The 287395-nt window shown below is 43.8% G+C and overlaps 7 protein-coding genes and 1 non-coding gene across 15 annotated transcripts; 4 read left to right on the plus strand and 4 right to left on the minus strand.

Moving 5' to 3' along the window:
- The first annotated feature begins 31744 nt into the window (after positions 1 to 31744).
- Positions 31745 to 58943, plus strand: MIS18BP1 (MIS18 binding protein 1). Its single transcript, XM_076345814.1, has 16 exons — positions 31745 to 32321; positions 35373 to 35498; positions 36661 to 37166; positions 38855 to 38931; positions 40931 to 41061; positions 45530 to 45620; positions 46590 to 46753; positions 47911 to 48077; positions 49062 to 49170; positions 50126 to 51002; positions 51928 to 52100; positions 54348 to 54490; positions 56671 to 56819; positions 57487 to 57571; positions 58234 to 58291; positions 58485 to 58943. The coding sequence occupies exons 1-16, from the start codon at positions 31745 to 31747 to the stop codon at positions 58577 to 58579; spliced, it is 3528 nt and encodes a 1175-aa protein (XP_076201929.1). The 3' UTR covers positions 58580 to 58943.
- A 936-nt stretch (positions 58944 to 59879) lies between these two features.
- Positions 59880 to 137995, minus strand: FANCM (FA complementation group M). The gene is made up of 23 exons (XM_076345816.1): positions 137553 to 137995; positions 136639 to 136811; positions 134807 to 134884; positions 133950 to 134108; positions 111050 to 111181; positions 110118 to 110250; positions 108141 to 108269; positions 107522 to 107623; positions 102593 to 102786; positions 101738 to 101944; positions 98286 to 98520; positions 91475 to 91632; positions 90708 to 90860; positions 73180 to 75163; positions 71165 to 71244; positions 70989 to 71057; positions 70313 to 70450; positions 67464 to 67620; positions 66330 to 66436; positions 63781 to 64347; positions 62374 to 62758; positions 60519 to 60810; positions 59880 to 60082 (listed from the first exon to the last, which is right to left on the minus strand). The coding sequence occupies exons 1-23, from the start codon at positions 137980 to 137982 to the stop codon at positions 59935 to 59937; spliced, it is 6210 nt and encodes a 2069-aa protein (XP_076201931.1). The 5' UTR covers positions 137983 to 137995; the 3' UTR covers positions 59880 to 59934.
- Positions 119279 to 129698, plus strand: LOC143163865 (heme-binding protein 2-like). The gene is made up of 5 exons (XM_076345815.1): positions 119279 to 119504; positions 124568 to 124659; positions 125963 to 126104; positions 127518 to 127701; positions 128135 to 129698. Exons 1-5 carry the CDS (start codon positions 119279 to 119281, stop codon positions 128304 to 128306), a joined length of 816 nt encoding a protein of 271 aa, XP_076201930.1. The 3' UTR covers positions 128307 to 129698.
- Positions 137996 to 138302: 307 nt separating the features above from the next.
- FKBP3 (FKBP prolyl isomerase 3) lies at positions 138303 to 143197 on the plus strand. The gene is made up of 7 exons (XM_076345823.1): positions 138303 to 138417; positions 138492 to 138593; positions 138673 to 138780; positions 139168 to 139303; positions 140317 to 140384; positions 141926 to 142023; positions 142952 to 143197. Exons 1-7 carry the CDS (start codon positions 138307 to 138309, stop codon positions 143004 to 143006), a joined length of 678 nt encoding a protein of 225 aa, XP_076201938.1. The 5' UTR covers positions 138303 to 138306; the 3' UTR covers positions 143007 to 143197.
- A 522-nt stretch (positions 143198 to 143719) lies between these two features.
- Positions 143720 to 160250, minus strand: PRPF39 (pre-mRNA processing factor 39). Of its 5 annotated transcripts, none has more exons than XM_076345818.1 (14): positions 160199 to 160250; positions 156605 to 156968; positions 156207 to 156332; positions 155448 to 155566; positions 154491 to 154658; positions 153535 to 153700; positions 152759 to 152866; positions 150392 to 150556; positions 149948 to 150074; positions 149588 to 149856; positions 148793 to 148977; positions 147287 to 147361; positions 146562 to 146682; positions 143720 to 144552 (listed from the first exon to the last, which is right to left on the minus strand). In XM_076345818.1, exons 2-14 carry the CDS (start codon positions 156932 to 156934, stop codon positions 144502 to 144504), a joined length of 2010 nt encoding a protein of 669 aa, XP_076201933.1. In that variant the 5' UTR covers positions 156935 to 156968; positions 160199 to 160250; the 3' UTR covers positions 143720 to 144501. The 5 variants fall into 5 exon arrangements, with proteins under 5 accessions (XP_076201933.1, XP_076201934.1, XP_076201935.1 ...); XM_076345819.1 differs by having other exon boundaries at positions 160185 to 160237; XM_076345820.1 differs by lacking the exons at positions 156605 to 156968; positions 160199 to 160250 and adding an exon at positions 155694 to 155856 and having other exon boundaries at positions 155960 to 156269.
- On the minus strand, positions 149413 to 149498 carry LOC143163895 (small nucleolar RNA SNORD127). Its single transcript, XR_012995985.1, has one exon. It is a non-coding gene; the product is annotated as a small nucleolar RNA SNORD127 (small nucleolar RNA).
- Positions 160251 to 160391: 141 nt separating the features above from the next.
- TOGARAM1 (TOG array regulator of axonemal microtubules 1) lies at positions 160392 to 205345 on the minus strand. Its single transcript, XM_076345824.1, has 22 exons — positions 203807 to 205345; positions 192866 to 193022; positions 190853 to 190987; positions 188479 to 188775; positions 186166 to 186431; positions 184000 to 184232; positions 181839 to 181939; positions 178438 to 178599; positions 176253 to 176351; positions 175642 to 175811; positions 174291 to 174459; positions 173826 to 173960; positions 172969 to 173122; positions 172266 to 172371; positions 171635 to 171870; positions 167951 to 168109; positions 167241 to 167367; positions 166814 to 166932; positions 165134 to 165326; positions 163951 to 164170; positions 163092 to 163178; positions 160392 to 161410 (listed from the first exon to the last, which is right to left on the minus strand). The coding sequence occupies exons 1-22, from the start codon at positions 205343 to 205345 to the stop codon at positions 161157 to 161159; spliced, it is 5118 nt and encodes a 1705-aa protein (XP_076201939.1). The 3' UTR covers positions 160392 to 161156.
- Positions 205346 to 205765: 420 nt separating this feature from the next.
- Positions 205766 to 220353, plus strand: KLHL28 (kelch like family member 28). 4 transcript variants are annotated; one of them, XM_076345827.1, is made up of 5 exons: positions 205766 to 205826; positions 208933 to 209831; positions 212361 to 212804; positions 215505 to 215713; positions 216340 to 220353. In XM_076345827.1, exons 2-5 carry the CDS (start codon positions 208933 to 208935, stop codon positions 216501 to 216503), a joined length of 1716 nt encoding a protein of 571 aa, XP_076201942.1. In that variant the 5' UTR covers positions 205766 to 205826; the 3' UTR covers positions 216504 to 220353. The 4 variants fall into 4 exon arrangements, with proteins under 4 accessions (XP_076201942.1, XP_076201943.1, XP_076201940.1 ...); XM_076345828.1 differs by lacking the exon at positions 205766 to 205826 and adding an exon at positions 206590 to 206681; XM_076345825.1 differs by lacking the exon at positions 205766 to 205826 and adding an exon at positions 208124 to 208179.
- The last annotated feature ends 67042 nt before the right edge of the window (positions 220354 to 287395 follow it).

Below are 287395 nucleotides of genomic sequence, written 5' to 3' on the forward strand. Positions count from 1 at the left end.
CCTTGTTTCCCTTTTTAAAAATGGGGGTTATGTTTCCCCTTTTCCAGTCAGTGGGAACTTCTCTGGACTGCCATGGCTTCTCAAATACGATGGACAGTGGCTTAGCAACTTCATCCGCCAGTTCCCTCAGGACCCGCGGGTAGATCTCATCAGGTCCCATGGACTTGTGCACCTTCAGGTGCCTTAGATGGTCTCGAACCTGATGTTCTCCCACAGTGGGCGGCTCTTCATTCTCCCAGTCCCCGCCTTTGCCTTCTGCGGCTTGGGCGGTGAGGCTCGAGCACTTGCCAGTGAAGATCATGGAAAAAAAGTCACTGAGTACCTACTGTGAGTCTTGCACAAGGGCCTCCTCCTCTCATTCAGCTGTTGGAGTGACATGGAAAGGGACACAATGTCATTAAACACAATTAATATTTGTTACGCGGTAGATCACTGTACAGCCCAGCCCTAAACAGAACATATGACATTCATGGTATGATGCTGTCCCAAACAGTTGGGCTCTGTGAGTAGAGGTCTATGTTGATGACATCTTCTTGACCGTGTGCATTTTCTGTCTAGCCATTCCAGTTTTAATACAGCACTGTATTACCAAATCCCTTTTTAGCATTTGGGGGATGTGGGACTTGTCGAGAGGGTGTAAAAATACTACTAAGGTATTTAGAAAAATCCAGACTGGTTCTGAACAAACTTCTCAGCAGAGCAAATTAGCCCCAAAAGGCCTGAGTGCTAACACAGGTATCTTGTAACGGCGCCCGAGTTCTCTCATGCACAGCAAGCAGGTATCAGCCTGACATTGAACTGCATTCCTATACCAATGCTTTCTCCTTCCTATCTGCGCTTTTCATCTGAGCTCCTCCTGGCTGGGAGTAGGAACAAAGAGGAGGGATACTTTTGTGGTGTTACGGCTTCTTTTGGAAATTTAATAACAGTTTTAGAAAAAGATTAAAGAGTGTTTTAATCAACTTCAGACAACAGATGTTGGCTTTAATAAAAATGAGTTACGAAAGAGAAGGGAATAACAAGAATTAATTAGAGGATGCTGAGCAAAGAAAGTAAGTCCAGAAATCTGACATTTCCTCACAATTAGTTTATAGATTAACATCCCCTCAGGACAGGTGGATACTCTTTCTTTACTTCTTTTTAATAAAGACAGTATCACATTGCTATTACCACTACCGAAAGCACAGATCATTAGCTCTGTATTTTAACAGCTTAAATACAGCCCACAAAGTCATCACTCCAGCTCCTAGGAGCATCTCTTAAGGCCAAGCACAGCACCGGCAGTGTGCACATCTTCTGAACCCAAGTGCAGTGTTTGCAGTGTCTGGGTGCAAACTTCACCACAGTGACAGTAAAGAAAACAAGTTGCTCATGCCAGGCTAGCAGGTGAAAGGGAACATTGGTTCTGGTATTTTGGGGAGCATGGTGATGGATAATCAGCAGAGAAAAGAAATATTTCCAAATGAATGATGGAACATGGGCTGACTGTCTTTTTTCTTTAGCAACAGCAATAAACCGTATCCTAGGCCTCTGAATGAGGCTCCTTTAGTACAGCAACTCCCATGCAATAACAGTGAAGAAGAATTACAGACTACGCACAAGTCATTCTCTGTGTAAACTGTAGTAGCTGCAGTCGTGCGGAGCTCTCTCCTCTAACATGGAGCAGCAGTCCATCACAAAACACCGGAATGGGAAAATGTTCAGGATAAAAGTAAAATGATATCCAGAAGCATCAGATATAACACCAGTACAGAAGGGTAAACTTACCGCTCGCTATTCTAAAACACATGGACTTGGAGTAGAAGACAGAATGACTGTAAAATATTATATGTAAAATCATGGAAGGAGAGGTGCTGAGAAGTAATTCAGAAGTATTTGACCTCCCAAATGACAGATGGCTTTTCCCACAGTCAGGCAGGACAGTGTGGGATGCCAAAGCTTGCACTGCAAAGGACCATTTTGCTTTGTTAAGCCCGTTACTTAAGCAGGGTGTCCTGGCACAGCGGCTAACAGTATCCATGAATAACAAGCTGAAGGTACACAGGGACTCACCCAGGACTCTGAAGACATAACCTAAGGAAACGACTCACTAGTGGGCACCAGTGTCCTTTTGTGTCCAACTCCAACAAAGACATCCCAGCTGAATGATTCCTCGAAAATCCAGGCTCTGATGCTGCATGGCATTATGTGGCCAGTAACATCAGTGTGGAGCACTGGAGTAATCAGAGCTAAGAGCCTGCTGAAGGTGCTTTGCTAAATGAAGGCTATGAGCTGAGATGGGGGGAGGTAGGGGAAAGTGTAGGCTTATGTAGTGCTGCAGGAATGAGAATAAAGCCTCACACAGGAGAAATCTCACCTGGGGAGGTCCCAGTTTGACCCACTAACACGGCACTCACTCTGTGCACAATGTTTACCTCTAACCGAACAGAGATGTTTTCCATCATCAGGAGCAAACACCAGCAGCTGGCTACAACAGCAGTCATTGATAATCATGGTTAAGTGGAACTTTGTTCCCTGAAATATGAGGCTTATAAAGGCTTGACCAGTTTTACCCCTCCTGCCCTAAGGAACTATGTCACTGACCAGCAGAAGCCTCCACGCACCCTGCTGAGCCTCACTGCCCACCGGTGAGCTGCTCTCTTCATCTCCATGAGAAACTGTCACATGCAATCCAGTGCATTGCCCTTGTGGATAACACCACCAGCTCCAGCTGACCTGCTAGATCCCTGCAGCCTACTATGGGTGTTACTGGGGTCATCAAGCTGTACCCGGAACTGGCTGTCTCACGGTCACAACGCTGCTACCAGTGACCACAGCTCTGAAGCAATACAACCCAACACTGGAATGAAGACATCCAAAGGGACACCAGAGCAAGAGGTACTGAGTAGCCATAGCAACCCTCAATGGCTATCTATTTTCCTTCTTACTGTATTAGTGCTTTTCTCTTACGCTACTGATTTTCTATCACACTGTACAAGCCGCAGGCCCAACTGATCTCCAGCCAGCTGAGATGCTAATGTTCTTTGAAAATAGTTTTATTAACAGGTTTTCTTCTCGTCATCTTAAAAGCGCTGCAATGAACTTGGATTTTACCTAAAAAAGAGAGAGAAAGAACGGAAAAAGATGCCACCAGTGCTTAGTCTCACCAAACAGCAAGCTGGTACAACCGTTTATGTATGTTCCTCTCATTCACTAGTCTTACATGAAAATGACTGGCAGCTTCGTTTTGCCAGGACTCCTGTGACTAGGAGAGCTGGGCAGCCAGCAGGCAACTCCCGCTTTGGCATTTGTGCTCAGGCCCCCGACCACAGGCAGCTACAGGGTCCTCCTCTGCCCTGTGACCAGCTAGTGGTCCTCTTGGAGACAGCAGAAATGATGGTGGAAAGATTGCACCTGGTTGTGGCACAGGAGGGCACAGGAGCTCCTTTCGGCAAGTCAAGGAAGGACTGCAGGACTCGGCCTCTACATCTCAGAGAAGCCACAGAGGCAGACAGCTCTTTCTAAGCTTCACCCGCTGGACTTGCCGGCTCTCTCCTCTGACTTCATTTCTGCAATATTAAGGGCTTATCATATAAAGGTCAGCCTTGATCTGTGGTCCAAACAGATTAATTTAGGGCAAAATTAGGACAAGAGGAAAACCATACAACTGAAACCAAATTTCATCCTAAATGGACTGATGAGCCTCACCTTCACAAAAGAAGAGGCAGGTCATTCTGGCAGAATTGGCTGCCTCTTGCAGAATCTTAATGACTTATTTATTTATTATTTATTTACTATTCTTGTTAGCATGTGAGGAAAAGGGAACACAGTGAATAAAAGCAAGAGAAATTTATTTGAAATTTATAACAACACATACTCCCTGTCATGCTGCATTAAAGCTCTGCCAGGCAAGCACTAAATTGTGATGTTCTACAACAAGAGTTAACTAAACGCAAGGAAACCAATGTGTCATTTTTTATACTTGAACCTAAGGAGCAGGAATGCTTACCCCGGCAAACGGTCTGCTGTCAGCATATGTATTTAACACCAGCAGTGCACTGGTATTGCACAGAGTCCATGACTGATACTGGCGTAGCAATAGCTAGTGTCCCTGAACTCCACCTCACTGCAGAGGAACTTCCTTCATGTTATCATAAACATGGAAGTAACCCAGCTTTTTCTAGATAACAAATTTTAACTAGAAAGTAAACCTTCCTGCTTCAGATTTCGGCTACTTAGGTTTTGGCAAAGAAATTATCATCTCTCTACTACAGGAAGGAAAATTTCACTGGAAGAAAACCAACAGTGTCGGTTAATGAACAGGACATGCAAGCGTGATGATCCCGTGAGACCTGTGAGAACGTGTCCGAAACAAACATCACTGCGGGAGGCCATGGCTGGTACATCTCAGAGAGACAAAGTGTTCCAAGACCTTTGTCAAGCAAAACCTCAAAGCAAGATGTACGAGGAAAAGACCATTTTATCACACACTGCCTAGAACGTACTGGGTAGTATTTTTTAGAGGAGAAAGTTAGCTAACATCTCCTGAAAGGGGTTGTGAATTCAGTTTGGGAGCTTGTAACTCCCTTCTAACTCTTTACGACTTTAGGAGAGTAGAAGCCTGAAACTTCTTTAAATTGTAACATGGGGTCACACGAGGGAAAAGGTTAATATCTACCACTACAGAATCACAATGTTGGTGTCACTGAAAGGATGCATGACTGCTATCTATGGAATTTTAATTCCCTCCCTTTATTACTGATAGTTCTTCTGTGCAGTACCAATGGCAAGCCAGCTATATGACTCTGGGACCTCAAAAAACCAAAACACAAACATATTTACACTTGTCCACATAGCTGCTTCATGCAAAGTAAATTGCCAAAGAGCATATTTATGCATTCATTTTAAAAAGGCTTGTTCGCACTGTTTCCTTGAAGGAATTTGAAAATGTTCCTTCTCCCTTCCCTTTAAATGGCACTTTGGAATTAGTATGCCATTGTGCAGATCAAGGCCATTTGCACGAATATAAAATATTCAATTAATAAGATTCTGGAATATTTAATCGTGACATTGAAATGCTAAGGACTACATTAACATTTATTATTCTCTATAAAGTAAGGATCTCCAGCACTCTGCCTGCAACTGTTCTATAATAGCTCTTTGGAGCTCAATGCGGGTTTTTGGTCTCTTTCCTAAACCAATGCTAAAAGGCAGTATTAATGCAGATTAAGCTAAATTTCATAACTGCTAGAGTAACACTCCAAGACAGAATGAAATTACTAGCTCTTGATTTAAAAAAACTGGGAGAAACAGGGTTTTTTTCCATTTTCAATTAGCAGAGCTTAGATGGCAGAGAATTATGCAGGCGAGTCTTTCCATTACTGGCTTAGGCCATGATGAAGAGCTACGAGATGCCAAGTACCACACATCTCAGTCAGAGTGGGAATGTACCAGAGAGACTGATAACTCCAGAAGGAGACAGCCATTTGGATACCACTAAATGAGTCCTTCTTCAGGGTTTCAAATATTTACATCACCTTCAGCCACTCGGCATACCAGTTTGCTGCATTTCATCATGCACTTCAGGTGAAGAACAAAAGTAGTGGCATATATGGATTCTTCATAGACACACAATTGCTTAATCATCTCAAATACCTGTTCCAAGTAGCCAAATAATTAGACGCTATCTATTAGGGAAGATACTCAACAAAGATGAATCTGCCCTACCCTCACGGTTTAAGTCACCAAACAGAAAACATCAACACAGCAAGTATTTTCATTTGTATAACACAAGTGTTGTCTGCCAAAAATCAAGTGATGCAGCCCTACCTAGTGCAGGTAATTCCCCAGCATGGACAATACAAACAGAGGTTTATCCACATCCTCCCCCATCCCTGACCCACCCTCCCATGGCATGATCCTTTTCCCACAAAAGCCCCTACTTCTGCCTTGGAGGTTACCTGGGTGACACAAGGACACGGGCTAGCCAAGGACTCACTCTCAAAGAACAGAATCATCGAAGGGATTTGTGTTACCCAAGATACGGGTTATGTGTGGAAATCTAACACTATCCCCGAACCCATCCAAAGTTTTATTCTGTTGGTTCTGGAGAGTCCAAACTTCTGCTAGGGCTGTGTAAGGTTCTTGTAAGGATGTTCACTGCCTCAGAGGAAGGTCCCACCACTTCATAGGCTTGGACCCAAGCGTTGCAGTAAAGCCCATGGCCACTGTCATTGAAAGCATATGGTCAAGACACCTTGTCTGGACTCTGCACTGATACTGTATTTGGCACATACCTGAAAATGGCAAAGAACAAAACCCACACGTGAGAAAATTAGAGGTCCTTCTGAGCGTGAAAGCAGCTTCAGAGCCCAACTCCCTTCCTTCATTTGGGAAAAAAGAATCTCCTAGATAATGGGCCTGGAAACCAGGTTTCCCTCTTTATAGGCAAATATTAATGTATTATTATTTAGGAACTATTAAATGTCTTTCCCAAAGAACTTCAACTCTGAGCGGTCCCTGTACAAGACACACTACTGAATGGAAGGTTGGAAGATCAAAGGAGCAAAATAACACACACATGCATCATGCCTGTGGGACTTTATTTAAATAAAGCTACGCTGAACCCCTGACAGCAGTTACCTGAGAAGGTGTGCAAAGGCCTTCCCTTTCTGACCACAGCAGTGCTCTGTCCTCCAAAAGACCGATGATTGAGTCCTTCATCTAACTTTATTAATCCATCTGTACAGTATTTAGGAGTTCTCTTTTTGACTGATGGCAAAACTGACTCTAGACTCATACAGCTGGACTGTGCAGAGTTTCACCCAAGTTGCAAGGGAGTGAAAATCAATTGGAAGTGAAAGATATTACAGATTACTTTAAATTACCTTTTTTAGAACAAAAACCAGATCTTGCTAATACCAGTAGGGCCCAGATAGTGCACTCAATATGTATCTTCACCAAAGGATCACCAAAATAAAAATAGGCAATAATATTTCAACCTTGGTCTTGATAAAAATAAGAGCATGTCAAAGAAAGGCTTGAGACAAGTGAAGAATCATTGGCTTCATTCTAATGAAAAGGTCTGTAAACATGGCTCTTGATTTCACAGGTTTCTTATTAAAGGAGCAAATTGGACTGAGGAGTTCGTACCCATCGGTGAGATGAAAGTCTTCAGACACTAGAACTGCTAACCCAGCAAGCTGAAAAAACAAGTAGGGCTATTTATATGAACCAGCCTCTTCAAAAGGGGTATTGGGAACACAGCATCTACAATTGCTGCTTTGAAAATTGGTGGAAAATATAGGGACTGCCTGACATCTTAGAGGGCATATAGGGAAATATACGGGAATGTCAGAACTATCTAAAACAAAGTTGGTTACGACCTTGCAAATGACAGAAAACCAGCAGCAAACACATCAGACGAAGCATGGAACTAACCCGAGATGGGAAAATTCTGACGGCCAGCCCTAGCCATACTAACATATTGATGCCAGTCTTGATCTTTTAAACCGAACGCTTTAGCAGGATTTATTAGCTTTGGGAGCAGTGCCACTCTGCATCTGTCACCAGGCCAGCAAGAGCCCTGCTGGATGAGAAATTTCTGCACCATGCTCACAGCACGACCCAAGCAGACCCTCAAAGAGCTTGGCTTATTTCAGTCAGGAAAAAAAAAACAACAACAAACAAACCACGCTGTAAGAGGGCATTTTTCCTCAGTGTATTCAGTGATACAAACATCAGGGAGGGAGAAGAGTTGTTAAAACTAAAAGGCAAAAAATGCTTGGACAATAGTAAATGGTATAAAATAGTCATAAATCCAGGATGAAAATCTGAAGATTTATAATCCTGACAGCAGTGAAATTTTGAGACAGCCTCTCAGCAGTAGTGGTAGAGGCAAAAAATCCTCTGCCTTGCTTTAAGATGCAGTTTGCTCAGCTCGCAAGGATAATTATGTGAGAGGGGCTTGTTAAAAAGGTTGGCCAGGATGTGCAAACCACAGCTATCTTACATCAGTGCTAGTATTAGGGAGGTCCCCATCTGGATGTCAGTTCAATATGTGGTTACCTGTATGTTTACAGGCAGTTCCTGTGTAGCAAAACTGCTCATACAGTTAAAGTCAAGCACCTGGTGAAGCCAGATTTATGCCACCATGCATACCTCAACTGGTAATTCAAGCTTACTGTCAGGAGTTTGAGGCCAGGAGGTTGGCTGCTTTTTGGATCACCAAACAACTCTCTGCACTTCTACTTCAGTTTTATGGTCTGAATGGAGTTATTGATTGGAAAGGTTTCTCCACTGCCTCCCACTTTCACACCAAGCAACCCCAAACATTTATCACCAATTTTATTCTGGAAAAGGAATGAAAGAACTAAAATTCAGTAGAAAAGCAGTTACATGAGGAAAAGGGAGTCAGGAGACACACCTTGTAACCCTGGCCCTGCTGTTAGCCTGCCAGCTGACTCCGGGCATGTGCTTCTGCTGCTCCTCCGTCCCTGCTCTGCCCGCTCAGACTGAGCTCCTCAGGGAAGGCACCGTACCCCAGGGACCAATACTTGGGCCAATACTGTTTACCATCTTCATTAATGACCTGGATGATGGCACAGAGCACAGCCTCAGCAAGCTTGCAGATGATACAAAATTGGGAAGGGTAGTTGATAGACCAGATGGGTCTGCTGCCATTCAGAAGGACCCGGACAGGCTAGAGAAATGGGCTGAGAATAACCTCATGGAGTTCAACAAAGGGAAAAGCAAAGTCCTGCAACTGAGGAGGAATAACCCCATGCACCAACATATGCTGGGGCTGACTGGCTGGAAAGCACTTGGCAGAGAAGTACTTGAGGGTCCTGGTGTACAACTTGAACATGACCCAGCAGTGTGGCAAAGACAGCCACCAGACTCCTGGGCTGCATCAGGCAGAGGTTGCCAGCAGGTTGAAGAAGGGGGCTTACATGGACAGAGCCCAGCAAACGCCCAAAAAGATGATGAAGGGACTGGAGCATCTTTCATATGCAGAGAGGCTGAGAGAGCTGGGACTGCTCAGCCTGGAGAAGAGAAGGCTTAGGGAGATCTCATCAATGTATATGAATACCTGAAGGGAGGGTGTAAAGGAGACGGGGCGAGGCTCTTCTCGGTGGCATCCAGGGAAAGGACAAGAGACAACAGGCACAAACTGAAATACATGAAATGTCATCTAAACATAAGAAAAAACTTTTTTAGTGCAAGGGTAATTGAACACTGGAACAGGTTGCCTGGACAGGTTTTGGAACGTCCACCTGCGGAGACAATGAAAACCCACCTGGACACAACCCAGAGCAACCTGCTCAAACTGACCCTGCTTTGAGCGGGGAGTATCTGCAGACATCCTCTAACCTCAACCACTCTGTGATTTATCCAGGGCACGGCTCGAATGCACACTAGAAACTGCACCAGGCTGGATTGCCCCGAGCGAGGCATCCCAGAAACACACTGTAGTTGCTCAGAAAAGTTCATCTTCCTTCATGGAGATGCTGCACAGCTTTTTGCAGGAAATGGAAAAAAATGGGAAATTTGGAAACCTTGAGTGTGATTTGGACCTAAACTGCATTGTATGAGCTCTCAGACCTGGAAGCTGTTTTTTCCCAGGCAGATGCCTGAGCAAGGCAGTGCATTTGGCAAACATCCAAGGGGCTTCTAAAATGATGTACTAAAAATATGGCAACACCGATTTAAATTGTTTTAAGTGCTTACCAATTAATAATCTGCAGGTAGACAACATCTATTTTGCTAATGGCTTTATAATTTGTGTTGTGTTAAGAACAAGCATTAGCATGGCTAAAGATTCCTGCGTTTTGCTAGATCAAAATGTTTCCTAAGTGACAAAAATAGAAAGCAGCACTGGAGAATTTATCCCTCAGACAAAACAGACATTGCTTTCACTTTTCTAATACACAATGCATAGGTATTTAACACTTACAGTTAACACCCATAAAAATCAATGCTATTGCAATTTGATGTTATTTAAAAGCAGCTGCATATACTTTACAGGCACGAGACTGCCCAAGCACTTTGCCTTTATTTTTAAATTTGTTTAAATTGTTTTAAATTGTTTAGCACATGCCTTTGGCAGATGTCCCTGGGTGTCAGCCTGGAACAGTATCTGAGGGAACTTCTCCATTATTCCTGTACGGCAAGATCCCCAAGACCCATGGCTCTGGGAGCTCCTGTGAGCTCCAGGCACCAGCAGAGGACAGCACAGGAGGTGAACAGGCTGAATTTACCCACTGCAGGCCATGCTAGGATCACGGATGTGAAGCTGTTACTACTTCTCAGCTAAGAGGGATTCAGTTGCTGTTTATAGGGGAAGGGGACACACACTCCAACTTGTCCAGTGCTGAGGTGAAACCTGCCTCATGGAGTGCAGGAGTCATGGAGGTCTGTTCTCCATCTTCTTTCCATGCCAATGTAAAGAAGCTGTTTCTGTGCCCAGCGCTTCCACTCCACAGCCCATGCCCACTAGCACACTGCCCCACCAGCAGCAACACCAAGCCCGTTTACTCCAGCAATCATACATGCTACAGGCTGTTAATTCCCTGGACCTCACTAGTTTACCCACAATCATGCAAACATGCTTTTGGATTTCTCTTTTTTCAGCAGTGCCTGTCAGGGCCACCTTGGCCTGTGGCTCCAGGGGGCTGCACTGCTCCACACCTCCCAAACTGGTACACTTCCTCTGCTCGCACCTTGGTCTCACCTACTTCCCCGTGTTCACTCTCAGCCCTTTTCCTAACCCTTGCTGCCTCCCGTGGACATATCACTGCCCACAGAGAGATGCAGGTACAGAGAAGACGAGGTGCCTGATGTGGCTCTGAGGCAGCAGCAGATGCAATGCCAAGTCCCACGGGGCTTTCACAGTTGTAGGAAAAGGCTGATCGGTCAGAGAGGGTTCATCAAAGAGCCAGGAGAACCATTAAAGAATTTAGAAGTTTGCCTTAGAGAAAGAGACTTCAGGAGTTGCTCTATTTAGCGTATCAAAGAAGATTAAGGAAAGACCTGATCACAGTCTATATAAATCAGCATGTGAACAAAACCTGCAGAGCAAACTCTCCCACATAACAGGGCAGGGAACGACCATCACCTGCATTGGACGGACAATCAGATTGCCTGACAGGAACTGCCCCTTTTTGCCCTCACAATCCATGTAAAAATACAGCCCATTGTTTTAATGCTCCTTAAGATTCAAAGCCTGAGGCTGAAATTGGACAACTTCAGGACATAAGTAACAGGAAAATTTTACTGGGGGGGGCAAGTAGTTGCTGGAGCAGCAGGACTATGGATGTGATGGAGTCAAGAACATGAGCGCTGTCCTGCAGGTTGGACCTTGGCCACCCTTGTCCCCAAGCTCTGCTCTGACGGCAGCAAGGGGAGATGCTCTCTGCTGGGGCAGCGAACTGGGCCGCTCTCTGTTGTCCATCCTCCCACACCCCCCAGCACCCACCACCACTGTACCAGGGATGTCAGCAGGTTGGCCCTGATGACTCCTCTTTGGACTAGTCTCTGTCAGGGGTGATTTTAAATTGATCAGACGCATTTCTAAATAGATAAAGTGGAACAGAGGAATGGACTTCATTACACAAGAGACTGGACTGTGTGATCACAGTCACCCCTCTCTACCCTCATCAGCAGTGAAAAACACAGCCTTGAGGTAAGTGTTCCTCGGTGACACTGCAAAGCGGTTCCACGCAGCTCCCGGGCAGAAGTGAACACAGCAATGTTCTTATACAGCTCACACACAAGATCCTTCTCTGAAAGCACCTCACACCTAAAACCTTTTCTGGGTAGGTATTTCTCAAGTGAAAAGAACAGATTTAAAAACACATAAAACCATGCCATAACCATAATTTTCTCTCTGAGAGTTCTGTAGTCTAACTAGTGCCCTGGCCTACACCACTAATAAAAACAGAAATGCACTTCAGGACTGGTTCTGGACAGGCAAGCTGGTTTGTGCCCTGAGAGCACACCAAGGAAGCATCACTACATGGTCCCCTTGGTGCGTATTCTTTACCTGAGCATCCACTAACAGCTATAGTCAGAGCAAGGGCACTGCCCTACACGGACCTCTGCAGTGACCCACAGTGAGGCCGTCGTGTCCCTCTTAAAATACTGGCCTAAGACCTCCAGCTCTGTCACAGTCTCAGATCAGTCACTCAAAGTGAACTGTAAGATGGGGTCCATGTGTTTCTTCTCTTCTTTCATTCAATAAAGCTGGAAACCCTTTGGACCAGGAATTCACTTACTGATCTTTGTTCAGCATTTAGGACAAATCACCTCTACTGCAAAAGAACAGAAGAATCAAAGGTTTGTGTAGCTCAGCACCCTGGTTCTGATGCTGGCCTAAGCAGGTTATCTTGGAAAAAAGACAAAACCAGGAAAAACAGAGAGGACTCTGCCCAAAACACGGTCCTAGTCTGCACCCTTTTAGGTCAGGGACTTCTTCAGACACGTAAGTTTTGATATATTTGTTTCTTCTGAGGTGATTTCTCTTTCATGAATGGAAATACTGCAATACAAATAACACTGCTAGGAAATTACTATCACAGCAAAATTCAGTTTCTGTAAGACAGCCGTAATTATGATCCACAAGAATTTTTAAACTCCTACGTTACTTTTGCATAACTTCTTGCAAAATCTTGGGACAGGTTATGACACTGTGAAGCCATCTTGCCTCTCAGGGAAATAATGTCAAACTCTATAATCACAATGTGCTGTTTCCTAATAACAGGCATCATAAATCTGTCTCTCCTAAATAAAAATCAGACATGTTTCCTTGCAAGCAGTGGAGATTACTTGAAGTGATCACTTATGAAATACACACGAAAGATAGGGAAAGTTACAGACACAAGTAAAATAAACTTTTACCAATAAGGTAAAGGACAACAAGGATGTTTTAAAATAACAATAACAGGGGAAATAATTATTGTAATAGCTTACATCCATTATTGGGAATGGATACAGTAACTATTAGCATTGGAGAAAGCATTGAACAAATATTCCTCTTTTGTCCTTGTAAAGACACTGAGTGGCATATTCACTTTTTACAGTAGTAACAAAAATATTTTCTGTTCAACGACTAACTAAGCAGGTTATTAACCAACCACAACCAAAGCTAATCACAGACAATGTTCGAGAAACTTTAAAGCCATTTTTGTGAGCAGTTTTTCAAAGCAGTTCCTTGGCTAATTACATAAACGTTTACCAAACCTTGGCACCTTCAGGAAAGGACAGAGGAGTGGAGACCTGGAGAAGCAGAGGGCTGCGATCATGGGATTGAAAGGGGCAAGATGGATGCCCCTGAGAGCTCCAGAATGGTTCATGTGGCAGACCAGACAGGCAAAATGAGGCAGGCTGATAGTAATGGAGTTTGGATGGTAGCATTAATTACCAGGATGTTGCGAAATTGATTGGATTTTATAAAAACTAGACCTGAATAAGCCAAATGCCTTATAGAAACATCTTATTCCAGAATTGCAATTATTAACCAGACTGGAAATTCTCATATCAAGCATCTGAGGACACGCAGAGAAAGATGCTCCCAGAAAGGACATGAAAATCTTACTGCTCCTGTACAAGCTAAGCGCTGATCTCATTAGAGGGACGAACTGAGTACAGCTCTGATGATCTGCTTCAAAAACACAAACTCAGACACAAACCAGTCTAGAAGCAGCAGCAAAGTGACATGGGTTAGTGCTTCCAGCTGAGACAAAGGCTGAGACAAACTGTGACTGCTCTCTACAGATATACCAGGGAGAAAACAACAGTGAAAGGAGAGAATTCAGTAAGCTAAAGGGCAGGGCCAGCACAAGAACCAAGAGTTATAAATTAGCTATGAATACATTTACACTGGAAACAAGAAGACAGCACCTAATCACTAGAGAAGAAATATTGAGGAATACACTCCAGTAGCAACAGTATGGCAATAGGAAAAATAAGCAACTAGTTAAAAAATGAGCTCAGCTTATGACAATAGTGGGATAGGACTGAAAGCAACAATTCAGGAGTCCTTTATGGTACATGTTCCTAAGGAAAGGTTATGGCTGATCCCAAGGGAAGACACTGAAGGGTTAGCTCAAGTGTCTAAGAGGTGAACCTCGGATGCACAGGCAGGAGACCTGAGACTAGGGCGAGGGACTGGCACTGCCGGTGTATATACCACTGGAGACCATCTTCTATGAAGGGGCTGGAGACCCAGGATTCAATCTCCAAGTGGCCTCTGTAAAAGCAACAGGAAGATCTGAGATCTGGAAAAACTGCCTTGCATGGGGAGATGAGAGAAGCTTTTCATATTTCATTTAACAGAGTGAGAGGATGTGACCTCTTCACCACTTGCATGGGCTGAAAGTTTCTGGCATTAGACTGCTCTTCATTCCAGCTAAGAAAGGAAGCGTCTGGAAACTAAAGCGAAACAATTTCAGGTAGGAGGTAAAGTACACAGTTTTAACACTGAAGTTACAGTCATTGGAACAACTTAGTAAGGACTGTGGTTGGTTTCTGAATCGGATCAGAAATCATTCCACAGATGGTGCTGAGCTCTCCTACAAGCCAATGGGTCCAACTGAAACTAACCGGGACAGTAATTTCTATGGCTTGCATGACAGCAAAATTCAGACTGCATAGCCAAAACACTTCTCCCTTGTGTCGGGATCTGTGAGAGCGGGTGTAACCAGCAGCAGAGCAGAGCATGGTGAGGAGGCACAGCTTTCAAAATTCAATACGAGCTTAGCTTATCTGTGCAGCACACAACACACTTTCCTGAACCCTTGCTCATGCTTGTGTTTCTTAGAAACACAGATGGGGGGCATATTTAAATGCTAAGCATTGTAAGCATCATGAATAACTATGTTTTTAGCAGAAGTACGTTTCAGGCAGAGCTGTGTGCTGGCCAGAGACCCCTGCTCCAGAGCCGAGTGAAGCACTGAAGGCAGCTCCTGCCATCTCGTGGACGCGGGCCCTCCGCCGCGCTGCTCCGGCATCACACATCCAACCGGCTTTGACAAAACGCAGTGCTTTTCCTTCTTCAGTACCTCCTCTCTGGAAATGCTTCTCAGTCGAGCCCTTCCACCTGGATGCAGAAGAAAATACTCTCCCATATGAGGACCCCCCCCTACCAGTGCACGTACCACGTATGGCATCAGGGACAAAAGCACAATCTGTTTATTGATTTTGTGAGACTTCGCGCAGCCCAGCGAGGCTTGAAAGGAAATACTTGGCATTTAGTGGCTGATGCCTACAGCTTAGCTATTTTTGCCTCTACACCTAAGACAGTGGGAACGTTTATGACAAAATCCAATTTTGAAAGGTTTTATGAAGTAGATAATCTCTAAGCAACAAAATATTTTAAAGACTTTTCTTATACCTTACTTACGCAAAATGTTACAAAGATCAAAGAAACTGTTGGGTTTTATACATTATCCAAATGTATCTTCGTAAAACAAATTGTGAAGTGGCTCCATTTAGAGTTTAAAACAAGTATACTGATAATGTTTGAATAACAGCACTAATTTGATTTTAAACTTTTTAAAAATATGCTTAGTCAAATTAGCATGTTAGCAGCTTAATACTGTAGCTGAAGACATTTAGGATCTCAACACACCAAACAAAACTGTATCAGAGTCCATACTGGATACTTTTCTATCATGACAATGAATAGGCCTTGGAAATTTTAATTAGTATGCTTAACAAAAGCAATTTTAGGCTTTAAGTGTTTTTGCTTCTTCTCTAAGAAGTTACAAATTGCCACGCTACCAAGTATCCCCCTCCTGAGTCTGCTCCTAAGCCACTAAAACCTAGAGCTCTCAGAGTTTAGCAGTTTTTGAATCACAGCACATCCATCTTCGCAGGAAAGTAAACATTCCCCCGCTCCTACTTTCTTCTCCTTCCTGTCTTCTCTGTCCGGTTCTCAGTGTCACCTGAGCTAAAATCCACTCGTCCTCCAGGGCCTCCCTGCTGTCTATAGCACTCATCTGTTTGGCACCCCACCGGTTCTGCCTTTGGTCCTCATTTACCTCTGTGCAACATCCGTCTCATTCAGAAACCCAAATTCAGCTACCATTTCTGTGCTGACGGTTTGCAGATCAGACAGTAGATGGGCATCTACCTACTACTAGGACAAATGGATCAGAGGTGGGTCTTTTCCCGCTACCACTATTCCTTTCCCTCCGAACTTGAGTTTCCTATTCTGCATCGACTGTGACTGACACGAGCCGATGAAACCAAAAGTCTCTGGTCAGGAGTATGGAGTGAGCGAGGGAAGGAACAGCAATACAGCTGTAGAGACACAGCACACCAGCACATCTTGTTTCTTTATGAAACCAGCCAAAAACCTTTATATCTAGACCGTGGGGAAGCTGAAAGCACTGCTCACCACCCTGACCAATGCTGCCTCATTGCTCTCCTCAGTTCCATCCCATCCACCTACTGTCTTCTGTCTTATATGTGGCTTACATGCCTCTAAAACACTTTCGTACAGTGCCTGGCAAAAGCAGTCCTGACCTATGACTGTATGTTATAGCTGATGTATAAAGAGAATTATAAAAATAAAACGAGCATGCTCTAGCATTTCTGAGAAGGCATTATCTCCTAACCCTGGTTTGCTGAGTGGATGTCCTGAAACAAAGAGTATTTACAGTTTTTATAGCTCTTTAGCTTATCTGTCGTAATCACAGCTATCCTGAGTACTCCTCTAGAGGTCACATTTGTTCCTCTATCAGTATTCCTGTGATGATTTCCCAGAGAAAACCAGTGAAGTGATATACACCCGAGTAACACCAAGAAGCACAACAACCTGGTAAAAGCAATTTCAAGGCTAAGACAGAAACATGTCAGTGTGACCGTGCCATCAAATCAGTCTGTGATTGCTTGGCTCTGAGATTCATGAAATGGTATTGCTGTTGGAGCACACCAAGGCCAGTAACATGGCTGTAAATGATCCAGCCAAGGCGGGCTCCCTGTTGGGCACACGTAGGGAGGAGTTCACTCATCTAACTTCAGCCGTCTGCAGCACAGACTTTTGCACCTGCATTGATCATCTCTACATGGCAGTGGAAAGAAACAGGCATTTGGACATCTACTTTCACACGGCTTCACAGGCTACTTTGATTGCCTCTCCTTCGACTATAGAGGAAACCTAGGGAAATAGGCTCGGTGGGTGTCTCACTGACAACTTCTACCTGCAGGGACAGCCACAGCCTTAGAAAACTCATGCCCTTAGGAGACAAAAATTACAGGTGAACAAAAAAAGGGGAAGAGAAAAGGAAGAGGGAGAAACGCCCTTTAATGTAAGCTGTGCAGGCTTGCACGTGTAGTGGGAAAGGGAACAAAGGTTTGTAAAAGGAAATGTTGATGGGAAAGGCGTGAAAGGGTGAAACACTGAAGCAATCCAAACAGAAATTACCATATCAAACAACAAAGGAACGATGCTATGGCCATTGTACCAAACACAGAAATATAATCCTGATACCACAGTGAAAACTGCTGTGTTAGAAGTTAGATCCCACTGGTGGGCAAAACAGGGAAGTATAGGCCATTCCATGCACCACAAGTTCCCTCTGACCTCAAAAAAATAAAATCAGGAATTAGGAAGGGAAAAGGGTAGAGAACATAGCTAAAAGGTACTGAGAAGAGGGGCAAGGTCTGTGTCATTAGGGAACAGATAGACACAGCTCTCTGACCTTTGCTATGCACCACGGAGGGACCACCCAGGGACACGGAACTCCTCTTCCATCTTCCCTTCTGCATGCCCCACTCCCACACACCCTATCACCTTCTTCCTGCTCTTTCAGCTTTCCTCTTTATCCTGAGACCAGCTGCACTATGCAGCATTAACAGAACACAGCAAGAGAGCACAATCAGCTCTGGTCAGCCTGGGATTTCTTGTCCTAGAGAAGAAGCTAACCACAGCAGCTAGGCATGTCCCACATCAGGGAAATGAGACAGTCTCAAGCACCAGCTGTCATGGCTGATCTGCAGGCCCAGAGGATTCAGCTCTGTTGCCCTGCTTCCTGACAGTATCATCAGAAAGCTGTAATTCTTTTTATCCTCTCTTTTTATTCCTTTGTAAGTGCTTGTTTCATCCAGCCCTGAAAGGTAATTATCACTGGAAACTTAGAATTAAACAGAACCAACCCCATCTTCCCATTTAAGAGTTAGCTTAATAAATGAAATGGTTTCTATAAATATCCTTGTTCAGAGGAATGAGGAATAATTTGGTATATCTGAAGGCTGACTGCATTCCTGTTCCAATCTGTTTGCAAGGTACTCCATCTGGTCCAGTCCTTTCTCTTTTCCGTATCTCAGTTGTATCCCAGCTCTTCTCCACTTCTTCAGATCTTCGCTCTAGTGACAAAGAAGGGCAACACCTCAAACTCCTGAGCCTGTGAGTCTGATGCATAACCTGCGGATGTATGAGACAACCAAAGTGCTCAGTGTGCCACCTGGCCACTCCTCAGTGCCTGTGCTTTGCCTCTTTCCTTTCTGCTCAGCGTTGTGTTTTTTGTTCCTGGTCAGCCCACTGACCATGTACCAGTCCCTCTGGCTCCTTGTCTTGGTATTTACCTTAAATTAGAGGTTCTTCAATCTCCTGGCATTCAACCCAGGGCCCTGATCATGCTTCTACCTTTGATTCAACATGCCTTTGGCTCCTCTGGCTTCTTCTTGCTCAGACCTCAGGTCCTAATTTTGCCCTTGGCTATCTTTGGCCTCTCGTTTCAAACCTCTTCCTGCCCAGCCCCTAATCTTTGATCCCAACTGCCCACAGCTCGGCTGGGATTCCCTATCAGGCCTCACACTTCCTCCCCAGGGTTGCAGGGTATCTCACTGGCTTTATGGGCCCAGTAAGCCGACCCCAGCCTGTCCTCCATGACGTCTTCCAGGAAAGCATGGCTTTGTTCTGTTTCTAGTTTTCTTTTGAGCATCCAGAAAAGTATAGCAAATACGCTGCCAAATGACAGGGAAACAGTAGCGGAACTTGAAAAAAAATGAACAGGGGCTATTAAGAGACTCTAATTAAAGAACAGATTGCTCAGTGAAATAACAATGAAGAGGATGTGAATGGTTACTAAGGGAGATGGACCTGGCACTGCAATAGGTGATATTGATATGCCAAGCAGAAGAATAAACGGGAACAAAAATAAAAGCCCTAGAGAAAAGCACAAGGCACATGGCTCCGAGCGCCATTGCTAAATCAGCGGGAGAAGAGTTCACAGAAATCCAATTAGCAAGGCCAGAAGCAGGAAGAGCAGGCCAGAATGTCAATCAGCACATGAAACAGCCAGCGTGAAGATGGGATGTAATAAACATGTCCAACCGCAATGTGAAATACAGGCAAGCAAAAGGAAAGCATGTATGGTAAGGATAGAAATGGCTGGCTACTCCTAAAGAGGAAAAAATGCTCTGAAATGCTTAAAACAAGGAATCAGCAGCAACAGCAGCAGGGGCATAGGAGTAAGTGAGCTGTACAAGGCATATATCACACCAACCCACAGTCTAACGCATTACAATTGCACAGACTTAAACAAAGGTCTTGGGATAACTTTAGCAGCAAACTAATTCTTGTGCAGTCCAAGAGCATTCCTCAGAGCTCCTGACAATTTCCCCTTGTCTGAAGGAGCTTGACCTGTTCCAGATCTTTCATCAATCCTGGCCTCTCTTCAAGCTTCCCATGGTGGATAATCCTATGCCATCCTCATTCTCCTACGGGCTTCTCTCACGTGTGCTGGAAGACCTAGATTTATTTCATGTATTACTTAGCTAACCAATTGTGTTGCTTCCACACATCTTTCCTCCAGAAGCTAATTCTAGTAGTCAAAGACAGGGATGCAAAATGACACCCGCACCTCCTGGGCCAGATCCTCTCTTACAAGAGTGGTACAGTCGTCAAAACAACAAATCTCTCCACAAGACTGAGTAACAGATCTTTGCTAATAGCACAGTGAGACAGATTCCCAATGGGCAATGATCAATATCACCTTCTCAGCTCGTGTTGACCTTCTTTCCAGCAGCTCCAGAACTGGACCAGTAGCTTTAAATCTGATTGTTGATTTTGAAAAAAGAGCGAAGCGCCACCTCAATCAGCTAGTTCAACAGCTCCATCCATCTTTCCTGAAGGGTTTAGAACAGAAGCACATTTCTGAAAGTCTTATTTTTTTTTTTTTAAATGTAAATCCAAATGGTCTGATGGTATGGTCGAAAGATCACAAACACTGACAGCATTCCATCTAGAAAGTCTTCTGAGAAGGCAATATAAAACTAGACCCACTTCTTTCTTCTCTTTTTTTCATTTCATCATGTGCACCTACTGCAGAATATTATAAAGAACAACATGTTAGCACATTGGCTAATGCAGTCCATGTCATTCAAGCTTTCAGTCCATTATTTGCCTGAATATCTCCTCAGTCATGAATCAAGCTTGAATAAAGGGCAAATCTTTCACAGCAAAACAAATTAGTTTCACTAACACATTTGCATTCCAACCAAAATTACTAAATAAGCATGAACAAGATGAATGCAAATTAATTCAGTTAATAAAATGAGAGCAAAATTTATGCACCAAACAATAAATTCCATACATCCACTGCTGAATAGTACTGCCTGCAAAGTCCTCTTATGGTGTCTGCCTAGTGATTTACAGCTGTCAAATCCCACATCAAGTTTCACTGATCATAAGGTGACACGCGGCTCTTAAATGACTGCAACTGCTCTATTAAAATGGTGTTCATACAGTAATCTTGTTTGCTATTTTATATGAAACAAAAGAAAAGCTAAAACAGACATACAGTGACATGCTGCAGCAAGACAACATACTGCTAAGAAGCAGAACAAGGTTGGCTTCCAGTGTGGTCTCGTCAAAAGATTTTGTTTGATAGAAAGCCTGACAGGGATTCCAACCGCGGAGAGGAGGCCTGAAGGACCAACGTGAAAAGCATTGGCAGAGGGTACTCACGGTCTAGTGGGAAACTGAACGGCATCAAACCCTCAGAGCGTTACCGATTCTGACGCTAAGCCATTACCTTTTATGGCACTTGTCTATCCCAGATCTGACTTCAGAGAACAACACTCAAGTCTTATTTCAAAGCAAACCTGTCAATTAGAATGACATTTTCCAAAGAAATATACGGGTCAAAGAAAGTTCTTTCAAAAGATGCTCTTCACATCGGCTCCTCTTCTCACTGTTTTAATTTTAGAGTTCGGTACAATTCAACACGGCCATACACATCGTGTTTAACTGAAATCATCAGTAATTACACTTAGGAGGAACACTCACACAGCCTTGGCTTAGTATTCATTATGGAGGCTGTCACATTATCAATGTGAGATCACAGTTCTAGATTCCTTTCAGCATAGCATGGAGCAGAACCGCTATACCTGTAAATCTCATTTACTATCCATAAAGTCCATTAGAAGAATGAACCATTGTGAAAATGTAACAATGAGAAGGAAACAGTAAGAATTAAGGGGTTACTGGAAACTCTGAATTTTAATGACAGAATATTTTTTAAGAGTGAGAAAAGAACTAGAAAAGCAGTGGAGAGCTGAAGACCAGGACTGCAAAGGAAGATACGTCAAGTTTTATAGATTCATAGAATGGTTTGGGTTGGAAGGGACCTCTCAAGGCCACGTAGTCCAACCCCCCTGCAATGAACAGGGACATCTTCAACTAAATCAGGTTGCTCAGAGCCCCGTCCAACCTGACCTGGAATGTTTCCAGGGATGGGGCATCCACCACCTCTCTGGGCAACCTGGGCCAGTGTTTCACCACCCTCAGCGTCAAAAATGTCTTCCTTATGTCTAGTCTAAATCTATCCCCCTTTAGTTTAAAGCCATTCCCCCTTGTCCTGTCGCAACAGGCCCTGCTAAAAAGTCTCCCGCCATCTTCCTTATAAGCCCCCTTTAAGTACTGACAGGCTGCAATAAGGTCTCCCCGAAGCCTTCTCTTCTGTAGGCTGAACAACCCCAACTCTCTCAGCCTTTCTTCATGGGAGAGGTGTTCCATCCCCCTCATCATTTTTGTGGCCCTCCTCTGGACACGCTCCAACAGCTCCGTGTCTTTCCTGTGCTGAGGACTCCAGAGCTGGATGCAGTGCTGCAGGTGGGGTCTCACCAGAGCAGAGCAGAGGGGCAGAATCTCCTCCCTCGACCTGCTGGCCACGCTGCTTTGGATGCAGCCCAGGAGACGATTGGCCTTCTGGGCTGCGAGCGCACATTGCCGGCTCATGTCCAGCTTTTCATCCACCAGTACCCCCAAGTCCTTCTCGGCAGGGCTGCTCTCCATCCCTTCATCCCCCAGCCTGGATTGATACCGGGGGTTGCCCCAACCCAGGGGCAGGACCTTGCACTTGGCCTTGTTAAACCTCATGAGGTTCACACGGGCCCACTTCTCCAGCTTGTCCAGGTCCCTCTGGATGGCATCCCGTCCCTCTGGCATGTCGACCGCACCGCTCAGCTTGGTGTCATCTGCAAACTTCCTGAGGGTGCACTCGATCCCACTGTCTATGTCATTGATGAAGACATTAAACAGTACCGGTCCCAATACGGACCCCTGTGGGACGCCGCTCGTCACCAATCTCCACCTGGACACTGAGCCCCTGACCACTACCCTCTGGATGCGACCATCTAACCAATTCCTCACCCACTGGACAGTCCACCCATCAAATCCGTACCTCTCCAGTTTAGAGAGAAGGGTGTTGTGGGGGACCGTGTCAAAGGCCTTACAGAGGTCCAGACAGACGACATCTGTAGCCCTTCCCGTGTCCCCTGATGTAGTCACTCCATCCTAGAAGGCCACTAGGTTAGTCAGGCAGGACTTGCCCTTGGTGAAGCCATGCTGGCTGTCTCGAATCACCTCCCTGTCCTCCATGTGCCTTAGCAGAGCTTCCAGGAGGATCTGTTCCATGATCTTCCCAGGCACAGAGGTGAGACTGACTGGCCTGTAGTTCCCCGGGTCTTCCTTGTTTCCCTTTTTAAAAATGGGGGTTATGTTTCCCCTTTTCCAGTCAGTGGGAACTTCTCTGGACTGCCACGACTTCTCAAATACGATGGACAGTGCCTTAGCAACTTCATCCACCAGTTCCTTCAGGACCCGTGGATGGATCTCATCGGGTCCCATGGACTTGTGCACCTTCAGGTGCCTTAGATGGTCTTGAACCTGATGTTCTCCCACAGTGGGCAGCTCTTCATTCTCCCAGTCCCCGCCTTTGCCTTCTGCGGCTTGGGTGGTGAGGCTCGAGCACTTGCTGGTGAAGACCGAGGCAAAAAAGTCATTGAGTACCTCAGCCTTCTCCATGTCCCGGGTAACCAGGTCTCCTGTTTCGTTGTTTTGTTTAGGATAAAACCACAGGGAGGACTTAGAGCAAATATTAAGAAATGGTATAGCTTAATTTTGGTGGTGGGAAGAGGACAAACAGAGAAGGACTGGAAAACTTCCAAATAAGAAAAAGTTTCTGCACAGAACATCAAGTTTAAGCCAAGAACTTTCCTGCGTGCACAGCTTTACAGAGGCTTGCTACACTGAGTACACAGGTGCATGCACAAGTTACTCCAGGGTAAGCACAACTGAATTTACATGCATTAGCTGCTCCACAGAACTGCCTCTGCACATCCTGACCCCACACCCTCGACACAAAAGGAACTATAATTTTTCCACTGGATATGAACTTGGTTTTGGAAGCAAATTGTTCACAGTGATTTGGTGTGCCAGTTTTTAAAAAAATGTTAGCACCTGCTCACAAATCCAGTGCTTTTCCAAAAAAACACTATCCAGATCTCACAAACGTAACAAGTATGGTACTCCTGGCTAAGGAAAATCTCAAAGGCACATTGGAAATCACAAATCAACAAACCTCACTTATGCATAAACTATTTCTGATTTGTGAAAGGCACCCATCTTATTTTGATAAGAAATATGCATTATGACCTTTGCAAACAAAATCATCCCTCGGTCACATATCAGAATGAATAAGAGACCAGAGACAAAACTGGTTCAAAAGATTTATCCTGAATCCCTAGAGGCTGCTGAAAAACTCTTTACAAAAAGCAATTAAGGAACCACAGTTATCAAAGGTAGTAATCAGTCTTGTATTAAAAGGTAGGTCCAAATTCAAAACACATGAGTCAGTTTTCATGATGTCAGATGCCAGAAGAGTGACATTTCATTTCATTTATTCATTAATTTCATTTAATTATTTTTCTGATATCCCTACACCACAGCCTCCTTTTCCACTCCCTCTTCCCTCCCCCGGAGCTGCTGGCTGAGGACATCAGTAATATTACACCATTCAGAAGAGACAAAAGAATAAAATAAAATTTAAAAAAATAAAATCTGATGGCAGCAACCCATTGTCACTTAAAGAAGAGCGTGGTGGTGTTTTATCAGTGATAAGTAGTGCTTGCACCCAGAAGTGTTTGTATAGAAAATCAGTATTTGTTTACTGCTCGAGCTGGCAGACATACAGACTCACAAAAGACACTTCAGCTTTTTTTGTTTATAAACCACCTGCTGCTGTGAATAGCTATTCAGTTATCATTTGTTTCTACACAGAACTTTTCAGAAAAATCAATACACATATTTGAAAACTGGGTAATTCCAAACTGTGCTAGATTAAACTTAAAAAAAAATTTAAAATAAACTTATTAGACATTTTGCAAGCAGTTGCACTTAGAAGACAAATCAGATTGTTCTGATATCAAAATCTGGAATGGCTTCTTAAATCTGGTTCATGTTTCCAGCAATGACAAGCAAGCCCTTGCAGAAGCCCCATTTTAGCCAAGCTGAACGTGATCCTGTCAAAGGAATGACATTGGAAACCACAGCATTACGAGCCGTACGAAGCAGCAGTGTGCTAGTGGAAGCTGTTGGTTTTCTTTCTTATTTTCCTTCAAGGGAACAGTAGTGTTATGCACATCCATACAAACAAATTCACTGTGTTGAAGAGCATTTAAGAGATCACAAACTTGTATGACAGAGTCCCCTCAACAGCGTAGAGCCTACTCACATATAAGATTTAGTTCTCTCAGTTTTGGAAAGTTCTTCAGAATTTGTCCAAAGACATCCTCTGAGTCTGACAGGTGGACAGCAATGTCATGCTGATGAAGAAATGGCAGAAGAAGTGCTCTCAGACAGCTATAACCTCACTACTTCAAGACTAGTATACGAAGTAGAAGCGCTGGGACAGTGCTTGCACTGAAGGATGGGGAGGAGAAAAAAAACCAACACAACAAGGTATTTACCAAAAGGTCCCTCCTGTCCAACAGCACAAGTTCCACCAGAGTTCTTGGGGTGATCATGTTTACATCAGTGTATTACATTTAGAGCAAGGGCAAGAAGCCCATAGGCAAGTGCACTTCAATTAATCAATGTCATTTAAGTGAAACTTCAAATCTGATCTAATTTAGTCAATTTATAGCAAGGCCTTTATCTAGGAAGTCCGACCAATATTCAAACTAACTGACTGTTAGCACATGACAGACTGAGGCTACAGGTATAGCTAGGGGTTCAGGAACCAGAAACGCTCTTAAGATTATTTGTTAAATGAGACCTTTAAAACTGAAAGAAAAGGTAAATGCTAAAAGAACATCCTCAGAGAGCTCTCTCCAGTTGCAGACTTTGGACTGGATCCAACTTGAGACACTTTACCGGTGTCCCACTCTCAACAGGAGAAGCTCACATCTTTCTGAAAACTAAAACCTGTAATGGCTCTCACATCCAAGGACAGGAACAACTGAAAATCATCTGATGCTTTTGCAAGTCTTGGACAACAATTATTCTCGTTGTCTAAAATATGTTCTGCGGCAGAGCTTCACAGGGCTCTGTTTTGATGCCACTGAAGTTTGACTGAGCAAGGCCTCAGCCTGCGAGTCACAGTCAATGTGTGAAAAGTTGCATAAAAGTTGTGTTTAGAGTACTCCACAGATTTCCACCCTTCATTCTAATGTTATGAGTGGTTAAACTTATGCTTAACTATCCTGACTAGTCCCATTAATTTATTAATTCTGGCTGGGGTTGAGAAGAGCAGCTGGTAAATGAGTTTTGTGGAAAGTCAGCTCAGAACACAAAGCTCTTTTTATTTGGGAGAGAAGGAAGAGAAATTCCCCTATCTTTGGAAAATGGAATACAAAATACTGCAGAGATTTCTCTCTGTGCAGAGAGCACACACAGATGTGAGCAAGTCTGATTGACCCATAGGCATTCAACAACCACAATAGCAAGTGGGGGGGAAATGCAGAACTCCCTCCACTATGCTTCTTTCAGACAGAATATGCATGTTTTCAAGTGTTGCTCCTGGAGGTCTTTAAGCACTTGAAATGCTTCAGGCAAACCCTCAGGCTGGAGGGAATCCTCAGTCACAATAAGCAGGCTGGGAAAAAATGTCACCGTCTGCCTCCACTGATGAAGGCAGACTCCTGCGCTTACAGAAGCGATGTCCTTTCTGAGCTTGGCACTGGCAGTGCTTAGCCACTGCAGGGCTCAGTGCTCTTTTGCCACAAAAGCGGAAGGCCAGCCATGTATTTTCGAAGACAGTGGGTGGCAAGGCACAAGCTTTTTCTACAGCAGGATGGAATCCAATTATCACTATCAAAATTTCTTCTGGTAACTGCAACAAGTGATTGGCATAGGCTATTGCTTCTCTAATGTAATTAAAAACATACATGTCTCAAAAATTTCCTTTAAGGTCATCGAAAAAGCCGTGAGAAATCTCCCCATCCCCACTTTGAGGGGAGAAGACCAAACTGCTGTGGCCAGGACCAGAGTGGTGCAGGAGCAGAAGGCAGAATGAGCAGCCAGCCTGAATGAAGACTTAGCCACGTTCCCCAGACCCCGCTGTCCCTGCAGCTCAGCCACCTCTACTGACTCCAGCAGGTCTCACAAGTATTCGGGACTTTTAATAATCAGCCTCTCAGAAAACTGAATATTCCCTGTTAGAGTCTGCCCATGAAAATGTTGCTTTAGGACATTTGCTGAGCTCTGTCAGAAGCAGACGGGAGACAGCACGAAGTTCTCACAGGGAATACTTGCCTGCCTAACCACAAGACCATTTTTGTCTTGAGGACTCTGACTGTTAATTCACCGAATACCTTCCAACTCTCTGGAAACTGAAGCAACCTTAGGTAAAGATTCCACAGCTAATAGCTTTACTGTAACTGATTCATCCAACTGCCCCAAGATCATCCTACAAAGGAAACAGGAAAGTAAAACATAGGCTAGAGATCTGAGATGCAGTAAAGTCTGTCAGCAATTTGCAGCAGGAAAAGGTTTAATTAAGTTTAATGAAGATAATTCTGTATTTCTGGCTTTTAAAGCCAGTAATAAACCCTCCTGTATATACTTATATGTATACATATATGAAATATATGAATATTTGCTTCTGCCTCCCCCACCAACCAAATGAAGCAGTAGGGGTTTTTTTTTTTCAGCCATACCATTAATTGATTTAAGATCTTAAAAATCTGAATGAAGGATAAACAGAACGATAAAAAAGTATGGAAAATTAAGAAAACAATTAGTTTTCTTTGAGAAATGGGAGCATGCCTTTCATAAAAAAAATGGGTAAAGCACAGTAAGGGTATTGCCAGTAAGTTACACAACAGTTAGCTAGGCAGATGTGCAGATATGACCAACATAATTACTAAGCTACCAGAAAAATAGCTCCAGAAAGGAATGGAGCAATAAAAGACTAAGCTTCTTCACAGAGCCTCACAATAACTACAGGAATACAGAATGGAAACCCCAAGGGCAGGAAGACATTTCTTTAATTATCAACAGTAAAGTATCCTGGCTAAATAGGATATGGTAAAAGATATTTAATTTTAAACAAGCTCCCTCCCTTTGCTCTATTTCTCCCATTGGAACCTTGTTTTGGGAACACAGAACATTTGGCATTCTCTCATGGGTGCCGCAGGTGACAAAGGACTAACAGCATCTGTTTGTCCCCTTGGTCTTTCATTCATTAGGTACCTCTCCAGGACAAAAACGTTACACAGAAGAGTGATTGCCAGACTGCAATAAGGTAAAACCACTCAGAGAACTCCAGACATTTATTCTTATGCCTCTATACTTATTTTATATATATAGTTTGCAGGATTGCTTCATTGACAGTACCTGTTAAAAAGGCCCCCCCAAAAAAGAGAAAACCTTAAGTATTTCCATGAAAAAAATGTGAAAAAACATGCACCCCTCAGCCAAACAGCATGCAAGTTCGGGTTTTTTTCTGTTTAACCACATGCTACAGATCGGGCTCCGAGGCTACTGGACTTTACACGCAATGTACAACACAGACTTTTTGGTTTGTATTTTTGCAGCTGCTGCCGAAATAGCTTATATGAGACCAGTCAGGAGAACGACATTTTAGATTTGCACGCGTGGCGTTTCTTTCCATATAAGTATTTACGATTGCGGTGGTCGGTGAATCAGCTCTAAGGGGTCCACAGAAAGCACCTAACAGAAACAGGTCTATTGGTTGCATACTCTACCTAAGTTCACGTGGCTCTAAGCAGCACCTTAAGTTCAGCAGCGTGGACTGCATCTCTACTGGAAACTGAACAGGGGCAGAAAAGCTGAAAAAAATACCTTGGAAATCCCTTTATAATGCAACCATGATCTGTCCTGTGATGATGATGATGATCTGTCCCTTTTTTCCAGGGAGACTTCTACTGGCATCAGCAGTCTGCCCAAAGAGAACTAACTGTCGAGTCAGGATGCCAATTTTCAGGTCCTTTCTTGTAATTGCGGAGATTGAAATAGATGCATTCTAATTAGTAAAATATGTCTCCTTTTAAGCCCACAGCACAAAGAGCTGATAAAGCTATCAAGTAGCCGCCACTTGGAGGTGTGGCCTTGAGCTAAAGAACTTGCACTTTTTGCTTCCAGATGTATCTGCTCTCCTGCAGAATAAGCTCACCTGCGTACACAACTGCTGTTGCAACTACACACGGTACCTGAACTCACACTACCCAACAAAAATCAAACTATTCCACTCATTCTTTTTGCCTTAACAGCTTTCTGTACTTAGTCTGGATTATTCTTTCTTCTCTATACAATCAACCTGTTCTCTCCATTATGGAACAAAGAAACAGCAAACAAGCTTAAAAATTATTCAAGAAATGCTATTTATGAAGCTCCACTGGCACCTGGTAGCGTGTCCAAAAGGGGAATTGCTTTGCCCTGTTAACAAAGTTTATAAGAAGTATGGGCAACTACAACTATCTGAACTACACCCCCAAATCTCACAAACCTATCTCTTATTAGAAAGAAGGAACTCACAATCACTCAACTTTCTGTGGATCCTACTTTTTTTTTCCCCCTGAAAGGAAGAAAAAGTATGATGGCTTCTGCAAGTAACTGGAGCAAAACAAATTTTCTTTGCTTTTGATTACTTAGGCAAAAGCTGACCTGATAAGTATTTAAGAAACTATGGTAGCACTAAGATATCATTAGAGATAAGGAATAAATTGTGGGTTGAACAGGCGTTTTTTTGCTTTTTAAGAGGAGCTGAACCATTACAGTGCAATACACACTGTTAGAAACTGATAACATTACAGTGTTTTAAACAGATTGCTCTACTACTTTCGGCTTACCAGTGCGGTGCTAGCCAGGCTGAGACCACGCCAGCTGTATGGACACGTATGTGTATGTACATACAAACCACAATCAGACATGCAACAACTAATGTAAAATGTAAAAATAGCCTTTTCTTGCCATTCCTGTTTTGACTTTTTCATGCTCTTCTTTCATTTTCCCCATTGCCTTCTCCAGTTGCCCTCCACACCAATGGGGCTACCAGCCCCATTACTTCCCTCAGAGACCCCAGCCCCGCAAAATGCCGCAGAAGGAACAGTGCAGGGAGCCAAGGCCAGCGGCAGACACCAGGAGAGCAAGTCCAGCTTGCAGAGATCCCTTCTGTGGCTGAGCGCCTTCTGAAACGCTTGCTCTTGGCTTCTGAGTGGCCCTACGCCACTGTATAACAGGCAGTACTTGCCCAGCTTATTCACTCACGGATTTTAATCTCTGTAGCAAATACTCCTTCTCTTCTTTAACTGGGGGGAGCAGCTCAGAAGCATGCGAAACCCTCACCAAGAGGCTTCAAGGCCACATGACCTATTCTCACAAAACATGCTTCTCACTGAACTATTTTCTTTATAGCTCATGACCCCACTCCCCAGAGACACGCCTACCTTTGATTCTTAACACTGGCAACTGTGTACCCGGGTTCTTCTCCTCCGCGCATGAATTCTTAGAAATTTTGGGTAGCAGCAAGTACAGGATCATTGTCTGCTATATAATCTGGGCCACTGATTAGCGTATGCATTTCCTGTAAGAAGCCCAAAGACTTTAATTACCAAAAATTAAGTTGCAAAACACCAAATAGAACCCCAAAATATCCACCATAACTACTTTTTTTTAACGTAACTATTCTTTATTAATAGGCATTTGGTCAATTACAGTGAACACTGAGGTAATTTCTTACCTCAATCCGAATTTCTAAGCCTACCTACTTGGACTAATCTAAATGTCAGGCACACCTGATTCCACAAGCTCCTCACTGCACCTTCTCATCAGCTGGGAGAGCCAGGCTGCTGGGTGAAGCTATTGATTTCTGTTATATGTATTATGCACGTAACTTCCCTCCTTTCCCACCCAAAATATGAAACTCACCACTTAATCTTTCGGTCGAGACAGAGACAATAGCTTGCCTACGTTTTCAGAGCTCTAATTACAACCCCCATCATTTAAGGTAGTGGTTATAGACTGGATTTATTGTTGTCTTTTAAAAAACCTACAGGTAGCTACAGCTCGGGGTCACTTTGCAGGCCAGGTCCTAGAAGTAAGCCTCGATACTGCTAAAATGCGCCAGGGAACCCTGTACGCTCGTTTTCTCTGCTTTTACTCTACCTGAACGCAGGAGCGAGGAGCGCACAAGCCTCCCCCGGCCGCGCTCCGGTTTCTGTTCAATCCTGCAGGCTCTGACGCCGCTCCCTGAAGGACCGTGGCGCCCCACCTCACCTCCAGCGCCCTACTCCCGGCCACCTGGGCCGACCCGCGGGTCCGTCACCAGCCCGCACCTTTCCCTGGCGGGCTCGTCCTCCTGACACTGGCGGCACCGCGCTCGTTTAACGCGCGCAGGCTGCTCCCGGCAGCCGGCCTGACTGGACGCCGGCTGGCGGGTTTAGGGGCCTTGGCGAGAGGCGCCCAGCTCGCCCTCCTCCCGCTGGCGGCTCTAACCGGCTGCTGCCTCCTCAACAGTGGGAAACCTCCTCCGACCGCCCCTTGCGAGCGCCGGCCCCGCAGAGGCGCGACCGGGAACCTCTTCCCCCTCCTTCCCTCCCGGCCGGCCGCCGGCCACCGCCTCAGCCGCCAACGGCCGCCCGCCCCTCAGCAGCAGCAGGCCACGCCCACCGCGCGGGGCGGGGCGGACCGAACCACCCCTCCGAGGGGGACTGCGGCAGAAGGCCGCGCTGCCACCTCCCTAAATGCCGCTCCGCAACTTCCGGTCGGCAGCATTCCCCCCCTCCGCCCCCGATTCTCACCGCCCAGGCGGGAGGTGACGCCACGGGTCTTCGCCACCAATCCGGGCGCAGCGGCCGCGCTCAAATCCTCTAACAGCTACAGCGGGCTGGGCCGTGGCGCGCGCGGGGCTTGGCGCCGCCGGCGGCTGAGGGGAGCGCGGGGCTGAGGGGAGAGGCCGCCTGAGGGGAGAGGCCGCCGCCGTTGTCGTGAGGGGCCGGGGGAGGCCGCGGCGGGATGACCGTGACGCCCACCCGAAGCCCCGCCGGCGCTCCCGCCCGCCGCTGGGGAGGGCTGCCGTTCCGGTCGGTGTCCCTCAACAGCATCCCCGCGGGCACGCTGACCCCCCTGAAGGAGCTCCTGAGGTGTCAGGGCACCCTCAAGGTCGCTCCGGCCGCCGCGGAGCCGGCGGGCCGCGGGGAGAGCCGCGCCAGAGGGCCGGCGGCCGGCGGCGTCTTCCAGTCCACGCTGCTGGCGGGGAGCGCGGGCGGCGAGGAGCTGCTGGATGTCAGCGAGATCCGGGCCGGCCCCAGCCCTGGCCCCGAGCGGCGGCTGAAGCGACGGGCGTGCGAGCCTCCCGCCCGCGAGTCCCCGGCCAAAATCTTCCAGCGGATGAAGGCCAAGGCCTTGCGGCAGAAGCAGGACGCCGGGCTGCCCGCGGGAAAGGCGCCTCAGAGGAGCTGCGGCAGCGACCTGATCCTGACTCCCACCCTAAATCCCGTGGAGCAGGGGCGAAGGCATAACAAACCTGTCGCAGCAGAAGGTCGGCAGAGACCCGCCGAGGTGCCTGGTCGGTGTATCCAGCCAGAAAAAGGTTTGTTCGATCGTTTCTCCGGGAAATCTCTCTCTCTCATTTAACATTTAGCTAGGTGTGACTTACTCTGTATTTTGCTTATGGCTCTTCCAGGGCCTGGAAAAAGCAGCCAGTGTGTGTTCATAGGTGTAAAAAATATTGGTGCCAGTACTGGTTTTCCCCCAGATGTTTGGGATTAAAAAAAAAAAAATCAGATGATGGGGTTTTTTTAATGCTAAATAGTGTCTGTAGCATAGTTGATTTCTCTTCCACTTTCTTTACCTTAGAGGAATCCCTCCCATGGTATTTTCTCCCTCCCTTACTCAGTCTGGCTTTAACTACTCCTTCTGTTGTGTGTGTGAGTGGGATTGACCCTTTGCAACATCTTGAAAACCAGAGAATTACACTTTATAAGTAAAAAAAAAAAAAAAAAAAAAAAAATCAAAACAACCGATTACTTTAACTACTCCCTGCAGTCAATACAGAAAGGAGAAAGGTTCGTGGAAGAATTGTTTGGGTTTTGAAACCCTGGGGCGCTTCCCTGGGCAGCCTGGTCTGATGGCTTTTCCAGTGCATCTTCTGTTTCTCCTGACTAGTTGGCGTAATGTGAACTTGCAAGCGCTGTGCTCCCTCCTGTAAAGGTGCTGTAGGCGAGTAGGAATGGCCTTGCTTCTGGTTCATGTCCCAGAGCTGTGTATCTGTAAAGGTAACAGATATTTTAAAGAGGAGGGTGTCCTGTGGTGGTGCCCTGTTATTCTCATGCTATGATCACCCGGAGTGGGAGACCCAATGATATATTGGCTAGTTTACCAGAAGGGTTATGCTTCATTGCTACATGTATTCCTCTTCGAAGTACAGTACTTAAAAATCTCCTGTACTAAACGTTTATCCAGTTTTGGGTGGGGATTAAGACCTAACTGGTTCGTCTGTTTAAGACATAATTGCAGAAAAATATGCTAACTGCTCAGCCTGTCTTATCTGGCCGCTAGCATGGGCAGCTGTATGCTGTTTTCGCTGGGAGGGTTATCGAGTTGTTCTCAAAAGAACTTGCAGTTACGGAGGTGGCAGTGCCCTCGTTTTATAGCTAGATATGAAAAAGACTTCTAAAATCTTCTTTCTGCAACATAAAACCACTTGTTGCTCTTAGTGGTTCTGTTGGAGACAATAAAAATGAGATTAAACCATTATTATGGTGACTGGAAAAAGGGAAACATTGCACCCCCTTTTGAAAAGGTTAGAAAAGAGGACCCGGGGAACTACAGGCCAGTCAGCCTCACCTCTGTGCCTGGGAAGATCATGGAACAGATCCTCCTGGAAGCTCTGCTAAGGCACACGGAGGACAGGGAGGTGATTTGAGACAGCCAGCATGGCTTCACCAAGGGCAAGTCCTGCCTGACCAACCTAGTGGCCTTCTATGATGGAGTGACTACATCAGGGGACACGGGAAGGGCTACAGATGTCGTCTATCTGGACCTCTGTAAGGCCTTTGACACGGTCCCCCCCTTCTCTCTAAACTGGAGAGGTATGGATTTGATGGGTGGACTGTCCGGTGGGTGAGGAATTGGTTAGATGGTCGCATCCAGAGGGTAGTGGTCAATGGCTCCGTGTCCAGGTGGAGACTGGTGATGAGTGGCGTCCCGCAGGGGTCCGTATTGGGACCGGTACTGTTTAATATCTTCATCAATGGCATAGACAGTGGGATCGAGTGCACCCTCAGCAAGTCTGCAGATGACACCAAGCTGAGTGGTGCGGTCGACATGCCAGAGGGACGGGATGCCATCCAGAGGGACCTGGACAAGCTGGAGAAGTGGGCCCGTGTGAACCTCATGAGGTTTAACAAGGCCAAGTGCAAGGTCCTGCCCCTGGGTCGGGGCAACCCCCGGTATCAATCCAGGCTGGGGGATGAAGGGATGGAGAGCAGCCCTGCTGAGAAGGACTTGGGGGTACTGGTGGATGAAAAGCTGGACATGAGCCGGCAATGTGCGCTCGCAGCCCAGAAGGCCGATCATCTCCTGGGCTGCATCCAAAGCAGCGTGGCCAGCAGGTCGAGGGAGGGGATTCTGCCCCTCTGCTCTGCTCTGGTGAGACCCCACCTGCAGCACTGCGTCCAGCTCTGGATCCCTCAGCACAAGAAAGACACGGAGCTGTTGGAGCGTGTCCAGAGGAGGGCCACAAAAATGATGAGGGGGATGGAACACCTCTCCCATGAAGAAAGGCTGAGAGAGTTGGGGTTGTTCAGCCTGGAGAAGAGAAGGCTTCGGGAAGACCTTATTGCAGCCTTTCAATACTTAAAGGGGGCTTATAAGGAAGATGGGGACAGACTTTTTAGCAGGGCCTGTTGTGACAAGACAAGGGGGAATGGCTTTAAACTAAAGGGGGGTAGATTTAGACTAGATCTAAGGAAGAAATTTTTGACGCTGAGGGTGGTGAGACACTGGCCCAGGTTGCCCAGAGAGGTGGTGGATGCCCCATCCCTGGAAACATTCCAGGTCAGGTTGGACGGGGCTCTGAGCAACCTGATCTAGTTGAAGATGTCCCTGCCCACGGCAGGGGGGTTGGACTAGATGGCCTTGAGAGGTCCCTTCCAACCCAAACCATTCTGTGATTTTTATAAAAAGTGAAAGCTCCTAAAGTTTTGTTCCCTTTTTAACAGCGGATTTCTAAAAGGTGTATTTTTGCCCTTGCATCATCATATCCCAAATTGATAATGACTTTTGATCGAATATCAAAAGGGGTTAGTATTGGTGCTGCTTGTTAGACCTTAATACTATGAAACGCACCCCATTTGTATGCACCTCCAAACTCCTGTTGATTCCTGTGGGTTGGGTAACGTCCAGACATGCATACACACACCTCAGAGCATTTCTCACATGCAGCTGAGGCAATGTAACAGCTGTTTTTTCTCTGGTGAAAAGGGAAAGGTTATATTGCCCATCCATCTTGGGAAAGTAAAGAAAACGTATTGCTGTATAGTGGAGTTCTAGTATCTTACGAAGTATGTACTTCGCTTCCCCTGCCCCCCACATGAAAATGTTTTTCTTCCCCAAATTTTTTTTTATTATTATTTTCCAGAATTATTTTGCACTCGGATTCCTGAGAACCGAACCACAAAAGCACTAGCCATAGACCCTCTGGTACTGGAATCCCCTCAGAAGTTCTTCTTGCGTGTAAAGCAGAAATTGCAGCAGCAGCGAAAAGGTACTTGGTATTGCTCTTAAAAACACTTCAAAAACTTCCTTGACTTCAGGGTTTCTGTTCTTGCTTATAATCTCTCGTGTGCTTTGGCAGAGTATCATTCTTCTTTCTTTGTAGTCTGCACGCAGTGGAAAATAGAGGAAGAAACCTGCAAATCTGCCTTTTCAAACCTGGAGATGGCATTAGACTTGGTTTAACTATGGCTTAGGGCTGTGGACTTCTGATCTTGAAGCTTGGCATCATTAGTCCGTTTGAGTGCACTGACAACACAGGCCATCTACCTTCAGGCTCCTGATGTGGTTAAGAGTTCTTTAGAGACTAGGTGTAACACTTTGCCATGTGAATGTGAAACTTGGTGGAAAAATCCTGAACCTCTTATTTGCTGGCTCTTTTTTTTTCCCCTTAGCTTTTAATGCATGAAGAGAAAAGGTTTTGTTCTGAAAGAAATCCTCTTGTATTTTTTTTCCATATTGTTACTTGATAGCAACCCTGTATATGCTTCTGTTCTGTAATTCAGTTTTGAAGATGCAGATGAAGAAAATGATGCATGCCAAAGTCTTAGTAGCGTTCACTGTTCAAAACTGAACTTAATTTATCTGAAAACTCAAACCCCAATGCTTGTAGCTCCCAGCATAGCAGCAGCATGGCTAGCAGTCCAGATCTTGACGTCTGGAAAGATGGAAATGTTTGAGATGTTGGGTTTTGTGAAAACAGATATATATATATATTTTTTTTTTTTTCTCTGCAAGGAGGATTCATTAAAGAAAGGATAGGAAGAATGGTAAAGATAATACCATTAATAGATATGGTGTGCATTAGCTTGGTTTTGGGGGAAAGTGGGATATCTATAAGTCTTTAACAGCAGAGGTATTGATCTGGTGGTGAGGAAAAGCTAGTCCGAACAAATTCAAAGGGTGGCTTGCTGTTAACGTTAACAATTGAAATAGGCAGTGCTTTCACAGTTGTAATGCTAATCAAGACAACCTAGGAAACAACCTAGCTCCATTAAAAATGGAGCTAACTTTATGAATGTTAATCAAGACAACCTAGGAAACAACCTAGCTCCATTAAAAATGGAGCTAACTTTATGAATGTATTTTTATTAGTTCTCAAATATCACTAACTTCTTTTTTATTCCTTTTTTTTTTTTTTTTTTAATGGGCAGATCCAACACCTTCAAACCCAATCAGGCAGATTCCTCCTTCCACAACTACAGAAAAGCCGTTAGTCAAGTCTGCTTTTGCTGAGCAGCTCAGGAATGATCCTACAGAGTATGTGGCCACTGATAAGGATGATCAGGATAATTTCCTTATGGAATCAATGGATGCTGATGATGAAATGTCTCAAAATACAGTGACTAGTTCTGTGAATTTAAACTCCGCCCCTTTTAAAAATGGGGATCAGCTAGAAGAAAGGTGGGGAAATGGAGAAGCAAAACGTACCGAACTTCATCAAGACAGAAGAGAATTGGAGCCAAGTAATGAGCAAGCTGCTCATGGAGTAGAAAAGATGCTGGAGGCTAATTCTCAAAAGCCCTCACAGTGCTTATGTAGTATTATGCTCTCTTCTCCCAAAGTCCACATTCCAAGGAAGCAAAAGCCGAAAGAAGGCTGTAAGGTCCCTTCGGATAAACCTCACACAGATCAAGTTGCTGGCAAAGCAGACAAAGAGGTGGGAGAACTTAATACTTTAGGGTAACTGATACATTCCTGTGCTGCTTGTAGCTCATAGTTGCAATTTATTTATTCTTTTTCTTGTCAAAAGTAATGAGCACTCAGAAGAGAATAAACTATTGTTTTATTGGATTGTACTGATAAGCTCTTTCCTGTCAAAAGGATTTCTTTTTTCTCCGTACTCCAAGATGACAGTGTTCAGGGTTTTTTTTTTTGTTGGTTGTTTTTTTTTGTTTGTTTGTTTGTGGTTTTTTTAATAAAAGAAGGCCTTTTGGTTTAGTATTCACAAGCCACAGTATGGGCTGAAAGAGTTTTCTACCTGAAGGAGCGTCCTATGTCATCTCTTTACTACATTAATTGCTGTGTGTTGGTATGATGAACATGAAACAAATCACTGGCCAATCCAGCTCAAAGCCAAGGAGGAGAGATCTTTCCTAGCTGTAGTCTAGGGATGGTTCTAAAGTTCACTGAATCGGTACAGCTGATAGTGAGGTAAAAGTCTTGGCTTTCCTACAGAATATCCAAACTCCTGTTGAATTAAGTGGGACAAGAATCTTTTCCTAGGAGACTGGTCTGCAGATCTTATTTTCAATTCAATGCATGCTTGGCAGTATTTACAACTTTCTGAATAAATCTCGAGGAAAGCAGTGTATTTTGAAGCATGCCGCATTCCTCAGTGATTAGCCTAGGAAACTGGTGGAAGCACACCTTCCCAAGGGTTGAGTTTCCTTTGTTCTCTGGAGGAATCTGTGGGATCGGAGTCCTCTTCAAGTTAAGCAAGTTAATTGTTTCGCTCTCCCTCACCATTGTCAAGCATGTTTGATATGTTTTCCTGTATTAAAAAAAAAAAAGTTACCTTTATGATGGGCTTTGATTTTGATAAGGAACAGGTATCCGTTAATATTAAAGACTTGTAGCTGAGTAGGAGATGCTCACAGAGATGTTATTGGACACTACAGATCTGAGCATCGAGTAGGTACCTTTCCTCAGGCAGGGTTAAATTGTTGGCAAGATCTTTAGTGAAGTCAAGGCTGATGGTCAAAAGGTGGTCATTATTCAAGAAAAGATCTGGAGTTTGTTAACTGAAGTTATGAGGAGAAATAGTGATAGTTTCAGATGTTAAAAAATCGTTTTCCGAGAAGCTTTTTTTAAAATGAAGTTGTATGTTTCACACACAGTGTTCCAAACTGCAACTCAAGTGCAACTGGCTTGCTGGCTATGTAATGCAAAATGAAGGTACTGCAGCTGTATGTGTGTCAGTAGTTCACAATATCAGGTATAGCCATTTTGATACTGTCTAAATTTTTGCAATAACACAGCTAATAAATACAATTTTATTTTTCATGGATAACTTTCTTTCTGAGCAGTAATGGAGGACAGATGGCAATGTGTAAGAGGTATGGCATAGTGTTGGTGTTTTTGTGAGGAGCTTTTTGAAATTGCTAGAGGTCTTGGCCAATGACTTTGTCTTCTATAATTTAAATTCCTGTCTTCACTTGTGCATTAGACTCCAGCTTGATTATGCTTCAACATTTATGTGTTGGTTGTTTTCAGTTTTTCTGGTCTGGAGGATAGTACCTAAATATTCTCAAGGTATACAGGAGTTAATTTCTATTTTGCTAATGCCGTGGTGATGTTGCATAGCTTAGTCTAATTTAAAAATTACTTTCTTTTTTGTTTTAACAGAAAAATGTCTGCCTAACCAGTTGGAGAATTAAAGTGATGGATGGTAACACTGCAATATGTGTTGAAGGAAAACGGAAGTAAGAAAAAGTTTTCTGATTTAAGTGCAATGTAAAACAGGTTGGTGGGCTTTCAGCATCTGAGCTAGAAAGGCTATATACCATCTTTGCCTGGCTGAATAGCTGTAGCTTTGAGACTTGCATTCTTGGAGTATCTTGGTGTTGTGGTTGGAAGCAGTTCCACACACTTCCGCTGCCTTCCTCCCCAGCCACAGGAACATGGCCCTTCGCTTGCATCCGAACCCTTGTGACAGTGCTTACAACTCTTACCATTTTTTTTTTTTAACATAGTTATCTATCTTCTGACTAAGCACACTGAACCCATTTGCTTCAGAGCCTGCAGAATGGCAGAGCTGGTGCACGAGGGGATGAGGGACTGCACGGCTGGAGGCTGACGAACTGGGGGGGAGAAGGAACCATGGTTGTCCTGGCTTAGGTGGCCATGGGAGCACCTTCAGGGAACTTACTCTTAGCCTTTGGCAAATACAAAGTGATGTTATAGTTTAAATTTCTTTATCAAGGAAGAGGTGAATTCCTTCATGTGTGCAAGAGGTAGAGTGCTACATACAGGAAACTACTGGTTAAATAATTATTTCAAAGTCCAGTCCTGAGTCAATCAAAGAGCTTAAGAGGAATAAAGACAAATGTGTTTGTCTAGTAGATCCCTCAAACTGATGCTGACTAGGGGTCTTATGAGCTTCTACTTCATTTCACAAAAATTCTGTTTTGTGGCTGCTTAAGTCAAACTTGGTGCAGACTGCCATTGGCCATACGTTCCTGCCATACCATTTGTGATGGCCCTATTATGCCTACAGCTATATGGTGACCACAGCAGCAGCTGATCCACCTGAAAACTGACTGCAGGTTTTTTTGGTTATGTTGTTGGTCAGATTGTATTCAAGTAGCTATAAGATCAGGAAAAGAAATACCAGAACAAAGGAGAGATTTAGCTTGCAATAAAGTTGTTTGAAGACATTGTGAAAATATACCCTTGGAAAAGAGTATTCTACTCTTTCTGTAGTTAGTAACTACCTAACACAGTTACTTATCTACTGAAAACTCAGAACCTTGCTCAACAGCAGTAGCACTGTGCAAGGAAGTAATTCAGTATGCTTATGGATGTCAGGAGGCTACATACTCTGTGGTAGGATTTGTAGTAGGAATTGACGTTTGTTTCATGGCTGTATGGAAACAACTGATCCTCTCACTTTGCACCCTTCACTACTAGCAACATGTTTTCTTTTCGTTTGTGTTGGTGTGTATCTGCTACATGTTGCTTACACATGATATATTTGATTTGCTTTATAGACCCTTTGAATTGACTTCTGTTAATGTTTTGTGATGTTATACAGCTGAATGTTTTCACTGTCGTCTTCGGTTTCAGTCTGTAATACTGTTCTGTAGTTTGGTCTGTTGATACTGTTGTAAAAGTATATTAAAAAAAAAACAAAAAAAACCCCCAAAAAACAAAACCCCCCAACACTCTGTAGATTTTCTACTTTAATGCTTGGTTCTGTTTTTTATTTCTCACGGAGAAGTCCCTTAATAATTTCTTAACAACTCCAATTTTTGCACATATTAGGGCTCCTTCTTCAGTTGTTCTTGTCTTTAAATAGGAAGGTCAGAAATAAATATAATAATCCTGGGGAAAATATACATTTGATCTGTATAACGGTAGTTTTGTAACTTGCATAATGGTATCACTGCAGTAATGAGCTGGATGGAGTCCTTTAGTCCATTTTGCTTCTGCAGCCTAATGTCAAGCTAATGTTCTGTGACTAACGTTTGCAGTAGTTGACATGTTCATTTTGTCTCCCGTCCAAGTATTAGACAAGGCCAGAACTGTTTCTCTTCCAAGCTAAGAAAAGAAAACCTAGCACATCCTGCCAGTGTCTATATCACTCTTAAAATATGTAACACTGCCCATCTCATATGGGATATCAATATTGTAGTCTTAAATTCCTTCTTTTATGAAAACAATGTTTTATTTCTGTTCTTCGTGTTACCTGTCTTTTCTTAGAGATATGAAAGATCTTTCTTGGCATAGTAATGCAATTATGGAACGCATAGCACACAACCAAGTTAAGACATCATCCGGCAGTATCTACTTGCTACAGGGAAATATAGATTCAGCTTCGATGAGAAAAGAAGGTAAGAAGATGATTCTTAATGTAACGTTACAAACTGAGAAGGGCTTTAGATTTATGATTGAACATACTGCTGAAGCAAACGTTTTGTCTTATCCTGCTAGTTGGGCTCGGTGGGTATTCAGCTGGAAAGCGACTCCAGCATCAGATTTCTAAATACTATCTCATGTTACTTGTAGCTGGCACTTCTAGGGTGCTGCACTCGCAGAGAGGGCTTTCAGAGCATGAAGTTGACTAATGGGTATGTTCTTTTAAAGAAACTGGTTTTTGTTAAGGTTGCCTGTTTGTAATTTTGGTCCATGTTTTGGCATTTAAATAGTGCTAAGATATTCAAATAGGGATTGAGCTGGATTGGCCAGTGATTAATACACTACTGAAATTACTCTGGTGTTTGCGTTCTATCTATGACTTACTATTCAGTAATTAACGACTAGCTCTGCAATGCTACATAGAATTTCTGTTTGGAGACAGACTAATTATGCTGTCAGTGCTTTATAATTTGTAAACTGATCCATCTTTAGGGTCTAAGCGGTATGTTATACCAAATCCAGCAAAATTTCCTGCTTCAGATTGTTTTGAAGCATGTGGAATTTTAAAGGAAATTTAATTTACACACAAAGTTAAAGTTAGGTGAGGCTTTATTCTATTTTTCTGCTTCATGTGCATTCTCTGTCATGTTCGCTAGTAAATGAGCTGCCATGTTAGTGCTTACAGGCAGCTCTAGGAACATAAAGATCATTTGTGGCATAGATGGAATACATGCTTGCCTTAATACAGACGTGCCTTGTGCGCATGATCGCTCTCTTTCTAAAGGAGCATATATGCACTCTGGTTTTTCAGGCCCAGCACAAGGCATCCAAAAATGTCTGTGGCTTTAATTTTTTTTCTTCTCATTTGCAGTACTGGGATGCATTCTGATAAATACCTGACTTAGCTGCTCTCTGACTTGAATTTTTTTATTAGTTCCTTTGCTAAATACTTACATTTGTTTTTATTTTACTATTCTGAGAAGGAAAAGTGACAGCAAGGGACTTCTGAACAGAGTGGCTCAAGTACTACAGAGGTTTCCTAAGCCTAAGAGTTAATGAACTATGCTGGGTCAACTCCTCTGATCTTCGGACTTAGCACTTACAGCAAAACGCGCTTCCTTCTCAGCTTCCCCCTCACCTCCCAACACCCCCCAATATGCAAAAAAACTGTCATAGGGTTGGTGTGGAAAATACCCTGGAAATATCCTGAACAGATTCAAAACTGATATATGGATCAAAAGGGAAGTTAAAGACAAGCTAATGTAGGTAGAGAGGAGAAGAAATGCCACATCTAAAGTCTAACCCGAGGATTTCCCTAAACCAGGGCTGCTGGCAGCCAGGAGCGCTGGGACTGTCAGCAGTGGCACCATCAGTTTGTGAACAACGCTGCACCAGTACAGAACTACTTGCCTGTGGAAAATATTTGACCGGTGTGTACTGATACTCCAAGTGACTCTTCAAAGCACTGAGATTATTAATGAATTGTGTTTCAGTAAGAGCACTGGCTAGCACTTACCTACTTCTGCCCCTTATCAGAAGTGGTTATTAGCAACCTGGTACTCCAGGTGTGCTACCAAACCTATCCACGGGTCACTGTTGATGGAACTGTGCAGAGGACAGTACAGGCTATTTAGTTGCACAGGCTCTGTTCCTGGAAGGGTGTTTTCTGTGGTTGATCTCCCAACAGCCCCACAGCGGGAATGTTGCACACAACCCCCTGTGGTGCTCACTGCATTCCAGCCTGCATCTGTGCAGTGGCACTTGCTGTGCTTTGGCTAGAGCCCTTCCTGGTGATCAGGAAGTATTTTATCCAGTCCATATAAAGAATGAACCTATGTGCTATAATGAAATGCTACTCCTAAAGCATTTTAAAGGAGCTGAAGGATGAAATAACTAGTGTGCAACATCTTGCAAAAAACCTGCTTTGATACCTGTGGACCAGAAAGGTGGCTGATGCAAAGCTTTTTAAGAAAGTTGTTTCCCAAGGCCCTTGAAATGAAGGAATGTGGAATTTGGCATTCATATGAGGTAAACCAATAGAGACTGTAATAATGAGTGGGACTTCTTTGATGGGGCCCCTAGACTTTGGGCTTCTAGAAAGGCTCTTGGGAAGATTGTAAGGACGCAAAGTAGTTATGTGATAAGGAGGAGGAGCTTCTGTGGGTTTAAATAACAGTAGAAAATGAGAGGAATAAAAGGAATCCCATAACGATGTGGGCTGTTGAGCAGATTCATAAACTTTGTAGAAAAGAACATGAGCTGGGAAGCAGCAGCTGTAGTCTGATGTTGCTAAGTTGCATCAGGATGGTAAGGGTGAGTGCTGGCCAGAAAGCATGTCTTAGGAGCTTCAGAATGGGCATCGAAATGATGAAATTTGGTCTTGATAGATGTAAAATGATGCAAGTGGTGGTAGAGGAAAGCATATTGTTACAGATATCACAGAATGGTTTCACAGTTTGGTTTGGGAGGGACCTTTAAAGGTTTTCTAGTCCAACCCCCATATGGTAGTATATGATGATACATGATTGTAAGACTCAGTTCACTGTAAAAACTGAGGAGCAAGGTTTGGGGGTTTTGACAGATGGCTCTATTAAGAGGTCAGCTTAATGCTCGCTAGCAGTTAAACAACTTGAACATTGAAAATGAACGGAACAAAAAGACTGCTATCGGCTGTAAAACCTTTGATATGTGAACAGCTTGAAGACTGAGTACAACTCCATGTCTTTCCTTCCCCCTCCCCGCAGAAGCCCCAGCATCCTACTCTCAGAAAGAATGCAGAAGAAGTAGGAAATGTGTGGAGAAGAATGACATGTTTAAAGTTGTGAAAAGGCTTTCACAGGGCAAAGGACAAACTAAGCTAAGACTTTTTGGCCTGCAAAACAGGAAACCAGGGAGGAGGTGTGGGAGAGGTTAATGAAATAACAAAGGGAATGGAGATGGTAAATAAAGATCAGTTGTGTGCAGTCTCTTGCCATAACAGAATAAGGGAAATAAAAAAAAAAAAAAAAACAGTAGAGGGGAAATAAAAAGTTTTTCATGCTACGTGCATCTCATTTGTGGAAATCCTTGCACACGATCTTGTAGATGCTGAAGTTTTACATTAGTTCCATCGGAGACTGAGCAATGTCCTGGAAGACAAATTCCTTTAGGGTTTTTAAATACCTAGAAATCAGTGTTGATTTCTCAGTTGGAGGTTGGGAGATTGCTTGGAGGGAATATTCCTGTATACGTGCCTTGCTTCTGTACTCTACTTTGGCCTCTGCTGTTAGTATCCTTTCCCTGGTTGGGGCTAGATGGACCTTTGGTTGTACACTGAATAAACTAATGAAGGGAGTGCCTTTCTCACTTCCCATCCTCCTGGAGGAGCTCAGTTACTGGAACTCTCTGTTGGTGCAGGCTGACAGTAATGGCCTTTCAGCTCCTAAGATTAACAGTTTGTGGATGTGATTTCTTTTTTTTTTTTATTCATGTGCCTGTTGAATGCTTTCCAGTAAAGATACTGCTTCCCAGAATTTCAGATAAATAGGCTACTACTTAAGCTTGTTTTCTAATCACATGTTGCAGACCCTTCTTGTCGTAGTCCATGACTCCAGTGGTCTCAGAGGCTGAACGCTGCTGGTTTTTCAGACATTGTGAGCAGGCAAGCGGTGGCTCAATGTTGTTGTGCTCCTGCATCTGTACAGATTATAGCCGCTCAGCGAGAAGGCTACGTGATAGCCTAGTATCCACCGGAGTGTTAAACGGCCAATGTTCTGCTCAGAAAGGCTGGAGTGCAAGTGATGCTTTTTCCCTTCTCTGTTGCAACAAAGGATTACATTATACCTTTGCATCAATGTTTGTTTTTAGGGTTGTTTTCCAATTTCAGGGACAAAACTAGAGTCATTCTGTTGTATCTGTACTACCTGGAGAACTTCCCAGGTTCATAATGTTGTTGCTAGATATTTTGGCTGCACCTGATCCTGATGCAGTTGTTCTTTGTCTAAGCCTCATGAACAGTCTGTGTGCTCTTGATTGAACAGCTTCTGTATCAAAGCAAAACAAAGTTCTCTTCCAAGTGGAGTTTCCTTGATACAGTAAGTCCCAAACAGCTTAGACCTAACCAGAGCCCAAAAACCTCAGGCTCTCTGAGGGACTTCTGGCACTCTGCAGAGAAGCCACGTGCCAGTCCAGCTAGATGAAAGGGGAAAGCTTATGCTCCTGGTTCCCAGGAAACTAGAATGCTGTCTCCAGACACTGACGCCTGTAATTAATGACCCCTTGGTTGACTTTTCTATGAAGTATGCTGTTCTCTTAAACTGGGGAAACCTGTCTCTCTCTAGTGTTCAAAGACGTAGCGAGCCTCTGAGGTACTTACAAAACCATGATTGTGCTGGATATTATTTCTAGCATTTCTGATTGAAAGTATTGCTCGGCTGTTGTTAATGCTACTTTTGTTTCAAACAGGATTTCCCTACCGTTTCATCAAAAGATTTACATACGGGTTTTCCAAAAAGTGGAAGGAATATGTTGAGGAGTTTCTTGAGGAAAGAAGAAGGTAATTTCTTTGGAGATTCTGTTTCATTGTGTCCTGGTTTCGGCTTGGATAGAGTTGATTTTCTTCCTAGCAGCTGGTATAGTGCTGTGTTTTGGATTTAGGATGAGAACAATGTTGATAACACACCGATGTTTTAGTTGTTGCTGAGCAGTGCTTACACTAGTCAAGGGCTTTTCAGCTTCCCATGCTCTACCAACTGAGCAGGCTGGAGGTGCACAAGAAGCTGGGAGGGGGCACAGCCAGGACAGCTGACCCCAACTGGCCAGAGGGACATTCCATACCATGGGACGTCATGCTCAGTACAGAAACTGGGGAAAGCTGGCCGGGGGGGCCGCTGCTCGGGGACTGGCTGGGCATCAGTCGGCGGGTGGTGAGCAATGGCACTGTGCATCACTTGCTTTGTGTATTCTATTATTATTATTGTTGTTGTTATTATTATTATTTTCCCTTCCTTTTCTGTCCTATTAAACTGTCTTTATCTCAACCCACGAATTTTACTTTTTCTCCCCCCAGTTCTCTCCCCCATCGCGCTGTGGGGAGTGAGCGAACGGCTGTGTGGTGGTTAGCTGCCTGCCCAGTTAAACCACGACACATTGCAATGTCCTTTTAAACACTTACTGAGATTTTGCTTTTTAAGAATACCAGAGGAGTATAAAAGATTGTAGGTGCGTGCATGAAGACTATGTTACAGGCAGATACGGGTCACTGCTTTGGAAGGATACTCTTTTACCTTTCATCATTACGCTGGCTTGGTTTTGTTCCACTGGTTTACGTAGCCTTAGAGTAAACACCAGCAAAGGGCTTCACCCGTGCAGTGGCTCGCAGTCTCTGTATGAGTAGAGCTGCACTATGCTATGGGGCTTCTGCCGAGATGAGGAGAAGACTTCCAGTTTACGTAAGTTAATGTGTTGTTAAAGGACAACTTTTTCAGATGTTTATTATTTCTTTTCTTAAACTCCAAAACGTTAGGAAAGAACAAAAACAAAATGCTTGTGAGGATGAAAATGAAGAGAGTGACTCAGTGGTGGGTACAGATGCGTTGAAAAATGCAGAAGACTCGGCAAGAGATGTAAAGAAACCTGAAACCAGAAACACCACCTATGAAGTATCACCGAAGAATGATGAAAACGCTTGTGAGTATTTAATAATCCTTTTCCTTTGAAAAACGTTGGGGTATTTTTGAGAGCTGTTTTCCCCGGCAAAAGATACCTAACATCTGTCCGTTTTGTATCTTGTTAATTAGGCTGTATGAAGAGCATTGACTTGTTTCTTTGTTTCTGGTTGCTGATGTAATGCAGCTACGACAAGTGGTTAGGGGCTGTCCGGAGAGCTAACCCTGGGAAAGAAGCAGGAGTCTCTTTTGGTCTGTGGTAGCTGAAGGCAGCGACTCCAGAGCTGTTTATTCTGACAGCAAACTTGACTTAATTTTTTTTCAGTTGCTATTTTGCATAACGTACTCTCTTAGCCCTCCTGGGATGCCTGTGGGATTTAATACCTCTACCAGGGCTCCATCCTTGGGACTCCTCCCCTGCAGTGCCCACCCCCTTTTTTAGCTGGGTTAGTTTTAATTCATGTCAAGTCCTTGAGCAGGTTTATTTTATGGCATCTTTACGTTTTTGCCACAGTTGAGGCACGGAGAATGGTAACAATTGGGGATGGATGGAATGGATTGTGGAAAAATTCATTATGTTGGCTTTGTTTCTAAAAGAAATGGTTGTAAAGCCATAACCTATTGATCCACCTGTTTTTTCTTTGCCTTGTAATGCAATCCTAGCTTTGTTATGGACACCAATAGCTTTTGGTTTTAACTTTGACTTCCTTTTAATATCTTGTCATAGGTTCCAGCAGGGCTTTGGCCAAACTTCATCGTACTGTTTGTTAATACTGTAATCAGATTTTCTTGCTAACACTATAAAAGCTGTTTTATTTTTTTTCTCTCATTACAGTTAGGGTTTGTTCAGTGTGCCAACTTTTCTTTATCATTCTACTTCCCTATATGGCTTTTACAGTATTTATAACCTTATAAATAAAGTAAAAATAAAAAGTTCACAACAGTAAACTTTATAATTTGTGAAGATTATTACTTCAGTCATGTTAGGGTATACTTATTTCTAATCTGAGCACTTTTAAAAGAGCAGCATAACACTGTAGTAAGTTTTCTATTTTCCATTTAGTCAGTGCCAATGAGCCAGTTTAAACACAAGATTGCTCCTATGCTTGTGAAGTCTGCGAAGCTGAATGTTCAATACAATATTTGGGACAAAACTGTATTTCTTGTTTTTTCTTGTAGATACAACACCAAAGCGCAATTCCATATTGAATGACTCAAACAGAGTTTACACTCGTAGTGGCCGTCTTGTTAAACCACCATTAAGTTTCTGGTGTGGGCAACGTGAGTTTGTTGATCAGAAACTAAATGTTACTATAGAAGAAGGTGGAATAGATTATTTGAGCATGGTAAGATTCTTTTGCGTATTGTTACTTAAATGTTTCTTAAATATAATGAATAAACTTGGCTAGGTATCTAACAGAAAGAGTCCAGCTCTTGTAAGTACCTGAAGGGGCAGGCAATCTTGAAAACATTATAAAAACATTTTAAAACAAACAAACAGAAAATAGTCTTAATCTCTGTATTATCAGATAATTGTTGTTGTCTGTAAAATGGGGATAAAGGGGAATTACTTCTGGAAAAATAAGTGGTTTTTTGAAAGAGAAATGTATCAGACAGGAAGTTGCGCACAGGTACTGGTTTGGGTCACAGAGGTTCCCAAGTAAAACATTTTCTGTGATATGGTAGTGCCGAGTCCCTGCCACGGTGTTTAATCGCACAAGGGGTGCCAGTGCTGCAGGTAAGCTTTTGTGTTAATCTGTACCGTTCTCGGTTCTCCCCTTCCCGTGTAGGGTTTCACATTCATTAGGACCAGATATTTCCTCCTTTCTTGTGTCCTGATCTGTCCAGGTCGCCCCAGTTTTGACTGAGGTGTGCTGTTCTTATTTATTATGATGCTTCAAGCAACTCTGATAATATTCTGATAATGAGTGAAGGAAAACAGCGTCCTCTGTGGTAGTTGTGAGCTTTTTTTTTAATCTCTCTAAGGTTGGTTGGCCTTATGGAATGGGGGTCGTACTAACACTTGTCATCAGCTGCGGCAGCGAAGATGTATGTCCAATTTACCACCAACTCAAGCAGTTCTAGGTCTAAAGATTTTAGCTTGTGTTTTAGAATATTTAAGTTTAAAGGGAGTCTGGCGAAGTTGCTTTGGTTGCATGCATTTACATAAACACAGGTGTTCATCAAGTAGTATCTAGTAGGCACTGGTCAATGTAGGTGACTTTTAAATCTACCCATCCTGTAAACATTTGGCTTTTTCAGAGTTGGCGTCGGTAGGCTTGGTATGTAATCTCTTGCAGAAGTTTAGATTAAATTGTTTTATTTTGAAGATGTTTAGTAGTGAAAAATCCCAAAGAAAGACCAGTTCCATCTCTAAGAAGAATAAAAGAAGGGAAGTAATAAAGACAACAGAAGAAACACCAAAAAGCCAAAGTAAAGGTAAATTTTTTTTTTTCCTTTTTTTAAAGTTATTAACTAGAATCAGTGGGATCATGAGTTGGGTGCTGGAGCAGTATGGTGATGTCCTGTTAATGCAAAGAAATTATTTAAATCTTTTGATGGTCGATTGCTTCTTCTATGAAGAACTGTCAGAGTAGCATTAGTGCCTAGTTTTCTGGTTCTGCAGCTCCGAACAGAAGCTACGTTTGTAAATAATAGAACCCTGAAAACAATGTAAATATAAAGCAGAAGTTTCTCTTTTAAAGCAACTGTAACGTTTCCTGCAGAAAAGCTATTTGTAGCACAAGTAAAGCTTTTGGGATATTAGCGTTTGCTCAACCTCTGTCATAGCAGTTTAGCAACATTTTCTGTTTACTGTTTTCTTCTCTGTCTGCTCAATACTTTCACGTTCCCTTTTGTAGCCTTGATAATCCTAATTCTTTTAGTCGTCTGGAGGCGGCCTGTCACGGGAGCGAACTGGGCAGGCACAGGATGTCTCCTGTACATGAGGAACCCTCCCCACCGCTGGCTGTACTCCTGAGCAGAGGGACGCTCGCTCAGAATGAATTCAGTGCTTACAACTGGTTTCGTGCTATGTCTTCTTTGTAAGAGTCATGTGTAAATGGATTTTCTCTGCTGCTTGACTGCCATGGACAGTGTTAGTTTATTTTTGTATCCCAACGTGACCATTCAACAGAATATCTCCTTGTCCTGAAGAACTCTAGTGTTCTGTTAATGTGGGGAGAGGCTTCTGCAGAACGTGGGGAGCTGCAGGCTGGAGTGTGCTGCTTGTCTCTTCCTACAGACTACGGTCTCTATAACAGAAAGGAGTTCACAGATCTTAACGAGTGTGGGATGCATTGCAACCCGCAGCAGGCTAGTCTTTGCTTGTCTGAGAACACAGTAACGTTTTACGCTACAATGTGCGATATTATACTGACATCCTCTCTTTCAGGGAAAAACAATGAAAAAGGAGTCAGTTCCAAAAGAGAAACCAAGTCCGCTGGAAGCAAGGAGGCCAGGCGCTTCGTTTCAGATGATGATGACAGTGATCGTGCAATCGATAGTACAAACATCAAAACACAGCTTTCTGTTAAGCTGACTCCCTTAAATAATGATGTACTAAACAAACGTAACTGTAATAGCAGAATCCCAGGAATGACAAAGGAAAAGAGAGGAACAGAATATGGAGAATTGACTACGTATTCGCAGGCTTACAAGTACTCTTTAAGGTCAGCGAAACAACTTCAAGACAAGCATTTAACAGAAGACTCGCCAAGCACAGATAAGGAAGAGGAATCCAGTGAAGATATCCCACTGTCTATCAAAAGGAAAAATAAACTTTTATTTAAAAAAGAGACTCGAAACTCTAAATCTTCCTCTAACTGTAGAAGTTCACAGGATGAGGCAAACAAGGTGTCGTGTGAACAAAGGACAGTAAAACACTCTACTGTCTCCCACAGCGTGCAGCTGAGGCAAAGCGTGCCCGAAGCCATTGATGGTTCTGATTTACTTGAAGGAAAAACATCTTCTAGCGAGTCTAGTACTTCCCATCTGCCTGACAAGGCAGCGAGGACAAGAAGCAGAATCAACCCTCCAAGGTATTTGCTTGAATCTGACACTGAGCCCGAAACCAATGAGGAGGAATTTCAAGTAAAAGAAAAGAATTCAAAAGTATCTGATAAAAAAACAAATTGTAAAGTTTCTAACACTGCCAAGTCTTCAGCAGCAAAATCAAGAGAACCTGAGAGGGAAAAGATGCCGAAATCTCAAGAACTTTTTCCGAGAGCAACTGACGGTTGGTCTGAAAAGGAATTACAGAAGCTCTACAGGCAAGTGGTTGCCCTGTCTTCACAGGGCAAAGATTCCCTCAGACATCGGGAGGTGTAATAGACTGGAGGGTTTGGATCGTCTGAATTTGGATTTTTTCAGATTCGGTCTCTTTCACATTATTCTAAAGGTTTCCTGTGCTTTTAATTTCCTCTTGCAAAATAAATTTTGTTAACGAAATAAACAATAGTGACGTAAAGGAGGCAACTGAGTATTTTCTAAAATAACTGTAGATGCGTGAGCCTACAGCAGCCCCTACCACTGTCATCAGTGTAAAGTGAGAGGAACACAGGTATTAGGCAAAATTTTGTGAATCTATGCTGCCGGTTTTTCAAAAACACATACTTAATCTTATTAGAGGTGATAAACATTCCTATGAGTAAAATTGAAAAACATGAGCAGGTAAATAGTATGGTAAAAGTATTGATATTTATAATTTAGACAGTAAGTCAGAGGTAGCATATTCTCTCCCCTAATGGAATAAAATGCTAAACGTGGTGTGCTTATGTATGTAAGTTTTGTCAAGGGGAGATTAATTGCAAGAATGTTTAATTAATGCATTGTCCAGTTACTTAAACAAGCTATTGGGCAGTATTTAATACATACGTTGAGTAATAAACTGACCATGTTTGGTTTTGTTTCTTTCAGATTAGAAACCTGAAAAGGCATGCGCTCGTGTCTCGGGGGGTGGGGGGGACCTGCTGCAAATAAGGAAGAAACTTATCTTGTAGCGGAGCTGTTAGCTTAAATTGTTCAAATAAATCTGCATGCTTTAAAGCGTCTGGACAAGACACCAGAGACAAGATTCTCTACACCCAACGCACCGCGACCGTCCTAGGAAGGGCAGCTGGTCTCTGGGTATTGTACTTGGCAGCCTTGCGCAGGTTCTTCGGCATGACGAAGGTTGTGGCTTTGTTCTCTTGGCAGGGCCATTGCTTCATTTCCAAAGCACAAGAATGGCTTCTGGGTGGAGGTAGCCATGGCGGTGGGGTCTCGCTCTGCTGAAGAATGCCATCAGAAGTATGTAGAAGAACAACAGGCAAAAGGTTCCAAAATGCATGCCAAGAAGACCACCGCTTCAGGAAAACCAGAACAGAAAGGTACTGACATCTTGGTTCTGGGTATGTCGTTGTCTTTAAATAATTTTAAATTCAGTATTTGTTATGTAATGGGAGATACAGACATAAACACACATCGGAGTCCGATAGTGAAGAAGGTTATCTTCTATAGTATAAAGGTTTGTTGCAGAGCTTGGAGGATGTCGTAAATGACTGAAGTGACAAGAAGAGAAACGATATTTTTAGAGTTTTCCAGTTTTGGCACGATGGGAAGACTTAAACTGGCTTTGCCACCTAAGGGAACATAGCTATTTATATCTTAAGAGGCTCTTGGAGGCCTGGTAGATGATGAGCTACTTGTAGAGCTACCGATCCAAAAAGGATAATGGGGCGCTTGTATGCACTAAGGGCAACGTGGAGTAAGAACAGCGAAGTTACGTTCTCTGGTGTCTGGCACTGACGTGCCTGTTGCTGTTGCCGTCTGGTTCCGAAGTCAGTAATTCGCGCTTACAGATAGCAAGTACGCCCTGAAGGGAAAGGCGCAAGATGCTCAATCCGGTTATTTAACCCAGAGAAGTTACGATGACTTAGTAAGTGCTTAGGTAAGGAAAGCTGTTTGACAGCAACTCTTCTAGCTGACAAAGACATGCCATCACGCAGCCATTGGAAGCTGAAGCTTTAAGCGTGACACAACTGTGGGCAAAGACGACTCGGGTGATGTTTCTTTAACAAGCTGTGCATCAGTCTCCATTTACTGAAAGCATTAAAATCCTTTCTTCTGTCCAAATGAGGTGATCCGGGTTACTCACAGTTACTGGGCTTCACGTGGGAACGCTCGACTCCAGTTCTGCAGCCTCCGTAACATAGAACAGACCAGGTGACCTCAGTAGGCTTCCCTGCCCTTAAAGTCAGTGAAATATGATTTTGTGCAGACTTGGAAAAGCAGCAGCTTGAGGGTTCAAGTGCAGGACAACGCACTGTGTTTTTACTGGGATGTTTCTTTGAGATGTTTGTTGCAGTTACAGAATTAGTGTGAGAATCTGCTGGGCGTGAGTTTTGTAATGAATTTTATTCAGCTTTGATTGTGGTGGTATTGTTCTCAAGCACTTTGGAGCATAGGTCGAAACCATCTTATTTTGACTGTTATCATGGTATCAAAATTCCCTGCACTTCTGTGATTATGAAAGTTTTTTTCTAACGTTGCTGTTCATTTTGCCACTGCTGATACCCTACAGGGAATTTTTTCCTGTTTCACCCTGGCATTTGACATCGTCAGACCAGACTGCAGGCTCTTCCATTAAGAAGAGACAGTTGTTTTGGTTAGTGAGCGTTCGTGAAGGGTCAGTTTGCCACAGTGGTTTTAAGGTTTTTTTGCTTTGAGGAGAGCAATGTTTGAGACCTCTCGGACTCACCTGGGCCTTTGAATGCTAAGACGCTCTAAAATGACGGTAGCAAAGCAAAGGACTGAATTCAGTCCTGCGTGATACTTAGGCGGGATCTTTCCTGGCAGTTGGGAGCTGTTCACTGGCTTTCTCTCAGGAGGTGAGTGCATCCTGTTAACAATGAATCTTAGTGTAGGTACAAAAATGCTTTGTTGTTCTGAAAGTCTGTCAACTGTGGATTAATTTTCTTCTTTACTTGACTGTCTGCGTAAGCAGCTATTTTAGTTTTTGTCTGAAGATGAGGGTACCGGGAGGATGATGTTCTAAATTTGCCCAGGAAGTCACTTGTAACGGAAAACAGAGGATAGGAATACACACACCAGCGGAAGTGACAAAGTCCTTTCTTTCCTTCAAGTAGGTTTAATGGCTCATCCTGTAGGCGCGGTAACTGGATTAAGGTTTGCAAAGGATACAACTGCATACGCTAAAGTCTCAGATGAGCATTCCACAAACCTCGTGTCGAGGATGCTAAACTGGTCTCTGTGCAGCGGAGCCTTCGTTTGAGCACTTCATGCCTCTTGACATGGGTGATATATCTTAGTGTCTTCTGTCTCTGAAATGCAGATGCATGGATAATTCTGTTAAAATAGCGATAAAATAGCTGATGTATGTACGACACTTGCAATGGCCGCGTAAGGCTGTGGAGTAAACTTCTGATCAAGATGCAGTAGAGAAGTTCTTTTTGAAAGCATAAATTGTGTAGAACTCAAAGGATCACGAAGAAGCTATAAGGCATTTCCACAGAAGAGAGACTGAACTGTATCACTAGCACTGATGTAGTTAGCGAATTTTAAAATCACGCTACGTAACTAATGTCTTAGAACAATTAATATTTTGATTCCTGTAGATAAGAAAGAGCCGGTTATGATAACTGCCAAAGTGGGAACCTTCAAAAGAAAGCAGCAGATGAGAGATTTCCTGGACCATTTGCCAAAGGACAACCATGACGATGTTTTTACTGCGACACCCTTTCAGAACAGAAGAGTAAAGGTAAGTCTGGGAAAACAGTGTATACACATGTATGCTTTTCCGGTTGGTATTTCAAGGGTGTGTTACAAGTCTGCTGGTTCAGTTCCATCCACAAAACCTCGTGGATTTTGGGGAAGAGGCTCATCTCCTGGATTTGTTACCGCAACACTTCGATTGCCGGCAGTGAGAACGTGTGGGACGTGGCTTCTGCAGATGAGGATTACTGCTGAATGGATGTGGTAGGGGTGTCCTTTCTGCCTCTGTGGGAGGAACTTCTGGGGCTGCGAAGCATTGGCTGTGCGGTGATACCGCTGTCCTGGGGACGACCATTGGATCCTTGTGCTGTGGAACCGGGTACTTTCTAAAGTCACGCTGATACTTAACAGGATTTTTTTCTTTCTCTCCCCTTGGCACATCTCACACCTACAACCACTTACCTCTCGATGCTGCCTGTTGGGTGGGTTTCTCTTTGGGAGTTCTGTTATCCTCTCGCCCTGGCCCTTGCCTGCGGTTTACTCACTCTCCTATTTGTTGCCTGTTTGACCTGGAGAGCTGCCCCGTTCCCCTGGCTCGGCTCACTTTCAGTAGCCAAAGCAGGAGGAGTGCCCTCCCTTCCCGCTCCACGTGCAGCCCCAAACACACCCAGCAGATGCAGCACCAGAGCTGGGGAGCGTTACCCTCTCTCTGTGATAAACCTCCACTTAGCTGTGGTGAAGCGCGGTTATGCACTCTAGATGTTAGTCAAGACTCTCTTTTCACTTTTAAAGAGAAAGCCACTCATTTATCAAGAGAATAATTCTTTTTTCTTTTTTGTTTTTCCCCTGTAGAGAAATTTTGAAGTATATTTTGTGATGCATCTTTGTGCCGTTACCTGGCCGAACTAGCTCTGCCTATTAAAACTAGCGCCTCAGTTCCAGCAGGGACTCCGGTCGGCACCCGTGTGTCTCTTGATACGTTTGTTCTTTTGTGGGTTTTCTTTGTAGCGACAGTGCGTTTCTTGTTCTGGCATGCATCCAGGAGCAGAGTAAGGCCGTGGCTCATTGGAAAGTCAAAATTTAAGCAGTGGTAACTTCATTGCTTTCTGTAAACTGCGGTGTGCTATGGAGAAATCCCCATGACTAGTATGAGCGGATCAGCTATGAAGGAATCGGTGCACCCATGTCCAAGACACCCTGTTTTTGCAGGGGGGCTCTCCAGGAGACTCCTTTTTTGGTAGAATGCAGTTTCAGCCAGTGATTCAAAAGGGGTCTCCTTTTTTTTTTTCCTTTTTTTTTTTTCAAATTCATATTGCCTAGCTTGAGCTGTGCAAAAGAAACTCGCCTCCTTCTGTAGTGTCCGGTGAGAAGTGTACCTCCGGAGAGAAATTCTGTGGATTTAGGAGTCATGAGCAGCTTCCCCTCCCATGAACTAGTCCAGCCCCTCCTTGCACCCATGCAGATTCTTCACAGCTGCAATTTCTTGTGCTGAGTTCCAGAGCTGAGTTATTTGCTGTGTGAAGAGGCATAATCTTTTGTTTGTCCTGAACTTGCATCTGCTGACTTTGTCCTCCTCTTCTCATGGGGAAGAGACAGCGACCAACTGTCCTGGTCCCCGTTCACCCCTGATGCCAGTTATAGCTCTTCCCCCCGCCCCCCAGGACCTGCTGTGCTTTTGATCATCTGTGCTGCTCTTCTCTGAACCTTTCCAGTTCTCCTCTCTCTTCAAAATGGAAGGACCAGAAGTTCACTGAGTAATCCTGAAATCCTCCTCCTGAGTAGTAATGGTCAGCTTTGAGCCTGTGATTTTAATCAGAAATTATTTTTTGAATGTGTAGTAGCAGCCAAAAAAAGGCCAGCAAAATGTTGGGCATCAACAGGAGGAGTATTAAGAGCGAGATCAAGGCATCGTTTGGCTGCTACGTCGAGTCCTTGCGTACCTTCATTCTGTGTACTGTGCGCATTGCTGGCTTCTGCGTCTCAAGAGGGACATAGCGGAGTCAAAAACACAACCGAAGTGAGCAAGGGAATGGAGCGACTGCCTATTGAGGAGAGAGTAGGAAGTCTGGGACTCCTCCCTTTGGGGATGAGGGACACAACTAAGGTTCACAGAGTCCTGAAGAGGCTGTGTCCTGTTGCCACTCTGAGACACACCCGTGAGAAGCCTTTTCAGCAGACTTTTGTTAAAAAGGGCAGGTCACTGATTGCTCTGATGTGGCTTTGTAGTTGCCAGCTTTCCAGGGAAGCCACGATGACGACGACGATGACTTTGCACTTACAGACAACCCGATCACACCTTCCTCTGCTGTCTTCCCTATGGTGAAAACCCCTCAGTGTGAGCATATCAGCCCTGGTATGCTGGTGCCCATCAACAGGTAGGAACTCGTACTGCTGTCCCTCTGCTAACCTCTCCCTTTCTCATTTTCCCCAAGATTGTTTTTTGTCTTCTGAGAAAGATCACTCTTGGAGCTGGGACGCCAGTTCTCTTCCAGACTTAGAGCATGCATAGTAAATCCTGCAGTCCTTGAGAGATTTGTTTAGAGAAAGCTCTTTCCTTTGACAGTGTGTGAGTTTGAGCTGCTCAACTAGTGTGGGCAACGAACACAATGCCAATTGCGTGTCCTTTTACTCTTGGAGGAGGGAGTTATTTGGGCGTCCGCCTTGGCAGAGGTTTCTCTGCTCATTTTGAGTCTTAAACCTGTTAAGCCAAGTGCTTCAGGCTTTACTGAAACTGGAATCATCTTGAAACTTGCAGAGTAACTGGCATTTTATCTAACAGACAAGAAGTGAACATCATCTGGGAAGATGATGAAGCTTTGTCTGATACTTGCATTAGGAGTTCTAGCATATGATCTAATTAAACACTTCTGTGTTGTTATACTCCCGGAGCTGCTGTTACATTTAATTGACCAACAACTGTCTTTAATGACCATGCTAATTTTCTTTCTGAATTAGAGCTGTATGTATAATGCCTTTAACTGTATCCAGCGGATTCTGTAGGTGGCATGCCGGTGATGCTAACGTGCTTGATTACATCTACAGGAACGATTACGACAGGCACGTGTTCAGGATGCAGAAGAACACGCAGGGCAGCAGAGGCACCTGGGACAACGTCAAGAAGTCGTCGGTAATGCTGGTTTCCTTGGACGTTGCCTAGTTCCACCCTAACGATGCAAAGCTTTGCTAAGCAGCGGGCAAAAGAATCCCGGGATCACAGACTAGTTGTGTACATTCAAGACGGAGAACAGGAACCCTCCCTTACTTCCTCCCAAACTTCTGGGTTTTTGTATCCACTTCTCTTGGAGAAAAGTTCTGCTTGTTAGAAAAGAGCTATTTATTGTCAGGATTAAATACATTGCTTTTTTTTTCAGGATTTGTAACTGCTTTTGAATTCTGTGATCTTTAGGTACATTAAGTTCCTGTTACATTCTTCTGTACGGTGGGAAAGGAAACAGTAATTCTCACCTTGTATCAGAGAGTCCCTGAATTTATGCGTTTATTCCTGCAGTATCCTAGGTTTTGTAATTCTTCTGGCTTTTCCACAAAAAGCTGAGATCCCAGAAGCAGAAAAATGGCTTGTGCCTCTAGTTTAGTGAAAGCGGTTGTGGTAGTTGAAGAGTTTTTAGTTTTTTAGTGAAAATGTAGCATAGTGATAGGGCAACTTAATCCCAGCATAATACTGAGTCTGCCAGCCCTGTCCCCCCGTGTCCCCCCCCCCTGCTGTTCTGACGTCCCTGGGCTGGTGCTGTAGCAGCTGTTTGAGCAGAGCCTTTTTGTCCTTTCCATCAGGCCGGAGGTGTGCTTGGTACGCCAGCTTCGCACAGAACCAAGTTCAGTTTTGATAAAAGTAAGTACTCTTTGTTTCTCCTCCTTCACTTACGTTCACATTGCCACTGGCTTCTTGGGTGTCCACAGTCCTTGTGTTTAATAATTTTTCTGCAGTCTGTTTCTCATAAGTGTCTTTGCTTTTTGGACCTTCGGTAACTGCTTCTTAAGCTCAGGCCCACACACTACTCACACCCCTGTTTTTCTTATTGCAGAAGTGAAACAGACCTCTGTTGTAGGGAAGCTCTTTGTGGTCGAGGCAGCAGATTCATCTGATGAAGAACAGGATGACTCTTATTTTTCTGTTTAATGAATGAACTTTGTGGATTTTATTAGTTCAACACTTATGCGCCTCTCCTATGAAGCAAAGGGGTTTGGCCACCCCTCTGACGTGGTGTTCCTGTGATGTTAAGAGTTCAGTTCGGAAGCCTTGACCTGCAGTGTTGTTACGTGTTCCAACGCCAGCCTCATCTTGCTGCCTCCCCAGCAATGTTTGTCATTTTCCATCTGTACAGTGGCACTTTCTTGCCCAGGCCCCTCCTTCCCATTGCCCTGTTGCTCCTGGGGGAGGGAGGAATGTACTCGGATACCAATTACTGGGAAGTTTTGATTCGTTTTAAGATAAAACATCTTTTTGAAATATGGCTGTACAATAAATTTATAATGGTACAGTCTGTAACTAATTGGAATTGCTTTTTAATTTCCTCTACTGAGAGTTTGAATTTTTACATTTCCTTAATGTAATAAAACGGGACAAGCTTATTTTACTCATGTATGAATCGGACTCTTTGGGGGGGAGAAGCACGATTCACAAGCTGTCAGCGAGGTTATTTATCTCCTAGTTTCCCTCACTTCCATACGGGCCTCTTCATGAACACGTTCCAGAAAGGGCTAGGAAGGAATAAAAATGAAAAGTTCTTTTGCCAGGTAGCCACAGTGTGGCAGCAACAAGCTGCAGCCAGGCTGTGTGCTGCGGAAGGCTTCACCTGGGGAGTCGCCTCCACCTGCAGCCAGAGCAGGAGGAAATGGGGAAGCAACGGTCACAGCTGTGGGGCTGGGAGAGGGGATAAGGAGATGTGAGGCCACCTAAGAACAAGGGCATGTGCTTGCTGCCCTGGGCCCACACATCTCTACTTCAACCCTAGCAAACCTTTCAGTCGTCTGGGCAAGAAGGATAAGGAACATTTGGAAAGTCACTTTTTTCCCAGGAAACATGGGTACCAATCTTGCAGTAGATGGCAAGTAGCTGCGGGTGGGCTCCTTCCCCTCTGTCACCACCTTTCTGCCTAAGCCGGAAAGCTTTACTTTGCCAAAACACTTCAGCCATTGCTCTCATTTTTAAAGAAGTTTTGGAATGATCATACCCAACAAACAAAAACTGGCCCTGCCCTCAGAGCCACTTGCCTTACTCTACGCATTGGCCCTGTGCCAACAGGCAGCAGCAGTGGGGGCACCGCTCTGCGCGACACAGTGGGCACATGTGTGACCCTGTTGGAGGCAGAGAGGTGAGCGCCTGGCAGAGACGCAGCCTTGCCTTCGGTGACAAAGGGCAGTGGATGTAGCATGCCAAAAGCCCCTGATGTTTCTGCAAGGATTTATTTACATATTTTACAGTGAATCAAAACTCAGTAAAGTGCAGTTAAAAGAAACCAAGTTTCACTCCCCTCAGCTCTTGGTGGCTGCATTGCTTCTCCCCTTGGTGCAGAGGTTCTCGGGCAGCATCTGCACATCAAAACCATAGTGGAGGTAGCGGTAGATCTCCTCTGCCTTCTGGGGGCTGACCTGGGCGCCGGTGGCGATGTCCAGCGGGGAGCTGTAAGAGACGAAGGGGAAACTGCCAGTGGGCGAGAAGTGTCCAGTGTGAAGAGCACGGCAGGGACGCCGCGAGCTGCTGGTGGTCACCTCTCCAGGTTTCTGAGGGCTGTGAGCACACCAGACTGAGCAAGCCTAAGAGAGCTGCAGAGAAAACAGAATGCCATGAAAGGAGAAAGGAAAGGGTAGGGCAGTAGGAGGGATGGCGGAAGCAGAGCCCGTGTCATTGCCCTGGTCTGCTCAGCTGGAAGAGACTGAGAAATGCATAAAGAACAGGACTGAGGTGGAGACAGGAAAGCTCCTGGGGAGCTCTGGCAGTAACAGAAAGGCTCAGAAAGGATCTCTGAGCAACTACCCCAGCAGGAGGTCCCGGGTGAGACAGAGGAGCAAAAGGAAAGTCAGGCCTCAAAGCACTTGCCGTACATCTTTGCTGTTACCTGTTGGCCATCTTCTTCACGGAGCCAAAGCAATGGCACATATTGAGAGCAGCCAGGTAGCTGAGATTAGGAATACTCAAGTAGAAGTTGAGCATTTCCCGTTTGTGACCCTCCACCTCTGTTGGCACGCGAATGGCAGCATTTTTTATTTGCTCCACCAAAGCCAGGTCTTTCAGTAAACTGGCAGTTTCCTCTTGGCAAGAGCTAAAAAGAATTCGGACCCCAGCCTGGACCAAGGCTGAGAGCACACCGTCGTAGTACTGTGTCCTCTGGAAAAATCGTGACGTTTCTCCTGCAGAGTTAAAATACAGAAAACTAAGTGCTAAATTACTGTGAAAAATCCAATATGAATCACTTGCAAAGCAAAATGGCTCAAAGACCCCCTGCTTTGAGAACTCGCAACCAAAAACAAGATGAGGGAAAACATCTCAAGGAAGGGAGGCAGGAGGGGTCATAGGAGCAGGATTTATTTGGTTATTTGAGAGGTAGAGTTTGGGAATTAACACTGAAATTGCTAATTAAATGTCATTAGGAGAGAGGATTGGGAGAAACACATGACAAGTGATGAACAGCAGGACAGACCAAATCAGAAGAGGTACGGAAGTAAGAATGCACTTGAACGCTGTCAAACAAGAAACCAGCAGCACTCTGGAAACAGCATAATGAGAAAAACCAGGCAAAAATGATGAAAATGAATGACACCCTTCAGCAGCGGGGTAAAAAGGCAGCTCAGACGCAATCCACTTATCTACAGCTGCCGCTGAGACGCTACATCTTCAGTAACCAATTCTATCATTGCTTCCATATCTAAGCCATCAATAAATTAGATTTATGTCACAAAAACAAAGCTGCATCCACAACAATTTGGTTTCAGTAGCGGAGTTTTGTATCCCAGAACACCTGTGATTTAATTGGAGCTGTGAGCTCTAGTTCCATCTTCTGTGAAGCAGGTGCAAGCAAGACCTCTCTACTATTTTCTTGATGGCACTGAGAGCAGACAGCATTAGTAAAATCGTTTGATTGCACAATTTGGATCTTAGGATTAAAACAAATGGCTTGTCCAAACTATATAAATTAAAGAAATAGTCTTGAATTTTCCACAAATGTTTAGTCAGGTCAGGAGGCGTCTTTGAGACCCCTCTATTCTGTGCTTTGTGACACCGAGGCAATAGCTCAAGCACAGCCTTCCCGAAGTAACTCTTTGTAGGAGTGCTCTTTTTGTCTTTTTCTACAAACTGACTTCATTCAGCCGATCACCTTTTGCCTGTTCAAGCAGCAGCCATTACGTGGTTTGGTCTCTCCAATCTGGAGGTAGACTTAACACGTGGGATGGCATGCTCAGGCCAGCTACCGTTCCCACTGGTTCTCAGCCGTGAGAATTTTCCTGTACAGTTTGACAGATGCCACTCGTTAGGTTACTGCTAGAAAAAACATTTTTCTTGAGCCCGCTACTATTTTAGTGCCGAGCATAGATAAGATTGTGCTTGTTCCTTTATTCTACTATTCTCACCTTCTTTGTTGAAATCTGTCTTGAAGTTGGGGGTTTTTGCACATATATATATGGTCAGTTAATAATGTTTGAGCTAACTTGCTTTTCCCTGCCTCAGTAATTAGTAAGCAATGTATCCCTCTGGATCCAGTTGTGTATCTCTGCCTATATTAAATCGCCCTCAAAAGCAAAACAAGTTTTAATGTTCAGCTGGTGACCTCGTTAATGTAATGCTCCTACAGAGACTAAAATACAGGTTTTCAATCTACCTTCCGTCCTGTATTATACACAAAGCCAGCGTGGCCAGTGCAAGCCTTGAGCAGAGACCAGTGCGTCCCCATGGTGGCCCCGCCTGGGAACACCTACCTGTTTTAATCCTGTCCTTTTCCACAATCACACATATTCTCTCAAACATGCTCCGCAGGCGCTGGATCCGCTGGGTGACTTTACTCCTGTTCGCAGGGTTCAGTAATTCTGACAGAAGTTTCCTTTCCACTGCCATGCAGTTGCTCACGATGTAATCGCTGCTGCTCAGTGAGCAAACCTGCACCTTTACTCCGTGAGCTGCCTTCAAGGAAGAAATCACCTGTGCTCCAGAGGAGATCTCACGACTGTCTACCAGAATACAGAGCGAAGGTGTTTTCTCCAGAGGGTCACGTGAAAACACAGCTGTAGCTGAAGAGGGGTTTGTGGAAGCAGAACAAGGTGGAACTGAAGTGCTCCTACAGGTGGTCTTCAAAGAACTTTCCACCTGTAGATGTTGAAAATCACAGTTTTTCTAAGAGATCACAGAAGCATAAGGCCAAAGAACAACATGCCAATAAAAAAAAATACGGTTTTCAAATACTGATGCTTAACAGATACGCTTTGTTCCATGGATTTTTTTTAATCCAATTAATAAAATCTTTTAAAAAAAAAAGCTATTTTTCGATATTGCAAAACATTACCACTTTCAGATTAACATTTTAATCCCCTATAAACAATCTCCCAAATTAGTTGATCTAATTATTTAGCAGCTTGAATAACAAAAGCATGCAGCCTTCATTAACGAGTTCAACAAAACCTGAATACTGTAAACAATAGAAGTCGGGCAGAAAAGTGTGAGATCAGGAATCCAACCTCAGACTATGAAGGGTCTTAATTTAGGACAGTGAACAAAATCCAGAGAACTAGTGGACACTCTCTGCTATTAGAAATAGATCCATATTCCTCCATGATTGTCAGACTCAAAGATAGTATCTAATCCCCAATTTTTATTTATTGACTGCTAACATACTCTCAAGTTATCCTGCGAGTACAAAAGCTTCCTTTACCAAAGCCAAGGGAGACGATGTAAAGCAGTACAGGCAGAACGGACCTGCTCCTTTATCTCCAGAAGCACACTCACTCTTAGAATCATAGAATCATTAAGGTTGGAAAAGACCTCTAAGATCATCAAGTCCAACCATCAACCCAACACCACCACCCACTAAACCATGACCCTAAGTGCCTCATCTACACGTCTTTTAAATACCTCCAGGGATGGGGACTCAACCACTTCCCTGGGCAGCCTCTTCCAATGTTTAACCACTCTTTCAGTAAAGAAATTTTTCCTCACATCCAATCTAAACCTCCCCTGGCGCAACTTGAGGCCGTTTCCTCTCGTCCTATCGCTGCTGCTGTATTGCCGACAGCCCTCAAAACAACAGTGCAATAGGACAGGTTCCCACCACCTGGGATTCTTTAGCAAAACGTGAGGTGAGGGGAAGGTCCTTGTTTTGCATTAACACCGACCTCAGTGGGAGCCTGGAGATCCTCTTTCCCCGAAACAGAACTAGTGACAGCTGGTGGAAAGCATGTGCTTCTGACTTGATGGTCTGGGTGAAAATCCAGCGTTTCAGATACTGAAGCTTTCAAGCCGAGAAGCATCTCACTCTTACTCTCCACAGACTGATGAACACTGATTTCCCTAGCAATTTTTCTGTGCTGCGCAGAAGAGACTGAAGGCAATGACTTGGGTAACGTAGCATTTTCCTTTTCTGCCAAGAAACAGTCTGTTTTCACAGGCTTCTCATTGCTGACACTTGTTTCTTCCCCGCTGGAATCACTAAGAACAATAATTCGGGATGGTTTCTTCTTTTGCATTGGGACGGAGTAGTTCTCTTCCATCCCAGCCTGGTTTAATTTTTTTCTGCGGCGAGTGAGGTATTGTTTTCTTCCACTAGTAAAACTCTCATTATTTAAGAGATCAAAATTAATGCACAATTCCTCCTCACTAGATTCACTTTTTTGGCAAGTTTCCTCTTCCTCCTCTCCAACGCAGAAACTGTCCTCTGCATAAGTCTGGTCTTGCTCAGGGATCTGTGGGGGGAAAAAAGCCAAACCCAGTGAGTTTTGAAACACTGTAATGGTTTTGCTCCACTCCATAAATGCACTTTGCTTATCCAGTCCATCCTATGCGCAAGTAGTGGGGTGTCTAGGGGCTTCTCACACCTCTCAAAGCCTCCCCTGCTGAATATACTCCGCAGTTCCTGTGCTACTTCCCTGGAGGGCCCAACACCAGGGCCCCACATATTCGTGGCTGTGTCTGGAACGAGTGTACGTTCAGATTTTGGTCAGGCCTGCGATTCATCACCAGAAAGCTTTTAATGGAAGTATTAATTGTAGTATCGCAACAGAAGCGAGACTCGCTCACTAATACTACTATCAAACAGGTTGGAATTACAGGCAGGACTATCTCCTTTGCGTGTCTCTGCACAGGGGGAAGGGCTCTGAACCGCCACGCTTGCACACTCGGGACAAGTTGCGGTTTTGCATGAAGAAGGGCAGGTTCCACACCTTGTACCACGTGCATAACGAACTCTGCAGCACACACACAAGGCTTGCTGGCAGAAGAACTTTATGATGCCTTTGCAATGTGTAAAATGAAATGGAAGTTCAAGCTTTGCATTTTCAGCAACACTCTGCCTCAGCTGAAACAACAACAACAAAACTGACATGATAAGCCAAGGCTGCTTGGAAATCGAGTCCCATGCATTCTTCTTATTGGCTTGCGAAAAATCACTGAGCGCAACCTGAATTTTTGTGTGTTACCAAAAAAAATAAAAAAAAGTGATTTATCCTTTTCATCAAATACAGATCTCATTTTCTTGTGCTGAAGGTGATATAAAAAACAGGAATACAGGATACAGAAAAAAAAAAAATGGGGAGGGGGACATAAGGAACCATCGTCAGCATCCATTTTTCCAATTCTGTTTAGCTGAAAAACACTGTACAAGTGATTTATGTCATGTGATGTACAAAGAGTTCAGAGTAAAACAGAACCCAGAAGACAGATCACGTAGGAAACGTCTCAGTTGAGCACTGTGCAGCGTTCGCATGGAGGGGGAACGCAGCCAGGTGTGACAGAAACCAAACTAAGCCAGGAGCAGGCAGGGTAAGAAGTCAACATTTCGAAAGAAGCCCCGTTACAATAATCCAGCAATGTTTCACTGGCACTTTTATGAGTACACAGAATTAGTGCATAACGATACTGTATGTAATAGGGCAAGAGCTTGGCTAAGGATCTGCTTTGGAGAGTCATTCCTGCTCAGTAGTTACCCCACGCGGCAGGGGCACAACTAGCATCTGGGGATCACGTAAAGGGTCAGATGCCAGTAACACCGGGGACACTGGACAGCAAGAGGCACCCTGCCAGAGAGCGCTGAGGAGCAGCGACAAGCACTGTTAAAATAAATGTTACATTTCAGGAGCTAACCTTGTAATTGCTAGAGAAAAGTTGATCTCTCAGCACTGCTGCTTGTCTGGCAACAAGAGCGCAGGGTAATCTGACATACAGCTGGGTAACAGGAATACGCCCAAACTGTTACACCTCTATTTGGGGGTTGCTTGTTTCACCAAACTGGGAAGTCAGTTAAGGGACTGGAAACATCACATGCTGGGTGAGAGGACTCTTCCTCAGAAGACGTCAGTCAGTATCCTCTGTGACAGTGGAAGACAGCGCAGAGGGGGAGATAAGCTTCCGACCCTGGAAGCGCCGTGCAGTCCTACGTCGATCAACAACGATCACCGCTCTTCAGTGAAAAGACTAGGGATTGGGATGCTTTCGCTTCAGACTGGTCGACAGCCTCTCTCCGGCTGAAGAACGGGGTGTGTGTGCTTCTATCAAAGCATACGTGTCTGCACACTTTTCATTAAAAATCAAAATGAAGTCAAAAGTCTTTGTTAGAACTTATTATTTATCCACAATAGCCCGCAAACTACACTTCAAAGGAGGATTAGAACCTAAATATAGTCACACGCAATCAGAATTTCACAAGGACAGTAGTAATTTCGTTTCATACCTGTGAGAAAATTGCCATGTTGTTGAATTCACGATGAACCATTTTGTATCTATTGCCAAGAGCTGGACTACGCACAGATTTCAGGTAAACGCCTTTCATCTCAGAGTCTGAATTAAAACAAGAAGATAAAAGAGAATATAGTATTATTAAGGATATAATTTTTAATTCATTATTTTTACATCATGTTTTCCACATTAAATATTCCTTTATAGTCTCCCAAAAACCTGTATTTCACAAAACAAAAATCTAAAATTCTCCAGACACCTCTGAAAATCCCAAAGCCAAGGACTAGGTCTACCCAGCTTGCTGTCATGAAAGCTGCCATGTAGAAGGCTTTCTCAGCAGGCAGAGCTCTGGATGCCCAGAGCAGGGAGAAGGGCAATGTTAACCACAGGAAACCTCGATCACTCAGTTTTCCATGTTGCAAGTCTCTCCCAAAACAGACACAACAACTGATTTCAGAGACTGTATGAGAAAGGGATGTGCATACTGAAGCCCACACAGGATCTTACAGAGAACAACTCATAATTTCAGTGGAGAAGGAAAATCCTCAGCAACATCTGGGAATCTTAAATAGTAATAAGATGATTCCATCATGCAAATATTCCAGGGAAAGGCAAGATTCATAAGCACGGGGGTAAGCAAACCATCTTGGCCAAAAAACAGCATTACCTTCTCAGCTCTGTCAGTGTCAACACTGTAATTTTATCTTTAATATTCATATCGTTATCGGTCTCTCTGTAACAGAAAACCTGAAGGATTGAGAAATTTCTAAGTGAAGTGGAAAATTGTGTTTCTGTTCAGTCATAATGGTGTACGAGGGGGTGGTTGACTCTTAGTGAGACACAATCTCCTGCCCCCGCAATCCTCGAAGAACTGACTCCAGCCTGCCCAAAGCTATTGCACGGTAGAGACTCCAGTGAGGAACTTCCTACACAAGACACCCATGCAAATACAAATAGAGAAGGTACAAACAGATAATGGAAAGCACCTGATTTACCACAGCTGAGGAGGTTACTGCTTATTAGCTGACACATGCTGACCTATTAGCTGACCGAATGGCCATGCCTATCATACACCATTTGCTAAGCAACACCCCTTATCTTAAAACCATAAACAACTCTCCTCATTCACCATTTAACACTTGTGTGACCTCTACATCATCATTCAGGAATTGAGCAAGTGAAGAGTTCAGCTCGTTCTCTGCATCATCGTTCTCATCAGGTGAAACACCATCTGCATCTTGCTGGGACAGCTCAGCTTCTTCATCTAAAAACTGTCTTGCTGCATTCTAAAAACGAGAAAAATCCAAACAAAATTTTAGTTAGAAGATGGCTCCCAATTAACTAATGTTACATATGAGACCTCTGATTAAATCAGTTCATGACTTCAGAACATCAGCTGCTTAGATGATCACAGATACTGGGCTTCTGGCTTTGAAAAGAGAATCCATCACAGGGATCGGTGATGTAAAGAACACAAAGTTCAGTGAAATACATGACAGCGCACAAATGTCTGTCCCACCAGCACAGAAGGGTGATGCTGGAGTCCATTTCAAAGCACTGGCCAAAAGGAACCACAGTGCATAGCACTGTTTGCACCTAGACTAGTTAACAGTACAGGCAGAGTTTACTAACAAATTGTAGCTAAGCTACCCAAAAATATTAGGTTATTTTGTAACTCATAAATCTAGTGTTACTCATTTTATTTGCTTTCAAAAATCCGTTTTGATTTTGAAGTGCTGGATTACTCTGAACCCAAGTCCACTAGAAACTTCAGATACAGTATTCACACTGGTTTGCCCTTTCCTGTTCAGGACTTAGGATGAATTGTTTCCTGAATTCATCACACAATGCAACTCATTATTGGGAAAATGCTTGTCTTTCAGGGAAGATGAGTGCAGTCCAGGAGACATAATACAAACTTCGGTACTAAGTTCCACCAAAAACAGACAACAAAACATTCACAAGAACATACACGGAAACAAAACAAATGAATTCAGAAAAATGTTTTGTCAGAGATACTTTATATGCAGCTAACTTTTTCTCTTATAATTTTAGCTATAAAGTACTAAAGTAAAACATGAAAAAAACCTCAAAAAACATTATGTATGCCAATTACTCCAAAAGAATGATTTGTTTGCCTTCAAAATACTTTGAATAAAAAGCACAAAGCTGTAAATTTTAGTTTAGTACATGGAAGACTAAGGCATCTTGTGCTACAATAAGCGACATCTCTGATTTTCAAATTTTCCTAAGTCTTTTAATTATTTGCTTACACCAGTTAGTAAGGCTGAATGACAGGCATTATTAATAGTTCCATTTCTAGAACAGTTTTGATTATTCTGAAACAGACTGGACGTCACCTGTTTACAGGAAAGAACTCTCAATGTTATTGCCAATTAGTCTTAATCCTTCTTACTTGTGGAGGACTATGGAGAGGACAAACCCTGCAGCGTGAAAAGCACTGTGACACCAGAAACTAACAGCCAAGAGTCTGGTCACACCTGGGAAACAATAAGTTACCAGGTTCTTACATTATTTCTTGAATCTTTGAATTCAGTGCCAGTGGCTATTTTGGTCATCTTGGACTTCTCACAATCTTCGTTAATCTAATTGCAGATCTCTGCTGCACTTACAGGTCCATTACCTGTACTTCTGACAGAACACCGTAACTGGTGGTGGGCTGATCAGAATGGTTTTGATGTCTTGCATCTTCTGTGGATCTGGAATTCTGACGCGTTCATCACTATGAATGTTTGGGTAAGATGATACGTGAAGGCAGAGTAGAATTTCCTAAGTATACAGGTAACACACACTCTTTCCATGAGCCTTTTGGTCTCACATTGAAAAAAATAATGTTTAAATAAAATTGAAAAATGGATTTTTCATCTACCTAATTCTTTGTATTCCAGAACATAAAATACTGATACTATAGGGAAATCTCCGTAATGAAGATTATCTTTAAAACATTAAAAATATCCAACATAATGTGCCCCAGAGTCCTGATTACAGTAATTTCTGCTTAGTGGAACTACATCCATGCGTATTTAAGAGCTTTTCAACTTACTATGAGTATGTGATTCTGGCCCTGCATCCATTCCTGATGCAGTGACAGATTAAAGTGTAAAATACTAAGTTAAGATTTAAGCTTTGAGGTCAAGGGACCACTGCTGTCTTAAGATGCTCAAAGTTGAAACCATTAGAGTAGGCGGTAAATTCATATGATCAAATATCCTAATAGTGTCAGTTCTGGACAAGCACCTGAGCTTCTTGAGTCTGACTAATCTTTGAGCGTCTTCTACTTGTAATGTAAATTGTTATTTTGCTTCAGAACATTATTACGCAGGGCCCTGCAGATTCCTCTGAAAGTCAGGCAATGGATGTGAGGGTTAAGATCACTACCCAGTGTTTCAAGCTTTCATCTCAAATGTTTGCAACAAACTTGTGTGAAATAGCTATGAGCCTCAACCCTCCTAAACAATGTCTTAGAAACAAACAACTGCCCAACTGCTTGCCTACTATAATACAGTTGTATCATGAGATCCTACAAAGGCCATGAAATAGACAGAAACTCAATTTTTTAGGCCGTAAAATACACACAAGCTCCAGAACAAGTGCCTCAATGACACAGTAAGTTTTTGTCTTAAGTATGTGAAACCAGTGCTCAACATTTCTGGCATTCTCATGTTTTTTTAAATATAAATATAGACAAATTAGAAAATATTTTCCATTCATTCTTGCAGTTTGAACAGAAAGTAGAATCTCACAAAGTTTCTTTCTGTCTCTTTTTTGGTTTTTTTTGGTAACATATGCTGCTCACGTTCAAAGAAGCATTCTTCTGAACTAGGCTTTGCAATGCTGCAAATGTGCACTTACATACACACACACACCAAAGCACAGCCATTATCTACATAGCAACTTCAGCGCAAACTGCTCCAAATATGACCTTCAACATATTGAGAGACATGTAACGTCACACACCTTGTATGTAAAATTGCTCTTGACCTTTTGCCGTTTCGTACTTCTCAGCTGTTTTTTGTTATAGCCTGCTGAGCTGCTATTTGTGGTCCTACTTGAGTTCTTGTGAAAATCCATGCTGTCATCACTCGACAGGTCTGACTAGAGGAACATTTCACAAACACTTCAATAAATAAAACTAAAGCAAGCAATACATTAACTACACAGTCATTCTTTAACAAACTTTTTTTTTAAGCAATACCTGATTTTTTGTGATTGATTTGCTATGGCAAAATGATGTAATAATGCTATTTAATTTTATTAAATACAAAAGGAACAGAAAAACATTTATTTGGAAGAAAAATCAGGTCAAAAGTGACATGAACTTTTATTTTTGATTCAAAGCTTTGTGGAAGAGAAAGGTTATTTTACTGCCTTTCACAAAGGGAGAGGCTCAGTGCTCCTGCCTATAACAATAATTCACTGCCAAACAACAACTACAAAGTCATTTTTGGAGACTTTGGGAAAGAATTGAAGGAAGGAAAGCAATTACATTCTAATATACCTTAGCTCAGATTGCATAAAATATTTTTAGTAAGAATATTTGCCTACTGACTGGAGAAAGAGTAAATGTTTAAATGTATACTCCATAAATGAGTTTGCATTATTTTTCTTCTGTCTCACCAAAGCACTTACTAACCATGTTAAGTGGGTGTCGACGTTTTCTGATGGCACGAATCGGCGACTCAAAATCACTGTCATTCATAACCTATGTAAACAGAAATAAGTATAATTGCAAAGAGGATTTTTGTTTCGGTGTTTGACTTCCTTGTCATTTTGCTTCTCTTTTTTTTTTGTTCTTTTTCTAAGACTCACGTCAGGAGACTTCAAAACATTCTTTTTTTCCCTATTTTTCCTCTGGAAAACGATCTCTTCTTCACTCTCACTGCTGGTTCCTACAGAAAAAATAGTAAACAACATTCACAAGAAAATGCATTGTTCACAATACAATATTGCCATAACTGAGCAATCCAAAATCTGTCTCTCATAAAAGTACCTACAAAGGACATTACTTATTGATCTATGTGGCAAATATTGTTCTCATCTCCAGCAGAGACATACAATAAATCCTAATTCCCTGGAGAGTCTCTGCGTGGAAGTGACTACCCCAGGCAGTACAGATACAGAAAAAGGGAGGTGAAAAATGAAACCAAGAGAAGCAGCCCTTAAAAGTTGAGTAAGAGTTACACTTCTGGAAGCATTTTGTAATTCATATCCCTCTGGGTGCACTGGAACAAAACCAGAACTCACTAAAACCTCCTCTTTCCAATTCCTTTTCAAACAATTGCAGCCTTTTTTGTTTTTACAAAGGTCTGTCTTTATGAAATACAAGATACTCCTTCACATTCTGCATGACAAAGCTCCAATTCTGACAGAGACACCCTGGACTCGGTGCAGTAGGTATGCTGCCTGTTGTAACATCCTTCCTACCCCAAAGCAGGCTTGACATTAACTGCAGCTACAGCATTCTGGCTTATTTTTTCCTCCGTTTCTTTGGGAGTATGGCAGGATAGGGTGGGACAGAGAGTTGGTTCTGACTAAATCACTCAAAGGTTTGACTTTCTTTAAAGAAAAGCACAAAATTCCCAAATATTCCACTTCTAAAATAACATTTAAATACCAATAACTACCATTTCAACAACACACACTGCCCGGGGAGGTTTTCAAGACTCAACCAGACAAAGCCCTTGACAATCTGATCCAGGTTCAGTATTAACCCTGCAATTCTAAGACAGCAATTTGCTTCCTTTTGTGGTTTTGTTTTTGGGGTGGGTTTTTTGGTTTGTTTTTTTTTTTTGTTTGTTTGTTTATTAAATAGATTACCATTTCTGAATTCAGCAAACTAACATATCAGTTTGAAGGTGTCATGATTCCGGAAGAAAGGTGGCATTCAACAATCAATCACCTTCAGAAAATATGGTGACTATCAGACAAATTCAAAGAGAAGGAGAAAAAGATGCTTTAACCACCAAAGGGACTGCTTATGCTTTGTTTCAATGTTTAAGGACATTAACAAAACCATTCAGAAAAAACTCAATGTGCCCTATGAATGAGACCGAGTACTATTAAGCCTGAATTATTTTGAAAGTAATTCAAGGTTATTCAGAGATAAACACGACAAAGGGTGTGAATATGTCCTGTAAGTGACCTACGAGTGAAGAATGATGGTCATTTATATATTGGCAATATCTGAATATTTTTTTATGCTATATTGGTCCTAAACCAGAAAAAGACAGAAGGGGAGAGAGAAGGGAGGAAATAAAAAACAGAACAGAGCCTACAGTTGATATTTTTAAGACAATCCAGGTTTGTGCTGAAGTTATAATCAGAAAAATTTAACTACAAGTCAGTTGTCATGCAACTAAACTGAAAGAAATCCATCAGTAGAGTTTCTATTCGTCGGGAACAATGATAGGAAAATAGGAAAGTATGCATTCAGGGATTGAAGTGCAACAGATCCAGATGATTACGAATCAGATTCCGAGAGGATTAAGAAAGGGCTTTAAAGGCAGCTGTAGCTCACATAATTATGTCTCACATGGTTGCATTGTTAGCACTTGTGAAGAGATACAAGAGGTTTAATTCCGAGTACTTCCTCCAATATGCACGCGTGCATGCCCGCCTCAAATGGCTGAGCTCGTATGCAGGGTTAAGATTCTGGGAAGTCTCTTCATTGAGCCAGCTTCTAGCATTATAACCATTACTCCCTTTTCCTTTCATCCTTCCCACCTAAGTCATAAAGCCAAATTGAGGATCCAAAAGATACTGGATTCTACATTATTTATTTAAACATGAAGATAGTAAACTAACTGTACCACTGAAATCCTTACCTTCAGCAGGAAACACACATGAACTACAAAGGTTGGTGTCTTCCAGGTTTTCAGTTCTTCCTAAAGGGGAACCAAGTGCACCCATGGCTGAACTCCCAAAGTTCTGCCTATGTGGGCTTGTATTTACTTTATCTGTAAGAGGCACCTCTGGAATTTCCTCCCTGGCACTAGAGAATACATTAATAGGAAATCTTTTGATAGCTTCAATATTCATAACCTTTCTACTTGTTGGGGTAGAAAGTGCAGAAGCCAAAGCTTCAGGTGATCCACTTCCCGTTCTTCTGTCTCCTGACTTCAAGAAAGGCATTGCAGTGGTAGTGTCCTCAGGCCCTTCTCTATCATTCATGCTCCTACTCTGCAATGGCAAAGGTGTGGAAATGTCTCTTCTCTCAAGACTTTTGCAATCCCGTTTTGGCGATGTTTCAAGTCTGGAGCTATTCAGTAATTTTTTTTTATCTTCAGTGGATTTAACATCTGCATGACTCTCTGAGGCACCATTTAATTTTCTGGTATTATTAGTATTTATAGCTTCTTCAAAGATTTCATTCTCACACTCTTCAATGGAAAATCCTAGATCAAAGTTAACAGAAAACAGTTCTTGAGAACAGTCATAAAGTTCATCATTATCCAGAAACTGCTCGGTCACACTAATATCACCTGACATTTCCGTGGTTGTGGTTTTACCGCTTATTGGCTGCTCCTTGCAGGTTTTGTTCACGCAGCACACCTCTGAAGGAAACCCCTCAGAGCCTCGCTCTGCAACTGGCCTAACGACACTCTCACCTGAATCTGACTTGACTAAGCGCTTATTGTTCATAGAAAAACTTCCATTATTTGTGTCACAAATATGCTCATCTTCAAATAAACGTATACTCTTCTTTTCATCAATAATCACATTTTTCTTGTTAATTTCAAGATCTTCTTTATCTTTTTGAACAAAATTCTTATTTGAAGGGTTATTTGTCAGAGTGCGATTTACTGTTGGAGTTTTCTTTTGAATTTCAGTGAATTCTTCATTGTCAAACAGACTATCAAAGCTGTTATTCCAGTGAAGTTCCTCTTCGGCTTTAGTAACAGCAGTCTCAGAAGATGATACAGTTTTTGTAAAACAGGTACTTACAGAAGCACACAATTCACTGGTGACTTTCACTTCAGGATTTTCAAAGAGCAGCAGTGAACAATCAACTTCTGAGGACACAGGAAAGACTTTGTCCCGCAGTCTCTCTGAATAACTATCAGAAACAACTTTTTGAAAAGGACATACTATTTCTTCATTTCTCAGCATGTTTTCAAAATCATAAAGTTTATTCAAAGAGGGGGGAGATTGTGATAAAAGCCTTTTCACATGGGAAAATATTTGTTTTGACCAAGAAGGCTCCTCAGATGATCTCACAAGTGCAAATGAATCCACGTATGATTCAGGAAGATAAAATAAGTCAGAGGACACAGGTGATTTCTCAACCGTGAAGCTACTATAACCCGAATCTGCGTGGTTCATCCCCAGTGACCTACAGGCTCTATCTACAGTTTTGTATTCCTTTATTGCTGCTCCTTCATGAATTACAGTACTTTCGCTGTTGTCACATAGGTCAATAAATTCATTTAAGTCAAATGTCACCTCTAGTTCCTCATCCTTTTGACTGCCCTGGTCAGTATTTTCAACCAGAGCAAGCCTTCTTGCTGAGTAAGAAGCCAAAGTATTAACATCTGCAGGCAATGCAGGCACTTCCAAATTTAATCCAGAAGTTCTTTTGGGAGTCTTTGTTTTTGTTATTTTAAATGTGGAAAAGAATTCACTCCCATTATCATTTGTATCAGGTAAAAGTGGTTTTACTTTTGATCTGTGTGCCATGTCTTTTCTAGATGAGCGTGCTTTCTGATCAAATGTGGGGTTGGTCATGGAAAGATGACTTTTATTCCTTTGAACATTAACGTCTTCAATACGTAAGTGAGGCTGAATCTCCAGTTCATAGCTGCAATCTCCCTGGTGACAAAGAGAGTGTAATATTTACTATAAATACATACAGGCTTACAAGGACCTGTCATAAGGATATTTAAAACAAGTGACAAAGGTTTTCATACTCCTAAAGGTTATTAGAAAGGGAAAAAAAACCCAAAACCAAAAGGAAACTGTTTTGCATTTAAGGTCAGAACTTTCAAACAAAAAGTTTGCTGGCAGCTTAACTGCAAATTCATGCTTGGGTAGTCAAACCTGAATGTTTTAGAAAGGCCAAAAGATACCATGCACAAATAAAGATGGCATTTAACAGAGCACCAATGCACAGTATTCCGCACTGAGCATCTGTGTCGTGCAGTGCCTTCACTTTGCTAATAAAATGTGCAAGGTGTTATGTCCTCAGACAGGCTAATGCTTACAGGCTGTACTTCTGGGAGGACTAGCAATTTGAGAAAGGTGCTGTGAGCAGAAGAAACCCTTATTCAAGCACCAGTGAGCCTGGAGTTCTCTGTTCTCTTTTTACTATCATTTGTAATTTGGCTATTGCCATTGATGACACATTAAGAACTTCTCGCTTACATACTCTGAACTTCCCACACACACCCCCCACGGATGCTTATTAATCTTCTGTTCAAAAAGGCACTGACCTAGGCAACCAGTTCTTTTAAAAATACACTTGAAAAAAGCACAATAGACTTTGACATCACTCCCAGTTAGGTATTCATACAAGGACTGCCTGGACTGAAGAGCTGTTTATTTATTGTCCTTCTCACTCTCTCTTTTAAATTAAGATTTCAAAATTAAGGCATGCAATCTCCAAAAGGCTCAGTAAGGGTCAAATGAGGCTCTGAAAGCAATGGCTTGAAACACTCCTTCAAAGTTCAAACCTGTTTCACTAATAAAAAAAATAAAAATTAGGATGTAAAATCTAAACAGAAGGTACAATTATTTTTTGGAAGTTCTGTTAGATGAACCCCTAGACTCATTAATCCCTGAAATTAAACAAGGTACCTTTGTAGAATAGTGGGTGATAAAACTGACTTTTACAGTAAGAAGTTACCTGCTTCCTATACAAGTAACATTCTCCAAAAGTCTTATCATATATAAGTAGGAAAAAAATAAGGTCCTCATAGTCATAACCTCCTGAACCCTCCTTACTGTCCTACGAGAATATTATTAGAGCAGTCCTACTTCAGCTTGTGCTAGCCATGCTGATATTCAGTACTCAAACTCCAACAACATCTGTATCTTCCAGTAGCATCCCATCCTTCTCTAGCTCTTCACAAGCTAGACCTTTTGCTCCCTATCATATGTACCCAAGCAACGCGCAGGCTCTTCTCCCATGGGCATAACCCCTGGTCTTCATTCACAGAGAACGTGACTTCTCATTTCTTCAATGCCTGGTCTCTGTGTAATTGAGTTGCTAAGAAAGTTTCCAGAGCTGTTCTAACCAATGGCACTGTGACACCAACATCTTGACAAAACTGGGACCCCTGGGACCACTGAGGTGTCTCTTCCAAAAGAGATTGTGAAGAAATTAAACAGTCAGAGTTTCCACAGATGGTATTACCTGGAGCTGCTGTTAAACAACCTTTTACTGCTAGACTCCTTACAGGAGCCAGAGGAGTCAGTCATGGAAAACAAGGTTTGAAAAATACTCTGGAAAGTCATTCTACCCCATTACACAAGGCAGAAATAATAATACCTAAAATTTCTGCTGCCTGGCTTGTCTAAATGTATTCCTGAAAACAGGATTCAAAGCCGTCTTCCACACATTTGAAGACTGATCACATCCTAACACAGTTTTGGATCCTCTCTGGTTGCAGTAGATAAAGCATACTATCCAGTATTAACAGTATTCTTTCACTCTCAGTAATAATAATAAAAATATTTTTTTTAAAAAATCAATATTTAGATTTTTATCACCAACTTCATACACATGCCACAGAAAGGATCATATGCAGAATAAATAAGGAAGAGTCTGTGTACAGGCTGTTTGGGGATCAGGGGCACAGCTGGGTACAAATCCTGTTTACAGCAATGACACCTGTGTCTCAGCAACAACGTGTGCGATTTCCATACGGCCAGCACAGTAGAGTGGTAGAATAGGGGGAGGAAGTTCGATTGCTAGAGATTCATCTCTAAAGGGCTGTGAAACACATTTGTCACTACAGAAGATGTTACTCAGCTGCTACACGCTTATTGCCTAGGCTTAGACTATCCATTTATAAACATATCCAAAGAAACTAAAGTTAGTATATTTTAAAAAGAGATCTCCAAGGAGATCCCCAGACTATACAGGCTGACTTATAAGAAGTCTTAATACCAAAATAGTGAAGAAAACAATTACTATGAAAGGGTTAAAGGATGATTTTGATATGTGTAGGTTCTAAATAATTAGTTTCCCACAAGCTAAGTCAAAACACAGAATCGAGACATGGAAGCCTTTGTATGAAATCAAAGAGCAGTAACAAACAACAACCAACACAATCTGGTCCAACTAACTTCACAAACACCATCTAAGGAGATTACACATTTGGTTGACAAGGTAATGGTGTTGATAATGATAAGTTTAGATTTATGTAAGTAAGGACTGAATGTCACATAATATTTCAACTAAAGTATCCAAGCATTATAAGAACACAACGTATATTAAATGGATTAAAGATTGATTAGCTGCCAAACCACTAAACCTTACTGAAACAGAAGTAGGTGATGCTCTTGCCCACCCAATACACTTCTAAGAGGCGCAGCGCAGATCATTCTTGGCCCTATATTGTTCTGCATTTTTTTTTTTTATGTAATCCAAAGTAAAGCGACCCAAAACTAATCAAACCTGTAGGAAAAGATGAGGGTTGTGAGTAGGTAAAAGGATAATTCAAATCACAACTGGACCAGAGGTAGAGCGGGAAAGAGCACATCATTTATATTTTCATATGGCCAAACACGACACTGTATGTTTAGGACGGTAAGAGGTAACAGAACCATATCATGTCATCCAGAGGACCTCAAGAAACTCAAGAATGAAGTTCCTGAATTGGTAATGGTGATATATAATCTCTCACGTACATACCTCAGGAACTAGATGTTGGCAAATGTGATGCCATTTTTTAATGGTCAGGGAGGAAGCTAGTAGGTTGCTAATCTTATATCCATACTGAATAAATTAGTGGAAGCTGTAACAGATAATATAATGACCGGATGAGTCTTCTTCAGAAGTGTCAATATTGCTTTTGAAAACAAAAAATCAGACCTTACAAACCCATTAGATTTCTTTGAAGAGACCAACAAGCAAAAACATTGAGATGCTCTCATGCATACCATCTTCCCAGCTTTCTGAAAGGCTTTCAAAAAGTCCCTGCCAAAATCTTGAAAGAAACTTAAACAGAGAGAGCAAAACAGAGAAATTTCTTGCATGGATAAGTAATTGGGTACAACACAGAAAGCAGGAGGACTGAGGAGCTGTAACACTGAAGAACTTCACTAGGCCACTGCATATACCCCGATTATGTTCTAAGGGGGGGGGGGGGGGGGGGAAGTCTAGCAGAACTGCTGTGTGCCAGGACAACAGTCCAGAAGACAAATTTAGCATCTAGGACAAACTTCAATAACCTAATTTCAGCCTTACGTGGAGTTATATAACTGTTCTAGTTCATAGAATCACAGAATGATTTGGGTTGGAAAGGACCTTCAAGATCATCTAGTCCAACCCCCCCTGCCATGGTGGGACACCTTCCACTAGACCCGGTTGCTCAAAGCCCCGTCCAACCTGGCCTTGAACGCTTCCAGGAATGGAGCATTCACAGCTTCTCTGGGCAACCCGTTCCAGTGCCTCACCACCCTCACAGTGAAGAACTTCTTCCTTACATTTAATCTAAATCTACCCTCTTTCCATTTAAAGCCATTCCCCCTTGTCCTGTCACTACATGCCCTTCAAAAAGTCCCCCTCCAGCTTTCTTGTAGGCCCCCTTCAGGTACTGGAAGGCTGCTATAAGGTCTCCCCAGAGCCTTTTCTTCTCCAGGCTGAACAACCCCAACTCTCTCAGCCTGTCTTCGTAGGAGAGGTGTTCCATCCCCCTGATCATTTTAGCGGCCCTCCTCTGGACTCACTCCAACAGGTCCATGTCCTCCTTGTGCTGGGGGCCCCCAGAGCTAGACGCAGTACTCCAGGTGGGGTCTCACCAGAGCAGAGGGGCAGAATCCCCTCCCTCGACCTGTTGCCGTGCTTCTTTTGATGCAGCCCAGGATACGGTTGGCTTTCTGGGCTGCGAGCACACACTGCCGGGTCACATTGACCTTCTCATCAACCAACACCCCCAAGTCCTCCTCAGGGCTGCTTGCAATGCATTCTCTGCTCAGCCTGTATTTGTGCTTGGGATTGCTAAGATTGATAGTTCAACTTAGTCATTCAAAATACTTTCTCTCAAACACAATACTTTCTCCCATTGAGTCTAGTTAATACTGATGGAGCAAAAGGACAGAATTATAATTATCACATTTTAGCCTGAATGTGTACAGCTTGTAGAATCTTAAATTACCTGATTGGCTCTTCTATAATCTACTAAGCTCCACTGTGTACCAGGTACTCAGTAAATAGGTCATGCAGGAGTAGAAAAACAGGCATCTCTCTTATATTATTGTACTAAATCAATGACCTTGCTTAGAATTACTGATTCAGTTTAAAAAGCAGTATGTTTTTTTAATATAGAAAATAAAAAGGAAAAGTAAACTTAAGATATTAAAATTTTAATTTCTAATATATAAATATATGTATATATACACACATACACACACACACTGTTTTCTAGCATTTAAATTTAAGGCATCTCACATAAAAATTAAAATTAACCTCTCTCTCCTCATAAGCTGCTTTGGATGTACATTTTCTAACGAGACTCAGGTGTCTGCCAAAACCCTGGTGATTTTGCTACTTAAAAATTAAAAGATAAGTCTGTAAAAAGATACAATATAGATTTTAACAATTATAACTTCTTTAATCGAAAGATTAATTGAAACAGAGGTAAAAGCAGCACGAACAACTGGCATTTAAGTCTTTGCTGACACAAACCAGAACCTACTTTCAGAACTGGTTTTGGTTAGATCTAGGGAAGAAAGGCTTTTGGATTCTCAGCTTTCATGCTGAATGTTAAATCCCACGGAGTCAACACTGCCAATATAGGTAGTCACAGGGGTATATTTTCTGGTTAACTTATGTTTTAGCATGAATATTAACAAAAATTAAATAGTAAGGCTGGTGGTTTTCACACAGTATTTTGCATGAGTAGGCAGAGCAGATATCAAAGCAACATGTTCCAATATATTCGCATGACAAGTGGTTACAATTTTTTCCTTGTAGGTGATCAGTTGATCCCTTAATACTCAAGGAAAAACCCTTGTGTTTGCCCTCACACCCAATCCTCAACACACGGAAGACACCCTTTCGTGTATTCTGGACAACAAAATGCTGTGCCTCAAATGCTCTCAGCCATGACCATTCTCCCTCACTCCCCACAAACACTTTTTTAAGGTTTACAAATATCTCCTAGGCTATAATTATTGCTTTTAATATATTGAATATGTTAACACACACTCTCTGAGGAAGCTAAACTGCACTTCAGTTGCAACGGAAGACTTCTGGAGGATAGAGAAATCAAAGCGTGCAGTCCTCCTCCAGCTCCTCTCATTCCTACAAAGAAAGCTTCTGCCTTTCAGGAATCCTGCTCACCTGCTTGACAAACTGGGCTGTAGGCAGTAAAATATTATGTTCCTCTCTGAAATGGTCTAACATAAAAGTATGTGCTATACAGTATTTATTAGTGCCCAGTAACAAGATTGAAGCACAAGAGTGCAAGAGGACAAATACCCATAGCTGTCACACAAAGGTTGCTTTAACCCAGTGTGTTGTATCTGACCAAGAATTGAGAAAAGTATAGAAATAAATAAATTATAGAGTGGTCCTTCCCCAAAACATGTCCATCTGCCTGCCTAGGCTGCTTAATGTGAGCTTACACTGGCTACTACACCAATGACCTTAACGGCAGTGGATGAACTTTCGCTATATACAAGATATGGGCATATGACATATTTTGACTATCACATAATTTTTTCTGCTTTATTTTATATTCCTTTCCTACTGATTTCTGAAATTCTAATCCCTTTTTTGAGTAAAAGTGATCATTAAACTAATGTTTACACAGAAGTATCCAAAACAACTCTTTCTTGGCTAAGGCAGCTTTCTCCTTCATTCAACTTTGAACTTACTAGTACAGAATTTAATCCACCAACTTTTTAGATCTTGCCCACAGGCTAATTCTTTAGGAAATTTTGTAATTCTTTATGACCATCTTTTATGACCAAAAATAATTTTTTACTGCTGTAAAAATTATTGCTTTTCCAAACCATTTACAAATAGGTTAAAGAATTTTGATGCTTATGTGATTTCACTGCTAACCTCCCTGCCATCTGAGTACTTGCCAGGAACTGGTTAATGAACAGAATAATCAATCCCTCCTATTCCATGATTGCTTAGTTTCCAGAAGAGACTGTAGGGGAACGAACACCATCAAAAACTTTTTTTGGAAGTTCAAGCTTATGGTATCAGATGACCCTTAAAAATATATTTAGTTGATTCATGAAAGAAGCCTAAGGGACACAGAAACCACAATTTCCCTCTACAAAAGCTGTGATATTTCTCTTCCTAACGTGATGTATCTACTAATTCTCTCGCTTTTTTGCTTTCAGGCAGCTGGCCTGGAATGAGTCACAGACTCTCTCTCATGCAGCCACCCAACACCTTTCTTCAAAACCCAAGTCAGTGTCTGACACCTCCTACTCCTGCGACATCTAGGCTGACCTAAGCAGCTGGGAATTCTTGAAGAGTTACCATCTGCTCCCGCTTAGTAGCAATTGGCTACTATTTATTTATCTGCTTGTACTTATTTTGCTGATACTCTCATTTGAGAGAGTATCTGTCTGTACAGCAAACACAGCTACACAACAAAAACACTCAAAAGATCCCTAAAAAGGAAGATTTATTAGCAAAATATGGGGTATGTACCCCAGCAGTTATGGGAACAGGTATCACTAAAGAGGCTACAGAGGCAAGAGTGAATGTTCAAGAACGCCTGAAGTGTCAGAAAATAAATTAATCTGTGGTTTAGCAACTGCTTATTTTATAAAACTTTCAGGACAGAAGTGATAGCTAGTTAGTATTAGAGGTGTCTTACCTGGTAACTGCAGATTGTTCTGTTATCTGACATCACAGATAGGTTAAAGCTGACATTTAGTATTTGACTTCCTTAACCTGGGATGTCCCCATGCTAAGTATTGTAGAAATATACAGGGGGAGGCAGGAAACCCACCCCACTACAGGGAGATAATACAGCAATGACCTGGATACCAATATGTAATTTCCATAAAAATATGGATAGCAAAACATTCCTGAATCCCAGTGGCCATAATAATTTCCTAAGCTTACTGCATTTCCATGACAATATTGAAAATACAAGCAGCAACAGGTATGTCCAAGCAGATAGCAGGACTGTTGCATCTAAAAGCAGTTTGTCAACTACAGTAGCAGTTCAGTGTTCTAAATAAGTGTGATTATATTGCACTACACTTTGTCATCAGTGCATTATTATGATATTAAAAACCATGTTAAAATATTATCCCCTCTCAAAACATAAATAGTATCTTTGAAGACATTTGGCGTATAGTAGTTCCTGCAAGAGTTCCAAGACTATACGAACGGATTGCCAGTTCACACTTGGCACACTTACTGTAAAAGTTTTGCCAAATCAGTCTTCTGTAAGAGCTTAAGGAACAATCAACCAATTATTCACATACCTACGTATTTTGACAATATGTGAAAAACAGCATACAACTATTTTAAATCCAGAAACCTAAATGCAAAGTTACTGCACACACGCCCACACCCCTAATCAAATGAAATAACAATGGAACAAAACCAACAAAAGTCAACAGTGGCCGGGATCAATACGTGCTCTACTACTCTACTGACAGCAGGGAGGGAGATCTGGAGTGCATACATTAGTAATAAAACCCCACAAAAGGCAGGCAGCTGTATGTGATGGTGTTACATGTACCATACCACAGAACGCACATGAAGTGTCTCTTGTCTGTAGATTTACTGGACAACCCTATATCACATACTCGATACTTTATTTGGTTTCCATAAGATATAATATTATGGCACGTATTCCAGAAAACTGAGATCATTTAACTTTGGTGGAAACAATATTTTTGGCTGGTATGCCTGAACCTGTAGCACAAGGGCTATGGGAGGCTTTCATGCAGCGCTGTACAGGAACACTGAGTCACCCCTAAAGACAGTAGATATGCTGTCTCAAATTAACACAACTAAGCCTTTCCAGGTGCCACACAATCTGCTCAATCCCCTTGTCCCTTTCACATGGCTGACACCCCAAAATCCTTTGCCTAATCAATCTTACTTCTCTGTTCTCACTGTGAGCACAAAACCCCACAGGATCATTAAAAACAGAAAGCACCTGCAATTAAAGGTCTGAACAATCTAAACCAGGTCTCAATTAGCGTTCAGACTCAAATCATTTGGCAATAAGATCAGAAGAATCAATACGGCACAAATAAACTATTTTAACTGGAGAGCTGAGATTTTTTGCTCTTGCAGGTTCTCCCTGGCAGCCTTACCGCCTAAGAACAAAACAAACATCCTTCCACCTTCACGCTAGTAAGTGTGTTCCTGTTGGGTTTTTCTAGAATAAAGAACAAGCTGGGCCACCTCTGCACAGCTTGCTTTTGAGAATCCCAAGACAGATATTTGCTTTGATTACATGTTCTCTACTGTTTAAGCCAGATACAGTGCCCAGACAAATAGTGCCCCACAGTTCAAACCAGCAGTTCCACAGATGCATTAGTCCACCTGTCATAAACACTGTAACTAAAGGTCATTTTCTGTCTTAAATTATTTGTTGCTGTCTGGGGAAGAAGTCTTGCCACATCTCAGATCAGGATTTTAACCTGAGACATACTATTGGCAATGAGGGTCTAAAACAAAACAAAAAACCCACAAAAAAACCCCACCAAAACAAAAACATTTCACTGTCTTTATTTGAACAATTTTTCAACCTTGCATTCAGTGTCTCCTGGAAAAAAGTCACAGCTGGCTGGAAACACTGTGTTTCCCCCGAAAACGTCTGATTTAAAATTTCAAAATCATGGAAAGCTTTTTCAGGTTCTTTGGAATTTTAGGGTATCCTGGAAGCATTTTCCTCGCTGCGCCAGGCATTTCGTCCCATGAATCCTTCAAGGCAACTTAAGACAGATGATTTTAGTGGCAGTTGTTCCGGGTTCATCTTCTAAACCCTGTCTCCCAAGGTGTTTGGTATCAGAGATTACTTGAGTGAAAAAGAGAGACAATCCTTCTAATGGGAGTATTTGGGTTTTCTTTTGTCTTTCTAGGGAGAATAATTGCTCTGACTATAACTTTCACATTGCCAGCTTTCAAGTGGGAAATAGACACTCCCATATTTGACAATATTACAACTTTTAAAAAGTCATTAAGAATTGCCTACCTCCCAGAAAAAAAAAAAGGCACTTGCACTGCACTATTTCCTGTTATTTATCCTCAGAAACTTGAACAAATATCATTTTAATAAAAATGATTACTTTGCCCTGACCTTGTTTCCAAAGAATACAGTTTAATTTTCAAAAATGTTTAAAAGCTATTGAATTATTTTGCATAAGGACAACTTGATTTGTTACCATGTCACACAAAGAATCCCTGCTCGTAGCAAATCCAATCCCATCTGCCCAGTTGTCGTTGCTGTAGTAATAAAGCCACACAGGCATTAAAGGCTTTTCTGCAGTGGATGTGCCTGTCGCAGGGTTCACAGCTGGGATTTCTTTTTCTTTTTTATTTTCTTTTGATTGTGCCAACTTCTTTAAGTTTTTAAGAGCTTATAAATACAATATAATTTTTTTTCCAAATATTTTCACCTCATCTATTTAAAAATATCTAAGCCTTTTAATTGACATTTTTAATCTATTATGCAAAACACAACTGCATAGGAGATTTCTTGGAATCATTGAATGAGTACAAGGAAAGGAAAGCTACACATCAGGGAATGCCCGAGCTTTCTTCCATAAGAGAAAACACCCATAACGAACACACAAATGCCTCCTGAGCTGGCTCGTATTAAGTTATTACTAATCTCTGAATGAGATTCTTCCCAAGAAATAATTAGTTTCATCAGAAACTTCCAGATCATTTGGTTATTCATAGTAAAATAATGATTTGCCTGTTTTTATACTTTATCCCTCAGTAAGAAAATAATCAATAGAACTGTGGTTTGAAGTTCAATATCTTACGTTATTTAAGGAAATAGCTTTGACTCGTATTTGTCGTAAATCCCTCTGCTATTAAGAACTGTAAATTAACCTCAGACAGATTAGCAGTGGTATATTTGGCAATAGAATATTTATAGTAGGAACTTGGATGCACAGTACATACATGCAAAACCTTTGAATCACTGCTAGAACAATTACTGTTTCCATCCACTCATTTTCATATAAGACTAACATTTTAGGTAAATTTTTTACAGGCTTAATTTCTGCTAAAGGGGAGTTTCCCAGAGGCTGGAGTAATATCCCTTTATCCTATGCTACTGTTTAATAATAGCGCTTCCTACAATTTCAAAACACATCTAAACACTACGGTAAAGAGAAACTTCTGAAACTTTAAACTTGCTATAGAAACAATCTTCACCAAGAATGCCCAGGTCAAAGCAGTCTGTAAAACACCAAGCCTGAATTAAGACTATCCCAATCTGCGTGCTGTATATTGAGAACACGTAATGTGTCTGGGGATGCATCAATCCAGCCACAGCACAAGCACACCAAGCCAATGCAGGAGGCAGCCGCAGTCTTGTCCCTGAAGTGCCTGTGCCTTGAGCAAGCACAATGCATCTGTGGGGTCTCGCTGTGAAACAGAGCGGGACACTAAACAGGGTTAAATTCAAATTTGGCAGAAAAGCATGGTTCCCATGCTGAACTGAAGTGCTCATGAAAATACAGTGGCAGAAGACGACACGGGGCCGGTGTTGTACGGCCCTGCACTTGCAAACACAGGCAGTTCTTTCAGTCAGTGGAATTTTGCCCGCACAGCTACTCAGGCCTACACAGCATCAGAGTCAGGAACACAGCCAAGACATACCCACCTACATAAACATGCTTTCATAGGTGTGCAGAAATTCAAAACACTGCCTACAAATCTCTAAGTTTCTTTATTTTTGCTGTACCTTTGCATTTTTTAATTAATAGTTTCTCCTAAGAACAAGCACTCTACAATCCGAAAAAAATCACTGTAGTAGTTACTGTCAAAGTAAACCATCCATGCCTCCCCATGGGTCTGGCTATAGGCTACGTGGCATAATCAGTTTTTGGCAAAGCTTGCTCAATTTTTGAAAGATCAGTTTTTGGCAAAGCTTGCTTAATTTTTGGAAGATCCTGATGTGAACAATTTTATATGCAATAGTGTTGGGAATACTATATCATAAGGAAAATCTAAATGTGTGAAATTAGAATGCTACATGAATGTTATATTTATTACAATTTTAAGTTTAAAGTACAAACTTCAAATCAAGCTAGTAAGAAAACATTCAAGCTTTCACGACAGTATCCCAACAAGCATACAAAACGCATAGGGATGAAGAATTCAAGACTGCATTTTATGAAGATGTAACCTGCTTTGTGGGCAAGAGAAGCGCAGTGGATGTTGTTTATCTTGACTTTAGCAAGGCTTCTGACACAATCTCATAGCTAAACTCATGAGCTATGGTTTGAATAAGTGGACAATAAGGGTGGGTGGAAAACTGGCTTGGACCACCATGATTAAAGCGTTTTGAGGACCGGAATGAAGTCCTGCCAGTAGCTAGCTGCTAGGAGTGTTTCTCAGAGGTTTTTAGCGTTTAACAGTTTTCTTACTGACCTTGACTACAGTACAGAGTGCACATTCAGTAAGTTTGCAGATGATAGCAGGTGAGGGGAAGCAGGTGACATGCTTGAGGGCAGGGCTGCTGTCCAGAGGGTCCTCAACAGGATGACAGAAACCTCACGACAGAAAAATGAGACAGCAGTGTGCCCTTGTGGCAACAAAGACAATCGCACCCAGGCTCCATTAGCAAGACATTAGCCAGCAAGGCAGGGAAGCGATTATTCTCCTCTGTTCATCCTCTCTGAGACCACATCTGGAGTGCTTAGTCTAGTTTTGGGCCCCCAGTACAAGAAATATCTCGGACTGGATCAAGTCCAGCAGAGGCGGCCAAAACTGTCACAGGGCCGGAGCACAAGGATGTACAAGGGAAGGCCAAGGGAACTCTGTTCAGTCTTAAGAAGAAAGGGATCTTATTGCCATCTTTATCTAATGTAAGAGCAGAGGGAAGACAGAGACAGGCTTCCTGTTAATGGGCACAACATGTAACAAGGGAAATTTTCATTAGATATTAGGAGAAATTTTTTCACCATGAGGGTGATCAAACACTGAACCAGGGGCCAAGAAAAGCTGTGGGATTCCAACCCTGGAGATCCCAAAGGTTTGACTTGTCAAGGCCCCGAGCCACCTGGTCTACACAGGCCTTGGACTGGACCAGAGAGCTCCACAGGTCCAAACTGAACTGATCTATGGTAGTAGTGATGGCCCTCAAAGGAGGTGACATTTGCCAGCAAATGGTTTAGAACAGACATATTTTTTAAAAAATATTCTATACTGAAAGGTTCTTTGGTCTGATTTACTGTATAATTACACCCATTTTTCTCTGTATGCATTTTCTGATTCACCAGAATTCAAGCTGTAGGAAGACTGAATAAGGACAGGATTGCTAGTAACAGGAAACCAAAACGACCTCCCTGACACTCACACATGCTCTCATGTTAGCAATATGGGAGATTGCTCTCTTCTGACTTGCAGGGCAACAAGCTTTTGCTGGTGTGATCTACCTGATGAGTAAGGACTGCCACAGCACAGTGACTGCTCCAAGGCGATCCCACTGTAAAGACAACATGCATCATTCACTTCCCTTCCCTTTGGTGAATGTCAGTGGGAAGATACCCTGTCTTGGGAAGACTGTGCCTTTCAGAGATTTCAAGGATGAATTAAGAAAATATTAATAAAACTCACATACAGGAAATGACTGTCAGTGCTGACAAAATAGATTAAGACACATTGCATCTTTGCTTTTTGTGAAACAATTACGGTGAAGCTTTGATGTCCTTGAACCTTGACAATTTGGTTTAGATATAAGAAAGAGGCCAACAATCACCGAAGTTTAAAAACTGGGTGTCAGTGCCGATTACAGCTTTTGCCTTGTCAACCTTGTCAGACATGGTCAGAGTTACTGCTAGTGCTTTGTTTTTCCCTAGAAGAATTCAACAGGGTGGAGTGATGTGTCATGTTGTAACGTCTCATATTCAGTGGAGTCATTAGAAGGTGTTTTCAGCATGCCAGTGACATCCAATTATAATTTCTCCTCTAACTGATAAGAAAGTTCAGCGTCTACACCTCTGACTAGTTAAGACAGATCAAAGAAAGCTGGCTGGAAATCAGTCCAGATAATGCCTGAAACTTTGAGCTGGGAGGCAGCTAAATGAGATAACAGGCAGTCCCAGTCTTTTGAGTGCAAGAACATTACCTACAATGTATCATGATTAAGCTGACATTTAGCTGTTAAATTAGAAATAGTGAAAGCCAACTGTATCACTTGTTATCAATTAATAGCTGTATCCTGGCCTTTCCGATGCAGATCTTCCAGCATTTTCCAAGACTCTGTCTGCAGACTCTCTGCAGCACTGCGATGTGCTGTATGCAGGACTGCTCTGAAGTGCTTGGGGAGAGAGCTCATGTGCTACAATGGCACGTGGCAGCATGATTTCTGAGCAGAGCACAACACAGGGAATGCAGCACCACACACCCTGCCTATGCTGGATGGCCATCATCAGAGCTAAGCAAAATGTTCCCCAATGACCACGATGTAAAAAGCCATCGTTTTAGGTCCTGCCTGTTGAAGGAACATCCTCTCTGTTCACTACACAGTAGAGAGCAGAAGTAGGTGAGCTGCTCTGTCTCATTCCCGAGAGGGACAGTAGGCAGACCTCTCTCTGTAACAGTTCTGTAAAAGCTTGCTTGTGAAAGCAAGCATTTGATACTCTGCTTTGCTTATGATTTTTGGCACCTCCTTTGGCAGAGTTTGGGTGAGAAGACTGAAGACTCGCTTGGTAACTCACAAATTTGCTCTGAAAATTATTTTAAGGGTGCCAGATGTCGGTTTAGTGTCTACAACTTTGAAGGCGCTTGGGAACCTGAACAGACTTCTGGTACCAATACACTTTCACAAAAGGAACTTAAGTCACAAATACTTCCAGTGCCTGATTTGGTGGTGAGGAGGGAAGTCCTCAATTAGAAGAGCAATTCTAATTTTTTTAACCATTTCTTTGCCTCTTGACTTCCTTCAGCTCTCTATACCTGAACTCTCCCCAAAGTTCTCTCCGGCAGTATGTTCTTGACCCTAGCTTGGGAACACGGACTCTCAAAGAAGTCAAGAATGCCATTGTTCTGTGATGAAATGGAGAAGCTTATCTTAGCTCTGAAAGTCTATTTACAACTTTCCATTAATACACTTTCCTAGCAAGGAGTACAACTACAATGTCTCTATTCTCTTCCTTGATTAGTCTAGTTATTCAGGAAACTCTGGCAGCTTAGCAACAGATTCTGATGACCCAGAAAACTTCAACACACTAAAAAGCAATATGTGCGGAACATAGAAGAGCTAAATTGGAGGAAAAGAGAGTGTGGTGAACAACTGAAGACTTCAGGTACTGTCAACAGATCTACCTCTACACACATTTTCTTGTATGTGCCTTTCATTACAAAGGCATATCTGCTATTCATTACTGTTAGCAAACAAAATTCTCATCTCCCAAGTGGTTTTCATCCATGTTTGTTTGACTGCCCTCCTCTTATCCTTTAATTCTTAGGAGGTTTTTAATTAAAGCTTTCACAGAAAACAAACCAAAAAGCCTCAAAACACAACCACCTTAAAACATGTAATACATTCCTGCATCATTTTTATGGGATGCATTTAATGTATATACGATACAAAATTATTTCCAATTCCTGTTACACTCTGGAATAGTCCTAATATCACTCTTGGTGACTTCGCTCCTTGGCATATATAGTCCTTCTATTTAATGTCTTCTTGTAAAAAATTGATACTGGGATCCATTAAAACAAGAATGATTTATGGGTGGGGTTTTTTTCTATTTAGGGAAACACTAACTGTTTTTAAACAACTTCTGTGGAAAGGATTAAGAATTACAGAATACCAGTGGGAGACATTTTGAAACAAAATAAACACACATTGTCCATTTCACAATGCCTAACTTAGCCCCGCGCAAACACTTCCCCACTTTTTGCTTCAGCTGACCAGACAGAACCAGAGCACTCATTATTTTTTAAAAATTCTAACTGTGCATTAAATACTTGTGCATGTTCACAGCCAGCCAAACGTAAACACCTTACCTGTTCATGTCTCATCAGTTCTATCATTTCCATAACACTGATAAAATGGTAGCAACGATCTGAGTGATCAACCATGGATGTAGGAAAAGGACGATTCTGCCAAATTCTCCATTCAGACAAGGAAAGTTCACGAGTTGCCTTCTCTTCATGCTTCTGCAGTTTGAAATTAAGATTGGCAAGGAGATTTTAATCAGGAAATTGATTAGCAAAACTAATGTCTACTTTTCTGTCAGGGACAATAAATACTCTGAATGTAGAAAAGTATCTAAACATTATCACAAAGGTTTAAGTCTGGTCCAAAATAAAAACAATTCCGTGCTTTGTGTTGTCACAACTTTTCATGGAAGACAGGTTGTTTTAGGTGGTGAAATGACACAAGAGCTCCTAATTTTTTCTCCGAATCAGAAAAGAGCTTGTAAAACTTGAGGTTTTCTTTCAGTAACACTTTTATAGTTATAAACATGGGACTGAAAAAGTGTGGATACAATACCTACATAAATACATCATCCTGCATGGAATTCTTAGAAACAGGAACAGAACTTACTGGATACTGAAAGACTTGTAAATGTATTTTTAATTTACAGACCTAACTTCAAAGACCCATTTCAAGCATCTAATTCCTAAATTCTTAACCTCAAAAACCTACATATAATTCTCAAAACTGTATTTTTAATATAGACCTCCTTCAAATTCATAGTTGACTTTGTTACTTAGGGTATCCTTTAGGCCTCCTGTCAAAGGAAACATTACATTTAGGTTAAACTCACTGATATTTCTTCCAGGTTTTCTAAGGTTTCAAACTGAGTTTGACGCAATATTGGTTCCTTTAATCCATCACTTTCTTTAATCCTGTAATGTCTGTCCCATATTTCAAATTCCTCAGGCGATAGAGACCAACTCTCATGACAGTGTATTTGCTTTTGGCCTATGGGGGGAAAAACAATAACAGGAAAGTGTTATCTACTTTAAGAAAAAGGATACACAGAATAAAAAGAACTTTGTATGATACCAGTCAAAAGAAAAAATACCTTCTGTGTGCCACAAGCAAAACCAGATATAGAGAATCTGATGTCAGAAACAAGTATCAAAACAGTGTTGTATGTGTTATAATTATGGATAAATCTATCTATTAAATGATTGTTTTGGGGGAAGGCATCATATAAACAAAGATATAGATAGACAGACAGATATAGAGAGATATACGTATATCAAATACCTAGAGGCCCTGAAGACAGCATAGCAAACAGGGAAACCATATGGCTTGAGTTTCTAAACGTGTATCTCAGAGACCTTGGGGAACAAACTGCAAATAAGTAAAAGCTTCCCCCCGCAGGCCCCCTCCCCCCCCCCCCCCCTTTTTTTTTTTTTTTAAGTTACTCTTTAAATGCTGGAAAGCAACATTAATTTGTTATGACAAAAATATTTGTTAGTAATTTTTTGAATCGATCTCCTCTATTAAGGACATGCAGATGAATAAGAGGACAGAAACAGAAGTACTATGAAAATTCCCCAGGAGCAGGGAAAGAAAAAAGTGACTCGTGAGCTTTATTTAGACTTATAACTGCAAGAGGGAAGTATAGGGCACCTGTGAGCACCACTGCTAGATAAAAACAAAGTAAGTGCTCATGTGGCAGCTTACTGAAGACAAGGCCCTGGTGCTGCTTGGCTCTGAGCGAGTACGCTCTAGTGCCGAAGCAGAAATGAAGTCCTTTTTGGCAGTCTCACAGCAAGCCTTAGTATCACTGCTATCCAAAAAAATGCCAAATCCCTCAAAACAGCTATCAGTGCGAACAGCAAAGGAGCATCCAAAGAATCAGTGTTAAGAGTGTGTTAAGAATGTGATTGCTTTCAGCTCAGATGTATGAAGCTTAGAGAAAAATAATTAAGTTAATTTGACAATCACTCTGCAGACAGGATTTGGGATGAATCTGCAGCCAACACCCTATTCTGAATTATTGCCACGTAAGAGGAATCAGCCTGTACCTCTCAATCCTCTCAGATTACAATTGCCAGAGACTGTATCTCCACAGGATGGTGCGACGATATTTATCGGAGACTCAAAAACAGATCCCTGAGAGTTCAGAGTACTAGGTTCAAGTCCTGTTCAGAAAAAGTCTTTCACAGCTGGAAAAAACTAACACTGAATTTTCTTTAAGGCCATTGTTAAAAAATCCAGAAGATCAATATTGCTACTAAAATATTTTTGGCTCAAGTGTAGGAGATGTTACACTCCTTTATAGCTAACACACAGCTCAAGGACCCAGTGGAGGAGGAAAAAAAGAGACCTGAAGGAAAAGAAAATTAAGAACACTTATCAGAAAAGCATATCTCACAGCCATTCCTGTTGTTTATAAGAACAATTAAGTATTAAGTCTGCTCTAGCAGTTAATATCCAGCACCCACACACCAAGACAGAATATGTCAATCTTGAATTAGTGTGGAGTTCTGGACAGTGTTGCCTGGACAAGGTAGAAAGGAAAGGCCAGAAAGAGTTCTCAGTTGTAACCAAAACCTAACGCCCCTGGTCGGTCCAAAGTGACTTCTACTGCCTCACTTAAGACTTATCTTCATAACCAAGAAGCAAAAAGATGGCCTACTGTGAAACCAAGAATGCATGTTCAAACAGCAAGTTGTTAGATAGCAAAAAGCAGGCACCAGCAAAAAACTTTGTAGACCTACAGATCTAGTTTGGGTTCTCTCTTGCTCTTGAAGATGATTGTCCAGACAGCATACCAGAACTTTCCCTAACACCTCAGGTGATGAACCGTTGCCATCCAGACACGTCCAGGGAAACAGCAAGAACAATGAATGATGTCAGTTCTCTGTGTTACAGCTCCAGAGGACAACTCCTTTGACAAGGACAAGAGGATCCTGTGATGCCATCTGCCTAAGTAATACATGGTCCAACGTTATACAGGCACGAAGGCCTCCAGCAGCTGGCAAAATTTGGTAACAGATACTTCCCAAAGCTCTGGGCTCGATAACAGAAGTGTTAAGCTTCTGTTTCTGAGCAGAATAAATATTTTGGGCTGTCAAGACAATGGACTCTGTACACGAGGAAGCACAACAGATCTCCCTATGAGAGGGGAATGGAAGGGAATCCCCTTGGCTGGTAAAGCAGAAGAGCAATATGGTCCAGCAGGCAGAAGGTTAATGTCTAAATTACAGGTTGCTCAGCTGCTCCCTTCATCAGAAACAATAATTTCTTACAATGCAGGGAAAGATCTGACCATCTGACCCAAATACATGGGTATCTCTGGCTAAAGGAGGAAAGCAAGAGCTGAAGTCTGCTTTCAAACTCATTTTCAGCCATACAACCTAGTTGCTGTTACACAGGGAGGGTAAACTGAAGCAGATCTCGCACTGAAGGAAAATTACCTTAAAGCAAACTATTCTGCAAGTTCTTGCTTCTACTTTTTAACATTTTAACCCTCTCCATTGTTGTTCTACTCATCTTAGATGAGGAAACACACCATAAGCTCTGACAGGACTGACGTTTCACGTCAAGTGAAACCTAACTAAAATGGAAAAAAACAGGGACCCAGACAAATATGACTGCTGCCAGCATGTAAGTAAAATACAATCTCAGACTTAAGGGCTAGCAGAAACAAAACAAAAAACCCCCCACCTTATATTTTCAGTGTTCACAAACTACAAATTCAAGACTCCATTCTTAACAGAAGGAAAAAGAGATGTCACGGAGAGTTCTGCAGAGCACTCTGAAATAATAATTTGCTAAAATACAGGCAAGCTGCCCAGGGAAATGGGCATGTATTTGTACTAATCAGGAATCATTACAGCTGAATAGAATACTATCAGTTCTGCAAATTATGAAGTGCTTCATTTTTACACAAAGCCACAATTCAGAGATTACTAAAACTCACTGTGTGAATGCAGAAGAGTTCTCAAAACTTAAAGCAAACTTAAGAAAAAGATCCAAAGACATTTCAAAAATACATTGACTAGATCAACAGAAATATATAATGAATAATAACATATTCACTGGTATAGTTCAATTTATAGCTTAGACCACTATAGGTAATATTAGAGCAAAGGTAGGAAGTTTACATTCTGGTGGACAGACTCACTTAGGGAATGTAAAATATCACCAGACACACATATCTCATTAATATCCTACAGATAAGCTCTAGCTTTTTACGGTATTTTGTAGAAAGCTAAGCTGTATACTGTTGAGTAATTGCAAAGTACCAGGAGCTCTTCTTTAGCTCTTACAGAAGAAAGTTCCTATCCTAATTGAGAATGGTTAGGCTGTTTGGATACATAGTTGAGAATTTAGCAGGGCCTGTAGCGATAGGACAAGGGGCAATGGTTTTAAACTAAAAGAAGGTAGATTCAGACTAGATAGAAGGAAGAAATTTTTTACAATGAGGGTGGTGAGACACTGGAACAGGTTGCCCAGAGAGGTGGTAGATAGGTATTGTCAGGACAGGAAACCTGAATTTAAGGAACTGAAGTACATGTGCATAAACACATCCTTGATTAACTGGTTTTTTCCGAACAAAATAAACATTGAAAATAGCAGCCTTCTGCAGTATTTCCACAGTTTTCTGACAACCACTCGAGAAGGTAATATGTATTATTATGCATGTTTAATTCAAATAGGAGATGAACTCAGAAAATTTATCAGCCATCCAAAAGCCTTGCCACAACTATATTAATAGGCATGGGCAACTGGAAAGGCATAAAAAACCCACAAAGGTCTAAAGACTAAAGAAGGCATTGGTATATTTTAGAAAAAGACAGTAAAAGAAGATCGCATCATTAAGATAAAAACAGCAATTAAAGAAATAATATGAAATCGTAAGATTAAACAAAAAACATAGCTATAGACAACTCAAAATTGATACAATCTGAAAAGGGGGGAGTAGAGTAATTGTGAAGAACCAGGAGAAGAATAATTAATAAAATGAAATTTCATCTAGAAATGCAATGCAAAAAGAAAAACAAAAGAGATTATTGATAGCTTAAAATGACAGGAACAACAGGGTATGGGAAGAGCACATTTTAATGCATGTTAGCTATTTTTTGCCATGCCTATTGTGGTTTCATACCTCTCACAGAGCGGGGAGATTGGCAGAGAACTTGCAAAGATAATAACATTAGAGATGATTGTCCAGATCTTTCAGCACTTTCAGCTTTTCAATTATCTTGTGGGATATTCTCATTTTATAAAGTAAAAAAAGATGAGCATAAAAACCATGAGCTGTCTCCAAAGATATCTGTTCAGAGATTTTTCCTCCAATGAGTCCAAGCCATTTTAAGCACAAAACTATTCTTTCTTAAATGCTTTCTGATTTTACTGCACTTACTAATATGCTACTCAATTTTAGCAAACTCTTTAAAAAAACCCAAAAAACCCCAAAAAACCAACAAAACAGAAAGAGAAAAGAATCTCAAATGAGAAGAAACAATATAAGAGGACTGCCGAGTAATGGGATTTTTGCTCTTGTGGCCGTACTTTTTGAAGAAAAGCTCATACAGTGGAAGAACTCACTTGGTTAGTGATGGGGCAAGACAAGAATAATGTGTCCTTCTGGTACTGACAAACAGATAAAATTTATGAAAGAGATTTTGAAGTGGAAGGATAGTGTAAAATTAATAGAAATTGAATCAAATTAAGAAGAACAGGAAGTATTTAATTTTGACTAGAAAAGAAGGAGAATGCTTGAAATTACTACAATTCTTCTGCCTGTGACACTTTGATTTCTGTGCACATGTATTCCATGGACACACATGAAAAGCAACTGAACCTCAAGAACAAATGAAAAGTAAGACACCATAAATAAGAACATACACAGCTTATTCATGACTGCTAGCTTTTCCAATTTTCTAATGTGGAAGGGGGCACTGAAATAAGGAGAGGAGAAAATGCAAAAAAATAAAGACCTTCCTTTCTCTTCTTTTTGAGATTTATCTTGAATATCATTAAAATCAGACACAGCCACTTGCTTCATACAGTAATGAAGGGGACTTTAACACAAAGCTGGCGCTCAATAATTTGTACTCATGTAACACTTGTTAGCAAGATGGGCAGTCAATCATGTTCATCTTCAGCAACTGACAGACCTCCACGCACACTATGTACTTCAACTGTGGCAGCTGCTAACCTATTTCACACAAAAGGAACCTGGTAATTACAGCCTTTGAAGTGCTATTCCCTCAGCAGGAAATATGTTCAGCATATTATCTTCTTTATGCACTTACTGCCTCTCACTTCTATTTTCTAGGACAGACTTACATTCTGAAATGATTATTTTAATTCCTTGTTTGGCTCTGCTTATTTTCTTGCAAGTTGTGTCTGTTTATTCCATGCTTGGTTTTCCTCCCTGGCCGCCATCTGGGTTGTGCACAAAACCCAGATAAGCATGCCTTCCAGAAGGCTCCAGAGGCATAACGGGAAACGTCATCATCAGGAGCATCATCACAACTGTGCCACAGCTGTGTCTGCAGCACATGCATACTTACAAAGAGTTTGGGCTGAGGATGGCATGTGCAGATTCAGTTATTGATACTAATTCTTCTCCATTACATTTCTACCCTGCAAAATGGGAGATAGCATGAACTGTTTCGGGGGCCAAAGGGGAAGCTGATTTTTATCTGCATGATTTTGTAGCTTGCTTCCCCTTTCTATGTTCAGCCTTTTGTTTGCCCTGGATGGTGTTTGGAAAGAGATCAGATGTAGATTTTGATGATAAGAATTTTTGTGATCGGAAGCATTTAAAAACCACTAACTCTAAAGTCTAACTACTCAGATACTGAAATATGAGGTTTCCCAAGGCTTTTAGGAGTTTATTCTTTCAAGAAGATGCTATTGGTCTTTACAGAAAGCACTTAAGAGATCGAGCACGACAGTTTCCAAGCATTTACAAAACTTAGCTCTTTCTTCCTATCTTATAATTTTGTTCAGTTTACTGAGCATTTCAGTGCCATGTAGCTGCATCACCTAAAGACCCATTTCTCTTTTTAGATTAATTTTCCTCCAAGGGTGCGTGCAATTCATAAATATCCTACCCTTGATTTCTCCTTTTCCTCCCCTCAAAATCCTTTCGCTTTCAAGCATTTCTATTTTATTGTCATTTACAAAGGTATAAGACATACTTTTCTTGTATTAATAAAAACATTAAGCCTAACTGTTAAAGCTCAAAACCAGATTTGGTATAGAATTATCACTAAACATTTAAGTGACAATTATGCCACCTGACATATATCAGAAGTCTTCAGAAGAGATCATTAACATTTGCCTCTTCTGTTTGTAGCTCAAGTTTCTGACCTTGTCATTGACTCCATGAGAAGCTCTATGGAAAAAGATGAAACAAATGTCTGATTTGAAGTACGGATATTTAAGGACAGAACTGTGATTTGAGGATGTTAAAGGAAAAGGATGAAGAATCAAAGCAGCAGTCAGCACCGTCTCACAGTCGAAAGGCTACAGATGACAGAAATTACACTTTTGCTAGACTCAAAACTCATGTCAGCACGCAGTTTTGATATGCTGTAATATAAGAACATGAGACAGCAGCTTACGCAGTGCTTAGAAAAACACCATAATCCTCTTACCGGTGACACAGGAAAAGAGAGCAGATTTATGCTGGAGGGAACTAGATCTTCTCTTTTTGGCAAGCATTCTTGAATCGCTTGGTTCATATTTTTCAGCAGTAATAAACATTTTATGCAACTTGGGATTTATGCCTTGTGGAATCATACGTGGGCTATGCTGGTAAAAATGAAGCATTTTGTTTCCTGAAATAGCTTTGTGGATGCTCCTTTTGTTAGACTGGCTTTGATTGTAAGTCTGCAAAAGAGAGGAGAAATCATAAGTTGTTGGATTGTTTTTTCACATAACTTGATCAAAAGTAAAGGAACACCCGAGTGTCTGTGGGGTTTGTCATTATTGCGTGTTCCATCATCAAGATGCTTTTTGGTTTTTTTCTTTTCTTCCCCAAACACAACTAAAACAAAATATGATGCAAGACCCTGGGAGCCAACCATATTCCCCCTTCTGTGAAAATTGTCTGTTAGGTCAACATAACTGCTTGTGCAAGTTCTTGAACTGCAAGTTCAAGACTTCCAGTATGCCTCCACATTATGGTAACCGAAGCAGAGAGAGCAAAGGAACAGAAGGACATAGATGAAAACAACAAAGCAATAAGGTCGTATTGAAAATCTGATAATGAATACATTAAAACATAGCTACTAAGTTCGGGGTTTTTTTCTTTTTTAAAGAGCTTCCATACTAAAATATCTAAGTCAAATTAAATTTGAATTATCATCGTTTTGTGCTTAGGTAAAACATTCAAAGCAAACGTGACAAAAAGCAAGGAAATACCAAAGAACAGTGATTGTTCTTTAAGTTGCAAATGATACAAAATACAAAACAATGTACAGCTTTTTACACTCTGTAAATAGATCAGAAGTAGGCACAGCACTTGAGAGAAAAAGAAACACAGCCCTTACCTGGGGGAATTTACAATCTGCAATAGATACAGGGATGATGTAAATTAGTTTACGTCAGAAACAAAGAAAGGAGATCAAGCAAAAAAAGGCGTAAGATTATTTGTTAATGTCATACATGCTCCAAATCCTTTTAATTACACTCCATTTTTACTGTGCAACAGAGAAACCAAGACAAAGATGGAGAAATTAAGGAAAGAAACTGGTCCTCGCCTCTGAACATTTCTTGTCCTAATACTCTTCTCCAAGTCTCTGTTACAGGTCACCGATGGAGACAGCGTGCCCAGTTAGGCAGACTAAGCGCCCTGAGTATGACAGTATGGCAGCTATGTTCTGTTGAGAGAGATGATCTTTGGAAGCCAGGATTAGAGGAGACAGACACAAAGATGCTCTCCACATAAAACTGGAAGAGGTTAACGGCTAGCTCTATTATACCGTCCCTCAGACATTCCAATAAATCTCTTTTAATCCTAGAACAGGCAAAAAAGTCTTTTTATGGAAAAAAATTATATTACCAAATTCATTGCTTAATGGAATTGTTACTTTGCTGTTACTGAGACAGTATGTTTCCTTTTCCTTTGTTTCACAGAGAGCGTCAGCTTGGCCTGACAGGAGCCTGAGAGGCTGTGAGCTCCCCTGTGCCCTTCTCTTGTATCGGTTTAAATCTGCAGCTAACAGCCGCCTTCCAGGCTGATGCACATGCAGCTGAGCTGTCACAAGACGTTAAAAAACCCTAATCAAAACACAGCACATCTCGGAATATGGCTGAACTAGAAAGGCAGAAGATTCGCAAGCCGAACGCTCAGGGAACCCAGGGCATTAGCAGGGTGCAACCGCGTGACGTGTGCTGCACCGCTGAGATGCAGCGTGCTTCCACGGGGGACAGCTGGACTGAGCGGGGAAACACGTGGGGAGGTGAGGACCGGAACAGAGTAATAAACACTTTTGTAACAGAAATTCCTGCCAAACATCAAACTTCCAGACCTGCATTTTCCAATTTTTCCCAATAAAATTTCTTCAAAAGCTTTATAATTGACTTGAAGTTGTTTGATTTTTTAAAAAAGAAAAACAAATTCCCACAAATTAATAGGAGAGCATTAATTACTCAGCTGAAAGTTATGTGATGGGGAAGAATCTCCACATTAACAGATCTGGAAGGAGACTCAATCAAAAAAAACCCAACAAAAAACCCACCCCCACAAAAATACCCAAGCAAAAACAAACAAACAAAGCCAATATTGTTCAGCAATTAAATTTATTTCATGATCTCAAAACAAAAAAAATTATATAAAATTACTATCCTACCTGGGGGAAGGTTCTGCTTCAAAGATTTCTGAGGAAATCTGAAGAACCCAGTAATCCAACTGCCTAAGTGAAACTCCAAGGAATTTAAGGGACCATTTTAATATCCCATTACAGAGCAGAGCTTTCAGTAGTAATCAGTCTTCATAAGCAGCATGAGAAAATATCTATTTACAAATACCATTCACTTTTATCATTTTTAACTCTCATCCCTTCAAAGCAGCTTTTTTCCCTCAGGCAGGATTCTTTGGACCCTTATTTAGAATTAAATCCCTGCTACCTACAAATTTAAACCAGAGGCACAACATCGAATGGAATAAATGAAATAATAGCAAGATGCAAGTATTGGGTTTACAATTAGCTTACACAGATCTCAGGCTTCTCTGTTATGAAACCTGATCCAACTCAGAACCAGCCTCGCAAGTGAACGAAACCAGCGAAGAACAAAATCAATTTTCAGCCAGAACAGCAAGAAGCACCCTAAAAATGGCTTGCATTCCAACAGGGGTTGCACGATGAAACTGTAAAGATGCAGGTTCATATTACTCTGCAACCAATCTCACCAGTGAGTGATGTCAGCAGGGACTTCCTTGCCTCCTCCTACCTAAACCCTGCCCTGCCAGCTTCCTTGGATCAGACCTAGCAATCGCGTGGCTGCGGGATGAAGCTGGGCAGTGTGCTGGTACAGCTGAAGGTCGGTTCTCCCGGCTCACAACTCACGGCTTAGATTTCCACTGGTACCTTAGTTTCCCAAGGGGCAGCCTGCACTCAGAGACAATTAATTATACTCTGAGTTGAGTGCTGAGGTTCAGGAATTTAGCAAAAGTAGATTTCCGCTTAAGCTGATCTCTTCAGACCTCACACGTAAGTCTGCTACCACTAAGTACTTGTCTGAAAGCACAGTGTCATCAGCAGTTCAGAGTGAGACGCTTCCAGTCCTCCCGCTCTCAGAGCTCCATCCCTCTCTCTTCCACATGTTGTTCTGCACCCTTGGCAAAACCCCTGTATTTTCTGAGTTTCAGTTTATCATTTACGAAATAAGTGTTATTAAGAACAAAGCCTTGAAGCCCTTCACATTGAGAAAGTACACATATTTTTAGAACACTGTGGGCTATTATACTTTCCTGTAGGGACAGTTATAAAGCTGCTAGGAGCGCTCAGGATTGCTGTGATTTTTAATACACAGTATATAGTTTCCTGGAATGGACTAAACAAGTCACTTTGTTTTCCCAGTGAGAAGAAAGCTACACACTCACCCGTTCCTCCCGCCCTTCGGCGAGGATGACAACGATCCTGCCTTGCCGCCTGCGCCCCGTTCGGCCCATCCTCTGCACAAGGCGAATTGGACTTTTCTGGGCGTCAAAGCAGATGATGAGATCAACTTCTCCAATGTCTAAGCCTTCTTCCCCAACACAGGTAGAGACCAGAGTGTTATACCCACCTTCACGAAAGCGTTTTACCACCTGAATAAACGATTCAAATTAGATTTAACAGGTTAGCCAGAAAGCCCCTTATACACACTTGGCAGTTTTTCTAGGTTCAGACAGAAGTTGAAAAAATTAATTTATATTTTAAAACTACAGAACTTAGTCTTTCTGAATTTGTCAACTACTACCTCGTGATCAAATACCACGCACTAATGTTATCAACGTATCAACTCTTCAATTCTAAAATAAAGGAAAAAAAGCACACCTTATTCTGACTCCAACCATGGCATTCTTCTAAAATTGATCTTCCCAACTTTGCAATTAAATACTTTTTTTTTTTTAAACTTTGCTAGATCAAAATTTAAGGATATATTTTATTTTTTCTGCCTACATGAAAAAAAAAATCCCTATAGCAAGTATTTGAATATTTCCCCAGATTTTCAAATATATAAAAGTTAGCACTTGTTAATATAATTTAAATATATAAAATATTTCTTCTCATACATTCTGTTCAGTGAGTATAATTTTGGCTAATCTGAAAGCAATTGAACTACATAGGAATTTACTAATGACACTTTAAAGTTCAGTCACTGCCATACAATCTATATCGTTACTCATATAGTTATTTACACAATTAATTCTCTTTATCATTATTTCCTAATACAAGTCTCATCTTTTCTTTACCTCAAGTTGTTCCTTTTGTGTGAAGCCTTTTGTGCTCTTTCCTGTGGAGTGGCCAACAAATGTCATTACTCTAACAACTGGACTGAGCCGGAAAAGCATTTCTGCAATTTCTTGCACGCTATCTCGAAATGATGAGAAGATCATCACTCTGGTATCCACAGCATCCACAGATATGCTTTCAGTCGTGACTTGATCTGTTTAATTTTAAAAAGCCAGAAAAACATTTTCATGCATGATTTTAAAATAATTACGAATAAAAAAAAGTAAGGACAGGTCATCCCATCAGCTACACATTCACAGCTCTCATCTCACTTAATGGGAAGATTTTGTCCAAGTACACTGCATTTTGATTTTTTTCAAAGAAATTTTCTTTAAAAGAAATTTCATTTTAAAAAACCCCAACACTTAAATAAATAAATAAATAAATAAAACAGTAGAGAAAACTGACAATTAGGAGCCTCTCAGCCTATTTAGACCAACCTCCCAGAAAATGCTCAGAGATATACCGGCTCAAACAACTCCTCTTTGGAATCAAAGCAGTTTTCTAATTTTGGAGAATTTACACCAACTAATGGTGAGAATGTCTTATATCTGAGGTACCATTACTAATGTTACTTTGAAAAGCTGAGGTTTGATGGCAGGTGTCTTGAAATAAAGTTTAAGATGCCTTCTTCCAAAGAGCCTACAATGTGACTTTTAAATCTGCTACTTGAATGCCCAGAGCCAGATGAGGTTAGCAATACATAGCAATAAAAACACCGTTACCATTAGTTTAGGATACAGCATGGTGGAGTAAGAGAGATGTGTATCAGCTTTCTGTGGTTTACTAGAGAAAGCTGCCTCTAGTTCTACAGCTCAGGATCCTCACAACAGCAGAAATGTGCAAGAACTTCCCTTAATACCCTAATCTGTTGCTTCTGAATGATCTGCCATCACAACTGGTATACCTCTCATTCCAATAGCAAAGATAACCTTTCCCTTTTCTTTGAAAAGAAAAAATAATTGCATTGATATATGTTTTTTTAGCAAGCTGCCTTTGACCAAAACCACATTTCTTATGTTATACCATCACGGATTTTATCTTCTGAGTACTCAACTTCTTTTTTTTTTTTAAACATATAAGGGTATCTGCCTTCATGAGCACAAGCAAAAGCTATCTAAGCAACATGCAAGTCTCGAACAGTCAGCTTCTCTTTATCCGATCCAAATACTAAAACAACATGCCCATTACTGCATGCTACGAAGTAAAAATCTAGTATGTTAAAAAAGAGAATCTCTAAAAGGGTATCATGAATTACTGAAATCGGCACAGATTGCATGCATTACCTAGACATAGCCCTCAGATGAAATCGAATAGATTTCCAGGGATAAAGATCTTCTCTTTTACATAATTCTCCACAAAACACCTTTATCCCATTAAAAGAAAGGTTAGACAAGGAATTAAAATTCTCAAGACTGAATGTGTAAAACCGTGTTTCCCTGAACATAGGAAGAACAGTCACTTGGTACTTCACAGCAGTTTCACGCTATGCCTGTAATTCCAGTATCAAACTGTTTCTTGAAGTTAAAGCTCTTTCTTGAAGTTAAAGCATTAAGCATAACAGATAAAGTATACATATCTTTCTAATCAACTATCAGAAATTCTGGTTTAGTTGTTAGTTGTGCATATCTACATGCAGAAATGCTTTCAGCAGCTTAAGTCAAAAAGGAGAAGCTGAAGCTAAACATCTTCCCCATTTCTTTTTAAGATGAGCCTTGAATTCACAGGTAAATTATGAAGATGGCTGCCTCTGGTCAAAACAAATTTTACTCTTGAGGCTGACAGCCAAGGAAGTTAGACAAGAGAATCTCCAGAGGTCCCTTCCAACTAGCCTAAATTATTCTATGCTATTCTACTGCACCGTTTCAGTAAACTGCAGGCGGTATGGGAGGTCATCTGTCAAGTACAGAAACCAGTCCCCAATGAAGGCCTAGAAATGAAATGGTGAATATGATTCAATATTTTTAGCTAGAAACCAGACAATTGCAGCACTGATATAATGTGTTCTGCATAATTTGCCATCTGAGCAGACCGACAAGCTATATATTTCAGAATAAGTGCAGGTTGGATATATCTCACTCACATATGTGAGTTCATATTATTCTCCTCCACTAACTTTATTCTGAACATTATTCTATATCTATTTTTAGCATATTCTCATAACTTGAATAGCAATAATGCTCAGTAGCATCTGTCCCTGTATTGTAAAAAATGTTGTACTGCTGCCATTACCTCCTTGACCTTATCCAAAACCAGACTTAGAAAATTCAAGACGTTAGCAGCCCATAATCAATCTGACAAGTAATCCAGGTATGGAAGATTAGCTGGGAGAAGCTCATCATGCTGAGCCAACATTTCTTAAGGACTGGCCAGAACGTTATTGTGCACTTACCTGAATTGCTGGTAAGTGCATCTTGCAAAGCAGGGGCAATAGCTATGTGGTCAGGAAGCTCAAACTCAACCTGGTTGATCACTAGTTAGAAATGGTTCAGAGTTTGCATAGGCAACTTGGCACTCCTCCTCTAAGTTCTCATATGAGAGGTTTCATTCCAAACGGAGGAAAAAGCTGTTGTTGTTCCTGGTATGGCTAATGACTTAGGTTATTAATGCTCTCCTTTTCCGTCTCAAATGTAGGGCTTTTCAAGGAAAATGCTTTGCAGAAGTAGTTATTGGTTTTAAAAGTTAAACAGGCATGAATACAGTAAATTATGATTCAGAGTAGTTCAATAATGCATAATTGGAACAAAGCAGAGTTAAGTTCAGGGGCTTTGTTTGCTTGTTTTTTTTTTACCTAGAGATAGTACACACTTGCATGAGCTCCTGAAACAAACGCCGAATGTATTTTCCACTGCTCCCATAATGATTTAGGCTTTTACTTCAGAGCCTTCTGATGGAGCAAAGATACATGTGATTATGTTTGGAATCTTAATAAGTACTCAAGTTTTTATTGACAGACTCATGACAAATTCTTGTCTGGAGGAGGGAGAAAATCAGGACATGGGTATGTACTCTATTCAGTCAGAGTCCACAACCAGAATTTAGGGTGTAGCTACTTGCATACATGTGAATTTAGAGTTTACTTGCAAGAAACAGGCAGTAAGGGTAGAAATACGGGTTTGGGGTTATCGCTCAAAAGGTATCATCAGAGACACTATGGCACAGTGAATAATAAGGCAAATGAATAAAATCACAGTGTCTCACTATTTCTGTCAACTGTCCAGCACATTTAGGTTGAAGATGCATAAGCTTAGGAGACACAAGCTGGAGCCTACTACATTCCCTAAGTTACTGGAATGCCTCCAACTTTGTGATCAGACTGCGAATTGTAAAGTGCCTTCTAGCCTTGTGTTATACACAAAGATTTCAGTATCAGTTGTTTGTACTTGCTTTAGATTTAACTACATGCATCTAGAGAACTGTGTTCAGGACACTGCTTTATATTCCCCATGGCCTTGCCTTGCATGTTAGTTATGAGGATAAAGGAGGTTACAGGAATCAGAAGCAAGGAAGGACAGAAAGAAAACCTAACACACCTAGCTCAAGATATGACTAGATATGCTACCACAGCTCACCACTTGTGCTGTAAAAGATTATGTATTTCTTCCTGCACAGTTACTGTAATTTTGTATTTATAACCATAAAGACTTAGGGTTCATGCCTACTCACTTCTGAGGTTCATGCACACGGACACAAATCACAACATCAAAAAATTTGTATATTAATTACCTGTTAGTAATATTAAGAGACATGTCTGACCAACACTGCAAGGAAATACATATCTGATGGGATTCATATGACAGCAAAATCCATGCTATCAAAAGAAGATGGAAGAGTATTAAATATGAAAGTTAGTTAAAGTAATTCCAGCACAGAATACAGAATTTGAAAACAAAAGGCAATAGCTTAGAAAGATGTTACAGACAGAGAGAAGTATGGATGGGAAGGGGGGATAGGGGGGGCAAAAAAAAAGAAAAAAAAAGTAATTTGATTAAATGCATTTGGACTTAGTATAAACTAACAAAAATAGAAATGAGGAAACTTAAAGTTGCCTAGACTGCTACTAGAAAGCAGCAGTCATTTAAAGTGTATTCTGAGAATCAAGCATCTAAGATAGAAAAAAAACCAAAACAAAACAAACAAAAACCCCCAAACAACCACGGAAATGCAGGTCAGAAATCATCAGAACTTCACAGAGCACAAAGATCCAAACAGAGGAGGAAAGAAAGTGAAGAAGTTGCAAAAAAAATTATTGTTACTGATGTCATCGTTCCAAAAGCAACAACTGGATCAAGAAGGTGAAACTTCCTAAAACCAGAGATGTCTGAATGATTCATAATATTTTGCTTCATAACCTCATGCTACTGTATGACAGATTTTTTCCTCCCTTTTGGTCAAGATGAAAAAGAATGAGAGAAAGATGAATGTAATTGAGGGTTTTAAACTTCAAATCCATGCCTCAGAGTTTGTCATTCTTAGCAACAGGCTGGATATCAGAACTTTTATCCTTAAGCTCCATAACTACGTTGCATCTAACTTTGCAGGAGATACTGGTAGCACTGCACTGAGAGAGGGTTTCCAGAACAAATTCTGTGACTATGAAAATCATGAGACATAGTAGCACTAGGAATGAGTTTGCTATCACTGTTTTACTAAGCTGGTAGAACAGTTTATATCAAATTAATAATGATAGCTTACAGAGTGTTTTTTCTTAAAGCAATTTTATGGTATAGTTCTTCTAAAGAGGACTTTCCCACACAGATGATACACGAACATACAAGACAACAAAGAAGCACTTGAACAAATTAGGAAATAAATCAGTAAGATATCACTCTTTTTCATCCACAGGTTCAACTGTTCAGATACATTTTCTTTGAGTTGTTGGTACATACCAGAACATCCCTTTTTCCAGGATTTGAAGTGTTCTATTACAATTTCCTCCAATTTCCTTAATTTTGGATGGCTATAGATAAATTCCTTTTTATTTTCAAACACTGAAAAGGAAATAAAGCAATTAAAGATGTAAGTAAACCTGCAACAAGTATGAAGGTTTAGTGAATTTCATTTCCTCCCATTACAATTCTCTAAGTCAGACATACACATTCCTGACACTAGTTCTAATTGTATTCACCTAAACAAACAAATCAATAAACTACTTACGGAAGCACATTTGTTAAACCCAGTTTTTGAGAAAGTGGTATTACTTTTGTTACAGTCACACTGTAAAAGATATATAGTCAAATAGTAATATTTTAACCTTTCATTTTAAATCAAATTAAAAGCTTCAAACATAGATAACTTGTTTGAAGGTAGCTAAAACCACCAAAAGAAAATAGATAGATAAATAAATAAATAAATAAATGTATGTCTGGGGAAAACACTCTGGAATAAAGCATACTAGCTGAGTGTATCACAATGAATAGCTTCCTGCATCTACAAACTACGTAGAGGTATCTACGGTTTCATTTAAACAGAAAGTAAATACTCTGTCCCTAAAAGGGAAATACTGACCTGTTTTACTCTTGTAAACATTTCCATTCGCTGAATCCAGAGATGTGTCTGAAAACGTGTCTCTAAGCTGCTGATATAGCTTCATGAAGTCCTCATTACGACCAAGTTCATTCTTCGTACGGGTTAACCCTTTGTAAAAAGTTGAAATATCTTAGTGTTTAATCTCCGGAGTGAATATAATTTTTGCTATCTAAAAGACAAGCTTTCTCAGAAGTAGCAAGCTCCTTTCAAGAGCTGAAAGATACACGTTAGCTTTAGAAAATGTAATAGACATTGTTTGGCATCAATATTTTTTCAGGGAAGATGCCATTATAGAATTTAAACATGAAAACATGAATGTAAACGTGAAAAATGTATGTATAAACAGAAGCCTGGTCCTGTGTGTAAACTAAGAAGTTTTACATCAACCATTTAGCACTAGAAAAGCCATCCAATCCAGAAACGTTGAGGGTAGTGAGACACTGGAACAGGATGCCCAGAGAATCGTGGACGCCCCATCATTGGAAGTGTTTATGGTCAGGTTGGACGGGGCTCTGAGCAACCTGACCTAGTGGAAGGTGTCCCTGCCCACAGCAGGGGGGTTGGACTAGATGATCTTGAAGATCCCTTCCAACCCAAACCATTCTGTGATTCTATGAAGTGCTGCCAGTTACTCAGAGAGGGGAACCTAGACGAAAAGCTAGAATTAACAAGTTTCTTGAATGATTTTATGTCAATGTTGAGAATAATTTTGTTCTACTCAAACCAGAAATCAAACTTATCAGAACCAGTACAGAAGACCTATTTATTAGAACTATTTTCCATCAGTCATCTTTCAGGCAGTTGGACTAGATGATCGTTGTAGGACCCTTCCAACTGAAATATTCTATTCTACTCAAATATTCTATTCTATTCAAAAGCAGACAGGGATTTAAGGAATCTGAGAAACTAGGAAATACATGAAGTGCTCTCCAGTGCCTCGGTCTAACAGAAGCACTATACCATCAGAAATGTAAAAATCTGTACATGTGAAAGTAATAAATTGTAAAAATGTCAAAAGCATAAAATTAATGAAAAATTATTAGCACATGCATACTATAAAAATATATTCTATAGATATTCTATAATATGAAGCAAGCACTGTACACTTTTGGTTCAGACGTAGGACAAAGCAGTGTAATTTTAATTAAGCAGTGCTGTAGGCGAAGTAGCTTTTGTAAGTTACCACTCAGTAGTTACACAGCTAAGCGTAAACCAAAATGAAGCAAGAAACACAAGAGGCACACCATGGGGTAACCTGAACAGCTGGAACCTTCCCCTCCCACATCCAGTGTTTAGAAGACACTTGCTGTTGGGCTGACATTACCAAGTGGAAATTTTCCCCCTCAAAAAAGATGTCAGTACCAAACCAGGTCTTCCAGATAGCAATGACAACCCACTGGGTCTAAAAATAACTGTGGAGAATTGCAAAAGACTCACAATAGTCAGTGATAGAATTAGGAAAATAAACTGAGACCAGAACAGAAAACAGCTTTCTATTTTGCTTAGTGAGCATGGACAATGTTGCACAGCTAGGATAGAAATTCTAGTGTGATGTGTCCAAATCTGTAATCTTCTGGCAAAGACAGTTAAGACTCATGCATACATGAGTTTTGCTATAGGGGGAGGAATTGCTTTACAAGACCAAACAATTTCTCATTTTAAATTGTTCAATGGTTATTCTCTGTCTGTCCGGAGATATTACTGCCACTTACTCTGAGTTTGTGCCTTATTTTGTTCAGAATTGCTGCCATATAAACACATTTGCTTTCCCAAATATACTGTTTTTAACATTGTGCTAACGTATTTCCAATAGGGATGAAGGGGAACAAAATAGCAATTACGTTTGCAACCCAACCCTTACATAAGCTGTTTTGTGCAAAACTAGCCATACAGATGAGGTAAATTAAATGAGAAGGAGTGGAGACAAAAGGAAGGATGTTTCTGAAGACATTTCACCTTTTGATCCATCCATAATTCCACAAAGGTAGATAAATAATGACCGTGTTCCCATTTGCAGCAGCAGCTCATAACCATGATATAAACTGATACAAAGTGCAAAATCTCCTTCAACTATTCCTTGATGCATTCCCTGTGAAAACAAGATAGATGCATCATTAAATTAGGAAGTCAATAAGCAGCAGGAATCATACTGCAATTCCTATGACAAAAAAAAAAAAAAAAAAAAAGAGAGAGATTGACATCTGAGAAATAGAGCCAAAGCACAAACAAATGCACAGTGAATAGTCTGTCTATCAAAACCTTCAGGAAGCAGGTTACACAACTCTTAATGATCAATGAAGGCAATCTTTTTCCACCTTCAAGATGATCTCCAAAATACCTGTATTATCTTTCAAGATTAGCACATTACTTTCTGATGTAGCAACATGCAAAATCCGACAGCTGAACCATCCACCATTTGGCAAAATTTCCAGCATGTCTACCCAGGCTACAAAATTTAAGTCAGGAAAGTTGTCCTGTCTACTGTGAAGTGTATTTCCCAATGTTCTTTTTAAGCTACACGGTCTTTTTTTTTTTTTAGCTAATACTCTTTTTTTAAGTTTGCAAACTTTGAACACTCCATGACAATTTACAGAAAAATAGGAGCAGTAATGTAGTTTTGAGGGGGAAAGTGTAAATTTGGCAGTCAGTAATTACAATCTAAGTTCTCAAAACAATTTCAGTTTGGAAACCAAGTTCTTCATCTTTTCCTTAACTTTCCTATATTAGCATTAAGAAATGTGGAGCAAGTGGGCATATTTTATTCCAGGGCTAAAAACAGAATATTACAAAGGAAATCTAACTTAAAATGTATCAGGAAACTTTGTACACTATGGAGTATTACTATTTATTCACTACTTTAATAATGTGAAATAAAGAAAGACGTTTACCATATTTTGTGAAGACGGGTTTTTTCTATATTGATCTCTTGCTAGAATTATCTGGTACTTTGTAAGGCTGGGAATATCCCGCCTTCCTAAAACTCCTATTTTAATCAGGCGTCCAGCAAATGTTTCTAGCACCTGTAATCAAAGCACAGAAGTATACAAGAGATGTGAAGGTATCTGTATTTAGCCCTTTTAAGTAGTTTTATTTTTACAGATCTTACACAACAGAACACAAGCAGCTCACTGATTTTATTTGAAACATAGAATTTTTCAAAACAGACTGTACCGATTTCTGAATAATTTGTTACTGAGCCAGGTGACAACATGGTGCTCTGCCTCACCGTAAGGTTCTCCACTATCAGGATGTTTCTAGCCTAATTTTCAAATTTTTTCCAAGACCAGCAGAATTTTCACAACTTGGTTCCCTAAGGATTTGTGCCCTCCATCCTACAGACACCCTCCTGCCCCCAAGATAACCCCATATCCATCAAATAACTGAGAGGTTACACCGAGTAACACACACTGTGCTTTTGTAATCACACAAGTACTGACCGAGCAGAGAGGAAACGAAACAGGACGGGTAGCCAGCTACTGAACTCATGCTGCAGCTCCCTCTCTTACTGGTAACCCTAACTTCAATGGCGTTTCAGTCTCAGGAGAACTTGTATTCATCTTTGAGAAGTCTAAATTACCGCAGGTGGAAGACTAGCCAACAGGTTAGAAAGTTGTGTGTGGAAAGGATGGGAGTTGGGAGACGTGAGCAGAGAGGAATGAGTGCCTGGCAGATGGGCCTGGCACAGCAGCATGCCCCATCTCCTTCGGAAGCCAAGCCAAAAGACAATTTGTTTTTATACATCACATGTACCTGCTTTCCACATCAGTGAAACAAGGGAACTGACCTGCACTAATTCATCTTAATCCTGTTTTTCCTCTTTGTTTCTCAGCCTTAGGTGGTCAGGATTTTTTTCACAGACTTAGTTTTGCATGAGCACTAACTCTGTAATAATTGGAGTAATCAGATTTGTTCTACAAAAATTACTTACAATCTGTTGGCCCACTTGGCTAGTAGCACGAAAAACATCTTAGTACACAATAACGAGCTTCTCCAAAGGCAGTCTTGACTTAGTTTGACAGCAAATAGTTCCTGATAGCTGCTGACATGCATACAGTGTTTCCCAAGTTTTCTGGGCATTTTAACACCAGTTCAGCTGAACTGCACTAAGGAGGCTATAGCATAACAAATGCCTAATCCCTTTATTACTGTTCTTTCAGCCCACTGAAAATCAAGTCCAACTGAACCAATAAAAACAGGCCTAACTTTCAGGCCTCAGACAACACTGATCTAAGTATGTCTTCAGCTTGCAAAGACAAAATGCCCTAACATGGAAAGACAGACAACTGTAAAGGTGCAATGTTGTGTTTATACATGAAGTAACAACACTCCACTTGTCCTCTTCACACATTTAGTGTATGCCGGGTTTTTAGACCCTGTTAGGATGCACAAATATTATTAGCCACCACACTCTGCTCATACCCCATCAATGCAGTGGCAGCTTAGTTTAACTCTTTCTCTCTGCTTGCTTTGATTATTTTTATAGTTTGGTACTTCTTTAGCTTCTTACTCTGTACAATGCCTACGTGGCATTAAGTGGCAAATCCTGAGAAAAGGGGTGGGAATAATTGCCATCATCAACTACAGCAGCATTAATCCCCCAAAGAATCAAAAATGCAAAGAGAACTTTGGAAGAGTGAAGGAAAACTTGTGAAAGCACCAGCCAAACTGGGGAAACAATGTGCTGGGGAATTTCCACGCCGCCCACTCCATGCCTGCAGGTCTTTCAAAAACAGCTAGCTGGAGTCAGCAGGCTAAGCAGATTATAACAGATAAAGGCTGCTGAGAAATAATAGAAATGAAGCCTAAATTCTGAATGATGTGGTGCATCTTAGGCTGCTCCTCTTCCCTACCCTGGGCCTTCAGACTGGAATACCACGTCTCAGGCAGCTTGCTGCTTTTGCTCAGAGGAACCCAGCTCGGCTCATCTGCTCCTGGCTGGAGAGGAAACGGGCGATGCTCACAGGGGCAGCTGGGAGGCCACTGGGAGAATTCCGAGGGCAGGAGGGTGCTGAGGAGCACTGCCCGCTCCGTGTCTCTTGGGGGAGTTGATGTCAGACCAGCTGCGCAGACTGAACGCCCACCTGCGCCAAAGAGCCCCCAGGCACTTCCAATCCCCGTCTTCAGGTTTACCTTTACCTACAGGGAGCCTGGGTCACAGCCCCACACAGCTCCCCAGGCAAAGCAAAGTACAGTCAAGAGACTCCATCATGAAGCATTCCTGCTAATTAAGACTAATGGATTAATTAGACCAAATAAACCACTAACACCACTAACAACAAGCAAACACCAATTGGAAACTACAATATTGCTAGGAATTTCCAGAGAAAAGGAAAAAAAAAAATTCAAATAATCTTTTCTTAAAATACAGTCAAAAATATTCACCAAGCTACTTGGAAGTCTAAATGCACAAGAAATTAATTTCTCATATTTGGTTTAGTTTTAAAAGTTTAAAATTCAAAACTTTGTCTTCTAGCAGTTTGTTATTGTTATGTTGTTTGTAAGTCTGGCCTGTACCTGACAAGTCACTTTCAAAGGACAGAGACAGAAATGTCCATACCAGCTTATAAAAAAGGTATTTAAAAAATAAATAAATAAAAATGTTGACCATGCAAGGGATAACTCAGTGCTTTTTACTTTAATGGGATACCACTGAAATAGCACTTCACCCTCCCATCAAACCCGAAACAGTTGGACATAAGGACACTTGAAACGCTGAAGATCAAGCTTAATAGTTTTAGTCTCAAGTAGTGGAAATGGAGTCAGTCTCTGAACACAAATGTTTCTCTAGAAAAGAGATTAATGTTTTCATTAAAAACTAATGCCCACACAAGTATAATATTTCAGCACTGGTTTATTATTTCCTATACTTGTATAGCTTTTAAAAAAAAAAATTTCTATTACATGTACTTTTATGTTATAAACCAGGTCAAGGGATGAAACATGCAAGAAAATTGTATTGTCACTGTCTGCTCGATGTACACCCCTGTCTGATTTAATCACCTTCTGCAAAACAAACCAAGGAAGATTATTATGAAAGACAGCAGGATCCAGTCACCTGGAGCTTCAAAACTAATAAGGAACAGTAAACATAACCTACTTAGAAGAGATACAGAAACAAGCACTACTCAGAGTGATTACATTTATCTTGCCTCCATACCTTTATTTTTAATTAAAAAGATAATACTTCTGGAAAGTCTCCTCAATCTTTCCAAAACATTTAAGCGTTACATTACCCGTTTAAAAACAGAACTGTAGCATTAATTCTAAATTAATTGCTTACTAGGACTCATGGGTCTTTCTAGCTCACTAAATTCGGTTCAAAAAGCTGACAGATTTACTACCAATATATAAAAGACAACTGGTAAAATTATCCCATACTGCAATAAACTTGCCAAGAACATAAAGGTTTTTGCTGAACAAGGTATCTTCCCCAAAAAATCACGCTGATTTTTTGAAGCTTGTACCTGAGGTTAGCTTATGACCTGCCGTTTGGAGCTACGACATTAGCTGAGGACTACCATAGTATAAGCAGAACTGGCAAGGCAAAGAACTGTTACTGTTTCAGCTACGCCTCACTAAAAACTGCTATTAATCTGTTTTCTCTTGGCACAATAAAAAAAACAAAGGCTCTAAACAAATGACTCAGCCTAATTATTTTACTGCAGATTTGCAAGCATTCTTTACCAAAGAAAAACAAGAAATCTCCCACGCATAAATAACTGTTTGTTGTTGCATTTCTTTTAGAGCAGAGAAGGAAGGGTTTGAGAGAAACCAGCCATTAAGTAGACTGTATCTTCACAACACAAAGACTGAGAAGGTCCACTTCCATCCACAGGAAAGGCGAAGTGCCAGGAAGCTGGCACAGCACTCCCAGCCTCGACTCTCAGACCTGATCGGGTTTATACAGTCACACTGCACTTAAATAGAGCTGCCATTTCCCTTCATCTCTGTCCCCTGCTCTCCCAACTCACCCAGCTCCAACATTTTCAATGCACAATATGCCACAGACCCCTTCCAAACATGCTGGGGCAGATGCAGAATTGGTGTGCAAAAAATGAGACTACACTGTGTGTCGGTGAGGTAACGTCACATCTACAGCTGTGCGGGAATGTTAACGTGCCCCACTGACACATTGGTCTGCCTTAACAAGGGACCACCAAAACCAGGAGTAGGGAAGTTAACACAAGCAGCTCCAGAACACAGATCCAGATTTTTGCTGTGGTCGTGCACCACATGGACATCATGCTGCTCCCGCTCTCTGCTCCAGATTTTCAGATTTTTAACAAAGGGAGCGAAGGAAGACAAGAAAGGGAAAGAGGAGACTTCTTCCAGGCTCTGGCCCCACCACTCAGAGCTGGGAAGGCAGCTCAGAAAGTGTATTTATCACAAGTCTTCACAACAGAGTTGTGATCATACTGTCCTAAGGGAGAGCAAAGAGGTTTTGCAGGAAGGCATGAAAGCAACCAGGGCCTTCTACAGCTCCAGGGAAGAGCAGCCCCAGTGAAGGTTAGATGAAGATCTAAAGCATTCATCGCTTTGTTTTAGCACTGAAACTAGAAAGGTTTGGGTTTCACAAAGTGTGCTACCTTGAGAAGTGTCAGTGCGATAACCTAATATTCCTGAAAGTAACTTCCAGGAGGAAGTCCAAGGAACAAACTGTGTTCAGTCTCTTCCAACTGTAACTCCAGGTTGAGTGAGAAGTCTTGAGATTCCATCAAAAAAGAAAGTACCTGGCGATCCCAGCAGCGATCAGAGAACCAGCCAGCCCCACAGCCGTAGGAGCACGTCTCACGGATGAGTGAGGGCAGCTTGCAGATACCCTTTCACTGACTTCCCAGGCACACAGAGTACATAAAGTTTACGCACAGAGTGAAAACAGTTTATTGTAAAATTTGATGAAGCCTCTAAAATCATAGTATAGTACATCAAAGAAGGGAAGGAGGACAATTATTAACAGAAAAAATGTGGGTTTATGACAGAGAAGGCAAGTGAGGAAGGCATTTGGAGCTATGACTAGTGCTCAGTTTTAGTTATTCTTCCTGTAAAACTTCGGAGTCATGCCAAAGACAAACAAACTCTAAACATGATGGAGAAACAGTGCTGGTTTGTGTAAGCGTTCTACTGACATTTTCTTAGCTTTCCAATAATGAAAATAAAGCAACTGGGACACAGCAGGGTACAGAGTTTTTAAGCTGATCTTATAATTCTCCAAAACCAATACTGATCAACCTAGTAATGATCTTGGTGCCTCTGAAAGTTTTGTTGTCAAGTTTATATTAACTCATTCAGACACTTCACAGTCTTCCCACTCTCCAGGGCTTTGTTACACATTGAACATATACCATTCTTCCCTGGAAGCTGTTATTCATCGAAACAATACAATAGTTTGTCCTCTTTTAACATCTTGGTTTTTCTCCTATTACAGCATTTTTCACTTCTTAAAAGTCACAGAAAAAGAAGACCTACAGTTTTTACTTTTCAGTTAATTTCACTAGGAACATTTTTACTCTTTTACTTGAGGAGTTACAAGAAAGAAGTGGCTTTTCTATATCAATCTGCCATGCAGTAAGAGTAAATGTCATCACTTTGCCACAGGGCAGAGAGAAGCAACCTACTGAGGATGTTTCATATCCTCAATTTGCAAGGCTGAATACTTGTTTTTCTTTTATATTCAGAGATAAGACCTGCCAGGAAAGCACCAAGAATACAGCACTAACAAAACCATATTCTCTCAAGAGTGACTATTTATTAGCCAGCAGTCACACACAAAATTAACAAGTTGGGGGGAAAAAAAAACAAATACAACAAAAATCAGCTTTGTTCAACTCCAGCAACAATCAGGTAGTCTATTAGCCTGAGCTGACAGCAGCGTCTAGACACAGACCATGATACATCGTCAGTAGTCTATCAAATGTAGCCCTTTGTACGTAATTACTAAGCACATCACAAAACAAAACCAAATCAAATACACAAGCAATAATCTGTGCAGGTGGCTATTTAAAATAGGAACTTAAACACCTACTAGCCTCTTTCTCACAGGTAGCCAGTCGATACTCAGTGGCATTTCTCACAAATAGATAAATTTGGCTGTGATTTTCGACAATTTTTCTGGTTGTTGGTTTTTGGTTGGGTTTTTTCCCCCCATCTCCAGCAACAATGCTTAGCAATCCTCTGAACAGAAATCATTTCATTTAAGCAACTATTTATACTCATAATTAATGCTTGAACAAAAGAGTTGGGACTGTTTTCTGTGAGAAAGTGTCAGAATTATTTATGCAGGACAGGCAGAGGAAAAGCCTCTACGCATTGCCTCAGAAAGTCAGCTCTTCTCAAGAATAATGGTTTCCTGGAAGAAATCTTCAAGAGCCAGGATGTCCTCACTTGGTAGTAATAATCTAACTTCCAAAATTACATGGAAAATTCCTCACCCACAAAACTGGTCAGTGTTTGTGCTGTACTAAAGTGTAATTTAAGACACTACCTGTGACATGGATCGATTCATGTTGTGACTTACTTCAAGGTACCTACCCACAGAAATGTAGCTGCCCCACAAAGTTAGTTCAACAGCACCTTTGTGAGGACAGTCTAGTAACTGTCAAAAAATACAGTCCACTTCAGCACATTTTCAATGAATCTTGCAATTCTGCACACTAGGTAGTTGACCATGAAATCAAATCATCAGACAACCAAACACTTAAGCAAGCATCATCTCCAACATTTGTCAAGGGTTTGCCTTCTCAGTGAATTTCAGATCAGAGAAGAGTCTGTGACACTGACACACTGCCCACAACTAAGAGGCCAAACATCCTCATGGTGGAACTACCTGCCTGACTTACTGCAACCAGTGCATTCCACTTTTCTGCAAAAAACCCCCACATGCTACATTCACTAGGAAAGAACTGTTCTCTCAGGACATTCCCACTGGCAGTTGTTCCTCCATTTGCAAATTCTCAGAGTCCTTGGCTGGTCAGCTCAGCTGACAGAAGAAACACTTCATAGAAACTGCAGGGTTTCAGTCTGTAGTGTTAGAAGTAGAGAGTCAGGACTTGCACGTCTCTGGCTTCTAAGGCAATTAATACTTCATTGTCACATCAAGATCAGCCCCTGGGATTAGGTATCCAAAGCTAAGCCTGGGGGAAAGATACTGATCAGAAAAAAAAAAAAAGGGGGGGGGGGGATGGGGGAGATTAAGCGTCACATCAGAGAGTCAACAGTTACATCCCTGAGCTTTGGTCTCCTCCTGCAAGCATCTCAACAGTGTACGGGAGAGGACTGTTTTCCTATTATTCTAAAATTCTAAAATCCCAGAGGTTCCCCTTTCCTGCCTGCACAAAAAGGACCACAACGCTTATCTCACATTAAATTTGAAGTTGGAATGAAAGACAACTACAAATAGAACCACACGCTCCACGCAGACCCCTGATTCAAATTCAGATCCTGCTTTAATTGTCACAGTCATCCCCATAACAGGTCTGCTCAGCTACCTCTTTCTCATAAAGGCTTGCCTCAGCAATGGCAAAATTATGCAGCTGTCAACTCCCAAAGCTGGACTTTCAATACCAAAATGACCCATGGCTTTTGCACTCCTAACTGGAGCCAGTTTAGAATGACCTTGCAGACACTCCTGAATAAAATGGAAGATCTGTCTTTCAGTTATGGTTTGAAAATATAAAAAAAGTTTCACAATAAAGAAGGACTAACAAGATATGAAGAGCAGTGGGGGAAAAAGACGATGAAGACAATAGCTAGGAAAAAGAGTAGGAGTTAATAGCGAAAAAACATACGAAACAAACTTCTTTAAGATCTATACTGCTTGGATCCTACGGCACCGGGTGAAACTACGGAGCACCAGGACTGCTAGCAAAGTGGCGCTGGCTGGGCGCAGGTACCACTGTGCCGGAGCCCCGCTCCGCTCCACCAGCCTTACCCCCGGCCGCCGCACGGGAGCGCAGTGCGGGAGCCGGCGCACCCCCCTCCCGCCCGGCGGGCAGAGGCGGGGGCCGCCCCTGCCTGTGCCGGCGCTCGCCCCCCCGCCCTCAAATCCCTGGGCAGGGCGAGCCCTTCATAAAGCGGCGCGGCGGCGGCAGCGCGCTCAGCCCGCTCCCCGGCCCGGCGCGATGGAGACGGGCGGGTGCCGCATGGGCGGCGCGGAGCCGAGCGCCCCGGCGATGGTCACGCTGGAGGACCTGGACGGGATGGCGGAGGAGAGCCCTGACTCGGCGTACCACAGCAACGGCAGCAGCCTGGAGGAGGAGGCCGAGCGTATGGAGGACGAGGAGCAGGAGCGGCTGCTGAACTACTGGCAGAGCGTGGGCAGGGGGCACCAGGTGGACGTGCCCCGGGGTAAGAGCCGGCCGGGGCGGGCCGCAAGCGGGCAGCGCTCAGGCCGGGCTAAGCCGCTTACGCCCACAGCAGCTCGCTGGGCTTTAGGGGGATTAGGGAGGCGGTATTTCTGAGCTTACCGGCCGGTACCGTAACCTTCCCGGCTGTTTCTGCCCTTCAGTTGCAGGCTGTCCCTCGCGGCAGCTCCCTGCGCTTTACCGGTGCTGGTGACGAGTCCCCCAGCGGGAGCCCCTGCCCGCGCTTCACGGGGGGACCGGAGCGGCGCTGGCAGGGCCCTGCGGTGCCACGGCGAGGCTCTGACATCTGCAAGCCTCTCCCTTCCCCAGAGGGAGCCCGTCCTCGGGGCTGGGGCCCAGCTGTCTCCCTAGAGAGGGTGCGGTGCAGGGCCGGGAGGAGCAGGGGCCCCACCTGCCCCCCTTCACCTCCCCAGCCGCCCTCCGGGCACGCCAGCAGCAAGGCTGCCTCTGGAGAAGGGGCCAGCAAAGTGTGTGTGGTGTGGTGATACAGCAAAGGGTACTGCGATAAATGCCCACCGTAGCTCCATACGCTCCTGAGGCACAGAAAGTCTGAGCTAAAGCTTTCCACAGGGCGATTCAAAAGATTTTTCTAACTTAGAGAAGAGGCTGTAGTAGTAGTGGATTGACCTATTTATACTAAAAAGGACTGATGCGAGTTTTCAGTCTTAACTAAAAATTAAATTTGACTACCTGCAAAAGCATTTGCCTTAAGAATCTCTCCTCACTGTAGCTATCCGAGAGGTTAGTTCCTTAAAGAAAGATGGTTGAATTGAAAGATGGCACAGAGTAAACAAGTAAAAGGATCAACTTTGCTTTTTGACAGTAAGCCTCCCAGGCTTATCTTATGAAGAAATTGTTTATTTTCAATTTTAAGAAAGACCAAAGAATCTGAAAGACTGTAACAAGTCAGATAACTCATAACAAGCAGCAGAGAGCAACTGCAGGCTTAGCTCATGCAGCAGCTTTAACGCATCTGCACTGTCCTGCGTAGAGAAGTAGAGAGGGATCTTTAGCATCTCTACTGTTCAGATAAATCACCTTCTAAAAGGACGGAAAAGCGGCAAAACCTTGAACAAGACACCACTAGACACTACCAAAATGAAGTGACTTATTTAAAAACTTTTTCTGTATTCCAACACAGCAAAGAGGGTACAACCTCCTTTTCAAGTAATGCCTAGAAGTCTAACCTTATCTTTCTAACATTTTGACAATGAAAATCAGCACCCTGTCAGGTACTAAAAGAAGGGTAAGGTCAGTCTGAACAGCGTTCTCTGGCTTGCCTTGTTCTCACGGCCTGTTTGGGAGGGGTTTTTGGATGCCCTGTGCCGACAGTGCCATCCCACGGTTCCAATACGCACTCCAGCAGCCACGGGTGTGTGTCTGCGACCAGTGCATCAACTCTGACAGCTTCTGTATAAATCCCTTTGTAAAGATTTGCCTCTTTCACAATAACTACCTACAGTAGCAACTGTAATCACAATTTTGAAATTTAATTAAACTAAGCCTTTACCTCGCTACGCTGCTGCAACTCATCTTGCCTTATTTTGTCACACCAGTATTCAAGTTTGGACTGACAGAAGACATATCAAGCAACTCAATTGCTTTTGGGCAGTATAACCTAAGTATTGTCCAGGTTAAGATATTTATAATCCAAATGTTATACTATCATGCCTGACAGGCATGGATTCATGAGCTGAAGAATAAAACCCCTGAAAGGACTTTAATTAGTTGTAATCCCTACCCTATGCATTAATGTGGAAGAAAAAAACCCCACACAGTTATCAATAAAGGAATTGAAAAATAGAGTTAACATTTCTAGAGTCCTAAAATGTTTCCTAATTCTTGAGTATTGTGTGGAAAATGCAGTGCTGAAGCCTAATCTACTTTTGTTTTTCTCTCAGCCTCCAAAGAGATCAATTTTACATGTCAGTTATTACTTATATTCTAAATGTTTCCCAATGACTTTTTAAAAAAATGTTTAAAATTAACTAAAGTGTAGCTTTCTCCCCTTTATTAAAAGGTTCTTTACCATTCCAAATAGTCTTAAAGCTAAAACCCCTGCACTGGATGCCAGAAGATGTAGGCTTGATTCCTAGCTCAGCTACAGATTTACTGAGTGACTTAGGCCAAGTTAATTCTCCTCAAATTCTTCTCTTCTCTGAAACATGGATGGTACTCTCTCCCCACATCATCCTGCCTTTTCCACTTAAGATACTGAGGCACTTAAAACACCCAAGAGAAGGGCTCCTATTTCAGTTGAAACTTTAGTCCTTTTCATGCGTGTCTGATATACGCCATGAGGTAGTATGAAAGTTTGGATGTGAATTTCTGCCAAACACTATACATAAAAATTAAGTTTCTAATCCTCTATCAAAGTACACAAATGCCTATATTACTTTCAACTTTGAAAAGCAAGGGACTAACTCTTTTAGAAGAGAGGCTTTCCATTCCTAAGACTAACCTTATATCCAGAGCTTCCAAGCCTGTGTTACGGATCAACTTCTAAGCAGAATTTATTTATGAACTGCAGCTAGAATTGATGTCAAGGCAACCATAGTTGCAAATACACCTAATCCAACCACATTTAAATGACAAAACTGTAGGAGAACAGAAGTACTAGAATATGCTAGTATTATATATGCAAGTATAATATATTTGCTCCTTCTATCCATTTGAGCTTGGCTGGGAAGTGTAACGATTAATACAGACTGGATGATGGCTAGTGTCACTACATCTAGAAACAGAGGATAGTTCACCATTTAATGTCTTACAAAATGTGAGAATCATTCAGAAAGCCAGAGCACATTTCGGTTCCATCTCAGTATTGGTAAGCGAGCACACAGGTGCTTAGAGTTCTTCAATAATGGTCAAACATTAACACGCTCCTTCACATAACAATCCGCCACCAAAATGTGAGAGCTCAGACCAGAGGTGATGACACGTTAGACCATACTCAGCCCTTCTTGTTCCAAAGGGCAAGACAACAGACAGCGGCAAATGTAAGAAGCATGCAAAACACACGGTGCCTCTATTAGTCCAATAAAGTTGGTATGTTCCATTTAATCTTTACTAGTGCTTTATGGTAACTACGACTATTTGAGAACATTGAACCACTGTATTTCTTTCTGCCAGGTATAATGGAACCTGACAAACACATACGATGAAGCTTGCTTTGCTCTACTCCCACCTTTATATAAGTTTTGTTTCAATTTTGCTAGAATGTTAATATTCACTCTAAGTCAACAGTCTTCTGCCCCTTCCAAACTGAAATAAAACCTTTCATCCAATGCACTTGGTATCTGATCAGACAGCACATACCTATGAAACTACTGCGCAACAAAAAGAAATCATGTTAAATTGACACAAATCTATGTTCCTATTTCTTTGTTAAACAATCACGTCTTCTTAAGGTACAGTTCTTCAGTGAAGTATACATTGAGGAATTTTAAGTTTCCTCATATTTATTTAACTTAACAGGACACTTTTCTCCTCCCTCATCTATAGCTTCAGCACTTTTATTTTAAAGGAAGTATAAACATCTATTTACACTAAATAGGTATAATATGTAGAATTAACTGGTACACAACTATGTAATAATTTAGGATGTAAGGAGCCCCTGGAGAACTGTAATCTAACCCCTTGTTAAAAGCAGGGCTAGTTTCAAAGTTAGGTTGCTAACTTTCAGGTTGCTCAGGGCCTCATCCAGCTGACTTTTAAATTTTTCCAAAGACAGAGGCTCCATAACAGCTCTGGGCCCCTGTCCCAGTGGTTGATCACTCACACTGTGATTGTTTGGGGTTTTTTTTTTAAGGGGTTGGTTTTTTTTTTTTTTCAATACCTAATCAGAATTTTCTATGTGGCAATTTCTGCCTGCTGCCTCTCACCCTATCACCATGCACCTCTAAAGAGTCTCAGTCTTCTCCACATCCCTCCACTACGTAGTGGAAACTGCACTTTGATCCAACTCCACACCCTGCCTTCACTTTCTCCCTTCCAGCCTGAACACATCGAGATCTCCCAGCCCCTTCTGCGCTTCATCCTGCCCTAACCAGCTGGGTGGCCCTCCACCGAAGTATCTTGAGTTCATCAGTGCCATTGCTGTACCACGAAACCCCAAACCAGGCACAGCATGTGAAATGCAGCTTCACGAGCACCGAACAGAACGGTCACCTCCCTTGACTGGCTGGCTGCAGTCTTGACGATACAGCCCAGTGCGTGTTCTGTTCTGTGAAGTCTCCTTCTGAAGCTACAAACAAGAGTTGCTGTTCTCTCCTACGTCTTAATGAAAACATTTGTTTGCCTTTTATTTTGAAATCTTCCCCTCCTGTGAGGTCTTACTAGAAGGGCTTGTATTAAAAAAAAATAATAATAATTGTGCATTCACTTAAGACCCAGAACTCCACTTCACCTATACAGAAGCTGGATCACCACAGCATCACAGCTGGAAGGCGCTCTCCATCAGTTTCAGTTATAACACTCCCAGAGATTGCAACTAGCAGCGAACCACAGAGAAAAGCGGTGTGGTAGCTGGGTAGCAGTAACTGCCGAGCTAGCCAGGACACTCAGCTAACATCCCAGCCTGCCTGCACTGCACCAGCAGCTCAGGCACTGCGGCTTCTGAGTGACGACATAGGCCTCACACCCGACATATGTCCTGACTAACGAGTAGCACCAAAATGTGCGTAATATCAAACGCTAAAGTAAAATATTAGACATAAAACATCTTTTGGAAATAACAAAGTTTCCACAGTACTGTTTCCTTGAACCTGTGAACAAGAGCAGCCAACTCAATTTCCTCCTTCATGTGGATACACATTAATCCAACATGGAAGAGTTGCTAGAATTGGCAACATCTGCACAGAGCCAGAAAACTGCGCACCACCAAAAGCTTTCCACAGATGCTTGTATAATTGCAATCTATGAGGAGTGAGACAGAGACAGAAGACAATTAACCTCTCCTATTAATATTGAAGAGCAAACTAAACTTGTTACAAAAACAAGGTCCCCAGACCTATTTCTAATTGGAAATGTGGTATTTTGTTGCAGACATGGCAGAGCCAATTCAGCAGCTGACTAGAAATAACAATCCCCAGGAGAGACAGACCATCCCATTTACTCTGATCCAGCGCAAAGAAAAGGTACCGTTTCCCTTCCCAGTTGAGGTTTTAACCATGTTTTCAGTATTCATACCTAGCTTCCAAAAATATGTTTCTTTACAAAGTTATTTTAACCATTTAGGATTTTTAACATCATAAGTGCAAAGCATTGTAACTGGATAACTACATTTCATTTTTAACATCTCACCACTTTTACATGTGTGAATTTTTCTTTTTTGTAAGGTAGAAACTGGCAGGAATGTCAGAAGATGCCCAGGAATTACAGTCTTTGTGACATTTTATAATGAATTTAACAAAAACCCCTCACATTTTGACATTTGAAATAAAAATGCCTATTTTCTTCATTTAAATCAATGCATTTGCTTCTTTACACAAACATGTTAATAAAACCTTAGCAAAGAATACTTGAAAGAGATTAATAGCTGAATTTAAAACCAAACGTACTTTTGTATCATGGGTCATTATCAAACAAAGCAGCAATTTGCAAATCCATCTTATCAAAACCATCTTATCCTCTAATGAAATATTGAAATTGATGTCCAGCAAATTGTTTACAGCTCAGGACATGTGCAAACAAGTCTCTACCTTAAATACATGACAAATCAAGAAAATCTTTACTAACCACGTATGAAGAATTCTTGTCACGTTTCTTTTAAATAGATCTATATAATTTATATTTAAAAATGTCACAATTTGATTGAGTGTATTTCATCTAAACAGTTTGGGACTCCTGACTATTTATGTTGTAAATGAATGCTTGAAAGCCATTTCTCAGTACTACTGTAATAACTGCAGATAAAAAATAAGGTTATTCAGTGTTAATTGCAACTGTTTAATACTGCAAGTCCAAAAGATGACAGTTCCTTATTTTAAAGGTGAACTACCTAGAAGTCTGCTGAAACAAATTTTGGTCCAAGATCAGCAGCATATCCCTTCTTGTTTTATATGAAGAAGGATTGAAATTCACATGTTCCTTTCAAGGTCATTTCACTGACAGCTGAAATAAAGATGCAACTATTCTTGTACTCAAGTAAGATGCATACACTGCATTGGTTTTGGATATCTACTTATTATATACCAGCTTGGACCTTGAAATGAAGTGCATGTGAACTAAGTATTAAACAGAATGAGCTTAAGGTATAGCTGACACTGAAACTTAAAATCATTCCTCATGCTGGCCGTTCTCCTGGTCATACACCTACAGAAGTTGATTTCTTGGTGCTGTAAGTAAAGCACTGAAATATTGTTTGACTTTTATTCGTTTGCTCGGGTTTTTTAGATGATTAACATAAAGTACAAAATTATTATCTTACTGTGTTTGCAGCTTGGAGATCTGCTTTACGAAAAACGTCAGTATGGAAAAGCCAAATGGGCTTGTATAAAAATTAAGGAAAAACAGTATGAACAGAGCATATGCCTTGGATTCATGAAGCTTATGAGGTACATTTGTGAGCAGAATTCCTCAGGTAATTGGTACCGCAATTCTACATTAAAGTTAAAACATTGTATTTATGCACTAGCTCCTCCTAATTGGTCAGGTACTTTTATTAGCTTTTCCCAAATACACCACGCTGTCTATAGGGACATTTTCCTGCAATACAGCCTTTCCAGCAGAGTCTAAACCAAAGTGCTGCTCCTTCTGCATACGTGCTAGAAGAGAACACCTGCGGGAAGCCATCCCTCTTTCCAGGGACATTGTGACCATTACAACTGCCTGGGAATTGACACTGGCTATTTTTGTAGGCTGTCAGCTATAAACTAGGCTTTTGCTACAGAATTTTAGTGGTTTCATTTTCACAGCAGTACTGAAATCGCATATTCTAAGAACCTATTCAGAGTGTAATGCCGAAAGAGACCATAACGTTTTGCCTCCTTCATTTTAGTTTATGATACTTAAATTGTGCGTGTCTGAATGGACACCAAAAATTTGTGTGGTTGAAGCGTATTTTCCAGAAAGATAATCCAGTTTTAACTCAAGTACTTTAAAATAACGGCCCACCACGTCCTTGATAGCTTGTGCCTGCATGAAAAATGTGTACCTAGTTTCCAATCCAATTTAATCTGGTTTCAGCTTCCAGCCATCAGTTCTCATTTTTTTCATTCTCCAGTTGATTAAAAAGTTTTGCAGTGCCCAGTGTTTTGTTCTGTAATAGTACATGAGTTGTACTCAAGTCAACCCTTAATTTTCTTTCCAAGAAACTAAAAACATTGAGCACGAAAGCGTTTCCTTAATCAGGTATTTTCCCCACTCTCCCCATTCTTTTAACACTTTAACATGGTTTAAAAGTAATTTTGGCTCCAGAACAGTGCAGTTTTGTTCTCAAACTGTGTACAGAAGCAAAGTTCCTAGTCATCACTGCTACCTGCACAGTCAAAAGTGTCAACCTTTTCCTATAGCATTGCAAAAACACAGCAACATTTTTGATAACAGCAAATCCTAAATTAATTCACAATGCAGCCCCCTTATGTTGCCTACATTCTTTGTTCCCAAATATTTAAAACGTGACACAAGGGCAGTTTACAAGATAAACACAACCCTCCTAAGAGGGCAAAAGGAGTTAAGTCAAACTCCTTGCCCTACATGAAGATAGGAGAGCTCACCAAATACTACATTTTAGACACACAGGCACACATATTTGCACATGTAGGTTTTTTATATATACACACACACAAACTACAAGGCATAAAGGCATAGTAAAATGCTACTTCCAACTTGGAATATACAACCCCGTTTTCTAAAACATCCTACTGAACTCCTTTTAGTAACAAAACTCTGCTCTGTGGTACTCACTTTATGTTATTCAGTATGAGTTCAGAAGTCAAGCACAGTACGTAGACCTTCTTTTGTATTTTCTAAAAAGTCATGTCTGTCTCCTCAGGACTGTACTTGGGGATAACAATACCCATTGTGACCATAGTCCATACAAATGAATCTCAATCGGAGATGACACAGTCAGTGACAGTAGCGTACTACTTGCCTGAAATGCTGCAGGACGAGCCACCTCATCCTTTTGACTCTGACATAATCATTGAAGAATGGCCTTCTACTATTGTTTATAGTAGGTAAGAAACATTTTAATTTTGTTCTAGTTAAAACCGTAAAAAGATGCAGTTTTCAATTTGGGCATGTTACATCTTTTAAATCAAGTTCTAAAAGCTAACAAACAGTTAAACTTGATTTTTAGTAACTGTTAAAAGCTGCCTGCATTATGATATTCAGGAAACAATGGTTACCAGCTTACTTGGGAAAATGATACATCTGTAAATGTGAGATACAATAGCATCTCAAAACACAGACTATTCTGTGTAGCTGGGAACAAAGCATCTGACGTATCACTGGAAATGTTAAGAAAAAACTGTTACGTGTTTGAGATCAATCACAGTCAGGTAGTATCATTTGCAAAACATGAATAAATAATTTAGAAGGAGGTTTTTCTAGGCTCTGGAAAAAACTGTGGTTTGTAAAAAGAACTTGATATGAAGTTGATTGTTACAGGAGCTTCAGAGGAATCACCAATGAAGACTCTATAATGAGAGAAATAAACCTGTTGGCGGAAATTCTGGAGAGTCCCGAGTTATGTTTGCAGGATACATTCATCATTGCAGGATATACAAATCCAGCTGCTGCCAATCGACACAATGAGATATGGTTCCTTCAAAGACCATAGCCTCCCATTTCTGATGCTTGTCAGTCACGAGAATCAGTTCTGATTTACTGGCAGAAACTTACAGGTGAATCACATGAGACTAGATGTCAAACCCTCAAAGATTTTAGAAATGTGGCTTTTAGCCAGTTTAGCAAGGCAATCACTCCAACTTAATAATCAGAGGTAACACCTGAAACAGTTTCCTATGTCAACTTCCACAGTTTTTACACAATTTTTATGGAGATTTTTAACACTTAAAAAGTTAGTTCACTTTTTTTTTTTTTTACGAGATAAGGGAGACAGAGACCTCTCCCCTCATCCACTTACTAGCATCTCTAGACTGCTTGTGGCTTGGGACGGTCCTAGGGGAGATCGTGGAGCCCCTGCCCTGGGCACCTAGAGCTGCACCAGCTACACAAAGACCCTGTTTGTGGCTTTCAGTGGGACACACATTAAAATCACCTCACACATGCAGGCTATGCTTCAGAAAAATAATGTTCAGGTCTTCATTTCTGAAGAGAACTACCAGATTTAGACCACTGGGATTAAACCAAGGAGTAAGACTAGGCCAATGCTGACTGCTTTTAATGTCATCATCTGTGGAGCAGAGATTCTTAATGCTTACCTCAAAAAGCATTCAACCAAAGTACTTTTAACCTTGAGAAGAGACCAAGAAGGCAGAACAGTCCTAATGCTCATTAAAGTCTTGACAGCAGAAGTTACAGGTTACCTTAATCACACACTCATAGCAATCCCATGACTATATGTGGCATTCCCAAATAGAAAGTGGTTACTCTTAACTCTTCAGTTTTCTGAACACTTTCATCTTATAACTTTGCTGAATGTTAAAACACTGCAGCTGAAGTAATTTGTTCAGTACTTTTTACACTCTTCTGGCAGTACCACACTATTAATGTTAGAAATGACTCAAATATTTCACAGAATCACAGAAAAAAATTAAACTAGAAGTGACCTCTGGCAGTCACCTGGTCCATCCCTCTGCTGAAAGAAGGGCCAGCGTTGCTAGCAGAGCAGGCTGCTCAGGACCTCATACAGTTGGGTTTTGAGCATCTCCAGGGATGAGGAGCCCGTAACCCCCCTGGGCCCTGTTTCAGTATTTGACCTCCCTCACTGTGAGAATTTTTCTTCCTAGTATCTAATTTTCTGTGTTGCAGATTCTTTCTTTTACCCTTCATCCATATGGTAATTCTTCAAGTAGACAACTGCTAGTCTAGCACGCTGTGACTGAAAGACAAGCTCACATAGTTCTACATGCATCAGAAAGTCTGCAAGCAGCACTCATGCTTTGCTACGTACTACAGTAAAAGAGCACCTACTGCACTTTAGAATCAGGGTGGCAAACAGTTTTGTGCTCAAAAATCACTTCTTAAATGTCTCCCCTTACAGATATGATGGTAGAGTTTAATCTTAATACTTAATAGAAGTAAATGTCTTCTTATACAAAATTTCACAAAGTATATCACTAGTGTTATTTATTGATTATAGGATTTAGGCTTTAAATAGAGCTTTTGTGTTCTTCAGTTACAACACACAAAACGGCAGCCAGAGCCAGTGTCTGCTAGCTTACAGTAGTGTTAATTGGCAAACAAAATGGATTTATGTAGTACCTCTGACTGAATATGCATACAGGTCTCAAGAACTTTAAGCCTCCCGGTTCCACAGGGCGCTCTGCTGCATAAAACTGACTTTACGCTTACCCTAAAACCTCTTGCTGAGCGGCAGGATCAGAAAGTGCCAGCTGGCCCTGGCTGACCGTGCTTAAGCGTGACTGATGTGCTCTCTGGTGGTTGCTGCCCAGAGAGAGATTACTGGGGGAAACAGCATGGAGAAGGCGGGGAAAAAAGGAAGGGGGGGGGGGGGGGGGTGAAGAGAGAGAAAAACCTTAGTTTTAACACAAACAAACGGATAGTCTTTGTGGGGAGAAAAAAAAAAAAAAAAACAAAAAAGCAATCCTCACTTTCTTCTGCTGAACGTCTGATATCCCTAGCTGTTCAGATATCCTGCACTAGTCCAGCACAGACATTTATATTGCCACAGACTGATTGGATGTTAAACTGATGGGGTGGGGGGGCACGGCAGAATCTCAAAAAATACTGTGCGTTTGGGGTCTTTCTTATTCCAACCAGAAGGCTATCAAATCTGGTTTGCCAGGTGACAGCACAAATGCTTGTGCCAGTTGTGGCCACAACTAGGAACTGCTTTGTCTGATGTGCCAATTTAAATGCACATCAAAGTATTTATTACTTAACAGAACAAGATGATGAAGATACCTGTCATGTATTTTATTCCTCTCAATTTGTTCAAGATACAGGATCACAGCCAGGGAAAAAAAATTCCGACTTATTTTTCAATATGTTGAATTGTTTCCTGTTTGATTTTTATTTAATTTTGCTTTTTATTTAATTTTAACATTTCCTCAGATTGTTGGAAATGCCAGCCAGTATTAAAGTGAAAGCTAACAAATTAATGGAAAACAATAAAAAGTTTTTAAAAACTGAGTTGAGTAGAGGGCCCAGGGAGGCATTAAATAACAGGTTTAGTTTTGCCCTCACCCCCCCCCCCCAAGAATTTTATAAGAGCAAATAAAAACAATTTTCACCTTTAACAAGATTTTATGGCAAATTAACGAAGTTTCTGCAATTTGATTGCTCTTGCCAGTTATAGAAGTTATTTTAATGCTTTGGCACAACAAACGTCAAATAACTATTGGAAGTAGTTAAACCCTCTCACCATAAAGTACCGGTTTGTACATACTTTACTTTTTAAACAGCTATTGCAAAAAGCATTTGCTGTATCTTATGTCTCTTTCCATAGGCAACCTTCACCTAAATACTTCTGTGACTCAGCTACTTGTGGGTGTGTTATAGAAACATTCTTGTTACTGAAACATAAAAATAAGGTATTTATCTGAATGTGCTGATATCCTAACTGCAGCGAAGTGTTCAGTGTTGTTTTATATAAAACTGTGAATTCCAAGATAGTATTTATTTTGACTTATGTTAGACGGCTTCTGCTGCTGAGAAAGAACCAATTAATCTCAAGTTTGAAGATACACTTTATGGCTATGGAACACTGTACCAACTTCTGTAAATGGCTCTCACAAGCATGGGCACAAAGAATTGCGTTTTTTCACTGACACACAATAAAGTTTACTTTATAGTTACACTAGTGAATGCCAAGGAAATGTTACTATTATTGAAATATAACATTTTAGAAGGTTTGAAAACATCACGTCAAGTGTGATTACCTAACTCCTGTTATTGGAATGGTTATTTTATTATCCAATTGTGGCTCTACTTTGTAAGCCATTAATGAATGGATTTTCATTTTTAATTTGAAGTTATTAGATTTCCACTATTCAAAGGAAATAATAAAACAGAATTCACCCATATTTTTGAAAGATTAAATGATGTAGCCTTAACAGATAAATGTTGTCCTGCATACTGTGTATTTTTCGAACAAGCATTAGTGCCTAAAAAGTTTATTCCAGCTATTGTGATACTCAGGGTCTTGCTTATTGTAGGTATACAAATATAAACATAATTTTTTCCAGCATTGTTGTGTTGTGCTGTTTTACACTGTCCTTCATTTTCACTGAAATGTCATCTTATTTACTGTTACTGTTTGTCAAAATTAAAGATAATGATTTTATTGTGCAGAGTACACCTGGCTTTCATTTCTGTAACAGACCTACAAGTCCTTTTGCTATCCTTCCTTTGAATGGAAACAGCAGAAATCACACGTTACTATTGTGATTTTACAAAAGTCATTTAAGCCCCAAATTTGAAATGGTTGCTCTAAGACCCAAAAACCTTAAATAACTTTCAAAAAACATACATTCTTTGAAATAAACACATACATTTAGAGCTATGCGTCTCCATGCTGCAGCCAGTGGGTCTGCTAGCAAACTCCCTCCTCCTCACTGCAGAAGCCATCTGCAACCCCATTTTTGTCAAGCATCCAGCACAGTCTCCCACAATTCTTACTGCAGCACAGACTGGGGTAGGACTGGTTTCAGAATCAAACTGTAGAGAAGCAGTTCTTAACAAAGAGTGACGTATGTAAACTCCAGTAACTCTCCTAAATCCTGACGCCATTCAGAACATACTTCACGACTGATTCTTTTGGCAGGTGACAAGGATAACGCAACATGTGCTTGTTGCTTCTGTGGCTACACTCACAAATCTATCCTGATCTCAAACTGCTCAGAAACCAAAACACAGGAGCACGGTAAACAGTGTAATTTAACTTCAGGGCATGGCCGAGGTCCATCACTGTGCTGCAGAAAACTGCACAACTACAGAAATACCTCTGCAGAAACTGAGGTACAGGAGCCACTTTTGAAAGTGCTGAGGTCTCCAAGACTAAGGCTTGGCTTGCCCACGAATGCTGGAAAAGGCTGGGGCACCATCCTTTCACACCCTCTGTGTTGTTACAGTGGGTACAAGTCCTGTTTTCTAAGTAAAGCAGTAGCAATACAAATGCAAATACCAGATCAAAGAAAGGAAATAGAAACCAGTGAAGCCACAGTGACAGTTTAGTCAAGGTTTGTCTATACTCCTCAATTACATCAGATTAGCCAAACCTATGTGCTTATTTCAGCTTAAATCTCAAGTAAAACACCTTAGATTAAATCCCTGCACTCAATACGAGCATTCAGACACCTGTAGTGATGCAAACCTATTTTTATAATTCTTGCTAGCTTATCAGTGGAACTTCCTCATTTAAATACACTCTCAGGTTACTGGTTTGAAAACAGCTGATCTAATTCAATCTAGAAAATGAACAAACAAGTTTGCCTTCCAATGGTCTTCACATATGCTACACCAAAATCATTAAACTTTAGCTAAAAACATACTCTAAGGACAACAGTCTGATACTAACTTAACCCTAATTTTTTTTTTTAATGTCTCTTACCAAAAAAGTAACATAGATTTTGAACTTTTCAAAGCGGTACCTTATGTAATACCATTTGTCTACTAGTACCTTACTGAGAAGACACAGACCATTAAGCCATCATTGACTGGCTAACAGTTCTGGTCCCTGCTAGTCTGTCCTATATTTGGACATTACTTACTGGTAAGAAAGAAAAGAAAAAAGCTCAAGAGAAAAATTAAAAGAAAAACAAAAACAAACAAACAAAAAAAACCAAACAAAAAACCCCAAGGAGAACTAAGTACACTTAGAGATGATTTAAAGCTCTAAAGAACATTCTTAATCAGAGAAAATGTTTTCATCAATATACAGTTTTCATAAGTCTGGAAATAACCTCAACAACACAAGCATCACCATTCTCAACACCTTAATACCACTAAATTCAGAAGCCTTCAGTTTAGGTCTCATGTAAATTTTGCAAGGACTCCTGAAAGAGGATGAGAAAACTAATTCAATTGTAAGTTTTCCACCAAAGCTTTTTAAGTTATTGCAAGGTAACAGGTATCATTGGTGCAAAGTGAAACAGCAGCAGCTGTAGTTGAAACCATGTTTTTTTCTTTGCCTTGTACTCAAAGGCAAAGTTAATTGCATAGGAAAGCGTTACCTTTATAAGTTATTGCTAGTCTAGACAGAGCTGTTAAAATAGGAAGGGAGATTATTCATTTAGTGACACCGTCCATTTAACAATAAAGAAATGCAACAACTCACCCGGATGTAAGCATTCTGAATTTCTACCAATTCCTCTCCAAGTGAAACAACAATTTTTTCCACTTGTCGCTCATGAGAATAAGGCTGAATTTCTGGAGAATCTTCAGCACATAGCTCTATCTGAGCAATGAGTAAGTTGGAAATAACTTGCTGCACAGCCTGTTTGAGAAGCCACAAAAAAGACCATATTTGCTTGTTAACACTCCAACAATGCAAGTCAATATCACATGGAAGTAACTAGTTCCATATTTTAACAGGCCTTGAATATAATTGTAAGGTAAATGTACCTACTACCTATAAATGAAAAACAAAAGACTCTCCACTTAAAGATCTCAAGTAGTATACAAAGAGTCAATATGGCAAGTTCACGAATGCAAAAAGCATGCAATTGCACGAGGGCTGAAGTGACAGAAGTCTCCCTTTGGCTTTAGATGTACCATGAAATACTTGATGAGAAGTAACCCGGAGCTAGGAGCTTAAACTGAATTTAGCTGTCCATCTGCCATAGACTGAAAGCCTAAGCCTTACTTACATTTACCCAATACACTACACTGAACAGAATACGAAAGCCATTTTGCATTGAGAGTATATTCTTTTTGGTTCAAGTAGGCTTGTATTCTCAAAAACCAAAAGGTATTACTTCCTTTTAGAAAGGTCAGGAAATAAATAATACAAAGTCTATACCATGAAAAAGACAAACCCTCAACAACTAACGGACTGTAAAGAGATTCAGTTTTTATGTGGAAATCTAAATAGACTTCAGTATCCTGCATGGTGTTCAAACTGTATCAAACGGTATTAAACATAGCTTCTACTGAAACTTTATTATTCCAACCATGCAAGTAGATTTGACTCACCTTTGTATCACTGCCTGGTGTGGCACTTAGGGCTAAGATCCGAAATTGATTTGTATATTTGCTTAGTTCCCTTACAACCTAAGAACAGGAAAGGTTCCATTAATATCCTTAAAGGAGATTATTTGCTTGTACAAACTATATTGATGAAAATATCCACTAAGTAGAAAAAGCTTAACTAAATATTCTAAAAAGAGTATATCTAAGTTCAAATGGGAACCAGGAAGTCTTCAGTTATAACCATTTTATCCAAGAACACTTAATCCTGATTAAGTATATTATCCCAGTCCCATTCAGCAGAACCACATTGGTAAATTAGGAAATGATTTTTCACTTGGTTTAACAAAAAGATTAACAGCACACTACTCAAGCAAGCTGCCAAAAAGTAAGTTTGAAGAACCACTCTAAAAAAAGTAAATCATAGATGATTAGTCCCGTGAAATCTGAAGAGAAATTAGATGACAACCACCATGCCAACCAGCATTCAGTTGAGTCTCACTTAAAAATGTTGCATTAGCAATTGGGAAAATGGCTGAATATTCTTTAGACCTCCCAGGTTCCCATTCTACAGCCCTCCCTAAGACCAAAACTGAGACAAGTACAATAGTTGCTGAACATCCAAGCAACAACCAAATTGGCTCCCTACTTCATTTTCCCACAGAGCCGAACTCTGCCAGTGCTATCAGTGAACACCATGCCTTCTGACCAACCACCTTGCGCTGCACACGGAGAGGAAAAAACAACAAAAATTACAAATAATATAACATAACATAAAAGCTACAGAGAATAAGTGAATGGAGAATAAAGAGGAATTAAATTTGTGCTGATAGTTCTACTGAAAATCATGCAAAGGTATAGCTAAAACAGAGAACGAAGCCTGACAATTTCACAGCCATGGGGACTGACAAGGGGTGAGGGAAGAGATTTTTCTCAGCTATAGCTAAGACGACTGAAAAGCTAATGAATACAAGTCTTGGCTCTATGTTACAGAGTGATTTGCATAACAGTAAAATATTTTAAGAAAATATTTTTATACAGTATTTTGAAATAAAATAACCTATAAGCTTAAATTCTTTGAAAATGAAGTTGCTATAGTTCTGAAAAATGATAGAAGAAAACTGCAACACTGGCAAACCAACATGCAGTTTTAACTTGGCAAGCTACCATCTCTTTTCCAGCATGCCAAGTTAGACAAGCACTAAAAAACACCTGCTTTCCTCTAAAGAGGCCTAGTAAGCAACTAGACACAACTCCATGTACATTCAGTCAATTTCTCCAGTATATAAAACTGGAACTGTCTTTTAGGTCACATACTGCTATGAGGAGATTAAGCCAAGATAACGCAACACACTCTTTGCTAATCAAGACAAAATCCAATTTTAAAAAGAAATCTTGAACTCATTTTACTATGATATAGAACTTTACAAAAAAAGCCCACATTTTTTTCTGAAAAAAATACCTCCCCCCATTTAAGAGCTATTCCAACACAGCACAAACACAACCAGAGTACACCTGCAAATACAAACACACCTGAAAGAAGCAGCATAGTGACTTACTTTTTTAAATTGCCCCAATCAAAAAACTATTTTGAAGCAAAAATTAAAATTTTATTCAGACATTAAAAAAAGTCCCATCTCACCTTACCAAGTTTTAATGCAGGTTTTACTTAAAAACAAGGCACTGGCGATGTAGAGGACCTCTTTCAAACAAAGCTAAGGACCTAAAGGACAATCTCCCTACAGCAATGATGACAGTGACACTTTATGGAGATCCTGTAAGTAATTTCAGGGGTTTTTGGTAATCGTGAGACAAGAGTGGGGTGACTCCAGCATTACCTGACAGTAGGCGTGATTTCCAAGGGCTTTGTGGGCTTCATCAATAACCAAACATTTAATCTCTACAGCAGGACATGTCCCACGAGAAAGATCGTTCACCATTATTTGAGGTGTAAGGAAAAAGACTCTCTTGGTAGTCCACAGTTCCCTCCGACTGAGGGCTTGGGTTCCCCCTGAAAATTAAAGAAATAACATTAGCTAACTGTTCTGCTGAGAACAGACCATGACCCATGACCTGAGAGTGACAGCAGAAGGCTGACGGGGCTGGCAGACACATGTCGGCTTTGGGAAACAAGTGCCTTTTAAAATAGCACGCACCTTGATGCTACTCCCATTTTCAGGAGAAAAAAAAATGAATGCAATGACTAGGAAGACTTTTTGCATCAAACCAGTAAATCCAGAACCACGGAAAACAAGGTTAGAAAGATCAAGATGCCCCCTAGCCTCCCGCAGCCCTATACCTAATCCACACCATCTCTGACAAAGGTTTGCGCTTAAAACCAGGTTATGGATTCAGTCATTAAGGCTATTACTTCAGTAAGCAATAAACTGCAGTTCATGGGGTTTGTAAAAACTTTAAAAAAAAAAAAAAAGAAAAAAAGCCATTATTCTCTGGCTTAAGTTTCATACAGGGCATATTTTCTGTGCAGACATTTACACCTCTGTGCAGAAACCCCAAGGCTCTGTGAACCACAGGGCTGCACCCCAGAGCTCCAGAAAACACGGTCCAGTGCTTCATCACCCTTATATTGGTGACCTGGGGTTTAAACTATTGCAAAACCTAAAATTAACCCCTGGAAAATCTTCTTGTCCTAAAAAAAGACGCAGCCTCGATGTTTGCGGCTCCTCCGAGGAGACCCCCGAGCACGATGCGCCCTGGAGCAGAGCCGGCCCCGTCCCCGCCGCCGCCCTACCTGTCATCTCGGCCATGTGCCGGGACGGGATCCCCATAACGCGGGCGCAGGCCTCCATCTGCTGAGCCACCAACGGCTTGGTCGGGGCGAGGAAGAGCACCTTGCCGGAGGGGAACCAGCGGTAGAAGTTGTACATGACGACGGCGGCCACGAAGGTCTTACCCAGCCCGGTGGGCAGGCAGACCAGCGTGTTACCCAGCAAGGCGGCGCGGGCCATGCGCACCTGATAACCGCGCACCGGGTAGTTAGTGGGGTAGATCCAAACGGACCCCGCCGCCGCGCAGAAACCCGCCACCGGGCTCGGGTCCGCCGCCGCCGCGGCCGCTGCCAAGAGCAGGTCATCGTCTGCCTCCTCCTCCTTCCCGCTCGCCGCCTTCCCGCCCGCCGTCCGCCAGGCCTGAGGTAACGTGCGCTGCCGCCCGCCGCTCATCTTCCTTCAGGGCGCCGCCGCGCCGCGCGGCTCCCGCCCGCTCTGAGGTAACGCGCGCCAACGCGCACTGCTCTCCATTTTCTCTCAGCGCCGCCGCTTGAAAACCCCGCGGGAGCCGCCGCAGGGACGAGGGGGTGGGACGGGCTCTCGTCCCACCCCCTCGTCCCTGCGGCGGCTCCCGCGGGGACGACGGGAAGGCTGGGCGGTGCGTGAGGAGGAGGAGGCGGCGGTGGTGGTGGCGGCGGAGGAGGAGGAGGAGGAGGAGTAGGAGGGGGCGGTCGGCGGCGGCGGCGGCGGTGGTGGCGGCGGCGGGCGGGCGGGAAAATGGCGGCGACGGCGGGTCCGGCGCAGCCCTGGAGCGCTGAGGAGCTGCGGAGCGAGGCGCTGCCCAAGAAGGATATCATCAAGTTCCTTCAGGAGCACGCAGCCCAGGCGGTAAGGGCGGTAAGGGGTGGGCGGGGGGGGGGGAGGGGGAGTGTCTCTCCGCCGCTCACCGGCGTGTCTTGCAGTTCCTGGCCGAGCACAAGCTGCTGGGGCAGGTGAAGAACGTGGCCAAGACGGCGAATAAGGAGCAGCTCATCGCGGCCTACACGCAGCTCTTCCACACGCAGGTGCGGGGCCGGGGCGGCGGGGCCGGGGGCTGGGGGTCGGGCGGCGGCTGACGGCTGCCGCCCCTCTTCCTCCCTTCAGCGGTTTAAGGGCACGGACGGCGCGGAGAAGGCGGCGGAGAAGGCGAAGCCCGCTAAGGCGGAGGAGGCCAAGGGGAAAGCGGTGAAGGCCGAGGAGGCCGCGGAGGAGGTCGGTGCGGCACGGCACCCCGGCCTCGCGTTGCTTGGGCGATCGCGTGGGGCAGCCAAATTAACCAGGTCTTCAAAAACCTGGTTACAGCAGGAAGTCTGGTGTTTGTACCGTGTCTTAACCTGATGCAGCTTCTGTAACCTGAATTAGTGATGGGCCCTGTGCATCTCTCGCAAAGCTTGTCTTTGCTGAAAACTGCACCTATGCTGCTACATTTTCTCCAAATATTACAGCACTGCAATAACGCATGAATGCTTTAAAACGTGCCATTCACTAACACTGCATGTGTTCATTCAGTGCCCTGAACCAAGTGGTTGTTCGGTCTTAAATGTAGTTGGTCTGAGACTAGTTAATGCAGCGGTCGTAACTCTGTTTTTATAAACTTAGGGGCCACCAAAGTATACAAAATCAATTTTAAAGAAGGGTGATAAAACCAACTTTCCGAAGAAAGGAGACACTGTTCATTGCTGGTATACAGGAAAACTGCAGGATGGAACAGTCTTCGATACCAATATTCAAACAAGTAAGGTCCTGTGTATACTGTTGGGCTTTTCTTGCAAATGCACATAGAGGAGATTAGCTGGAATCATTAAGCAGCCTTGGGCAAGCCTTTGCTTCTGGAAGGTGTGCATGGCGGGAGTCCTGACAAACTGCTTTTGCCATCGTGTTGTTGAGCTGACTGGGGCTGTCCCTGCAGTCTGCCCCTGGAGCCCGATTTTCCATGAGGGAATGCAGGGCAGTATTTTAGGATTGGCTGGTGTCAAGTGACAGTGCTGTATCTTGCCAGACCTCATGTTTGGCATTCTCCAGGCCATAGATAATGTGAAATGCGGGGATTTAATGAGTACTGAAACTACTTCAGAGGAAGGAGAGTTCCTGCTCAGGGAGCTTCCCTTATCTGTGGAACTCGAGCACCAACAGTGGAGTTAACTTGTCTAAATAGACACATCTTGTTACATTATTCTGTAATAAACCCTTAAACATGGAGGCACTGGAACGAGCGTGATTTCAAGTAGTCTGGTGTACCACATCTACTGTGGAGAAGTATGCTGGTATTTTTGTGACAGTTTCTAGATCAGAGGATTTAGGTACATGAAATTCTGAAATACTAGAAACGCTTTTCCAGCAGTGATGTCCAACGCTGAGAGGAACAGCAGGGCTGTCACTGAAATACTGTCTGTGATTCATCATACTTGTTCCATGATGATGTATGTTCCCTATTGACTTTTTTTTGCTTCATTAATGTGTTTATGACTTATACCATCAACTTCAGTAATTCAGAAATGAGTCTTTGAGGTTCACTGGATCAGTATCTGAAAGATGCTCATCAACTTTAGCTCTTGGTGCAACTGGAACATTTAATGATGTTTTTAGTGCACAGCACTTAATTTTCCCCTAAAAATCTGACAGTGGGCTAAAAAGAATATTATAAGAACAGATATTTATATAAAGCATGATCGTAATAGTAATTTTAGACACAAGTATGGTATGTGCTGGTGTGACATTAAACCAAATGAATATAAATCTGTCTTTCAGGTTCAAAGAAGAAAAAAGCAGCCAAACCTTTAAGTTTCAAAGTTGGCGTAGGAAAAGTAATCAGAGGTGTAAGTAAACCATTAATGACTCCCTCAGAATCCAAAAAGTTTTCATTCTGCAGGATTTTTGACCGGGGTGCAAATTTTGAGCTGCTGTTCTTGTTTCTTGTGGAGGTAAAAAGGCAAGTTGAAAGCATTCATATCCACAGGATGAGGTATTTATTCTTTACGGATGCGTTCATCCATCTGCAGTGTCATTCCTTTCATTAAGTAGTGTGTGGAAAACAGTGTAACAACTACGTGTTCCTCAGGACAAGCACAGCCTCTTGCACATGTCTGTCTGGTGCTTTGCACAATAGACAAGATTACCGGGTTCCCAGGGCTCCATTGATCACTGTATGCATTCGGTGTGCTTTAGTCTGTCAGAAGATTGTTCTCTCTCAGCATCTTTTTGGCATTTGCCTTGGTGCCTCTTCGTGCGTAGTTCAGTTCATCCGTTAACTCTGAACTGGATGCTGAAACTCCAAATTCCAGTTGCTGTCACGTGCTGAAATGAGTTGCAGTTTTGATGCTGTAACTTCTCTGCTCTGTCTGGCACCGAGTGCTGCAGTAGTGCAGGTGGAAGCTGCGTGAGGGGAGTATCTAGGTAGATTAAAAGCACTCGGTAGAAGAATCGAGTGATCTGCACACCCGTCTGCTTGCTTACAGCTTGAAGTCACAGAGAGTGGTGTGAGCTTGGTGTGTTTGGGAGATACCAGCTTACGTGCAAAGCAAATGAGGTGCTTAACTCTGTCTCACTGCTGCTGAGCCAACAGTGAAATTGGTGACTGTCTGCACAAGATAAGAACCCAAGAAGTATCTTATGCTTACCTGACTTTATAAAACAAGACCAACCCAACCCAGGCCAGCATAATCTTCCATGCTGCTGCTATGCAGGAAGAAGGCCTTTATAGGTGACTGGATTGGAACCGGGAAGGGGAAAATGTCCCTGGGCTTGTGGCCAGTACTGCAGAAGCAGCAGCCGCCTGGGTTTTTCTTTAGTCTCTTGGCGTAGCACTTCGGTGTTTGTGTGGGTGCCAGATATCTTCCTTAAGCAGTTACGAGGCATGAGCCGCAGCTGTTCATTGTGAAACGTTGATACGGTGCTGAGTGCCAGCTTTGGGCAGCGCGAGCGGGTCTTGAAGAGGGACGAGCACTGAAATAAAATTAGTCTTTAAGCATGAGCCTTAAACAAACGCTAATCCATTGATACTGCAGAATGGTAGGGAAACGTGAGGCAGAGGGAGACGAACCCCTTGGTACCGTACGTGTGGTGGTCTGCTGTGAAACGTGCAAGTACAGTACAGGCTAATGTGGGAGCAGGGAACATCAGCCAAGGGGCAGTGTTTCCATGAGTGAAAAGAATGTGAAACTACCGCACGGGGTACATGCCGGGGTGCGCGTGCTGGAGAGAATGGTGTGGTATTGCGCAGGTATTCTTAGGAGCAAATTGGAAAAGCGTATGAAATGCACTTAAGCTCTGTAAGACTGCTGTGTGCTTTCATTGTTTGTTTGAGTTTGTTTTGTTTTTCTATTTTTTCTTTTTTTTTTTTTTTTTTTTTTTAATTTAGTGGGATGAAGCTCTTTTAACAATGAGTAAAGGAGAGAAAGCTCAACTGGAAATTGAACCTGAGTGGGCATATGGCAAGAAAGGGCAGCCTGATGCTAAGTATCCTTCTGCAATCAGTTACTCATTAAGTAACTTGGAAATGCTTGGTGGAATAAAGTGCTTTATGGACAGGGATATAATGGGGCGAGCATTCCCTTGTTACTCATAGCAGGCTTAAAATGTTAACAAATATAAAAAAACCTCAGTGAATGTAATGGATGGACGCAATTGCCTATTTGTTTTGAAGAAAAGCTCCTGTAGGGCGTACTGCAGAGGAGAACTTGCTATTGTTTTCTGCCTGCTTTTTCACTCTAGCTGCTTCCAAGTGCTTATTCCCACAGCACGGATGGGGATGCTAACCAGCGTAGTTGGGAAGTGGGTGGAAAGTTACCTGCTGCAACTGTGGAGACAGCAGTTAAATCTTGGCTAGAAGAACCAGTTCTGGGAGACAACTGAAATACGGGATCAAGCGAGTGATCCTGCAGCGTGTCTTACACAGTCACGTTTCTTTTTTACCAGCGCTTCCGGAGGAGGGGAAGTGATTGTTCTCTCTTGCTCGAATCCTATGTCATGATAACTTTAAAGGACTGTCTAGAAATTCTCCTTCCCTCTGTGGTATAGTAGGACAGTCTAACCTCCTCCCAGAGGAAGACCAGTGACGGTGCCCCACAAATGGAGACAATGCTTAGGCAGTCCAGGTAGGACCCAGCTGCTCATCTTCAGAGGGATGGGAATAATGAGAAGCATGTCTTAATAAAGGCGTACCTGCAGAGCTGGTACTGAATGTCTCGTGACAGCTCACGTTAGACAGCAGCTGTGGTTCCATACTAAATCCAAGATGGTAAAAGGGGTCAGTGAAATACAAACCTGACCCCTGAGGAACAGGACAACAGGTGGTAAGTCACTTAACAAAACAAACCCCAGGCAGTTAACAAACACAATCACTGTTTTTTTTTTTTTTTAAAGCTTCCTTAACTTTTGTAAACAGGATTCCACCAAATGCAAAACTTTTCTTTGAAGTGGAACTGGTGGATATCGAATGAAGTGAAGAGTTTCCTTCGCTGCTGGGAATCCATTTACGATGAAGAAAGCTTCTGACAACTGCAGTTTTGCTCTTGTAACTTCAGGATATAGTTACAACTGTGGCCTTGTATTGAAATCAAGTTTGTTTTCCCTGCCCCCCAACTGCTGTACAGTAACATACCACTAAAGCAAACATAGTTTATACATGCAAGTGACTTTGCTTTTTTGTGTGTATGATCACCTTAAAACTTCTTTCTCTTACTATGGGGCAAAATGGCACAGATCTCCAGCAAACTGTTAAAGGAGACGCAGCCCCATCGGGAACTGCCACGACTGTTTTTATTAGCCCTTGCCGTACTGACTGACCTGCGACCGAAAGACATTTACTTCCATACCTAGCTCAAGTCTTCAGCAATGCGTTTCCCTTTCAGCTTTATCTTCTCTGTAGCTGCTGAGTTTTACAACAGCACTCACCCAGCAATTTTAGTTAACCTAAAGAGGAAAAAATTTACACTTATATTCCAGGCACTAAATTTCTCCTTTAAAGGTGTTCTATGGAAGTGTCAGGCATGGTGCCCACCCCATTCTAGAGGAGAGCTGTACGTACCACAAATGTTCCTGAGGTGTTCCTGTGCCACAGCCACAGACGTACATTTGAACAAGACAGGTGTTGGACTGAGACTATGGCGTTCTTACTCCTGGCTTGAATGAGGCACTCCAAGAAAGCTCAGAGGACTAGTGAATTCCTTGCTTTTATTACAAAAATGGGAATGATCACTTTGATCAAAATGAAAAAAGTTTGCTCACACTGCATACATGAAAAACTCTAAATACAAAAATCATCCCAAACACAGTTTGTGCTTTTTAAAAAAGAATGCAACATCATTTTGCACTGCATTTTAATTTTTGACCCCCACACAGAATAGAAAATACATATTGCAGCTTGCAAAGGCTGCCATCGTAATCTGGAGTTTCAGTCATGACAACATAAACAAAGCGGTCTGGGGTTTGCTCACTGGGGCATGGAAAAGATCTCGTGATAGAGCAGGTCGTGTCGTTTTGGCTGGAGAGCAGAGCAGAAGAGGACAGCCTTGCTCCTGCACTGGCAGCCCTCCCGACCTGCTTGTTTCCTGCAGCAGCCGTGGTGGCCAACACTGGTCAGCGGAACGGCTTTGGGAGGAAAAAACCAAAAAACCTACAGTTTTACCAATTAAGTCTATGGAATCATTATGAGACTGAAAAAAATTCTTCAGATAGCTCCATAAATTAGTGCAGGGAGTTAAAAAAAAATGCATTTACGGTAAACTAGAGTTGTACAGAGATACCATTTATCAGTTACCAGCGCACAAATCTTGCTGCACGCATACCCTGTGAACATCAGCTCACTTCACATGCAAAAGACCAAAAAGCAGGTATTATGACAGTTCTTTCACATCCCTAATTTAGAAAAATATATTTTTTTTTATTCCATCTTTGTTGAAACTGCAGCACAGTGAACTTCACTCACTCTTCAGATCAAGTTGGATGATAATACTGTCCGTAATTCCATGCGTTCTGGTAATTGTACTAGGAAAAAAACAAACGAACATGATGATGTAAGTCAGACTGCCCAGGCTCCGCAAAGGATGCCCGATAACAAGCTAGCTATCGTTCCAGAAAGGCACAGGTAAGTTTACCCTTTGGGAATTTTAACAGTTCTGAACAGAGCGGCCAGTGTGGCTACGCCAGCATCGGCGTTCCCGTGCCACACACAGAATGTTCAGGTCTTGGGACCTCTTCACCAAGGCTTTGCATGCAGCCTGTACCTTGGTCTGGTACCAAGGGTGGAACAAGCAAGGGTGTTCCTCTGCAGTGCAAGACCCATGAACTCCCAGCCTCCTTAAAGGTCCGCTGGAAGTCAGCTTTGTTACGGAGGTAAAACAAGTGTGGTTCAGTTGCAAGTCCAGGGCCAGGTTTGTACCAAGGGTCAGCACAGAGGCTGGTACTGTTGCCTGTAACATTTTTAGTTGCTTAATAAATATGCATGTGGCAGGTCTTCAAACACGGGACAGCTCAGAGGTTCACTCTTGCTCTCCTCAGGTCCCCTCTGTGGTACCTGCTTTATGGCTCCTCGTCAATCCCCTTTCAAGTCTCATAAGAGGGAGGAAAAAGGGAGGGAGCAGAAGGTAAGGGAAGCATGAACTGTCTGTGTTCTAGCTCCATGTCCACTATTACAGCGTGCCCCACAAGATGGGAGAGCCAAGGCAGACGGCTCAAGTGCCCCCGCACCACTCCCTTTGAAGCCATCGGTTTGCAGCTAGCAGAGACCATCACTGAGACAGGTCCCATGGTCTTACTGCAACCAGCTGTACCCCAGCTGAGCCTAGGTAGGCATTCAGCAGCGTAACGTTCTTGGGGTATCATGAACAAATGTCTCCATTCCCTCAGAAAGTGTTTGTCTGCTATTCTCGAGCAGATTGTGAAATGCACAGGAGGCAGAGAGTGATGGAGTTACCACGTCAACCACAGGACTGAGATCTTCATCAACACTGCAAGTCTGCCATTCCCACAGTTCTACGTTTGAAAACTTGGGGCATTTTTCCTGGCCTAGTGCCGAGCACAGTTCCCCCATGCTGGCTGAGACACCTTTTCACCGCCTGGCTTTGCAAAGAACACTTGACCTTGATGGGGGCAATTCCAAGCTGCAGTTACACAGCAGCCGGTTTGCGTCCCATCTGCAAACACTGTTCTCACTGGCTTGATAGGCTCCTTAAAGGCTGAACAAGTTTTCATTAAACCGCTTCAGCGAAAGTTTCAGTTGGACCCTCTACGATTCACAACCCGGAAGAGTAAGCATTCCAAGCCTGCAGCGCGCAACTCTCATCCCAGCTGAGGGGGCACCAGCAGTCCCCACCTTTACCAGTACTAATCTTGTACATAAAGGCAGGTGTTGAAGCTCTGGCTTTACAGCCTGCCCCTTGGACAAGTCAGAACACAAAACGGACTGTCAGTCTAGAAGCAAGCAGAGCGTGTGCTGGAGGTTGCTGCTGCCACAAGCAAGAAGAGGAGATCAAGGTATGATGTTACTGATTCACTCTTTAAGCCCCTATAGGGGACAAAGTGAAATGCCATGCAAGAATAGCCCCAACAGACAAGCTATTGAACAGACTGATTTTGCATGCACTATGTACCAGTGCAGCAGAACCCATACCAAGACGTTACAGGAACTATAGTTGGAGAAAGTAACTATCAAAACGCATAGTAAATTGGCATCCCAAGGCAACTCTCCTGGGCAAAACGCCCCAGCACAGAACAGATCTATTGCCCTTCGCCAACAACGTCCCCAACTGCTGTCACGCTTCCCTTCACATGAAGAGCTAGCTACCAAACTGCTCATCTTGCTCCACGCTACAGAGAAATATTTTACACTTGCATAATAGCCCCAAGAGGAATCAACAAAGACAAGAGCTAAATTTTTACTCCAAACTTTCCTCATCAGCTGACACCGGGCCACAGAGAAACATCACTGGGAAAACCACAACGTGCATATATTCAGAATGCGCGTGTTGAATGAAGGAACCAAAGCATGCACCTACCTGGTACCAGGCGTTGTAGTTATACGCTGCCTGATTGACTTGCATGTCTCCATCCATCATCTGTGCTGATGCCAAAGTTGGGTCGTCTGTGAGCATTTTCTTTTCATCCGGCTCCTCTGATCTGTGAAGTTAATATTTGCTGGTAAACGGCATCTTAGATGAAATTCTGAGCATGTCTTCATGTGAGAAATGTTATAACGGATAAGGGTAAGTATTTTCAGACTTGGTGCCCTGTCCAAACAGGGTAACAGAATTTGACTCAGAGAGGGACAGCAGTATATTGTGCTTCAGAACAATAGTCTGGTTTTTAAATTGTCCCGGTGCTCAAACAGAGACAGCAAAAGCATGTTTCTGCTTAGAGACTGAGTTATTTTTACCAGTACCATTTAATTTTTCTGTGATACATAATACAAAAAGTTATTTTTCAATAAATCCATTTACAAATATTTTAGCCAACAGTACAGCTCTGTGTAGTATATACTTTACATGATTAAAAGAACAGTGATGATGTTCTTGTAAGCAGTAGGTTTACAGCTGAAAAACATGTATATATATTCATAGATTAAAGAAAAAAAAAAGTCTCTGAGACTGTTCTCTGAAGTATTTTTAAAGCATTTCCAAAGTGCTTTGTATCAGCTACAGTTCAGTGTGGTGTGTGTTCCAGCTACCCCACAGTGCATCATCTATCAAGTTGGTTTATACCCTCAGGTGAACAGACTTCCTACCCGTTCTCTGCTCTCCTTTTTAAAGAATCCTGCTCCTTCAGAAGTGCTTGATGTTCATCGTAGGCATCCAAAAGCCTGAAGGAGACAAAAAGAAAGCTTTGCTCACCGTTTTCATGTAAACATTTTAAACACACAAGCAACCATTTTAAAAAGTCTACTTCAAAATAAAAATACAAAAAAATTCTAAAACAAACTCAATCATAATCAGATTTTAATCAGCGATCCACCATGAAGATGGGAAAGCTGAAAAACTTAATTTGAAGGGGGATTCCACAATGCATAGTGAAAAATTTTCTGCAAGTGCAGAAATTCCGAACTTGCTCAACTTTTAATCGCACTTCATGCAGTTCTTCTGTAAAGTTTCTTTATAAAGAAAGTTTTCTAAAACTTATTTGTGATACAGCCGCTTCTTCCAGTGATTGCATTCCCTCAGCTGCGTGTTGATGCCATCCATAGCAGCACTGACATTTAGGAATCAACATTTCTTTAAATACTGGAAATGAGTATTTTACAAAATTGTAACAATTCCAAAGTAGCACCTTACAGCCTTTTCCCAAACAACGTGAGAAGCGTAGGTGTATTTAACACAGCACAAAAGAGTCATATTATTTAAATATCAAGTATAACCATATATTGCTGAGTGAAAGAGTAATACTTCTATTTCCTAGGTAAAATTCCCACTAATAGCTAAATACCATTTCATCTGCTGTGTACCACAGTTTACAAGGTATCACATGAAAACTGCTGCTTCTGTCAATATCGCTCTGTGAAAACCATTTCTTGTACTTATTCTGTGCTCTAGTATTATTTGGGAACCAAAAACTTCATTTTGTTTGGTCTACCTAGGACCCCAAACTTGCAACACTTGGCTGCCACGCAAGTTGGAACGGTCAGAGTCAGCAGAAATTAAGGACAGCTATTGTTAAAAAAACATACAAAGCAGAAAACTAACTCATGGTTAGTCCTTCCAAGTTACTTAGCTGCAAAATGTAAATAAAAACAAGAGCTTTTTTTACAATAGAGAATTAAGAGGAAAAAAGTATATCTAGTATTTAATTAAGCAGTTGTACTGATCCTCCCACATAAGCGTACAGCATTGTTAATACTTCTCAACGTAGAAAAATCAAATCAGTGCAGTTTTGGAAACCTCAAGCAGCAGCTCACAGGGTATGGAGTATCAAATTATACCTGTGTCACAGAACACTTTGCATTCTCTTCGAGAAACATCCTCCTTTGTAAGGCTTAGCAAGAGAAAACTACAGTATGAAGTTACAGGCAGCGTAATTTTGCTCTGTGAGATATTTCATTAAAAAAAGGGGTAATTTTCTGAAAAGATATTCCTGTTTAAAAACAGGAATTTGGTTTAGAAAAGCAGCTATCCCTCAGCAAAGCACTGATGGCACAAAAGAAACAATTTAATGGATGCCACTAACCCTACCCCTTCCCTACTTTTACAAGCACTCTTTCGGTGACCCTAGTTTGGCCATTGCACAGATTACATCTTACTTGTTTACATCAGAACCAAAATCTTCAAGAAATTCCACTTTTCGCTGAGAAAACGTAATCCTCATTTTTATAGACAACGCGCCATTGACAGCTTTATCAAAACAGCTCAAGATGTTTTCTTCATTTTGCTTGAGATCGCCACTGTACTCCATTTCAAGTAAGTTGAGATACAGTTTCGTATTTTCCTGTTCAAAAGATGTATTAGAAGTTGTACATCGTAGGTCATGTTAGGTTTTTAACGCTGAATGTATGTCTACCGATGCATACCAGAACATTTACATCATAAATACATGCTAGAATAGTGAATAAAAAGATTTTCTTTTTACACTGGTCATCTTTGACCTGGTTTGTTTCACAAATAGATTAGAAGCGATCTAACACTACAAAAACAGATGTCACACTTTGCTAATAGTAAGCTAACAGTATTTGGAGTGCCAAACATTTCTGCGGTTATACAAAACGATCTACAAGTACTGCCTACACGATCAGTTTTGTTCACCTTGAGATGTGAACACGCCTGTAATATTTAAGATTCTAAAAAGGAAAAATGAAGGTAGGAAGCACATTGTGCTTCTGATGAAAAAAAATTTGCAAACTTCCAGATTTGCAAGCTGCAAATATGGCAACATCAGTTTAGAGGGACTGGTGTCTCCATGCAGTAATGAAGCATTACATACAGTTACAGTTCCTGTCATCACTGTTGCCATATTTAAAAAAAAAAGGTTCAGCAAGAGAGAAAAATACCAGGATTTTTTTTTTTTTTTTTTTTTAATACAGCAAAGAGGGAACACATACTTTGTCAATTTCTATGGCTTCTGACAGCACTTTTCTTGCCTTTGGAAGATTTTTCTGTACTTTGAAGAGGTGTCGAGCTAATTTGATGGCATAAAACGACGATTCACTAATTGATTTGGCATTCCTAACAGCCTCTTCAAGCAGGTGTTCAGCTTCTTCCATGTTTCCATGTCTGCGTTCTAAGCTTACTCTTCGTAAGCGAATCATTGCTAGCCCTAGAATACACTCTTCAAATGTTTTCAAGATTCTTCTTGCTTCATCGATGTTGCCTAAAACACCGGTGAAGATGCTTTAAGATGTGAGACATCCAACAGCCTCTTAAAAACAATCCCTCCCAGCAAAAACTAACGTTGCTCTTACCCTGCTGCTCCTCAAAGGCAGCCCACAGCATGTGAACCATTGGTTTCTTAGGAAGATGTATTGTGCAAGCCCTGCTGTAGACATGCCTCACTCCTTCAATACTATGATTCTCCATGTATTTGGCATACTATGGTTGAAAACAGAGTAGAGATTGAAAAATTTAAAGCTTGTATTTGCCTTTAAAAACATGACAGAACGATAAAATTCTTTTGTTTAAACCCATTCAGCACCTTTATTGAACCACTAGACTAGTTTCTGTAAGGAAGGACGTAGAGAGGCAACGAAGTTGGCATATGCAGCAGTCAAATCTGGTTGCAAGCAGACCATCTCCTAATGCAACAGATATAGTTATACATGAACAACATTCCACAAGAGTACAAAAGGTTAGTCACTAGATCAATGTATGCAATCAGTAGGAGGTAGGTGGTAAACCGCTTCCCTTACCTTAATCCAGAAGTCCTCATAGAGGGCACATGAAATAACACATCTTTCAAAGAGGACCACAACTCGTTCGTGAGTGCCATTTTCTATCTCAAATTCTAAGTACTCTTTCCAGTTTTTCAGCTGAATTTTCTCCAGAGGTTTTACATGAAAGTAAGGCCTCTTTATCTGCAAGAGTCACAGTACGGCAACTTATGAGCAATAAGCATACCACCAAGTTGCTTAAAAAACCCAACCAAACAGCCACACGCCATTGAAGTAGTGCCATTTAAATAAACAGGACTTCAGAATGATAGATCATCATCTGTTCAATTAAGTCTGCTGGGGTTACCCAAGTATTGGTCAAGAGATTTTGCTGACAATTACATTCTAGGCTAGTAACTCGTTCTTCTAGAAAGCTTTTTCAGTGCAAGTGTTTACAGCAGCTGAGAAAGAACTCAGCGCAGTTACTCCCTTGCAAACCTGCAGTCACGACGTAACAATGACATTATAAACAACAATTAATATTGTCCACATACATACAACTGAAGTACCTCCTATTGTACTAGCGCATATCCTACAAATTAAATTCAAAGTTTGGTTGAGAATCATGACAAGGAAAGACAGAGCACTGAATTGAACTTCATATTAAATATTTACATTAAGCTGATTATTCCAAGAGCTAGCAAGATTGCATTTTTATTGATGACTACAAGAGGAGCTGGGTGGGACAGAGTTCAGCACAGAAAATTTAAACATTGCTTTCAACTAAACATAGCAAAGCATCCTTCTGGAGATCTTTTGCTTTTTCTCTCCCTCATCTTTAATTTTTCCCGATTATTTCTCTCCCGTACTGCAATTCCATCTCTGATACAAATACACACAAACGGATGAAGAACTTGGGATAATTAAGGAGTAACATTCAATTCTTCAAGGCCAGCTGAAATTTAAAGCCAATCACCCCCTTCAGGCTCGTCACTGAACTCTGCTACCGAACCCAATACTCTCTTTCCATTTTGACAAATTCACAGGTACATTGTTCCGGCTAAAATAACCGTAAAACAGGTCTAAGGGGTCTCCTTCACTTATGTGACATCTGTTGCCTATCTACTTCATTTCTGTCCATTACAAAGACATGTTTAACTTTATATTTCAAACTCCTCATAGATCCAACATGTTGGTATCTACAGAGCAGATATACTCTCTTGGTAGAAAAAGTATTGATTCTGGCCAGGGGCAAGAGAGGACACCCTGGTCCCTAGACATTTTCTGCAGCATGTCCACAGTTTTAGCATTCTCCCAAGTTTCAATAATTCGAAGCTTAAAGTTCCCTGAGCCAAGAATACCTATACTCACATAACCATCTTCCACAATACATCAGCATATTTGAGCCTCGCCTACTCTAGGGACATGCCTTGTGTGCTCTCCTTCCTCCAACGACAGGTTAACTGGTACAAAAGTGACCCTGCAACAGGTTGGACTGGTAACAGCACTTCAGGCTGCTGTGTAACAGAAAGGGTAACCCGCCCCAGTTAGACCACGCTCTAGTCTACGGCGCTAGGACTGGCTACGTGCTATGTTTTCGAGTTCCTTTGGCTTACAAGGTATCTGGCCTCGTCCAACAAAGTGCAATAAGCAACACAACAGTTCTGACATCAGGTAACCCGTTAAGGAGTCTCTGAAAATCTGTCCCAGTTGTTTAAATACAATGTACTTTTTAAAAAGAAAGTAAATATAAAAGAACCACCATGTTATACAATATGGTACTTGCCAGGAGGAAAAAAAAAATAAAAAAGAGACCGAGAATTAAAAACTCAAGTTGTTTTTTCAAAAGTAACCAAACTTAATTCTACATAGAAGTTCTATATTTGCAGTGATCAAATGATTAGTTTAATTAATACTTTTAATACATTATACATAGGAGCTGCATGTTACGATGGCTACTTTTGGAAAACAAAAGTTAACTGATTTCAGGTTTAAAAGTGTAATGTTAAAATACAAAACCATATAAATTTCATTCTCCTTTTAGGATAGGCTTACCTTTTCAATTAGAATTACCTTCACTCCCTTATTATTTTGCAATGTCCCACATGCATAAAGCAGTGCTAACTTATGTAGCACTTCACGCATGTATATTTAAAGACTGCTTAGTAAATAATACACCACCTTGCCCCACTCCAAATACTGCTTAAAGATTTTTAAATTGTCAGATGACAGAGCTGACCTCACAAGTTGCCTTTTCACAAGAAAAATGGCAGAGAAGTGAAACTTTATCTTTGTTCAAAGCCCCACAACAGTTTAAATCGTAAGGCCTAACTGTTACCCAAAATTCCTAGTCTTACGTTCAACACTCTTGCACATGCTGCCTTACATAGAAAAAAGAAAACTTACCGCTTCTTCAAACGTCCACCTCTTACTGACTTCATGTTCATTGTGGTTAAACATTTCTTGATGAATCTCAATGATTCTGTGCCTCATGTTTTCTATCTCGGTAATTAGCTAAAACATAATTTTAAAAAAATGTAACACAGGTAGACACCGCATCACCTTTGTAAATGCATTTTACGGTGACAGTAAGATGCATGAATTAAAGTATCACAGGTGCATTAAATGTTACCCTGAACAGCTAGGGGAAGGGATGGGATGCTGCCTTGATGGTGCCTTGGCCCTCAGTGCAACCCAACTGAACTGGGTTTCTATCTGAAGTTTTGCTCTTGTGTTACAGATGATTGAGATTTAATGTGAATTTGGATCCAAGTCAAACTTGGTTTCGGTATCTGTACGTTTTCACAGTTCGCAATTCCTTTGGATGGCTCCAAGTTTTTGTAAGCCTTTGAAGGCTATGAACCTGCACAGACCATTGCTGATGAAGAGCCTTCTTAGACCACAGTTCCTAACCTGTTAACTGGAACAATTAATATTCATTCCTAAAGTTTTGTAGATCACTTCTTTAATTTTTTAACTCCATGTCTTTAATACCTATGAAAACACTGGAAAGATATGTCCTGTAGACAAAAGCAGTTATCACGTGAGCCAAAGAGCAATGATATGCAAGAGAACTATGGGAACACCTCAGCTACAGATATATTAAACTGTCTGCAGATAAACTCGTCTTTTAGCCACAGAGTAAGGCAAGAAATGCCAGTGAACATCCTCTGCGTATGTACCTTGGCAGGGTCAGTTATATCTTCAGTACCAGAGGGCAGGTCGTCTCCAGGTTGTGCATCCTCTCCACTATGGCCGTTCACAGACGCTAGTTCTCTGCGCAGCTGAACAAACTGCTCAGTAGTCAGAAGGTCTCGAGGCAAGTTGTTCTGTATATGTTCCTTAAACCTAAGAATAGTTAGAAACAAGTCAACACAAATTTGATGTTTTATGTTGCAATATTCTGCATAACCAGAGCACAACAGTAAATCCTAGCAGGGTTCTGCATTACTTTATTGATCTAGAGCAACACTGAGAACGTGACTTCTGACAACATACAGACAAAATGCAACTTCTACTACCTATCAGACTTCAAAGGCTTCACATTTCAAAGAGAAGTGAAAGGATGATGAACTTCAGTGGCAAAGACAGACCACCTGCCATGTAAAATTGATGGCAAAGGACAAGATCAGTTTCAGAGGAAGATCCTTACTTCCAAAACCAAAAGATCTGTAGAAATTATGGGGAAGACTGGTGCATAATTTAACTAAGGCTTCTGGTTCCCTCTTAACCTCTCCATATTAATGCAGAATTCTACTATCTAAAACTTAACCAAGTATTTCTCTTTAGTCAATTAAATTAGTGTTTCACCACAGATGAGCATTGCATGAGGAATTAGAGTTGAAAACTGCTCATTCTGATTTTTCAAAGACATCCGCTCTCTTCTTCCTCACAATTCCAAGGCCTTCCTTTACTCCACAGCAGAATTTGTGAATTTATCTAAAACCAAATTCCTAAAATGCGTATCAGTACTTTAAAACAATCAAACTGTGTAAGTACATAAGTAGTAAGTAAGTATATAAAACTCAGTAACTATTTCAAGCTCTTGTTCTGAGTGAACATTTTCACATTTACAGAAGTAGGTTAGCGTGTGCTTAAGAAACTCATACCGTTAACTAAACCTTTGTTTCCTCTTTACCTCTGGAAATGATGACTGTAGAGTTGTGTTGGAATTCCAAGGATGCGGTCGTATATGGACGTAACTTCCCTTAGGTTTCCCTGTTCATTTTCCCAGTTTATATACATTTCCCATAGCCTGTCAGAACGGAAATCTGTCCCAGCAGCTAAAACTGCATGTTCATAGGCTCTGAAAAATGAAATAATTTTACAGTTGTTTCTGGATGTGGTGACAGAACAAGGAAGAAAAGTTCTGGCTCTTACTTATTTAAAGATGATGAGCGTCCTCATTTACTCGCAACCACGCTTATATTCATTATTTAAATTCTTCACAGTATTTTCTAGATATCTGTAGCAAGATCTCTAGAATTTCAGAAAGTTCACGCTTTTTTTTTTTCCTCCAGCACTACCACAACAGAACAAATAAATGCAACAGAAAAAGCCACTTGCAGGAACACAAGATATTAAGAAAATACAAGATCATTACCACTTACATCTTGTAAAGATTCTAAAACCACTACTTTAGCAGTTTAACACACAAAAGCTATATATCAATCATGCAGCTAGAAGCTGCTTCAGTAAAAGTTCAGTTAAAGCTTTGGGTCAAACTTTAGTCCAACCTCTTACTCTAACCAGGACCACTGCCAGCAACAGATGACGACAGACACATTCTAGCCATACCTTGAAAACCTCCAAGGAATTAAATTCCCAAAATTCTATGGGGAACCTGTTCCAGTGCAGCACTAAGTATTTCCTAACGTCTAATCTGAAGCTCTCAAGTCACAACTTTTGACCTTTGTACCACATTGTATTGTCTACCCCTTCTTATGGAATTTGGCTCCATCACCTCTTAGAAGTCCTTAAAGTAACTGCAGGCTGTTATTAGCTTGCCCCGTAGCTTAAACATACTAACCCGATTACACTGCTATACAACTACACGTATGGGCTTCGTGTATCACTTAGTCTGCTTTCAACTTACCCTCGAATAGTACTGTTAGTTTCAGGATCAGCAGGGTCCAAGGTCTCCTTTAAGAAGTTTATATAATGTATCCAAAGATCAACACTAAGAGGAATTGCCTGAAGCCCTCTGCGATAAACCTATGAAGAGAACGTGAACTGTACTTCAAATACTTAATGGCGTCCTAATAGAGAGGCAACACTGTGTTATCCGGTGAACCTTAGAAATACTAATTACTGGAATTTTGTTTAAATAATCTACCATTACCATTTGGGTGGAGGTTGGATAGAACATGGCAATGTTCTGATCTCCACGTGCAGAGTCTTGATCTTCAAAGCGCAGCGGTCCCTGCATTCTGACCAGGTTGTGTGGGCAGGCTTTGGGGTACAGACCATAGGGCACAGACCCATTAGAGCATCATTGACAGCGTCTGACCAAAAATGCAATAAGATGTAGCAATTGTGACCAGCAAACCAACTATATTGTTTTGAAAATGAGTAATAAATGTAAGTGACAGAAAAGCCCTGCCCTACTTGTTAAGCTGCAGTGTAATAGAGAGGCTTGCACTGCAAAGCTTGACAAACTGTAGAGGTTTAACGCACCTGCCAACAAAGAGAAAAAACATTAGCTACAAATGCCACAGACGTGACAAGTGCAAACAAAATCCCTACAAACCTGACCATACATGGCAGGTACTGGCAGCCAAATGACTTGCAGTAGGTTAGTCATTATTTGGCTAACAGGACCAATGGCAATAGCTGGGCCCAGCTACCTACATACCTCATCAGACTGTTTAACGTTGTCATGTCGCTTTTCAAGGTCTGCATACTTTTTCCAATATCCATAGCAATATGGATAATGCGTGAAAAACCTGTCAAATGCTTTCCTGGCAGCTGGTAAGTGGTTCTGCAAGAAATACACAATAAAAGCAATGAATCCTTTCCTTAAAAAAACCTTCACGTTATTTCAAAAACAACTACTGTTTTAATTTTGTCTTAAAAACGATTGGTTTTATTTTGTGGTCTCTGCTGATGACACTGGCAAGGGCAACTGTCTTAAAACAGTACCTATGAAAGCCTGATGCACAGTTCTAGAGCTGTCACTGGAAGATCCATGACTTGTTTTGGTTTTCTTTGTTTAATTCTGGAAGGCTAAGGAAAAAGGGAGCACGTACTAACCTCCTGCTCTACATACTGTAGTAGATATACCCATCCTGTGAAATCCTGGGGATTGTCCTCTACTACTTTCCAGAACTTGTCAAAATCTGGAGGGAAGCAAGCCTCAATATCTGTTGTCTGTAAACTTTCAATATTTGGAATTTCACTCTCCTGTGTGTTCTCTTCATTCAAGTCAGGGGAACTATCAGGTGATTGTTCCATCTCAGTTACACTCATAATTTCTGTACTGAAGTCCATATGCTGTTCTTCTGTTGCTGTTTCAGCGCCATTGTCTGTGCCGTCATTGCTTACAGTCGGCTTCTCCTCCTCTGCATTATCTGCGTTCTCCATAGCTGAGGTTACTGCTGTTTCGTAGTACTAGATCCTGTGGAAATAAAAAGATTCAGTATTCATGCAGTGAAGGTTCAAGCAGAACTTGGGCGTGAATTATCAGCTAAGCGTCTCCCAAGTGCTTCAGGCATTCACGTATTTCACCACAAACCTTCATCAATTAGATCTGCTTCGCGCACAAACCTTATTCACAATTAAAAACAATGTTAATAGCAGTCATGTATTTTAACATCCGCACATACAAATCACCGTGGTTTTTCTAAAAGATAACCACAAGTAGCTATCAAGGTATAAAAGTGAACCAATACAGTTTTCCTGTATGAGTCTAGCGGACGTTTACTCCAAATAAAGAATTATGTTCAAATTTATTCAATTCTCCTACTTAGTACAAATCAGTAACTTCTTTGCAAAATAAATATGTGTTAAAATGTACCCTCAATGCCTAGCTGAACTGGCTTAAGCGATAATTTTGCAAAGGGAAGAAATACTATCAGCACTAGACTTGGTCCATATTAATGATGCCTATATAAACCAACCAGCACCAGAGGGCCACAAAAATGTTTAGGCTAGCCCTTACACGCAGTCACTCGCTCCCACACACCACTCTCATGTCAGAGGTTCCTCCTGCCCCTCAGGACAGACTCCATCTTCCTCCCACTCTTCATCTTGATCTTCCTGCCAAACACTGCTGCCCAGCCCTACCCTCCTCCGCAAACGCCAGTCCAGCCTAACTCGGCTGCGTGCTGCTCTGCCAAACAGCGCTCGGCCTCAACTGATCTCAGCCTTCATCGCCTGAAGCCTGGGCGTGAGGCACTCAGCTGAACCTTCCCCACGTTCAAGCTAGATCCTAATGACTAACGGATTCTAGGTAATACAATACCCATGTAGAATACAATAGCTCTTAGCTGTGAATATATTTTGGATGAAGAACGGCACGAGACCATCATCCTGAAATGCACTGTGGCAACTGCCACTCCTATTTCCCTTCGGTTCTCCTCAGAGGAGATAACAGCAAATAAGTTTTGCATTAAAAAAAAAAAAGTCCCCACCCCATTCTGTATCTCCAGAATTCTTTCCCACTGAAAGCCTGAAAAGAGAACAAACAGACCACTTGCTTTCATTTCAACAAATACATCGATAAGCCATCAATAATAAAGTTGGGGAAAAAAAACCTGACAGAAAGGAAAAACATCTATACCCTACCTTCAGCAGCTTCAACGTGTGATAACAGTTCACGTTTTCCTAGGAGTTCACCAAGCCAAGTAACTTGGGCATAGTGTTAAAAGGTCCATGTGCTCTACTCTGCAAGTTTTCTAATAACTGTTTTTTAAAAGTAATTATTTCTATTCTCCATCGTATATATCACCTAGCAATCACATAAATACAATTTCTTTCCTTTAAGGTAAACGGTTCATAATTTTATAACTTTATATGGTAACTGTTCATAAAAATGAACAGTTCTTTCCATTCAAAAGTCACACAAACATGATGTGACTGCACATAGCACTATACTGCTTTTGTTCTACAGGAAAAGAGGACGCTTGTGTAAGATGAACAGTTTATTGCATTAATGGCCAGCTCTTCCCCACATCCTGGGCCACTCTAGAAAGCCTGCATCAAAAGCTGGTTTATTTAGTGCGCGTTGGAGATGCATCTTCAATATTGATTTTGAGAATAAACATAATTTATAAGTTAAGAAATTAAGTATCAAAGCCATATCATTACGCCTTTACCAGTGCAACATACAGAAGAGATCTGCATCATTAAAAGCAGCTGCTATCATTCAGAGCTTACCTCTGTAAAGATTACAAAATCAAGGCATAAGAGGAGCGCGTTATGCAAGCAGCAGCCCTAACACTTGAAAAAAATAGTTTAGAGGATGTTTACAGCTCTAAAATTTGAGAAAGCTAATGTAATTGTTTTTAAACATGCAATAATTTATGACCTCAACTTACTCTGGTATTTGACAGATGTTTCCCCCCTCTAGCTGATTCAGAAGATGTATTCCAGCTTAAAAAAACCCAAATCCCCCAAATCTAGCTGCCTTTCAGATTAGGGGGAGGGAAAAAAAGAAAGAGGGAGAAGTGGTACCGCATCACCTCTGCACACAAGTTTTCAAACAGAATCTACAAGCCTGTTTGACAGTTTGCTTCCAGCTGAAGGCGTTCTAGAACGCGCCCAGGGAACCGAGGCACATCCCAAACTCTTACCATAACTGAAGGCTACGGCCGACATGATCGACCCTGTCTGGTACCAAACGAATGCCCATCAATCCACGGAGCTACGAAGGTAGCAGACCCGAAGCTGATGCACACCCAGCACAACCACGTAACAGAGTAACTTAATGCCAGTTTTTACATCACTCAGGCTAAATAACTAAATAAGTATATCGGGTAACTACATGCACCAGCTTTAAATAATTTATGTCGACATATATTGTTCGGCCTGTTTCAATTAAACGTTTATTGCATGCGATACTCGTGCTTATAAATATGAATGAACTAATGGAAAACACCTAGGAAAAAAATACAACCGGGCAGCACCGAGGAATTTCAAGCCTCCTCTTACACCCTTCCCTGCCCTAGGAAGAACGCTTCACAGTCCCGATAAGCAGCTGCCCGAAACCTTCTGGGGCAGGGCTGCACGGGCGTTACTGACCTGGCCCCTTCGCCGCTTCTGCCCGAAGACTGACGTTTTGGTGGCCAAAATACAGTAATAATGTAATAAACCGCAAAGCGCTCAAAGACTTTGAGCTGGCCTATTATTTGTTCAGAAATTTAGCGGCTATTACAGCATATAAAAGAGAGATAAAATTTACTCTAGCAAGCGAAAACCGCAGGCAGGCTGGTTTCTCCAGGTGCCCGGTAGCTGCTGGCCAGGGGAAGGGCTGCAGGCGGCAGCGGGGCGACTGTCACGGCACGCGGAGAGCCCCACGCACGCCACCTCCTCCCCTCAGGCACACCTCTCCCGCTCCGCCCGCGTGGCCGCCCGCCCGCTGCCGCGGATCCCGGCCCGACCCCCGCGGCGCCGCCTTCCCCGGCCCCGCCGGCGGCTGCGGGCGGCGCAGCCAGCCCCGGCCGAGTCCTCCGCCCACCTCAGCCTCCCGCCGGGCCGGGCCGGGCCGGGCCGGGCCGGGCCCTCCCCCTGGCGAGGCGCGCACCCCCCGGGGCCGAGCGCGGGACCCCGGCCGCCCCCCCCCCCGGGAAGGCCCGCGCTCCGCTCCGCCCCCCGGCCCGGGCCCGGCCCTCACCCTCGCCCCGGTACCTGCCGCGGGGCCGGTGACCGCCAGCCCGCCGCGCGCCTGCCGCCGCCGGGCCCCAGGAAGAGCGAACCGCGCCTGCGCGCCTGCGCCCCGCCCCCGCCGCGCATGCGCCTGCGCCGCTCTCCCCCCTCCCGCCAAATGGCGACGCGCTCTCCGTCCCTCCCTCCCTCAGGCAAGGAGGCGGCGGCCGCAGCGTTACAGAAATAAATCCGTTTATTCGCGTCAGGTTCCCGTGTAAAACGCGTACAGTACCGGCAGCGGGAGGGACGGGGCGGAGGGGGGGCGCGGGTGCCGCGGCCAACGGCCGTCGCTTTACCGGCGCAGCCGGGGAAAGGGGAAGGGTTCGTTTCCCCCGGAGCGGGTCGCCGTGCTTGGCTGAGAGCTGCCGGCGCTGTACGTTCCCGCGCAGGTGAGCATGCCCAGCCACCAAGCAAAGGTTACAGTACCGTAACAGCAGCCACAGCAAGCTAATACTGCACAACTGTGTAAGTGGATTAAAAAAAAAAAATACATACTTTTCACAAATACCACACAAAACCCTGTTGTACTGTGTAATTATCTCCAGGATTTTCTTCCGCTTATCAATGTAAAGCTTAGTGCTAAAACAAGTCCAAACATGACTATGTGGTAAGTGTATTTATTCATGAGCAATCTGACATCCCGCTACTACAAACAGGGCGCTGTGCTGTATCTTCCACAGAAAAGTGCGGACGAGCAGGAGCGACTTTCCCTCCGTCACCGGGCGCTCGCCCGCGCCGTCCTCGCGGCAGCGAGGGCAGCCGGCCCCAGCACAGCCCAGCGCTCTGCAGGCTCTCCCGGCGGCGGCCCTTCTGCACGGGAAGCGCAGGCACTGCGCGCCAGCAACGCGGAGATGGTCCCACGTCCCTCCCTGTAAACGGCTGTCCGGCTGTCCGAGTCAGTCGGCTGATTGAGGTTCACGCGTGCACAGAGATCGTTATTTTAGGTTGCTATCTCCAAAAATTCTTCTAAACTCTTCTTGATGTGCGGTGGCTGAGATGCAGCGTGAGTTAACAGACTTTGACCCATCTGTGCAAATAGTGCTTTTGATAATTTTGCTGTGGCTGTCCGGATATTTCCTCCAGCTCCAGGTAAAGAGCCGCTGTTTGTCATATTTCCCAGGAGGTGCCAAAGGACAGCTAGAACTTTTTGCTCCACAGCGTAAGGCTTCCGTGGGTATAACTCTGTAACAAGATCTGCAAGAAAGACAACAGGTATTTTAAAAATACTGCTTGACAACAATTCAGAAGCGATCCCCTGCTTTGAGAGGTGTTTAAAAGCACTTAATGTCAAATCATCTTCCCAAAGCAACTAATGAAGGAATGCTTGCTATGCACAAGAGCCTGTCTGTTGTTGTGACAGCATCAGCCCTCCGATAAAAGATACCAGCTTTCCCTACAAACACCCCTTTTATCCTCTCTCAGGAGTTTACACAGCAGTACTGGTACTGCTGATAATTTCAATTTTCCATTAAATTAAAACAGGTAAAAGAAACAAAGTTTTTTTGAGCTTTTTTTTAGTTAGGATTATCATAAAGACCTTTATTTCTCACAGTGCACTGTGTAACATCTGAGATTTTATGATTTCCCCTCTATCTCAGAAATACGCAGTGGGTATTTGAGTTTAAGGAACAAAGTAGCCTTATACTATAAATATATACAAGATGAAGCATTTTCCTTACTTAGACAATTACATCATGAATTAAGTATTTCATTTGCAAATGTTTGCCTTTTTGCTAGAATGGACTCTTCCGGTATATAATACAAACTACTCCAAAAAATCCCAGCAAGAGATGAACTGTTTAAAGGTTGGTGACTAACACATTCAGAAAGCATAAATTTAGGAATATTTCAAGAACAGACTGTCCATTATGTTATTTAGTTTAATTTCATAGCTACTACACACAGAACTACTCTGAAAGTAAGCCAAATAACATCTGTTTGGTTCAAGCATATTTCCCATAAAGACATCCCTTGTCCACTTAAAACATCAAAGGAAAATTCAGCACTTCTGCTAGTAATAATCCCCAATATTAAAATATGTGTATAAATTCTAATTAAAATTTGTCTTCAATTTTTAACCAAATTTGCCTTCAAGCTTTTGACACCAGTTTAGGAAGAAGACCATTGTGAAGTCTGCTGTCTTTGTGGTGACTGCAGCTCAGCTTGCCAGCTTGTCTCCTTTATGACTGAATGCCAATGTGTATTATCAAGAGCCTTAAAATGAGAACGAGACCAACGGTGAAAAGCAAAAAGGTACAGAAGTAAAATTCAGGAGTTAGTAGGAGCCAGCCTCAGAGAACAGTGTATTTTCTGTGCTGGGAAACCTCAGAAAAAGCAGTCACTCATTCTTTTCGTTTCTTCCTGGCAAGAGTCTGAGGGAGTGAGCACTGTGAGAGGGAATACAACCTGAAGCAAGCAAGTGAAGCAGGCAAGCCTCCGCTGCTCCGTCAGCCCCTCGCCCCTGGCCCTACACAGGAACCTACCTCTGCCTGCCGACCGGGCAGAGGTAGGCATGTGGGGACCCGAGTCTCACTACAGTACAACCCACTCATTCACTGATAGAATGAAACTCATTACAAAACAAAACTCATTCTCTCTGATTCCATATTAAAATTATTATAAGCTTAAGGTATTTATACATCTTCTAGGTATTTATACATCTTCCATCTGACTATATAGTAATAATACTCTCTTGTTTTGTCAGCAATAACTTCAATTTGCATTAGAAGGGGATGAAATCTGACAACTGCTGCATCGTTAATGCCCACAATCTACTGTGACAGAAGCGAAGATGTATAGCCACCACCATCCGACAAGGAATTTGCCTAATTAGGATGGTACACAAACAAACATGCAAAGTAAGACATCACTTTACCAGCAAGCTTTTCTGTCATGTCTTGTTTTGCTTTTCCATTCAGAAACTGTGCTTTTGTGCAGAATGGCTGGAGGAGCAAGTAGTTGTCTAAATGCAAAAAACAAAACACGGTAAAATCCTTAAACACAAAATTAAACGTCTGGAAATAAACACAATATGGAAAAATAATAACCTTACTTTTGAAATATTAACTTAAAAAAACAGAGTGATGTATTTAAGGGCATAAAAGCATAAAAAGATACTCTTAACAAGCCGTAACTCCTAGAATCTGGTAGAACGTAGAATATTCATTTACTGAAAAGACTAAGATTCTGCTCCAAAGCTAAAATAGTTGAGGAAGGGAAATAGTTGTGGGCATACACAAACCAGCAAGAATCTAGTTCTTCGACCTGTTTAAGAGATTCAGCAGTGTGACGAGCTTGTGGATAATGAAACACAGAATCACACAGAATGATTGAGGTGGGAAGGGACCTCTGGAGGTCATCTGGTCCAAGCCCCCTGCTCAAGCAGGGCCACTGCAGCCGGTTGCCCAGGACTGTGTCCAGATGGCTTGCGAGTATCTCCAAGGGTGGAGACTCCACAGCCGCGCTTGGTGAACCCTCGCAGCAAAAAACACCTGCTATGGAAAAATAACAAAAGCACCTACGCACGTATGACAGGTCCAGCTAGCTGTATTTCCTTACTGGACTGGCAAAATATTAAGATGACTTGTATGGTTTGAAGTGTGAGAACAAAACCAATGATTCATTACACAATGCAATGATTGGATGGAAACTATTGGAAAGAGTACCTCTTTAAATTTAGGATTTAATTAATACAATTAAAACTCTATAAAATTAAGAGAGAGTAAATTACTTACCTAAGTGTTGACATAGAGCCTGAATAACGTTTGTGGCAGCTGCATAAATCCCTGGATTTTTGGAGTTCAGGTTGTTGTCTACCATGGCAGGAATTAACATGTTGATCACAGGTGATAAATTGTCTTTCAGCAATGGAATCATCTTGTACATTGTCTCCAAAGCAACCTGATTTACTTTACTGTTTGAGTCATGTAAGCGAGACTTGAAAGCGTCAAAGATCTGAAAAAGTACAGCATTCATCGGAATTAACAATTAATGTTTGAGGTGGACGTTACGCTTCCTGCTTTATTGTTACACTTTAATTGTCCATCTTAGCAAAAGATGGCTCTGATATGCAAATACCTGAGGTACTTTTTTTAGCAAGTAAAGCAACATTTGATATGTTTATACTGTGTTGAATATACTTCATTCAACTGTATCTCACCTCATCTGAGTTTGAATCATTCGTATACAATGTAATGGAGGTAAATAAGCCATCTGTAACTTTCAGTATGACTAGTATTTTCTGCAAGCAAGTATTTTTAGCAAGACGTAGCTCTATTTAGGAAAAAGAATGTTTTAAAGATTTCAAAAACATTCACAGTTAAGATATTGCGAAGTTCCACAGAAGTATTTAATAGTTCCACAGCAAAGACACTGCACTGTTAGAAGACAATCTTGGTTTTCCTTTCATTATATCGATCTTTAGCTTACAACTGTTGGACCTCATCATAGTATTTTTCTCCTAAAGAACCGCCTTTCCTATTAGAAAGGATACTTACCTTAAACTTTATCATAAAAAAGACCTTTCCTCACCTTCTCCTAAGACAAACAAAGCAGGCAGAACTTGCAGCTGTGTTTCAGAGACAGTTTTTCAGATCTTGATTAATCCTTGCTGCTCTTTTTGTAACCTGTTCTGATATTCTGATATTTACTCAGCAGCGGCATGAAAAACTGCACACAGTATTCCAGAAATAATTCAGAGTGCTATCCCTAAGTGAAAACCTTCAGCTTCTTCCTCCTATTTACTTCCTTTACTACCTTTGTAGCTTACACATCTCCCCCTTGAGCACACCGCACCTATTCCTCAATGTTTTCCTGTTAATCAGACATTCTTATTGAAAGAGGGAGCCGAGATTTTTATCAGAAAACTTTGTGACACTACTTAAAGACCTTTGAAATAAAATGTTTTCATACAGTTACCTTGACAATGTTTGCAACAACAAAGCCTTGATTGTTCTCTGTATCTGATAACAGCTGCTTAATGCCATTTATTCGATCGCGGAAGTCTTTTGCATTCAATAAACCTGTAATGTCTTTAACATATTCTTCACTTTCTAGTGAATTGCGAGGAGCTGTTTTTCTTGTGACTTCACGGGCTTCTGTAGTCTCTCTACTGGAAAGGAAGAAGTTATTCAGTGAACATATAAGCAAGCTGAAACAGGAGTCTTTAATCTCAGACATTCTCTTTCCACGTAAGTGCAAGTATCACAAGGAAACAGAAAATCTTCTGATGAAGGACTTTCACTTTAAACATGGTGATTTAAAAAAAAAAAAATCACCTAACAGTAATTGTTGTTCCTAAAGTCTCAATATACATTCCACTCTAAATGCATATACACCTATCACACAAGAGTTAAGCCTCAACGAGGCAGGAGCCCTGTGCCGTTTCAAGTTTCTGTACGAGAGCAGCTGGGTTTGTGACCAGTAACAGTTGTGAATTTCCCTCACATCAACGGGTCAAAAAAAACCTCCCAAAGTTACTGTAGTTTAATTCTTTATTCCCAAAGTACTTTAAACACTGATCCCAGTCTAGGTGGCACCTAAGCAACATGCCACGCTGAGGTGGAAATTCAACAACTCTTCACAGAATATAACAAATTTTCTGTAGCGTCTAATCATATTAGACAGTCATGGAAAGAATTATAAAATCTGTGGAATCACATCTCTGTCCAGATAGGTATCCTGCATTTACAGACCAGTCCAGATAGAGTCGCTAGCTCATTCCTAATTTGCGAACAGAAGTCTTTGATGGAGAATGGAATAAGCATCTTTCTTGCATTTTCAAATTCAAACCTATCAGCTCTGCAAGAACAAAAGGCGGCATCAAAATCTCCTGTCCCGCTAGTGTATCACAGGCCATTAAAGGTACCTGAATCAAAGATAAGAGTCTTTGGCATAATCCAGTGAGTAGCACCTCTTCTAAGGAAGCGGACGTGTAGTTTTACATGCCAAAGCAAAATTTACCATCAAATGTGGAATTATTATTTTGAATAGTAGAGAGTGTGTTAAAGAAATCTGTTCCTAAACAGACACGCTTTCTTCAACCTGGAGGCGGTCACAGCCCCTATGAACTCTATATTCTTGGATGCAGTTTTTTGGCTTGGTTTAAATTTTGGGGGGTTTCTTTTTCAGTTCAGTAGAAGACCTATTAGAAGACAAAACAGAAAACTAAAAATGGATGGAGTATCACCTAAAACCTTTAGTTAGGATCTAACTAAACACTTAGTGTCCAGGTGAGAGCACAAACAGGTAATTTGTGCTGTGGCTACCCCTAGGCACATTTGTTCTATAGAGTCTGAATGGCACTATCTTGAACTGATGGTGACATGAATCTACTGTGAATTCCAGGTGTTTTGTGTACTGTGCCTATTTTCATAGGCAGTCAATAGACAACTTAACTTCAAAATGCACAAAGCCATTTTGATATTACTAATCACCCTATTTAAAAAAGTTTATGTGGGACATGTCAAGTTTTTCCTTTTCCTTTACGTATGTTTAATTTTCACCACCCTGTTGTGAATGTTTCTACACTCTTCTTGCAGTGAGGCTATTATCCTAGAGGTCAAGTTACTAACGGGGTAAAACACTGAAGATCATTACCTGTCAGTGACGTTGAGAGCATCTCTGGAAGTAGATGATGACCTCGAATGTCCAACACTACTAGTATGGGAACGTCTTCCTTTTGCTGAGGGTGTATCTAACGGCATCTCCCCCAAACCCTGCACAAAGGTGCAACCGTTAATTAACATGGGTGGTACCGTTCTGCACTGCTGGAGACCCTGTAAAAGCAAGTCTGACAGCCACGCGCAGTATAGTAGCAAAGTACATTTCATCCAGTGTACCTGCAAGGAGTAAAGGCATGCACAGGGCAGCTAACAAGCAGTACCGTGCCATGATGTAGTCACTTGATTACTTGTCTTGCTCTGAATGCACTCCCCCCATTCCCTGTAGGTTCATTGTCTGCACCTAACGGCCACTAGTACACGTTTACATTTCTCAGCTGTTAAACAAGAGCTTTTCCACATACCTTTTCACGTAGACTGCTAACAGATTCCTTAATGTAAGGCAAATCCTTGGTCGGCACATACTTTTCAAGCGTTTTATCAAAATCAGGATGAGTCATCATACTGAAGAGCATCTTTCGACCGTAATACCTGCAGGGCAACAGACCATGACATATACATCCATAAACACAGATTTGCTTTGTAACTCTATTGATAATTATAGGTGTGTAATTCCAAAACATAAAAGTGCAGGAATTGCTATCTATATGTGTAACCAGGCAGCCTTTTCATCCTCCCACAAAGAAACTATGCTCAAGAATCACTGTTTAATCAGCAACCGAGCAAATTAATGAGAACGGTCTTCCATTTCAGCCATCTTTAAATAGGATGGTCCAGCCTTGTCAGTCAGACAGCGTGGATCCCAGTACCAGCATTCCTCCGTGGCCTGTATCTTGTCTGTGCCCAACAGAGTATGCCTTTTGAGCCCCTCTTCTTCCTGCAGCCAGGGTGGGCACAGCTGCAGGAGGCATTCAGGTAATTTCTGTCACATATGCTATCTTAACAGTCTTGGCAGTGCTAGGTTAACGGTTGGACTCGATGATCTTTAAGGGTCTTTTCCAACCTAAACGATTCCATGATTCTATCCTCTGTCACTGCAGAGCAACACACACTGAGCTATGCAGAGGTTTCAGCCACCTGGAATGTGCTTGCCTTAACTATTAACCTTACTAACCTTGTTTGTTGTGAACTATCCTGTGCAAACCTGGCTATTGCAGGGAAAATCCGATCAGCGACAACTTTGGTTCCAGACAGAATCCGCTCCGGTCCCATACGTTCTACAATGTCCGACAGGTGCTGGGCTGTGCATCTTCTCACCGCTGAATGCAGGTGGCTAAAGAAAACACGGCCGCTTAGTAAAAACTCATCACAGGAGCTAAACAGCAGTATTTACGTGCTCTACCAAATATGGTATACAAGTTTTCTTTTTTCATCTTTAGCATAATCTACAACTAGTGTACTGCTGATATGCAGGTATTTATTCTGGCTGTATAGGGAAGACCTTGTGGAGCAAAGACAAATAACTTTATTTAAAAGGATAATCCATTTGATTAAATTTCATTTCATTCACTTAAAATCCCAAACTACAAGAACGCAAATGAAAAAAGAAAAATTACATTCTTTTTGTTTAAGGTCAGTTTCAGCCTCTAACTGCACCTTTTGGATTAAGAAAACTAGTAATTTTCTTCTTTTTAGAATTTAATTCTAGTTTTCCGTAAAATAACTGTAAAATATTTTAGAAAGCACCCTCTACATGTTCTTTCCATGAACTTTATGAAAAGCAAGTCCCTACGCTCAGAAACACATCCTGTGTATTTTATATGAATTTAAAATGAAATAAAGCAGTATTCTATTGACTTCTAAAAATCTTGCAGAAGTCTGTTTTCTACAAAATGGGGGCCAGTAAACACCTATGCTGATGAAAATGAGAGAAAAGCTGGAATCAATTTTCAAACTCGTGCAGCAAACTAACCTTTCATATAAATTCTGCTGTACCTGCTGATCCCACACGTTTTCAGGGTACACAATTCTGCTAATTCAAACTTTTCCATTTTTTTTATCTTTGGATTAAAAACCCTACTTTGAGGACAGTTTCACTGCACAGTAAATGAGGCAGTTGTATGGCTCATCATTCACAGGGAAAAACAGGTTTAAAGGAGAGAGCTAAGGAAAAGAATTGCCTTGGTAAACCGCACCAGTGGCTCCCCAGCTTTGCAGTTTGACATGAACATCCAGCGTTCTTCCTGAATGACCGTGTTCCCATTTCACCAGGGTTTTAGTTTTCTCTGGTTCCATAGATTACCATGGCCTCACTGGAAGTAAAGCCACCACTAGCTTACACTGCACAACGCGGCTTCAGCTTGCACAAAGACAACTAACGGGGTCTCTTCAAACTGCAAAACGTGGCAGCTCAGAATACAGTCCAGGCTGCAAAATCTATCCGGTAGCGTGGCAGCTGCCACGCGGAGCTCCCTGCTAACGCAGCCATCCTCTCGGCTGCGACTGAGCTACCGCGTTTAAGACTAGCTTTGGCTGGTGCCCAGTACCTGCCGTTATGTCTGTACAGCAGCCACACGTCTCGGGAGCTTGGGAGAAGGGAAACAGCAACAGACTAACTCCTGCTGCGTGTACCGATGGGAAAACAAGAACTGTGAGGCTTGAAGACCTCACTCCATGGAAGCAAATAAGCCCCCGCTCCCCGCGAATGCCCACTGCTCATGCAAAATAGTCGGAAATCTTTTTGTGTGCACGTAAGACCTTAGAATTAAACACAATTCTTACAGATAAGAAACATGATTTTAAAATTTCTGAAATACAATCACTTTCAGATCTAGTCCTGGAATCATGCTCTTGGATCAAGCATCTGTTCATAGAGGTGAGATTACAGCAATGGTCCAGTATCTTTAGAGCAGCATCTCACAAAAGCAAACAAAAATGTTTTTAATTATTCTTGTTGGTAAAGTCAAAAACAACTTTGTAGCTGACGAAGAATCAGTATATATATCTACTGAGGGTTGCAAGCGTTAATACTTATGATCACAGTAGGCTTGAAATGCGTTGAGCAGAAAATAGGCAAATTTTAAAAGGTCTTATGAATTGTAAGCAAAGCCATAACTGTTAACGTCAGTACGTAAGTTGTGAATATAAGCAACTTAATGTGTAAGCCAAATTTAGAAAATACATCCTTTGTGTAATTACACAGTTGTGTCAAACAGAACCTTTCCACTTTGTACTGCAGACACGTCATTTTTCTCCCAAATTTCCACTGTGAAAGATAATTCTCGTACTCATTGTTACAGCCTCTAGAGAGGATAGCTCCATATGTGCTACATGGGCTTTGTTGCTAATACGGCCAGAGTTTCCTGACGCCAATACTAGAAAAGCTGTAACTCTCAGTGCTATTTAGGCCATCCACTGACGTGTCATGCATTAAACTGTACTGTACTCCATGATTTAGACACCGCTTTGACTGAAGTCTTCTTCTTAGCTGTGAAGAAAGTAATCCCTGCTTCAAATGCTGTATTCAGACTCACAGCTCAGACAATTTTGATGCCTTGGATATCTGAAAATGTATCTAAGTTCACAAATCGGAGGGGTCAAATGTTTATAGGTCTAGAAAACTCTTAAGGACAGGTCCGTGTATTTGAATCTGCCACTGAAAACGGGGAGATCAGATGTAGCCGATTATGATCATGAGTATTGCTTGGCCAAGGATTTCTGAAGAAATGATGGGAGTACATAAACAGACCACTTTACATGGCTTCTGAATGAAGGCGATGTGCAGTTACTGTCTGCTGCTCTTCAATTCACAAAAACAACTACGTGCAGGCACGATTCATAAATAATTTAAATCCCAAGGCTGATATTTGCCTTTCAGTTTAAAGTTCAGGTAATTGCAGTATGGTTCGCATTGGCTTTCAGGAGACAGAATCAATATATTCCACAACACCCAGCTTCCCAGGAAACAAAACATTTCGAATCAAGACTAACTTATGATTTGTAACTGTGCAGAAAGTCTAAGGACTGATTTATAATGTAGCATCTGAAATATTTAATGGAAGGGATAGGCTACGAGAAATGTAGCCTATTAAATGTCATCTAAGTGACGACAGAGAGGTAAGAGATTAAGTACAATTAGGCATATATCTAACATACTGGAATGCCTAATGGCTTGATTAAGTATTGCTGTTACAGTGACCGAGGATATAAAAGAAAAAGAACAACATACTTAACAGGGAAAGTGAAAGAAAGGAATGTAACTTCTACTACAGACTGAGGTGAGCTAGAGGTCAGAATCAAACCGTGCAACCAGTAATGGAGGCTTGTTTGAGGTACTCAAGAAAATAATGGCCACCACCACTGTAAAGGGAATTAAAATGCAGACAAAAAAGACTATTAACCAGCTAAGTCTAGAGAAGAACAGGAAATCAACCAAGATAGTTGCAGCTAGAGAATTTTAAGTTACAAATCATCTTTCTAAATAAAAAGTAGTGCTGAAAACTGAAAAAGACAGGCATTTGATTCCAGAGTAAGTGAAAAATGAGAATGCTATGTGAGCTTTACTGGGCAAAGCAAAATAGCAGTTTCCTGAGAGTACTATACTAGCAGCAAATCAAATTACTGAAGTGTTGCAAAATGACCAGAAAACATACCAAGCTCCAAAATCAACAGCCAACTTTTTATATAAAGTACAGAAAGAAACGGGGGGGGGGGGGCTACCTTTTATGTCAACAAACGTTGCTGACTTACTATATTTTCAAATTTCTGCCTACTGTATTTTGATTTTTTTTAAAGACTGTATTTGATAAATTTAATCTATTCACAAGTTATTTCTTTATAAAGTCTTTATAAGAATTACCTTTGCCCTCCATTTATAAGAGAACAAAGTGCACGTGCTGGAGTCACATTATTAACCATAGCCTTCAGTGCTTTGTCTACCTCTTCCCTTATAAATGTGTTGGATTCACCAGCTTTGTGCAAAAGGACTTTTACTGTATTATCTAGTTCTTGATCCATGCTCTTTTTCAGGTAGGTGAACAAATCCCCTAAACAGACCACAGCAGCTCGAGAAACACCTGAGCGTAAATTCTTGACCTGCACACAGGAAAAACCCAAACAAACAATGAATAATGCTTATAAAATATACTTTAAAATAAGTAAAGCTTAATGTTTCCCTTTGTAATTTTTAAGTAACATTAAAAGCAACCAAGAAATACATTTCTAACTTGATTCACAATGTGTGAGAATTAAAATACATACACATGAAAAATGTTATAAAGTTACGATCTAAATTTTTTCAGTCTCTTAGCAAATCAGATCAAGTGTTGGTATCTGAAGCATGAGCTGCTTTGCTGAACGACAAACTCATCCTTCTGAGACTGGAAAACTAACCACAGATGAACATACCATTTCATTTCAGCGTATCTGAGAGCTATAAAATACATATACAGACATATAGTCAGTGAAATATTCTGATAGTAAAATTTAACCTCTTGAGCCACAGCCAAACTTGTTTCGTGTAGCTTTGCAGTCAGAATAGCCGCATGGTAGGCAGACAAACATCTAACAAAGTTCAGACCTTCAATTTTCTTCTCCCTATGTAAAAAAAAATATTTAAATTCAAAACATTAAAACATAGAATTCTAAGAAACCAAACAGCAAACAAATTAGATTGTAAAATAAAGCAATGACATATAATGTAGGAAATTCTTTCAAAGTGAGTCTTTCTTTTAATGCGGTAGTAGGACTTTTTTAACATACCAGTCTCTCAATTCTTTCCTACAGTTCTGTCCACAGCTTGCGCTAGTGGCTGTTGAAGGATTACTTTCCTTCCCCAAGTTGCAAAGGCAGCAGCATTGTAACCTCGTTTCGCCAGCCAGAGCACAGTGAAGCCTTATATTCCACAGAAAATGGCAAGAAGGTATTGGTGGGGGCCCTCTCCAGAAGAGTGCTTAAACTTAGGCATCTCTCCATGTCTCTGAAAGCTTAGCTATTAAGCCTCAATTTACAACAGTTATGGTTTAATCTAGATTTGGACTGAAAAAAACTTTTTTCTTTTTTCTCACATATCACTTGCAATCCTTCTCACTGTTTTTGATGTTATGTCCATTTTGCTGTTTTTTTTAAAAGTAAGTTATCAAAACAAACGCCTTCTGCATTCGATTCAGGTTGTAGATAGACGTTTACACCTACCAGTCATCATCAGCTAAAAGTGTCAAGGCTTCTGTCAGTGCCGTTTCTGGTTTTGAAAAGGGCTGCAGTTCTGACGGGTCCATTATTTCGGGGCTATGAGTGACTGATGGGGTCCGGTCTTTATAGCGCCCTTGTGCCCCAAGAGGAATTTCATCTACAAAGTCATAAAGCATAACAAACAGTTAGCATAATCTGAAGAGAACAATTCATTCAAAGGAAGGAAATATTAAGAGTTTGAGGTATATAGAGACTGCTGCTACTAAGGGACCAGGCTTTCAAAAAGGCCACTTTCCCAGTTACATCCTCGATCATTCAGCACTTCATTCACGTGAATGATTTTTTTTTGCAAACAACTACCACTTTAAAAAGCCGCAAACACAAATGTAGTGGGTTTTTCAGTGTAAAAACAGATGCACAACGTGCTAAAGAACAGTGTGGTAAGACACAATATAGTAAAACTTAAAGAGCCACTTGAGAAATTCTGAAGACCTTTGACCATCATCAGTATGAGCTTCAATTCTGAAAAGATTTCTACTGCATATTTTAAAGGCACCTCACTGACAAAATGTACCCAGAAATGTTTTTCTTGGAGACAGAAGGGAGTCAATTTGCCATTAATACATTACATCATTTAAGTTGCTGAGCAAATAAAAAACCCTCTCATGCTTCAAACATCTTCCTAACAAATTATACATGAAAAATGTTTCAAGGGAGCAATGAGGAATTCTAATCTTCCAGAGCACCTCAGGACTGTCCATTGTACGTATTAATCATGTTGACCCTGACTGTATTTTGGAACTGTCCCACTCCATGTATCCAAATATTTTAACGGTCTTTAGTTTACTGTAACAGCTTACCAGAATCTAGCAAGGCTGAACATTTTGTCTTCTTCAAACTGGATGTTCTTTTTAATGAAGGATTCAAGGCAACATTTTCTAATGACAAAGATACATTTCTTGACGATGTTAATATATCCCCACAGAGATTTAACTCTAGAAAATAGAAGGAAATGTCCAAACTACAACAACAACAAATTAGAAAAAAGGAAAAAAACTAGTATTTTCAGTCCTAATTTGTCTTTTGAAATTTTTCTTAACTACAGTCTTTCAAATATTTCCCATAAGCGCATTACTCTCCACCATCTGCATTATAAGACTGACCACAAATGACTAAAGAGTAAACTGCAGTGTAAAATTAATTCTCGTAATACTTTATGTCACACTAAACAGCCATGATTTTTGGTAATTATCACAGAATTTTAATTTCCATTTCAGCAGCATTTAACGGTGTATTATTCATTTAAGACAAACACTAATCCTCACTTTCTGTTGTCATTTTCTCTGGTTCATTCAGTTTAAGTCTTTCCCAAGGGTTTTCTTCCTTTTCTTCGAGGTCTTTGACTTCCTGATATTCTTTATGACTGTGTTCTTTTTCATCTTTTTTCTTCCGCCTCATTTTATCCTGGGCAGATTTTGACATGACAACTTTTAGCTGCAAAAAATTAATGCACTCGTTATCATACGCACTATAATATAATGCCCAAGTTACCCAATAACTTACTACCCAGTTCTTGATATTGTCTAAAGTAAGCATGGAAAATTACTGTTTTCACCATTATTCTGCAGAGCAAAAGGAAATTATTCACATAAATATTGAATCCAAACCTGAAAAGAGCTGAATGCGTGCTTTCTGCATGATAAGTAGTCCTACTGGCAAAAAGAAGCAACACTCCAGGTTTAAACATTTAAGGGAAATAATCACTTACTCTGAAATATCTGAATAGTTAGAGAACTAAGGTCTACAAGAAAAGGTCTTCCTTTCCTTGGCAGCGCTGTGTAGTTTCCTAGAATTTTAACTAACAAATATACAGGCTGGGCTAACTCACTCATATTTAAGCACACAGGTTTTTTTTTTAAACAGTGGTCTTTAACAGTGTGATCTGACCCTACTCTCTTATATGTTTAAGACGCTTACAGTTCCTCATGAAAACTTAGCAAAATTTAATACACTCCTCCATTTACTCCTTTGAATTTGATCTGTCCAAGTATTCATACCTTCAGTGGAAATTCGAAACTTAAGACACTGTTTATCATTAAAGTTTTAGTCATCTTAAAATGTTATTTTAAATGCTTTCCGAAAGACTTGTGATTTTCATTTCAAATTTTTTAAAATCTGCATCACACTTCATTCAGATAAATCTTGCTCCATGTTACAGCAGATGTAAATAGTGTTTAACAAAGCAGCACCACTCCTCATGAAACCATATCATGGGACAGATATTCAGACAGTGTTTTTTGAAAAACCTACGAATGGAGCTAGATTGATACATCCAACCAGAAAACAAGACATGGTCAAACCCAGCCAGTTCCTCCTTCCACATTTTTATGTGCTGTGGGAGTCAGAGAAGAGGACATTTTCCAGCTCCACTCCCTCCTGCAGCCCTTCTCCCAGAGACTTCGAGTTAGCTGGGAAGCTTCTGATGCAGCAATTTGCCATTATAAAATATCCAGGTGGAACCAAAAAGAAAAAGCAGGGAGAAGCAGCTTGATGGCTATAGGCTATTTTAATCAAACTCTTGTTTACCATAACATAGAAACTGCAAAACTGTATCGAGCTGTATTCATACATATAAAAACAGGAAGTGAGACAACAAAAAAGTTCTGAAATTCTTACCTCTTTTTCATTTTCAACATGGAAATGAGAAGCACTGTTCTGCTGGACGCTTCTCCCAGAGATCCCCGATGATGGCTCAGTCTCCTCTTTGAGAGCTTGGTCATCTCCATTCGCTACACACGTTATGGACTGGCTGTATGTTCGTGCAGAAGGAGGGCTTCCAAAAACACCTGAAAGGCATATCATGTTGTGCCCTCACCAAAATAACCATTTCGTTCAGCAGAACCTAGCAAAAACTAAAGAAAACCAAAAGTAATTCAAGAAGATAAAAACATTGCTACTGTACTATTAGTGCCAATTTCCACCCAAAGGTACTCTTACCTTATTCTACCGAGTAGGATGGATGCACGTACATGTGTGCACGCTGAGCTAGAACCAAGACCTAACCTTCATAATTTGCTGCCCTTCTTTGTTGTTGGAATGGAACAGCATATCCAGTAACTGGAAAACTTTCAAGCGTAATTCTTTTTACACCCGTTTAAACTGGAGATTGTTCACAACCTAAAATGTTGTACGGAATCTATTTTTTCTTTTCCCACTCTATAAAGGTACATTTTCCCTCATTTTAATAACATGATGAGATACAGGAGATAATTTTGGTTTTGTAATACCTTTACCAACAATTACAACTGCATCTTCAGACAGGACACTTGGTGAAATGAAATCTAGATTGTTCATCTGTGGAAAACTAGACGTTGATTCTGCAAGACCTTAACAAAACAAAACAAAAAAAAAATCACACAATGTAAATCATGTAGTTTACGCTTTGGTACATGTTTTATTCTTCTAAAATGTCATCATACACTGACATCTGAATTTATCGCTTTTATGAACCAGTCTATTTTCAAGTTACTGATGTTAACAGGATTTACTAAATACTGATATCCTCAAAATCATGGAAAGCATATAGCAAACAAAATTTCTGCCAAAAGATTATAAAGAAAACCAACGTTTGTAAGAGGATTTATAAATCCACTGATTCCACTGAAAAAACCCAGAAGTTTCTAACTCACTTAGTGGAAGTATAGCACTGTTTCTTAGATAATTCAGCACAATTGAATCAAAACAGAATTTGCTAAAATATTTTTTCCCCCAAGCAGCACTTAATGCTGCTTCCCATATAAATTAGCAGTCCCTCAAATTCTTCACCAAAGTGGATCACATATATTATGTACTTCTATATTGGCTACACTAGTTGCAAATAAGAATGATAGTCTGTGACAAAAGAAGGCCACCGTTTGCTTTTGCTATTTAACCTGAATAATCTGAAATTTCTAAACAGAGAAGATGATTTAGGAAAGCCCGATTACCTACTAGAAAGTGCATAAAGAAAGCCAGTGGACTACTGAACCATCTCAGTTGAGAAACGCTCCGGCAAACTGGCAGCCCTCTGTCTACACCTACAGCTGCCGTAACATCTCTGACAGCTGCAAGAAGGACCAGGTAGCCCGAACCTGCAATAGCCCTCCACCAGGCAAGCTGCAGCATCTCAACAGTCTGGGACTCTTGACAGCTCTGTTACGCTTTCTGCCCTCACCTCAGTCTTTCGTTTGCCAAAAATAATGACAGGCAAGAGTATGACAGATGCCTCTCTACTTTACAAATTACCTGATTACATAGTTTTAATTTTGGAGCTCTCCTTTTTATGCTTTACAAGAAAAAAGATCAAGTGAAAAGGTTTCTCTTGAAAGTGTTACTTTGTCCTCCCACAAACCCAATCATTGGCTTCTGAATGTTCCAAGTTTTAACATTCGAGAACTGTCAAAATAGGTCTTTTGGGATTTTCTTGAACATGATCCTGAGGCTTCATGAGCAATTCTCTCTTACACTGTAAATGAACGTGCAACAAAGACTGGATCCTCTTTGGAACCTACCCCCAGATCAGGACCTTCTGTCCTAACCTCAGCTTCTAGCCCAAAAAACTTACAGACTTCCATTTCACAGGATAAGCAGGTGTTAACAAAAAAAAGAAGGGTTTACAAATCTGACTATAAACTTTACTTCCATTGCTCAGCTTTAAATGTTTCACAAAAAAATAGCACTCCACCATTTCTATAAAACCTTGAGAATAGACAAAACCGTCCATGTTTAATCTTGAAACAAGAGATGGAGAAAGCAAAAAATCTTATTGGGACAAAGATCTTCATTATTCACTGTCTATTAACATGTGGAATATTGCCATTTGTCACTAAAACATGGTTACTTGGTATCTATTTTAGCCACTATGAGGGAGACCTGAACAAGAGACAGTGAAACTGCATGCTCCTTAAACCGACTTCCACGTTTTACTTTTGATGTTAAAAAAAAAAATAGAGTTGCTGCTCTATTCTAACAGGCTTAGAGTTGGAAAATACATCTATATCATACACACAACAATTCTGACGTAGGGAACAGTAGCTCCTAGGATGCACTAAAATGACCCAGTTAAAACTGAAACGTAAAGTATAATGGTTTAAGTTCCTTAATTTTAGCAAGGAACAACAGAGTAATTTAAAACCAAACTTTTAAAGCTGTTCATTTATTCAGACTGAGATACATAGCAATTTGGTCCTTTTTTCAGGCCATGTACTATCGATTGACTTTTAATTTCAATTTAATTGGCAGTCTAATTTCAGTTAATATCGGAAAAAAACCCAAACTTGTTAGCATAAGCATAAAGACTAGAAAAGAGGAAACCATGCTAAACACCCTGAAATGTATTTTCTATAAAACCTGTTTTACAAAAGGCTATACCCAGCCTCAGTTTTTGCCATAAATGAGAGCTCAGATGAACAGCAATGTAGCAAACTCACAAACCTTTTGAATGCTTAAAATTGCTTTGGTGTTCCATATTTTGACTTTTAAAAACAGTACATGACACTTCTCCTCGCTTCTTGTCCTCATAATCTCCGCATCCATTGCCACAGTTCAAACGTTGGCCAACTATGCTAACGTTAGAAGTCCCCTTATCATGAAATGCTAGCCGTGCAAAAGGAAAAAAATCAAATATTTTAAAAAAATTAGAAATAGTTTTTCCTGTGCACTACCACATTCTCAAATAGTTACATTTTCAGAGACCCTCAGACTGGTTTTATGCATACAGTATGAGCATTTTTTCCTACAGAAATCTGAGCATTTCAACAAAGATGCTCGGGCTCTATTCCTTTTTCACATGCAAAGGCTTTCATCTACAGATAAACACAGGTTGAAAATCTAACTCAAAGCTTGAAAAAATATTTTTTAAAGTCTATCAAATCTGAACAACTGACTACTAAGTGATTTAGCATTAAAAGCCAAATTAAGTCATGTCAACTAAGTGAAAATAGTAAAATACCAGTTAAACACAAGAAATCTTTCCATTTATGTACCCTAGAAGTCATGGAACACATTTTTATGTTACAATTACAGACAACAGAAACTGAGCATTTTTATGCCTGCAAAACTTTCTCAATACATTTTAGTTTTGGTTAAAAACAAAAACCAACCAAACACTAATTACTTCAGGAATCCTTTAAAGGATCATTTCTGCTTTTCCAAATACCCCTAAAATTAAAATACCTAAAAAGACAGAAGAATTTTCATATACGTGCTTTTACTACATATTCCACAAATTCCCGGGAACTAACTCCCCATTTGAAGGGACTGATAGGCACGACCAAGGTGACAGGCTGACATAACTCCGGTAATCCCAGCAACTAGAGTGACCCAGGCGTCTCCCTTAGTGTGCTATGAGGGGTACCAGGCAGCGGTTCTGCTTCCCCCTGCCACAGACGTGACGGTACTGATGCATCTCCTACCACCCGCCGGTGCCCATCTGTCTTGAAGTTCTGGACTGGTGGCCGTCACTGTCAACCCAACCATGTCCACGTGAGAGCAAGAGCCGTACTGAAATCCTTAAAAAGGTTCTTGTGTTCGCTTCTTCGGCTGAGAACTGGGATCGGAGCAGGCTGTTTAGTTCTGCTAGGGGATGGAAACCAAAGGGAATGTTTTGCTGTGGGATTCTTGAGATGGTGAGGCTCTCCCAGCAAGGAACACTATGGACCGTGCCCTGATCTGGGCTGGCGTGAGATGCTCTGGAAAATTACTATACGGCCAGATCCCCTGAAGGTCCAAGAACTCCCTGACCATGAATTTCTGCACTGTCCCGATGAAGTCTAGTTGTTATAGTGTTTCATATATCAACATTAAGACCTCACACGTCAGGACTGATCCATTAATTGCTGTATTTGGTACAACAGCACCCTCTGGCCTCTGAAACTGTCAGGACCCCGGGGAAAGATGAGCTACGGGCCTGACGGAAGGCAGACAGGTTTTCAAGGTGTCAACTATTAAAAGCTGCACAAACTTACATGTTACAGAAAGAATTTGGGAAGTAAGAAATGTCTGAGAGCTGCCATTCTGTTACAACAAAGCTAAAGGCAGCGGATAAAATTCATCTTAGAGAAACAGCTGAAGCAATCTGAGCTGAATTAGCTCAATTAGCAAGTTAATTAGCAAGGTAAGGGACAAATAAATTTCCAGAACAGCAAAAAGCGAAAGTGTTAAATTCTTTAATAAAAAGGAAAAAGCTGAAGAAGGAGCCAGAGAACAACTGACCCATATGCTGGGCAATTTGGTTCCCGGGACTGTATCAGGGCAAATAATGTATTTGGAAGCACCCACCAGAAAACAGTATGATCAGAGAAATCCGGTCTCCTTTTATGACACAGCAACAGACCTTGTGGGCAGGAAAGAAGTGAGAGATGCCATATATCATCCCAGGCATACGTACGCAGAGCAGTTACCAAAAGCTTCATTCTCCAAACGGAGGGATGTATCAAGCAGGGTTCTGCTGCAGTCTGTTCAGGACCCGGTACTATCCAATATTTTGCCCAAACAGCAGGATAATAAGGCAGCATGCTGAATTCAAATAAAGGTCAGCAAATGGGAAGCATACACGCACGCTTGAGGACAGGATCTGAATTCAAGGAGCTCATGATAAAGTAGAAGAATGATCCAAGAAGAGCAAGACTCGGGTAGGACAGGACTGATTTTGCATGTTTTAAAACAATGCAACCATAACTACCCTTTCAGCTCTAAGTGCACAAGGGGTATTATACGGGTACTGCATTTCAAAAAAGAGGTAGATCAGTTGAAAACAGCCTAGATGACAGCAGTTAAAAAGTCCATAAAGTTTGACCTATGAAGGAAAGGACAGAAAACAAAAGAGGGAAAGAAAAATACAATAAAAGGTAGCGGCTTGGAAGAAGAAAATATTCCATCCTCCGAAATAAAATAAAAATGTAATGACATAAGTTACAGCAAGGGGGATTTACATTCAATGTTAGAAAAAAACTTTCATCTGATGAGACCAGTTAAATACCAAACTGATTTTTACAAGTTCTTCAAGTCCCAGTGTAAAAATTTGGAGCTTTTTGAGATTTGACTTGTGTGATGGGCCAGGTCCAGTCAGTAATGGGAGCAAAGGACCTTTCTTTACCAGTTAGCTGTATTACAGGTATTACATTGACCTTATCAGTAGTAGGCTGTCAGCTCTTCACGGGAGGTCCAGTGCTGTGCATTCTGGTTGATTAACTGGCTCAGTAAGCAAAATAAATGTGCTGCTCTTTATTTTACACTGAAGGTCAACTTCTCACAGAAGGTCTTTTCATATAACGAATGCAAAATCATTAACCACAACATGTATTAGTACATACGTTGCAGTATTTGCTTTCTGACTTACGCTGTTACTTGACAGACCTATTTGCTAATTTATCCTGAGAAAAGTGGCCCTAGCTAGAATCAGGAGCAATAGCTTCAATTTCTGAAAAAAGATCATGAGTCTCAGTAGCAACTACTAGTTTTTTAATGTGATGGCTTTGCAAATTCAGGCCTGTAGGATGCCCTCCAATCTTAACTGAACTAAGTTTTGTAAGCTTTTTGGAAAAAATACAAAGCTGCTGAGGCTGCAAAGGGATGCAACAGAGCAGTCTTTGGGAAGAGAGGTCAGAAAAGACCTCTGTGGACACAGCTCCCTCAGTTCCTTTCCTCCATCCAGTTGAATCAAAACTGATTAAACATAAATAATCATAAACAATCGGTTTCTGCCCCACTACAGGTACCTTTTTTTAAGTGCTGAAGGGACGTGAACTGATTGAACAAGTAAGAACAGACACATCAAGTGACCATTCTGTTACATCAATGAAGCAAGGTATACATTGACATGCACAGCAGAATACCTGTGCTGGAGTTATGTTCTGCCACATTTGGGTCTCTGCTTCTTGCTGAAGATATTCTTGCAGGCTGTGATTTGCTGCCAAGTAGTGGAAAGGTGTCTGACCTGTTAAGATATAAAACAAATTTTTACAAATCCAATTCTACACACTAGTCAGAGCCCAGTTAAATGACACTGTAGCAAAGACATCAATAGATTTCAGTTTCTCCTCCCCAGTGTACTTGGTAGACAAATATTTCCAGCATACTTCCACAAATGTTCACGCTGACTGGAAAAATAAAATTAATTCAATAGAAATTACATGATGAGCAGGTCCATTATGAAGAACACCATAAAGACAACCCTTAAGAGTAAACTTCACACTAGGACTAAATTTAGCATACATTCAAAAAGCTAAGGAATCGTTTGGCTTACGGGACTGACGATGCCGGTTCCAATCTGGCAAAGAATGGCAAACGACAGGGACCAAACCCACTAACCTTTCACTTCCAGAAATGAGCTGTTTTCAGCTCAGTGTCTAGACAGCACACAGACATTCACCAGGAAAATGCTGTTATCTACGAGACAATCTTGATACTTCTTTTCTAAAATGATGCGTTTGAATGTTAAAGGTGGTTCAACCCAGAGCCCTGCACTGTTAGATACTACGCATACCTACGTAACAGGCACAGGGAAAGAGCAGCTGTTCCACTTTCTGCTAGGACTGAAATACACACAGCTAGAAAACTTGCTTGTAAGATCTCGAGGAAATCCCATGCTTCAGAAACTTCACTAATACCAGTATCGAGGTCCCACTCCTCACTGTAGTTTATCAGTGGATAAACTGATCCTTCTAAAAGTCAATACCCTGAAGCAGCCTACATTCTTGTTGCCCAGCTACGCAGGTTTTGTGAACAGAAAATGCCAATTTCCAATGCGCGCAAACCAGCATCTGAACTAAACTCTCAGACATTTTTATGAACATTCCAAGGCTTTTAAGGTCTTCTGGGATATATTTTGTCACTTCTACAAATTCAGCCTTCCTGCCAGTTGTCCCCTTTCTTCCTCGCTAGTTCAGAATTCCTGTATCTTTGAATCCTGTAAAACATTGAGCTTATGTGTCACTGAATAATGGAAATGGCATGTTGTATAGAATGTGTCCTAGTCAAAACCTTGCCTGGAAGACCATCATACACAGAATTTTATAGTCTTGACTTTTTAGGTATTCTAGCATTTTTCATTTTAAAATTATTTTTAAAACTGTGATTCAGCAGTAATGCATATAGGGAAGAAAATCCTGTGAAAATCCTCCGTTTCTGAATCATTCCAGTCTCCCTCTGTCTCAAAAAACTTTCTTTTGCATATTCCCTTCCTATTCTGTTAATACAGTTGTACACCAGTTATATAAAGATGCATTTAGTACACATAAAAATAAAAGATATCTTTGGATCAGAGCTACAAGCAGCTTTCTCATGGGTTCCGAGAGCAGAAAAGGAGATTCTGTACTGCAAAATTTGCAAAAATCCTCAAAAACTTTTTTATTTCATTAAAAAATAAAATAGTTTATACTGCTAATCACCAACTGGGTCATTGCTCTTTACAATCAGAGTAGCATGTGTCATCACACTATTTGTTTTAGAAGAGCTCTGTGAAGGCATTTTAAATTAACAATAGTCTGTCAGTAATAAAATGGAAACAGTTTGTGATTTGCAATAATAAGAAGCATCTACATTGTCTTCCTCTTATTGCAAAAAACCAACCCATTCCTTCTCCAATTTCCAGGCTATGGTAAGCAAACCTTATTCTTCCTCTTAACTCATTCTCCTTCTTACTCGTTTGTTTAGGCTATGGTTCACATAACTTCTACGGCAGGCTAAAGTCTTAATAAAATATTTACTACCACTGGCAGTACTTTACCAACTGCACTGTGTTACTATGGCTGCACCAGGGAACTCTTTAAAATTAAAAGCCAGCACAAACGAGAATAATATAATTAAGCAGCTATTGTACAGAGCAATGTATTTTTAGACAGGAAAATAATTCACATATAAAAATCAAGCTATTAAGCAAAGCAATCTTACATAAAAAATATATTACAGATTTCACTCCCTTTAATATTTAACTAACACCAGCAGAGGCTGCGTGTGAGAATTTCAAAGCAGCGTTAACATACGAGTTCCACTCACGTTATTCTCCTCCTCGGGGGGACCGTGGACACGGGTGAAGTCAGAGACTCCTGGCTGTAAACTCCGCTTTCGCTGTAAGAGCCCGCGCCCGGGGAGGAAGCGTGGGAGGGGGAATCCATGGACAGATCAAGTTTAAGAGCAGAATCAGGACTTTCAAGATCTGAAATGTTGCTGCTTAGCTTTGCCCTCTTCTTAGCTGCACTGTTTCGTAAAGATCTAAGTGAATTCTGCATCTAAACACGATTGAAAACAAAATGACAGTTTTTACTCACTGCATAGGAAAAAAGCTTTTTTAAGCAAAAGGAAGTATGTTTCTGAGTGTTCAATTCACGGCAGTTCAGTGCACATGCCTCTGTTGGGCAATGTGACTGAATATGTACATAGGTTATACAGTATTATAACGATCCCTTTCACTGTTTTGCTTCAAAGAATAACCACGCTATTAAATGCAAATTCCCACAGACACTGTATCCTAGCTTAACTTTGCAAAACACAAGAACAGATTCCTGAAAAAATACAGCAGCTGCTCTTATCTTTTTTAGTAGACTAAAGAAGGTGTTTGATGGCTGCTAATACACACAATTGGGACCTCAGGCTTTTCACATCTGAACTGCACGAAGATGCAAAATATGCAGAAGTGAATCCTGAAAACTGTGCCTAGCAAGCAGAGCTCCTACTCAAATAAGCAGGAAAATCTATAATGAGTAGAGCGCTGCTGCATATTCTCTCCTCTTTTTACTGAATATATTTGATGTAAAAAAAATTCTTCCCCTATCTGTTTAGCAGCTAAATTACTTCCAGTAGTGACTACAGCGTGGAAGATACAGATAGTAAGGCAAAGCCATTAAGTCCTACTGCAACTGTTCTCAGATCCACAGGGACTAAAGACAGGATTTGAGATTCAAACAATTTCTATGAACTGTGACAGAAATAAGGACGTGCTGCACGGGATGATACAGGGAAGATCATACAAAATCCAATCATACGTGATACCTATGCCTCTCTCGTAATCAACACTGCAGTGGTTTCGATTTGTACTGATGAGGGTAGTGCGGATACGGTTCCACCTCCCCACCACCTCCTGAAATAATCCGGCATGCCTCTGCAGTATTTTTCTATGTCCTACACTAGTGCAGCTATCTGGTATTTCTCAAACATCTGAGAGACCTGAGCAACAGCGTGAGTGACAGGATCCTGCGGCATGTCCTGGGCACAGTGGCGGGGGTCGGCAGACACACTGGCTCCATACGCAGGGGGATCTCACTGGACAACCCACGCGACTGAGAAATAGCCATGCGGGATCTACAGCCCCTCTGGCTGCAAAGCATTTCATGGACCAGTAAAGGGAAATGCTAAAATAAGCCTGTTTGACGAGTCTCATGGGTCACAGAAGGGATAGATTTTCAAAGGTATTTAATATTTCAAATATTTTCTAAGTCACAGGTTGAGTGGCACACTCAAAACACTGGCCACTGAATACACATAATGGGCCCAAATTATTACCAGAGGATTTCCATTTACAAGAGGGATGCTGACCTGCCAGGCCTAATGCCAAATGTGCCTGTGAGATATCGAACAGCTGCAGGTGACACCACACTCTCCCAGCTTCACATTGGTTCTTCTCATTTTACTCCATGAAAAAATGACTGAATTCTGAGAGAGCTGGGACACGCTGCGTGGGTATCAGGGACAGCCCGCTTCAGCAAAGCCGGGAGGCTGAGGAAACTCCCGGGCTGAGTCAAATGAACCTTCATCAAGGAAGTTATTTGTTATTTTGGGCCCCTTGTTATAACTAAAGAAAGGATTATTACTTAAATCTGACATGAAATTTAAAATGAAGTCAATGATAACGAGAACAGAAGCTGTATAAAGGCCTGCAGTTCTGCCTTGGTACTACAGTAACTGAAAACATTACGACTTTGGCTCTGAGAAAAACAAGGGAAACCAAGATGTCTGGAACAAACACGGGAAGTGTGCTTCAACATCAGTATTTATTGCTTTACTTAGCTTCTATCAGACACCCAATGGTATCGCATTGAAAACCTGTTGTAGCGATGACAGTGTCACAAAATGTAAGTCAGAAACATTTCTCATTTTCTGGCTCTTGTTTAAAAACAAAAAAGCTTATCAACTATTAAAAGTGCGTTGTGTCGTATTTAAACCAACCTCTTCTTGGTCCACTTCCTCGCCATCAACATTTAGCTCTGAAAGATCAGCTGCAAGCTTCCTGTCCACTTCATTCAGCCACACGTCCTCACACTCCTCCTTTCTCCACTTTGTCACATTTAATTCAATCTTATCGGGCAGGGGGCTAGCGAGGCGGGGTATGGGGGGGACGGGTCTGGTCCCGTTCAGGCCCCTGCGGGAGGTTGGGTGTCTCACCAGGGTGGGTTTCAGCTGCAGAGGAGAAGGTTTCTCCTTCAAATTCTCCCCTGAAGAAGACACAAGCAGATGTCAGTCCTCTGGAGGGGTGGCAGGAACACAGCACTCGCTAGAATAAACTTCACGCCTCATTTCTATGTCACACCGGAAAACTCCTTTTATAATGAGGTGAGTGTTAAAAAACATAGTTATGCATGCAATTTTATTTACTACTACAAATACATTTCAAGGACATTCTGTTTGGCTGAGTATGAGCAAATCTGAATAAAACCAGTAAGAACATAAAAACAGCTGTACTGAGTCGGACGAAAGGCCTGTCCCCTAACAAGGTAAGAAACCAACACTTAAGAGATTCAGACAGGATTTAGGAAGTTCCTCAGTCAGAGGTTTGGCACGAGCTGACCCGCCGTCCTGGTACATATGTCCACCTCGTTCATGCTTTTGGCGTCTTCAGCAGCCTGCAGTAGTCGGCTCCACAATGAGCATTAAAAAATTACTTCCTTTTATTTAAAACCCGATGTCACCGAACCCCTTCCTCAGTTCCTTCATGTATGCATGTATACACATATTCATGTGTATGAATATATACACACATATACACACGCACACAGATGAAAGTATGTTTCTCACATGAACAAGAGTAGATAGTGATTCCCTATCCAACTTTATTTTTATACCATTCATAATTTGAAAAACTTTCAACATTCCTCCTCCAACATCAATTTTCCAAATGCGCCAAATCCCCGCTCCTGAATACTTACTTACGCACGTTTTTCAATATTTAATTTTACAAAATCATTAGGATGTTACCAGACTTGCCTCCTTCCATGGTATTTTCTATTACCTCCTGACTCTACCTTTTCCATCTCCCTGCATTTCAAGCTCAGTTACCAATCTCTTCTACTTCTAGTGTCTCCTTCTTTTAAAAAATATAAATTAGTGTTTCATGCATGTGCATACCAACATATACTTCATACCTTTAAAAAGTACTTAACTTTCTTAATTAAGGAAAAAAGAAGACTGGTGCCCTAACAAACTCTCCTGTAAGCTGCTCTAACAACAATGAAGTTACTCTAAATAAACAGAAAAAACCTGAAATGCATACGGATAATATAAAGAAAACCAACAAGCGATGAACACACATCTGCAAGATAAAATTACATGCATTCCAGGGACAGGTGACTTCCAAAGAATGAATTTAGAAATTTTCTACATATGTGCAAAAATACATGTCTCAATGAAGATGAATTTTAAAACAGATTTCTTTAAATCAGTGCAAAATCGTACATGGAAACTGTTACTTTGCTTACAGAAGGTAAGCCTCATGAGTGACTAGGAATCAGTTTAAGCTAAACAGATACTAAAGCTAAAATAAGATTGCCTTTAGTAAGTATTTGAAAGAAATTAGCAAAATTGTTTAAGCAATTGTAATTAAATAAACTTAAAACTATTAACCAACGTGCGCGTGAGGTCTTTAAAGACAGAGGAAATCAGACCATAAATAGCAGTTTCTGCCATTAGCTGTCAGTGTAAATCGGGATGAAATCAGCACCGATTCCACTCGTTAGAGATGTAGCTGTTTGTAACCAGGTTTTAAAGAGCTATTCTGAGTGGGGGAAACGCGACACAAGTTTCCAAAGGCAAATAAAGAGGCAAAAAGTCAAAATGCAACGAATAATATTTTCTTGCACATGTATTAATTAGAGCATTAAAAGTAACAGTTATTTCTGTATTGGCTTTCTTTAAAAGGGCTAGATTTTGGGGTTTGGTTTTATTTTAGCTTGAAGGCAAACTTTTCACTGATACTTTACTGACAAGAAAAGGCATATTATGCTTTATCTCACTTATTTAAAAGACAAAAGGAACAGAACATGCCAGTATTTAAAACCACCCAAATAAAAAGACTTCACTTTTTGAAAGAAGCCTCCAGCGATGTGTCTAGAGTAGTGCAGCTATAAAACCCTCACGTTTCTAGCTGCAACTGGGGCATCGCATAATTCCCCATTTACCTGCCACTGTAGGTTTTCTGACCACTGCTTGGAGTCACTCAAAATGCAAACCTGAAATCCGTTTTCATTATATTGACAACATTCCTACCTGTATTGCCTCCTGGCTTTTGAATGAGAAGCTGCTTCTGTGAACTAGGCTTAGGCAGTCCTTCAAAGCTTTTAAGAGGCCAGGAGTTTGAGAAGTTCACGGTATTATCTTGTGACTTCTTTGGAGAGTCAGCTGGAGAGGAGACGTGCTTTGGACTGTTCCTGGGTGATGACAGGGGATAAGACGGCAGAATGAAGGCCCCCTGGCTTGCATTAGGACCTTGGAAGGACACCGTATGCTCTGCTGGATTGCAAAAACTTCTCTGGGTCTTGCTGGAAAAATTTAGGCTGGCACAAACTGAGCAAAGAAAAAGTGAATAGTATTTGTGGTAATTAGCCTCTTTGACAGCTCTTATAATTATAATTTACAATGAAATAATACACCCTCTAGACAGTCAAAACTGAAGGTCGGCATTTTACCCAAGCAAACAGGCAAATCAGCTACCTTCATTTTACATTGTTCCTCAAAATATCAATTTCCTTTTTCTGCATTCGATCAAACGAGTTTGAGCCTAAGCTATTTTGCAGTCATGTTTTGAAGAATTGTATTTAAAAAAACAAATGATGCAAGTAGATTGAACATGGTTCTGCTGCTTGCTGCTCCATATTCTAAGCCTGCATAGCATAAAATTTGCAAACACCAGTCTCAAAACTCAGTGATACAAGAGTACAAATAAAGCACAAATGTTATAAATTCTACCTTCCTTTAAAAAAAACAAAACAAAAAAATTCCAAAAATTATTTTTTCCCCAGAAACCAGTAGGTCAAAAATGGAAAGGTGAATGTAGATTTGGAACTAGACTGTTTTAATCGGTTCCCATGAAAAGCAGATGCATGTTCCCCGCCTACACTCAAGCTTTTAACCATGCAAGTGAAAAAGAGGACAAGTTTTAACAGAGTTCCGGACAGCCTCTGGAAGGATCACTGTAAGGTGGGCTACCTCAGCCATCTCATTGAGAGCACAGCCCCACAACCAGTCCCACTGGCACAACTGGGAGAATGGGAAAGCACAGCGCGGGAGGGAGAACAAGTGACAATGTGAGTCGGGCTTGGGGAACCTATTAATTGTCTGTGTCACTGGAAAGAAAACCATTCAATTATGCCTTTAGTTACAGCATTAAAAAGTCCCTTTACAAATCGGATCGCTCCAAGGTCTCTGTCTTCTGCTCCTGCTGCTTTCCAAGGCTGCAGCATCCCAGCGCTCCCCAGGTATCCCAGGGCAGAAAAACTGAGACAACCAAGTCAGGTGTGGGTTGTACTACCGGAGAAAGGCTCAAGTAAGGGTAATATCTGGCACAAAACTGTGTGCAGAGAAATAAATCAGCAAGTGCAGGCAAAGTACCTGACAGCCTTCTGAAGACCGAGGCTAAGAGAAGAGAACATTGACTTTGTAGTTACAGAGGCAAAAAACAAAGAGGAAATTTCCTCTTTCTTTCCACAGGCATGAGAAAAACACAGTATCTAGGGCCCGTAAGTGGCTAGAAGTAAACTGAGTAAATGAAGTTCCTACATATCTTCCAAGAAGGCTGTCAGCTCTATCCCCTAACACATCTGGACCACTCAAAGCAGCTCTGTCCACAGATTTGGTATCATTACCATCTGTTCCTCCGGACAGTGAGTTCATTCCTTCCCTAGGTGTACATCTGGCATTTTTACTATTATTACTACTTATGAACAGACAAGTTTCTGTGTGTTCCAGGTCCTGATTTATCTCAGCCTCCACCTCTAGGCCTAAGGTGCACTCAATCAAATCCCCAGCCTCACTTTTGAAACTAGCAGCAAACGCCGCCTGACATAGCAGCTCCCTGGATATCTGTCCAGTGAAAGCTGTACAGAGACCACCACAAATTAAAGCAACGATATGAGAACTAAAAGCTTTACATGCAGCAGCACGGTGTCTGTGCAGCACACCGAGGTCACTTGCACCCAGCTGTTGTGCTCAGCAGAAAGGAGCAGCCTGTGCCTCCTCCTGCACACGCTCCTGCTGAGACACCTCGGCTGCCCTCCACACCTTAGCGGGGACCAAAAGAGGTATGTTAACCAGTCTCAGAGGGGCAAGGCTCCGACGTGGCCCTTGCTGTTAAGCACGCTGGACTGATCTGATCTATACCATTAACAGAACTCTAAAAATCAATTTTTCAAAAAAAGTTCAGATTCTGTTACAGCACCACCGATACAGTCAGATACCAAAGGTGTGGGTTGCAAATTAATAACCACGAATTAAAAGCATTACACAGGAACGAGGCACAAATATGTCTGAATAGGGACTGAACAACGTTTTAGTAATAGTTTTTATTTCTTAAGGCAGCAGAGAAATAAAGAGACTTTTCCAAAGTAACACGCGCTGACTTACGATACAGTTAGAATCCATATACCTTTGTCTTGCTGACAGTTATTTAATCCTAAAAATTGTAAATCAGAGTCCACGCTACCACTCTTCCCACGTGTCTGTGTATATCCAAGTGTTCCACATTTCCCTGAAATTTGTGGCTGATGAGAGCCCATAGCACCTTTCAAAAGAAAAACAAGAATAACTAGATAAATACTTAACATATGGTATTCAATGAAAAATATACAATAATATTTAATAGTGAATTAAGACTCTGTCTAACTTTCAGTGTAAAATATAACTACTTTGAAAGTATTTACTTCAAGAGTTTCTAAGCAACCTCATAATACTGTTCATAAGCACAAACTAGAAAAATGGCTGGCCGTTTTCCAGGGCACTTTTGCAACTTTGAGAATTGCAGGGGGGTCAAAAGAAACACCCAAAACAATCACTTCTTTGAATACATGACAACAAAAGGAAGGCAACACCTTAAAGCCCAAAAATGCAGTGAGTTTCTTTAAGGGTGGTGTCACTCCTAGCACAGCAGTGAGCAAACTTGGCGTGCCACACGTCAGTGCTCCTCAGGCAAAGCCGAGAATATAACCTGCTGCCAAGTGAAGAGAATAAATCATGCCTGGTCTTACCCAGTCTTTTCACATGCCTTTTAGCTATTAAAAACAATTAAAATACACTGAGTCTACACTGCTTGCGTACATTAAGTGGAGCACTATACCTACAATCTTCTACAGACCTGGTTTTCAAAAACATGACATTTTTCATTTTTTAAAACAATCTTTAGAGCTCACTCTTCAGAGAGCTTTCTACCCTAGGTGATTATACAAAGCAAAAAGAGAAAATATGCAAATCTAGAATAGATATGCACTGGTCTGCTCTCATGAGCAGCCTACCATACTGTCGTGGTTTAACCTCAGCCGGTAACTGAGCACCACACAGCCGCTCGCTCACTCTCCTCCCCCTGCCCCAGTGGGATGGGGGAGAGAATCGGAAGGGTAAAAGTGAGAAAACTCGTGCGTTGAGATAAGAACACTTTAATAATTGAAATAGAATAATAATAATAAGATTATTATACAAAGCAAGTGATGCACAAGTGGTGATGCAAGTGCAATTGCTCACCACCCGCTGACCGATGCCCAGCCAGTCCCCAAGCAGCGGCCCCCCCCGGCCAGCTTTCCCCAGTTTCTGTACTGAGCATGACGTCCCATGGTATGGAATGTCCCTCTGGCCAGTTGGGGTCAGCTGTCCTGGCTGTGCCCCCTCCCGGCTTCTTGTGCACCTCCAGCCTGCTCAGTCGGGAGAGCACAGGAAGCTGAAAAGCCCTTGACTAGTGTAAGCACTGCTCAGCAACAACTAAAACATCGGTGCGTTATCAACATTGTTCCCATCCTAAATCCAAAACACAGCACTGTACCAGCTACTAGGAAGGAGATTAACTCTATCCCAGCTGGAACCAGGACACATACATAAATATGACCCTCCCAACATGTTGTCCAGTTTACGGTATTTCATTCCCTGCCGCCACTGTCAGCTAATGCTTGACAGCTTACCTTTTATGATAACAACTGCTATTCTAGCCAACAACATATTCCTGCTCAAAAGTCAGTAAAATTCTGTGTCTCCTTTTAATTTATTGTTTTATCTGCAATTCATATTGTATTTTACAGTGTGAAAGAACGTTGGCTGAATTACTCTGTTGCTGATCTACATGGTACTTCTTTTTCCCAATTCTGCAAAAGCAGCAGAAAGCTCTGTATTTCAGGGACCTCCTGAGACCTTTTGTTCAATACATCTGTTCACACAACCACACTGTTTCTTTTTGGAAACTTCTCCAGGAGCATGGATGGGACTGCTGCCGCTTGCTTCAGCTGGAGGCGTAGCCCTGTGCCTAGTACTCAACTCTTTGTAGTAAATGAAAATAAATAACAAAACAAATGATCAACAAACGATAAACCATACTCATGAAGGTACAAATTTATGCTCAGGTTCTTCTAAATGTATTTTGTAAACGGCGGATCAAACACTTTTCTGTGTTAATACTTACCAGCACAAACAGAAGAATGCTCAGAGTTAAAATCTATACTATTCTGAAATAAACTCCTTGAAGGTCTTTTTCTACTAAAAAATAACTCATCGCTGACTGGTACTCCTTGAGAGGGACATAACTTTGGAGAATGAAGAAAATCACTGGATGTGGAGAACTGTAGGAAAAAGGAAAATAAACAAACATACATGTGTGTGAAATGAATGCACAACCCTTTTCTGTACAAACAGCAGAACTGCTCGCGTACCTTTGTCATCTAGACCCCACCACAGCCCAGACCTGTCTCTCTTGACAATAAAGCTACACAAACTTCTGTCAGTATGTTAACTCACTACCTGAGTTTTATAAAAAACTAATTCTGTTTTCCAACATTAAACAGTCTCACCTAACCCTTTATTAAAAGATTGGTAACATAAGATACGAAGCCTTTCACCGCGGTGAAACCAAGGGTAAGTTTGTGGCAGCACGGACAGGTCAACAGTTCAGAAATTCAGATCCTTCACACAAAAAAACTGTGAGAATTTTTTAAAACCTTAAAATGTAGCACAGAACGCCGTGGCTCATCAATACAAACTGCCAGACATCTTTTGTTAATAAAAGGCAGTTGATTTTTAAATGCAAAACTTTTTGATGAACTTTTTCTTTTCCCAGCTATCCGACACTTTAAGTATTTCAAGCATTAGAAAGCATTTTAGTTGGTTTCCAGTTCTCACTCTAACACAGGTTGACACTATTCACACTGAAGGGAAAAAAACCAACAAAACAAACTGGTAGAGAGTTGCACTAGTCATCAATTTTAAAAATTAAATATTAACATTTTGAATTATGTACATTAAGCTATGTAAATGTTTAAACAGACAGCAGCTAGTTGAGGTGTGAAAAAAGCATGCTTCAGATTTAGTCTAAAAGCTGTATTTGGTAATATCAGCACCTTGTAATGAGAATCAGTTATAGTTAAAGGAAAAATCTGAATAATATAAATACTTAGCAAAGAAAAGATCATGCTTTAAATAAAGGTTTCTTGCTTTCTGATTTCATTAGTAAAACCAGTAATATAAATTATTTCCAGGCTATATTAACTCTGCTGTCCCCCTTCACAGACAAGGCTCCACACAGAGGTCAAAAAAGAAGTCTGAAGAGAAATGGAAATATTTGTTCAGTACTGGAAAGAACAGCATCACGTTAAGCCTAAAAGCCTCCTTTACTCAAAATACTGGTTGTGTGAATGTAGAATACGTCGTCTAACACATACATAGTACATTCATTTATAAAAATACATGGTTTTTAACTTCACTGAAGATCTCAGTTCACCGTAAAGACAGATTCTGAAACTGGGAACACCACAAAAACTCTTGCGATATGAAACTGCAGTTCTCCATTAGTCCATAATTCAATTTCTCTCTTCCACATCCTGGCCCACACAATAAAAGTTGTGTTTGACACAGAGAAACCGATCGGCAGCAAACTCTGCACATAGATGGTACCACCGTGCTGCGCCTGGGCAACAGCAGACACTGCAAAACTGGGGGAAAACAGCCAGTTCTGAGGTCTGCTAAATGTCCAATGCACCACGATAAATCTCACGGTAATTTAACAGATTACAGTGTCTTAATAGTTAAATGACTGGGTCAAATAAACAGCAGCTAAATGCTCTCATTTGATATCTTGACGGGGTTTAATTTAATATTTAATTCAATATTGTAATGGGGTTTCACAAAGGCATCACAAAATAAAGCACAGCCAGAACTTGAAGCAGCACAGCCATGAGATGAGTAGCATGGCTACGAGCACTCTCTAATTGTTTTAAAATCATTATAATATTTACTTTGTCACATAATATCTTCAAAATAGAATTTTTTTATGGTTATGGAATATAGACAAAAAACTTCAAGAGTTTCAACAAAACCTTCAAGTCCCTTCCAAGTGAAGAGGATTCACAACACATGTTAGCAAGATATACATACAAGCCAAGGGAAATTAAATCTCCATACCCTCCCAGTGAGAATCCTCTTGAAAAAATAAACTTCACAATTCAAACTTTTAAATTATATATTGCTAATTCTGCTCCAAGACTGCCCCCCCTTAAAATCTAAAAAAATAACTCACACATGGTACCTGTTAGCAGCAAATAAATAAGCAAAGCAGCAATTTGCCTATATTTCCATTTAGTGCTTTAAAAAACCAATCAGTTCCCAAGGTACACAGCTACATGGACACAGGCTCTTGAATGAAACAGTTTCACTGTTCCTGGGAAGTTTTTTGTGGTTCACAAAAATGGCAAAAATTTTGTCTTTCCTTACAAAAATGCACGTTCCAATTTACTGTTCTGCACTGTATTTCATGGGCTCCAAGTTCAGCAGATATGATTAAAGTCATCCGCATAACAAGTCAAAGTCTCGAGTGTGCAGCATTTTAAGCAAATCCACTGAAATGCTCAAAAGCTTAAAACTTTACATAAAATCTTCCTCCCTGAAAGCCAGTGCTAATGCAGGATCGTACTTTTTAATTGGCCTTCAGGGATTAGACTCACTTAAAATATTTGTGGGCAACTGCTTAGTTCGAAGCATATGACAGCGAGAGAAAACTTAAGGAGCCTCGACACAAAATGGATCATCTGAATCCCATTTTTAAGGGAAGACGGCAGCAGGAATCCAGCAAGACCAGAGCAGGAAATACAAAGTTTCACAAAGAGTAAGAAACAAGTTCCTATTGCTGGATATTCAGTAAGAACAATGACTTAAATCACAGCAGTAGCACCGATAACAGCGCTATGCTGGCTTTTTATCACCCGGGTACTGGGGGACACTAAGTTTTACTTTACAAATGAGGAGCAGCCAAATGGGTGAAGTGGTTTGTTCCAGGTTATTACAAGTCGGGATAAGAGAGGAGATGAGAACTCAGCATTCCTGCTTCTGCGATCCGCCTGCTGGAAAACATCATTTTCAATCTACGTATCTTTCAGTCCATAAATAAATGTGCTACTTGTACAATACACCTTGTTTTTCCATACAGACAAAATAATATAGGCAGAAGGAGCAAATTACACAATGCTGACATGATTGTACAACTTTGCTCAGTTGTTCCAATCCCAACTACAGGAATAAAAACTGTCTGCTTTCTTGTATGCAAATTATAATTACAGCGATTATAAATTTGCTAAACATAGGCATGCAGGGTAGTGGCAAATAAATGCAAATCTAAAGCTGCCAGATTTTTCACTGAAGTAGATGACAGATCCTGGCGAAGGGATTTCTCAAAAGGTTTCAGCTTCATTTAAATTCCACTAGTACAACCAATGTCAGAAAGCATTTGAAACCATTCACCGAAAGAAATACTAACTCGGTTACCAAAGCACAGCCCTTGTGAATGACCCATCACTGAGAGATGCTCCGTTCTCACATTCCCTTCCCAGCTGAGCAGCCGCACTGGGTGAGACGAAAGGTCCTCCTACTGAAATACCCACCAGCCATCAACAACACGCTCCCAGGGAAGCAATCAACGATAGCACAAATGCAGAATGCTATCTCCCCAAAATACTCTCACAGCCTCCAGAAAAACCATGGCTCACGTCCCAGAGACTGACACCTCAACTCACAATGAAAGGATAGCTTTTATCACACGGACAGGTCAACCTCCGTGTCCCGTTAACCCTCGTTATCGCCTGTGGAAAACAAAGAGTACTTGTTTCATAAAACTAATTTCACAGATCACTTGAACATTCACTAAGGTCTTCATAAAGTCCAGCTATTAAGTTCTCTGGTTATCAGATCAGCACGTAAATGGAGAATTCCACACGTATTGCCAAACAGTGAAGTTATGTGAAACTGCATGTAGTTCACGTATACTTTATAACATGGCTTAAAATCATAGAATCATAGAATTGTTTGGGTTGGAAAAGACCTTTAAGATCATCGAGTCCAACCGTAAGAAAAAACTGCAGTAAAATGTTCAGATGCTCTTGCTTCCCTCCCACAGGGCACTGCTTTCAACAGCAGGTACGGGGACCCACGATGTGTATGTTTCACAGAGGAAAAGCCAGAGGTAACTCTTATCCTGCAATAATTACTAGGCATGTTATGTTTTACGTACAGCACACTAAATTTTCAAGGTACACATGGGAAGGCTTAGCTACCAAAAGATCAGTGAGGAACTCCCAGCACACCGTTAGCCGATTTGGTGGCAAAGAGTTTGTTCTTCATGTTTTCAGCAGGGCAGTGGAGCTAGTAAGCTCTACAAAAGTAGCAGCATTTAGTTTTTTTAAAAAGTGCTTTTGTATCCCAAACTGCAGATAGCGTTTTTGTTCTGATAGCTTGTTTAAATTGGAATTACAGAAGATGAGAGTTAAAAAGGGAACAGGGGATTGCTAGTGCAGTGTTCTTAAACTCATTTGTGTGACCTCTCAAGAATGGCACAAGCTGGGAAACCACTGGAGAATGCAACACATTTGGTCACAGCAGGCTAATTTCAATTACTTAACAACAGCACCCAAAAGATCAGTAGATCATGTCAAATCCTAAAGAAAACAACATAAACGTTTATTTCGGAATAGGATCTGGTCTGGTTCAGATTGGAATTGTTTACACTTTCCAAGGCTAAACCAAGGAACAGGAGCAGACACAGTACATCAGTGTCTCCAGAAAGAGAACACTCACTTCAGCGGCTTCAGACAACTTTATCCATTGGATTTACAGATAACAAACTGAACATCATAAGCCTGGCTCTGCCAGCTCGGGATTAGAAATTAACAGGACCTTACTGAAGTAGGAAGGAAAATATTCATGGGGCTATACACTTTATTACCACCCTGTGTTGCCAAGTATTTCCTGTCTCTAGCAAACAAAGTGTTCCTCTGATGCTGTTATAAGGCTGCTGTAAGTATATGCTTCAGAATGTAAAACTGCAGGTACTTAGGAAAAAAAAAACAAACAAAACACACAACAACAAAACAGTTACCATTTTGTTAATTTAGCTAGGAACCAGAGAAGCTTCAGCCTACAGATGCAAGCTGAGTGGTGATAGCAACTGCCTCTGTCCCACGCGAGGAGGAGGAGGTCAGGCTACTCAAATTTGGCTTTAGCCAAATAGCAGCAGAGTCAAAGGCAGAGTCTGTCCTGTAGCTTTGACAGATGTGTGCAGCTGCCAAGAATGAGAAGTGTAGAAGCGCAGAAAATTATGCTTTATTTGGTGAACTCAGGTTGAGCTTTCAGAAAGAAAGAAAAATGGAAAGCTGAGGTGCTATGAACAACTATTAAGCTGTAAGCCTTCAACTTCAGTATATAAAGTTCTGAAGCATGAAATCGTGCACTTTAGCCAAGGATACTGGTTGTCAGAAATAAGACCCACAGATTAAATAAAGACTGGTATAAATGTTTTATTTAATGACCTTGTCGAGGGGTGTGGTGCTGTATCCCCCATGACTGCCACATTTTGTAAGCGCACCTCAAGGCAGAACACTGCTCAGCTATGTCACTGGTGCTGGCTCCCCTTCCAGCAAAACTCCGTGCCTGCGTGATTTATTCCAAGTCAGCCGCAGCATCGGGGCAAGGGGGCTCCTGGGGTGACCAAACAGTCCTGCTGCACTCACCGCTTCTCTCTGGGCCTTTGATGGCACTCTCTGACTCCGAAAGAGACAGCTGGATGCACCTTTCCCGAGAAAGGCCCTGCAGTGTTTACCTATCCGTCACGTTTTCTTCTGCCCTTACGACTGGGGAGAAGACTCCTTTCCGAGCGCGGAAAGAGGGCATCCCCTGGAAGTCGAGGTGGTGGCAGTTCAAGCATCTGTCACTTTAGAGCCTCTCACTAAGGGGTTTGTAAGGTTGAAGATAACTACATGCAAACCTAACAAATTAAGAGAAACTCTGCGCTTGCCTCTCTAGTGTCAAGCTAACCATCATTAGCTGGTGATATCGCCGCTGCTCGACACACGCTACCACAGTCACACCTGGACTTCGCACTGTACAGAAACACACCGCGCAGGACAGACAGGCCTGGTTATGTTGTCAGATCACCCATTTGATCCTGCAGCATAGCTGGCAACTGTAAGTTTACAGATGGGTATGAAACAAAACCAGTTTCAAAGGACTTCAGAGGTTACAGAGAAATGTTTCATCAATAACCCAATTTAACATCACTGACAGAAGCTGCGTTTAGACAAACCCTTGAAGGCAATGTGCTTTATCTACATTACATTTTTAGTACACATTAACTTACACATGTTTTACTTCACATCTTATCTGATCAGGAAAGTCTAGACATGGCCTTGGACAATCACTGTGTAACATGACCCTAAAAACACTAGTAGAAAAACAACTTTAAACATTAAGCTAATTTCATGCATCCTTTCAGCCACAGAATGACTCCAAAAGTTAATTTTTAAGCAAATTCATTTCAAAGGAATGTCTGAATTAATAATTAATTTTTTACATTTACAAGAACAAGTCGACTACCTGCATTTTATACATGATACACCTTACTGAAAACAGTTAAGAAGAGATAGAGGGCTAACTTTCTTCCCTGCCCTGCCCGCCCCCACTTTGATTGCTAAACGCCCCAAGGAAAAGAGCTTTATTTATACAGCTTATGGCAATCTCTTTCAGTTAACAAGGAATGACTTCAAGTACAGGAAACACTGTCCAAGTTTACTCGTCCCAGTGTGCCTTAAGTGAAAACACAGTTCACCTACTTGCATCAAAGATACATACACGCTACGGGATAAAAGCAGTTTCGTGGCACAGATGTAACAAAACAAGCACCATCAAGAAGCCAGCAAATATTGTACCAAAAATCAGAAAGTCAGATAAAAAGATGTCCCCTGCCCTGGAGAGCTTTACAGTTTGTTCAGACAGATGTAACAGTAGGATAAGACAAATGATCAGGATGTGAAGACAGGGTAACAAAGCTGTCAACCTACAGCGATCACATAAATATTTCAATACTTAAACCACCGTGTTGTTTAAACTTCCATTGGGTCTAGCCAATAGGACTCAACAAAGTCTTGAAAAGAATTCACCTCATCCTAAATTAGGTCCTTGGTCACAAAGACAGCTCTCTAGACTCTACTGACTGCACAGACGAGTTCTCCATTGACGATGAGGTTGCAACTAAAATGAATCCCTACTCTTTTCCTCCCTTATACGCAATGAAGAGCAGCATTTGCCTTACCTTCTAATCAAAAGAGAAGTATGTCAGGGAGGCTTTTTAACAAGGCTGTTCTTTTCCCTCACAGAGGGCAAAGATGCAGTAGCTACATTAAATCATGCTTTTGTCTTTCACACCAGCACCGTGACAGCCAGACCTTATCTTTGCAGACATCGAAGTAAAAAGGAATCATTGGAATTTGAAAAACTTAGTGCCACCACTATTTCTGAGTGACAAACAAGCGCCACCAGCGCCAGTTAAACGACTTCTATTGGAGAGACAGATGCATGATGATTACAGCAGCCTACGCAGACTAAATTGGTACAAGACAGTACAGAGAAACAAAGCTACTCCTTGAGCCAGGTTCAACTTACATTCGACTTAATATGTCTTGAAAGAGCTTGGCAGGTGGGCAGCTGTTAATCCACAGCAATTTTTAAAACCACAGCTCCCAAAAGCCAGTTGAAGGGTAGCTGTGAAACCTTATGTCTGCCAGTAGTACGCTCTTCTTAACTGCCCACTGGCAAAGAAACAGCTTGCATTTTCACATGGACCGAAAGAAGTTTTTCAAACCCGCTGAATGCAAAATATTAGCTGCTGTATTATATCAGCCTTCACGTGTCTATTCATAACTACGGGAACAACGCTTTTGACATTGTTCTCATCAGGTGAACCACTACCACTAAAGCAAGCTGGTAATGCAGGCGTAATTTTGGTACCGTGTTCATCTATGTCCAAGTCAAAACTGGCAACTTTCAAATTCTATCAAACATGACATCAAATGTTATTCTTGTCAGTACTTACCTGCATGTAAGCAAAAAGCTATGTGGAGAGGAGTTATACGTCAATGTAAAGTGAATTCTGGTTAACTGGAGGTTTCTGGTTACTCAGGCGTCTTTCAAGTGAAAGTGCACAAGGAGCATTAACATGTTTCCTTTGGCAGAGTGCAACTGATGAAGTCTTCAAATTCTGACACCTCAAAGTTATCGATCTGCTTTCTACCAACTTAAATATGCAAGAAAACAACATAAGATGGAAGTGAGAGGCAAACAGAACAAGTCAGAAAGTAGAGGGAAGAGACAGGAACAAACAGAACCTCTAGGAGGCACAGGATGTCTTAGAAAAACAGTCATTAGATGCAAAAAAATTAGTTCCTATTAAAAACAAATAAACACAGTACATGACAAACAGGATTTTCTCCCTGTAGAATTACTTTCATTACCACCTACTGTATACTATGCGGCAGCAGCGAAAGCAAAGCAAGACTGGTTAACTTCACAGCTTGAGTCCCCACATAGCAGCAAAGGAAAAGAGATTCAGGAAAGTAAACTGCACTGAGAGTCACAAGTAGTTCCTGTTCAGAACAACGCTTTTACCGATTAAAGGCTGAAACTGAGTCTGTTCTAATTCTGCAAAAATAAGACGGCACAAGTATAAGTTCTACGTCTGTCCCTAAGTAGGAACAAAGTGAAATATTTGGCATAATACACAAGGATGTAAGAATAAAGATGATCACAAAAGGAAAATGTTAATTTAAACCTGAAGTATTTGCATGACTTTATATAATTGGAAAAGTCTTCCAAGGAGAAAAGAAGAAAACCTGTCAGCCCACAAAGATTCGGTCACACAGACAAATGTTGGGATGATAAAGAGACAAGCCAAGTGATTGTCAGATGTAGGAAGCCAATCTGAAGGTCTTTCTATTTTTTCCCATTAGGCTTTACATACGGGAGGTAACTAGCTCTCTTATGTGAGAGCTTCCTGAAGTCTGCTAACGATTTGCCCACCTTTGAGAGTAATACTGTAAACAAAAACAAAACCCCACACATGCGCCCTTAGCACTCCAGATGCCCAGCAGTTAGGTTGGTTTTCATCCCCATATTATGAGATGGGATTTACGCCCATGAAGTTCATACTACACATACAAAAATACATACAGTCTAAAAAACTTCTATCATATTAGTATCAAGGATGTTCCCTAGTAAACCGAGGACCTCATTATGACTGACTTGAAGCCATGAATACGTAGCTATTTCCCCAGGTCAAATATAACTTTAAGTTCACACCATTTCTAAATGCACTTTACATATGCAACAAAACGGAAACCATAAATTAATCGCTTTCTCTCCCTCTCTCTGGGGTTGAAAACTTTGGGCAATCCTCCCAATTTACAGGGATAAAAACAACCATGTGTACAAAAAGGTTAAAAAAAACCCCAAAAACCATTTCCACAGCACCTAACTGTGACCTCAAGAGAGGGCTGTCTCAGGCGGAGGACCTTCCACCATTCCAAGCAACAGCCAGGTTTTGGTGCGTGTGTTGGCTTGCTTTTTGTTCGCAGCCTACAGAAAAATACAAACCCAGCCAACAGCAAACAGCAGCAGTACAGAACTCAGTCCAATTTGCCTAGAGAATGCTGGCAATTAACTATTATTTCTACAAGCTGTATTAGTTAATACTGAAAAGCTGTTTCAAAAAGAAAAGCCTGCTTCCTCTAGAGGTGTTTCCTACATAACTTGTTGCTCAGACCCTATTTGCTTTGTAGATAACCCAAGGGAACTTAGTTGCCCGATTCATCAGCTCAAAAAGATACAGATCTCTTTAGGCATCTGAGTAAAGGTAATACACCAAGAAAGGACATGAGCCTGCATGCATACAAGTATATACATGAACTTCAAGGTTTTTACGCTACAGTAACGTTAACTCATGTTTCTTGTTATTAAAAGACTTTATTAAAAGCTAGCCTTCACACAGTAGCACTGTTCACGACCTCATCCAATACAGGAACAAGTTACTAAGCAACTAAGAATTAAATTCTGAATACGTAAACATGGTATGAGGAAGTCTATTCCATACAGCTTTCCATCTTCTAAAAAGATCTACTCACTTAAACTCACTTGCTGGAGATCCAGTTATAATAAATTAAAACTGTCCAGTTAAAAAAAAAAAAAAAAAACAAACAAAACACAGAACAGAAAACCCACCACGCACAGATACACCCCCCAGGTCTTAAACTCGTGGATGGTACCCAAAACAGATGTCTCAGAACAGAATCACTGCCAAAGTAAAAGGGACCTGAACAATTTTTCAAAGGCTCCTTCCCTTTGCAGCTGCCGACATGGTCAGTAAGTGGTAAAATCAAAACTCGGGTCATTCTGAATTGCTATTTCCGCCTGACCTGCATTTTTCCTAATCGAATCAGACTGAGGAAAAAGAGCCACACAGACACTGGGCAACCCCCACGTTTTATTACAGGTCAGTACACTGCCAAAAAGCACTGGCTCAGCCACACTCCAGAGCTCTGCCTTCAAAGCCTGAATTGAAGCAACTTGTCAGTTTTCCTCCAAACAGCTTCTGTATTTAGGAAAGCCAACCTTTCTGCTTAACTCTGCAGTCTGTCAAGTAGTCTCAAACACAAATATACAAACAGAAGCTCTGAAATAGTTTCCCCACTCTTGTACTCATTCCCTGGGGTTTAGCTTGCCATTGTCAAAGACGGACCACTAGGGTTAGACGTAAGAAGTGCCTCGTGGAGTCCAGCCTAACTTCAGAAAAAGATTGTCTTTTTTTTTTTTTTGTAAGTGATATGTTGTCTGGTTCCTACTAGTGTTAAATCCAACATAAAGAGTTCTCAAATTTGTCTTCCCAGATCTATTTATGTATAGAGATCCCTGCACATAAAATATTACCAGTATTAGCCATACCTCGGAAATACCTGTCACTTAATAAACCTTGGACAACTTTCAAATTTCCCTTTGGGACATGCCTTAGAAGAAACGAGCCCAGTGAGCTACGAGTACATACCTGCTCCACATCCTTTGTGAAAGGTATCTTGACTCCTGAACCACCTTCCCTGTCTCCAGCATGCTCATTTTCCCAAGGCAGTTTGTTTTTCCCTTTACCCGCACTCAGGACTCTTCTTGGACTTACTCCTTGATCGGCATACGCGCCGTGTGAGCTGGAGTTTTGCAGAGCATCGTCCCTTGCGTGACACCCACAGTAACTGTGTGCGCTCTGAGTCCTGTTGCCCATCAGCAACCAGTCTGTATCTGCTCCGGGGGGTAAACAGGACCCCCTGTTATGACCAGATGAAGGCAAGGGCACAGCGTACTCTACAAACCCCTGGTCTACTAGCTTCGGCAAGGTCTTCCTGGCGAGCCTGGCCTGCACCGCGTGCATCAGCCCGTCCCCATTGTCCTCAAGTTCGACGGCATCCACCGCCTTGAAGAGAAGGGTGGTTTTGCCTGGGCCCATGGAAGACGCCAGCACAGCAAACGCTTCCATGGCAGCATGCCGGACCCTGCGCTTGCTGTCCACCAGTGCCGGAGCCAGCCCAAACACCAGCTGGGCCACGTCCAGCTCCTCGCTAGGGTAAGTGAGGAGGGCCACGATGCAGATGTTGACCACCTCCTCGCGGACTTTGGAGTTCTTGTGCTGCAGATGCTCCTGCTGCAGCAGCAGGCCCAGCACCTGCTGAGGACCTGCCGCCTTCATCAGCCGCAGGAACAGGCGGTTGTACTCCTGCCGGATGGCCAGCTTGTTGTCCCCCAGGACTTTAGCAGCAGCCGAGACCAGAGGTGCCAGGAAGGCCTGGACCTGGTCGCCCAGGCGCAGGGCCAGCAGATGTATCACCTCCAACGCCCCGAGCACCACCTTGAAGTTGGAGTCATCGAGGAGGGTGTAGAGGAAGCTGATGAGCCCCAGGAGGCTGGGGGCAGGCGTGGAGGCCACCGCAGCCTGGCTGGCACCTCCGACCACCCTCTTCAGCTCCTCCATGGCTTGCGTGCGGTTCTTGTAGTCCTCCTGGTCCAGCAGGCGAGCGTGCAGCTCCGGCGGCAACAGCCCGAACTTCAGGCCGGTGCCGCCGGGCTGGGCGGCGGGCGGCGGCGCCGCCGCGCCCTCGCCGGCCAGCCGACCCTCCAGCAGCCGCTGCCGGCCGGCGGGCGGGAACGGCTCAGCACCGGGCTCCTCCTCCCGCTGCCCGGCGGGCCCGGGGCCGCCCGGCTGCCAGGCCAGGCTGCGGGAGAGCTCACCTGGGCCGCGGCGAGCGGCGGGCGGCGGCGTGAGGGCGCGCAGGGAGGAGGAGGCGGCGGCGGGCGGGCGAGGGGGGCGGCCGGGCCCGCGGCGCCGACCGCGCAGGGCCTCTCCGCCCAGCGCCGCCCGCGGCCCCCACGGCAGCTCCGCGGCGCCGTTCTCGCCCGCCGCCCGCCCGCCGCGCTCGGGACTGAGGCACGGCGGCAGCCGGCCCCCCCCACCGCCGCCGCCGCCCCGCGCCCCGCGCTCGGGGCCCGCCGGCTCCTCCATGGCGCGGGCGGGCGGCGGCAGCGCGAGGGCCGCGGCCATGGGCGGCGCGGGACGGAGCCGCCCCCGCCCCGGCAACGCCGCGCGGCACAACACCGCCGTCGCCAGGGGCCGCCCCGCACCGCGCCTGCGCGGCACCGCCCACGGCGCGGCGGGCGGGGGGAGGGAGGAGGGCCGGCACAGGCCTCGCCGCCCGCCCCAACGCCGCCGCGGAGCGCGGGTGCGCCGCCGCAGAAGCCGACGGCTGCGGGGCGGGAGCGGGCGGTGCCGGGGCCGCGCCGCCGGTGAGGCGGAACCGCCTTTCCCCCCCCCCCCGGCGTAGGGAGTGGCGCCGCCCAGGCCCGGGGGGTTGTGGGCGCGCGGCGCTTCCCCGCCGCTGATTGGGAGCGGGCGTGGAGCGGCGGCGCCCGGAAGTGACGCGTGCCGCTGCCGGGCGCTGCCGTACGAGCGGAGGCGAGCGAGGCGGCGGCGGCGGCTAGCGCGGGCCGGGCCTCGCCGCGGCCTGCGCCACCCCCGCCCCCAGGTGAGCCCGGCTCCGCCCCGCCGGAGCGGGCCCCCGCGGCCCAGCGGCTCTGTCCGGCCCGGCCCGGCCGGGGCCGCCTCGGTGTCCGTGGGGTTTCCGCGCCCGTTTGCAGCGCGGCGGGGAGCGCTCTTTCCCGGTTCGGTCTGTGGAGCGCGGGCGGGATGGAGCGGCGCCGTGCTGTGGGGTGGGAGCGGCCGCAAATGCCCGGCGGGGGCGGGAGGGGCGCCCGCCCCGGGAAGACACTCGTGTCAGCGGAGCGGCGGCGGGCGGGTGCCGCCGGCGGGGTGCCCGGTGCAGAGCCGCTGAGGATCCCCGTCCGGCGGACTTCCCCGGGGCCGCCCGCGGGGGGGGGGGGGCGGCGCAGGGAGGGAAACGCGCTGCTGTTCTTCCGAGCCGCGCGGTCGTCTGCTGGCGCCTTGCCTCTGCCCCGCAGAACGGGCCGGGGGGGGTAAGCGCAGCGGCGCGGAGGGCATGAGGTGCCGTAAGCGAGGCGGTTTACGCTCGCGAATTATTTCTTGCGCTCTCTGTGGCAGGCAGAAGGTGTTCTTTGTGGCGCGCCGGGTGGTTAGAACCGGCGTTGGCTCGGCTGTCGGGGCGGGAGCGTTTGAGGGTTCGTCCTCTCCGGTGAGTAACGAAGCCGGACAAGTCGCTCACCGGCCCCAACCGTTTTGTGGCCTAAATAAGGAACCGGCGAGCACTTACCGGTTCTTCTCTTTCACTGCCTTGAAAGAGAAAAGTGCCTGGAGCTCTTCCTGCTGTTTTCACATAAAGAAAACGCCGTGTTCTGCATCACTTACCGGGCACCGTCGTATACCGTGGATTTTAGAAGAGTAGTTCTTCAGTAAGCGAGCTTAGGTATTTACGTTTCTGGTTAACCTCTTTATTTCGGATAACTCTTTCCCTGCTCTTCAAGATAAGTTTCACCTGCAGACTGTGGAAAGGATCTGACGGTCCAGAGCCGGGGGGCAATCGTTTTATTCGTGTTGTGAGCACAAATCGTTGGACTAGCATACGTTTTTCAGGGCTGGTTAATGTTCCAGCTTCTGATTTCTTGCTCAGGGATAAAATAAATACATGCAAATATGTGGTGTGGGCGAGCATTGCCGTGCAGGAGGTGTGTGAGATACAACAGTAGGCATCTCTACCAAGTTAGTACAAAAAGTTTTATTTCTGTGGAATAACTTAAATGTAGTTATTTATAACTGTTTTTACAGGTTTTGCATCTGATCTGTAACCGTTCCTTTTTCCTTCCATGTGGTGTTACCTTGTGTTTTATGATTTCTGCGTATATGTACAATCAAGTTATGAACAGAGCACAAACACAAAAGGAAAAGAAAGTGGCTTAGCTGCTGAACAGCTCTTTTTTTTCTCCCCCCCCCCCCATAACTTGTGGTGCAAAAATGTCATTGTATGGAAAACGTTGTTGATTGGAATCTTGCCTTTTGCAGATATGCTTAAAATACTTTCTTTTAGATATGGATTTTTTTCCAGTGTCAGGTTGTAATAGGAGAGGGATGAGCTTACTTACCTTTTAATAGGTAAGAGGTTTTCTGTCCTTAGCTGTAAGCCGTCGCTTCTCTGTCAGTGCTATTATGTTCTGTATTTAAACGTTGGCAACTAATTTTATTCTTTCAGATTAAGCACTTTGTAAGTAGGCTCACTGCAAATTAGATGTCAGTTAAGGAGCTGTAAAAATGATGAACTTCTTAATAGTAAGATAAAAGAAGTGAGATCTTGAAGTTTGTGTAGTCATTTAGCAGATCAGAATTAGATCAGCTTGTCAGTTCAGAAATTGGGTGGTTGCAGTGTTCTCTGTAGAACAACGGTTATATTTCCTCGTGGTCCAGGATCCTGACACATTCCTACCCTCCACCCTCTCACCGGTATAATAATTCAGTCTGAATAAAGAACTGCAGAACTGCTTCTCCACCAGGTAGTGGTGGGCAGCACCATTTAAATTTTAACGATACTGAAATTAGAGCAGGTATCATAGTTTGCATCGTGACACTTGAAGGCACTAAAACTGTTTGGAAGAAGTGTTTGGGGGTTTTGTGGAGCCGTAGGTAGGAACGAGGATCCTTCTCTCTGCCCTTGCTAGTAATGTTAGGGAGCGTGGGTAGCTGCTGCTGGTGCCGTGAGGATGTGGAAATGGTGATAGACACCAGGATGCTCAGCCTGTCCACCTGGGACCCGCTCCCTTGCTCACCCTGGGAAGCGCTTTACCAGCTCTTGCCCCTCGCCTCTTGATGGTGGAGGCAGGCCCAGCTCCCAGTCTCCGCCGGGTCTGATCCCTCCGGAGGGCAAGGGCATGTCCACTAGGGATTTTCTCTCACGGTGGAAGCTGCTCAGTGAGGTGAGGATCTCCCCCTTCTCCTGTGCTCCTCTGCCCGTTCAGAGTACAGTAACCTCTGCTCCGGCACCCCTTTTCCTGCAACCCAGGGCCCCGCTGGCTCTGTGGGTCCTTTTTGCCTCTTTGTGCAGAGGGAGGGACTCTTCTGTTCCGGGCAAGGGAGGGGGAACAGAGAGCTGGTCCCTGCTGGCTAGTGGGGCCCTGCTGGCAGCACAGGTCGGAGGGGAAGCACAGCGGGGCTTGGCTGCACCACACTAGCGCTGAGTAGGCTGCAAGGCGAGTAGCAGAAAGTAGTTTAAGAACTTTTAAAACTTTGTCTCAAATAAGCCGGTTCTTTATTTATCTCTATTTATTTTTGTTTCGGTCACTGTTCCGTTCTCTCGGATATCTGATGTAGAATCCTATCATGTATTCAGTGCTTCAGATAACATGCATTTTACTCCAGAACAAAAATAAAAAGGGTGGGTGGTTGTTTTTTGTTTTGTGGTTTGTTTGGTGGGGTTTTTTTTGAAGTCAAAGATCAATATAGCATACGCTATTAATAAACATTTGATTGTCCTGGATTTAACTTGCATGAAAAAGCATAGCGCATAAGGATTGAGAGAGTAAATTGGAAAGTAATAAACCTAATTAAGATAAAAGCAAAAATGGAAAAAGATTTTTTAAATGTTATGTATTGCATGTTTGAGTAACATGAGTAATGAAGCTGTTGAAATGAAGCCCTGAGTAATGCGTTAAAAATTCTGTTTGTCACAGATGGACCAGTCGTCTCCAACCTACATGCTTGCCAACTTAACCCACTTGCATTCTGAACAGCTCCTGCAAGGCTTGAACCTCCTTCGCCAGCATCACGAGCTCTGTGATATTATCCTTAGAGTTGGGGATGTCAAGATCCACGCCCACAAAGTGGTGCTTGCCAGCATCAGTCCGTACTTCAAAGCCATGTTCACCGGGAACCTTTCTGAGAAGGAAAACTCAGAGGTGGAGTTCCAGTGCATTGACGAGGCAGCCCTGCAGACCATCGTGGAGTATGCCTACACAGGAACTGTGTTTATCTCACAAGACACTGTAGAGTCGCTTCTTCCAGCTGCGAATCTTCTCCAGGTCAAACTGGTAGTGAAGGAGTGTTGTGCGTTTCTTGAAAGCCAGCTTGATCCTGGCAACTGCATCGGGATTTCTCGTTTTGCAGAGACCTATGGCTGCCATGACCTCTACTTGGCTGCTAACAAGTACATTTGTCAAAACTTTGAAGATGTTTGTCAGACGGAAGAATTTTTTGAGCTTACGCATTCTGAATTGGATGAAATTGTTTCCAATGACTGCTTGAATGTTGTGACAGAAGAAACCGTTTTTTATGCACTAGAGTCCTGGATCAAATATGATGTGCAGGAGCGACAGAAGTACTTAGCACAGCTGCTACATTGCGTTCGGTTGCCGCTGCTGAGCGTTAAGTTTCTTACGAGGTTATACGAAGCAAACCATCTCATTCGTGATGACCATACTTGCAAACATCTGCTAAATGAGGCCCTAAAATACCACTTTATGCCTGAACACAGACTTTCCCACCAGACCATGTTGATGACACGACCTCGCTGTGCTCCTAAAGTTCTTTGTGCTGTAGGAGGAAAAGCTGGACTGTTTGCGTGTTTGGAAAGGTAAGCAATAGTGAAGTTGTTGCAGCACTTGAGTGGTGTGATGTTCATGCGTGTTTGTTATTGCCCTGGGTGAGGATTAAGACAATAATTGAAGAGCTGTGGTTTGCAGGACTGTAGTTACTGCTGTCCTCCATAAGAACTCTTTAAGTAGATTTTTCTGAACAAGGAGGAGCACTGAATTCAAAATGCTTTTTGATTTCATGAGTAATCTTCAGTGTTACGGGGTTTTGTTTGTGCCAACGCAAACAGCTATAAAACCGTATCGTTTCTATTCTGTTGGTTGAGAATTTGGTTAATAAAAGTGGTTAATAAAAGTTTGTATGCTGCTACTTTGTCCTTTCAGGTCTTTTCATTTTATGTAATTTTTCCCTGATCTGTTATTATTCCAGACAATCAAATCGTAAAATTTAACCTAATATAAGACAAATATGCTTCCTGATAACTCAAAAGTCCTTGGAATTAAAATAGACTTAATCAGAGAAGAGCGAAGAGGTAATTCTTAGCGATGTCACGTTCTTGATCGTAATGTAATCATGACTTTAATCTCTGCCGCTGAGTAGGTATCCATATCTGAGTGGGCAGAGACAGGTAAGTGACCGTCTTTCTTTACCGGGTTTTCAAAATGAACCTCCTCATCAGCTACTGGAGTACATCGCTGAGGCTAATCATGCGAGCAAAAGGAACGTAATAGAGAGAAAAATAGCTTTCTTCCCCACGCTGGTATGGCTGGGATTGCTTACAACATTGTATTAACATTTCCAGAAATAGTAGCCGCATACACATGCGTACTTACACATACACGTATAGCGCTTTGATGTTGAATGTGCCCTTATCAGCTCAGTAAATGTTTGCTGTGTTAAGGCAGACTACCCGAACTGGTTCTACAGCTGAATTCTGGGATAAGATTTTACTCTGAGACATTCTTTTCTGTGACAGTTCTGTGCCTGCATGTGTGTGTGTATATACACACACACACACACACACACACTTAAAAACCTGGGAAGATCTGTATGTTCTTTTTCCCTGTGTTTAGAGATGTTGTCAAAGTTATTTAAAGTTGACTTTCCTGGTAATAGGGATCAATAGTAAACTAGATGTTGAGACTGGGAATCGTTGGGTTTATAGATTTAAAAAATAAAGGGGGTTTTGTGCTTAATAAAAAATCTGTTTGAATGAATAAAGCCGTCCTCCGATATTCTTCAGCTCTGTTTCTTTCACAGCTTCTTCAATGATTGTAACAATATTACATACCAATGTAGTTTGGATTGTTTTGATTTTTTTTTTTTTGACAAAAATGCTCTTTACTACTATTGACCATGTTTTAATGCATATAAAAATTTTCTCTTCCTTAATTTATTATTCATATTAGTCTTTCCTAAACCGTTTTTTTCAGTCAATACTTAAGTTTAAACAATTGCTCTTGACATAAAAAAAAAAGTCACAGATCGATTAAACAAAATAATTCCTAATACAATTAAAATTCTGAAGTAGGAAACCTTAATTCCACTATTCTCGTTCTACTTTTCATTTGTACTTACAGGAAGGCTGGTCTTTCACTTACAGTTAGCTGCTGCTTCATAATAACAAGATTACTAAGAATATATTTAGCACTGCTCTTTTCTAACTGGGCTGCTGCTGTCAAGAGCCAGTCTGGTGTTTCAGCAGTCCCTGCTTCTGGGTTCTTAGTCAGTGGCTATCAGCTCTCCAGTGGCTTCATTTTCTTGTATGTTTTTTGAACAGATCGTATTTCCTGTGTACTAGATATTCTTTTAAATCACTTAAGTAATTTATTAACAAAACTGTTTAGGTAGATTGACTAGACTTTATACGTGATAGGCTAGACCCACCATATTTTAACACTGAGTATAATTAAAAGAAAATGCAAATAAGCGGTATTTTGAAAACAGATTTTTCATACTAGTTTGTTCTACTTTGTCATTTTGTTTAAATTATACAGTGCATGTAAAATACGTATTTATAAAACTACAAACTGTACTTTCTAATTGTATGTTTGTACATATATATAGACATGTGCTTCCCCCTCTAATTATCCTCCTCTCTCTCTCTCCCATCTCTGTGGCTGTTCTGACTCTTCTCTTTCAGTTTACCATTCTTATCCCTTTGGTTTGTATTTTTAGCTTACCCTGATCACAGCCTACCTCCAAAAGCTGCTGTGGCATCAGCGCTGTATTGTCTTCCCTCGCGTTATCCACGATGCTGTCCTGCCTTCTCCGTAGTCTGCCTGGTTTGTGCTTTAAAAATTCACCGTTTCAGGTCTCGGACTTGGTGCCGTGGCTACTTGCTGTGTTGCTGCATTGCACTGTACGCTGTGAGGCCCTGGGTGTTTAACTCTTTAGAACAGTAAACAGCATTTGATTTTAGCTTACGTTTGGGCTATTGGAAGAAACAGCAAACATTGGATGGGACATATGAAATAATCTTCAGACTGCGTTCCTTGATGCTCATTTGCACTTCACAGAGCTTCAGAAAGTTAGGTTTGCTCACATAATCTTTGTTTCTCTATTTCAGTGTTGAAATGTATTTTCCCCAGAATGACTCCTGGATAGGCCTGGCACCTCTTAGCATTCCCCGCTATGAATTTGGAATATGTGTCCTAGACCAGAAAATATACGTTGTAGGAGGGATTGCAACCCACGTGTGTCAAGGCATCAGTTACCGAAAGCATGAGAATTCAGTGGAGTGCTGGGACCCTGATACGAACACTTGGACGTCTCTTGAAAGGATGTTTGAGAGCCGGAGTACTCTGGGAGTGGTAGTTCTGGCAGGAGAGCTCTACGCCTTAGGTGGCTATGACGGGCAGTCTTATTTACGAACTGTGGAGAAATACATTCCTAAAGTGAAGGAATGGCAGCTAGTGGCCCCAATGAACAAAACAAGAAGTTGTTTTGCTGCAGCTGTCTTGGACGGAATGATATATGCCATTGGTGGTTATGGTCCTGCCCATATGAACAGGTATGTGCTTTTGATGTGTGTAGCTCGATGTCATAAGCTGGAAATCAGCAAACCTCACTGTTAAGCTTGCGTTCGGCAGCCAATTAAAAACTATTCTAAGGTAGATTGGTAATCCACAGGGGGCCTCATTATTCCTTGTTCTGCAGTATCAGTCTGATAATTCAACTGGGAAATCCTTATTTTAACTTATCTTTACGTGTTCCAGCTCAGAGCTGGTTTGTTTGGGTTGTGGTTTTTGTTTTTTGGTTTTTTTTAAATCCTTAAGGAGGGAAAATGGTAAAGACAGAGACATACATGCGTATTGCTAAGCAAGGTGGTGCAAGACACCTGACCTTGTAGACACCCAAGCTGGTTAACTCAGCAGATCAGTATTGTGTGGGCTTGTTTGCTCAGGCCCCAAGGTAGTGTACTTGCATCTGTGTCATGGTGCTGCACCTCAGTTACTGACCTCTTGGGAGAGGCTTGCTTAGGGTTACGCTCTGCCAGTGCTATGTAAATCCTTGTACCTCAAGCCTGCAGAAATATTAGGAAGCGTGGTTAACTTTAACGTTTAAAACACTGGTTTGAAATGAAAAGGATTTTTCACATGCTTACTATACACAAAATAAATATACCTCAGATGGAATCTTAAAGTAGTCTTAATGATGATGATAATAAAGTTCAGGATGGTGGTTACTGGTCTGGCTCCTGGGTAGAAGTGGGCTTGCTTCAGACCTTACCTTCACAAGGAGGTTTCCTGGTACCAGCATGCTCTTTAATTGTTCTGTTCCACATCGCTCTCTATGGATGGACAGGGGCATTTAGTTATGCAAAGAAATAATTTGTACTCTCTTTTCTTCATTAAAATGGGAACAAATCAGCTGTATGTCCCTCCAGGAAGCTTGATACGTTTTTATATAAAACAGTTCGTGAAGCAAAGGCTTGGTTTCCAAATAGGAAAGTACAGCTAAGTAGTTTTCATCTGGAAAATGCAAACAGTTTTTTAAATCACTGAAATACAAAACAGCGATAAGTTAAACTGTTTGGTATGGTTGTGACAGGATTTTATGAAACTTAATGTGACATTGTTCTAATTTCTTGTCTTTTAAATTATGAACTGTAATATTTCATTACAGTTACATGTAATATATATTATATACAGAAATAATAAATTTCAAGCAGTTGAAATACTTAATAGACAAGCAAGCCGTCTCTAAAAGTTTTCTGTTGACTCGAGGATTTTTTCACATGGGAATTTGACCCGGAATAATTAAGCTGCGCTGTTGTCCTGTGTGGTCACTCTTAGCTCCATACCGTCTTTGTACCACGCAGAACTATCGGCTTTGGTATTAGATGAAGCAAAGCAAAGTCAGTAGCAGAGCAGATCAGGCGTACCAGGAGTTACTGTGGGACGTCTGGGACGCTCGCTCCACTGCAACCTTGTCGCACAGACCACAAAAAAAGGAAGATAATCAAGCCCTTGCTCTTGCCAGAAGTGGTTTGCGAAAGTTGAATGCTCAGTGTGCACACAGGCCTTTGACAGGTAAACTCGGCAACCTCCTTTCAGGAAATGTGAGGCTTATCACTGGAGTAAGAGGAAATGTCTTTATCAAGCTGGTACCTTTAAAGGGAAAGCTCTTAACAACATTAAAATTCTGCAGTAGCCTCACTCCTTGTGCCACATCTCTCTTCCTCAGTCAGAAAGGAATTGCCAGCAACCCCTGTAGTTACTAGAATCTGATATTTCATTATTTGCCTTTTTAAATTTAGTTTACTTTTTATGGAATAATTTTGGTTTTATTGTTTATTCAAGGGTGCGAGTAATATGCTATGCCATACAGTCACTAGACTCATACAAGCTCTAGAGTTAAAAGAAAGCTGACTGCTGTGTAACTAAGCACCTTTTCTCCAATTCTGTAGTGCTTCAGATTTTCTCTTCCCCTCTTTTCTGCCCCCTCGTGCTACTGAAGCTGCACTTCGGACAGGGGATGGCTACGTGCCGTGAGTGTGTTAATAACTCTGACCAGCTGTACAGCTCCAGTGACTGAAAAAAAAAAATGATGATGATAATTCATTTCCATTTTATCCTGAAGGCCTCTTCTATCCTTAGTGTTTTGATCAGCAACCCCTTTGCTGGTTTTTCTGAGGGATATGCTCTCCACGTTTTTTCCTGTCTGTTATTTTCAGGCAACCCTCAAGGAAGTTTTTGCTTTGATGTGTTACCCAAATAGATACACTTCAGATCTGCATTGTGTTCGGTTCTTCTTGAAAGAGCTTTCAGTTCTGAGGCCAGCTTTGAAAAAATCTTGCTTTGTTTCAATATGTAACCTGAAGATCCAGGGTAGTGGCATGAGGACATCGGAAAAGCGGCTGAACTGCAGTCGCTGTGTCAGGATGAAATATGTTAAAACTGCTTTTTGGCAACACTCCGTTGAGAACCTCCAGCTGCTTTGTGTTGTCAGAAGGACAGTAGGATGTGGTTGATGCTTCTGAGGCGGTAACACTGGCGTTAGTTTCTTGTGTGCTACCCTTGGGCAGTACAAAGCAACCATGCCGCAGAATTTTCTGTCAGCTCACGCACTCTTGTTGTGTTGCATTATTCCCGTGTGCGGTAATATTGGTTGGCAGAACGAGATGTACCTCTGACAAATGCTGATTTCTTGTGAAGTGAAATTCAAATGTCGCTAAAATCCAAGCCTCACAAGTTGTTTGTATTTGCAGCATGGAGCGTTACGATCCAAGTAAAAACTCGTGGGAGACGGTCGCTTCAATGGCTGATAAGCGAATAAACTTTGGTGTCGGTGTCATGCTGGGCTTCATTTTTGTAGTAGGTGGACACAATGGTGTGTCTCACTTATCGAGCATTGAGAGATACGATCCTCATCAAAATCAGTGGACCGTGTGTCGACCCATGAAGGAACCCAGAACAGGTAGGGACATACAAAACTCTCAGCAATTAACTCGGATATCCTTTCAGAAATAAACTGCCGTTTGACCCGATGGAAGCTGCAATAACGTTGCAGTGACTTGTCTACAGAGCATTGCACTTCATCTATGAATGAAGATCACTTAATCAGCTCTGTGAAAGAATATTTACTTCACTATTTTTAATTACAGTCCAGTTTATTAATACTGGGCTGTATCAAAAATAATATGAAGTAATATTTCTACTCTACTTTCTATTTTTTCATTGATTTTGAGTGAGTTTCAGCAATTCTGTGGTTACTGTTCTATTATATTTTATTTTACGTTGAGACTCAGTAGTGCATCCTCTCTTCTGTCTCCCTGGCAAGGAGTATTGGGACAGAAGAGCATTGCTTTGTCACAGGAAAGGGCGTGAGAACAGTAAAAAAGGAGTGTAAGACCTGAACAGGGAGGGACTCTTCATTTACACCCATTTTCTTTAAAGACAGCCCAGAGAAGGAGGGGCTGTGAGAACTTGTCTGTCAGCCTTCAGCTGGGGGGGGGGGGGGATGTTTCCAATTAGGAGCAAAAATACTACTTATTGCCACACTTGGTGATCATGCAGTCTTTTTTTTTTTTTTCTTTCCAATAGGAGTTGGTGCAGCTGTAATTGATAACTACCTTTATGTAGTTGGAGGTCATTCAGGGTCATCCTATCTGAACACTGTACAGAAATACGATCCCATCTCGGATACCTGGCTGGACTCTGCTGGGATGATGTACTGTCGATGCAATTTTGGTTTGACTGCACTTTGATGAGAAGCAGGACTTTACGGACCTGATGCAAAGATGGAGCTTAATCTGCTTGAAAATAAACCCTGCTGGTGGAGACCATACGCTGCGTTTTCTGAAGATGGGGGAATGTGGTGAAGTTGGGATTGAAATGAGGAAGGATTTGTTTTCTTCCGGTTATTGGCCTTTGTTACTTCAGAAGGAATGGAAAGCTTATTACCAGCTGGGTTTAGATAGCGTCCTGTTGATGGCAGTGAATTCTAGAGAGTACTGTACATGCCTGGGATATGATTAGAAAACTTACTGTATATCTAACCCTTTGACTTTCTAGAGCTTTTCTCTCTTCCTCCTGCCTACTATGAAATATGAAGTTTACTGTGCTTGGGGTGAGAGATGTGTGAATGTGTTGTATGACTGGACAGTTTGCTGATAGTTGTCTGGTTGTGTCTTCATATTAAGAAAACGCCAGTGCTTCGTAATTTTTTTTTATGAACAGTAACTAAAGGGCTGCCTTGTTTCTGTATCTCAAGGTTTGTAAATAATAAATGCCATAGTATGTTGCCTGCACACTCTCCTTTGTTACCCGCTTACCGGTAGGAGGGCTGGGATGGTAATTAGTAACTACTTCAAGAAATTTACAAGGCAAATTTGTTGCCTCTTAATGAAGTTTTTGGATCTGCTGAAGAGAAATCACATTTTTAACTTTCCCTTATTGTTTGGGATTTTTTTGTGTGGATAAATGAGTGCTAGATTAAATGACTTAATCTTGCTAGTCTGCTGTGTGTTTTCAATTATAATACAAGGAAAAATTACAACAGTCATGCATCGGAAGATGCCACAGCATCATTCATAGCGTGATACAAAATAAATACTCAAAAATGAATCCATCCCATCCTTCTCCCAAGCGCACTTGTGTCCATATTCCGTATAACTTCCTTTTTTAAAAGAATGTATGATTGCTTTCTCAGAGTGTTCAGTTACAAACATGGTGCTAAATGTAGGACTTAACGATAAGGCTGTTACTGATTTTAGTGCAGTATGCATAAAGCATGATTGTTTTGATTGTTCTGGTGTTTTTGTTTCTTATTTGCTTGATACATGCGTGCCTATGAAGACTGTCAAGAGTAACACAGTGTACTGAATGAGCTCTACGTTTGTTACGTTTTGGGTTTTTTTTTCCAGAAGATACACATTTTTTGTTCCTGTTCTCACAAATACACAAGTAGGGAGTGACTAGCGAGATCCCATCTCGGGTTCTTTAGACAGTCTTGCCTTTAACAATGAATGAAGGGTGCGGGGCATAGTTGCTCATCCCCAGTGCGTGTCCTGTGTAACGGAGTACTGAAGGTCGGTTCCTGTGATTAACCAGAACCTCAAGAGAGAAAACTTTGTGATAGTCCTAAACTTAGTGAAAATTTGGGCAGATAAATAGAAAGCGATGCTGTGGGCTATAAACATTATTTAAAATAGATGACTGAATAAATATGAATTTTAGCTAATTTAGAATGTTTTGGTTTGTCTTCTGATCGTAACTAGGAATCATGGTTATCTTGAATTTCTGGTTTGATGTCTGTATGTGTATTGCCAGGCCTGGTACTGAAGAATTTTTCTGCCTCCAGAGTTATTTTCCCCTTGTTTTAACATGTTAAATTAATGTTTGTTTCCCCTTGTTTTTCAAGCCCATCTAGTATTATTTTTGAAGGTGCAATAATACTTGAAAGAGTTGCTTTAAAAGCCATTTCTTTATAAGTATGCTAAGTGGAGGGTTCTGAGCGTACTTGATTTATTCTGAGTTCCTGCAAAGCTAATGGCAGCCAGGCAGGCAGCGGGGTTCCTTGTTCTTCCATACGCTGACGTTCAGATTTTAAACAGTCAAGGAGGCGAGGGCGTTTTCACCATAGAACATTATTCATAGATAACGTGTTTGCACAGATTACAAAATCCTGCATGTATTCTTCAAATTTGGTAGAATTAAGCAGGACTTTAAAAGCAAATAAACTGCATTGAAAACACTGAAATTGTTAATTATATTTGACCCACTAAGGATTCTAGTTATATAGCAATAATAGCCTAATTTAATTGTTCCAGTGAATCTGTTGATAGGACACAAGTAGCTACATGGTTTTATGTTGCGTGTTTGTGTGTGGGGAGGAGAAGGAAGGGGAGCAGGTTTGGGGATTAAGGGAGATGTTTCAGCCTGTTGCGTCGATTGCCTTCTCATTCTGTTCAGGTAAATGCACACAATGAATGTTTCCATGTGCTGTTTTACTTTTCAGTCTGTTTCACAGAGATGCCATCAATGATCATATTTTCCAACATACACTGGAGATAAAGATGCTTAACGAACTAATATTAAAATAAGAAAAATTTCTTACCTAAAAGAGAAGTTTATGCCTTTTATTCATAGGAGGCTTTCCACGCAGTTCGGTATACACCGTACCTTTTAGAGTTTAACTACAGTAGGATTCCATGAATGAAGACGCTCATATACATGTTCTGATTGGAAGTATTAGTAAACACTGTTTTCAGTTAGGAGAAAGTGGTGCAAGGTATAGAAATCGTTTTGACTTCATCAGAACAAAAAAATCTGTCGGTCAGGGTGGTGGTGATGGTTATTCAATGTTTGAATAAACACCTTTCATTTATGGAAGTCAAAGCACTTAAAATTGCGAAGTGTTTTATTCTCTTTACCTAGGCAGTGGCAATGTTCAATGAGGTCACAGAGATTGACCCCGTACTGTGTCATGTGGTGGTACTGCTAAATTTGAGGTAGCAGCATAAACAATTTTGTAGTACGCAGGCTTGGTATGAAGAATGGGACGAATGCCTAACGAAATAGACTGCTGTTACTAAATGAACTGTTTAGCTGGAAGTGGATCGAACGGTGCGTCAACCGAGGGATCGTGTCACTTAAAATCACGCCATCTTCATTTTCTGTTCCGGGTGCTTGTTGTCCTGTTCACTGAAGTGCTTAGTTATAGGAAGATCAGACACAACAATCGGTTTAAATCTGCATTTAAAGAACAATACTCTCATTGTAACGTCTGTCTTGCGTTTCAAAATTAAGGACCTTCAAATAAGATGTCATACAACTATAAATTATCATCCAGTTCTAAATCACTCAAAATTATCTGTAAAGCACTTTAAAATAGGTATGAGTTTATGTGTATGTGTACTGTACAATATGTGTACATACAGTTCCTGAATTTCTGGCTTTTCTTTTTTTTTAAGATACTCATCTGTAAGCTTCTTAACAGTCTCTCCTACTAGGAATGCTTTTCCTTCAGAAAGTCTAGCCGGAATTTCTAGAGGGTCAAATGTGTCCAGTGCGCATTACAAACAGTTAACTTTTCTGGGAGATAGCGTGTTACTTTTGTGAATTTGCCATCTGTAAGTCCCCATTCACTATATGAAACAATGCAAAATGTCCAAACTTGCCTTAAATTCTTGATGTTTAACTGCAACGCAAAGAACTGGATGATAATTCCTATTTTTTTGCCTTACGCGCTGTGCTGTATTTTAAACCCAAGGATAACTATAATTTTTAGCAGGATTTAATAATTGTACAGAGAATACCAAATTGTACTCGGACTTGACCAGAGTGCTTTGGTTGGGAGTATAAAATGATATATGTAGTTTTGTGTACGTAGAGTGTTTTTATGTGTACATCTTTTTTAGCAGCAATGTTCTGGGTTTGTTATTGTTTACACAAGTGGCATTTGAGTTCAACAGGAAAATGACTGTAACCCGCATTCTCGGTCTTTACTAGTGTTCTCAACGTGTTTGCTCTTGTGATAATGCTCTGTAAGTATTGTTGTAACTGTTTCATTGAATGTGAAACAATTTAGTAAATAAACCTGAGGAAAAAAACCCTTATTTTTGCATTTTCGTTGGGTGTGAATATAAATACGCCGTAGCTTTAGTCTTCCTTTCTAAGGCAGGGACATCTTTGTGAGTTGTTGTTCAAAAGCGGCGGTACCTCAACCCTGCAAGGTAACAGCCAGGGCTGAGGGGAGGTGGAGCAGGGGGGTGCCTGCCCTTCTTGGGGAGGGTTGAGCTGGCTGGAAGACCCTGACCCCAATAACCACGTTACAGGGTCTTTGCCTCGTTGGCATTAGAAGCTCCTGTGGAAGAGGATTTTAGTACGTGGCTTGCTATTTTTCCATCTGTCCCTGTAGCCGTAGCTGTCGTCTCCCTGATGAATCAGTACCCGTTGAAGGAACACAAACCCGCTTGTTCCCGCTTTCCTTGGCAGAAGAGCGGGCTCTAGAAAGCTCCCGTACAAACTGTTCTCTCCTGGTGAAGACCCAGCATCACTGAGTGACTCCGCGGAAGCGTGATCTGTTCGGGGCCAAAGGGGTTTGCAGCTAAATAATTTTAGTTTACTGTTAGACAGCTCCTCACAACCGTGTTTCAGGTGGTGGTTTCATGTCGGGTGATGGTTTACATGAAGTAACAGCAGGCACCCCTCTCTCTCCATTAGTGAAATGGAAATTTAAGACTTGGCGATTGTGCGGTGAATTTTTTTTTTTTTTTTTTTTTTGCTGGCGCTAAATACAGGCAGAAATGGTTAAATTTTTTTACATAGTTTAGAGCAGGGATTAGCGTGCTGGCCTCGCTTTCTTGCCCAAGGCCTGAATTCAACTTCTGGTCGCTGCTGTAGGAGATGCCATTCACCACCGGTACTCAACAATACTGTCCATAAAATGTGTAATCATGTAATCTGTGAACTCCAGCTAGAAAACACTGCCTGTTACAGTCTTAGTCATGCTGAAGCTGGCACAAAAGGAAAATACTCAAGTGATTTTTTTTTTTTTTGGGGGGGGTGTTAAAAAAAAAAAGATTTACTACGTTAATAAAAGACTTTCGGTTAATGCCCATCAAGGGCTCTAGTTTTAGCTTTCCCTAACTTTAAAGGTTGCTGTTACACATTGATGTAGCAGGTACTTCAAACCCCGTTTTACAGATAGACAGGGCAGGAGAGGATCTTTTCCAGTTTATTTTAGCATTAAGTTACCCATTTTTAAAAAAAATAAGATTGTGTCAGAAAAATACAAACGCCTTGTGTAGCATTTGACCTAAACCAGCACTAGGCAGTACAATACACAACTACTGTAGTCCTCCTCTTTCTTCGGGTCCTGAGTATGCTTAATACACAGACCTTAATTTTAGGAATGGCCACGAACACAGTGGTAAAAGGAACATAACTTAGGGGGTTTTAGCTGTCTAATATTAACTAGAGATGGCAAAAAAATGTAAAAATCTGGTGCTTGATTTTCAAAAAATTGACATTTCTAAGCCCACCGTAGGTGCATCCAGTAAACGTCGATTTGGGAACCTGCAGTACAGTACTTTTCTTTCTCATGGCACCTCCCAATAAATATCTGAAAATAAAAAGTCGCATGGATAGCACAAACATCCAATGCAGGCGTCTCCTGATGGAAAAAGCGTCTGGCAGGCAACTGCCCTCACACAGACAGGTCTTCCCTGAACCCAGCTCTCACGGAGACCTGTCTTCTTCCCGGAGGTGACCAACTCACAAGGCAAGCGCAAGGCAAGAAGTTCCCGTGCTATCCGAAGGAAAGCTTTGGGTTCCACCAGCCAGTTCAACGCTGCTTTATGACTGCTCTGCTCCAAGGAAAAAGGCAGGTGTCTGGCACTCAGATCTAGCAGAACTAGTTTCCTATTTCTCAGTCTTTAAAGGTTTAATAGAACTGTTATATTCCTTGGAAAACATCACTTTGATCATCTGCGTTCCCTCTTTGGCCATCTAGTCAGCTGTACTGTGCGCGTTGCTCTAGATGGATCAGGCAGCCCGGCGTTTCATGCTCCTCGGCACCTGGCACCAGGATTTAACTGAACAGCCAGGGTTAACAGAAGAGAAGTGATAACTGGGAGATACGACAAACGAAGCAAACTGGATTAGCATTACATGAAACTTCTCAAACGGTAATTTTCTTTGCTGCTAAAGCTCCAGTCTAGGAAAAAACCAAAACTGTTTATTACCAGCCACAGCGCGCTCACACTTCTACCAGTCCTTCAAAAGTTTCAGATGAACTGAGGGGGTCCAGGTGACTGTACTGAATTCACCGTGCATTTATCTTCTGCTACGTAGTACTAGTATGTGGTCTCGTCCTTGGGTAAGGTCATTCCCGTAGTTACAGACCAAAAGAAACCAACAAACCAAAAAATCCTCATGTTTCTGTACTCCATTCCCAGACCCCGTCCCGCTCCTCCTTCACTTTCCCTCTGCAAGGAGGGCAGACGTGGGTACCGGCCACCCACCCGTGCAAGTCAGGTCTCCAAAAGAAGCTGCTGTGAGCAGGTGGGCAGACACCCAGCTCCAGCGGTTGACTGGCGTGTTTGAGATAGGACACGGGCACAGAAGATTTCAGCTGTTGTGGTTTTCCCAAGCCAGAATAAGGGCCACTAGGTAAAACAAAAAAACCCAGCACATTTCAGCCTGTACCCAACAACGCCTACCGGGCACTTACCCAGCCCTGTCGCCTGGGGACGACTGTCGGCTGAGTCCAGACTCCACGAGGAATTTCTCGGGGAAGATGGAAATAATCGTAAACACTTGACCTGCTTATTAAACTGTAATAATCTGCAAGCGCAGGACAATAATGACCATTGTTTCTAAAAGTCATACACATAAAAAAAAAGATCACCCATTTTGTGAAATTTCATATTTTTTAAAATAGAGTAAAGGAGATGATGTGTTTAAAAAGTATTTATTTCTTGCCCATAACCTACCTGCTTTGAAATTGAGGAAAAAAATTGTTAACCTTGTAAGTTACAAGTCAAATTTTCTTGACTGATTGAATTTAATATTTTCATGCATTATTCAACAAACAACTAAGAATATACATCTCAAAATATTGCTGTAAATTGAAAATTTAGGAGTTTGTTTCTAATTGTACCTGAAGTAAACCAAAACAAAAGCAAAGAGCTTCAGCATAGACTGAAAACTCTTTAAATAGAACAAATTATCTGAAAATCCTTTAGGTCATTTAGGAGGCCTCTGAAGGTGACCGGCTCCAGCCCTGCCACCCCACACACTCAAAGGAGGAGCAGACTGAGGTGATACCGGCTTGCTCAGGTCCGTGTCAGGTGTGGAGACGGGTCTCCAGAGAAGGTACAAACCTAAGAGCAGGCTGGATGAGCACACCGGCAGTGCCAGGGGTACAGCCGATCCCTCCCAGAGAACAGGCACGGCCGGGATGAGCGCCCAGCCTCCTCTCGCACCCGTTTCTTGCCACTGATGATTCCCTGAGCACGACCACCCCAGAGCCCTCCCCTGGTCAAACCTCCACCACACGGACGTGACCCGCACAATTGCCTCCTGCCCACTTTTAAAGCCCGAGCCTTCCTGCACAGAGGTGCAAAAGGCTTTTCTCGACGCAGTATGACTGGCTGCATTTCCACGCTTTTCCTCCCAGACGGGGAAGGATGTCGTGTGGGTCGGAACCCTCTGATGGCCGGTCCCGGAGCCCCGTGTGCTGCAGCCCTTCCCAGGGGCTGCTCCCACCTCTGTCCCTGCCACGCTGCTGTAGCTGCTGGCCCCTTCTCCCCCAGCTTCTTGAAGGCCGTTTATGTTCAAATCTCTTTTTTTACCCAGAAATTGCTTTAATTTACTATTAATGCACCTTCACAAGCTCCAGCACATACGGGACCAGAGTACTCCAATTTTAGGACTTGGCATAAAAACGATTATTGCACTGTAAAATGAGACATATCCAGTCGTTTAAAGTGTCTTTCCGTTGTCTTGAACTTTGTCAAAATTAAAAATTGCAACGATGAAGTCTTAATGACTCTGCAAAGTAATTTTTAATAGCTAGAGAACTTGCCAGCTGCACAAACTGCAAGCCCCATGCCTGAAAATTCCCAGCATTTCTGTAATTCTGAAATGCCTTTGGCAAGTGAGAAAAAGATTTGGAAACTGTATTACACAGTCCTTAGATTGTGCGTGAGCTGGAAGCACACGTTCATCTCCCATGGACAGATTAAAGTGTTTCCAAACATTAACGTATCAGCTGCAAAAAAACCAGGACATTGGCAAAACTGAAATAATTTCATTGCATAATATACTTGAAAATACAAATATTCCTCTGACAATTTCATTGTCGTCTTAAAAATAAGCAGCACGGCAATGAGTTACTCTCCTTTCAACTGTGCTGTAATGACCATCTATCCAAACTGTTTTGGTGGTTCCACCACGCAGCCACAGAGAAAAACACCTCCCTTCAGCAAACGGCAGACGGCAAACGGCCCAAATTCGCCCCCGAGAGCCGTGCCTGAGTTACGCGAGAGTCAGGGAAGGGGCAGCGCCGTGGGGTTTCCGATGGCGTGGCCAAGCCAAGGGGCAGAAACGCTTGCCATAACCCGTGGGCTGCCAAAAGGGCCTCGGGGCCATGTGGAGCACGCCGCGGCCCAAAGAGCTCAGCCCACCCCCTTGTGCTGTATCTGTCCCGAGCTTGCCCGCCGGTCAGCCTTTGCCTTCCCTCGATCCCTGGAGCCCTCGCTCCGCACGATTCATCTCCCCGTGCACTGCCCGGTTCTGGAGGAGACGTTTAGGGGAAATGACAGCCCTGCCTCAGAGCTGCCTCCCGTCTCTGCCCACCCACCACCGCTCTGCAGGCGGCGCGGGCAGCCCGCCTTTGGTAGGCAGGCAAGCTCCATCAGCCTGCCGCCGGGGGGAAAGCGGCTCCCACCTGCCCAGGCCCTCAGACCCGGGCCCTTTTCGGCCCCAGCTTCTCGCCAGGTTTGTCCCCACCTGCCACTCCAGGCAGCTCCACAGTGACGGCGCCCATCCCAGTGACAGCTGGGGGGGCAGAGGGAGGTGGGGAGCAGTAACGGGACTAATCCAATGCGTGGATTATGCCAGACCGAGTTAACCATGTAGCGTAACTTCTGTTATTCTTCCTCCCAAAGAAAAACACTTTTTCTTAGCTTGAGGGGTCACATAAATAGCTGTTCTCGTGGTGGTGTCCTTGGGGACTGACGACGGCCGGGCAGGAGCCCGGTGCAGTCCCCACACCCCAAGCCCTCTGCCTGCCGGCAGGCGTGGGGCACCGCATCCCCTGCACCGCCCGTCCTTCACCCAGGCTGCTTCAGCACCTGTGGGCAAAGTGCTGAGATGCCAGTTTTATTCTCGTAGATTGTTCTGATAAGATGCTCCCACATCACAGTGTTCTTCATATTTTCTTATTTTATTGTAAATTACCGTTTCAGCTAACTTGCCGTGTTTTACACTATAACTCCCTAGCTCGCGCTCATGACCTGTACAAATAAAGACAACCCTTCGTAAGGCACACTGTCCTGGCTGACGGCGAAACTTTGGTAATTTAACTCCGTGGTGCAGCGTGATGCGACGCAGCCGACCCTGCCGGTTATCACGACGGCTGTGCGGAGGAGGCAGGCTCTCTCGCTGCCTCCTCTCCGGAGCTGATATGCTCTGGGGAGAGGATGCGTTGCAGCTGGTGACCAAAGGGACAGCAGGGACTGGGGAAGGCGGAGGGGAAAAGGAAAGCACTTCAGTTTCAAGACTTATTTTTTCAGAATAGGTAGAACAGTGTTTAACTAGAAGGGAAATAGCTGGTGCCCTTCGGTTCTCCAGGGGAGAGAAAAACCACTTCTGTTTTCCCCCTCCCACAGAGGCATACAGCAGGCTGTGTTCTTAGGTGGTGCTATTAAAAATACAAGTCCTGTGCATTTTGAAGTAGAAAAATGATATTGCTTTCAGTGATGTTACTTGAGAGTTAGAGTTAAGTGCATGCTTGAGTGCTTTATTTAATTGGAGACGAAATTCAAATACCAATAGCTTTGAGCTGCAAATTTGGATACATATTTTAGTCCTAACACCTCCAGGCTCTGGAGCAGTCATTCAGCCCATTGTGAAACTTAAGATGCAGCAGGTTTTTAATTCTGATGTGGACCTGGATTTGCCTTGCAGAATCCCTCCACGCTTGTTGAACTATGCAGAACGAAGAAATCACATTCTGCATTATTAATAGCTATATTTCATGTATGCAAAACTAAATGCAATAGTCTGTACGTATCAACTGCACTACTACTGCAGGCAGCAAGGGGACCGTGAAGAAAGAATCGGAAGTCCTGTTAAGTCCCTCTCCCCGTCTCCAAAGGGCCGCACCGCGCTCTCCTTGCCGTCAGCAGATTGCCAAGGAACGCGCCAGCGGTGGGGAAGAAGCTGCCCGTGAGCGGGTATCCCAGTGGGACTCCATGGAACAGGTTGATTCCCAGGGCTCTCGAGGGTGTGAGCAGAGCAGGGACAAGCGGAAACATCTCAGCTAAGGCTGAGAGAGTTGGGGTTGTTCAGCCTAGAGAAGAGAAGGCTCCTTATTGCAGCCTTTCAGTACTTAAGGGGGGCTTGTGAGAAAGATGGGGACAGACTTTTTAATAGGGCCTGTAGCGACAGGACAAGGGGCAATGGTTTTAAACTACAAGAGGGGAGATTCAGACTAGATATGAGGAAGAAATTTTTTACACTGAGGGTGGTGAAGCACTGGCCCAGGTTGCCCAGAGAGGTGGTGGATGCCCCATCCCTGGAAACATTCCAGGTCAGGGTGGACGGGGCTCTGAGCAACCTGACCTAGTTGAAGATGTCCCTGCCCACGGCAGGGGGGTTGGACTAGATGACCTTTAGAGGTTCCTTCCAACCCAAACCATTCTGTGATTCTATGATCTTACAACCGCCGCCAATGCATGAGCCGAGGGAAGAGACTCCCGCTAGCCAGAGAGAAGAAAATGCAGCCTCAGAGCCTGGAAATAGAGGGGCTGCTGTCTGCGGGAAAGCATAACAGTCAAATGCAGAAGAAAACCCCTGCTGAAGCCAAAAACAATTTACAGTTCAGGAAAAAGGCTGGGTAACAGCCTGATCTGCTCCTTTGCCTGTGGGAACGGTTACGGCTCTTTAGTGTGGGTGAGCAGAGCGTGCGGGGGGGACACGAGTGTTGCCGAGCAGCCCCCTCCAGTAGCGCCTAGGAAAAGGGAAAAAAGGAAAAAAAAAGTGGAAGAGAAAACTCTCTGTCCGGGTCACTGCTGTTGGACCGAATAAGCCCACTGGTGCCCAGAGCATCTCCAGGGAGGTGGGTAAGGGGTTGTGGAACCTCCTGCCTAATCTGGGAGAGCACCAGCACTGTTGGGGGGGGGGGGGGTGTTGGCCTCAAGCAAAACACAACTGGACTATTGAGTGTCCTGCAGATGGGAAACATCAGCTTGGCTGCCCTTTGAAAAAAGCTGTGTATTTGTGACCTTTCCTGCGACAGCCCTGGTCCATCCCAGCTGCAGGTCACCAGAGTCGGGAGGGAGGGGGGAGCTGCAGGACGCTGCTCCCAGCTGCGGGCATCCCAGCACCATGGAAGGGGCAGGACTGCCAGAGAGGGGGAAAGGGGCAGGGAAAAGCTGCTTGACTGTCCTCCCTCGGGGCACCGCACAGCCCTGAACAGAAAGCCATCCCAGCCTATTTCCCTTGTATGATCATGATAAACCACATTTTTTCAGCTTCCAGTAAAAAATCTTTCAGTAACATGGAGCCACGTTTGGATTCACCATTTGTTTTGGATATGCCTGCGGGGTTTTGTTCTAGAGAAAGGAACGGGAACACATAGCTCAGCCCCCCAACCCCCCCCTGTGTCCGGGCTGCACTGGGAAACATGGTCTCTCTGCACGTGCTTCCAAGAGCAAGGAGCTTAGCTGTGCCTGCTCCCTCGTGCTGGGTGCTGGCACCCCAAATCTCAGTCAGCACCATGGAAGGCGCTCAGGGCCTTGACGGTCCAAACTTTGGGGGTGCTTGAGGGCCCCACAGACCCATTCTGTCACCTCTGTTGGCACCAGCACCCTAAAAGCACAACGTGTTTTGTCTCCTTCAGGGAAAGTATTTGACGATGCGAACAAAAGGGGTCGAAAACCTTTCTCCAAATGCCCCAGCCTCTGCACCAGTGAATAAACCACTGCAGGGACTGCTTTTGTTTTACTAATGGGGTAATGCACTGCGTGTGTCTGACCTTGTGCTCTAGGGGTCACCTCTTTGTCACATAGGTTATAAAACACAAAAAATCCCCCAAATCCTGAATCTGAACGGCATTTTAAAGCAGGGAAGCTGTACGCAGCACGGTGTCCTTGCACACCCATGAAGGCAGCATCCTTTTAGATCAATCTGTGATGCAGCAGCTCTCCAAGTAATTTTTGAAATGAAGCTTGCTGCCATCTCTTCTCAGTTGCAGATGCCAGGCCTGAGCCAAAGCAGGGGAATCACCCAGCTAATGCACAAATCACGCAGGCAAATGCTTCTGGAAAGTCAGCACTGAAAGGAACAGCGTGGAAATAACGCAGTATCAGGCACGAGCCCTCCTGCAAGCAGAGGAGGCTAAGTGGAGGCGAACGCAGCCTCACGAGCACAAGCGCGGATCTGCTGCCTTGTCCAGGCAACCGCCGCCTGTTTTCCAGCCACAGCAATGAGCCAGGGCCACAGGAGTGATCTGAAGGTAAGAGCCAGGCTGGGGGTGGGAGCGAAGCCTCAGAGCAGGTAATGATACACCAATTGCCTGCAACCACTCGTGCGCGGTTCTGCACACAAAACAGATGCTGCATCTCGAAGGAGAGGTAATGAAAGGCTCCTCGCAGCAGCCGCTTCCAGCTGAGTCTTGGCTGCGAAGGACTTGGCTGCCCCTCGCTGCCTGCCCTGCCTGTGGGAATAACATACACACGTACTGCACACCCTGGGAGCTGTGTGAAGATGTCTTAGTACATTAAAAGACCCAAGCAAGATGTACCCATTGCTGCTTCTGACGGTAGGGAGCGTTATGTCTTGTTATGCCTTGGTTGGTGCCTACACGGACGCCTTGGCTGGTGCCCTCCTGCAGGCAGGGCCCGGGGAGCACGCGGGCAGCAGGTCCCTGCCCTCCCAGCTGTCAGGTTGCTCTGTCTTGCAGCAGGAGCCTGGGCAGAGGGAAATCCCTGCGGCTGTCCCCACTGAAGCCAAGTGCCTCCCGCTCTGCGCAGCGTTCGTGAAGCGAAGAGAGGAGATCCCTGGTCCGAGCAGGGGGACAGCTCGGTGCGGGCCTGCAGGGACCCCGCAGGCATCCCCAGAGGGAAGGGGTGCGTGGCCGGGGCTGCAAAACCCGCACCGCCTCGCCACGCTCCGTGTGCCACCCACGGGCTGCACGGAGGGGCCTTAAAGCATGGAAGCGGCTGAGCTGCAGCTTGGTTTTTTCCCCCAATTTATCTTTAAAGGTTGGAGAAGGCTGCACCTTCTCCATCGGGTTGCTTTTTCTCCAGGGAGCCTTACCCACCAGTGCTGCGAAGCCGGCCCGGCTGGGTATGACCCAGATAGGTACAGCTGGGAGCCCAGGTTTCTCCATCCCGCTTGGCCCTGCTCCCCAGCCTCCATCTCCCTCTCCTGCCCTGCCACTCTCAGCCTTTCCTCCTGTGGGCTTTTTAATATTGATGCTGCCTAAAAGTAGCAGGAGTGGTGGAAAATCCATCTGATGTTATGCAATTCATGTTTTATGCCCTGCAGAGTGTTATCATCTGCTGAATTTTAAAATCGGGCTCCCCGCAGTCGGTCTGTGCCTCCCTGCAGAAAGCCGCTGTATATGCCGATGAGATTATCCACCCTGCTTCCAGGCTGCCCCTGGCACCGGCTGCCCCGCACCTGCCGGGATGGCACCCCGTGCCGCACACGGTGCCGGTGCCCGGTGGCTAGTGCCACTGCTGGGCTGCCAGGTCCTCCTCCTGGGTCCGACAGCGTTCGTGCAGAGGAAGACTTTCACACTTCAAACAGCAAAGGTCGGGGTTTCCCAGAAGACAAGCCAGCATGTTTTTTAAAGCAGAGAAAGGTCAAAATGAAGAGGTAAACCAAACCAGAAATAATGGCTGGTTGCAGACATTTCTGCCTGCCCGTCCGTGGGGGGACACGTGTGCTGCCCACGCCGTGTGAGACCGCAGGTCCCGGGGATTGATGCTGGTGGCAGAGGATGCCAGGGCAGAGCCAGGCTCTTTGGGGAGACCCCGTTCACCCGGCTTCAGCTTCCCGGAGAGCTTCAAACCCGCTACCACTTCGCGGCACAACTACAGTAGCTACAGGGACTGCGTTATCTTACACTCACCCACAACAAACTTAAAAAGACAATAGTACTTGTTACAGTTACAACCTGAAACACAGAAACAGCCAGCAGTGAGTGCTGAATGCTGGCCTTTGGGCCAGTTTAAGTCTTTTTTATAAACCAAAATGCCTTTGCATGCCAGCCCAGGCGGGATGCACGGGGCAGTGTGGGAGCCGGGCTGGGAGAGCGTGCCCTGCTGCAAAGCAATGCCCAGCAATGCCAGGGAGGAGCGGGGAGAGGAGCGGCAGAAATCTGTGCCGGTGGTTCCCCCACCAGTGGCTGCTGCTCGCTTACTGGTCACACCTCCCATCACCCCCAGTCCTCCTCCGTGTTTAACCAGCTGCCTTCCCTGCCTTCGCTAACAAACTGCCACGCAATTTCCTTCCTGAAATGATTTCAGCACAACAGAAACAATACGTACCTGTCAAGAACAGACATAGCCTGTTATCTTGGAAGTTTTCTGACTTTAAAAGGGGTAAACTTGAAAATGCCAAGAGCAAGAAGTATGGGTTTAAAGTCTGACCATCGCTCACTGGATAATTTAGATTTAGGACAGTGGTGGTTTCCCTCTGGACCTCGCCGTGAAACAGCAGTAGCTCATTCACTGAATTACATTTTTTAATAGGGGTTACCAGCACTGGAAATACTCCTTCCTCAGAAGCCAGGGGGACTTTTGAACGATTCTTGCTTTCTGGGACCTGGATGGACTGGATTTATTTTGAGACTAATTCCCTTCCAAATTTTGCTCCGGTTAAAATCAACACTGAGCATTGCGTTGTGCGGTTTGGCTCTGGAGAGCCGGTGGCCGCTCCCGGGCATGCTCCCAGCGCCGGGTGCTCCCAGCACAGGGTGGCCTCGGGGGGGCCATTTGTTTTGGAGCAGCGGATGCTCAGGCTGTGCTGAGCACGGTCAAACTGGGTTAACCAGTGGGAGTCTGGGGGGTGCTGAGCCCAGTTGTATGGTTAAAAAAATGCACCTGAAGCTTCAGGCATCCCTCCCTGTCTGTCTCAGGGATGAACAGATGGTTGTATTTCCCTAAATACCCTAAATAAAAAGTTAATGTCTTCAAATTACTAATATGTATATTGCCAGGAAAAATATAATGAGAATAAAGTGTTTGCTTTCCTCTGCTCCCAGCAGAGATAAATGTTTGAGTCACAGGGTGGGCTGAAAGCCCTGATCTGTCAGCTCCAAACTGCCCATCATGTGAAAGCAGGCACGCGGGGGCTTGCAAACACCCTTTGTTTCATCCCAGGGAGGGTGGCTTTGGTGTGCAGGGCTGCCTGCCCACAGTGCAGCGAGAGGAGAGGCGGAGGGAGACTATTTTATACTCATGTTTATACTTTTTACACTCTCATATTCTCAGACAGGCACCCAAACTACCCCCGAGCTTCAGGCTCTGCTCTGCTGCACGAAGGATGCTGTGAAGGATGCTGCTTCGCTGCACGAAGGATGCTGTGAGGGTCCCAGGGCTGCGGCTACGTTAGAGGCATTGCAAAAGGGAATGGCCCAAGTGACGTCGGGTTCAGGGTGGCAGCCCAGCAGGCTCAGGGATGTGTTTTTGGGGCAAGGAGGGGAGTTCAGCTCCTCCATCCTCAGGAGAAGGAAATTGGGCAGAGCCTTGTGCTGCCCCCCCTGCCTGCACAACAGGCTTGTGCTGCTCGAGGACCACCTCGGCTTTAGGGACAGGACAGCTCCCTTGTCCCTGCCCAGGGCTGGTGCCTGAACCCGGGAATGGGAGACTACGTTGAGTGTGGGGGGATTTACGCGGTGCCAAGTCCACCTTGGTGCTGAGACAGGGTGTCAGAGGCTGCTCGGGTAGCGTCTGTGTGCAGCTCCTCCAGTGATGCACGTCCCTTCCTCGTCAGCTTTAATTCATTGTGTTTAGAAAGACCAGAGAAGACTCAAGTATTCCCCCGAGGAAGGGGCTTTCAAAGGCTGTTTTCAGGAAAATGAAAAGCCTTTTTTTTTTTTTTATTTTATTTGCGAGCGCTTTTGCAGAGTGATGGCGGGGAACAGAAACCTGCAGTGGAGCTGGGCAGTCACTGGATGTCAGTGTTGATTCACGCAGGGACAGGCACGGGTGGGGGTCTCCGCCCCCCCAGGCAGCCCCTGCTCCCCCCCGCCCCGCTGCACCAGCCGAGACCCCTCCTGCCCGGGGGCGGCTGCCCGAAAGTTCAATAAAACCGAGCAATGCTGCACTCGCTGCGTGATTCTCTCTTGTGGCCGTGGGCACAGATGTCAGGGTGCCCCTGTCACTGCTATCTCAGGAGAGAACCCCCAGGGGCTTCCCCTGGGGTTCCGGGGTGAGCCCTGCATGCATTTTGTCCCCTGTTAGCAGCCACCCCAGCTGCCGTGCTGCAGGGCCCCCCCCAGCCACCTCCACCCTTGGCCGGTGCTTCCCCCAGAAGCTTGGGCCTCATCACGAGGATGCTGGTCACCCTGGGACCCCCCAGCCAGGGCTCCTGGTCACCTTGGGACCCCCCAGCCAGGGCTGCTGGTCTCCCTCTCCTTCCCTGCCACCATCCCCAGGCGGGAGCGGCCGTCCCTGCTGCTGCAAGGCCACACGTGCCCGGGGAAGGTGGGCAAGCGGGTCCTCAGCTGCTGGTCCTTCGTGGCAGGACCATCGGCAGCGATGCGGGGAGAGGGCTGTGGGACATGATCTATGCCCCCCCCAGCAGCCCCAAACAGTGAGTGCTCCTGGGTCTCAGGGAAGTGATATGACGTGTGGAAATGTGCATGCGGGAGCTGGCCGCTGCTGGGACCCCTCGCCCTGGGACGCTGCAGCGGCTGCCCCTGCAAACCAAGCCCTGGCAGGGCGGCACAGCAGCACCCAGGCAGCTCTGGGCTGGCAACGAGTTTCTCTCTGCAGATCTCAGCTGCTGAGGCTGCCCTGCGAGACTGAAAAAGGGCCTGAAATAGCACAGCCAGGTTAGAGCAGGACCCCACCAGCATAAGCCTGCAGACCCAGAGTCCACCATGGGGATGGAGATGGGGAAAGCGCCTGGTCTTGGCCTGTGGTTGAAGGAGGAGGCGGAAGAATCGGGCCCTGCTGCGAGAGCAGGGTGCTGGAGAGCTGCAGGGAGGGCCGGTGCCTCTGCTCTTCCCGGCTGCAGGAGGTACCGACACCTCCGGGCATCCCAGTACCGCTGCTGGGAGAAGTTCTGAGATCGGCGGGGTGCTCCCGCCCTGGGGGGGGTTCACCCTGCTGCAGGCTGCCCCTCTCTCCCACAGAGCCCAGCCCTGGACCGGGCCCCGGTGGGTGTAGAAATGCCCCATTAACGGCTTGTGTTGGGTTGCTGTCATGGGACATGCTATCTGTTGGCTGGGAAATGTCAAGCTTTGCAGCCGGGCTGTTGCAATAATGGGTTTTAGCTGGAATTAAAGGTATTAATGCACCACCGATCTCTTGTTGCAAAGCCTTCCACTGTGGCGGAGGGATTACAAGGAGGTTTTTCTCCCCCTTCTCTTGGTCACCTGCAGAACCTACTTTAATGAACTGGGCTCTTCCCAGCCGGAGTTGCGGCTCCCTCCCCACGGCCCCGGAGAGCTCCTGGGCCGCACCAGCGGGCACCGGGGACTCCCTTCCCGCAGATCCACTTTTTGGTAACAGGCTCCATTGACTCTCACAGCAGTTGGCCGCCTTGCTCGCTTATGTCCTCCTCCTCTTCCCCACCAGGTTATGTCTGTCTTTATGGATGACAGAGGGAGCGTGTCGATGAAGGGGGTTCTGGTGTCCAAGAGACTCTTTTCTTGGGCAGGCAGAGGCTTTTCCTGCCGCCGGGCACTGCCGGCACGGCCCGGGGTCTGCCCCGGACATCTCCGTAGGGAACAACTCCTAACTCCTACCTGGTTCTCACCTGCAGCTCTCCCTGCTGAACCGCTTTGGGGTCCACTTTCCTCTGCTGGGTCCGTCCAGCTTTGCACGCCCCAGCGAGCATCTCCGCCTCGGCAGAGCTCCCACCTCTTCTGCACATTTGCTCTCCTCACCCAAGATCCTGCAGTGGGACCCCCCCCCTGCTGCGCAGCCCCCCGGCCCCTCTCTAGACCTACCCACACATCATATGGGAAAACATCCCAGCGTGTGAAGGTCGCAGATGCTGCCTGCCCGGCCAAAGCCGCTGTTTGACTCCAGCCATGGTCATGCAGCCATCAGTGCCAGCAGCGCAGCATCCAGCCTCCTTTCATCTCCCTCTGGGCCAAAAACCAGAGGCTACAAATGAGTGTCTCCTAAATACGGCATTCTAGCTTCTACTTCTTTCCCATGTGGTGCTGGAAATCAAAGTTAATATTTGGAGGTATGCTAGCGCATACACAAAGTATGTATTGAGTTTTCTCTGCCTTACTGTTTATTTTAAATCCTGAATTGTCCTAAATGAAAAAGTACTTTACTTACTTGTGCAGATTAATTTGGAGAGCTAGAGATAAGAATATTTTATAAATTTAGCATAAATTTCCCAAAGGGTTTGTGGTTATTCAGATTAAACTAATTCAGTTCAGGCTGGTACCCAACTAGGAAACAAACAGAGTCATTTTTTTTTTCTTCAAAGTCCTCACCAAGCTCAGCGAGAAAGCTGTGAAAACAATAAATGAAACGAAGGGGCAGTGAAATGCTGGGAGAGGGGAGGCTCTGCGGGCTGGATGCACCCAGACGCAGGGGACCGGGTTTGGGTCCTCCTCGTTGGCAGGGTGGGGCGGCAGGGGAGCAGGCTGGTCCCTGCTGTGGCTTGGTCCCTGCCGTGCCTCATCTCAGCCACCCAGCAGAGGGGAGAAGGCGTTCCCTTGCCCCAGAAATCTTCCCATGACCGTCCCCGTGCCTGAGGCTGCAGGAAAGGGCAAACACAGCAGGGACAGGAGGGGCTGAAGGCACCTTGGGAAAGGGGAAGTTTGGAGGTACAGCTTCAGGGAGGGTGCGGGCACCCCCTTGCCCAGCCTGGCGCCCCGGCCAGCCTTGCTCTGGACCACGGCGTGGCCTGGCTGGGATGGGAAGGGCATGTCCATGGTATGGCCCTGCCATACTCCTTGTGCCAGTGCAGGGGTGACCCAAAGTCCCTCCGTGCGCCAGGGAAGGAGTGCGAAGGCTCTGCAGGGTGCTCTGGCACGAGACCTTGGAGGCCTCCACTGCCCTCCTGCCATAAACCCCCCTGTGCTTCCCAGTGCCTCCCTGCAGCCCCCACTGCTCCCCCGACACTGCCAGCCCCCGGGCAGGACTGCCAGCGGTGCCCAGCCCCGTGCCCGGCTCGGCTGTAAGGTTGAGCATGTGGCAGATGTGGAGATTCGGGTTTTGCCTAATTTGTATTGAGGTCACATATGCATCGGAGCAAACTTTGGCAGCTCCCTGGTCTCTCTGGGGGCAGCGGCATCTGCGCTGGCTCGGGAGCCAGGAGGGGCCCGACACGTAGTGCCCGGCGCCGTCTCACCCTGCGCTGGCCTGCTTGCAGGGAAGCAAGCTGTGCTTTTAGGGTGAGCGTCCTGCTCACAAAGTATTTTAAGGCACATCTGTGGGGGTGCCAGCTTGCTGGCGGTCCTGTTCCCATCATCTTAAACAGCGAATACTTTGTATTTCCACATCAGCGCGCGGAGGATGGAAAAAGAGGAGAAGAGAATGAATATTTGCAAGAGTCTCTTTAATTACCATGAATCACTGCAGCATTTAAAATACTTGTCCTGCGTTTGATACGATGAATAATATGCCGTGGTCAGATATTAGCATTCGAGCCGGATAGCGGGACGAGAGGGCTTCGGCACTGGGAATAAAGTGGCAGACAGCATGTGCTGACAGCTGCGAGGAATGCAGCAAATATTAACAGTGGCAGTTGGAGAGGCCGGGAGAATGGCAATTCCCAGGTGTGCCCTCTCCAGCGCCGTCTCCCCTCCTTTGCATTCACCGCAAAGCTTCGCCGCCTCGGTCTTTACACAGGCACCAGAAACTGGCCCGGGCAGCAGTGGGGAGAGCTCCCCAGGAGGACACCGGGGGCACCAGGGTGTCCCTCCTGCCCCCAAAATGTGGCCGACCAGCCTGGAAAGCACCGCAGGATGGCACATGGCACCTTCATCCTGCAGATCCACCGTAACGCACCCCGGGGAGCGGCCGGCCGGGTCTGCAGCCGTGGGCAGGACCATGCAGCCACCACCTCCAGTTACAGCAGTGTCTGAAGTGGGGAGGACTGTACCCCAGCAGGTTATGATGTGAGGGCGGTCAGATCCTCACCCAAAATCTCCAGCAGCATTTTTTTTTTTTTTTTTAGTTTGGAGAATTAAAAATGTGAGAAGTGCTGGTAGCACAGCACGCTCCTGGCAAAGCCGGTGCCTTCCCACCGACATCGGGTGGCACGTGGAGCTCCAGCCATTCCCATAAAATGCGGAGGCTGAGTCCTTCAGCCCAGTGCCGCTCGGAAGAGTACCCTGTTCCCAACGGCAGTGCCTGCGGTGGGAATAACCCCTCCCCTGTCCTTGTCCTCCCTCCCGCCCTTAGCCAGGGCTGGGGCTGCGGTGGCTGGGAAGCCCCGGCACGGCATGGGCGGTGCTCACACTCCTCCCTAACTCATCCCTCACCCATCTCTGGCATCCCTTGTTGAGCCTTCTGGAGATAATCTGGGTTTGTCTCTTTTTAAACAGCTTCTCCATTCCTCTGTGTTCTCTTCCCTGGTCCAGCTGAGGGACTAATTGTTATGAGATGATGTAAGGCCTGAAGTCTTCATCAGCGCTGTCGCTTGTCTTTGCTCTTGGGCATGACATCTGCAAAGCCTGCAAAGCCGTCTCTCTCCCCAGGTCACGACTTTGAGAGCCACAGCCATTACCAGGACCCGTAATTGTTGCTTTGCACCCAGAAGCATCATACATATGGCCCCAGCATGGAGCCTGCGTATTCCTCCTGGTGAGAGGAAGTCTCTGACAGTGGAGGAGAAATGACGGGTTAATCAAAAAGTTTTCCATGCAGGGTTAAAGACACATGATGCAGGAAAGCAGGGTATTTTCTAGGCACTGCGGGACTGCTGCATGGGCTAGCTGTGCATGTGAAGGCATCCTATTTCCAAACTGACAGCCCCACCAGGTGCGACCAAATCATGTCCCATGCCCATAGTGTGCACCCGCTGGCACGTGTACGAGAGCCGAAGAACCCATTAACCTGCTATTTGGTGCACTTTAGGTGCTATACATCTGTAAGCATGCTCCATGTACCCAGTATTCAAGCATCCCAGTTGAAAATATATTTATCCACGTGTGCCCCTCATCTGGACAAGCGTCCTCCCGCCTTTCTACCCAGGGAAGCGTGCGGGCACGGCCAGGCTTACAGAGAGGCTTGGTCAACATGTCTGCACGGGAGCTCGGTGCCGGGGGGACACGCAGGATCCTTCCCCTCTCCCGGGGTCCCAGGCAGGCGCCGGCAGAGACCTGCCTCTCGGGGCCCACAAACCACTTGGCCAGGATCTTTTTTTTTCCCAGTGAAACATGTAAGAGAAAGGACTGAAAAGGGGGTTGTGGGGGCCAAGGACACAAGTCCGCAGGCACCTTGTTTTCTGAAGGTGTAGGGTGGAGTCTGGAAAAAATAATGCCCTGCACCAGTGAGATGTCAGAGAAAAAGTGGGTTTGTACGAGGTGTGCTTGGACTGTGCTGTGGTGCCCAGAAGCCCAACGACGAGTTGTATCCCGAGTCCCTGATTTGAGCCTGGATGTGGGACTGCTGTGTGGGCTGTGAAGTTATCTGGCAGCAGAAGCAGGACTGTCCCGACAGGGAAGAGATGGAGCGTGGGATGTGCAAGGAGCAGCAGGCACCGCTCCTGGAAGTGTGTCTTGACAGGTTTTAGACATATTTTGGTTGTCTGCTGTTGTTTTCAGCCCTGTCCTGCCTGGCTGTGTGTCAGCAATGGTGCTGCAGCCCACGGAGCCACCGACGCTCCTGGGAATGGGGGGGGGGGGGGGCAAGCCTGGGTCGGAGAGGCTGGAGCGGTCACGGAGATGGTAAATCTGGAGGCAGAGACTGGGATTAATGGGAAATAATTCCAGGGACAAGCTGAAACAGGCTGGTGACATTTCATCCCTCTGAGCCTCTTGCCTTCCTGGCAGTGTCTGTGGGAGATTACATCTGCCTGCTGCACTTTTCCCTGCTGAAGGATCCTCAGCTCCAGTAATGCGATTTGCACAGCAGATAGATGAGGGATCTCTAATTCTGCCTTACGCGATCTCCAGTGCCTGTGGTTCCTGAGATATGTTTGTCTTCACTGACGGTGTTGACTCATTACGGCTTTTCCCCAGGTTCCTTAAACCCCTCTTTAGGCAGGCGTAACGCCAAAGGGGGTAAGGCCAGCACAGCATAGGTTCAGGTTTTTGCTCTGAATTGCCGCTACCGATTTCATTTATGACTCAAAGATGGGTTTTCCAAAACCATCCAAAATTTTTGGGTGAACAGCTAATTAGGTGAGTGGGAAAGGTTTAGATGTTCTGTTCCTATTAAGGTGGTCATCCGCCTGTCCCAAGTCCTTATGAAGGCTGGCAATGGCTCTCTAAACAGCAAAATGTGCTAATGGTGATGGAGAAGTGTTTGTCGCCCGCTCTGGCTCTGGCAGGTGGGCTTCAGGCTGGCAGGACCTGCGCGCCCGCTGTCCCACAGCCCCCCCCCCACCTCACCGCTCCTGCCGGCATCTCTTTTGCACAGGGACCCCCAAATACTGACCCTGCGGAGGCCGTGCTATAAGTATTTGAAGACAACAAAGTCTGATTTGTGTTATGTTACTAAAAAGCTGTCGGGAGGCTATAGAGTCAAAGAGCCCATGGTTAATCCCGGGAGGCATCCGGGTATCTGCCTTTTGGTCCCTTTCTTCCTTCTGATGGCTTCTTTCTTCCCAGGGATATCACATTTTGTCTGCATTCAGATTAGTGCAGGATAAAAAACAGTCTATCTATCTGGTTTAATTTAAAGTGACAGACCTTATCACACAGTGTCATCCTGTATTTCCAAGAGGAAAAAGAGAAATAGAGTGAGAAAATGGAAAAAAAAATCATTTTAATACTCCCTGGAGATGCTGTAAGATGAGCTGTGACACGGGGGTAATCTGAGCAGCCCATTTCGTGGCTGGGGTGGCACTGCTTTGTAGGAATTCAAGCTTGGAAAGCCCAGGAGGGATCTGGTAGGACGGGTGGTGGGGAGTGAGACTTCCTATGGCTGTGGTGGGTCCCAGGGCAGCGCCGGGACCGGTGGCAGTGCCAGGAGTTATAGGGTGTGGGGGGGTCACTGGGAAAAAACAGCATCGGGAGCAGATGGGGGGGATGAAGCTGGTGTTCCCCGTGCTTTGGGGAGCGTGCTGCCGATCTGGGAGCGAGCAGCCGGGGGCTTCTGCACGACGCCGGTGCAGCTTTGGGAATGGGGTCACTGCCCGGGGGCGTGGGCATGTTGTGGGGTGTGGGGGAGAGTATTTTGGGATTGCACGGGATTTATTCTGGGATGTTCAGGAAGGAACCAAAGGTGGGGAAAGGGATGGATACAGGTGATTTCGGGGGGAACAAGCTTGGGGAAATCGCAGGGTAAGGGGACAGAAAGGGCCGGTCCTGTGCAAATGGTGGCTGGTGGGTGTTTGTCTGGCTGTGCCTGTCCTGGCTGCTATGGCACAGCCTGTCCCCTGGGTGAGGGGCTCCCGGTGCCTGTGGGCACATGGGGGTCCCTGGAGCAGCACCTGGAGCATGGCCGTGGGGGAGTGTGAGCACGGGTGCAAGCGAAGATCCAGCCAGAGCAGCCAGAGAGGAGGTGCAGAGACCTGTGTGTGTGTCTGTGTCTGTCCATGTATGTGTCTGTCCGCACGTACATGTATTTTTAAAGTGCTTTTTCGGAGGTAAGAGTATTCAATGACTTTTGCAAAGTCATCTCAGTGAGAGAGTTTGGGATTTGAGCGTCGCTTTGTGCTCGGAGGATGCACACACCGTGTTGCAGTGTCCTTCAGCAGCCCTGCCTGTTCCTGGGGTGGGTGCCGAGGGACATCAACTGTAAAGAACTGAGGTGTCAGAAAACAGGGTTATTGATAAGCCCCTTTCTGCCATTAGGGTGGAGAGTTTCTTTCAGTGAATTGCACCTGCGCTTACTTTCAATGTGGATCTGATCACAGAAAACTTATTTTATTCTGCAGAAAGAAAAAAAAAAATCTTATATGGGGAATATAATTTTTTAATTACTAAAAAGAGAGCCTCACTCAGCAGAGAACTTGATTAAAGGTGAAAATTTTTGAGAACGAAGAAGATGATTGTGCTTAAAAAACAGGAGATTTTTCCTCTTGCTACAAAAGTATAAAAGCTCAAAAGAAAGCTTTCAGCATGGGCAATCTCCTCCATCCTCAGAAGGAAAGGAGGTCTGCCTGCTCCTGCCTGCTCCTGCCTGCTCCTGCGCTAAATCCCATCCCTGTATCTCAGGAGTCCTTGCAGCCAGCTCCCTGCCCATTGGCAGGGCAGGCTGGGGAGGGGGGCTGGGGGTGCAGGGGGGCAGCAGGATGGGGCTGGCATGTGGCAGGGGGCTGCGATGTCTGTGCAATGAAATTGCTGAAGGCCCCTCCTCACCCTTGGTGGGTGTTTGCTTTGCTTTGGTACCAAAGTGTTTGATTGCAGCTTTGTGGAGGCTGTGGAAACCCTGAAAGCACCTCTGCGTGCTCTGTGGCTTCTGATTAGCAGTGATTATGGCCCCCTGGGACATGAGACCTCCAGGACTGCAAAGTCACCTGGGCATAACTGAGGGGTTTTGGTGCATTGATCCCATACCAGCGACAGCAAGGGCAGGGGCTGGGGTGGACAGGGAGGCTCCTTGGTGGGGCGAGCAAACCCCCGTGGCACGATGCCGGGCACACCGCGGGGTGCAAACCCCCATGGCAGGGTGCCGGGCACACCGTGGGGTGCAAACCCCCGTGGCACGATGCCGGGCACACCACGGGGTGCAGACCCCCATGGCAGGGTGCCGGGCACACCGTGGGTGCCAGCCTGCTCCGGCAGCGCAGGGCTCATCCTCCTGTGCAGGCTGCTGCTAACCCCCAAAGCCGGACGAGCTCGGCTGACGGTCTGCGAGCCAGCAGCACGGCTAAGCTAAAATGTAAATGCTGGTGGGAGCAGAGGTTACCCAAGCTGGGCGAGGAGTGACAGCAGAGACCTGAAGGGATTTGGGGTCTTTTCTAAGAGCCCCCAGGAGAATACACAGCATTAAACTCAAAAAATGTCTTGTGCTGGAATCAAATGGGGATTTTCCTTGCAGGTAAGGAGGACTTTGTACACAATGTTTTCATGTGAGAGAAAGATAAAATAAATCCCTCAATATCTTCTGGCATTATTTTTCTGCTGTTTTTTAAACGATGTATCAGTGGAAGAGGTTGGTGACGGCACCGACTTGTCCCGCAGCAGCAGTGCCGGAGCTGGGGTTGGGTTGAGGGGACGAGAGGAGGGGGTCAGGGTGACAAACCCCCGGCCTCAGCCCCTGTGATGGCAGCAGCATTGCGGGGGGCTGTCCCCTTTCTTGGGGTGAGCTCAACAGCTCTTTGGCGTCGGCCACGCTGGGTGGATGGGGCAGAAAGAGGGTTTTGGCAGCACCGGCCAGAGCTGGTGATTTTTGCGGCTGGCTGGGACCCAGCCGGGAGGGGTTCATGGAGAGCCCTCCCCGCCCCCCCCAGCCAGGCTGTTTGCTTACTGATGAGACTGTTACGGTTTTAAAGCAATTCGGACAAAAGGATTTTAAGCTCCGAAGGGATCTTACATGTATCCCTGTGACATTTGACATGCTAATCTTATGGAAATAGATTAATTACAAATGCTATTTCTGTAGGCTTAACTTACTATCATAAGGTCATTGCTAAAGGATAAAAGCTGATGAGATTGTACTGAATAATAATAATGCAAGCCACAGGATTTCTCTGAACGATCAAGCAGCGAATTACAAGTTTCACCAGAGGAGGACAGGGCAGGAATTAGTGGGGAGCTGCAGCTCTTCCAGTCTCCGGTGCTTCAGACATTTTGGACCAGCTCCGGGAAGCTCCCCACCCGGGATGCTGCAGCGTGCGGGGACGATCAAGCTCCCGAGGGGCATCTGAACCTGCCCTGGGAAGGGAGCGGGGAGGGTGGCTGGGTCAGGGTGCTCGCCCTGAGGAGCACCCCTGCTGCTGGTGCATTTGCAGCATGCGGCAGGGATGCCGAGGGCAGGCTGAGCCCCGCTGCCCGGGGGCTGGGGTCCAGCTCTCGCCCAGCCTCACTGGCCTCAGCAGTGACCTGGTGCAGGATGCCGGCGGGGGGACAGGAGGTGGGCAGAAGGGAGGAGTGATGTTCAGTTGAAGCCGAGGACAGGCGCGTTCAGTAAGTGTAAGCTCGCTTTGTCGCTTTTTCTCTCCCTCTGTTTCTCTCTCTAATTCCAGGGGAATAACGCAGGCAGATGGGCGCTAATATTGGCTCCGTCACTGGAGCAGACGACGGAATTTGCTTTTAGTCATTTTCATTTCAGTGTACCCGGCGTTTGCGCCACGGCAGCGTGTTGCCATGGGAATCGCCATGTGCAGGCAGGCGGCAGGCAGCGGGCACGTGAGGGGTGCTCCACAGCCACCACTGCGCTGGGGACGGGCTGCCCCCGGGTCCCTCCGGTGGGTGGTTGCCGGGACCCGGTACCTTGTGGTCCCGTCCTCCAGCTCTGCGCCGGGAAAACTCCCTCTTGCAAGCACTGGCCTGGGGTGTTTGCCATCCACCCTTGACATCACCCTGTACCCCAAATCCCCCGATTGATCTGGAGATGGATGGAGCCGCAGGGGCTGCCAGCGTGGCACCACTCTGCTGCCCGGTCCATCACAGCGCTGGTGTGGGGTTGGGTGACTCCACGTAAACAGAAGGATGAAGTCTGTCCTGTGCCATGGAGGAACAGCAATGGGAAGCAGGGGATCATCTTTTGGCAGGGAGGCTCCTTGTAAAGGCTGCCCATGGCTCCCAGAAACCTCCTGACCAGGGGACGGCTGCTGCAGGCGGGCTGTTCCTCCGCACTCGCTCTTGCTGGGTGTCAGTCGCTTGGAGACGTGAAGCAAAATGCACGTGGCCAGGACAGTCTGTCTCGTAGAGGGGTGTCAGTGGAGCTGTGACAGTGACATCCTGGCTGAGAAATGCCGATGCTCTTGCAGGAAATCACGTTATGCAGGAAGCGCAGGTACCAATGCGGCACTGCGCGCTGAAGGAGCAGGAAAACAGGGCAGGGATGGGGGGGGGGGAATGCATTCCCACCTCGCTGTCAGAAACCCGCCTGCCATCAGATGTGTCTGGTCCTCGCAGCGGCGGGAGCAAAGCGCTCGCCTGGCTCTGCCGAGGAGAGATGGAGCTGGGGTGTGCCAGGAGGCGTGCTGGGTGGGCTTGCTGGGACCCCCAGCCTCACTCAAACGTCATCTCCTGGGCTTCACGCCAGCCCTGCAGCCAGCATTCTCTGCCTTTTCTAAATGAAATATGGAAACACAGGCATGACATCCTTCATCTCCTCGGAGATGGTCCCTCGCCCTGTGCCAGGGGCTGGACACCAGCACCGGGACCGTGGGGTGCAGCGGTCCTGGAGCTGGAGGGTGTCTCTTACAAGGGGCAGAGCCAGAGAAGTATTTATTGCACATCATGTGTTGGCACTGATGTTTGCTTTGTGGGGCATCAATAAAACAGTTCCTTTGATCCCCAGTGCTCGTGTCTTTCTAAAAACAGGTCAAAGGGGGTGCGGGAAGCTACCCGTGATGGTGGTGGGTCGTGAGTGTGACCCTCCACTGGGGTAGCGACTGACGTGAGGCTCGGGTTTGCATTTGGGAATTAAGCCAAGGGATGAGTAAAGCTTCCCTTCATCTGGCCTTAGGCTTCCAGGCCTTAAAGATGCTGAGCAGACTGGAGGGTGCCCGGCAGATGGTAGCAAAGCTCTACTGCAGCCCATCGCTGCGCCGCCACCCCGGGCTGGGCAGGCAGCAGCCTGCAGAGCAGCGCTCTGTGCCTTGAATTAAACCGCTCCGAAATGCACTCCTTGCACATCTTTCTAGAAAGGAAAAAGGTGCTTTTGCTGGGTCTCACCCAGAAGCATGTTCCCAGTGTTGCTGCAAGCCCGAGTGGGGCCAAGGAAGGAGGCCCATGGTCTGGACCCCGAATTGATGGCACCGGCCGCTGACGGGCAGCCGGGATTTACCTGGAGGGGTCACTCAGGGGGTTTAAATGGCAACTCCTGATCTCCCTTAAAGCTAGCCAAGGCAGATTTACAACTTAACAGCTGAGCACTGGCAAATATTTTCCACAGCAGGCAGCGCTGTGAGATGAAAAGGCATTTTCAGTAGCACGTAACTCTCCCTGTCTTTTTTAAATAGCATTAGGTAAGAGGTTATTTGTGATTTGGTATCATGGTACTTGCAGGAAGCTACAAAGAACAGGGCTACCTGCAGAGGGGATTAGGATTTGCAACAATATGTACAGACAAAAATCACTGGCAAACTCAGCTAGCCGTATTTTTATTGGTAACGCTCCCACGTGGAGAATTGCTGCTGGGTCCAGGGTCACGCAGACGTCCAAAAGAAACCTGCTGCCCCAGGGGAAAACCAAGAGTCAAGCTGGGAGCTCGGGCACATCTGTGAAGCCTCCCGCTGGGGCGGTGATGGGAGGAGGGGCAGGGGTCCCATCGGCTCTGTCCCTCCTTCGTCCTCGCTGGGGCACCCGCGGGAGCCAGGTTGGTCCCGAGCTGGGGGGACTCAGCTCAGCGCTGCGGAGGCGTGCGCATGCGTCGGGAACGAGGATACTGGTTTCGGTTTGAATTGCAAAGATGTGATTTTCCTTACAGCAAAAGAATTAAGGTAATGGAAGAGGATCTCATTTGGCAGGAAGGATGCTATTAAGTTTCAAAGAAGGTTGTAACAAGAGTAGGAAAAATAACCACTTCCAGTGGTAATAATTACAGATACTTGATTTTTCTTGATTTGAACATTTTAATGACTTTTTAAGCAGAATCAGTTTGTTTGTTTGTTTTTTCTTTCTGGATCATCTGAAACCTGAAAAGGTCTTTTCTCCCAGTCTTTTGTTTTCTTAGAAAAAAACCTGGAAAACACAAACTGAAATGTAGAAATAACATTTCTGGAAAAGCGCTAGTGACAAGCGACATTAGAATTCCGTGATTTGAGGGTTGCGCTGCCTCCCCCTGGCACCTGGGCAGGGGACCAGCACTGGCTGAGCCCACGTCCCCATTCCCATCCCATTGGGGGGACCCAACTGTGTGTGCCCGGGATGGGGCACGTGCACTTTCCCGGAGCAAAGAGCCATGGGACCAGGGCAGGGACCCCTCCGGTGCCACCCGTGGGAGCTGCTGCTGTTTCCTGCAGCTGCCGGGGGTTTGGGGCTTGGTGACAACCGTCCGTTCCTGTTCAGGACCCACAGTCAGGGTTTACCATTCCCACCCCAGCAGACAGGGGTGTTTCTGGGGCTTCCTTGGCTCCCCGTGGGATGCACGGCAGCAGGATGGACCGCGGCTCTGCTCGGGGGAGCCGCTGCTGTGTCCCGTCTGGGGAAGGCGGGGACAGGGCTCCCCGCTGTCTCTGGACTGGGCTGGAGTTGGCCACAGGTGCACTGCCCTCTGGTAAGGTAACCAAGTTTTGATCCCACCTTGAGACCATGAGTGGCTGCATGAGGTGCGTCTGGAGGAGAGACGGGGATCTGAAGCCCAGGAGAAGACCTCCTCCAACTTGACCTTGGGAAGTGCCCAGCCCGGGGGAGGCTCCTGACCCCATCCCCGTACGGGGCTGTTCCCCTGCCCCATCCCTGGTGTCTTTTAACCCCCTGGAAATATCACCTTAGATTTTGTTCAGGGAAAAAGCACGCAGCGCGGGATGAGATAAATATTTCCAATTACCTGATAACGAAGGATTGATTGATAAAACCATGAGGCACAGGAGTTGCTATTAGTGTGACATTTCAACCTTATTAGTCAGATTAAAAATTAGATGCACAGTGCTACTGAACAAGCCTGTGTCAGAAACTCGGTGCATAAATTTCCCCGGGAGGGTGTAAACAGCATTTCACAGAGGAAACGGGCAAACGGGCTGCACGAGAGGAGCAGTGAGTGGGGAAAGGGGCACCCATGGGTCTCCAGGGCCCAGGCACGGCACCGGAGATGTGTGTCTTTGTACCACAGAGGGAATGGGAGTCTAATGTAGTCGCACGTTTCAGGATCTGGCCTTTAAAATGGGAGAGAGCCCATATTTTCAGATAAAGCTGCCAAGTCTCACTCAAGTTGCTCCCAGCAGCCTCATGCCACACACAGAGTTTCGTGGTCCCTGCGTCCTGCCTGTGCCCTGCTTTTGGGTGGACACACGGAGATGCTCCCGGTGTCGGGCTGCATCCCATGCTGTGACCGAGCGCTGACAGACCCTCAGGGGGGTGCGCATCAGCCACCCGCAGACCAAGACCCCCGGGTGCAGGGTCCCTGGGGGGGCAAAGGGGAGAGGGGAACGTGACCAGGCTGTCTTGGATGTGGATATCTGCATGGCCAATGCCTGCAGATGGTCAGATAGTTCCTATCCCACTTAAAAATGAGGTTAATGGTGATTAGCCATGGGAAGTGCTCCAAAAGCAGCCGGTCCACACAGCCCGTGAGCTGGGGTGTTCCTTCTCCCGATACTTTCGTCCTTCCCTGGGAACCTCTGCACCCGCTGCCCTTCTCCGGGAACAAGGCACGGCTGAGAGGCTGTCCTGGGCAGGAACCACCCCGTCGTGTGCTGTATGCGAGGCGGCAGGACAGAAAATAAGATTGACTCACTCTAGAATTAGGATTTGATCGCGAACAAATTGGCTCCTTCGTTGCCTTTTCGTGGGAGCCAGGTTTACAAGATCATGTATATTAATAAACTCAGTTCTCTCTAAAATGTGATTACAAAACCCATGTTTGTGATTCATTTTGTGCAGCATAATTTGACATTCTCTGAGCAGAAGCATCGTTAAGAATTGTGTATTTCAGGGACAAGGTTTGGGTGTAAAACTTCCAAAGTCCTTTGGCAGCTGGCTGCGACCTTTGGATTTCCATCAGGCCACAGATTGCTGCCGCCGCCAAATGTAGTGTGCTAAAAATAACCTTTTATCTGCCCCAAGAAGGTTCACGATTGTATTTGCATGCCAATAAGCCAGCATGGCTGCAGCCACCTGCCTGCCTCCTTTATATCTGAGTGTCCTGGGACTTCCCTCCAGCTTCTGCTGGTGGGAGCAACCCAGAAAAAAATCCTGAGAAGGGCAGAAAATGGGCATTTTCGCTGCCAGAGCAATTGGTGGGACTGAGAGCTGGGGATGTCCCTGGTGACACAGAGCTGGTGGAGGAGGACACAACACCTGGAGGTCCCAGCAGCTGACACCATGCAAGGCCCTGTCTTGGCTTGCACCATGGAAGTCGGTGCACGTGAGTGTGTTCCCGGCCCTCCAGCACCGCTCTGCAGCCCCCTGCCCTCCCGTCCGTGTGTAACGAGGTGGAGAACAGCCATGGGGAGACGCTTTTGTGACTTATGTAAATCACCAACGACATTTGTTTCCTGAACTGAGAAACAAATAGCTGCCTGGCCATCAAATTGAGCGGGCTCTTTTTTTTTTTTTTTTTTCCTAATTTCCTGCAGATTTCCTACAGAACAGACAGAAGCGGTGACACTGATTACTTGTTACATCATTAATATTTAACAGCTTGCCATAATAAAATATTTAAACTAAAATATATTGATTTTTAGCACTTTAATACAGTTGCAGCACAAATAGGATTAGCAAGGTCTCATATGCAGTGCTTTAATTAAATCCATAAACCACACTTTTTTAATAAACTTGCACATGAAATGTAATTTTAAATAAATGCTTTAAAATAGGCAGGATATGCAGGCAAACAGGAGGCTGTGCAGGACCCGGCAGATTTGGGTTTGACCCGAGTGTGTCCCAAGCTTGCCAATGGGTACTCTTCCCCGCTGTGGCACCTCGGTTGACATTTTAACCTCCTCCAAGCAGGTACCTAAATGTTGCCCTCAAGAAAGAGATAAGAGTTTTAGCTAGAAATAGTAAGAGTTTAGGTTGAGGTCCTGTGTTTTGCTGCCTTGGGGGGCTAAAAAGTCCCTGCTGGTCCCTGCACAGGGGCTGGCCAACCCTGAAACACAAGACCGGGTATTTTTTTCCTAGTATTTACTGCTGACAGTGATGCCGAGCATCCCCATGGCCCCCCAGCCCTCTGTGGGTCTTGCCGCCCTGCTGTCGCAAAGGGCTCTGGCAACCGCGCCGTCACCGCAGGACAGCTTGGGTGGGCTGTAGCAAAATAACGTAAAGGGCAGCAGGGTAGTAAAATAGCAAAATAACAAAGCAAATTCCCACCTATTTTCTACTCTATTCCTCTTCCGAAAATATTTATGTAATGTTTGTTTGCAATGCCAGCCCCTGTCTCTCCGGAGGCTCCCCAGGTAACTGTTTTGATTGCACAATTTTTGAAGCCGATTACAGGTTGTTAAGGGTTTTTACATCGCTTGTTTGGTTTTTGTAGGAAGGGAAGATGAAAACAGCAGTGGACAAGTCCCATGGGGCTGAGCTGGGAAATGGGCGATGGGCGACACATTGGCTATTTGCCTGCTGGGGAAACCAGCCACAGAAAATAATTAAATAGCGTTACTGGAAGAGCCTGATTAAGAGAGAGAAACCATTGCAGTCTTTGACAAAAAGACTCGATACAGCCCCTTTTGTTTCAAACTTGTTGAAAGCAGAATTAAACAGTTAAAATGAAAACCCAGCAGCTCGTCCCTGGCTTGGCCTGTGCCCCCGACAAACGTACGCTGTTTGTGGGTGCCCCGCTGCATGTGTGCGAGGGAGGGGTGGCTCTGCCCGGCCGTGCCCCGCGAGTGCCGTGGCCCGAGGGGATGCTCTGCCCTGGACAGGTCTCAGCCCCCCGGGACTGAGATTTAATAACCAGTCAGCAATCTGGGGAAGTGTTTGGTGTATTTTTTTTTTTTGCGAAATATTAGTAAGAGAAGATAAAGATATTATTTGTATATGATTATAATATTAGATTATCAATACATACATATTTATATGCACATCTAGTTATATAGTTATGACTTTGCAGAAGATGCCAGCCATTCCCTTTTTCCCATCTCTCTCACATGGCACCGTGCCTGTATTTCACCCGGCTGGTGTTGCCCGGTGGGAAGGGCAGTGCTGCTGGCACCCTATCTTGGGTATCGCTTGTGCACGTTGGCCTTGAGCGTTGGGTGGGGACATCGCTTGGAGAGCACCCACCAACATCACCTCGTGGTACTCCACAGCTACTGGTGTGTCGCAGTGAATTTCCTAGCCTGGGTGGCTGCGTCTGAGAACTGGCCTAAAGAAAAGGTAGAAAAGGTTGTGGGTACATGGGGTAACTGCACTGGAGAGCTGGGGGGAGATGGAGGGGTGCCCTGCGTAGGGATGGTGGAAGGGAGAGGGCATCATCTGCCCTCCTGGGAAGGGGGAGAGGACCAGCAGGGAAGAGGGGGCTGAGGCTTTTCCTCTCCCTGAGGCTCTGCAGTGCTTCGGGCCGTGGCCAAGCAGTGAGTCGTGGCTGGGGGAGAGCTTCGGCTTTCAGAGCAGAGTGCTTAAATCGACGTGGAGCTGGAGGACTCCTCCAGGATGCATGTGCAGGAGTGTTTTCCTTATTTATACACTTCATACACCAAAGGCTTCGGCTTCATACTTCCCTGTGCACTGAGCTTCAGTCCTGTTCGTTTAAAGCAGCATGATTTAGGGCACTGTTTTCCCTTGTGCATCTTGGTGTCCTGCCAAGCAACCCTACGAGCGGCGGCTCCCCGCAGGCTGTCAACGGGGAGATGAAATGCATTTCAAGTGCAACTGGCAGAGCTCATTGCAGGTTTACAGGCAGTCTGGAGTGGGGCCTCTCAAGCTGCTCCCACTCGTGGGCTCATGGCACGGCGTGGGATTTGCCAGACTTCGAGCTGAGGCTGGTCACAGCTCTCTCTCCCTTTTCCTCCAAGGATGGATCGAACGGCCCCGGGATGAAATACCCTGGTGGTGTCCCACTGGTCCTGCCACCCTGGAGGAGATGCCCAAATATTTCCCTGGAAGTCCCAGTTGTCCATGATGCAGCAGGAGCATCGTCTGCTTGGCATCCTCCCCAGGAGCACTCAGAGAGGAGGCACCAAGACCCATCCAAACAACGAGTTTTATGCGCAAACATGGGTCAGTCCTGAAACAGGGGTGGCCAAAGGGCAGGAGGGACTGGAACAGCACGTGTAGGTGCCCACGGGCACGGACGGTCTTGGTGTTTGAGATCTGGCGCTGTGTTGGCTTCGGCTGACCTGGCTGGAAGCTGCGGGTTCGGGACCACCCAGGCTGAGGTCCTCCTCCCTCCCCACAGCCTCTAGCAAACAGGGCTCAGTGGGAATATTTGTTGTTGCTGCTGTTGGTTTTTTTGCCTTTGCACTTCTGCAACTTAAAAATGCTGAAACTAATTTAGCCTCCTGCATTTATTTTTACAAAGTTCCTAAGTGCCCAGGCTGCTTTGCCAATTACCTTTAGCTCAGGGAGATATTTTTTCGCTTAATTAAAGGAAACAACAACAAAGCAGCCTGAGACAGCCTGGACCGGAGCAGCGTGAGCGGGGCTGGGGCAGTCTGGGCTCGCTGCCTTTCCCCGCCTGCCTGGGGGCTGCAGGGGCTGGACCGGTGGCCACTGGAGTCTGGGGACCCGCTCCAGGGCGCAGGCACGGAGGTGATCCCACCTGGAGGATGCTCATGGGAAGGGATGCAGGTTTTGCTCAGATGCCTGTTCAAAGGATTTTCCCCCCTTGAGTGTGACCTAGAGACTGGCGTGTACTCATGACTTAAGCTCCCAAAGCCCTTCCTGGATGCTGGGACTTTCTTTTAGCATTTTCTATCCCAACTGTGGGTATCTAGGAGGACATTACTAGCCAGCCCTTCAAATCCCACTAATGTCTTCCCATATTGCATCTTAATATCATTAGAAAAATGATTTTCTAGCATAACTAAGTGGATTGGCATCTACATGGAGGCCCCGGCAGAGTCCCCTGGCCATTTGTGACAAGTTACACATTTGCTTTCCTCTTTGCTTTGCAGTGCTTAGCTTCATGCAACAGCCAGCTTGGGCCGGGGGGGGGAGGAAAATAGAAAGAGGAAGCAAAACCTTATTGTCAATGTTCATCGAGCTGCTATGACTTATTTTTACTCTAAAAATTATGTTTCTTTTGGAAATGAAGCTATATGGTGGTTGCTAGCAGGAACAGAGGCTGTTCATGGCCTGTTTGGGGCTGAGCAGAAAACAAAACAGCTTGCACCCCGTGGTGTGACCGCCCGTATGGTGCTGCAAGGGCGGGAAGGTCAGACCTTTTGGAGAAGGGACGTCCCAGGCTGTGCAGCAGCAGCCTCCTGCCCGTGCAAGGCACAAGGCAGGGAGCGGTGACCCTGCACCAAAATAGAATCATAGAAGCATAGAATGGTTTGGGTTGGAAGGGACCTCTAAGAACCATCTAGTCCAACCCCCCTGCCGTGGGCAGGGACATCTTCAACTAGATCAGGTTGCTCAGAGCCCCGTCCAACCTGACCTGGAATGTTTCCAGGGATGGGGCATCCACCACCTCTCTGGGCAACCTGGGCCAGGGCTTCACCACCCTCAGCATCAAAAATTTCTTCCTTAGATCTGGTCTGAATCTCCCCTCTTGTAGTTTAAAGCCATTCCCCCTCGCCCTGTCACAACAGGCCCTACTAAAGTCTGTCCCCATCTTCCTTATAAGCCCCCTTTAAGTACTGACAGGCTGCAATAAGGTCTCCCCGAAGCCTTCTCTTCTCTAGGCTGAACAACCCCAACTCTCTCAGCCTGTCTTCATAGGAGAGGTGTTCCATCCCCCTGATCATTTTGTGGCCCTTCTCTGGACCCGCTCCAACAGGTCCGTGTCTTTCTTGTGCTGAGGGATCCAGAGCTGGACGCAGTGCTCCAGGTGGGTCTCACCAGAATACAGCATGTGCCCAGCTAGCGATCTCTATTTAGACAAATGTGCAAATGACTTGATATGGGAATATACAAAGTCATCTGTTCACAAAAAAAAAAAAAAAAAGGAAAAGAAAAAGAACAGCAACTGTACAAAATCACATTTTTTAAACTCGCTGTGACCAAGAGCATCTTCTGGTTTAATGTGATCATTTATAATCTGAAGGCAGAAGTCTCATGCAATTTGATTTACATGAAACAAGTCAGAAATAAATTTTATGAAGCTGGAGAACTCTGAAATGTCAAATGCAAATGAATTGCCTGGAAGGAAAGGTGGTCTGGGACTTACGGCTGGTACCTGCATGTCCCGTAGCCGGTCCAGAAGGCCGTTCCAGGCAGGATTAATTAGTAGTGCTGAGCAGTATAAGTGCACAGATGGTGCTATAGGCATATAATATTTCCTTTATTATTATCTGCTAAATCCAGGTAAGTGAAGCCAAGATATATGAACCTGGAGGCAGTTTCACATCTGATATTAGCGGAATCAGTTTAAAGATAAGTAAGTGTTTCACATGAAGTGCAGCTTTTGAGATTTGCTTACTCTTTCCCTGTGCAACCAGGAAAAGCAGACTCTGACCTATTTACCACAAGCAAGCTTTAAATTAGATGCAGGGAAGAGCACAAGAAAGGTGCAATGAACGTTTCCCTTTTATATTCTAAGCTTTTATTTCTGCAGGTCTTTTCAGTATCAAATTTTGATGAAGTACCGGACTATCTTTTGCATATGACTTCAGGCAAGTTATGTTTGCCACAGCCATGCTCCACGGAGTGACTGCGGAAATATGCAAAATAAATGTTATGAAAGCAACATGAATAAATTTTCTGACAGTGGTTGCCACGATGTTCAGAAACGCATGAAATGAATGAGAATTGTTCATTGTTTTGTTATCTATGCCAGGTTGCCAGGGAGGGAAAAAAAAAGATTTCCTGAAAATTAAAATAATTTTTCAATATGTTAAATAAATACCAATACTCTTGAAGAGGTGTTTGAGCAGGCATGAGAAATTTTTCAATTAAAAAAAAAAGGAAAGCTTAATCAAATGGGTGTGCGCAGAGGCCGGCGGTTTGCAGGCAGGGGAGGCTGCCTCGCCAAGCGCGGCTGCTCAGAAGCCTCCGTTCAGTGCTGGCAGCGGTGCTGCCTGCCGGGACAGGCTTCGAGCCCTGGCGGGTTCCCTCAGCTGCAGCGATGCCCAAGGGTGTCCCACCACGTGGGGAGGGCATGCTTAGTCTTGTCTGTGAAGAAACATCCCAAACTGGCCTGGGTTCCTATAACCTGAACATTTTAAACCTAAAAATCTACTTTTTACTACATCTCCATCAAAGAGTGGGATGCTCGTACCCCTGCTGTCCGTATGGGGTCCTACATGGGAAACCTCTGACAAAGCTGTTTTGACTCAAGTGCAGGACCCGGCACTTGGCCTTGTTGAACCTCATCCAGTTGGCCTCGGCCCATCGATCCAGCCTGTCCAGGTCCCTCTGCAGAGCCTTCCTACCCTCGAGCAGATCAACACTCCCGCCCAACTTGGTGTCGTCTGCAAACTGACTGAGGGTGCACTCAATCCCCTCATCCAGATCATCGATAAAGATATTGAACAAGGCCGGCCCCAAAACTGAGCCCTGGGGAACACCGCTCGTGACCGGCCGCCAACTGGATTGAACTCCATTCACCACAACTCTCTGGGCCCGGCCGTCCAGCCAGTTTTTGACCCAGCGCAGAGTCCACCTGTCTAAGCCGTGAGCCGCGAGCTTCTCCAGGAGAATGCTGTGGGAGACGGTGTCAAAGGCTTTACCGAAGTCCAGGTAGACCACATCCACAGCCTTTCCCTCCTCCACTAGGCGGGTCACCTGGTCATAGAAGGAGATCAGGTTGGCCAAGCAGGACCTGCTTGAAGGTTGTTTCTTTTGGCGATACAGGGTTGGATGCCTTCCCTGGTACAGGTGGTGGAAGAAGCCCTGCTATTACTGGAAGCAGATTTGTTTTGCGGGGGGGTGCTGATATATCTGTCTGATTTCCTGCTGTGCTCCAGGCAGTTGTTAGTGGGCATAAGTTTATCTGTTATGACTATGATAGTGCACAACATTTTTTAATGACTCCTATAAAAGATTTAAGGGGAATGGAGACGAGAAAGGGAAAGCATATTGGACTCAGATGCAAATCTCAGGCCTTGCAGATTTCTAATATTGTTTTCCCTTCAGAAGGGAAATCATGATTAAATGTCCTCTGCAGCTTATTGTGGTTTGAAGTGAGTTTGAATCTGCTGCTTTTTCCCGTTTCTTCATGCATAGTTGCACTTTACAAATGCAGTAGAACGTCATTTGCCTTTTCCTTTCTTCTGCCCTCTGCTCTGCAGCGTGCGGGACTGGGGCTGCACAGGGATGGACCAGGGCGTGGGACCGCACCGAGCCCAGTGGCTTCACCCCTAATAACTCAGTGGCTGCATTTAATTCCTGCTTCCCCCCTGACCTGGGGACCTGCTTTTCTCTGCCTTCCCTTGGGTACTCCTCTGGCTATGCAGATTGGTAACGAGCTCGTCTTCTCATTTGTAGCTTGCTAACAGCGAGGGAATTTGTGTAAATAGGTCAAATATCACACACAGATCTGGAAGTCGGGGCCTTTATTCTGTGTTGGGGAGCAAAACCTTTTAAGGTTACAGAAATTTTTGCTGATGCCTCACCGTGTAATCGTGTCTTTACTCTGGGGTTGCTGCTGTGGGGATCCTGCCCTGCTCAGTCCCCCCCGTTGGGGGATGCTTCCCTCACGTTTTAAGAAAAAATGGTGTATTTTTGCTAGAGCAATTTTTTTTTTTTTTTAAATAGAGTATCCAGGTAATAAATTACGAAAAACTTGAGCTAGCTTCTTCCTTCCAGTGAGATACTTGAGCATTTAGGAAAAAAGCTTAACTTGCAAAGTTACCCTGACATTGTAATTTTTGCATACCTAATAAACCATGGCCTCTTTAACTGAAAAGTGGGGATTTTCATGGAATGCTACCCTTTTCATTACTGCATACATCTTCGATTTAATTTGGCATGGGACACATCAACCTTGGCTTTTGGAGACAAGGTTAGAGCCTGCAGAGCATGAAAATGAGTTCTTCTAAACACTTTTTTTTTGGTCATTTGCTACTCTACCGTGTGCAGGTTTTGAAAGAACACAGGAACAGGAGTTGCATTTTACATGTTACATGTAAAAATGTTATGTTTGGCATGAAATTATTAAAGGAGATGTAGTTCCTGCCCTCCAATGGAAACCGTCTCATTTTTTTCCCCCAAGAAGACAGCAATTTGAGCCATAAAGTAAAGCTGTAGCTAATATGCATATATTTTACTGAATATGTTTTGAAATATTCTCTTGTCCTGGAGTGCCTACAACGACCTTCTGTTCCTCTTTGGAAAATATAATTTTTTCATTATTGCCAGGTTATTGTTAAAAAGACACGATTAAAAAAAAAAAGCCGAGGCTTTCAGGTTAGACTAGCTCTTTGGTCAAGTCTGTTGTGGGTACTTTGCCACCTTCTCTCCCGCGGGGGCTGCAGGGAGCGCGGGGTCCTCTGCCAGCCCCCATGCCCTTGCAGTGATGTGGGCAGAGATGGCAAAAAAAGAAATGAAGGTGGACATGAAACAAAAGGCTTTGGTCTGCGGAAAGAAAAGAAAGCGGCGCTGCCGGCGTGCTGGGCCCACCCCTGCAGCTGGTGCCGGTGCTGGTGCAGAGCCCGAGCTGCCGAGCTGGGCGACGTGAGTGCCGAGCGGTGGGCGCCGTTCCTCCTGCAGCCGCGGCACTGCCGGGGCGGGTGGGACTGCTCTCTGCCACGGGCACCAGCTGCGCTGGAGGGAGCCATGAGGGCTGCGCACGGCCAACGTCCTGTGCTAACACCGAAACTTCGGCCTCCGCCTCCCAAAATTTAAAACCACCCTCGTGAGCAGGGAGGAGGAGGCCGGGGAGGAATAGCTTCTGGAGGAGGGCAGGTCGGACGGCTGTGGTGAATTAGTTGCTTTGTTGCATGTTGATTTTACTCCATTTGCTTTTAATGAAGTGAGACTGTTTTGTGCCCGTTTTGTTATTAAGTTCAACTTCCCTCAAAGTGCTGACATCACCTTCTCCCAAGAAGGACCATGCTGCAAGTGAAAGCAGGGAAAAGAAGGGCTCTGCTCCAGGGACGTGGCGGTGCTGTGCTCCGTCCTGAGCCCCCGGCCGATGGCGATTTGACTCTGCCCTTCCCTGGCTGAAATTCCCTGCAGGGAAACTCAGCAGCTGGAGGCTGGGAAGCAAGATGCTGCAGCCGCCGCCGCCTGGCGCCGACCGAGTGGGTTGCAAATTGCTCGGGCTCTGTACACCGTCCCTCCTCTGCAGACCTGCCCGGGGGTGCCGGGGTAGACAAGGGTGTTGTGATCCCTCCTCTGCAGACCTGCCCGGGGGTGCCGGGGTAGACAAGGGTGTTGTGATCCCTCCTCTGCAGACCTGCCCGGGGGTGCTGGGGGAGAGGAGGGTGTTGTGAGGGCTGCTGTCCCAGGCATGCGTCAGCCATGAACAGCCTCAACTGGTTTGCATTGGGCCATGGTGGGAGGAGAAGCCCCACAGCACATGTCTATGTGCCTCCCGCTGATGCTGGAGAGATGCATGTGCACACAGGGATCAGCAGCCACTGTGGCTCTTGGCTAACTGGGTTTATACCTGAGCCTCCATTTTTTAGACCCCAGAAACTCAGGGCGGAGGAACACGAATCCGATATGAAGCTCTGACTGGGCCGGTTTCTTCTGATGATCAGTGGTGTTTGTGGTCCTTCTCCCTGGGTGTCTCAGGGCAGCTGACCCTGCTCTCGTCCACTGAACGCCTTGTGGGTCAGACTCTGTAAAGATGGATCATAGCTCAGTTTTCCAAATGGCAAACCTCAAAACAGGGATATAACTTGGCCCTAGTCATGGAAAAAACATGGAGCTATGTTTTTCCAAATAAGCCAAGGACATTTCCTGAATCCCAGAAAAGCACTACATTCTCTGTTGTGGAAGTGGCAGTTCCTGTGTTGTGGTCCTTAAGCAGGACACAGCCCGGGAAACCACATCACATCAAGGGTGCAAGATGCCTGGAGCAGAAAGCCAGAAAGACTTTCCTTTTCCCCCATCCCCGTTCCTGTCCCTGTCCCCACGAGGCCCCATCGGGGACATCCAGACGTTCCAGGTTGATGCTCCGATGCCGCAGGCCTCCCAGGTGTGCTCACAAGCACCGACGTGTGCCTGCATTTGCATTATATAGCAGGGGTGCTGCATCTATTAATTAGCAGATCGAACAGACCCCGAACAAAGGACAGCCGTGCCTTCCCCTCTGCTGTCAAGCCAACTGTTTGAAGCAGTGAATCAGGCAGACCTCGAGGTACAAATTTTGCCTGCCCAGGGCGGGTGGAGGCAGCGCCGCCGGCGTCGCCTGCCTGCAGTGCGGCCGTGGGACCCCTGCGGGGACCCGGTGGGCAGGGCAGGCAGGCAGCAGAGGGGAAACAAAGCAGCGCACGCACAGCATTACAGAGTACAGCCTCTTTCCTCCAAAAAGCCATTTCCTAGGGGCACCCGTTGCATTTCCAGGATGAGATCCTGAACCGATTCACAGGTTTGGTAATAAAGCGTGTCACCAGGTTAAGCATGGATTACCGGTGATTACGGGTAGCAGACTCACACTGTGCTACTTTACCAGGGCTAATGAACGAAAGTGTTTATTTCATGCTTCATTTCTACAACTAAATGGCTATAATATATAATGTGATTATTCCAGCCTTTCTTCAGCTGCACACTTATGCCCATAAGAAACGTGAAAAATATCATTATTGGGAGAAAAGTGCTGCACATGTATTTCTGTGAGCCGATCATTAAGCGTTAAATCAGAACACTTACATGCCGTGGAAACAAGTAAACTGAGCAAAACAATATCTAAGGAATTACTAATACTTTATACTGTCATCTTAGTAACTCACAGCAATCTTTTGGGCCTATAATTAGTGTATGTTCTGCCCACTCTTGAAAGTTTTAATATACTTTTGTCCCGATTTTGCCATGACACACTCTTCAAGTTTTGTTATTTTCCTGTACGATTTATGGCCACATGACTCATGTTGCAAACTCTAAATATTGATACGGTAGATATGTACCTGCTGAATCACTTCTGTTCACTTTAATAGATTTACTGTGAGACTACCCAAAAAGCCTACAGCTCCTACACTAGTGACGGCTGCTATTTTTCTCAATGGTAGCTGAGTTTTGGGGCTCAGAGGGGGTGGTCAAACCCTGGAACAGGCTTCCTAGAGAGCTGGTCAGTGCCCCAAGCCTGTCAGTGTTTAAGAGGCATTTGGACAATGCTTTTAACAACATGCTTTAACTTTTGGACAGCCCTCAAGTCATCAGACAGTTGGACTAGATGACCCTTGTAGGTCCCTTCCAACTGAAGTATTCCATTAAAAAAAAAATATGTATTTGAGATAGTTTTCTGTTATTTTCAACCCAGTGTATGTTGAAGTATGCATCCAATAATACAGGCATATGCTTATCTTACCTACACAAAATGGGCCTGTGTACAAATTACGCAATGAGAAACCGTATTCGGTATTGCTCATTTTAACTTAAAGAGAAGTTGTGGGGTTGAGGAGAGCACACTGCCCTCACCGCCGAATGAATTAGGCAGATGTATGAAATCTTCACAGCTACCCAAGAGGGAAAGTGCCATTATTCGCTTAGATTGACTTTTGGGAGTGTTCATATTTTATTTTCAGTCTTTTGGCAGAACCCTTTTGAATCAATCCTCTCTGCAGGTCTGTGTGTAACCATCTAGAAAAAACAACCAGAAAATATTTTTTTTCTGCTTTGCTGATTTTTGTGATCCCTTGCACGCTCTGTTTTCGCGGAGAGGAAAGCTCTCAGCTTGTTCTGTGAGTGGGGAGGGTAAGTCACTGCTGGATGGGGAGGGTGCCCAGCTTCCGATGCCGAGGGTGCACCGAGGGGCATCACGGTGGAGCCCGCGCCGCTCACCCCCCAGCCCCGAAGCAAGGCAGAGCTGCACGAGCCATGGGTTCGGTGCCTGGATCTGGGCTGCGGGTACCCCTTGCTTATCCAAGAGTTGTCTTCTGGCATCTCCCCAGGCAGGGGCAGGCATCTGCAGGCATGCTGGGGCTGGCAGTTACCCGTGTCTGGTGCCTAATCGGTCTCCTGGTGCAATACCTCTGCTCAGGCCAGGCAATTGAATTTACAGCCTCAGTCTCTGCAGAGCTATTAAAATGACATAATCAATGTTTTATCAGTGGTGTCACCCATGCATGCTGCTGAGTCCATGTTCTCCCTGTGTTACCAGCTTCCCTAGAGGGCACGTGCATGAGGAATTAACACGGATAATCCTGCCTCCCTTGGATCCACCCTGGGGTTGCTAATGTCCCCGTTGCCTCCTGACACAGGTTTGTGTGGCCTTGATCATATGCCAAAAGTTGTCTCAAGTATGTGTGGCTTTTCAATATGTTTAATGAGAGAAGGGTCATAAAAAAGCTTGCATTTCTTTACTGTTGATGCGAAAGCATCACCCTCAGCTTCACACCCAGATGGGCTTGTATCAAAGACAGTCCTCCGCTAGCAGCACATTTTGGAGGAGCCTCTGCCCTGCGTGGTCTTTAGGAATAAGGTGGGGTGTGTGCTGGGATGGATGCATCTACTTCCCGCATGACTATAACAAAACCTAACAGGACAATATCTAATGGTATTAGGATTAGAGCCAGGACCAGCCCTTTGTCCTCCAAACGGAAAGTCTGTGGCAGGATGCTGAGGTTAATGCAGGTGGGGGCAGGCTTGGAGGCCATCAGATTGCTCTGGGGAAATAACGGGGAATTACTATGTTCTAGCTCCCGCATGCAAATATATTTTTCATTTCTGTTTCCTCTTCTGTTCTGTAGACTGCTTCAGCTCAGCAGTTCGGTTTGCATGTCTTCCCGTGAGCTGCGGCAGGAGCCAGAAGGAGAGGCAGGATTTCTGGGCAGCCTGGATACCTGCGGGTTTCCAGGCACAGCCGTTAACTCCTCGGCTCTCGGCCCCGTCCCAGGAGGAAGCGGCAGAGCCCGGCTGCGGTATCCTCTGCACGGCCCAGCTCCTCTGCTGAAGTGCTGGGGAGCTCCCCGTGCCAGCACCCTTCATTCGCAGTGCTGCATCGCTTTTGTGCCCAGCAGTGACAAGGATGGTGAGACTAGCGCTTTTGGGCTTTAAAAAAAAAAAACACAACATTTTTTTAACAGACACTGAAAATGAGCTGCTTCCTACCCTTCCCTTCCTACCCTTCCCTTCCTATCCTTCCTTTCCTATCCTCCCCTTCCTACCCTTCCCTTCCTACTCTTCCCTTCCCCATCTCCTCTGGGGGAGGGCACAGGAGGCACAAGGCATCAGGCAGAGATACCTACGTTGAAGAAGGGCTTTACAAGGAGTGCAATGATCCCGAGTCCCCGTGACGCTCACCTGGCAATTCTGTGCAGCCGTGTGTCACGCTGTGTAGTATATATATACCTGCCAGGGCTTTAATAGTTCCTGGCAGAAATTCAGCCAGCCCACAGCTGAGGGTGGATTTCCCTCTCCTAAGCAGAGTATTTTCTCCCCCTGCAGACACTGCTTGCCTCCGGGGAGCCAGCTGCACTTCTCACCCGGTGCAGGCAGGATTTGGGGCTCCGGTGGCCGTTGCACAGAGCAGTCGAGGCTGGCGCCTGTCCTCAGAGCCGCAGGAGGAATGGACGTCACCCACCGCCGCCTCTTCCTGCCTTGAGACCTTTTTGTTATGAACTCCCACCTAGCCAGACAGATTTGCTGCTGTAAGCCTTCCTGCTTGCTTGCTTTCTTCTAGAACAGCACAAAAGAGAGAATAAGACGTGAGAGGAACATCGCTTGTGTCTCCTGGATAAAGAGACTTTGACCTCTCCTGGGCACGTCTGACCTTGTGCGGGGTCTGCAGGTAGCCGACAGAGCAGAGCTGCTTTGGCACGACCCATCCTTCATCTAGGACTGCTCACATTTAAAGTATCCCTGCGTTTCCTAAGCAAATTCAACAAATACTCCAACTTGGATAAATATCAAAGTGTAATTCTGAGAAACATTGACAAGCTCAGGGCAAATTAGTCATGTCTCCTGAATGGAGATGTGCCAAATGGCCGTGTACCTGTGGATAAACAACTTCATCCTAGCTCTGCTTAGGGCAGGCTATTTACAGACAAACCTACCATGAGTTGGACGTCTGAACATTTAAAGAATTTAGGCTTTCCTTCCTGAAGGCACACAGCTATGAAAATCTTTCTGTAATGCATCTGTGAACCTTAGCACATGGAAAAGTAGGAAGATGTGTTGGTGCTTACCTGGAAATTCAAGTAAAGCTGTGCCCCTGGTGCAACAGCAGGAGAGGAGGGCTCTTCACCTCTGACACACCTCACTCAAAGGTGGGAAAAGGAAAATTTGTGTGTGTTTGTCTGAAAACTTCCCTTCTGTAAGTGATAAAAAGTGGTCAATGGCAACAAGCCAATACTTTGGTGAACGCTTCTACTTCCACAAGAGGTGACCTGGTGGTAATGCCGACCCGAGGACCTGCATTTTGGAGGGGAGGATTTTTCAGATGATCTCAGATCAAGTTCCCCATTTGGGGCGGGAGTGAGTGGAGCCAAGCACTAACTCTGAGAGCAACGTGGTCCCATTGGTACATCAGGATGGCTGTACCTACGCAATAGGTAGCCGAGAAAAAGATTGTCTGCTGATGGACTAAGGCAAAGTTCTTGGTGCCAGGAACAGACATAAAGCAAATCAATTGAGAAGAGTGGAGATCCCAATCCGTCACAGTTTGCTTCCCAAGAGATGGAGTGAGAAGGAGACTCCCATTACGCCCGTGCATGAGAAACTGCAAAGCTCAGCGCCTACAGCTGCATCTGGCACATCAGACGTGAAGGGCTGGATTAGCTCCTCTCGTACTACAGATTATTCGTGAGCTTCTGCATTGTGATAGCCCAGACGTTTGAAGGCATGGATGCTCAGCAGGCGAAGATATACAGAAATATTGATGATTTTTGCTTGAGAACCTGTTACAGTCTATACACATTTACATAGTAACATACAGAATGTACATGGATGATTTAAATAAACTCATATTCAAATACACGTACGTTTGTGAATGTACAGTTATATGAAGCCTATAGGGCGTTGTCTCAGCAGAGGACGCGCCACCTGATCATCCACTCGTAATGTCGCTGTTGGCAGCTAAAATGTGCTTTTCTGCAGTTTCCCAACCGTGAAATAAATATAGCCTGGGCCCATTTTTTTTTTTTTTATTTCCAAACTTGTGTTTTGGGCTTTTCTGCTTGTAGGTTTGTATTTCGGTGATTTTGACTGCCTGCTTTGCAGGCAGGTGAGTGGGCAGGGGGTGCGGTGCCCACGAGAGGCAGCCAGGGCCGCCCCGGGGGTTTCCCTCCCTGCTCGGCTGCTGGTTATTTCGCGTGATGCTACCAGCCCTATAAACCTTTTTTCCTGTCACTTGGTGAAAGAAATCACAACATTTTTAACCATATACCACCAACAAAATGCTTTGCTTATTTTATAATTCTGTTTAATGAACTTGGCTGAAGATTAATGAATGTGGATCAGAGATGTTTGTGAGCATATTTTCCAAAACAAACCACTTCAGCTAATAAGGAGAAAAATAAGCAAGGGAAAGTGTGCAGTGCCCTAAATAAAAATATGAGTTCTCACTAATGGCAAGGAGAAAGGTGAGGGAAGGGAGGACTTGCATGCACAGGGTCAGTGATTTATGCACCTGCTAACTGAGTGCCAAAATGAAAGCCATGGAAAGAAATACGCATTTCTGTAAAAGCTAATAATTACCAGGGTAAGGCAGCATAGCATTTGCCCAGCTACTTACTGGTGCTTAATTAGGGAAGAGGGAGTTAGTATGATGCACATTGATGTTCCTGGTACACATAAGGTAGAAAAATGTTCTCAGGATGAGGCAATCAACAGATGAACATCACTTTAGATAAAAAAACTGTAAAAACCTCTCCATCATCAGTGTTGTAGTCCATGTTTCACAGGCACAGCCACAAGGCCAGAAGGTGCTGCAGGCACCGGTCTCCTGACCCTGCATGTCTGAAGCTGTGAAGAGCTGTGAGGAAGCCCAGTCTCCTAATTGTGAGCACGAAATGATGAGCTGAGACACACGATCTTCTTATGGTCTGTTCTATTTGCCACCCTTGTTCATCGCATACAGGCTTTAATGCAACCTGTGCATGACGGAAAAAGCATTTGTGACAAGTGAGATTTGCAGTTGACGTCTACCACCACTGAGCTTGACTTAAATGGAGATAGGTCAGCGGGTGATACAGGAGAATTGGATCTGCTGTCTTGATTTCCATCTGCTCTGGCCATGAATGAAGAACAGATGCCCACGCTGATATCATTAGGTGTGCCAGCCTCCTCTGGCAGTGAGGACCATGAGGTGCTCCTAACATTTTTTCTTCATCTCTTCCATGCTGAAGGCCCTGAGAGTCTGACATGAGAAAAGCACTTTTATTTCTGGGCTTTACACAGTGTGCTCCGAGTTTGTCACCCTTCCTACTTTGTTTCCGTGTCAGGCTTCAGGATGACAAGATGAGGAGAGCTTTTCAGGTGCTTCCCAAGTTTTTTTTGTAGTTGAAAAAATAAGGAGAGTGTTCCATAGTGTGGTCTGATGAAAGTTTTCACCCCAGTTTTCATGATCTACCAACAGGCTGGGCTGTGTCTTTGTTGAGACTTAGGGAGTTGTATCTCTGTCTCGTTCAGTCTGCTCTGAAAGCAGGTGCACGTCTTGCTTTGGAGGACGTTAGCTTGTCCGTGACTCAGTCCATTGAAAACCAAAGTGATTATTTACCTAAATCTTTCAAAATCATAATTTGCTTTTCAGATAGGTGCTGGCGATCCCGGGGTCCTGGTCATAGTTAGTATTTATGAAATTAATTATTAAAACACCAATTCTTTTCAGTTTGAATTGAATTTTTGTTTCAACATTTCTTGCAGTTATATTTTAATCATTCTTTCCTACCACAAAATTATTAGATCTTGCCTAAATCAGGCATCAGATTAATCTGAAATAAAGTTCAAGTGGTTTGACTTGTAAAACACTGACAGCTCTCATTTCCTCCTAGAGCAGAGAGCAGACTTTTCCATCACACAACCGGTAGAGAGCTGGAAAGGCGGTTTGGGGAGTCCTCTGAATTCCCCACAGGGAGGGCTTGTCCAGCCACCGCGGGCTTCACATGAGCATGGTTAACACTGATGGATAAAATTATGTCAGATTAAAAAGCCCCCTTAAAAGGCATCTTGCTTCAAGAGTGCGAATCATATACCACGATGGTGTATGGGACTTTGTTTATGGCGTGCTCAAGCCCAGGTGGATCCTCAGGGTAGGGCTTGAGGAGATAGGATGAAATGAGCTTTCGGCTCCCAGCTGATTTTCACTGCAATAATATTTTAATACAATAATCTGGGGAAAAAAAAATGCAAACTTCACTTTCAACAGAAATAATTCAGAACGGGTAAAGCTTTTTAAATTTTGGAGCCAAGAGGCTGGAAAGGGGGGCTATGGTGTGTCCACCGGTGGCTGTTTGCAAGAACAAGTTAGAAAACATCTGGCAGGGTGTTCTTTCCTCAGTGCCATGGGTCAGATTAAATAACTTCGTGATAATTTTTCAAGATTTATATTTCTAGATTCTAAATTGCACAAAATATCTGCAAGTGAGCAAAATTTCATAGAAAATGGTTTTCCACTTTCACCCATCACTAATCACTACACTCAGAGGAATGTGTTGTTAAATAGCAGATGGCATATTATTCTAGAAATAACTGATCAACATATGTTTACTTTATGCATAAAGACTATAGTTGAAATATTCAAGAATTATTTCATGTATGTATAAAGAAATACTGTTTTCAAAAGGTTCAGCTCCCAGGGGGCACAATTAGCAGATTCAAATATATAGGTGTAAATCAAAGTTTTGCATCTCTACCTGATTTCCACTCCTTTGCGTTGTGACTGTCTTGTCAAAGAATTTTCTTTTGTACTGAGCAATCATTTTGGTTTAGAAAAATTCCCTATTCTTCATGTTATTTGTGTTCCATCTGCTCCTAAAAATTCAGGTACTGTACTGGTATAGGAGGACTTAAAATAGAGAGAGAGAGGATGGTGAGATGGAGGTAGACCTGGACTGTCTAGAAAGACATTGGTGTCCCCAGGGTGGGACACACAAGGATTATGTAGGTCAGCACCACAGGGAAAAGGCATAAGCTTCTCCCTTTTGTACCTAAATTTGAATTGCAGCTGTGAATTACTCCTGGCCCTTGTTTTTCACTTTCTGAAATAGAGAGTAATGAATGTATTTTAAAGAAAATATATCAGAGATATATTTTCAGGGAAATATATAAACAAAGAGATCCGAATATATGTCCCTCTCAGAGCATGTTTGAGGTCCCAGTTGGGGGTGAAGCATGACTCCCCTCTCACTCCCCTCTGCGTCCCCGCAGCAGCCGAGCAGTCGAGGCCATGGGAACGTCTCGGTGGCTCCGTGCTCGGGACTGAGCGTTGCTTGTTTCTGCTTCTGCTTTTCAGCGATAAGTATCAGGAGGCTCACAAGCGTGGTTGGATTCCTCGCTGTAACAAATTTTTCCTCTGTGCCAGAGATGTATACCTAAAACATATGCCGTCTGCTGCCCGGCCAGCTTGCCATGCAGGTTTTCGCAAACACCACGAGCTGCCTCTGCCTTCTTTATGCTTCAGTCTTTTAAGGATTATCTTCCATCACTTGAAACATGCATCAGGCAAGAGACATTTGTTAGCAAAAGAAGTGGAAACCAGAATAAATTACCCAAAGCTCTCGGTTTCCTCCAGCACACCTGCAGAAATGCAGCCTGTGCTATGCAAACCCCATGGGCAGCAGGAGAGCTCTGTGCTTGCGCTCGGTTCAAGGTAAGGTTGGTGGCATGCCTGCACACCTTTGCTAATGAACGTCCAGATAATTAAAATCCCCCCTTGACCACCAGTTCTTCTGTGCTAGACAGCTCTGTCAGATGTTTCCGGGACAGATCCTCCACTCGATTTCTTTAGTTTGGTGGGACCAAACATACGTCCCCAGCATGACCACAACAAAGTCCTTTTCCCCTTTAGCCATCACCTGGAGATTTGCAGCTGGTCCAGCTGCCTCAGCTACCTCCACACAAAAGTATTCCTTCAAGGGGAAGAAGTGAAGTGTCCATCATCTACTGATGTATATCTCTAAGGCCTCGTTGCAATTTTCCTCTGGTCCCACATAATTCCATACTCGTATCAGAAATATGAATGCCTGGAAAAAGGCATTTTCTTTAAGTTATACAACTGAGTGTTTCTTTCTAATACATTATGGAATATATAAACCACATGCACTATATCAAGTAACAAAAAAACCTCTGCCTTTTAGTTTTCTCTCTGAAGTACTCTGTTTCTACCAGACATCTGAAAGGATAACTGCCTTCCACCCGAATGCCTTTGCAGGTAGGGAGACTCCTCCTGTGCAGCTCTGATTTTGGGAGCAGTCTGACTGTAGGCACCCGTTACAGCCACGTCAGCAAAAGTGGTGGAGTTTCCTGCAGACCCTCTCCTTCTGTTGCATTTCTCCAGTAGTTCCCCTCAAGCTGGTGACATACTGTAAATAAACCAGACTTGGAAGGCAACGTGGGAACCCCATCCTGTTGTAGCCCTTTTGCTTATCTCCGGGTTCTCAGGTTGTTTTAATTAAGAGGAGTTTTCCTTATGTGTTGGCCATGCTAATGTCAGATGTGGAAACACCTGGTTTCTGGGAAGAAGGATACAAGTCCAAGCAGGGCTCCATCAGAATCATGTTTACGTGCCGGAACAATTAATTGAACCTTATATTTATGTTTTACGCTGAGGGTGGTGAAGCACTGGCCCAGGTTGCCCAGAGAGGTGGTGGATGCCCCATCCCTGGAAACATTCCACGTCAGGCTGGACGGGGCTCTGAGCAACCTGCTCTAGTTGAAGATGTCCCTGCCCATGGCAGGGGGGTTGGACTAGATGGCCTTTAGAGGTCCCTTCCAACCCAAACCATTCTGTGATTCTATGATTCTATATTGTTTGCATGTGATGTTTTTCACTCAAAACCCTGGCAATTACTAATGTTGGAAAAAGTAAAATTCACTATAGACTAGAAAGCAAAGATACTGAATACACTAAGTCATCAATGTGTAGGAAAATACTTTCTTTTCATTTTTTAAATGGGTTACTGTAGTTTACGCAACCTGACTTTTAAAGACAGAAGGATAAGTCTGTATGAGCGGTAGCAATATTTTCTGTAGGAAACACTAAGCCATTGCTCTGATTTGTGTGGTGATCCTGCAGCAGCCCTCGGGAGAAGCTCCTCTGCACTCAGCGCCGAGCACGGCTGCACAGAGCATGGACACATACCAATATGCACGATCGGAATGATGCACAGCTGGGATCAGTGGAGACTGATCATGGGAACAACTCTACATGAGAAAATATCCTTTGCGGGATATTTCTAGCAAATATCCCACAAAGGATATATTCTCAGACAGAGAACAGTAAAAAAGTTTAGGAAAAGGCTATGAGGACAAAAAAAAAATATTAGGAGATTTTTCCTCTAGCATTTCTTCACAGCTGCTTGGGACTTAAAGGCAGTTGTATCATGCTTAATATCCATCAGTGGATCTATTTTTCCTGAGTTTGTCTAGGCCTTTTGAAACTACTTGTAATTTGGTTTCTGCAATAGTCTGTGGGGGAGTGAATTCCACAACTTAATTATGTACTACGTGATTAACTCCCCCTTAAGCTTTATTTTTGGCTTAATGCCTAATAATTTCACAAGGTAACCTATAACCTGTGTAATGAAAAATTGTTCTCGCTCTTTGTGTCTCCCAAGCCCCAGAGCTTGTCTCCCTGCTCTGCCACATCCCATCCCCAGAGCATTTCTTTTCCAGGCTGAACAAAGCCGGTCTGTTCAGGCACCCGGCAAGAAACCATGCACTGCGGCCGAGCATCTCCGTACCCCTTTGCCTCCCCTGCCTCCTCCTTGGGGCACCAGACCTGTGCCCCTGGTTAGGGGGCCCATGCTTTTCCCGTGTGCATTACTTAGGTTGATCAACACTGAGCGCCATCAGCCTTCCTCTTGCCAAGTGGTCCTCTACTGTGAAATGCTTTGTTCGTGAACTTCAGTTTTGACTGTGAATAATTTTGATAATTTTGTCACGTTAGCAAATTTTGCCCCCTTGCACATCTCCTTGCCTGGAGCATTAATGACGGTCCTGACGAGCTTGCTTCCCTGCCCGTGAGCCCCCTGTGTGATGCCCCTCCTTGTTTGCCTACTGCTTGTCTTCTTCTCCCTATGAAGCAACTCAGGAGAAAGACTTTCCTCTTGTCCTACAGTAGGTCCTTTTCTCCAAAGCTCTTGACGAACAACTTTTTTAATGCCCAACATGCTACACTGACCAACCCACCTCTATGCACAGAGATGTTGGCTTCATCAAGGGGCTGCTGATGAGTTCATCAGACTTTTGAGGCACAACTTTTCTCTACCATAGCAACATGAACTTACTCATTTTATTCTTTTTTAAACAATTTATTTCATTTTGCTTGGTTCATTTTTCCCACCTTCCTTATTTGCCAACAGTTTACCCACTGTCCCCCAATATTGTTTGGCTTACTATTGGCTCACCTATTGCAGTAGTGAAATTTTGCAACTCAGCTGAATCATTTCTAATTATATATGTCTTTTGAGCATTGGGCTGGTTCCTTTACAATGCAAAATCTGCAATTGCTCTGTCGTGGTTTAACCTCAGTCAGCAACTGAGCACCACGCAGCCGCTCGCTCACTCCTCCCCTCCCCGATGGGATGGGGGAGAGAACTGGAAGAGTAAAAGTGAGAAAAACTCATGGGTTGAGATAAAAACAGTTTAATAATTGAAATAAAAAACTTAAAACAATAATAATAATAATAATAATGTAATAATAATACACAAAGCAAGTGATGCACAGTGCCATTGCTCACCACCCGCCGACCGATGCCCAGCCAGTCCCCGAGCAGCGGCCCCCCCGGCCAGCTTTCCCCAGTTTCTGTACTGAGCATGACGTCCCATGGTATGGAATGTCCCTTTGGCCAGTTGGGGTCAGCTGTCCTGGCTGTGTCCCCTCCCAGCTTCTTGTGCACCTCCAGCATGCTCAGTCGGTAGAGCATGGGGAGCTGAAAAGTCCTTGACTAGTGTAAGCACTGCTCAGCAACGACTAAAACATCAGTGCGTTATCAACATTGTTCTCATCCTAAATTCAAAACACAGCACTGTGCCAGCTGCTAGGAAGGAAATTAACTCTATCCCTGCTGAAACCAGGACATGCTCTAATAGAGAACTTGCTCTTATTTAAAGCCTAGCTTGATAATTTTTGGGGATTTCTAAGTGAAACACCTCAGGCTCTGATTTTGTTGACTTCAGTGAGGTTAGAATTAGGTCAGGAGATATTTTCTCAAGCTGTTTCAAGGTAGAAGCAGTTAGCTCATGTCTGCCCACTTTTTTTCATACACAAGTTGCACAGTTTCACAAATACAGTACAGAACTCGACTGTGGCCTTCTACGCTACAGTTGTAATTGGATTCAGAAATCCAATTACAACAGTTTATGGGGAGCACAAATTGAGCACAGATTTATCTTTTTCATCATTTTTCCACTTTCCATCCTCCACATCCCAGAGACTGAGACTGCTGGATGAGGGACACAAGTAGAAAGAGTGGGCAGATGACAACCTGCTGTGCTGAGATATTAACTCTTGCAGGAAGGTGGTGATTTCCACACATAGGCTTCCTCATGCAACCCAGACCTTGCAACTGGAGCAAGCTGGAAGCATGATGCAAAGCGTTGATCAAGCTTTTTCCTGTGAAGGCAGATTATGCATGGGGGCCAGGTGACAGTTTAGGAGCACACATCCATCCTGTAAGCAGACATCCAAGGAATCGTATGCGTATGCAACAGCCTGGATGCCAGGGGCCGCTGCTGTGAATGCATGGCAGCACAAAGCCAACAGGGACCGGTGCCCATCAGCAGATTGATACCCATCCTCAGGGGTAACTTGCATCCTGGGCTGCCCACAGAAACAGTGGATGCAAATTTTGCTAACTCCGAGGAGATGACCACATCAGCTCAACTGGAAATGATCTTGGCAGCCAAACTTCCAGAAATGCGTAGGAATTAGAAAGATGGCCCTGAGAGGAATGGGTGCACCCACCCTTGGATGTCGTCCAGCTTGGGATGAGCCCATTTCATCGCAGTAAAGCTGAAATGCTTGGGTGTTTTTGTTAGAGACAGAATTGCTGGAAACAGCACGCCTGCGGATGGTGCAAAAGTGAGATTTCCTGGTGAAAATTCAGAGGGTTTTTTCTCTTCTGAGTAATGGGTGGATTGGAACAGTTCAAATCTGGGTGCCTAAATCCCATGTGATAAGGGCCTAAAGTGGTAAACTGATGTTTGGCTGTATTCTTATTTGAGTATAAGTATTGGCATCTTCCTTCTCCTCCCGCAGAACATCACGCAGGTTGCTCCCGTGACCCTGCGTTGCTTTGATGTTTCTGCTGAGCCTGAGCCTGAGCCTGAGCCTGAGCCTGAGCCTGAGCCTGAGCCTGTGGCTCTGTCCCTCTTAGTGCATCGTTAGTGCTGCAGCGTTGCAGCAGGAATACAAAGTTTGTGTCGTACTGAGGAATCTTCTCTCTTTTGCTCAAATGATTGGTACAGCTTCTTCTGAAGACTCGAGTGATTGATTTACAATTTTTCTTACAGGTTCTCATGTTGTTTAATTGAAATCCAAAATAATGATCAAAACCCTGGTACCTCATAATATTTAATTAAGATACTCCATATGCAAACCTAAGACTGTTTTCAGATGCTTTTATAAAACATGTTAGGTAAAAATCCCAAATCTGACCAAACCTAACCATCCAAACGACCTCAAAAAGGCCCTGTCTAATCCATGTAGGTGTGCATTTCTCCTGTGCTTATTGAAGTGAGAACCCAGGTGGCTACTTCAAATGGTACATTTGACTTTTTTGGCAGGAAATCGTTGTAATTTTGAGAACTTTTACCTTGGAGTTATTTCATAAGTAGATGAGAAAAATTTATATTGTTGTTGGCCTATTTTCAAAGAACAAAATTTCAAAGTGATTGATAGGTATTTTTTATATATATATATATATATACACACACATATATCTGTATATACATGGATAGTTAACTCTAACCTGAAACAGCCAATAGCAATAACTCAACGGAGAAGAGGAAGAGAGAAGAAGATGGAAGAATTCTCCTGCTTTTATTCTTTCTCTATAGGGAGAAAATACAACCTCAGGACTGTAGTCCCCAGCACTTTTCTGAATTCCCTAGCCGAGGAATGGAAATTTAGTACTCAGCAAATGCAAACTAATTCCCACAAAATGTCAAACAAGGAGATGGTGTCTCTCCCCAAAGGACTACTGAAATATAAAACAAGAGACAGAGGATAAATATATGAGCAGACAGTGGAAGAAGTACACAGTTCAGCATGGCAAGCTGTGGCCTCAGCACATCAGCAAGCTGCTGGGCAGCCTTACTGCTTTAGCTTCCCCATCTGCATACGTGTTCACTCTTTAATTATATCATCACACAATCTTTTTGTCTCACCCTGATGGTTTCAATGCATAGCTTGGATAACCACTCAGCATTCCCTTCCTGCCATCCTTCCTCACCAGAATTAGCTTGCTGCAGTCTCTTCCGAAACAGGAATTTTGGGCTTTGCTGTGGCTATCGCTGCGGCATCCGAGGGCTGCGCAGGCAGCAGCGGAGCCACCTTCAGAGCGCGTTGTGTGATGGAGGAATATTGTTCCACTCCTCAATGCAGGAGCACCTGCAGCTCCTCCACCCTGCTGCTCTTTTGCTTTCGGAGGAGCAATTCCTTCTCTGTGGCTGAGGACAGTGGGGGTGAGTGTGCTGGGGTGTTGGGGAGGGCTGCTGCAGTAACAGGGTGAGTGGCAGATCTTCCATCCCGGGCTGGAGCACACTTGGCATGGACAGAGCGTTTGGGAATTTTACTTGGGAAGGCTTGACAAGTCCATCGGGAATAAGTGCAGATTGTGACTTTTCTGTGGCTTTTCTGAGAGCAGTAAAAAGATTGGCCATGTACTTTACTCCATCGTCAATCCTCCACAAAAGTTTGAGTCCCCCAGGTAGTACTAGAGTCTTGCAAAAGAAGGAGAAAACTGCACATTTTCCTCCAGCAGCATTTTTGGCATCTTCTATATGCTCCCTTTCAAGCTGTATAAACCCACGGTATTGGTATTGCAATGGCCTTGGACCTTCAAGCAGGCTGATGCTGTTGCACTGGGTGGATTTACCAGCAGGGGTGAAATACCGCTGGGGTGTTGCTCAGATGACCCCCTGCAAAACCAAACGCAATTGCATCTTTACTCTAAAACATGGGAAAGAAATAGAATTTGTTGCAAGAAAATTCAAAAAGCCAAAGAATCTTGTGAGGTTTGGAATTCCTACTAACACGAATTTCTTCCTGTGCCAGGCTGCTCCACAGCCTTGGTGGCATATGCTAAACTGTCACTTGGGAAACAGGTAAACTGTAGAAAAAGTGGCTGTTATCTATTAGTATTCTGAGAATAGATAATTCAGTTGCTATTAGTCTGAATTTCATATGTCATTTGACCACTCTGAAGCAAGATGATTGTAGCTGAGTCAAAATAGAGAGAGGAAGAACAAAGGACTGTCTGGTCCCAGTCCCAGGGGTCAGGGTAGCACCCTTGGGTGTGTATCCCGGGCAATGCCAGCAGGGTGATGGCACCTGCGGGGAGGACGGGCACAGCAGCCTGGCCCCGGCTCCGGCTCTGCACGCCTCTGTGGTTAATGCATCTGGAGGACATCTCATCTCTGGCTGCAAGGTGAAGGTGGCAGCGGAAGAAATCCTCCCTCCAACACCCCGTCGTGCAAACGCATGGCAATGCAGCATGCAGCACAAGGGAATTATCTATTTGCTGGGGCTGGCGACCTGCTGCCTCGGCCCGCGGCTCTCACGGTGGCACGCTCTGATCCTCCAGCTGGTGAGAAAAGCAGCATTGCTTTCATCAGCTGGGGCTAAACCACTTCTCTCTCTGCCTTTGTTTTCTGCGTGGTGCTCCGGGCTTTTTGTAGATCCATCGGAAAGAGTGAGGGTACGGCATAGCTTACCGTGCATAAGCGTGCTGTGTCTGCCACTGCTTAGAAAGCACTGTTGATTCCAGTTTATTTTAACCAGGCCAGGTCCTGTCACTCCTGGAGAGGCTTATGGATCTTTTCAAGTTTATGTTGGGTACATATCACAACTGCTAGCCTGGAGTTTTTACCTCTACATCTTAAGTTTTCATTTGCTTCCTTGGGCATCTTTCTTTTCAGTAATTTAGTGTTCTTATGTTGTTAATTCACTAAAACATCTTTTTTTAACCAGTGGTTGCATTACAGCTCTACATATATGTGCTGATTTAGAATTAATAAAACCTTGATTATGTACCATGAACTAGGAGTGGGGTTGCACTGAGATTTGGGTGGAAATTTGTTTCTGTACTTCTTTATCCAAATTATTTTTTTTGTCTTACTGCCATAAAAGATGTTATATACTGTATGAACAGTAATATTTAACTGCGACAGAGCAAATTAAAAAGTGATTTTCAGCTGTACATACAGCACAAATGAGGCACACAGTTCATCTACATCTTTGTAGGCAGCCACAGGGTTCTTAATATATTTTTTGTAAATTATGCACATAAGAGTGCAAGATTGTTAAGGAACAGTATTGGCTCATGAATTACAGTTTCCCTGTCAGCTGCAGATTGTGAAAAGCCATCTCTGCCGAAATACACTAAAGCAGATGTTTCTCCAGAATAAGCTGAGCAAAACAAACAAGCTGGGCGATGAGCTAAAGGTTTTTAAAACCTGAATTAATTTTGCAATTAAACATAAATGAGAAAGAAATGACAGGTTATTAATGCAGGTTTTGGGAATGCAGTGTGGCTGGGAGCAGGGAAGAGCTTGCGGGGATGACCGCTGGAGAAGGTTGGAGGCAAGGCTGGGGGCAGCGGGGGAGGCGATTAAGGGGTTCATGGGTGGCGGGGTACAGGACATGGAGGGCAGTGTGGGCGCCCAGCTAGGGGCAGGCTGTGGGGTGGGGATGGCAGGCTGTGGGGCAGGCTGGGCACAGCAGTGGGATGGTGTGGGAGGATAGACTGGGGGCAGCTGTGGGGCAGTAAGGAGGGGGCCAGGCCAGAGGCAGTTGTGTGGCTGTGGTGGGGACAGGCTGGGGCAGCTGTGGGTCAGCATGGGGGGGGGGGTGTGTGACCTGCTGGGGCAGCTGTGGGGGCACAGTCTGGGGGTAGCAGTGGGGCTGGGGTGGGGGACAGCCAGGCAGCAGTGGGGCTGGGACCGGTTGATGACCTCACAGTGGTGGGGGCTTCCGGAGGGCAGGGGTGGGCAGAGGAACCCTCCTGCCCCACACCACCACCCGCCTGCCCCACGCCAGCACCAGCTGCCCAGCGAGCCCCTGCCATGGGGAGATGCTGGCTGTCATGCCCCAGGCAGATCTGCTGGGGAGCGAGGGGGTGAGCAGCCAGTGCTCCCTGACCCGGAGACCCTCGGTGGACGTGAAGGAGCCCGTCCTGGCACCATGCATGGGTGCAGAGGGTTTCGCCTGCGTCAGCACTCAGACCAGCAAGGAGGTGGCAAACAGGAGCCACCAGTCAAGTCACGTTTGGAGCAAGACGGCTCTGGAAGAAACCTCGAAGTGTCCTGCTCAAAAATCTGAGAGCAGCATTGATACAGAGAATAAACTGGTAAATAGGGTGGAAGAGGAAATTTCAGATACATGTCCTGAAATGACTGCAGCAGAGGGGCAGGCATCACGGAGCAGCAGCCAGGCATGGGGACAGGAGTCGTGGCATGGCAGCCAGCAGGTGTGGGGACAGGAGCACCAGCACAGCAGCCAACACCTAACGGGACCAGAACCAGCAGGTGATGCCCGAGAACCGAGGGCACAAGAAACTCAGGAAAATAAAGGTTCACGCAGTAAGATGGATGCCATGGTTCAGGCTGGCAGTGCCGAGAATATTTCTCAAAGGCAGGAACGTAGGGGGCAGGTTTCTGAGCTGGAGCAAACCTGCAGACCTGCCCTGGAGCAGGACTCTCCGCAGGAAGCATCCCAGCGGTCCCTCGGGCAGGACTCCTGGCACAGCCCCCAGTGGGTCTCGAGGGGGGGCAGCTGGCAGTCCCTGGGGCCAGACTCCTGCCTGGGGGATGAGCCGTGGCAGAGCGGCTGGCAGACCCTGAGGCGGGAGTCACCACTCAGCACAGACTCCAGGGAAAGAGCAGAGCAAGCACAGAGGGTGGCCTACAGCCCCAAGGAGGGGGCCATCTGGATCAGCCAAAGAACAGCCAGAGAAGTAACCAACAGGAGCCAGCAGACGAGTCAAGTTTGGAGCAAGAAGGCTCTGGTGGACATCTCGAAGTCCCCTGCTCAAAAATCCAAGAGCAGCATCGATACAGAGAATAAATCGGTAAATGGGGCGGAAAAGGAAATTTCAGATGTATGGCATGAAACAAGGAGGCGGGCAACAAGGCAGGCATCACGGCATGGCAGCGAGAAGGTACCAGGGCAGGAGTCACGGTGCAGCAGCCAGCAGGTATCAGGGCAGCAGTCATGGCATGGCAGCAAGCCGGTATGGGGACAGGATTTACAGCGAGGCAGCGAGAAGGTATCAGGGCAGCAGTCATGGCATAACAGGCAGCAGGTATCAGGGCAGGAGTCATGGCGTGGCAGTGAAAAGGTACCAGGGCAGCATTCACGGTGTGGCAGCCAGCTGGCATCAGGGCAGCAGTCATGGTGTCACAGTGAGAAGGTATCGGGGCAGCAATCACAGCATGCCAGCAAGACGGTATGGGGGCAGGAGTCATGGCGTGGCAGTGAGCAGGTACCAGGGCAGCAGTCACGGCCCCACCAGCCTGGAGAAGAGGAATCAGAGCAACCTGACAAGCAAAGCGAGGGCTGTGCGTTGCCCTCCAACAGCAGCCTGCTGCTGGTGCTCCAGCTGGAGTGTGGCAATCTCCAGGGAATAGAGCTTGTGGTGGAGGAGCAAACAGCTGAACCTTGGAGGAAAAAAATTCAGGCAAGAGCAGAAGAACACACCGTGCAGCTGTCCCAGGGCTCCACAGCTGGGCTAGGGGAAGCGGAGCAGACGTACAACCTCCTGTCTCTAGAGGGAGGGACCTGGGTTAGCAGAACAGGGACAATCCTGATCAGCTGTGATGAAGAAACTGGTGACACCATAATTCAGAGAATCCATGAAACAGCTCAGCACCCTGCTGGGCAGCAGTCCGGAAAGGAAGGGGCGACTGGCGTCCCCGAGGCGTGCGGTGGAGTGGATGCAGAAATGCGGCAAGTGGTGGGACACGAGTCCTGGCACAGTGGTGGGGCAGACAGAAATGCAGAAGCTGTGTCTGGGCTCCCGGCTGCCTCCCACAGCCCCAGAGGTTTGCTGGGCATGGCTGTAACTATAGAAGTGGTCCACGAGGCTCAGCAGACACACAGCGTTATTTCTTTAGAGGAAGGGCTCTGGGTCAGGAGAAGAACAGGCAAATTACTGAAGAATAAAAGCCAACAGACAAGTGTCACTGCTCTGCAGAAAAGCAGCAGCACAATGCAGGAGCGGAGGAGAGCGGGATGCTGAAGCAGCAGGGAGGCAGCTGGAGGCTGCACATCGGGGAAGCAAGAGAGGGGTGAACCCCAGACTCACGTGTCAGATGTGGATGTGCCAGAACTTCACAGGGAAATGTCCCAGCGCAGCAGCCATCTGCCTCGCCACGACTGACAGGGAACAGCCAAAGAAATCCCAGCATGAGCCCCGGCTGTGAAGGACGGCCAGGCTTAGGATTGTAGAGGCTTGAGGAGGAACCAGGCAATAAAAATCTGCAGCCTGAAGAGTAACATGAATAATTCCCTCTGGTACATGGAAAGTCTTTTCTCCTACCAGCCCAGGCAGGAGGAGAGGACTGCGTGCAGGCTGGCAGAGAGCAGGCTGGCAGGGGCAAGGGCAGAGGCGGACAGGGCAGCATCTGCTCTCACCTCTCACTCCAGCTGCTGTGCTCTCCTTGCAGCCTTGCTGGGGCACCCCTATTCACACCCTGCCCCTGGTTTCGTAACCTCTGTTACGTTTATAGTGGTATAACAGCTTAGCTTGGGCTGTGATCCTGTTACGAAGACCACCAGTATGTCAGCGTAGTTTATCCTGTTTAACAGCTTCCTCTTGATATACTTTAGGAAGAGAGAAGACATGTACCTTCTGGCTGTAAAACACTCATCAGAGGGTTTGAATGATGCCTGTTGCTGTACTGGTCTGTGCACGCTTCTTTACAGGGGTCGTGGTCTCCAATACCTTCATCTCAGCTGCGTCCCTGCCAGTAACACGATGCACGGACACCGTCTGCATGGGCATTGGCATTAAATGCTCCAGGGCGCTGGGCCAGCTCCTCCTCAGCTTTGCGTGGTCTGTGGACATGGCAGCCCTGTTGCCTGGCTGAGCCCAAGTGTCTCCCAGGTTTGTTTTGGTTTCTGCCAAGCTCAGCGGCAAGGCACGGGGCCAGGAGCTGCTTCATGGGCGAGAAGAGCAAAACCCCTCTGTGAGGAACGGCAGCAGGGAAGAGACACTTGCAGGTGATGGGGAAGAGGAGCTGGCAGAGACGGCGTGGGGCCAGGGGAGACTGAAACCACCATCTGGGACACAAAAAAAAAAGGAAGAAAAGTGAAGACTGAAAATAACAGCAAAGGAAAGATTGAGCTGCAAGGTGTCAAAAGAAATAAACCGACATAAAACAGAAAAAACAATAAAAAAAAAGAAAAACAGCCCTATGTTGTCACTGAGGTTATCCTCATTACTTTTTCTGCAAGTCAAGGTCCTCTGTTGCACCCTGTTTTCCCCCAGGACACAGCCGGGCACGAGCCTTTGCTCTGTGGTGGTAGTTGGGTTTGCACTTCAGCAACCCCCCCACCGTGGGTTGCAGCTGGAGAAGAGGCTCCACCAATATCCAAAATCTGGAGCTGCTGGCTCCTTGTCTCCTGAAATGGCCCCACTTGTCCTTCAACCTCTTCTTTTCCATTTTTCCACCCATAAATGGGGACAAGAATGCTTTCCTTTCTGTTGTGCTTTGCTCAGATGACGAAAGGTTCAGGACAGCAGCTGTCTCTCCCTTTGTGCCTGTACAATGCTGAAAGCAAAGGTCTTCTAAACCCGGCAGAGGCCTTCGGCTAAATCAAAAGATGCCTTGAACTCTTATTCTGCTGGGAAATATTTTTCTCTCCAGACCAGACTCCAGCATCCTCTCCTCCGCTGGCAGCTGGGTAAGTTTGCAGTGCATGACGCAGAGGGAAGGGGATGGGGGGAAGCTCAGCACAGCTAGAAATTGATAATGCAGCCCCAAAGCAAAGCCTGGCTTGCCACATCTCCCATCCAAACCAGAACAGAAAAGCAATATAGAGCTAGACTTACACTAGGCATGAGCAATGTGAGCAGGCAATATAAAATATTCTATTCTATTCTATTCTATTCTATTCTATTCTATTCTATAAAAAAGGTCCCTTTCCCCCCCCGGCCGTCACCCCTGCACTGGCCGTCCCGGTTACGCTGGCCTCTCTGCACGGCACTGGAGCGCAGCCGGGGAGCAACGCAGGGCTCCCTACCGCTTGCTCTGGTTTCCCCCGCACAGCTCTATCTGCAGTCTTGCAGGATTTAGTTCTTTCCTAAAGCACCAGCTCCCCATTTCTTAAGATGCTGTGAGCTTTTTACCCTGCAACACCTCTTTTCAAAGGGTGTTGTAAATCCAAAGCAAGTCCTCTGCTTGTAGCATCAAGCTTTAAAACACAAATCCTAAACGCTTAGATTCCAGAAAGAAAACAGAAAGTCCCAAGAGTTACTATTGTTTTTTTAGAGCCCATGACTTCAAGCCAATTTAATGAACATTGGCAGCCTTTTGACTTCATTTCATACACTTAGATGTGGCTTTATTTCTGACTTTATTTCTGACGGGCTACATAGTGCTTTTGGTTTCCTTCCTTGAACCTGGATTTTTATGTTTTTATGGATTTTAAAGGAAATTTACAGCAGCACTAAGCTATTGCTTTTTGAAGTGGGGGATTCAGGGAGAAGTGAGCATAAAAGTATAGTTTGTGTTGGAAATCTGCATCCTGTTTTAAAATGCCAGTCCATTTGATGTGTTGAAGTTCTATAAAAGGCAAAATATTGGAAACCTGTAGCATGACATGAAAGTAACTAGAAATATATACAAATCTAAAATAGAAATTATAAGTATAAAAGACAAAAGTATTTCTTAATGAGGGCTGCCAGGCTCCCTGGGTTACTGCCAATCTTCCAGATATGCCATGAGCTGCCACTGCTGCATCCTTATCCTCCAGCTTCAAGCTGAGACCTCTCTTTATAAGGCAGTTTTCACCAGCTATTGACCAATTATTGAGGTTTTGTGGGACCCATTTGCGTCTGGGAGCCAGTGCCTCAATCCATCTCCCATAAAATCATCTTGTCTTCAAACAATGATGGTGCCTAAGCAGCATGCTGCGCACTCGTTCCCCAAAATATTGGTGCAGAATAATATTCTTGTGGAGTTTACAATAAATCTGAAAGTACAGAGGGTACTTTTTCGGGAGATGGGAAGCATCACAAGCAGTTGGCCGATCATCACAGCGGGAGGAGCTCAGCCGTCAGGTCCCTCAGCTGAGCAGGCATTTGCTGCTTGAACTTTTGCCGTTTTCCAGCCTTTCCTGTGCTCCCGACCCTTCATCTGGGGTGGAAACCACCAACCCACTTGCGCAGATGCTGAAGGGGCAGGTGCTTAAAGAAATCTGCAACGCGTTGGACAAAGCTGTTCCAGCCCAGCTGCAAAGATGCAAACGGGTGTAGCCCCCAAACGCCGGTGCTTCTTTCGGCTGATGGCTGCTCCTTGAGGCTACACTGAACTGGTGGGTGTAGTGGCCAGTGCTGATGGCTAAATGTGATCAGGGAAGAAATTTGGCACCATCTTGTCACACCTGTTTTGCACTATTAAAGCTGATGTGACCGTAATGGAAGGGTAAATGAGCTCGAGTCCAGGCTGTTCATCGGCTGAGGCCCTCAAAGTTCATTATTTCAGGAATTAGGATCTCCAGACAGCTCCTTGCAGGCAGATTTCTTTAGGAAGGAAACACCATCTGCTAGTTTGCATTGAGGCCACTGGAAAACATGTTTTAAAAAGACCACGTAATTGTTATCTTCTTACTGCTCTGTGCCTTATCTTGTGTGTAAAATGACTTTGATAAGTCTTTAAAAAGACTTTGGTCTAGATAAGACAAATCTAGAAATGTAGATTAATGTACATTTAATGTAACAGAAATTGTTACATTAAGAATGTAACAATTACATTCTTCAGAATGTAAGTTAATTACATTAACTTCAGAAATGTAAGTTAATATCCTACACTCTTTCAGACAGAGTTAGGAAAATGCACACTAGCAATAATTTCAGGTCAAAACAGTCCAAGGATCTTATCAATGGAGTGTATAAATTTTCTTTGGACTTCTAATATGTTTTGCATTGCGAAAAAGGGATTTTTGGGAACAGCTTGCTGCTGACATGGGCAGCTGAAATGACAGACCCGGGAGGACCTTCTGTATCAGCTGTCACAGGCGGGATGAGCCACAGGGAAAAATGGGGACGGAGGGTCAGTGGGATGACAGCGCAGCCGCTGTCACGCTTGCTGGTGTCACCGGGCTGGCACACAGCCATGCCAGCTCCCCCGCACCGAGGGGACCCTGCGCTCAGGTTCGGACCTGACCTCACTGAACACTGACCTTCAACATGAACCGAGTTACTAACTCTCTTGAAATCTTCTTATTTGCAGAAGGGAACCAAGAAGGGTAAGAAAGATGTTTGTTTTTCATTAGACAAGGTCTGCTTTTACCTAGCAGACAAGCAAAAAGTGCGCTTCACTTCTTTTGGGTTTTTTTTGTGATCATGGAGAAGTTCATGTGAATGTCATTAAAATCTGCTTTGAAATGCTCACATGAGTGATGCTGGAGAAAAGCTTGCACTCCTCTCTAATTGGTGAGTCAAAGCAGTAGAAAAGCTGAGATCCGTATTCACTGGAATTTATCCCAGACACCTTGATGACGTATTTTCATTTTTATTTTTCTGTGTGGCTCACAAAATGGTCTGGGGAAGGTTTTCAGAGGCACAAGGATGAGATGCCGTCTGCCTCTGCTACCCCAGCTCTTCATGATGGCGGCGTTATCTCGGTGTTTCCGTCTTTTCTTTGCCCCTTGCCCCCACTTAATGTCGCCTTCGGATGGAGACATTTCACAGGGTGCAAGCACATCAGCACAGCGGATCCAGCCGTGTGACTACACTCCCCCAGATAAGGAAAGGAGAGATAGCCACACACTATACCAGAAAGGTTGCAGTTTTAGGTGAAAAAAGCATTAACTGCTGTCTGGGTACTAATGGATCTCTTATTTTATAAATAACTGGGAAATTTTAAAGCTAATTTTCCTCTTTGAAAACAACATTTTCCTGCAAACTCTCAGAGTTTCACAGGCATTAACAGACACATTGCTGTGAGATAAGGAAACCAGTTGCCTTCACCTGCCGGTGCGAGGTGACAGCCAACGTGACACAACTCGCTCACGCTTTCCCCTCACCCCATTGCAAACCACTGTTTGAGCAGAGAAGCATCAACTGTTCATAGAAAATCCTGGTCAATTGGCCACATACTCAAGATATATGAAGGTAGCTCCTAACCATCAAAGGGAACCATGAGCTCTCTCTGCCTTTGGAAAAATCTCCTACATTTTGTATGGGACGAGGAGAACAAGCAGAGTTTTTCAACTCTGAGGTTGCAGAGAGAAGTCCTGCAGTGATCAAAAGGGACTTCAGGGCACTGGGGCCATTGGTTGAAGGATTGGGAGCACAGGTAGTGTTTTCCTCAATCCCTACAGTGGCAGGGAAGGATACTGAAAGGAGCAGGAAAACACACCTGATCAACACGTGGCTCAGGGGCTGGTGCCATTGGAGGAATTTTGGCTTTTTTGATCACGGGGAGGTTTACACGGCACCGGGCCTGCTGGCAATGGATGGAGTTCAGCTGTCTCACAGGGGGAAAAGGATTCTTGCTCATGAATTGGTGGGGCTCATCGAGAGGGCTTTAAACTAGGTTCGAAGGGGGAAGGGGATAAAACCAGGCTCACTAGAGATGAGCCTAGGGGTGGCGTGCCGATGCCGGGGGCGAAATCGATAGCCCAGCTCAAGTGCATCTACACCAATGCATGCAGCATGGGCAGCAAACAGGAGGAGCTGGAAGCCATTGTGCAGCGGGAGAGAGATGACTTAGTTGCCATCACAGAAACATGGTGGGGTGACTCTCATGACTGGAGTGCTGCAATGGATGGCTACAGACTCTTCAGAAGGGACAGGCGAGGAAGGAGAGGCGGTGGGGTGGCTCTGTACATTAGGGGGTGTTTCGATTGTCTAGAGCTCAACGATTGTGATGATGATACGGTCAAGTGTTTATGGGTAAGGATGAGGGGGAAGGCCAACGAGGCAGATGTCCTGCTGGGAGTCTGTTATAGACCACCCAACCAGGATGAAGGGGCGGATGAAGCATTCTACAAGCGGCTGGCAGAAGTCTCTCAATCGCTAGCCCTTGTTCTCGTGGGGGACTTCAACTTCCCGGACATCTGCTGGAAATACAACACGGCAGAGAGGAAGCAGTCTAGGAGGTTCCTGGAGTGTGTGGAAGACACCTTCCTGACACAGCTGGTAAGTGAGCCTACCAGGGGAGGTGCCTCGCTCGACCTGCTGTTTACAAACAGAGAAGGACTGGTGGGAGATGTGGTGGTCGGAGGCCGTCTTGGGCTTAGCGACCATGAAATGATAGAATTCTCCATTCTTGGTGAAGTAAGGAGGGGGGCAGCAAAACCGCAACCATGGACTTCCGGAGGGCGGACTTTGGCCTGTTCAGGACGCTGGTTGAGAGAGTCCCGTGGGAGACGGTCCTGAAGGGCAAAGGGGTCCAGGAAGGCTGGATGATCTTCAAGAAGGAAGCCTTAAAGGCGCAGGAGCAGGCTGTCCCTGTACGCGGTAAGAAGAACGGGCGGGGAAGACGACCGGCCTGGCTGAACGGGGAGCTCTTGCTGGGACTCAGGAAAAAAAGGAGAGTTTTCCACTTGTGGAAGAAGGGGCAGGAAACTCCTGAAGAACAAGTCTTCTGAGGAGCAGCTGAGGGAACTGGGGTTGTTTAGCCTGGAGAAAAGGAGGCTGAGGGGAGACCTCATCGCTCTCTACAACTACCTGAAAGGAGGTTGTAGCGAGGTGGGGTCGGTCTCTTCTCCCAAGTAACAAGCGATAGGACGAGAGGAAATGGCCTCAAGTTGTGCCAGGGGAGGTTTAGATTGGATGTAAGGAAAAATGTCTTTACTGAAAGAGTGGTGAAACATTGGAAGAGGCTGCCCAGGGCAGTGGTTGAGTCCCCATCCCTGGAGGTATTTAAAAGACATGTAGATGAGGCACTTAGGGACATGGTTTAGTGGGCATGGTGGTGTTGGGTCGACGGTTGGACTCGATGATCTTAGAGGTCTTTTTCAACCTTAATGATTCTATGATTCTATAAGCCTCCACTGCGGAGGAGAGCCAGCCCGCTGCCAGGCACGGTGCAGGGAGCCCCTTCTCCTGGAGGTGATTGGGATGTTTCCTGGTGATTGGGTTTCAAAGCAAGGAATTCAGGGTCAACCACATAAAAAGGGACAAATGAAAATATCCATGGGAGTATTCTTTTGCAGCTGGCAGTTGAAACACATTAATTGGCAATGCATTGTGCAAACGCAATTTATTTGGAGGACCCTCTCGCAGCTGAAATCCAATGCAGGTTCTCCAGCTGAAGTTGAAATGGGAGTGAAAGTAACAGACTTATTTACTGAGATTTCTACAAAAGAAAAGAGGATGCATCATAGCGGCTGGCCATCACAGGGAAAAAACATACAAGATGCTGACTCTTTTCCTGCCTATTCCTACAAGCACCATCTGAAAACACCCTGCCTTTTCTGAGCATCTCTCCCAACCCCTCTGCACACCTGAGCCGTGCTTCTGAAACAGGTGAGAAGAGGTGCTCGCAGCAGCATGCTCCAAACTCATGAGCATCAGGCTATTTCTGATGCAGGGGGAACTGCTTCTGCTGGTAAGAGTGTGAGCTGTTTATTTGACACTGGCCAGGAGCTGAGACCTAATATTGGCATGGATGAAAAGAAATACGTATTCAAACTTCAGGATTTTGCATTAGCAATTCTGTTTGTGAGCTCTCAGGTTAGTGAGGAAGGTAGAGTTTAAATGATTTCATATGGTTGGAATAGTATGATATTACCCCTTTGGAACAGCTTTTTAAAAAAAATTGTTTTTTTCTGAAATTGCAGTGGGTACATGTTTCTGGGGGGTTGCTCATTTTAGTAAATATGTCTGCTATAATAGTCGATGGTCTTGTACCAAACAAGCAAAACAAAAAAGCAAACTACTTGTTAGTAATTAGAGTAGAAACTCCGTGTTCCTTCTTTTGCTTACTTGAGCTCAGGAAAATGTTCCTTGATGAGACCTAATGAGCACGGTGTGACAGGAGGCATGGCGCGGTGTTCGGGAAGCATGCTTTACCAGAAGACATCTCGGAGCTCTGCCCTATTGAAAAGGGACTTAAGATGTGGCTTGGTTGTGGCCTGTAAGTATATCAATGTAGAGAACACTTCTATTTTAGGAGATGAGTTTAACCCTGCAGGCATGGGCAAAACATGCGGCAGAGGATGGAGCATGGAGGAAGCAGCAGGAGAAACTGGGATGAGAAAGAGCGGAGGAGTGAAATCTCCCTTCCTTCAGATCTCCAGCTATGGACCTGCCCTGTATTTTGGAGAGGGGATAGAGTAGGACTGGGGTGTAGGAGATGGTGGGAATGACCGCAGGTAGGCGGAGTGCTGTGGCTCAGGGTTGAGGTGAAATTTAGGTGCCCTCAGAGAGGGACAGCCAAAGGGAGGGTTGTTTGAGTCTGTAGGTCTTGTGTTTATATGTGTAAATAATTTTGTGGATCTAATTCCTAGGGTGCCAAGAAGGTAAAGTAGATCTCTTACTGGTCTGTTGCATTTATTTAAATTAAAAAATAGGAATTTAACACTATTTTGGTGGGGCAACTGTTTGTGTTTTTCTCTATGTTACCTTCACAGGATATTCGAAAGAATGGGAATGATCTCTCCATGTTTCCTTGGAAAACATGGCTCATTCAACTGTAAGTCAAACCTTTCCAGATTTGTAGCAAAATAACAATTTGTTTTGCAGAGCAAGGTTTTAAAGTTGTTTGTTGTAATTGGCACATGAAGATGTAAAAGGAAGACACCCAGCTTTTGCCAATTTATCTGGCTCCTGCAATTTTCTTCTGCGAGCTGATTGCTAGCGAAGTGCAGTGGTGCTTTCATTAGCTACCTTTGAACTTTCCCGGATGGAAGTAAGAAAGCAATCATCCTGTGTGTTGGGAGGAGGGGAAGGAAGGAGTTTTGTTTTCTTTTCATAATATTTCAGACAGTAGCCCAGAAGTGAGGGTGGAAATTACTTTTTTCCCCTCCTATTTCTGAGCACAGACCAAATACAAGACCCTGGACGCACCTGCAAATCCTAAATTACCATGTCCCATTGCCACTGGAACAACGTGTAGGGCAAGACCTCTCTGTTCACCTGCAATGGCTGTGCAATGCTCTGCAGCAGAAGGAGGATGGAAACGTGCCTTTTGGAAGGTCTGAGAAGGACCAGACCGACACTATCTGTCTGTGTAAGGGATGAATGGATTGTCACTGGGTTCTCCGCATATTTATCAACGCTGCTCCAGGTTTTGCATTCTGCCTAAATGAGATCTGCACCTTCAGACTGATTTTTCTTTCTAGTTCATTGTACTCTTCAAACTGAAAGTATCTCGTAGACCCGCTGCCCTAACGAGGCAATGCCTGTGAGGTGCCAAAGGAGAGAGCCGGTGAGCTCTTCAGCTGCACTGATGGAGTTACCTTGCCAAGGAGCACTGTGCTTTGGGAACTGGAGGTCTCACAGCATAAACGGCAGCTGGACCTGGGAGCCTTTGCCCAGGCAGAAGCTCCACTGGTGTGGGTGGGAGTGCTGTCTGAGAAGATGCTCAGGAAGTTGACTCTAGACAAAACTTGGTGATGGGAATAGGTAAAAGGGCAGATGGGTGCTGGGGGAACTGAAGTCTCTCTTGTGGGGGAAAAACAACCACCCTAGGTTAGGCACTAAGCGAAGTTGGTCCAGCGTCTCTGCAGTGTGCTGAAGTGTTACGCTCATCAAGGTTGCTGAATAATTAAGGCATTATATAAAAATATAAAAAATAATTATTTTACTTTTGTGATTCGTTATCTTTCCATGATTTCTCATCTTCCTGCCTCAGCTTCTGACCGAGGACCAGACAATTAATTGCAGAGCCCAGGAGGTTCAGGGAAAGCCCCCAGGCTGCTCCGAGTCTGGGGCTTTTCTGCAGCAATGGCTGCTGCTGGGCTCTCCCCAGCTCTGCTATTGATCCCACACCTGTGGAAGATGTTACCCAGCCCTTGCTTTACAATGGCTCTTCCAAACTGTTTTTTTCATACATCAATTTTCT

This window comes from Aptenodytes patagonicus, chromosome 7 (assembly GCF_965638725.1).
Source record: "Aptenodytes patagonicus chromosome 7, bAptPat1.pri.cur, whole genome shotgun sequence".
Taxonomy (NCBI): domain Eukaryota; kingdom Metazoa; phylum Chordata; class Aves; order Sphenisciformes; family Spheniscidae; genus Aptenodytes; species Aptenodytes patagonicus.

Excerpts from the sequence above, each read along its gene's own strand:
- MIS18BP1 (XM_076345814.1), top strand. The coding sequence starts at position 31,745 with ATGACCGTGACGCCCACCCGAAGCCCCGCCGGCGCTCCCGCCCGCCGC. Across the intron at positions 32,322-35,372 it reads GTGTATCCAGCCAGAAAAAG|AATTATTTTGCACTCGGATT; the intron begins GTTTGTTCGATC and ends ATTATTTTCCAG. Across the intron at positions 57,572-58,233 it reads ACAACGTCAAGAAGTCGTCG|GCCGGAGGTGTGCTTGGTAC; the intron begins GTAATGCTGGTT and ends CCTTTCCATCAG.
- LOC143163865 (XM_076345815.1), top strand. The coding sequence starts at position 119,279 with ATGGAGACGGGCGGGTGCCGCATGGGCGGCGCGGAGCCGAGCGCCCCG. Across the intron at positions 119,505-124,567 it reads CCAGGTGGACGTGCCCCGGG|ACATGGCAGAGCCAATTCAG; the intron begins GTAAGAGCCGGC and ends ATTTTGTTGCAG. Across the intron at positions 126,105-127,517 it reads TTGTGAGCAGAATTCCTCAG|GACTGTACTTGGGGATAACA; the intron begins GTAATTGGTACC and ends CTGTCTCCTCAG.
- FANCM (XM_076345816.1), bottom strand. The coding sequence starts at position 137,982 with ATGAGCGGCGGGCGGCAGCGCACGTTACCTCAGGCCTGGCGGACGGCG. Across the intron at positions 107,624-108,140 it reads TGTTTACAAGAGTAAAACAG|TGTTTGAAAATAAAAAGGAA; the intron begins GTCAGTATTTCC and ends TTTCCTTTTCAG. Across the intron at positions 90,861-91,474 it reads AAAACCTGGAAGAAATATCA|AAGCATGAAGAGAAGGCAAC; the intron begins GTGAGTTTAACC and ends TTCAAACTGCAG.
- FKBP3 (XM_076345823.1), top strand. The coding sequence starts at position 138,307 with ATGGCGGCGACGGCGGGTCCGGCGCAGCCCTGGAGCGCTGAGGAGCTG. Across the intron at positions 138,418-138,491 it reads AGGAGCACGCAGCCCAGGCG|TTCCTGGCCGAGCACAAGCT; the intron begins GTAAGGGCGGTA and ends CGTGTCTTGCAG. Across the intron at positions 139,304-140,316 it reads CGATACCAATATTCAAACAA|GTTCAAAGAAGAAAAAAGCA; the intron begins GTAAGGTCCTGT and ends TCTGTCTTTCAG.
- PRPF39 (XM_076345818.1), bottom strand. The coding sequence starts at position 156,934 with ATGGAGAACGCAGATAATGCAGAGGAGGAGAAGCCGACTGTAAGCAAT. Across the intron at positions 155,567-156,206 it reads ACGTTAAACAGTCTGATGAG|GTTTATCGCAGAGGGCTTCA; the intron begins GTATGTAGGTAG and ends TTCTCTTCATAG. Across the intron at positions 147,362-148,792 it reads TTTGGTTCTGATGTAAACAA|GCTTTTGGATGCCTACGATG; the intron begins GTAAGATGTAAT and ends TGTCTCCTTCAG.
- TOGARAM1 (XM_076345824.1), bottom strand. The coding sequence starts at position 205,345 with ATGGCCGCGGCCCTCGCGCTGCCGCCGCCCGCCCGCGCCATGGAGGAG. Across the intron at positions 181,940-183,999 it reads CCCCCGAGGAGGAGAATAAC|GTCAGACACCTTTCCACTAC; the intron begins GTGAGTGGAACT and ends ATATCTTAACAG. Across the intron at positions 175,812-176,252 it reads AGTTGTAATTGTTGGTAAAG|GTGTTTTTGGAAGCCCTCCT; the intron begins GTATTACAAAAC and ends TATGCCTTTCAG.
- KLHL28 (XM_076345825.1), top strand. The coding sequence starts at position 208,135 with ATGTCCACTAGGGATTTTCTCTCACGGTGGAAGCTGCTCAGTGAG. Across the intron at positions 212,805-215,504 it reads GGTCCTGCCCATATGAACAG|CATGGAGCGTTACGATCCAA; the intron begins GTATGTGCTTTT and ends TTGTATTTGCAG. Across the intron at positions 215,714-216,339 it reads CATGAAGGAACCCAGAACAG|GAGTTGGTGCAGCTGTAATT; the intron begins GTAGGGACATAC and ends TCTTTCCAATAG.